Genomic DNA, 247,180 nt, shown 5'->3' with positions numbered 1-247,180 from the left:
TACGGACAAGACAGCGAGAGTCAATCAGACGTTGCTTGTGTTTTTAACCCTTTCATGCACGAATTATGAGAACTTTAGTCAAGATTTTTTTCTTCAGTGTTTAGCCATGAAAAAAACAATGTGATCGAGTTTTTTTTTTCTATGGAGTTACAAAAATATCCATGCATTTAATTTTTGAAGTAAAGAAACGTGTTTAAAACCCAATATCAGAAAATGATATGAAAACAATGAAATAAAAACTTTTTTAATGCTGCTAATCTGATGTCTTCTCACATTTTAACATATTCTAATGCTAGTAATTACTCACTTCATGGAGATAATATGCAAAAAAAAAAAAACCTTCTTGTCTAACAAATAACAATTGATTTACACTCAAACATGTCACTGCAGATCAGGTTTATCAAGAACAGTGAAGTTACAGGAATGATCTGAATTACAGTGTATGGGATGGTACATAAGTGTCCACTGTGTTGGCTGATATGGAACTAAAACAACAAAACCCATTAATATACAAGAGAACAGCTGGAGAATAACTGTCCACTGGAGTGGACAGTGCATGAAAGGGTTAAAGTGCTGTGACCGTAAGTAAATTTTGGCACTTTATTAACCACACTTTAAAAAAAAAAAAAAAACTGTCTCACTTTTCTATTATTACAATATTATTACTGTTTGTTTTATTTTATTGTTACTACCTGTCTCTAAAACCTGTTTTCTTTCTTGGCGTGTGCTGCTGACCTCTTGGCCAGGTCAGCCTTGTAAAAGAGATTTCGATCTCAATAAAATGGTTAAATAAAGGTCTAATAAATTAAAAAAATAAATAAATAAAAGAATGTAGGAAATTTTATGTATTTATTCCAACATGTTGATACTGTTTCAAGTCATTTCTCACCGGGGGCTGCAAAGTTAGCAATAATTGGTTCCTAATTTTTTTATTTATTTATTTATTTTACTTTATTTTTATTGTTTGATTTCTGTACATTATAAAACAAAACAAACATAAGGGACATTTGGGATACACTGACCATAATAAACCTTTGTGACAAACAATTGGTTTTAGTAATGTGACGCTGAAATGAAAATTGTTCATTTTTTTCCATTTATCATGACACTGCTCTTCTTGAGTCCTCAATCTATGGGTCAGAATCTCCAACTCAAATATTCCATTTACAACTTGTAATCAGTCATTAGTTGTAGGTGGTTCTAATCTGCACCATTTTTTGGTAATAGCCTTTTTGCGGGCCGCTAATAGTATTTTAAACAAATATCGATAACTTTTGTTGTGATCTGGCGTTATATAAATAAAATTTTGATTGACTGATTGATTTGATTGGTTTTCTCCTGTGAGTTGCTTTGGAAAAAAAGTGTCTGCCAAATGCATGAATGTAAAATGTAAATGTAAATCTATCATTTTTTGATTGTTTCTTAATTTTATTATAAATTGTCAGGTTAGAACGGGTGGAACTAAGTAGATTAACGTTACTTTCTCTGCAGCTTGGACATTTAACAGACACATTTAAACACAACACAGTGAACAAGTTTATGGCAACATAACTTAAGACCTGCTATATAAAATGTAATACTCTTTAAAGACTTTTTTATGGTATTAAATGCAGATTTGTAAATTCAAAACTTTTAAGACTTTTTAAGAGGAATCCTATAGATAGAATAGAGTATATACAGTCACAGAAAAAATTATTAGACCATCAAAAACAATGGTTACGCAATCCAGTACTAACTCCTGTGTGTATCATGTGACTAAAACAGACAGAAAAGAAAACATGGAATGCCTAAAAGCACTGTTTTTGTCAGTACAATGCCAGAGATATTGATGTAAGAACTGAAGTGATTTTGGTTATTTTCAAGAAAGCCATGGAAAATGGATAGATATCAGCTCTGAAATTAAACTACTATGAGCTATTTTTGTTCTTATCATTATATTCGTCCAAACAAATGTACCTTTAGTTGTACCAGGCATTAAAATGAACAAGAAACTGAAGAAAACAAGGGTGGTCTAATAATTTTTTACGCAACTGTATAAATACTCCATTCCATGCAGCTTTACATTTCTGCTCCATTACATTCATCTGTCAGGTTTACGTAGATGCTTTTTAGATACAGTTTTTCATTCCTGTTCATATGCAAAAGTACTTCACCACAATGCGCAACAAACAGGATCAGAAAATGTATTCCTGCTGCTGTCAAACATGTTGGAAAATGTGTGTTTCTTGGACTCAAAAACAGTGTTTTATTGGAGTTGCTTTCGGATTCTGACATGTTTCTGCAGGGTTGCAATGGATATATATGTACTTTTTTTTAATTAGATCTTTATTTAACCAGGTAAAAAGGCTCATTAAGATTAAATCTCTTTTGTAACAGTTTCCTGGCCAAGACAGCAGCAGCAGAAGTTACAGAAAGTAGAAACTGCTCCTTCCTCTTTCCATTCTTACTGAAAATAATAATAATAATAATAATAATAATAATAATAATAATAATAATAATAATAATGAATTCACTTTGCACATTAGCGTTTATTGTTGCAGCTTACTGTTTGATCCTGCTTGTCCCCATTTTCTACCAGTTCTTTATTATACTTTTAATTTATTATGTATAGTGTTTGGGATCAACCTGTCTCTCTCTCTCCCTCTCTGCAATAATAGTAATATTAAAACAATGTAAAACAGTGTGTCTTTTGTACATGCACTGCATTTTATTGGGTTATTGATTTTACTGGACTTTTTTTATTATATTTTTTTTTTACTAAAACTGCCAAGAATGATGCGGCTAAATTGCTTTTCATTGTAGTAACGCTAACACTAAAGTTCATTTGTATTGTATTGTATTGTATTGTATTGTATTTTATTCCATTCTATTCGATTTGATTCGATTCAATTATATAATAATAATAATACATTTTATTGGTATAGTGCTTTTCATGGAACTCAAAGACACTTTACAAACAGCAGATAAAAACAGAACCCAAACACATTAAAAACAGATAAAAAGCAGGTGCAAAAGGCAGGCATATGAATATAAAACAATTAAACATTAAAAACAATCTTAAATAAATGAGTATTGAATGAATGACCTCTTCTATTCTATTCTATTCTATTCTATAATAATAATAATAATAATAATACATTTTATTGGTATAGTGCTTTTCATGGAACTCAAAGACACTTTACAAACAGCAGATAAAAACAGAACCCAAACACATTAAAAACAGATAAAAAGCAGGTGCAAAAGGCAGGTATATGAATATAAAACAATTAAACATTAAAAACAATCTTAAATAAATGAGTATTGAATGAATGACCTCTTCTATTCTATTCTATTCTATTCTATTCTATAATAATAATAATAATAATAATACATTTTATTGGTATAGTGCTTTTCATGGAACTCAAAGACACTTTACAAACAGCAGATAAAAACAGAACCCAAACACATTAAAAACAGATAAAAAGCAGGTGCAAAAGGCAGGTATATGAATATAAAACAATTAAACATTAAAAACAATCTTAAATAAATGAGTATTGAATGAATGACCTCTTCTATTCTATTCTATTCTATTCTATTCTATTCTATAATAATAATAATAATAATAATACATTTTATTGGTATAGCGCTTTTCATGGAACTCAAAGACACTTTACAAACAGCAGATAAAAACAGAACCCAAACACATTAAAAACAGATAAAAAGCAGGTGCAAAAGGCAGGTATATGAATATAAAACAATTAAACATTAAAAACAATCTTAAATAAATGAGTATTGAATAAATGAGCTGTTCTATTCTATTCTATTCTATTCTATTCTATTCAGTAAATCATCCCCAACCCATCAGAGGTTCTCAGATTAAGTATGACTAAGTAGAAACAATAGATGCATCTTCTTCTTCTGTATTCTATTTGTAAAGCAAATTATTCATGTGTATTTTGACTCAGATTTTGACTCACAAGAAAAAAAAACCTGATGCCTTAACGAGTCATATTAATGGCAAATGTTAACATTTGATTATTTGGTCACAGTGATCTAAGACTTATGTGTAACTTGTCTACCCCCCCCCCCCACTCAGATGACCACAGCCCTGACGGTAAATATAACCTGGAGGTGGATTTACTTTTACACATAAACTAGATAGATAGATAGATAAAAAAATGACAGAAAAAGCATCTTATTAGCTGCTTTTTATGCATTTATTCTCCAGTCTGTGAGCTCTACTGGCGGGCCCAACACCATATTATTCGTTTGATATGATCTGATGACATTTCACACCATTTTCATTCTCGTCTGTCACCTCATACCGGCAGTGTCAAACATGTTTTGTTGGCCAAAACCGGCCTGCTAAAAGGTCAGATCTGGCCCACAGGGTGGATTTCCCAAAAATTACACTGAAGATATTAACAAATGTGATCTAATGTAAAATAATAGCATAATAAGTAATGACTATAAAACCTATTTCTTGTCGATTTAATGGGAAAAAAATAATATTACCTTATGCCTATGACTAATGACAACTCAAAATGTTCCTCGTTGTTTTAGTGCAAAAAACAAACAAACATTCAATTATGAAAGTATTCACATTAACTAACTGTCCTTTAACAATAAAATGTGAATAACCTGAACAAATATGGACAATGTGAAATGTCTAAAGAAAATTTGATGCAATTTTAACAATATTCTGCCTGTTACTAAATGTTTTATGTATTTTTAGATCCACTGTGATCTGTCAGTTGTAATGCACATGTGTAAATGAGAAGCTGAGGTATAATATTGTTAAAATTGCACTTATTTTTCTTAAGAAACATCAGGTTGTTCATGTTATTCACATTTAAAGGATAGTTTGCAGATGTAAAGATTTTCCTTAATGTCATTTTACTTGTTTCACTTGAACCTTTTTTTGCTTGTGACCCCATTTTAACATTATACATTTCTGGCGACCCCAGACATTTTTTTGCTAAAATTAATTTGCATTATGTAATTTTACTTTTTTGCTCTAAAAGACAAAAATTTGGAGTTGTCATTATTTATAGGTTATTCCAGTGGTTCCCAACCTTTTTTGGCTCAACATCACAAATTTCTTGCGACCCCAGATATTCAAAACGGAGACTTCTTTTTTTTGTTAAAATTGATTAGTTTTTTTTATCATGTAATAGTTTGCTATACTATGTTGCAAATAAACGTTAATTTTAGACGACTTTTAGTCTATATAATGTAATTATTATGGACGGAGGCAGAAAAGCCAGGTGTAGATTACTGCACAAAGTGAGAATTTGATTTTCCTTGGTCAGGATATGTACAGTCAGTCCAGCTTGGATTTACAAGGCTGACAATTAATACTGAACAAACAAGAACTCAAACTATGAATTATGAAAGAGCTGCAGCATCTGAAACTGACCACAAAGAACATTTGAAAGATAAACAGAACCACAGTGCTTCAGTTTCAGCTTCACAGTTTGTCATGTCTTGTATGTATTGAGACTGTCTCTCAACTCACCATATATTTTTTATTGGTAAGTTTTTATTTTAGTTTTATCAATTACTGGAAATTTCAGGTGACCCCACTTGAATTCCTGGCGACCCAACGTGGGGTCCAAACCCCAAGGTTGAAAAACACTGTTCTAAAACATAGAATAAAGTTTGGAGTTATCATATTTTTATAGGTTATTAGGTTTTTATGCTATTGAGTCGCGGAAAAAATTATTAGACCATCAAAAGCCATCAAAAATAATGGTTATGCAATCAAGTACTAACTCCTGTGTGTATCATGTGACTAAAACAGACAGAGAAGAAAACATGGAATGCCTAAAAGCACTGTTTTTGTCAGTACAATGCCATAGATATAGATGTAAGAACTGAAGTGATTCTGGTTATTATCAAGAAAACCATGGAAAATGGATAGATATCAGCTCTGAAATTAAACTACTATGAGCTATTTTTGTTGTTATCATTATATTTGTCCAAACAAATGTACCTTTAGTTGTACCAGGCATTAAAATGAACAAGAAATTGAAGAAAACAAGGGGTGGTCTAATGCTTTTTTCTGTGACTGTATATATAGTTATGCAGAAGTGGTAATAAAAATGAACAAAACTGGATTAAATGTTTTTATTCAAACTACGCACTGTAAACAATTACAACAAAAAGCAGCACTTAAAGATAGAACTGCACTCTCAAAAACAGAGGTACCAGCTTGTACTTAAAAGGGTACAAATGCTTGTTGCTGAGGGTGTACTTTTTTGAGAGACATTTCTGTACCCTTTTGAAATGGTCCATTTTTGCACCTTAAGTACTTTACACAGAAAGAAAACTCTCATATAGTTGATAATGCCATGATGTTTAAAATTTGAACCGGTGGCCTAATTGAGAAAAAAAAAAAAAAAAACGGCATAGGCGAGCTACAACATCAAGACATTGAGGTGTGAATGAAAACTTGATAAAACAGAGATTATGGCAATAATCAGATCTAATCTAATAAACTTAAATAAATTATTAGGCTATTATCATTGAGCTAATTGGGCTATTAAATTAAAACACAAATTATTATTAAATATAATATAGTGTAATTACAGTATGATATATAATAAATAATGTGCTAAGCCTAATGTTTGAACTAGAATTAGGCCGACTGTTCAGTTCTCCTAGCCTGTAGCCTATTCTCATGGTCTACACACATTTTTTAACCCTTTCATGCATGAATTGTGAGAACCTGAGTCAAGATTTATTTTTTGACTGTTTTTATTCCTCCTTAGCCATGAAAAAAATAATGTGATTGAGTATTTTTTTTCTATGGCCTTACAAAAATATCTGTGCATTTAATTTTTGAAGTAAACAAACGTGTTTAAAACCAAATATCAGAAAATGATATGAAAACAATAAAATAAAAACATTTTTAATGCTGCTAATCTGATGTCTTCTCACATTTCAACATATTCTAATGCTAGTAATTACTCACTTCATGGAGATAATATGCAAAAAAAAAAAAAAAAACTTTTTGTTTAACAAATAACAATTGATTTACACTCAAACATGTCACTGCAGATCAGGTTTATCAAGAACAGCAAAGTTACAGTAATGGTCTGAATGTCAGTGTATGAGATGATGCATAAGTGTCCACTGTGTTGGCTGATATGGAACTAAAACAACAAAACCCATGAATATACAAGAGAACAGCTGGAGAAGAACTGTCCACTGTAGTGACCTATGCATGAAAGGGTTAATGCTGCAGGATACTTTAAGTACAAATTTGTACTTTACATAACTTTGGACCCTTTTTCATGGTCTAAAGGTGCAATTCTGGCCTCCTAAAGACCAATAGTGTACTTCTGAGAGAACATTCTTAAAAAATGTACTTATAGGTACATAAATGTTCTGATCTCGTACCTCTATTTCTGAGAGTGTGGTGTTAAAATCAGGATATTTCTACACATTTTCATGCAGTTTTCTTTGTTTTTCCATCTTGAGTCACAGTAATACTTAAGATTTAGTTAATTGAATTGATTTCCTTTGATAAAATATAACATGTGGCCTAGATAGTTTGTCCAGGATGATCATTAATGCATAACTTTGCCTTTTCTCTTATCAAATGTCCACTACATCTCTTTGAAATGACTGGTTTATTGTAATATCTATAGTTATGCAGAAGTAGTAATAAGAATGAACAAAACTGGATTAATTGTTTTCACTCAAACTAAGCACTGTAAACAATTACAACAAAAAGTATCACTTAAAGATACAACTGGTGTTAAAATCATGATATTTCTACACATTCTCATGCAGTTTTCTTTGTTTTTCCATCTTGAGTCACAGTAATACTTTACATTTAGTTAATTTAATTGATTTCCTTTAATAAAATATAACACATGGCCTAGATAGTTTGTCCGGGATGATCATTTATGCATAACTTTGCCTTTTCTCTTATCAAATGTCCACTATATCTCTTTGAAATGACTGGTTTATTGTAATATATATAGTTATGCAGAAGTGGTAATAAGAATGAACAAAACTGGATTCCATTTTTTAAAATTCAAACAGTGAACAATTAGAACAAAAAGCATGACTTAAAGGTAGAACTGGTATGATTTTTCTACACATTTTCATGCAGTTTTCTTTGTTTTTCCATCTTGAGTCACAGTAATACTTAACATTTAGTTAATTGAATTGATTTCCTTTAATAAAATATAACATGTGGCCTAGATAGTTTGTCCGGGATGATCATTTATGCATAACTTTGCCTTTTCTCTAATCAAATGTCCACTATATTGCTTTGAAATTACTAGTTTACCATTATCTCTCTCTCTCTCTCTCTCTCTCTCTCTCTCTCTCTCTCTCTCTCTCTCTCTCTCTCTCTCTCTCTCTCTCTCTCTATATATATATATATATATATATATATATATATATATATATATATGTATATATATATATATATATATAGTTATGCAGAAGTGGTAATAAGAATGAACAAAACTAGATAAAAATTTTTTATTCAAACTAAGCACTGTAAACAATGATAAAAAAACAGCACTTAAAGATAGAACTGGCAGTAAAATCATGATATTTCTACACATTCTCATGCAGTTTTCTTTGTTTTTCCATCTTGAGTCACAGTAATACTTAAGATTTTGTTAAGTGAATTGATTTCCTTTGATAAAATATAACACATGGCCTAGATAGTTTGTCCAGGATGATTATTTATGCATAACTTTGCCTTTTCTCTTATCAAATGTCCACTATATCTCTTTGGAATGACTGGTTTATTGTAATATATATAGTTATGCAGAAGTGGTAATAAGAATGAACAAAACTGGATTCCATTTTTTTTTATTCAAACTGTAAACAATTAGAACAAAAAGCATGACTTAAAGATAGGGCTGGTAGTAAAATAAGGATATTTCTACACATTGTCATGTAGTTTTCTTTGTTTTTCCATCTTGAGTTACAGTAATACTTAACATTTAGTTAATTTAATTGATTATCTTTCATAAAATATAACATGTGGCCTAGATAGTTTGTCCAGGATGATTATTTATGCATAACTTTGCCTTTTCTCTTATCAAATGTCAACTATATCTCTTTGAAATGACTAGTTTATTGTAATATCTATAGTTATGCAGAAGTGGTAATAAGAATGAACAAAACTAGATTAACTGTTTTCACTCAAACTAAGCACTGTAAACAATTACAACAAAAAGTATCACTTAAAGACACAACTGGTGTTAAAATCATGATATTTCTACACATTCTCATGCAGTTTTCTTTGTTTTTCCATCTTGAGTCACAGTAATACTTTACATTTAGTTGATTTAACGGATTTCCTTTAATAAAATATAACATGTGGCCTAGATAGTTTGTCCAGGATGATCATTTATGCATAACTTTAGCTTTTCTTTTCAAATGTCCACTATATCTTCTGGGTATCTCTTTTCTCTTCACCTTCATATTCTATAATGATGCAGAAACTGTAGTAAAGGTAAAAGACCTGATCTGAAAGTTTGTATTTTCAGTCTGAATAACACAGAGTATTTAGTTACTTTAACGAATTCCCCTTGCTACAGTATAATGTATAGTACAGATAGTTCATCTAGAAGGTACTTTTTATCTTATTAAATGCATACTGTGGTTTATGGTGATAATAAATACATTCTCATATATTTGCCTCTTGTTTTGTGTTGTTGTTGAGTTTGAACAGTTCAAATAACATTGAATATTTAGTTGATTCAATTAATTCCCCTTAATAATATGTAACATATGGTGTAGATACTTTATCCACTGATCATGTACACAAAGTTTTGCCTTTTATCTTGTAAAAAAAAGCACTACATCATTTTGGTTTGCGTTAATATCACATAGTGATGCAGTAATTGTAGTAAAGGTAGAAGAACTCAAATGTAAGTGGTTTTCATTTTCAAGAATAATGCTGAATATTTAGTTTATTTAACAAATTCCCCTTATCATAGTGTAATGTATGATGTAGACAGCTCATCCAGAAGGTTAATTTATGCAAAACTTTACTTTTTATCTTATTAAATGTTCACTATATGTCATTATATGATGATAATAATTACGGTCTCATACATTCTTCCTTTGTTTTGTCTCATGAATTTGAGTAACAGTCAGAATAATACTGAATATATAGTTGATTTAATTAATTCTCCTTCATATAGTGTAATGAAGATAGATAGATAGATAGATAGATAGATAGATAGATAGATAGATAGATAGATAGATAGATAGATAGATAGATAGATAGATAGATAGATAGATAGATAGATAGATAGATAGATAGATAGATAGATAGATAGATAGATAGATAGATAGATAGAAATCTTTACTTTTTATCTTATTAAATGCACACTGTATGTCTTTTCAGCTTACTTTAATGTTATAAAATAGTATTAATAAATACATTCTTATGCATTCTTTCAATAACAGTCAAAATAACATTGAATATTTTGTTGTTTTAATGAATTTCCTTTAATAATATGGAACATGAGGTGTAGATAGTTGGTCCAGAAGGTTAATGTATGCACAACTTTGCTTTTCATGTCATTAAATGCACACTATATCTCTTTGGTTTAAAATGATATGGTAATAAAAGACACATTTTCATATATTTTGTTTTGCTTTTCCAAAATGTAAAGGTTAAATGCACACTGTATGTTTTTTCAGTTTAATTTAATGTTATACATTCTTCCTTTGATTTGTCTTGAAAACTGAATATTTAAAATTGAATATTTCGTTATTTTAATGATTTCCCTTTAATAATATGCAACATGAGGTGTAGATAGTTGGTCCAGAAGGTTAATATATATATACATATAAAACTTTACTTTTTGTCTTATTAAATGAACACTGTATGTCTTTTCAGTTTAATTTAATGTTATATAGTCGTATTAAATACATTCTTATGTATTCTTCCTTTGTTTTGTCTTGAAAATTTCCATAATAGTCAGAACAATATTGAATATTTAGTTGTTTTACTGAATTCCCTTTAATAATATGTAACATGAGGTGTAGATAGCATTTCCACTCATCATTTATGCAAAGTTTTGCCTTTTATCTTATCAAACATGCACTATATTGTTTTGGTTTGCATTAATATCATATAGTGATGCAGTAATAGTAGTAAATGTAGAAGAACTCAAGTGAAAGTGGTTTCCATTTTCAAAAATAATGCTGAATATTTAGCTTATTTAACAAATTCCCCTTATTATAGTGTAATGTATGATGTAGATAGCTCATCCAGAAAGTTAATTTATGCAAAACTTTACTTTTTATCTTATTAAATGTTCACTATATGTCATTATATGGTGGTAATAACTACATTCTTATGCATTCTTTCTTTGTTTTGTCTTGGTAATTTCAATAATAGTCAGAACAATATTGAATATTTAGTTGTTTTACTGAATTCCCTTTAATAATATGTACCATGTAGCCTGCATAGCTTATCCACAATGATTATTTACACAAAGATCTGCTTTAATTACACCTCATATGACACATATTGGGTGACATTTGTGCATAAAATGGGATTTCAGGCTACATTTACATCCCTGATAAACAACCACAGATTCATTTTCCACCCAAAATAAATACATAAATAAATAAATAAATAAATAATAATAATAATATTTTAAAAATCCTTAGGAGCTAAAGAGTTAACGCAGCTTTTCCTGTCCGCCGTGGACTATTTTTTTCAGCGCTGCATTTCCAGATCTGATTTTTTTTTTTTTTTTCCCCACCGGTTCGAGTCCGAAACATGCATCCGATCCAAAAGTGCTGGGGTTAAAACCAAAAATACGCTTTGTTTTGAACATGAATAAAATAGGTCAGGATGTAAAAAATCCAAAGCGTGTTTTTAGCCGAAGTGCGCGCCGCTCGGAGCCTGCAGCGGCACCCAGAAGTGAACAAAGCGACCCGGAAGCGGTGGTCCGACTGGAGGCAGGCAGAAAGAACATCAAGCTTTTATATTATAGCTCTACTCGCAAGACAATATCTGCAATCGGGACGTAAGGTATTTGTGCATGTCTTGTTTTTTTTCTTATCTTCGCTCCCATGCGTAACGATTGCGGGTGGCGCACTGCATAAAATAGGTGCATTATTGTGCATTCAGTTGTATTCCTGCCATTTGATTCGCCCAAAAGTTGCAGAATGTGGAGGAAAAAAAGCAGCCTTAAAAAGTGACATTTGCTGGAGATGGCACGGCGTCTTTGCGCAGACGAGTCTTTGTGCGTCTTTTTTTTTTTTTTCTTTTTTTTTTTCTTTTTTTTTGTTGACCTTGCGTTCTGGCTCCGGGTGGTTTGTTTGGAGACAAGACGCAGGCTTGTCCGTTTCCGTGCTGTTTTTTTTTTTTTTTTTTTTTTTTTTTTTGCAGGGCATGGTTGTTGTAGGAAGTGTCAGTTTTTTTAAGAGGTGGGGAGGCCGGGCTATTCAAACCTGCATTTCGCCGTAAACAATCATTCGTGGCTTTGACATGATAAACACACCTTTGTGTCCGCGACGGCTCCTTCGTCCTCCCCAGACCTCCTCCTCCTCCTCTCCACTAAATGTTCATGCTCCTAAATTTTTTGGGGTCTGCAGAATATGGCGTCCCGCCTTATAAAAATAAGGCTGCCATTTTTGTTTCTCTTTTGTCTGGAAATGTTTTAAGAAAACTGTCTGAGAATGTCTCAGACGCACCGGGAGGCTCGATGCGTAAAAACCGGCCGTCGGTCCCGGGTCCGTGGATGCACCCAGACCAGCCGACGTGTCCGAAAAGTCAAAGAAAGCAAAGTTTGGGTCATTTCGGAGCTTTTTTTTTTTTTTTTTTTTTTTTTTTAACCCACTGCGTTTATCTGAAAATTTAAAGCGACGTTGCACTTATTTTCAGGAATTCACAGTGAGACAAAAGGAGCCACAGGAGCCAAATGTGTGCGTTTAAAGGTTCCGAATGTGCAGGTTTTAACACTGAAAACTGGCTTTATTTCATATTTAGGGGGAACTTTAGGGATCACACTGCACAACTGGAAGTAAAGAGTAAAACCACTACATTGAGTTCACATGCAACTGTCTGCTTATTAGACTAAGAGAATAAATGCATTTAAAAGTAATTATAGCATGTTAGATTAAATAAGGCTAATATATAATCGTGAATAATACAATTATGTTTCATTTCTAATGATAATAAACACATTTATATGTCATTATAACATGTTATAGTACATACAAGTAAAATGTAATCATTAATAATACCATTATATTTTATTTCTAATGATAATAATCACATTTAGAAGTGATTATAATACGTTATAGCACATGAAACTAAAACATAATCATTAATAATACTGTTATAATAACAAAATTGTGGCTCCATATGCACATCAAGTTCACATGCAACTGTCTGGTTATTACATTAATGGCATTATATTTAATTTCTAAAGAGCATAAACACATTTAAAAGTAATTATAGCTTGTTATAGAAAATAAACCTCATATATAATCATTAATAATATCATTATATTGATAAAATATATACCATTGTATTTTATTTCTAATGATAATAAACACATTATAATACGTTATAGCACATGAAACAAAGGCATAATGATGAATAATACCATTATAATGATACAATTGTGGCTCCATATGCACATCAAGTTCCCATGCAACTGTCTGGTTATTACATTAATGGCATTATATTTCATTTCTAAGGAGAACAAACACATATAAAAGTAATTATAGCATGTTATAGAAAATAAACCTAATATATAATCATTAATAATACCATTAGGTTTTATTTGTAATGATAATAAACATATTTAGAAGTCATTATAACACGTTAGAGTACATACAACTAAAATGTAATCATTAATAACACCATTATAATACTAAAATTGTGGCAACATATGCACATCAAGTTCACATGCAACTGTCTGGTTATTACATTAATGGCATTATATTTAATTTTTTAAGGGGAATAAACACATTTGAAAGTAATTGTAACATGTTATGGAAAATAAACCTAATATATAATCATTAATCATACCATTATGTTTTATTTCTAACGATAATAGGCACATTTAGAGGTCATTATAACACGTTATAGCACATAAAACTAAAATGTAATCATTAATAATAGCATTATATTTTATTTCTAATGATAATAATCACATTTAGAGGTCATTATAATACATAATAGCACATGAAACTAAAACATAATAATGAATAACACTATTAATATTGATAAAATTGTGGCTACACATGCACATTAGGTGGAATCAGGATTGGATTAGGTGGAACTTTACGATTCACACTGCACAAGTAAATAGTAAAACCACTACATTAAGTTCACATGCAACTGTCTGGTTATTATACTAAGGGCATTATATTAAGAGAATAAATGCATTTAAAAGTAATTATAGCATGTTAGATCAAATAAACCTAATATATAATCATTAATAATACCATTGTTTTATTTCTAATGATAATAAACACATTTAGAAGTCATTATAAGACGTTATAGTACATACAACAGAAATGTAATCTTTAATAATACCATTGCATTTTATTTCTAAAGATAATAAACAGATTATAATACATTATAGCACATGAAACAAAAGCATAATAATGAATAATACTATTATAATGATAAAATTGTGGCTCCATATGCACATCAAGTTCCCATGCAACTGTCTGGTTATTACATTAATGGCATTATATTTCATTTCTAAGGAGAACAAACACATTTAAAAGTAATTATAGCATGTTGTAGGAAATAAACCTAATATATAATCATTAATAATACCATTATATTTTATTTCTAATGATAATAATCACATTTAGAGGTCATTATAATACATAATAGCACATGAAACTAAAACATAATAATGAATAACACCATTATAATGATAAAATCGTGGCTCCATATGCACATCAAGTTCACATGCAACTGTCTGGTTATTACATTAATGGCATTATATTTAATTTTTTAAGGAGAATAAACACATTTAAAAGTAATTGTAGCATGTTATAGCAAATAAAAGTAAAATATAATCATTAATTATAGCATAATAATATTAATATTCTAGCCACACCTTTCAATTTGCACAAAAGAAGTCTGTGGTTTAATAAAAGCTGGAAAAACAAGATTTCAGAAGTCAGATGTATTTATCTAGTGCATGTAAACAGAATAATATAAAACCAATAAATGATGGATTAAAAGTTAGACCATTATAATAAAATAAACTAAAGCATTGTAGGATAATCTGAATAATATTAGTGTTCTACATAAAGATAAGAATGAAACCTGTTGGAGTAAATGTTAAATACATGTATAGATGCTCTGATTGTGAACTTCTGATATTAAGAATGACCTTTTGGCCTTTGATGATATTATTTCTTATTAGTATTTTTCTTTGCGTCATCCATTTTTTTTATGGATGAGCACAAATTCATCATCCAACCTTTATTCTGACTCAACATCATGATGATGTGTTTAGTTTTCCCTTAAAACTAATTCATTTATTCAGCTTTACTGTAAGTTTGAGAACCCAACGCCTCCATGTTGACTCTTATTTCTTTGAATGAACACATATACATTTATCTGTGTTGTTAAGTGTTTTTTAATTAGTAATAGACTGGTTAATCACTTTGTCTGATTAATAAATCAACTGTTGATATCAGCAGAACATGGTGATGACAGTGACATTAGGTTTCTAAACTGGAAACGCTGACTTTGACAGAATTATTGGATGAAAAACATTTTCACCGACGATAACCTTGATTTTTGATGGTTGTTGTTGTTTAATTTGATGTTCAGGCGATTTTTTTGTGTTTTTATTCCTTTAACTCACAGTGTCTGAAGAGTCTTAAATGTGATCGACCTAAATCAAGGCCTTAATTATACCTATAATATATCATTAATCCTTAAATATGACAATAAATGATATTAGTACATGTGCTTTGTCAATCTTAATCGATCATTTTATGGTGATGGGAATGAGTGGAGCCGCCAACAGTCATTTTAGTGTATTTTTTGTATATTTTAGTGTATTTTCTTGTGTATTTTAGTGCTTTTTTGTGTTTTTAGAGTATTTTTGTGCATATTGGTGTATAATAACTCCACTCATTGGTGAGTTGGGGGGGGGGGGGGGGGGTTCAGGTATGAGCTTCAGCAGCTTGAACTTCAGTCACAGAAATATTAGTCATGTGAAATGAAATGAAAGGTTAGTGGATTGAAATACACTGTTAAAAAAAAAAAAATCATAAAAAAACTGTATTCGTCCGGCAGCAGGGGTTAGGGCTGAAGGATATGGACAAAATTTCACATCTTTATATTCATGCCAGATATCTCGATATCGATACGATATGATATGACTACGGGTTCGGTGAAAACCAAGCATTTTTCAGAAAAATACAAACATCATAATACAAAATAATGTGGAAAGTGCAGTTTTATTTAAAAGAACTCACTGCCAGTCATCAACATGAACATAAAGTACGAATAAATAAAATTTGTTTTGACTTCTAGAGCTGTACATGCAGGGTGAGCGCAGGGGAAATCTATATCGCTTATATCGTTGCTTTTTCAATATTAATATCTTGAATGTTCATATCTAGTTATCGATATAATAATGATATATCTTTCAGCCCCAGCAGGGGTGCTGAAAAAATACTGTTAAATAACCATCTCATAAAAATACAGTAATTTTCCATAATTAAAATAATTTTTTTTGCCCTAAATTTACATGAGATTTTGCATATTTTTTGGACTTTTTAATGTTTAATAAAGAATATTTACATGTATTAAAACAATCAAATTACCTATAAATATGGATGAATATTGTTATAAAACAAATAATAGGGCTTAAAATTGCAGAAAAGTTCTGTTATTACTTGGTGTTTATCACATAATTTTATGTTAAAAACTTGTATATCAATTAATATTTGATGTAATACAACGATATACCACACATAAAAACATTTGATTTATCTTTCAAAATCTATCAATTAACTGTAAATAAAGTAGTTGTCCAGATTTTAATTCCAATAATTTACTGTTAATTTAAGTTGATATAAAGTGAAGCCACAGTTACATGTCTATTTTTGTAGTTTCATTGATATTTTCTTGTATCTTAAAAATACAGGAAAAATATGTAAAATAAACTGTAAAAATTCTGTTAAATTACAGATTTTTTTTTACAGTGCATGGTTAAGTCTGGTTTGACCTAATAACTATGAGGCCTGCTGGACTGTTATTTATGTGAATATGACGTATTCACATGGGGTGTCAATGCGCTAGCAGCTAATCGCGCTACCTAATAAACCCTAAACCTAAACGGTAATCGCACTAGTCGCTAATCGCGCTAATGGCGTGCTATTTTACCCATACATATACACGCTGAAAGCTTATAATGTGTACAGATAACACGCTAATTAAAAGTGGCATGTTATCTGTACGCAATTCATGATATCACGTTTCATTTTAGTATCTCTTCACCCATTTTGAAACCTCAGCTGAGCAAGTACTAGAAAAGTAGTACCAGGTACCAGATTCCAGGTTCTGATACGTAATGGAAACGCAAAAAGTTAGAGCCAAGCCACCCCTCCCTCATAGTTTTGTCACATAAATGATATTATTATGTAAAAACACTGGAAAAGCATCTTGTAAACGCTTTTGCAGAAATCGATGCGAGTGTATTTGTAGTGCTTTTTCAAATAAGGAGAATTAAAACAAAAGAAAAAATCAAAGCAGCTATAGATCCATTTTGAGTCCAATTGCTAAGTTTTGAAAACACAGATTCATGCAATTTTAGTTCATTATTTTGCTTTTTTTGTTTTTTTCATTTCAACTCACCTTATCGATTCACTATCACTTTTAGGTTGTTTTAATTCATTTTGTTCAGTATATTGCTCATTCTTGGTCATTTCAATGACTACTTTAATCATTTTCAGGTAGTTTGACTTCATTTTGTTGATTTTTTTTCATTACGTTGCTCATTTTTGGTAATTTTGTTTACCATTTTAGTCATTCTTAGGTTGTTGTAACTCAATTTGTTCATTATTTTGTTAATCTTTTTTATGTTGTTAACCATTTTAATCATTTGAAAGTCCTTGTAGTTTCTTTTTGTTAATTTTGTTCATTATGTTGCTCGTTTTTGGTCATTTTGCCTATGTTACATGTTCTTTTGTGTTCTTATTGGCCCAAAATGATGACTTAGTTCACAGGTGTCAGACATGCGGCCCGGGGGCCAAAACCGGCCCGCCAAAGGTTTCGATCTGGCCCCTTGGATGAATTTGTGAAATGCAAAAATTATAATGAAGATATTAACAATCAAGGAAGTGAAAATCATTTGAGGTCAATTGAATCTGAAGTGGGTCAGACCAGTACAAAAACAAACATAACAGCCTATAAATAATGAAAAACGCAATTTTTTTTTTTTAGTGTAAAAAAAAAAAAAAGTAAAATTACACAAAAATGTTTATATTTACAGACTATCCTTTAACAAAAAAAATGTGAATAACCTGAACAAATATGAACAATATGAAATTTCTTAAGAGATGTATGTAGAATTGTACCAATATTCTGCCTGTTACTAAATATTTTGTGTATTTGTAGATCCACTGTGATTTGTACGCTGTGATCCACATGTATAAATGATAAACTAAGGCATAATATTGTTAAAATTGCACTTATTTTTCTTAAGAATTTTCAGGTTCATATTTGTTCATGTTATGTTCAAGTACAGTTCGTACATGTAAACATTTTCATTACGGAATTTTTCTTTTTTCACTCAAAAACATAGAGAAAACTTTGGTATTCACACTATTTATAAGTTCTTATCCTATTATTTATATTATTTTATTGGTCCGGCACACTTTAGATCAGATTAGCCTGAATGTGGCCCCTGAACTAAAATGAGTTTGACACCCCTGACTTAGTTCATATGTTTATTTTTGACAGATATCGTACTGGCTTTTACAGTATTTAATCAATAAATTCAATCTACCTGAGAAAAAATAACCATAACAGATGACAGCACAGTAAAATCCGATGTAGCGTGGTGTAAAATTAGAGCTAAGTTATAAACTAATAAAGTAATACATAGATCAGTTCCTCTGTTTATGTGTTGTTTATGCTGTTAAATATGGTGACTAATTGCAAAAGTGCATTCGACACCAGATAAAAGTGAGCGTTTATGAAACTGAATACATGCGCAAACTCTGGTCTAAGAGAAATCGTTCTGCATTTCCACTAAACGTGAAACTCAGCCTGTGAAATCTCGCATGCGGTTAAAGTGTTGTTGTTTTTTGACTGTACAGTGAAAGTCTGTCGGTTCGTCACAGCAGAAATCTACAACGGGTGACAAAATGACATTTAACAAGAAAAAGTAGAAGCTGAATGAGAGCCATCAGCTGCCTGTAAATGGATAATAGTCAGCTGCAGTCACCACAAAAAGATAAAATACTGACAAATACATGTGTTTTAAAGTGTTTTAAATGCAATACTTACCATCCTTCAGTGCAATAATCACAAGGCATGCACCTTGTTTTTAATTTTACCGTGTATATATCCTTTATTATCTGTATATATCCATTATCACCTTGTCTAAATATGTGTTTTTTCTATCGTTTTAGGATGGCAGAGCCTCGATTTAACAACCCATACTTCTGGCCTCCACCCCCATCCATGCCAGGCCAGGTAAGTCCACTCTGAACACGTGCAGCGCTGTGACATTTCCACGTTTTATTGCCTTGTTTTCCATGTGTGAATGTCCTTTCAGCCATTCAGCAGCGGTTTGTCACTCGTACACTAACGCTATGTTCACACTGCAGGTAAAAGTGGACCAAATCGGACTTTTTTTCCCTCATATTTGACCCTTATCAGATTTTTTTTATAACAATATACTAATCAGACCCAGGCCAAATCAGATACTTAACTGATATTTTACAGTGTGACTTTACCAAGGTTATAATCGTTAACGAAAACTGACGAAATGACGAAAACTAGAATTGTAAAAACATTCTCGTTAACTGAAATAAATAAAAACTATAATTGAAAGAAAAAAACGATAACTAACTGAAACTGTATTGTGTGCTTACAAAACGAACTAAAACATATAAGAATTATGGATAAAATTCCCTTCCTTTTCGTTTTTGTCAGTATCCGGTTTGATATGAAATCGATTTATTTTGCTTGAGCAACTTTAGCTAGCGGCACCGTATGATATTTAACGGTCCGTCACTTCTCGTCACTTGTGGTTTACGGTCGTCTTCTGTTCCCCACTCTACCTGGAAACATGGTGACTAAAGTTGGGAGAAAGTAGCAGAGTCCTGTATGAGATTTATGTGAATACGATGGAGAAGAAGAGAAAAGATATGAATAAACTAAAACTAAGCACTTAGAAAAAAAATAAAACTAATAAAAACTAGCAAACCTGCTCTAAAAATGAATTAAAACTAACTGAATTAGAGAAAAACAAGTCAAAACTAAATAAAACTAAACTATAATGAAAAATCCAAAACTATTATAACCTTGGACTTCACAGGGTTCGTACGGGTGCTTGAAATCTTTGAAAATGCTTGAATTTCAACGTTGTGTTTTCAAGGTCTGAAAAGTGCTTGAATTTTAGTTTAAGTGCTTTAAAGTGCTTGCATTTATAACTCTGGGATTTATTTATTTATTTATTTTTAATATTAACTCAAGCCAAAGCTACTTACAGAGAGGTGATGCATTTAGAAAAATAAAACTCTATGTCCAAAAAGGAAAATTAGCGGGTGTTCTCAGGTCGACTGCGGGTAAATTTTTATCTAAATCTTTGTCCCAGTGCGAGTGGCCAAGTGGCTTCCATGTTTTTGGATAAAACTTTGTGTTCTCTTTTAATTTGTAAACTTTTTGTTATTATGAAACATAATTTTAGATGTTTATAGCATAATACAATGTACATCATTGTGATAAAAAGTTAAAAAAAAAATCATAAGTATATGTATGTCTGTAGATATGGATTTTACCCTAGTGATTAGATGAAAATGAGCTTTAAAAGTGCTTGAAAAGTGCTTGAGTTTGACCTTGAAAAATGTGTACGAACCCTGCTTCAGTCTGAACGGTTGGATTTCAACTTTTACGTCATTGAAATGCAGCATACGTCATAATTCTGCACTGGAGGAAGCGGAGCCTGGAAAGATCCATATTTACTTCTGTAAACACAGTGTGACATCACCTCAGGACCGTAGAATGTTCACATAGGAGTCTCATGGCATCGCACTTGGATTATAAATGTGCAAAAAAAAAATAAAATTTCAGCAAAAAATTGGAATTGTGCATCGACCTGTTGAGCCCTGAGCCATTTGTTTCCAGTGGGACTCATTTCAGTGTAACACAAAACAACGAAGTAGGCAAAGTTTTATTCATACAAAATCTGGGTCTGATCAGAAAACAGCAAAAGTAAGACAAAATATGTATTCATCGCGTTATAATTGGACCTTTATGTTTGCTCTTCTTTGTCTCATTCAGTGACTTTTAACAGCTTAGCCCTGCTAAGTTTGTCTCGTTGGTCTGTTCTTTGATTAAATTATTCATGACATACGCTGGTCTGGAACTGTTAGCTTGTTTTAGATATTTGCAGATTTAAGTGCTTGTGTGGATTGTGTTCTGCTGTCCAACATTTGGTTTTAGCTGATATTTTTCTGGTTATATGGAAATATAGAATAAGATAAGATAAAGATAAGAATAAGATAAGACAAGATATGATAAGATAAGACAAGACAAGATACGATAAGATAAGATACGATAAGATAAGACAAGATACGATAAGACAAGATACGATACGATAAAATACGATAAGACAAGATAAGATACGATAAGATACAATACGATAAGATAAAATTAGATAAGATAAGACTTTCTTTATCCCACCATGGGGAGATTCCATAGTTAACAGCAGCAACATACAATAAGCAAGTGCAGAGAAAAACATGTATATTGCTCCAAGCATCACCATGGCAACGCAGGTGGAACTGTGACTGCCTTCAGTACCGGGGCAACTGGGCTTAAGAGGCTACAACCTGCAGTGTGAACGTAGTGGAAAATCTCTGCCCAAAATACATCTCATAGATGAGATAAACCAAACCGCGTTCCGGGCACCGTTTGCTGACGTTTGCGTCGTGTTTTTGGGGCGTGAATGACATTCACACACGGTGGCTGTTTTCTGTTGAGCATGACCCGTTAACCCTTTCAGCTGGATAACCTGGTGCTCATTAACAAGATCAAGGAGCAGCTGATGGCCGAGAAGATCCGACCTCTGCACCTGCCGCCTACCTCCACCCCCTCCCAGCAGCCCTTGCTGGTGCCCTCCTCGTCCCCGGACGGTGGCGCACAGCACGGCATGTCGGTGCCAAAGCCTCAGCAGGTTCCCGGTCACCACCCTCAGCCGCAGGGGTCCGGACAGCCCGACATCGCTCTACATGCCCGGCCTGCCTCCAGCTCTGGACCAGGTACAGCACCAACCAGAGGGATGCTGATTTTACAAGGTTTCTACAGACGTTAATTTCCCACTTTAACACCTTAAAACAGGGACATCAAACTTATTTTCATTCAGCTTCCACATTCAGCCGAAATTGATTTGATTGATTTTAAATGTTTTATCATTTTTTGTTTGATTAACCCATAAAGACCCAAACAGCCACTGATGACCAAAAGCATCTACTGATCTAAAATGTTTAATAACTGTTGATCCATTAATCCTACCAATACATGTAAATAATTGGTGTAAAATACAGTTTGGCGTCTTTTCATGGTCATCAGATATGACACATCTGGACGTTCAGAGGCTCCGTGGTTACCATAGAAATACGTCATCTTTTACAACACTGATTCACCAGTAAAATCCATGGAGTTGGATCAATGACAGTGGATGGACACACTTGTTCAGTTAATGATATATTTGCTGATAAAGTCACTTTTTTCAGTTTTCTCTATCTATTTTATAAAAGCCAAGTGGCCTCTGTGTGCATGTGTCTGGGAATTCACACAAAATTTGGAAAGAGCTGACTGCTGCAATTTGGCATACTTGTGTATTTTTGGTCTAGGAAGACTGTAGCGAAAACAGCAAGTTGATAGGACCAATATTTTGGGAGATATCGGTAATTTTGGAATACAATAGCCTTACAATCACATTGCTATGGCCAGAATGCTTTGGCAGTGACTGCTGGACAAATGCGGTACAGCATGGACGAATAAACAACGGCATAAAAACTACCACATCTAGAACCCATGGATCCCCATGGGTCAACACGCTAGTTTCTGATATCATAACCCTCAAATTTAATCTGAGCTTTTATGAACATCTATAAGATCAGTAGTTGAAATAAGGAAAATACCTGATTTTCACTGTAAAAATGCAAAATTCAGAAGATAATAATAGTATAAATTAGGGGTGGGCAATATGGCAAAAATATCATATCACGATTTTTTTAAAATAAAATCACGATCTCAATTTTATCACAATGCTTTACATTGATCTTTGAGACTAATTTGCAACTTTCTGAAGAGTGCAACCAAATAATTTCCCTGTGTAAAACACAGCCCCAAACGAAAAAAAACAAAACAAAACAGACAACTTAGCCCAAAGAACCTTCCAGAAGATTTTTAATTGAAATAGTTTGCGCAATTTTGCCAACACGTGCCAAGAACATAAACATACTAAAATGTAAGAGGGAGCAATGCCCTCTTAAACAAACATCCTGCCCCTTCAAATTAAAGTTTCCGAAGGTAGGGAAAAGGAAAAACTGCACAACAGTGGGAGACTAAGTCTTAAGTTTCACTGTCACTTTGTAAGGTCATATGGTGTGCGTGTACTCATTGTTGGGTATGTACAGCTCAGAACGCACCTGCCGTATAAACCCCCCGATTCTATGACTTCTCTACTTTGTTGGATCATCAATACGTTCTAATCCTTCACGATCTAATATTGTCATATTGCACACCCCTAGTATAAATGGCAATAAAACACTTAAGAAAGTTTAAATAGAGAGAAAAATTCCTTTTTATAATTGCGACAAAAGTAGCTTTGGGTCTTTATGGGTTAAACCATACTCTGTCTGTTTACCTCCAGTAGCTCTTACAATATCCAGTTTATGTGCGCTAGTGCTGAGGTTTTATTGTGACGTGGTTTACTGCTCACTGATTAAAATGTCGTCACCTCATAATGTCTCAGATGGGAACATGGATGACAAGACAGCAGTGAAGGCCAAAGGATTATGGGAAGACTGGCACATGCGGCAGCTCAGCGAGCAATCTGGCCGGATCAACCATCGCTCAGGTACGGCATCCGACGTCTGGACTACCTAAAGCGTCAACAGGAGGAGGAGGAGACATGTATTAGTACTGTGTTTTATTCAGTTTATCTAGTATGAAGGTAGTTTATATCACAACTGACCGTAAACACTTGTGCTGCGGTTTAGACGAATCTTATTTTTGGACAATTATTGGTATTAATGGACAGAATTAAGTTTTTTCATTGATTTTTGTAACCAAGGATTCAGATTCAGATATTTTATTCATACACTGAGAAAGAAGGAGCTTCAGTCAAGTACTGAACTAACTTCCTCTTTGTTGTACTTGAGTATTTTTCCATTTATTGCTGCTTTTTACTTGTATTCCACCCCACATCACAGGCAAATATTGCACTTTGTCTTTTGTCTGTCAGCTTCAGATGAAGATTTTACAATTAGAGGTCAACTGATTTTGGTTTTTCTAAGGCCGATGCCGATTTTTAAGAATTTGGTCAACCAATGGCCGATATCTACAGCTGTTATTTGAGGCCGATATTTAATGCTGATTTTTTTTTTTTTTTTTTTAAAGCACATTGACCGTAAAATATAATTGAAACACTCAGATAATAAAGATTTTTATGCAGCAATATAAATGAAGTTATTAATACATGTACACACAGTACTCTTAGAACATTTATTGAACTTCAAGTGCTGCCCACACAGGTGCCTGATCAAATATCTTAGAACATTTTTACTACTGATCAAATATCGATAAACTAAGGCCAATATTGAAAAAAATCGATATATCGGTCTACTTCTATTTACAATGTACAATAGTGCAAGCCTTTTGAATACAACAAATTATTAAAGACTAAACCGACAGTTTCTGCATATTTGGTGCATGTAGTCTTAAAAAAGCTGCGTGTAGATGACTCACATTTTCATTGAGTTGTCAACAGGGAAGTCAAGTTTAATTTTATGGCACATCACACACTGAGGTAATTCAGTGAGCTTTATATAAAGTGTAAAATATATAAAACTATCTCAAATGTAATAAATAAAAACAAAAGGAGCATCCAGTAAGAAATAAAACGAAAGTGCTTTGACAAAATGTGAAAAAAATGTAATTAGAAGGGAGTACAGAGTGGATAAAATCAAAATCGGAAAGGTTAGAATAATTAAAAATATGTACTAAAATGATTAAAAGAATATACAGGCCTCCAGACTTACATTGGAAATAGTAGTTACAGTTTTCAAACATATATCTTGCCTGAAAACATGTGATTCGTTAACATATGCGTCATGGGGTAGATTTTATACAGCGTGAAAACAGAGTCCAAAGAAGTGGTTAGAATTATTAGGGAGAAAATGGTAGTGGAAAAGGTAATGGAAAAGAGTTTTACTGAGTCAAAAACACAATGTAAATGTGTACAGCTGTGCGTTCGTTACCTCTTTTCCAATGTATATTTCATGTATTGTCTTTTATTATGACTACGGTACTATTATTATTTTTGTGTTTTTCTTTTACTCATGTTTTAATGTCTTTTGCCATTTTTTTCTTTCCAATTCATGTTTTACTGCCATACTCGAAGGCAACTGTTTGTTGTCCCATGATTAGCATCCCATGATGCACTGAAGTTTTAAAACTGAGCATGTCTTTTGTATTACGTCCTAGTGTAGACTGTGGTCAAAACACATTGGCAAAGATGATAAGGGACTTGTATTTTTGTGTGTGTGTGTGTGTGTGTGTGGGGGGGGGGGGGGGTTGTTATTTGTGCCTTGGACTTGTTTCTTGCCATTGTATTATTGCATTACTTACTTTTGAACATTGATTATTGATTCTTTGTTATGTTCTTTTTTAGTAAAATTCTAGTATTTTCTTCCACTTGAATTAAAAAGTGATGAAATGTAACTGGGTGCTTCTATGAAACTGGTCCCTAAAAACAGGACACCGGGTCTAAAAATTCACACAAGATGTAGACTGTTATGTAGGAAGTTTGGAAGCACTTTGGTCTATTTTAAAAATAAATATTTACTGAGATAAAAGAGAAACTATTTTTCAGATAAAACACATTTTTATATTATCTTTATGCAAAAATCCACATGTAACACGGTAAAAAGGACACGAAAATTATGCTGCACTATTTTTTTTAATATCTCTTTATTCTCTCACAGGTACATTTTGGGAATCAAACAGATTATGCAAGGCAGAGTGTTTCACAAAAATGACCGCTGTTGCAAAATCACTCACGATTCATTTGTGTTTAAATGGGCAGGTTCTGCATGTAACGGCAGCGGACATGATGGGTTACTCTCAAAACCTGGAATGAGTCTGAGATTCATGAAAAACCTGCATGTCTGGATTAGAAAAACCACTAGGACTGTCAAATTTAACACAGTCTTTATTTATAGTGGTATTTAAGACCATTTACAGACATGTTTTCCAGATAAAATGCACTGATACCGAGGTAGCTTTTCATGTCCCAATTTGGATCCTATTTTTGGCCCCAAAATTTTACTAAAATTTCATTAATTTTGAGATGGCTCAGAAGAAGAGTATTTTTTTATTTTTTTTGCATTTATCTGAGGTCATCATTAGGTACATCCTGGGGGGAAATAAGTCTAAATTTCTCTTGTATTATTGGGTCTCAAAAGCTGGCAAAGTGCCAGGTACCAAAATGATCCCAGTTTTCATAGAATCACCCAACTATAGAATTTTTGTCCAGTGATGCAGAAAATTAACATTTCATCTTAAAGTAAAGGAAAAGTAAAAAGAACTGGAACCATAAATGCAAAGAGCACACAATAAGAGGGAACCTGTGAAAACCACATTAAAGTCCTCTTTTATTTCGTCAGGTCTGGCTCCTTCATCCCGACCCGACAGCCACAGCACCTCAGAGGCCCTGACCCCCACGACCCCCACCTCCAGCAGCCAGAACCGCCTAGGTGGCGCCCCCTCTGTGAACATCATTTCTGGGCTGGCCAGCGGTCCGGGCATGGACCACATGAAGGCCGGAGGACTGGCGGGACTGCTGGGACCCCCACCCAAAGCCCCCAGAGGACGGAAGAAGATCAAGGCTGAAAACCCAACAGGTCCTCTGCTGGTAGTGCCCTACCCCATCCTCGCCGACCAAGGCTGTGTCACCGTTGCACCCAAAGAAGGAAAAACCTACAGGTCAGACTCTGGACACTGTCGTCATAGTTTAGCAGAGGTCGTTTCCTTTAGTCCTGACTTTGTAAAACCACTTCATAAATTGAATTGTGGTCTGAAAGAATCAAGAGGCATTTGCTTGATTAGGTCAACTAAAAATTAGAGAGCGATGTTAAGTTCTCCTTCAGATTCAGTAGATTTCACTCATTTCAGCATGAAATAGGGCTGCAACTAGCTGTTATTTTCATTGCTGATAAATCTATTGATTATTTTCTTGACAAATCAATAGTTTAGATGATAAAATGCCAGGAAATTATGAAAAATGCTTCTAAAACTCAAGATGAAGTCCTGAAATATCTTGTTTTGAAATATTCAGTTTATTGTCAGAGGGGGAAAAAAGAAATAATAATTGAATATAATGAAATAATTCAAGATTTATAAGTGTAAGTGTCATCTTTTTTTCTTAAAGACCAACTGAACAATTACACAGACTAATTACTGAATTATACTGAATGTAGTATGAAAAGGTAGTTGACAAATTTAAGGTATGTAGCATTCTAGTGTTAACTGTACTTATAATACTGAATGTAGTGTGATAAGCTAGTGTAGCATTTTTTCTAGTAACAGGGAAAAATGAGAGTTCTCCCTAAATTATTTTGATTAAAAACTATATGTTTGCTGTTTTGATGAGGTGAATAAAATTAGATGTTTGGCCTAAATGCATCAGTCTTGGTCCTTAAGTGCCCTCAATGACAGCTCACTGCTCCTAATGTGTTCTATGTGCTAATTGCTAATGCTAATGCTAGGTACTGTGTGTGTATTAGGATGGGTAAAATGCAGACTGAATTTCCCTACAGAGATGAGTTAACCTTTTTAAACGTTATAGTAACAAGGTACATTTTGGGGACTACAAATGATGTATTGGTAAATTTTACTAGTTGACAGATTTAAGTTATGTAGCATTCTAGTGTTAATTGTACATATAATACTGAATGTAGTGTGATAAGCTAGTGTAGCATTTTTTCTGTTAACAGGAAAAATGAGAGTTCTCCCTAAATTATTTTGGTTGTTAAAAATTTATATGTATGCTGTTTTGATGAGGTGAATAAAATTAGATGTTTCGCCTAAATGCATCAAGCTTGGTCTTCAAGTGCCTTCAATGACAGCTCACTGCTCCTAATGTGTTCTACGTGCTAATGCTAATTGCTAATGCTAACGCTACGTATTGTGTGTATTGGGATGGGCAAAATGCAGAGACTTGAATTTCCGTACAGAGATGAGTTAAACTTTTTAAACTTTACAGTTACAAGGTGCATTTTTGGGGACTGTAAATGATGTATGGGTAAATTTTACTAGTTGACAGATTTAAGATATGTAGCATTCTAGGGTTAATTGTACTGTGCTACATGCTAATTCTAATGCTAGGTACTGTGTGTGTATTAGGATGGGTAAAATGCAGAGACTGAATTTCCGTACAGAGATGAGTTAATCTTTTTAAAATTTACAGTTACAAGGTACATTTTTGGGGACTGTAAATGGTGTATGGGTAAATTTTACTAGTTGACAGATTTAAGGTATGTAACATTCTAGTGTTAATTGTACTGTGCTAGGTGCTAATGCTAATTGCTAGTGCTAATGCAAGGTACTGTGTGTATTAGGATGGGTAAAATGCAGAGACTTGAATTTCCCTACAGAGATGAGTTAATGTTTTTAAACTTTACAGTTACAAGGTACATTTTTGGGGACTGTAAATGATGTATGGGTAAATTTTACTAGTTGACAGATTTAAGGTATATAGCATTCTAAGGTGAATTGTACTGTGCCAGTGCTAAGGCTAATGCTAGGCACTGTGTGTATTAGGATGGGTAAAATGCAGAGACTGAATTTCCTTATGGGGCAATAAAGCGTGTTAAGCTTTAATCTTGGTATTGTAATATTCTTTATACTGCATTTCCAACACATTTGTTCATGTCTAAGCTCTTCCATCTTCTTTCACCCAGATGTAAAGTGTGCCCGCTCACCTTCTTAACCAAGTCAGAAATGCAGATTCACTCCAAGTCCCACACGGAGGCCAAACCCCACAAATGTCCTCACTGCTCCAAGACGTTCGCCAACGCCTCCTACCTGTCGCAGCACCTGCGCATCCACCTCGGGATCAAACCCTACCACTGCTCCTACTGCGAGAACTCGTTCCGCCAGCTGTCACACCTGCAGCAGCACACCAGGTCAGTCCAGCATGAGAGGAAAATTTACGCTGGTTTCTGGTGTGAAGAGTGGAATAAAATGTATTAATGTGACAATACATTTATAATTTCCAGCAATAATCTAAAATACTTTGGTGGTATGTTTTTAAAGTCTGTTAGCATCCATATCAAACCAGTAGTACATGAATTCAAATAGGGGTGTCAAACATACGGCCCATGGGCCCAAAACAGTCCGCCAAAGGTTCCAAACCAGCCCATGGGATTAATTTGCAAAGGGAAAAAATTACAATGAAGATATTATCAGTCAAAGATGTCAAAATGTTTTAGTTCCGGAGCCACATACAGACCAATATGATCTCAAGTAAAATAATAGCGTAATAACCTATAAATAAGTACTCCAAATTTTCTTCTTGGTTTAATGTGACAAAAAAAATTAATTAAGCCTATAAATAATGACAACTCCAAGTTTTTCTCTTTGTTAAGTGCAAAAAAACCCCATTAAATTATGATGAAAATATATACATTAACAAACTATTCTATGAATAACCTGAACAAATATGAATAACCTGAAATGTTTAAAGAAAATTAAGTGCAATTTTAACAATTTTCTACCTGTTACTTAATGTTTTGTGCCTTTGTAGATCTGATCTGTAATGCACATGTATAAATGATAAATTGAGGCATTATATTGTTAAAATTTGACGTATTTTTCTGAAGAAATGTCTTTTTTTTTTAGGTTATTCACATCTTTTTCGTTCGGATAGTTTGTAAATGTAAATTTTTTAATAATTTAATGATATTTTTTGCACTAGAAAAGAAAATTTCTGGGCTGTTGTGCTGTTATTTTACTGGTCTGATCTACTGAACCCTGGAAGAAAATGAACGTGTTAACCCTGACTTAGGGGGCGATATTACAGTTTGCAAGCACTGGATCCTGAAGGACACAGTTTTCAACAATCCTTTCCTGGTAAAATGAATAAATATAGATGATGCTTGAATATATTTTAGATCATTTACAATTCTAAACAATGTTTTGCATCACTATGTAAACTCAGAACATGACAAATTTAGGGAAGCTAATCCAGAAATAATTGTATGAGTATAAAGACGTAAAAGTCAGCATTTGAAATGTTGTGTGGTCTGATTTTATTCCCGTTGCCTCCTATAGAATCCATACTGGGGATAGGCCTTATAAATGTGCTCATCCCGGATGTGAAAAGGCTTTTACTCAGCTGTCAAATCTCCAGGTGAGTTTACCATCAACCACTACAGAAGATACTGTCGTAGATGTCGACACAATGACCGACAGGGATGGAAATAAACAGTTCCATGTTGTGAATCTGATGTCACTGAGCTTATGAAAGTCTCTTATCAATGCCATTATTTGCTCTTTCATCAGCCTTTAGCATCTGTCCTGCTGCGTTCAGGTTCAGGGTAATAAAACAGTAGTCTGGCTCACAGGATGCATTCTGCTGGAGTCATCCTATATCATTTATGGAACCCTTGTGTCCTACTGTTTTATATTTCAATAATTCTCCTTCCTCACTGGAAAAAATCAAAGTCTTACCAAGTGTATTTTTCTCATTTCTAGTCAAAATATCTCATCACACTTAAAATAAGACATAATCACCAAAAGATTAACTTTTCAGTGAGATATAAGAACTTATTTTTAGAAAATAGATCTTGAAAATCTTATTTCGAGAAATCTTATCAAGATAATTTTCACTCGTTCCATTGGCAGATTTTTTGCTTAATTCAAGATTTTTCTGCCTAATTCACGCAAAAAAATCTGCCAATGGAACGAATGAAATTTATCTTGGTAAGATTTCTCGAATTCTGATTAAACAGTTGTGTTGATGCTGAGACGAATCAATAAGAGCATCGGTATCAACTAAAGCTTATCAATCCCCTTCCCTTATGACTAGGGGTGTAAGAAAATATTGGTTCTGCAATATATTGTGATATTTCATTTTTCAATACTGTATTGATATTAAAAAGAACTGTATCGATAATTTTAGGCATTTATTCAAATGCAGATATGGCAGAGGTTCATATTTATTTTTTGGTTTTCTTTATTGTTGATATCTTACTTATTATTATTTAACACTTTTATTAAATAATGGTTATTTGAAGCATCCTAAAAGCACTTTTTACTGTCTGAGAGGCAGATGTTAGTTCCTTTGTTGGTATTGTACAAAAATAATGTTATGATGGTAGTTATGAACAAACAGAAAAAAAAAACATTTGAGCAGGATCTTAAACTGTCATGTCTGTAAAACATAATTAAAGTTTTAACGCAGGAAAATTTTGTGATATAGCATTAGATCCTGTAGTGATCAAATAAAAATGTGTTTAGTATTTGTGCATATTTCTGGTGTAATTAATTTCTTGGAGGACAAAAATATTTTAAAAAAGAAACCAAACCAATAAAAAAATTGCCTTTTTAACAGTATCATGATATATCATGATATATCGCATCATGATCCTAGTATTGTGATTTGTATCGTATCGCCAGATTCTTGCCAATACATACCCCTACTAATGACAGATTTCACCAGAGATTCATTATGTGAATTATTAGTAAACTGCTGTTTTTTGTTTTTTCTTGTGTGTGTTTCTCCCTCTACAGTCTCACCAGAGGCAGCACAATAAAGACAAGCCGTATAAATGTCCAAACTGCTACCGTGCCTACTCAGACTCAGCATCGTTGCAGATCCACTTGTCAGCGCATGCCATTAAAAACGCTAAGGCCTACTGCTGTAGCATGTGTGGCCGGGCATACACCTCAGTGAGTACAACGCAAACACACCTCCTGCACATCCTCAACCACAACACGAGAAAAAACAGCAGCTCATAAAGGACAGAAACCTCCACAGATGCAAATATGACAAAGACTGAACGCTGAACAGTTACTAAACTCAGTCAGCGGCGGTTGCTACTGGCAACAGGAAATTAAAAGCTCTGTCTGAAATCACTCCTCAACTATTCAGTCCTGTGTGAAAGTCCTCATCCAACGTTAGGTTTGTTGGTTTACTAAAGTTCTAATGTCCACACACATGCACTTGTCTCTGAATTTAGATCCAATCTGATATATGTAAAGTATGAACAGCAGGAAAAACTAAAGTTTCAGGAAAAAACAGCTTTTATAAACCACAGTAGTCGCATTTAGTGTGACCTCCCTTTGCATTTAACACGTTTTTAATTATTTGTTTCAGACAATATTAGATTTATGGCATTAATTTTCCCTTGTTGTATAACACAACACGTCAGATGTTTCTAATTGGTTGTGTTGCTTCATGTCGTGGGGTCAGAGGTCACATTAAATAGTGACTTTAACACATAAAGACCCAGCACTACTTTTATGTCAGCTCCCAAATGACATTTTCTCTATATCTAACCTTTCTGAAGTGATTTGTCACCATTTATTTATAAAATTATCCTCTGTATTTTTCATTTTATCAGTGTAAATCATGTATTTTCCAATATTTAATTCACTAATTATGTTGATGGTCATAAATCGCTCAGATTAAAGTTGAGGATCATTATATCAAAAACAGAGAAACCTGGAAAAAAAATGACTTTTTCAGTAAATTATATCATTAACTGAACATAAACCAAGTGTCTCCATCCACTGTCATTGATCCAACTCCATGGGTTTTACTGGTGAATCTATGTTGTAGAAGATGACGGTGTTTCCACGGTAACTATGGAGCCTCTGAACGTCCAAATGGGTCATATCTAATGACCATGAAAATATAACAAAATGTATTTTACACTAATTATTTAAAAGAATTGATAAGATTAATGGATCAACAGGTATTAAACATTTCAGATCAGTAGATGGTTTTGATTGGTGATGGATGTTTGGGTCTTTATGGGTTAATATACGACACATTTAGTTTAGTTTTTGTGTCTTTAGCTTTGTCTAAAGCTTTGCACAAATTTCCTGTATTTTCTCTTTGTATCTGAAGAAGAAAAATAAATATGTATGCTCATTTCAACCATGGAAAAACAACAAATCTAGTGGTGGACTAAGACTTTTGCACGGTACTGTAGATCGTTTGTATGCATTGGTACTGCACAAGTACTTTAATAAAACTAGGAAAAGAAGTGTAGAGATATGCCCCATTACCAAGTATCATCAACAAAATAAGTAAAAACACTCATGATATAGAATATTTTTCTGTATTTAATCACTAAAATAGATGCAAGAGCGGTTTAATATTTCAGTTCATCACTTTTAGATACCGCCTAAACTACTTTTTAGATGATTTATACTGTATTATGTCATATTTTCAGTAACTGTAAGTGTCCAGTGAAAGTAGTGGGGTGAATATTTACATCTGAAATGTAGTGAAGTACAATATGAAGTAGTATAAAATCAAAATAGATGTAAAATAGTTTACCTGCTCTTCTTTGTCAGTTTAGTTCTCGCTACATTGATCATTGTAGTTTTTATTCAGCTTTAAACCTTCTAAAAATGTCATTTACAGTTTATTTCCCTTAATAAAATGATTTTTTTCTGTGCTGGTGAATGTGAACTTGTTTTTGACAACTATAACAACACTTACATTGTTTAAAAATGAATCTGAACTTGTCTTTAAAGGTGTGAAAACACTTTTACTACTTGTCAGTTTGTGGAAATAAATGATCTAAAACAGACCTGTTCCTGTTACTGGGTCACAGGAGAGTTTTTAGGTTGCAGAATAAATTTGCATCTCAAGAAACCTTTCAACAAAAAGCAGGACAGTAAAGAACTGAGAGGCTGTTAACGCTGCCTTGACGCTTTATTTCAGTCTCATAAGGTGTTGAATGCGTTTTCACATTTGGCCCACAAAATGGTCCAATCCGGCCCTCAGGATTAATTTGGAATGTGCAAAAATTACACAGAATATATATTAAATAATGTACTTTTGAGTTCCAGTTACTAAATGTTTTGTGCATTTGTAGATCCACTGTGATCTGTAAGTTATAATGTACATGTATAAATGATAAGTTGAGGCAAAATATTGTTAAAATTCACTTATTTTTCTTAAGAAATTTCAGGTTGTTCATGGTTGTTTGGGTTATTCACATTTTGTGTGACAGGATAGTTTGTAAATGTAAACACTTCCATCATGTAATCTAACTTTTTTGCACTAAAAGACCAAAATTTGGAGTTGTCATTATTTATAGGATATTCCAGTGGTTCCCAACTTTTAACATCACAAATTCCTGGCAACCCCAGACATTCAAAATAGAGACTTTTTTTTTTGCTAAAATTAATATGTTTTTGATCATGTAATAGTTTGCTATACTATGTTGCAAATAAATATTAATTTTAGACGACATTTATTCTATATAATGTATATTATGATGGACGGAGGCAGAAAAGCCAGGTGTAGATTACTGCACAAAGGGAGAATTTGATTTTCCTTGGTCAGGATATGTACAGTCAGTCCAGCCTGGATTTACAAGGCTGACAATTAATACTGAACAAACGAGAACTCAAACTATGAATTATGAAAGAGCTGCAGCATCTGAAACTGACCACAATGAACATTTGACAGATAAACAGAACCACAGTGCTTCAGTTTCAGCTTCACAGTTTGTCATGTCTTTTATGTATTGAGATTGTCTCTGTCAACTCACCATATATTTTTTATTAGTAAGTTTTTTTATTTTTATGTTTATCAATTACTAGAAATTTCAGGCGACCCCATTTGAATCCCAGGAGACCCCACGGTTGAAAAACAATGGGTTATTATGGTGTTATTTTACTGGTCCAGCCTATTTGAGATCATTGGGCTGAATGTGGCCCCTGAACTAAAGTGAATTTGACTCCCATTTGTTAGGGGATGGAAGTAACAAGGAAGAGATAGTTTCATTATATTAACTTAAGTATTTGAACTATTTTTTTCAGTATAATCTATAAATTATCTGTGAAATAACACAGTCTGCTACATTAACACAGTCATCACAGAGCTGGACTATTTTTTTTGTTTGTTTTTCCTTAATGTGATGATTTGGAAACAAAGGAGCTCTTTATTCTAAACACTACAAATCATTTTAGGCCAGTTTTTAGTATTTGAAAGTAGAAATACATCATATAGTTTCTTGAAGTCCAAGACTGGTAGGTTCAGTATTATATGTAAGCTTTTTTAGCTGAAAAATATAGTGAAAGCTCTACAGCGCAGGCAAACTTTACATTTTTTGTCATTATTTAAGACCTAAAGCCAGCTGTGGATAGAATCTATAGATCAGGAGTGTCCAATCCTGGTCCTGGAGAGCTACTATCCTGCATGTTTTAGATGTTTCCCTCTTCCAGCACACCTGACGGTCGTTATCAGGCTTCTGCAGAGTTTGATGATAGGCTTCTCATTTGAATCAGGTGTGTTGGAAGAGGGATACATCTAAAACATGCAGGATAGTAGCTCTCAAGGACCAGGATTGAACACCCCTGCTGTGGATTATAGAGTGGTGGAAAAAACATTTTGGGACACCCCATGTATTTCTGATATATTGCATTAAGAATCACCCTCAAGTCATTGAACTCTGCCAAGTATCATTTCATTCTCCAAACCCACATGCTCCCTTCTGCACATGCTCAGTTCTATCGAGGTCAAAACTGGATGTTTCAGCAAAATAAAGAAACATATCCAGAATGTGACATGTTGAAACTGTCAATTGAATAGAATAGATTTTATTGTCATTGTGTATTCATTGAAATTAAATAAAATTAAAATTTCCTGGAATTTCCTCTTATGGGACTAATAAAGGCATATCTTATCTTAAATTAGGAGTGCTACTCCAGTCAGTGCAAACTATATAAATTTACAAAAAATCAGTATAAAACAAGAATAGAGCAAATATAAAATTTCAAAAAACTCAAAAATAAAATAAGAAAATAAAATATAAAATTCAACAAAAGCAAAATAAGGATTGAACTAAAAGGAAAACAATTTTTTTTTTTAAAAAGTCAGACTTTTGAGATTAAAGTCAGAATTTTGAGAAAAAAGCCTGAATTCTGAGAAAAAAGTCTGAATTCTGACTTTTTCCTCATAATTCTCACTTTAATCTCAAAATTCTGACTTCAATTTTTTTTTTTCTGACATTCAGGGAGAGTGTCGCTTCTTTTTATGGCATGCAGGAGTACAGCGGGCTGACATAGCGATGGATTTAGTATGGTGTTATATTGGATTCTATAATAGAATCTGACATGTCATTAAGCAAAATGTCAAAATTCTGAGAAAAATATCTGAATTCTGACTTTAATCTCAGAATTCTGGCTTTTTTCTCATAATAATAATAAATGAAAAAAACATGTTGTACCTTTTTTTCCCCCTGTGGTTCTAATCCTCTTCTCTTCTGTAAAGTCGTGCAGTGTAATTCATGGTGGCTCATTCGTTGTGTTTTCATCTGTTTTAGGAAACCTACCTTATGAAGCACATGTCCAAACACACGGTGGTGGAGCACCTAGTGAACCACCAGTCGCCGCAGAGGACCGAGTCCCCCAGCCTCCCCATACGCATCTCCCTCATCTGAGCGTCTCCTGCAGGATCCGGAGTCTGTGCGCCAGGCCCTGCACCCTCGGCCATCTACATAAGGCTTACATTAGCATTATGACAGCTGACATGAGCATTCAGTGTTAGATTCAGAAAAAAACAGGCTGCCTCCATCCGTCTTGACCCAGGTCGTCTGTGAAAAACGAGCACAGCATTATTTTGTGAATGTAACGATAGCGGCTAGATGTTGCCCGGAGGATCGAGCGGCGAAGAATGTCTTGCGTCAGATTTAATAAGCACTTTCGTAAGCGTCATGTAAACCGCCGAATGCATTGGCCATGACTAATGTTTTAGTTTAGTTTTTTTTTTTTCTCTCTCTCTCTTCCATTAAATGGGTTTCCAAAATGTGCCAGATGATATTTGCCCTTAAAAAAAACAATTAAGGAAGTAGAAAAAAAAAAAAAAAAAAAACAAAAAAAAAAAACAATGGTTTGTTGGGTGTATTCTGGAGACATCCAAAGATAATCTTAAAGCACTTTTAGGCCTCGTGGTTTTGGCTCAAATTGTTTCAATCTTGTCGGATGAAAATAAATGCCAAAGGGCATTACGTGGCAGCTAAGAGGACTCGCTGACTGTGTGTAAAAACGGCAGTCGTTTCTGTTACATTCGTCGCATTTTTGTGCACGCTCACATTTACAGGGTCGTCTAAATTCTAAAGAAAGGCAATCGGTAGATGACAATTTTAACCATTTGATGATTGTATTCGAGGAGATGGAAAAAATAGCAAGTCGAAAGAAAAGAAAGAAAGAAAGGAAGGAAGGAAAGATGAATGTTTGTTCCCCAAAATCTTTCACTCCATGTTTGTTTATTCACTTTTTATGGCACCTTTACGATCATAACATACAGTATGATCAAAAAAATAAAAGAAAAAACACTGCTTTTACATGAAATTTTCCTCACGTCTCATGAACTAGTGCCATATACGAACCTCGCCGAGGTTTCAAGAGAAAGAAAATCTTGCGAAAACGTGCGTCCGCTTTCTCTATTTAGTTAAGCTTTGACTATTATTTGAAGTATCAGAGGCTTAAGTTGCAGCGTTTCGTACACACTGCACACGTCGTCGCGCTCTTTTACTCTCTACGCTCTAGTTTTAATACACTTCAGCCGCAAAAAGCAATCTCACTCATATTAAACCTACAGTAACCATTGGACCAAAATGTGAAGTTATTGTACAGCTATTCTGATCCCGGTTAAGTATTTTTTTAAAAACTTTAATAAGCTTTACCCGTTTGGAATAAACTGCAGTATAAGTCATGTTCCATAGGCCTATATTATGAGTTAATAAAGGAGGTGATGCTTTCTCCTTTTTTTTTCTCCTTAGCATTCTTTTTATTGTACACAGTATTTGTTTGTTGTATTTTTACTGTAACTTTAACCTCTGGATGGTACTAATAGGGTACCCTGTATTCTTCAGGGCACTTGTGAAAAGGTGCTACGGCTAGACGTCAAGATGGAACTGAGAATAATGTAAAATACATATACAGTATATAGTATGTTTTCAAAAGAATAAAAACTTATTACTCAAGCCACTGGCCTGAAAAAAAAAACAGACATTTTACGCCAACAACAGACCCTGCCTCTTCAAACGTACTCTCTCTTTTTGAGATAATGGGAAAAATGTACATGTTGCTGTACTGTAAAACATGTCGCTCATTTATAGTACCTATTTCTAAGTTTTCATAAACATGTTTTTGTTTGGGTTTTGTAAAAGTTTATGTAACTTACTGTAATTATTTTAGTCTACCCGTATGTTATTAATATTCATGTTTTATATCAGTTATTTACATGTAAGCCTTAACTGTTTTATCATCCCATTTCCATTACTCTGTATTGTGTTCTGCAGTATTCAGTCGTGTAAACACTCTTTATTTTTATTTTTCCTTCCGCATGGAGTTCCTGAGCTGTAATCTGTATGATAACTGTTTAACCCATGTTCTCTATGAAAAAGGTATTGCGTAGATTTATTACACTTTTTCCCTGTCTTGCATTGTGGTTTCATATACAGTTTCTAGACGACTAAATATGCACAGCCAAGACTGAGAAACTAAACTAAGGATATCAATGTTTAAAAAAGGAAAAAAAGCTTTGTATCTTTACCTTGTTTAATAAACAGACTGTTATAAACTCAAGCGCTGGTTGTTTTGTTTTGTGACGAATATTCCTGTACGTGGAGACAAAAGGTGAAACGGAGCCGTGGGTTTGTGATTTATGGAGCTTTATTTATGAAAATAGTTTGTGCTTAAAAACATATTTACATGGATAAAACAAAACAAAAAAAAAGTCAAACATCGATAACATCTCGGTTCACTTGTCTGTCGCAAATAGGCTTTTGTTATTGGACGTATTCACGCAGCAGCAAGACAAAGTTAAATACTTTATCATTTCAGGCACATTGAAGACAAAATAGACGATTGTTTCCACAGTGTAAAACTCTATTAATATTATTATTTATTATTAATACAGATTTGTGTAGTGGTAGGAAATCAGTGTTGACGCTCCGTGTGGTTTAAGTACTTTCTGATCTACCGTATTGGCTTTTTTTTTTTTTTTAACTCCTGTGACATTTAATGACTTTTTTTAGATGTTTTCACTCAAACTTTAAGTAAAAATGCACGTTGTAAATACTGGAGTGGCTACAGCTGACAAAATACCCCAACGTTTACACTCTCAGTTTACCACAGAGTCTATATTTAGACATTTAGTGGGTTTGCACCTTCGTCTAACAGTATTAGTATCAATGTATAAACTGGTAAAAAAAAAAAAATCTGATTTGTTTTTAAGATTTGACACAATAAAACCAGTAACCTTACCCATATCGTAGGCATCTCATTTATAAAAAAAAAACACATCCAGGCTGCATTTAATCAAGAAAAATGACCAAACGACATCCCCATATGATTCCACTGCTACATTTTCCACATGTAAACAACCTCGAACGTAAAAATGAAGTATAAAGTGCTCACTCTGAACATCTCATTCATATCTTTAGCAAATCTGTCATTCGCATCATTAGTCAAAAACATACTCTCATGTAGTCCCAGTAAATACATTTTCTAGTCTTTTCGTAATCTACAAAAAGAGTCTGAGCAGAAACTGGCCATCTTTCAATTTGGGCTTCAGTCAAACTAAGACATGGGTGTCCAACATACGGCCCATGGGCCAAAACTGGCACCACCAAAGGGTCCAATCCGGCCCGTGGGATGAATTTCTTAAAAGCAAAAATTGCACTTAAGATATTAACAATCATTTTCACCCATAAAGACCCAAACAGCCACTGGCAACCTAAAGTATCTACTGATCTAAACTGTTTAATAACTGTTGATCCACTAATCCTATCAATGCATGTAAAAAATTGGTGTAAAATGCAGTTTTTCATCTTTTCGTGGTCATCACATATGACCCATTTGGACGTTCAGAGGCTCCGTAGTTACCATGGAAACACCGTCATCTTCTACAACACTGATTCACCAGTAAAACCCATGGAGTTGGATCAATGACAGTGGATGGACACACTGGGATTATGTTCAGTTAATGATAGATTTGCTGATAAAGTCACTTTTTCTTCACTTTTCTCTACTTTTGACATAATAACCCTCAACTTTAATCTGAGCTTTGATGAACATCTACATGATCAGTGGATTAAATATAAGAAAATACCTGATTTTCATGGAAAAACCACAAACTACAGAGGATAATATTACGATAAACAGCGATCAGTCACTTAAGAAAAGTTAAATATGGAGAAAAAATTGCCACAGAAATAGCACTGGGTCTTTATGGGTTAATTCCAGTTCCTGTAGGTTCCACATTCAGGCCAATTCAATCTCAAGTAGGTCTGACCAGTAAAATACCATCACAGCAACCTATAAGTAATGACAACTCCAAATTCTTATCTATGTTTTAGTGTAAAAAAAAAAAACAAAACATAAAATTACATGAAAATATTTACATTTACAAACTATCTTTTCACAAAAATGTGAATAACCTGAATAAATATGAACAACATGAAATGTCTTAAGAGACGTACGTGTAATTTGACCAATATTCTACCTGTTACTAAATGTTTCGTGTATTTTTAGATCCACTGTGATCTGTCAGTTGTAATGTACATGTGTAAATGAGAAGCTGAGGTATAATATTGTTAAAATTGCCCTTATTTTTCTTAAGAAATTTCAGGTTGTTCATGTTATTCACATTTAAAGGATAGTCTGTAGATGTAAAGATTTTCCTTAATGCCATTTTACTTGTTTCACTCTAAAAAAATAGAATAAAGTTTGGAGTTATGTTTTTTTTAATAGGTTGTTAGGTTATTATGCTATACAGTTGCAGAAAATATTATATTAGACCGTCAAAAGTCATCCAAAACAATGGTTATGCAATCAAATACTAACTCCTGTGTGTATCATGTGACTAAAACAGACAGAAAAGAAAACATGGAATGACTAAAGCCATAGATATTGATGTAAGAACTGAAGTGATTTTGGTTATTGTCAAGAAAACCATGGAAAATGGATAGATATCAGCTCTGAAATTAAACTACTATGAGCTATTTTTGTTGTTATCATTATATTTGTCCAAACAAATGTACCTTTAGTTGTACCAGGCATTAAAATGAACAAGAAATTGAAGAAAACAAGGGGTGGTCTAATAATTTTTTCCACAAATATAGGTCTGGCCCACTTCACATCATATTGGGCTGAATGTGGAACCTAAACTAAAATGACACCTCTGAACTAAGATGATTGTTACATCCTATAACAACGATTAGGTACAATTTGTTTGATTGAAACGCGCAGATATTGAGCAAATCCTGCTTCTATCCGTCACAGTTTGTACCAGAAGGAAAAATGAATCCCAAACTAAACCGGTCATGTAAAAGACATGATCACCCTGAGCAGAAAAGCAGTGGAAGCTTCTGTCATTATTCCTTATTATTTGCTTTCTACGCCTTTTCTTCGCTCCTATTTTTTTGCCTTCATTGAAAAATGGCTTAGGCTACAGTAGGAACCTGTTGATTGGTTTATTTTTAGTGCTTGTATGACTGTAAAACCTGCCTCTTCTCACGATTGGTCGCTGTTTTTGGACGGGTCCTCTGTGGCTTTGGCGTCTGGAGGGAACACAGGGGAGGTGAGGTTCAGGTAGCTCTGCTCTGAAACGTGGTGGGCGGAGACCGACGCCCGGGTGCCGTCCGTCACCGCGCGCTCGCCCACCTTCACGCGGCAGATGGCGTCCAGGATGTCCAGTTTGTCACACGATCCTGTCGTCAAACTGGAGAGACGAAAACATACTTTATAGAGTCAAATGCTCTGTTATCAATGGTAGAAAAAGGTCATCAAAGAAGAAAAGGGGGGGGGGGGGTGTCTGCGCTCTCCGAGTTATTTATGTATTCATTTATTATTTTTCCTATGTAAATTGTGACACCCTGATCCTGCTGGTTGTGTTATGTAGAGTATGTTTAACCATGTTTGTAGTAAAATAAGAAAAACTAAAAAAAAAATATAATGTTCACATTATAAATAGAATGTGAAAAATAATCCCAAGCCCAGCTGTTCTTGGCTTCCTGTGCTCTGTAAACACCTGCCCCAGCCTTACCTTAGAGCAGAGGTATGCAGCACGCCATCACTCAGACTTTCAGGGGGGAGTTTCTTGGCGTTCTGTGGAGCATTTAAAAGTACGATCTAAGGTTAGACATGATTACAACAAAAAAGCTGAACATCAGGGTCGACACAATCCACCAAACTGATCATTAGTGTGTTTCAGACCCTGTAAGCTTTGGGTGATCTGTGTGGTTTTTACCTCCAGGCTGTAGAAGGACTGGACGTTCCTCAGGGCACGTTCTAAGGTACAGACCTGATTGGAAAGCTTCAGGGTTCGGTCCTGTAACTGTCTGTTCTCCACCTCCAGGACATTAACCCTACAACAACAGATCATGTTTAGTAGCATGCCAAAAAACCTTACCTTATCTTAACCTTGCCTTATCTTGTCTTACCTTATCTTACCTTACCTTATCTTGTCTTGTCTTACCTTATCTTAACCTTACCTTGTCTTACCTTACCTTATTTTAACCTTACCTTATCTTGTCTTACCTTACCTTAGCTTAACCTTACCTTATCTTGTCTTACCTTACCTTATCTTAACCTTACCTTATCTTGTCTTACCTTATCTTAACCTTACCTTGTCTTACCTTACCTTATTTTAACCTTACCTTATCTTGTCTTACCTTACCTTATCTTAACCTTACCTTATCTTGTCTTACCTTACCTTATCTTAACTTTACCTTATCTTGTCTTACCTTACCTTATCTTAACCTTACCTTATCTTGTCTTACCTTATCTTAACCTTACCTTATCTTGTCTTATCTTATCTTACCTTACCTTATCTTACTTACCTTACCTTATCTTATCCTTACCTTATAGATACGTAGGTTAATTAATCAACCGAATAATCACAGAAAAGTGTGCATGAGTGCAGTTGCTGCTGTTACTTGTGTCCAACGGTGGAGGCCGTCCTCATGCCTTTGCTGCCCATTTCTTCTGCCTCGCTTATCTTCTGCAAAAGCTCCCTCCTCTCCTCCAGAAGCTTCTCGTTTTCCTGTATCACTGTGTCGGTCCTCTCCCTCTCCTGGAGGACGAAAAAAACCAAATACTCCAAGTCAGTGTGGATTACCTCAGAGTCAGACTTTAAATTCTGCTGATGACAGCTTCTTGTCTCAGCAGAAGCAGAAGTTCAAGCAGCAGGAGTGGCGCTATTAAGATAAACTGTATTACGATGAGGTTTTTACGGCGGTAGCTGGACTGTAACGGTGCAGACGTATGACCTTGTGCGAGAGGCTGGAGGCCAGTGTCAGGTCGTTCTCCAGCTTCTGGATGATTCGGTCCCTCTGTGCCGTGGCCTTCAGGAAAACCTGCTTGGCCTGACGGAGCTTGGTCTTGTGCTGACTCTGCTTTTCATTGTACTTCCTGTTTGATAGAGAAAAATGTGTCGCAGCTACGAAACCACCACATCCAGACGCATCTAATAAACAAATGTGTACAATGCTGTATCGTACCTGACATACGAGTCCAGTTGGAGGAGGACTTCCTGCAGCTCTCCTTGGATTCGGTCGCACTCCTGCTGACTGGCTGCCAACTCCTCCTGCAGTTTGTGGATAGACTTTTGGCTCTCTCTAACCTGAAACAGCAGGAATTTTGGGTTTTCATGACCGTTCTGAAACTGTAAAAACACACAATGGAAGACCTTGAAAAAACAAATATGACCAGCGGTGTTTAAGACTCAGAGCGGGGTAAAAGACAAACAGGACTTGGAGCCTGAGTCCACATTGTGTTCTTTTCTGGCAGGGTGCTGGGAAACGGTGGTTGTGTAGTGGCCAAAAAAAATGCTGTACAGAGGTTTTGTTGCTACGACAACATATCACAACACTGACCGCCATTGTATCACAAAACCAGAAACAAAAGTGCCGTGTTCATCGCAAATGGGATGTTTGGTGTTGTGACCTTGTAGACCAGTTTGATGAGTACTGCCCAGTCTAATAGGTAAAAAAAGAATTATCAATAAAAAACACAAACACCAGTGACTTTACTGGCATCGGTCTGAACAGTTCAGAGTTTGTACTTGTGGTTTTTCAACTGAGGGCACTTCTAAAAATGTCAAAAATGACAAGCGCTCTGTACAGTAGTTTCTCTATAAGACAATGTTTCCCAAAAATTTTCACCTCAAAATGTGCAAAAAAAACCCCAGAAAATCTATTTTATGTTACATATGCCACCCTCTGGAACCTGATTTACAAAAATACATCTTGATTTGCCATAATGTTTACATTTCCACTAACTTCACCACCGAAACAACATGGCTGAAAGTCTCTTTTTTTCCACGCTGCTCCATCTTTTGCTGTGTTTTTGTTGTCTCCTCTTTTCCCTACTTCATACCAAGGTTATTATCGTTAACGAAAACTAACGAAATGACGAAAACTAGAATTGAAAAACCATTTTCGTTAACTGAAATAAATAAAAACTATAATTAAAGGGAAAAAACGATAACTAACTGAAACTGTACAGGGTGGGGAAGCAAAATTTACAATATTTTGAGGCAGGGATTGAAAGACAGTGTATGACCAATTAGTTTATTGAAAGTCATGAGAATTTAAATCTTCAAATCATATTTTACTGCATTTCTAACGGTCTTTTTGTCTACCTCAAGTTCAATTGCCATTTTTCTCATGGATTTGGTTGGATCCTTTGGGATTTTGGATTTGAGAGCTTTAATAAAAGCTTTGGTACGTTTTTTGTTGCTTCCTCCACTTCCAGACTTTCTCGTAATAGATTTGCTCATAGTCATTCTCTTCTTTCCATTATAAACAGTCTTTATGGACACTCCAACTATTTTTGAAATCTCCTTTGGTGTGACGAGTGCATTCAGCAAATCACACACTCTTTGACGTTTGCTTTCCTGATTACTCATATGGGCAAAAGTTTCTGAAAAGGTATGGATAATAGTGTTAGGTATGATTATGACATCAATATATGTTTGGTTTCAAAACAATTGACGTAGTGCCTGCTGAGAAAAAACACCTAAATGTTTATTGTAAATTTTGCTTCCCCACCCTGTACTGTGTGCTTACAAAACGAACTAAAACGTATAAAAATGATGGTCCGTCACTTGTCGTTTAGAGTTGTCTTCTGGTCCTGTATGGGATTTATGTGAATACGACGGTGAGGAAGAGAAAAGATATAAAAAAAAAAACTAAAACTAATACTAGAACTAAACTAATACTAAGCATTTAAAAAAAAAAAAAAAAACGAAAACGAATAAAAGCTATTAAACCACTTCTAAAAACTAATTAAAACTAACTGAATTAGAGGGGAAAAAAAGGTAAAACTAACTAAAACTAAACTATAATGAAAAATCCAAAACTATTATAACCTTGCTTCATACTTCACTGAATATGGCTGAAATTGACAAAAGTCTTTCCATGGCCTCAAAGTACTAGAAAAACCCTTTCCATCGTGTTCAGGCATGCTTTTTAATGTCCTAACTGACCAAGGGCAGCTACAAACTGATTGCACTTTATGTATTTATCATATTTTAATCATATTTTATTGTATTTTTAATGGTATTTTATTTGTATTTCGCACTGTAAAGCACTTTGTGAATGTCTGTGAAAAGTGCTCTGTAAATAAAATGTACTTACTTACTTTCCATGTATTACACTTACATGCCAGGTAAATGTAGGCTGACTCATTATCATCTGAACAATTTTTTTACCCTACGTAACTGCTTGACCGTGCCCAAAAGCTTGATAAAACTCTACTGTGAAGCTGCTGATATTTGTTGCTGGTGTTTCTACCTCTTCTCTGGCTTTGCTGAGCTCTGCCTCCTGTATGGCCAGACGGGTGTCGAGCTGTTGAACGCGATGACTGAGTTCTGAGTTGGTCCTGGTCAGAGACGCCTCCTTCAGCCTCAGTGAACGCACCTGCTGCTGCAACTCCTCCTCTCTCTGCTCCAACAGCTTCCTGAGAGAACAATGGAGGGTAAAAAAAAAAAAAAAAAGTAGAATTTTAACCCCTTATTACCCAAATTTATTTACAATTGTACCAGGCATAAATCATGTGTGTTTTGCTGTCGACCAGATGCTAAATGAAGTGGAGTTAATTTGAACATCCTCCTGAGACTCCGGAAAGTAAAAGTTTTGGCTTTATTTACATTACATAATTGCCTTGATTGGAAAGAGAATGGTGCAACAGTTTTTTAAGATACATTTTTGGTCAGTATTTTAGCTTTTTTTTATTTTTTTTTTTTAAGTAAAGCTGTGAAAGCCTTGTCTTGTGGACAAAAATCCACTGCTGGGTTGATGAGGAGGATATAGCAGATATAGTAGTTATATCCAAATAAGTGACATTAGGCATAATTGGCATAGTAGTGATTAAACAATTCTTCCAGTTTACGGACGTAGTTTATTTTACTGCTGTTGCTACTGATCAGTTCCTCTAGTCAACAATCCAAACAAAACAAAAATGATCCAAAAATCAGTAGAATGTCATGAAATTAATAAAACTGTTACTGAAACAGAGCTTTGAAATTGATCCAAGAATATCTGGGATCCTAGGTAACCAGGTAACATATCATTAGCCTCATAGCATCCTACTATAATGGACGTTCTGTGTCCAGCGCGTATTTGTCCGGCGCGTTTGTCCAACGTGTGTCCCGCTGTTGCACCACGGGAGGGCGCTATCGTACAATGGCACCACAGGTACAATGCTGCTTGTAATTACTTAAGTCATATTTTTGGCCATCACTGCAAAAATCTCAAATCTTCCCAAGTGTATTTTTTTCCATTTCTAGTCAAAATATCTCATCACACTTAAAATAAGACATAATCACCTAAAGAGTAACTTTTCAGTGAGATATAAGAACTTATTTTTAGACAACAGATCTTGAAAATTTTATTTCAACAAATCTTACCGAGATAATTTTCACTTGTTCTATTGGGAGATTTTTTTGCTTGAATTAAGCAAAAAAAAATCTTGAATTTTGCAAAAAAAAAATCTGCCAATAGAACAAGTGAAAATCATTTTGGTAAGATTTCTTGAAATAAGATTTTCAAGATCTGTTGTCTAAAAATAAGTTTTTATATCTCACTGAAAAGTTACTCTTTAGGTGATTATGTCCTTTATTAAGTGTGATGAGATATTTTGACTAGAAATGAGAAAAATACTTTTGGTAAGATTTGGATTTTTGCAGTGAAATTGTGATATCTGGATAACTTTACTCTCCTAACACTGCTGCTTCATTTTGCATCATTGGCTATGACCTGAAAAAAATGTGACTTTGGCAATTACACAAAAAGGCTAACAATATGTAGTTTCACAAAGAGTGTTGAACAGCAGCTCATTACAATAACATAACAATAGTACAAAGGGTTAAACAGTGCGGACTGGTGTGATGTCCACGTCTGAGTGGTGGTCCAGTCCAGTCAGTGTGTGACCTGGTAATGTGCTCCTCCTGCTGCTGTGCTCGTAGCGCTGACAGAGTGTCAGACAGATCCCTGCTGTCCCTCTCCAGGCGGCTGCTCTCCCCGGCCCGGGCCTCCTCCACCCTCAGCTGGTGTTGGGCATTCTTCAGCTGCTGCTGCAGCTCCAACACCTGCCACGAAAACAGAGCCACAGGCTTCACACAGTCCAACACGAGACGCAACCCTGACAGTGGATGTCAGAAATAGTCTCATATAAGCTGGCAAATAATCCTGAACAAAAGAGAAGGCCAGGTGAGAAGAATTTAATTTTCAGCATTCCTACGGCGGTAAGCTCGACTCACTGCTTCACTGCAACGCAAACACAAAGGCTGACTTCATTAAAGCTTAAGGGGAAATGAAACAGCGCCAGAACAGGACGGAGAGCCAAGTAAAAAAAACATTCATGGTGGGTGTTTTCATTTAATTTTACTGTTTACTGTTCTCATTCAAGCCCCTAAACATACACAACCTTTTGTCACAAAAACTGAATGGATTTATCTCAGCGACTGCTTCTAGTGTCTGTATATATTTTAATGATCCTAATGATGTTTTGTCTGAAGATTATTGTCTAGTTCCAAATAATAAAGTGGTCTTAACCCTATAACGCCAAACGTATCATATTTGATACATGAGTTTTGAAGCCCTCCACATTATCAGTGATATTTTTTTTTCTTAAGAAACCTGATGTATACAATTAGATACATGCAATACACTGATAATCCACCAGGCGGGAGGAATTCATTCACCAGAGGCCTTTCCAGTGACACTACAAGACTGTCATTAATGAGGAAGTAGGCAGAACTTTGCCAGTTTTAAAAGGGAATTACCAATTTGTAAGACATGTTTGTGTTATATTATGTTTTTGTTTGTACAAAAATAATAATATTTCAGCATTGAGACCTGATGTATCAAATATGATACAAAATTGAAACTCATACATGGAAATCGATATTTGAAAAATTTTTTTGACTGTTCAGAAGGACCGATAAAGGCTCCAGTTTCAAAGAACTGGAATTTTCTGCCAATGATTTAACGGTTCAGGCTTTACTGGGTTAATGTGTGGCCTTGTAAAATAAGAGTAACAAAAATGTATAAAGATGATAGTTTGGAAAAAAAAAAAATACAGAACAAGAAAACCATTATCCAACACTACACCAGAGTAGTTTTTATACATAATTACATTGTCGAGTCTTTAACTACACTGTGCATTGTGCTAAACTGGTCCTATCGTGAAACAGTCGTGCAGCTCCTTCTTGCCCTGGGACTGACCTTCTTGTCGGCAGCGATGAGCCGCGCCCTCTCGGCCTGCAGATCCTCTTGTAGACTGGTGTTGGTGCTGCGGTTGGAGGAGTTTCGTGCCAGTTCGAGCTCCAGTTCTCTGATCCTCTGCTGCTGACGTTCACACTCTGAGGCCAGAGTCTGGACGCTCTGCTCCACGTTGACCAACTTGGTCTGGACCTGCTTCAGCTCGGCACAAAGCTGAAAGACGACAAATACAACGGAGCGGAAACACAAAAACAGATGTTAGCAGCTCCTGTCTTAAATTTCCTTCAAAAATGTAGCTTGAGTTAAAAAAAAAAAAAAATTAAAGACCTATGTTTGAAGAAGTGTCTCCTTGAGGTTCGTGTTGGTTTTAAATTAATCAGCGTTCACAGTGAATAATAGAATGAGTAAGATAAGATAAGATAAGATAAGATAAGATAAGATAAGATAAGATAAGATAAGATAAGATAAGATAAGATAAGATAAGATAAGATAAGGTAAAGTAAAGTAAAGTAAAGTAAAGTAAAGTAAAGTAAGGTAAGGTAAGGTAAGGTAAAGTAAGATAAGATAAGATAAGGTAAGCTAAAGTAAGATAAGATAACATAAGATAAGAGTAAGGTAAGGTAAGGTAAAGTAAGATAAGATAAAATAAGTTAACATAAGATAAGATAACATAAGTTAACATAAGATAAGATAACATAAGATAAGATTTTATTGATGCCATCATGGGGAAATTTCTCTGTTGACAGCAGCCAACACAAAAAACCCCCACAAAGCTAAAGTGTATTATTATATATTACATTATATACACATTTACAGTATAATGCACGCACATGTGGTGTGATATGGAGGGAGGGTGAAAATGATGATTAAGTGATAACTTCGAGAGACATGCAGAAACGTTCAGCCAAATGTGCTGTGAATAGAACCTTGAGTTTTTCTTGCTCCAGCAGGGTGTTGTGTCTCTTCAGGTCCATGTTCCTCTCCTTCTCGTAGCGTAGCTCTCTCTCTGCTGAGGTGAACAGGCTCTGGGCTCTCTGCAGATCCTGCTTCATCTGTTTAGCCTCTTCTGCCCTTTGGCTCAGAACCGAGTCCTGGGACTGAAGAAGAAAACAAAAAACAGAGGATCTTCACGCTGATGGTGAACACAGACGAACACAGGTGGTCAGGGCATTTTTGTTGTTATCGAGACTCAGGTCTGTTGTCATGTGACCGACTTCATTTCCATCAGTTTTCTTCTTCTCACTCCTTTTTGAGCAATACTTATTCAGGGTTTCTGCAGGTATCAGCAAATCTAATTTAATGCTTTTTAATGCCACTTTAAACTAATTTAATGCCCATGTCCAACTGCAGATACAGTTTTATATACAGTTTTATGACAGTTTACTGTCGAAAGGCTTTTACCAGGTTCTGAATAGTTCCTCCTCCAATCACTTCTGCTGAAACTTGCATTTTCCCATTTTTCCGACATTTGCTAATATTTTCTCCGATCTTTTGCCACGGCATGAGCACGCTCACAGCACGTTGCATTCCAAGCATCTGGTGTTGTGACTTCACATCACGGCCATAAACAATAGTCAATTAAAGGGTTCCGCCTGTCAATCATCACACTATACTTCCAATCAAAATTATTAAATGTTTATATTATCAAAATAAATCATAAATAACAATGTTTTTTTTCCATCAAATGTATTTAATTTTCTAATACCTCTGATATCAAATTTCATGCTTTTTAATGTCATTTAAGGCCTTAATTTTCACAAAATCTATTTAATGACTTTTAATGCTTTTTAATGACCCACAGAAACCCTGTTATTGAATTTATTTGGTTATTACTAGTGAACATAGTAATTGTCGTGATCGCCTATATTTATTTATGTATTTGCTCTGCTGTTAGTTATTTGCACACATAAAAGTTTTGTTTTATCCTTCTGCTCGAAACAAATAAATAAATGAATGAATCATAATACAGAAAAAAGGACTAAAATCACCCATGAATAGATTTGTGATGAGGGGATCTGAAAAGACGTTCCATCAGGTGTGGAGGCCTTTTTTGACTTTCTTTAACCATCCATCGACAAAGGTACAAGAATGAATCTTTACACAGTATTCTGGCTGTGACATTTTTGTTTTACAGATTGTTTTTTTTTTGTGTAAGTGACAGTGGGGATGGGGAGTTTGTATTTGTGTGAGGTGGAGTTTTTATGTATTTATTTTTTACTTTTAAGTTTGTTGATGCGTGTTTCTGCATATAATTGTTTAAACCTCATTCATTGAAACTCATTGAATCAAAGAGTGAGATGGTCCAGTCGCCTGATTGGTGAGTCCCAGTCTTGTCCCGCCTCCCTGTACACTAAACAGGTACAGAGGATGGCTTCATCAATTCTTAACAATGACTCCCATCCTTTACGAGGTGAATTTCAGCTCCTTTCCTCTGGACGGAGGTTCTTAGTCCCAAGGTGCTGGACACAGCGTTATAAAAACAGCTTTGTTCCTGTCGCCGTCACTGAGCTCAATAAGAAATAGTGACATTGCACTTTACTAACTTATTTTAGTTATTTATCCCATTTCTTTGCTCAATTTATTATCACTGTGACTTCAAATTTTTAAATTTTATGGTCTTATGCTGGGGTTTTTTATCCCGGATTGTTCTCATCTTTTCTGGTTTTTATTGTGTTTTATTGCATCTTGTTTTTATTTATTTGATCTTATTTATTTATTTTATTCTTTAACTTATCCATGGTGCTATACTGATGAATGGTGGAACACTGAGCACTTTTTGTCTTTTTGTCCTGTCTTTTTGTCCTGTCTGTAAGCGTGATCAAGTACCTGTCTTACATGTTCAATGTATGTACTGTTGTAATACCAAAGCAATCAACTAGACTGCAAAACAAATCTACCCACAGGTACAAATAAAGTAACCTTGACCTTGACCTTGATTGTGTATCATGTCTGTGTTTTGTATTGTTTGGACTTTGTATGGCTGCTACCTTGGCCAGGTCTCCCTTGCAAAAGAGATTTCTAATCTCAATGGGATTTCTTGGTTAAATAAAGGTAAAATAGAAATAAATAAACTTCAATAAACATATTAAACGCCTAAAAATCACCCATAAATAGGAGCTTACGTCTGGTGCAGTTCCTCATTTTTGTCAAATTCAGTTGCTGGCTTAAATCTTTGGTGATAATCATCAGCCTTTATTATCAATTAATGAAAGAGGAAATACATGCTCATTACAAAAAATGCTACAGGCTCAGCTACATAAAAGGGCTTTTTATTACTGCAGCTTCATTAATGCAAAAAAGCCTATTAAGCATAGAAGATAAGATGCGGCTGCTGCTGCTCCTGCTGCCGCTGACTGTCAGAAACACTATGGCTGTTCTGAGTGTGTAATGGATGTACTTCACCTTGATGTGAGCCTGGGCTTCGTTGACCTGGACTTGCAGAGCCAGCTGGTGCTGAGAGGCCACGTGACGCTGCTCCTCTAATATGGACTGCAGATGATCCACTTCCTGCTTCATGCTTAAAACCTGAGAATATTAACACACATAGGAATAAAAGGACATGCGCTTCAAAGAAATACAGCACATATACACACTGTTGATAGATAAAGTGCAACTGGGACTCAGTATGTAATCATCATAGCTGGTCAGAGGTGATTACTGATGTGTATCAGTAAGAATAAAAAGAAGAATGTGTCTGAAAACATTATTCCAACTTTATGTCAAATATGGGAAGTTTTGCTCTTTTTGCTTTGAATTTCTATTTTTCCATTTCTTAAATCATAATGGTTCTTGTATAAAATTGGGTTATTATTGACAAATCCCCGCTTTTAAATGAGAATAATAATAAATACACTATAGCCAAACCAAGTGCTTTATAAATATATTTGTTGTTTTTAACATATTTTCAGACAAAGAAATGAAAGGAACAGAAGTAGAAAAACTGTAAAATAAATAAATAAAAAGTCAGATCTCTTTTGAAAAATCACAAAATGAAAGTGATTTCTTATTTTCCTCATCAGCTGTTAGATAAAACGTTAACAGATTACTAAATTTTCCTAATAACATAACGAAACATTACATAACATAGCACAACTTCACATCATGTTGTTATAGTCCTCTCCTCTCTGCTCTTACCAACTTCATGGTATTAAAAGAAACGTCAGCCAGCTTTTTTTCCCTTATTAATAAGAACAAAGATGAATAAAAGCTATGCAAGTCTGTGTCCTGTGTAAACCCAGAAACATCTGCACTTTAACCCTGGACAATAATCTTGAAGGACATTCTCTCTCTGTGCTACCATAACTGTTGTAATATCTAAACATCTAACATGATCATCATGGAAGGTGATTATGACACAATCCAAACCAACAGACTCTAAAGTCCATCTACCTGATCCAAGCCTACATCGCTGGTCTCCTTCACTGGACTACGCCTCGCCTCCGTTTGACCCGTGTGCCGTTCGTGCTTCTGGCTGTTAGAAAGTGCTTCCTTTGCAGATTCGAGCTGCTCTTTCTGCAGTTTGAGTTGCTCCCTGATGTGCTGCACCTCCAGCTCCAGTCTCTCCCTCTCCCCTTCGGCGACCAGCTTCTCCTGGACGGTGGAGCTCAGCTTGGCCTGGAGCTCGGCCGTCTGACGCCGCTCAGAAACCATCTCATCCCTGGAAAGTATCACAGGAAGAGAAAATGAGCGTGTAGAAGTATCATCTCCACCAACGCCACACATTCTCTCTATTAAAACTGGCCTGTTTCAAAGCACATAACAAAATACTTTCCAATGCCAAAAACGTTTTCCTTTTGAAGCCCACTGACCTCAGAGTGTCATGCGCTGTCTGTAGGCTACCGAGCTCAGCGGTCAGTCGGTCAGTCTGCTCCTGAAGCTGGTCGACCTGACGGTGGTTTTCCCTCAGGCCTTCCTTTGTTCGGTCATTTTCTTTGTAGCGCTCCAGCTCCGCCTGTAGCCGGTTTTGGCCTCGCTCCATCTGAGCCACCTGAGGCAAACACAAACCCACTTCACTGATGCAAATATCAAAGACATAAAAAATTGGCAAGTCCTGTATGGAAACTGTCAGCTCCAGGTTTACAATGAGTCCAGGCTGTTGTCTGCGGTAATCAGAGTCAGAATATGAATAATTTTTGTTACATTTCTTCCATTCAAGGATAACACAAAGCAACAGAAGAGAAATTATCAATACAACAAAAAGAAAGAAAAAATACACATCTGTATAAATGCATGTGTATAAAACTCTAAATATACAAATACATAAATTAAAAATGGTATATAATATATCAAATATACAAATTAAAACACTCTAGTAAATACAATTAAAACAGCAATTTGTACTTCGGCATTCAAATGGAAAGTTCCAGAAGGCGTAGGGGCCTTTTTAAAATATTTTTTAGGCCTTGTGAACATTTGATATTTTACCAACTTATCAATCCATGCCTCATGCATTATTGGTATGGCATGCTAATACTGATATTTGAAAGCTCACTGGCAGAGACTGGGCATTATTTGTTTTTGTCTATCTATCTATCTATCTATCTATCTATCTATCTATCTATCTATCTATCTATCTATCTATCTATCTATCTATCTATCTATCATTTTATTTAGTACTGCTCTTCCTTTTTCTTAATGTGCTAAGATGTTGTCATGCGTCATTTCATACAACTTGTCTGTAACAACTGAACACCTGTGCAGCACTATGTCCTGAAAAAAAAAAAAAAAAAACAGCAATTTGTACAATATGTACTAGACAATATATCAGGGGTGGCCAACCCTGGTCCTGGAGAGCCACTATCCTGCATGTTTTAGATGTTTCCCTCTTCCAGCACACCTGACGGTCGTTATCAGGCTTCTGCAGAGCTTGATGATAGGCTTATCATTTGAATCAGGTGTGTTGGAAGAGGGATACATCTTAAACATGCAGGATAGTGGCTCTCCAGGACCAGGGCTGGCCACTCCTGCAATATATTATCAATATGATAATCATGGGGATGTGAGATCTACAAACCTTTTCCTCCAGAACTGCTTTTTCTCCCTTGACCTGGGTAAGGCTCTTGATAAGCGTTTTCCCCTGTTGGCACTCAGTCTGAAGGCTGTTGACCTCCATTCTCAGTTTCTTCAGCTCTCGCTCACCGATCTGTAGAGCCTTACAGACACAAATACAGATGAACTTTAGTTTATTAGGCTTATTCTAAATAGCTCAATAAAATAAAAAAATAAAGAATGAATGAATCACTCGTACATACAGAGATGGAATTATAAAAACATCCCATTTATACTGAAAATACACGACAATGTTTTCATATTTATATCCAGGTTGGAGTTACTCTCTCAGATATTTATCTATAAAATGACCTATTTTGTATTTTGATTCAGGGCTAAACTGTGACTCTCACTTCATATCATTTTTGTGGCTGCCTGCGAACCAGTACAAACCTTAAAATAACAGCTTCCACAGGAAATCTGGTTTGCATGGCGTTTGTGCAGTATTTCGGTCAGAATGTTTTCCATTTTTAATTGTAACTAATTTATGTTGCACATGGTGTTCTGTCATATTAATTACCAACTGATTAGACGATTAAGCTTCTTCCTCACAGCAGTTACTTTAATGAACAGTTAACAATCCCCCTTGATATCCACAATAAAAAAGAAAAGAATTGTACTATAACTCTGTAAAAGTTCATACTGTGTCGTTATGTACAGTATATATAGAGTTTACATGTATATACAGTTTGTTTTTTTTCCTTATTTTCCTTTTCTTACCTTTTTTATTATATATTGTATTTCTAATTTAATAGAGATAACATGTTAAGGTAAAGAATTTTGTGCAAGAGTCTAAGCACTTGGCAAATGAAGTTCTCATTAGAAAAGAGTTGAAGTAATGACAAAAGAGCACAAGATTGACAAATGTAACTACATTATCTAGCAGTTGTAGAGCTGTTGGTTCCAGATTCTACTGATAACACTTTCCTATTATAATAAACTTCATCCAGACACTTGTGGAGCTGCACCGTAACAGTAACAGGAACATACAGCTTATGCATACATGAACTACCACTTTGCACACCACTGCAGATTCTGTCTATCAGAGGTGTTATTTTCATCTCCACATCCAGATGAAACGGTGACGTCTCTACCTCCTTGTCCTTTTTGAGTGCGGCCTGAGCGGCGCTGAGGTCGACCTCCAGCTGCTTCCTCCAGTCTTTCTCCTCAGTCAGACGAGCCTCGAGTAGAGCCAGTCTCTCCTGGCTGCTGTCTCTCAGATGCTTTATAACCACGCGAAAAGGGACAAAAAAAAAAAGCATTCAGTTCAATTCACTTCAATTACATTTTATAATTGTTATCGTATAAAAAAAAACAACAAGACAGATGTTCGAGCATCTTTCAGGCAGACATAGTAATACAAAAGCAAAATTCAACTGCAACACCAAAGTGCAAAAAAAACTAGCATCAAACACAGGACAATGAATGCAATAGTGCAACAGTTCTCATTATTTATTTTGGTACATGATGATGACCTGTTTGATGTATTTTTCCACAAAAATTTCAAGTACCCCCTGGGCTTCTTCCAAGTACCCCTGGGGGTACCCCACTTCGGGAACCCCCGTTAGAGGTAAATAGACTTTTACTGTCATTGAAATATACACCTGAGTTTGACCTGACCTGAGTTTTTATATTTCTGTGAACTTAAGAAAATAGACACAGGGCTGATGTGACCCAGAGACTGTTCATATCAGGATGGGTTTGTGTGAGCGTGTGGGGATTATTGTTTAAGGGAGTTCAACAATCTGATAGTATTGAAGATGAAACTACACCAGAACCTGGCTTTTCTGCCCTTGAGGCTGAAGAACGTTCTGCCCACGTTAGTGTATTGGACAACCGCCATTATTACCTCTGCTAAGGAGGTTATGTTTTCATCAGGGTTTGTCTGTTTGTTTGTTTGTCTGTTAGCAAGATAACTCAAAAAGTTACGGACAGATTTTCAGGAAATTTTCAGGAAATGTTGGTACTGGCGCAAGGAACAAATGATTAAATTTTGGTGGTGATTGGGGGGGGGGGGCGCTGATCTGCCTTGGTGGAGGTCTGAGTGCTTTTCTAGTTGTAAATAGGTTTGATTTATATCTTTCTATATTCTACTATAGTTTATCTTCTATACCACGTTATGTATTCTTATTCTATTTTACCACCTTTTTTTTAAATTGCATGGCATTTCAAGAGCAAGGTGAGAGAAAAACAGTATCTCAGTTCTCTGTAAGTCCTGTATATCTAGTGAATTGAAAATAAAAAAGTCTTGAATCTTGAATCAAAACAGACAACGGGTGAAGGGGTTATGAATTTTAATGTATGCATTTATCGATACATTTGTACATTGACTCATGTAGGGACAGGCCCTGGAAATTAGCTTATGTAACGCTAATCTAAATGCTTTGGTGTGTGGCTTCAGTATATGTTTCACACTTCTCTACATAAATAATATGAAGCTTAATTCTCACCAGCTGTAAGTAGGACTCAGTGGCTTTGACCTCCTCTCCATTCTTCACAACTTTTTCCTGTCCGTCCTGCTTCCTCAGCTCAGCTTCAAGGCTTTTCATCTACGTGAACAGTTCACATCATTAATGAGCCCCTAATTTCCAAGTCTGACACTTACTTTAGGCAAGAACTGGCATCCATTCATGTCACAGCAGCACGTTACTGTCAGAAACGTTCCTAATCCTTCATTTTTTTTAAGGCCAAATGAAAGATTATTTTTGGGCTCTTCATTACCCTCCGGTGCAGTCCTTCCAGTTCTCCTTCATGGCGTTGTCTCTCCTCCTTGCTGGCGTTTTGAGCCTCCCCCACCAGCGCCTCCAGCTCCTCATTCCTCTCCTCCAGCTCCTCCTTTTCCTTGCGTTGTCTCTGGAGTTGCCGCTGCAGCTCCCTCACCTGTACGAGCCCATCCTCCAGTGCTGCCTGACACCTGAGGAAGACGGTCAGCATCAGCGTGTGGAATAATTAATGCTTATTTATGAAACTGGCGGTTCTGTATTCGTTTAGTTACCGTTTGTGAAGATGTTCCTGTTCTGGGGACGACAGGTTGGATGAATTATTTTGTGCTTCGTTGCTAATGCCCTTGTCCTGTCGATCCTCTTTGGCTGACACATCGTGGTCACTGTTTTTTGCCAGCTGGACAAACACAACACCAAACGCTGCCAGGCTGCAACAACCATTCTGATAGTATTTCCATGAATGCTGTAAAATAAAATACCAACCCGTTCCAGTAGATTTTTCTTGTCAAACTCTAAAGTACGCACTCTCTCCCTCAGGGCTCTGTTTTCACCATCCAGTCTGTCATTTTGCTCTTTGGCTTTATGCAGCTTCATCATGTCTGAGATGAGAGACAATTATAATTAGATATACCACCAGGAAAACAGGTGCATCAGCTACACTCTGCATTTTTCCCCTGCCTTATGCCTTTTGCTGCATTTTATGTATACACTGTATGCACTGAAGTAATAGTCAAGATAACGCCTATAGTTCACAGTAGGAACTAGTGCCAAGAGAGGTAGATTTTTTAGAAAACATGAATTTTAAAGGAGTGATATTTTGCTTTTTTAAATGGAATTATGCATTTTAAAACATTTCCCTGTGGTCTACATAAACTGCAAATGCTCTGCTTGCGTCTGAATTCTTCATTAATTCAACTCCACAGGTCCATCTTCAACCCTATTTCTGAGTAATGACACCAGAAAGGTCGTCCTGAGCGCTGGTGCTTTAAATGCAAAATGACCCCACCCCTTCCAGGTTGTTGACCGTGCGCTCTGTCTCATTCAGCCACCCGTTTGTTAATACAACCAACATTTTAGGTATTTGGCTCGAAGTTTGGACATATTTTCAGTATGGACTACAACCACTGCTGCTGATAAACAATTATGCCGTACCCAGAGAAATGTTCGTCGGAAGTCTTGACCTTATATGTACACGTGTCGTGACGTAACTAGTTATAAAATGCAACAAATTAAGCAGGAATTAAAACAGGTTGTAGAAATCCACTCGATTTTTGCGCAAATGAATATAAAGATAGCTTTGCAGCACCTGGAGGGTTCAAATTCAAACTGTATGAACTATTAGGGTCCAAATACACAAGCAAATGAACCGAAGACTAATAAAAGTGAGTTTAGCAAAATATGACCCCTTTAAATTTTATGAATACTATGACAAAATGCACAAAATAAAGGCCAAAATTAAATATCTAGATGAAGACTCAGTCAAACCAAATCAAGCCAGCAATCAGGAACACACACACAAAAACAAAATACACATATATATATATATATATATATATATATATATATAATACATAGACAATCACGCAAATCAATCAATGACTCAATATCCACTAAACATTAGTCAATTCTTCTGTCAAGTCAGAAAATTCATCTGCTAATGTGAATGAATTTTCCCAAGTTTAGAAGAAAAAAAACAACAAAAAACTCAGGGAGGCCGTTACCAGTTTTTACTCTCACACACTGGTCTTGTCTCACCACTAAGTTTGAGTTTGTCCACTTCTTTTTTCAGATTTTCTACTTCTTGGACTGTCCCCTCAAGCTCAAATCCTGAGATCATAAACACAATTTTAATTATTTTAGCTAAAAAAGAAAAATGTCCCGAGTCATTCAAACCTTTCATAATATTCTTCAGCAGTTGTCAGTGGGGAAAAGCAGCGGAGCTACAGCAGGTGTGTCAAACACACGGTCCATAGGCCAAAACTGGCCCACTAAAGGGTCCAATCTGGCCCATGGGACAAATCTGTGATATGCAAAAATTACATTGAAGATATTAACAGTGGTGTCAAAATTATTTTAGCTCAGGTTCCACATACGAAATTTAATCTCAAGTGGGTCAGACCAGTAAAATACCATCATAAAAACCTATAAACAATGACAAACTCTTTTTTTTTTCTTGTTTTAGTGTTTAAAAAAATCTAATTACATGGAAATATTTACATTCACAAACTATTCTTTCATAAGAAATGCAAATAACCTGAACAAATATGAACAACATGAAATGTCTTAAGAGAAGTGCAATTTTATGAATACTGTGGCTGTTACTAAATGTTTTGTGTATTTGTAGATCCACTGTGATCTGCAAGTTGTAATGCACATGTGTAAATGATCAGCTGAGGCATAATATTATTAAAACTGCACTTATTTTTCTTTAGAAATTACAGGTTGTTCTTGGTTGTTCATGTTATTTTGATTTTTTTTTAAAGGATAGTTTGTAGGTGTAAACATTTTCCTTAATGTAATTTTACTTTTTTCACTCCAAAACATGGAGAAAAGTTTGCAGTTGACATCATTTATAGATTATTATGTTATTGTTTTACTGGTCTGGCCCATTTCAGATCATATTGAGCTGTATGTGGCCCCTGAACTAAAATGAGTTTGACACCCCTGAGCTACAGGATATTCAGTGGCACCACAAATGTAAGTCCATAAAGCCTTTAGGAACATCACAGGTTGTTGTAGCATACCACAGGGGTCCAGGTTGTTGTTTTTGGCAGCATCCAGCTCATTGGTGAGTCTACGGATGTCCTGATGAGCCAAGGCCAGCCTCCTCGATGCCTCCTCCAGGTCCCGCGCCAGACGCTGACGCTCAATTCGTTCTTGGGAAATTTCCTCACTGTGGGCCTGAAGGAAGACGATAAATAAATAAAAATGTCTGACTGGGAGCTGTACAGCAGGAGACAAAACGGTTGATAAAGAGACTGGAGATGAAAGCAGCCGGACATGCTGCTGTTGTCAGAAACATGCATTTTGAGATTTACCATCGCTGCAGGCCCAGAAAGACGGGAGGGCAATCTGTTACCCTCATAAATAACATTAATATCAACCTGCGAAGGGAGACAAAAAGTAGACATGCTGCTGCTTGTGGCATGCTTCTTCTTCCACCCATCCACGCTTTGTGAGCTCATTATTTGTTAGATTGCACTCAAAATGCGTTAGTGAGACAAAGTAGTACACGTCATGCGAATACCGATGCACATGGTCAGTGCTGGGTCTAGTTTTTATAGTAGTTCTGCTTTGAAAGATGCCCTTATTCAGCTCTCCACAACACCGGTGTTAGTTAGTGGCGATGAACCATGAGACGGGAACCTACAGGAGTAATATTGTGTTTGCTCTGACCAGATCTGCGAAGCCCGAACAGTTTCTTCCATGAACTCTGAGTCGAACACTGCTGAAAAGAAACACCGCCGTGTGCAGAAAACTATTAAGCTGGAAACTTTAGCTTTTTTCTTTTCATCACATGAAAATTCTGTTAAGTTGTGCAGACTTTTACAGCAGTCGATGTGTGAATGACCTCACCTTGGTCATGTTATCCATCGTCTTCTGCATGTCCTCCTTCTGCTGCCATAGACTCTCCCCCACCGTCTGTCGTAAGTGCTCCATCTCCTCCAGTTTAAATGTCGAGAAAAAAAAACACCTAAACAACTTCATACAATCTCTACATTTGCCGTCTAATCCTTATCCATTGCATATGAATGCTTTCAGTAGCTTCAAGGAGTGATATTTTGCTTCTTTTTAAAAATGGAATTATGCATTTTAAAACATTTCCCTGAGGTCTACATAAACTGTAAATGCTCTGCTTGGGTCTGAATTCTTCATTAATTCAACTCCACAGGTCCATCTTCAACCCTATTTCTGAGTAATGACACCAGAAAGGTTGTTCTGAGCGCTGGCCCTTTAAATGCAAATGAGCCACCATGCGCTCTGTCCAATTCAGTCACTTGTGTTGTGTGAAATACAACTAACAACTGAACATTTTAGGTAATTGGCTCGAAGTTTGGACATATTTTCAGTTTTTACTACAACCACTGCTGCTGACAAACAGTTATGTCATATTCGGAGAAATGTCCGTCGGAAGTCTTGACCTTATATGTGCAAATGTTGTGACATAACTAGTTATAAAACATAACAAATTAAGCAGGAATTAAAACGGGTTGTAGAAATCCACTCGATTTTTGCCAAAATGAAAATAAAAATAGCTTTGCAGCACCTGGAGGGTTCAAATTCAAACCTTATGAACTACTAGGGTCCAAATACACAAATAAATGAACCAAAGACTAATAAAAGTGGGTTTAGCAAAATACGACCCCTTTAATATGGAATTTCAGCGGAGGCAGTAAATTTATTGAAGATGTGAGATGCGACAACCCTATAAATGTTCAAAATTAACTGCACAGATGGACACGCTATAGAAGACACTGTTAGAAAATGGGCATGTGTGTCTTTATTCCTGAGGCGCTTTAACAGGACTCTGATGTAGGTCATTGCGTTTTACCTGGAGGTGAACATCCCTTAAGTTCCCAGTGAGGCTCTCGGTTTCCAGCCTCCTCTCAGCCTCCTCCAGCCTTTCCAGCAGCGTCGCCCTTTCCACCAGCAAATACGCCACCAGTTCACTGGGGCTGCTCAGGCCGATCTCCCCGAGGTCCTTCTGGGCCAGCATCTCTGCCAGCTCCTTGCTCTCAGTCTCTGGAAGACAGGGTGGTATATGAACGGTGATTACTATAGACCAGAACAGAATAGAATAGAATAGAATAGAATAGAATAGAATAGAATAGAATAGAATAGAATAGAATAGCCTTTATTGTCACTGTATGTACAATGAAATTAGGAGTGCTACTCCAGTCAGCGCAACAATATTAATAAAAAAACAAGTGGGTCCAGACACAACAAACCCCGCGCCTCGCACGTGTTGTATCTTATTTTGGTCCCGATCCAGCTGATGTCATCATGTCTACACGTGTGCTGATGTCAACATATCAATTGCCTCTATGTATGTGCCAATTTTGAAGTATATTGAAACAAACTTGATGTTTTTTTTATAGATAAATGCACTTTATATTTTTATCTAAAAACCTCCAAGTGCTACAGGCAGGGTACAATAAATATGATTAAAAGGGAAGTCAGAGAATAAAAATAGAAAGTAAGTAAGGCAGAAAAAAAACAGTTTAAAAAAAGATAGTTAAAACAGGTGAACTATGCACAGATGTGGGGAAATCATGGATATGCTTTCCTGAATAAAAAGGTCTTCAGACATTTTTAAAATGTGTCCTCAGATGTGAAATTTCACCTACTATAAGTAAATGGGAGAAGAAAAAAGACTGAAACACAATCATGTATATACTGTATACAGATACTGTTAAAATGATCAGCTCATAATAATTAAGTAATCTGCTTACACTGCTCATTTTGTGTACTGTCCTATGTGCACTTTGAAGTCATTTTCTCTTAAGGAAAAATAACAGAATGAATTTGATAGAGGAGAGCACCATTGTTTGAAGCTTCAGTCATTAAGTGGTTCAATCATGCAGGGTCACTCAGCGGTATAATTGGGGAAAAGGCTAATGCTGTGTTCATCTCACATCCTTTGAACCTTCGCTACAAGCAGCTCAGTCAGAAAAACCATTCATTCATTCATTCATTATCTGAACCTGTTTTATCCTCACTAGGGTCACTGGAGCCTATCCCAGCTACTTATGGGCGAAGGCGGGGTACACCCTGGGCATGTCACCAGTTGATCGTAGGGCTGACTTATAGAGACAAACAACCAATCACTCTCACATTCACACCTATGGGCAATTTAGATTAACCGATTAACCTATCAGTGCATGTCTTTGGATGGTGGGAGGAAGCTGGAATACCCAGAAAAAAACCAAGCAAAGATTAATTCTGAAATGAGAATTTTCTGGGAATGCTCTAACAGACGCAATTGGACGGAGCTACAGCCAATCAGAAATGACATATGGGACATTGAGACAGGTGGTGAATTAAACTCATTAAATCTGGCTGTAAATATGAAAACCATATTTGCTCAGATTCCTATTGACAAAGAGGATTTTGAGTTTCAGTGACAATCTTGACTACAGATTTCACAATAAAATCATAAGAACATATTTTTGACCATTCGTAAGATCATAAGACAAGGATAAGCGGTGCATTTGTGGTCTGAAATATGCATAAGGACATAAGACTGAAGGCCATAAGTTACATATACAGGGGTTGGACAAAATAATGGAAACACCTAACATTGTGGCATCATAGAAGGTGTTTCCATTATTTTGTCCAACCCCTGTATGTTCAAGCACTTGTCAGGAGCTTATAGACAGAGCTATAATTCATCTCCAAAGGTACAACTGGTAGGATTTCCTGTTCATCTTGAAGAGTTACAGATAGCAACCTGTCAGTGTATCAAACCACATCGGACACGCCTCACAGTAGATAAATGCTTGTAACTGGATTGCATCAATCCAGTCTGAAACAAATCAGTATAATGGGAGCATTACCAGACTGATCTGCCAGACACCATATTCATTTGGTTCCGATGCCATGAAAAATCCACCCTACTTTTAATTCTGAGACAGAAATTGATGGAAATTTCTCATAGTGTCAATGTCATAGGTGTCAACGATTGACAATAAACACCTCTGCCAACAGTTCAAGGTGAATAAAACCTCATTATGCAGTCGTGGAAAAAATTATTAGACCATCAAAAGTCAACAAACACAACGGTTATGCAATCAAGCAGAAAAAGAATCAAGCAAGAAGCTGAGGTGTAATATTGTTAACATTGCACTTATTTTTCCTAAGAAATTTCAGGTTGTTCATGTTGTTCACACTTAAAGAATAGTTTGCAGATGTAAATATTTTCCTTAATGTCGTTTTACTTGTTTCACTCTAAAACAGAATAAAGTTTAGAGTTATCTTTCTTTTTTTATCGGTTATTAGGTTATTATGCTATATAGTCGCATAAAAAAATTATTAGACCATCAAAAGTCATCAAAAACAATGGTTATGCAATCAAGTACTAACTCCTGTGTGTATCATGTGACTAAAACAGACAGAAAAGAAAACATGGAATGCCTAAAAGCACTGTTTTTGTCAGTACAATGCCATAGATGTTGATGCAAGAACTGAAGTAGTTTTGGTTATTATCAAGAAAACACGGAAAATGGATAGATATCAGCTCTGAAATTAAACTCTTCTTAGCTATTTTTATTGTTATCGTTATATTTGTCCAAACAAATGTACCTTTAGTTTTACCAGGCATTAAAATGAACAAAAAATTAAAGGAAACAAGGGTGGTCTAATAATTTTTTCCATCACTGTATATACATATCCAAGACAAATGTGATTACCATATCAAGAAGGCGTCTACCAAAGAAAGACTAGCAACACATTCAGAATTAACCCCCAAAAAATCTACTTTAGTCTGATTTAAACAGTATGGACATGAGGAGAACTCTGATCTACCAATGTGTGACAGGCCCTGAAGAAGAGTTTAAGGAAACAGCTTACTTTATGCCAGGACAGTTGAGAAAGTGCTGCGCTACTTCTACAACTGACAGATTTGTTTGAAACATTCAAGGCCAAAAATAAGTGAAAGCGAAGGACGGCACTTTACAATGTTGAGGTTGAGAGCTTTTGCTAAATCAGTATCACAAAGCCAGAGGAGAGGTGGCCAACGTTGCGCTGCGCTGCGCTCAACTCACCCTGCTGCTGTCGGATGTGATGAAGCTCCAGTCGCAGCTGTTCATTGTCTCTCTCGTAGTCTGCAGTCAGACTCTCTCGCTCTTCGAGTAACCCGCGGATGTGTGCAACATAACTTTCAACCTGTCACACAAAAAAAGGCCAGAAACCCAGAGGTAATTCAGCTGTGAGTAACAAACAACACTATGCCACTGGTAGTTTTTTCTCTGTGTGTTGGGTAGATGTGTGTGTGTTGTGTAGCACATCGTCTTTTAACTGTAATGATTTTTTCTGGTGTGACTGGATTTATCATACAGTTACAAGAAACCAAACTCATTCATTCAGTTTCTGTAATCATTTCATCCTCTAGAACAGGGCTGTCCAATATACGGCCCAGGGACCAAAACCTGCCCACCAAAGGGTCCAATGCGGCCCGTGGGATAAATTTGCCGAGTGTGAGATGTTACCAGTCAAGGGTGTCGAACTTATTTCATTTCAGAGGCCACATACAGACCACGGTGATCTCAACTTAAATAACAGGGTTTCTGCAGGTATCAACAAATCTAATTTAATGTTTTTTAATGCTCTTTTTAATGCCACTTTAAACAAATTTAATGCCCATGTCCCACTGCAGGTACAGTTTATATATATATATATGGTTTTATGACAGTTTACCTTCGACAGGCTTTCATCAGGTTCTGAATTGTTCCTCCTCCAACCACTTCTTCTGAAACTTGCATTTTCCCATTTTTCTGACATTTGCTAATATTCCCTCCACTCTTTCCCCACAGCACGTTGCATTCCGAGCATCCGATGTTGTGACTTCGTGTATCGGCCATAAACAACAGCCAATTAAAGGGTTCTGCCTGTCAATCATCACACAATACTTCCAATCAAAATTATCAAATGTTTATAGAATCAAAATAAATGGTGAAAAACAATGCTTTTTTTCGATCAAGTGTATTTAATTTTTTTAATGGCTCTAGACATCTAATTTAATGCTTATTAATGCCATTTAAGGCCTTAATTTTCTCAAAATCTATTTAATGACTTTGAATGCTTTTTAATGACCCACAGAAACCCTGAATAATAGCATAAAAACCTAGAAATAATGACAACTCCAAATGTTCTCCTTGGTTTGATGTGAAAAAAGTTAAATTGCATTATGAAAGTATTTACATTCACAAACTATCCTTTCACAATAAAATGTGAATAATCTGAACAAATACGAGCCTGAAATATCTTAACAAAACTAAGTGCAATTTTAATAATATTCTGCCTGTAACTAAATGTTTTGTGCATTTGTAGATCCACTGTGATCAGTAAGTTGTGTTAATAATAAGCTAAGACATAATGTTGTTGAAATTGCATCTATTTTTCTTAAGAAATTTCAGGTCGTACATGGTTCTTCAGGTTATCCACATTTTCAAAATGTAATTTCATTTTTTTGCACTAAGACAAAGAGAAATAATATCTGGTTATATGTTAGTATGTCTATTATTTTACTGGTCCAGCCCGCTTGAGATCACTTTGGGCTGTATGTGACCCCTGAAGCAAACTACCCATCTATAATGTAATGAGTTCATAGGTGAAACTGTCCTGTTATGGACTTTTCATTTTACAAGTAAGGTCAAGAAGAGCTTAAATAATTCACCATCTCACCTCCTCCATCTCACTGGCCTGCTGCACGCGTATTGTCTGCAGCTCCTGGTTGGCTGACTGAAGCTTTGCCTCAGAGTCCAGCAGCTGTTGTAACAGATCATGGTGCTGTTCCCCTTTACTGGTCCCTGGAGGTAAGACCTCCCCCTGTGGCTGTGCAGAACTCTGGTCTGGACCCACCTGATGATCCAACAGAAGAGCAGAATGATTTGTGTGTGTGTATATGCTGTAACATAAAAGGAATTAAAGAATGAAACTGCAAAATGTAAGGTTTTGTGAAGGGAAATATCTGTTTTTGTTGCAATAAATCTCAAAAGATCTACAGTACATTAGAAACTTTGGACATTGCTCGTCAGAGAAAATGTATGTTCAGATCAAATTTACAAGGCTAAAAGATCAAATAACACATGGAGGGACATGACAATAGACATTTGCAAAATGGAGAAAATAACTGCATTGGTACATCATAGATGAGAGCTTTTTGCTTCATGTTGGAAAAAATGGGTTCAATACACGATAATCCAGAGGCCTGATTTTATTTTATATAAATTTTATGTTCTTTCTATTACTTTATTTCAATTGTTCCTTCCACTGACAGTTGAGAAAAGGATATATTAGAGATGTTATCTTGAGAAAATGAGCCTACAGTACACATGTAAATGTAAAAGAATGTAAAATGTGTATGTTAATATCTGAATGTGCCTCAGATGTACATGTCAATGGAAAATTATAAAAAGCAATAAATAAATAATTATAGAAAAAAAGATCGTATAATTACAGAATAAATGTACAGAGCAAACTATTAGATGGTCCATTAATGACCTGGAGGTTGTTTCCTTCTGTTATACCTGCACATTGATGTGATTACAGAGAGGAAGTGACCACAATGCAAGTTCATTTTGAATTGCTGCTTACTTATAAGTGTGTGTGTGGATTAAATATTGTTTATAGAGGACCCAATGGTAGAGATGAATAGTACAACCTGAGATTATATACTTCTACTACTATTTCTTCTTATTATTATTATTATAAGTAGTATCTATAGTTATAGCTACAGACTGCTGGTGTATGTTTTACACAATGGTTTCACACAACGAAAGCTGACATACAATTGGCAGAATGTTTTGTGTCTTCCAAATTAAGCATCAGTAAAACCGCTAAACCTCAAGTTTGTCAGAGTGGTTGAAAACCGACCCGTTTGCTTGGCACATGCGAGGCGGTTACAACAATGGAGCAGCATGCCAGCAGTAAACACCTGTTGCTGAATTCAATACTGTACGTTAATGCCTTGTAACATGAGCAGGCCCCCCATGAAGAAATTAGCCTACTCTGGGAGACAACATGCAACATATTGTTGCACGCTGGGTATCAGGTCTCAGGTGCATGTACTTACACATCACAGCAACTTGTCTAGGCTCTTGCTGTTGTTCTCTATGTCCAGAAATAGAGACTTTCAAGAAAACTTCTAATACTAATGACTGTTGGCTAGGACTGTAGGGGTTATTCAATTGAACAAATAGTTTGGAAAGAAAGCCCTTTGTTTTGCCACTTATTTAAACACTGAGGAAATGAAAGAGCAGACTTGCAGGTAAAGAGGTCAGTAAGGTCTGAGAGTATCTAAACAAGGTCACAAACGCTACAAACAAACATGAGGATAAATAATGCAGGAAAGGTCCATCAAAACTAGAAATTTGCTGTACCCCACCACCACCACCACCACCACCACCACCACACACACACACACACACACACACACACACACACACCCCATAGTCATATTAATTTAAATTGATTCATATAAACTTAAAACAGACAGTAACTGTTACAAATAAATTATTACAAATGTTAAGTTATTTAACTCATTGTTGTATTGTAACTGCCTCCGCCGCTACCACCACCACAATAATGCTAGCAAATTAGACTACTGGTATTATTATTTATATATTTTTGTATTATTACAACAATTATTATTTTCCCCCTCACTCCTCACTTTCATTCACACACCCTTCCTCCCCTTTTCCCTATTGCCCCTAACCAAGCTATATTGCTTAGTTGCTATTTAAATTTATGATCTTTTCATTGTAATATGATGATGTCGTTGTTTGTCAATACTCTGTCGTTGTTGTTGTTTTTGGTTTGTTTGATTGGTTTTCCCTTTGTTTATGTGTTGTTGTTGTTGTTTTTCTGTCCACGTTGTCCTGTTAACAATCCCTAATAAAAAAAGGGGGAAAAAAAAGAAGAAATTTGCTGTACCTCCTTAATAATACTGACTTTCGCTGTGTGCCATCTCTGTGTAAAACAAAGTAATACATAAAAATGTTACCTCTTCATGATCCATGGTCACACATTTGTTGGATGAAGCTGCATCTGTGAGTGACGAACTCCTTCCTCACTGCTGAAAGTTTTGATCCCATTAAAACACTTGAACCTGCATGGCACCTCACAGAGTGCACCTCTACAATAGTGCAAAGATCCTGAGAGTAGTTTCAGTAAATCCTCAATACTGGCATTGTTGTCGAAATCCATCCATGGCAACCTCTTCTGACCTGGAGCTCCCCTGTGAAAGGAGTAGAACAATGTGCTGTCAAGTTAGGACCTGCTTTCTGTCAGAATAGACTATCAGGCTTAACTGAGGCAGCCACACAATGCACAGGTGAGTTACTGCATGACATCACCTGAGGCTATGCAAAGCTCTAAGCTGATAAGCTATGATCTGCTACTTGGCTATCATGAAAAATTTAACACTAGCAGCTACAATAAAACGCTGATGACCTCTTCTTTTCCCTGCATTTAGGGAGACTACACGTAGGCATCAACGACATGTGGCGTGGACGGGCTGTGCTACTTTAGTCCAAACAGCTGACAACTTTTCTCTTACGCAGGACAACACATTTAATTTTCCAGCTGTCCAGTCCCACCAAAATGTCTGAAGAGGAGGAGCAAATGAGGGTTTTGGAGGACAACAGCCACTGGCATTCCTTTTCACGCAAGGGTTCAGACTACACAGCTGTGTCTAGCAAAGATAATTACACATTTGCAGACTACACAGTGCTACAATGAGCTAATAAACTACTCAAAGGGGCAGCTGTTGTACCCCGAAGTGCTAGATAGTAAAGTTAGTTGTAAAGTTATCCCTCACATCCAGCTAACGCTAGCTTGCTAACGGTATCATTAGCCATAGCTTTGTCCAGTCTCCGTTAGCATCATTTGGTGACCGCCGTAATGTTTTAGTTGATATAATTTAGAATGACTGCTTCAAAGCTTTAATGCTAAGTTAGCAGTGGCAAGAGTCGTGTCAAAGTTAAAGATTTACGCACCTTACTGGAGGTAGGAGCAACAGAAAAGCTAAGTGTAGAGAACAGGCGTGGCGGAGGGACTTGGCTTCTACGAGCACCTAGGCAACGGACCGGTCCATTCATGAGAGGCGGGAGGGGGGGACACGGCCAGAGAAGCAGCTGAAATAAACTGCTTTAATCCAGCATCTGTCAAGAAATAATAATGCTATTTCAACAGTTTTACGAAAGATTTTACCTCACAAATTTTCTGATAAAAACCTTGAGAGATAACCTAAAAACTCGACCTCTCAAAAACTAGTTCCCCCGTTGCATCAAACTCATAATGGGAATCCATAAACGTAACCTACATCCGTTTGTTTTCATGCTGTGTGGCCTACATGTTTTCTGTGGAATTTGTGCTTAATTTACTGGAGATGATGGTATTTTCTAAATATCAGGTCAGCTTTTCACACAAACATTAGATGGCGCCAGAGTCGTTCTTGTGGGATTCGTATCATGAGAGCAGTTCAACCTCATTACCAGCAGACTTTGAATTTAAGCAAATGAGTATTTTAACTGGAGTACAAGCAGCAGAATTACCTTTGTTCAAATGGAAACATTAGTTAAAGCCATAAAATATGACATCTACTGCAATTACCCAGTCAGCCTATCTATCTATCTATCTATCTATCTATCTATCTATCTATCTATCTATCTATCTATCTATCTATCTATCTATCTATCTATCTATCTATCTATCTATCTATCTATCTATCTAATACCCTTTTCTCTTTTTCACTTCTGAAGGCAAACACGTCTGTTTTTCTATATCCTTATCCTTATTTTTATTTTTGATATCTGCTTCTTTTAACTATTTGCACCAACAGAACCAAGACAAATTCCTTGTAATGTAAAAATTACTTGGCAATAAATCTGATTCTATCTATCTATCTATCTATCTATCTATCTATCTATCTATCTATCTATCTATCTATCTATCTATCTATCTATCTATCTATCTATCTATCTATCTATCTATTTCATTTCATTTGTTTGTTTGTTTCGAGCATTTACAGAATACATGCAAATTCAAAATTCAAAAAAAAAAAAAAATCATCTATACTCGAAAAACTTATTTAATCCCACCCCTATTCTCATTATCAAATAACTTAACATAATAACATTTTAAATCCTCACTCCTGTCCTTTGACTTCTATCTATCTATCTATCTATCTATCTATCTATCTATCTATCTATCTATCTATCTATCTATCTATCTATCTATCTATCTATCTATCTATCTAATTACATTACATTGCTCAAATGCTTAATTAAAATAAATTAATAAATATGAATTCTTTTTGTTAGATCATCTGTAAGGTAGCAGTCCCAAGTTTCTTTTTGAGGATGAAAAAAAAAAAAAAATACATATGTTATTTTAAGTTTTATGAATTTTAATTTTAAGGCCTTCAAGCCCTGCGGTTCAAGTGAGTACTTTTACTATCTATTTCATTTCATTTCATTTCATTTGTTTGTTTATTTCAAGCATTTACAGAATACATGCAAATTCAAAATTCCCAAAAAAATCATTAATCTATACTCGAAAAACTTACTTAATCCCACCCCCATTCTCATCATCAAATAACTTAACATAACATTTTAAATCCTCACTCCTGTCCTTTGACTTCTATCTATCTATCTATCTATCTATCTATCTATCTATCTATCTATCTATCTATCTATCTATCTATCTATCTATCTATCTATCTATCTATCTATCTATCTATCTATCTATCTATCTATCTATCTATCTAATTTACCTGGCTAATAAATGTAACTTGCTGTTACGTTAAATTGCTCAAATGCTTAATTTAAATAAATAAATAAATAAATAAGACTTCTTTTTGTTAGATCATGTATAAGGCTGCAGTTCCAAGTTTCTTTTTGAGGATAGAAAAAAAAACATGTTATTTTAAGTTATTTTGCCTTCAAGCCCTGTGGTTCAAGTGAGTACTTTTACTCCAATACTGTGCCTAACTACACAAATTAAATTTAGTTTAGTTTATTTTGAATATGCAACAAAACAAAGTAATCCTACTTAGTCCTTATAAATGAAACAGATCATAAGAAAACAAAACAAACAAAAACCTATACATATACATGAAAACAAAGTATGACTTGATTTGCACTTTCGAAAAGGAGTGGGAGGAAGTATGAATGAGGTACCTATGTACTCCACTACATCTCAGAGGGAAATATTATATTTGTAGTCCAATACATTTGTCTGCAGTTGTGCTATATTTGAATGTTTGCATTAACCTGTAGGTTCAAGTGTTCCTTTAGGATCAGCATTCCCTACTAGGGGGTCATGACCCCAAAGTGGGCCACAGACTCATTTCAAGTGGGTCATGAAGTATGTAGTTTCTTTAAAAACAACAACTTTAAAATAACTTTTTACAGCTTTCAATGCACTCTGATGTTAGACTTTTATCTTGAGAGACGTGTCAAAGTCTGCAGGACCTGGTGGTTATTACGGATGTTTATAGGTGAGATGTTGCGCAAAAATGAACTTACATGAGATAAACACAGATTTACAAACACTAACAATAAATACATCCAAGTCAGAAGTATAATATTAAAATGGAAATATCAATTACAACCAAAACAGACACTGTTTGCACTTAATTTTTTTTAAAGTCATAGTTAATTTGTACAAATTTGATCAAACAGTCATGTTCTTCATTCAGCGTTTGAGTCATGTGTTTACATTGTTTACAAAAAGCCTCACAATGACATGGAACATGTTTTCAGCCCAACTTGTGAAAAACATGTGTGCTCAAATGGAATTCTATAAAACTGGGTTACAACTTTGGAAAAAATGGGTCCCAAACTGAAAACCACTGCTTCAAGAGATGAGGAAATTCAGTGGTCTACCAAACTCAAGTACACATTAAAGGCACTTGATATTTATTATTTAACTGTTGTTTTTCAAGCAAGAGTAAGGTATATAAGATATAGTAAAGTAAAACAAACATACTATACTGTTGTTTGAAAAAAGGAACAGTTAAATAGTATTTAAAAAGAAAACACAACAAACATGATCATGCATTTGAGTATTTATTTTTTTACTCCACTACATCTCTGAGACAAGTATTGTACATTTTACACCACCACATTTGTCTCACAGCTTTAGTTATGTTTCATTATACAGCTTTTCATTCTCTTCTTTTCCTGTGAAAACCACATAACGTGTTGATCTTATAGAATATGATGCATTACTGTAGATTTAATAACTCAACAGAATGCAAGGAAGTCAAAAGAGCAAAACATTAAACATCCGCAGCAGTAAAATTAATCCAGAAACATCATATATATATATATATATATATATATATGTATATATATATATACACTTCAAATTTTCACACTTCAAGTACATTTCACAGGAAAAAAATCAAATTCTTACCAAGTCTAAAGAGTAACTTTTCAGTGAGATATAAGAACTTATTTTTAGACAATAGATCTGGAAAATGTTATTTCAAGAGTCTTATTTGATTTGTTCCATTTGCAGATGTTTTTTTTTTTTGCTTGAATTCAAGCAAAAAAAAAAAATCTGCTAGTGGAACAAGTGAAAATTATCTTGGAAGGATTTCTTGAAATAAGATTTTCAAAATCTATTGTCTGAAAATAAGTTCTTATATCTCACTGAAAAGTTACACTTTAGGTGAAAAACACTATATAAATCGAATCCCTTATTATTATTATTATTATTATTATTATTATTATTATTATTAGGTGATGATGTCTTATTTTAAGTGTGATGAGATATTTTGACTAGAAATGAAAAAAATACAGTAGGTGAGATACTGATTTTTTCTAGTGTTGACTGTGATTGTAAGTTTTACTGCATAACTTTCACTTGCAGAGGAGTATTTTTACAGTATTTTTACTTCAGTCGAGGATATGAATACCTCTTCCACCGGCTATTTCTATGTTCTGACCCGCCCTGATGTTTTCTCTCTGACCAGTGCACACGTATAACTCATTTTGTTCCACAGCAAACATGAGCTATGTCACATCTGTGTGTTTTATTCCTCATATCTGCTCGATCCAGAGTCAGATTGTGAATGGATGAGGTACAGCAATATGCTCATTAAGTGTATTCCGAGGGGACTGTTTACCGAGGAGGTCTTTTCATGTGGTTTTATGTGCTTCCAATGGCCATGGGTGGGTCTCGCTTGAGTCTTTTTTGGATGGTGATGTTGTACTGAGGGATTTCGAGCACAGAGCATAAGGGAGCTCTGTTCTGCGCAGAGGAAATGGGCGTTCTCCTTGGAAAGTTTGGATGGAGAGCTAAAAAAATAAGGGGGGTGTGGCAGTGCTAGAAAGCTGAGGACCACCAAGATTGGCTCAGTGTTGTAGAGTAGTACTACGACGGCGACGATTGGGTTCAGAGAAACGAGCAACACCCCAGGTAAGTGGAGATATACTTGACTTTTTTTGGAAAATCAATAAGTATCATAGGATCATTCTAAAGCGCATACATCAGGTTTTCATTTATCAGGTTCTGAAAATAACCAAAGAGCATTATTTTTTAAATTTTAAGCTCACATTTTCTGCTTAGTTGCATAAAGATAAGTCTTTTTAGAAAAAAAATAGTGTGTATATGTTTGATTGCTGCTTGTGTGACCCACTGAATTCCTAATCTACTTGTTTTTTTCATCATTTTAAGCCTTTTTTTTAAATTGATATTGAATTTATCTTTCATTCATTTTTTTTTTTTGTTTTTTTTTTTTGATGATGGATGTAATCTAGTGTAATGACATAATGATTGATGGTAATCGTGACTCCACCGCCCACCCATCTGGACCTCTCCTACAGAGATAAAGATCCACATGGACAATTTCATCCTGTCTCATTACCGTCCTTTGTTTTTTATTTCCCCCACTTCATGTCCTTTTACTGGAAACTCCAATTTCTGTTGCTAGGGTTAGTGTTAGGGTTAAACTAAAACTACCCCTAACCCTTACCATCTACAGCCACAAACAGCTCTGTGAAATCATAGGCTTTTCTTCAGACTTTAAATTAAACTTTTAAAGTAGAGCAACTTTAATGAAACCCAGATTTACGATGAATTACAGAGCAGCCATTCAGATGACGGAGACTTTAATTGGATAAATATTTTGGCATCATTTAGATTTCAGTCGACACACCCTGCAGGTTTTCTGCATGTTTGCAAAGTTCTACAATCATAACACTCCAGCCGAGTAATGAGAAGTTGTAGAAATAACTCAATGTGCTCTGTTTTTGAAGTGTGGTCTCAGGTTCTTATGTAACACAGACTTTACTCTGTTCACCGACTCAGAGTTTCCATTTCATGTTTCAAGGCAAAACAGGAAAATTCCCCTACAGTGAAATTCAGTGTGGACTTGATAAACATGTTTAATTGGTCACACGTTGCTGACAGGTCACACGGTGCTGACCTGTATGTTGGGTGTTGCTGTTGGGGAAGTCTAAAAAGTGATTTGTTTGTTGTTGCAGGAAGTTGAAAATGGCGTACCTGCTTATGTTTGTGACTCTGTTGCATCTCATTACCCTGGCCATGTTGTTCATAGCAACCATGGAGAAGGTAGGAGTCCCAGTCAGGACCCAGATGAGTAATTATGTTGATGATGATGATGATGATGAAATTCTTTATTCAATCACTACATAATACAACCACTGTCACCACTACAAACATTACCAACAGGTTAGTGACTGAAAAGGCCCAGACAGAGGTATAATGTTTATATATAGCCTGTCCTATGTAACAAATTAAACTACCCAGCCTTCAATATGGGTAAAAGAAAAAAACAAAAATGCAAACAAACAAGCAAAAACATAAAGAAGTGAAACTAAACCAAAAAAAAAAACAAAAACATAACAGAAAACATAACCCACCAAATTAATGGTAATTTAATGTAGAGTAGAAAATAAATTATTTACTTATTACCTCCGCCAAGGAGGTTATGTTTTCATCGGGGTTTGTCTGTCTGTTAGCAAGATAACTCAAAAAGTTATGGATGAATTTTCATTAAATTTTCAGGAAATGTTGATACTGGCACTAGGAACAAATGCTAAAATTTTGGTGGTGATCGGGGGGGCATTTTTTGTTTGTTCATCTGTCTGTTACCGGGATAACTCAAAAAATTATGGACGGATTTGGATGAAATTTTCAGGAAATGTTGATGATGGCACAAGGAACAAATGATTAAATTTTGGTGGTGATCGGGGTGGGGGGTGGGGCACTGATCTGCCTTGGTGGAGGTCTGGGCTCTCTGAGTGCTTTTCTAGTTTGGCTATTTGTTTGTTTGTCTGTTAGCAAGATAACTCAAAAAGTTATGGACGGATTTGTATGAAATTTCCAGGAAATGATACTGGCACAAAGAACAAATGATTACATTTTGGTGGGGGTGGGGGGGTGGCACTGATCTGCCTTGGCGGAGGTCTGCGCTCTTTTAGTGCTTTTCTAGTTAATTATTATATCTTAACAATTGTACCCTTCAAAAATTTCCCTACATACCATTTTTTAAAAAAACAAAAATGAGCTCAACATTCATTAAATCATTCCATACTTTAATTCCAACAACACATATACACCTTCTTTTAGTCTCTTTTCTAGCTTTTAGTACAACAAATTTACAGACATCTCACAAATCATATTTAGACATATTTAGACTGTGTTGAGAAGAACCTTCGTAAACAGACAGGGAGTAACTTTAATTTTGCCTTATACATTAATTTGTTTGTTTATTTTGAGCATTTACAGAATACATGCAAATTTGAAATTCCAAAATCATTCATTTACACTCGAAAAGGAGTGGGAAGAAGAAAACTTATTTAATCCCACCCCCATTGTTATCATCAAATAACTTAACCTAACATTATTTGGATTATTAACATGCATTATTTGATTATTTTATAGTACACCAAATCATTAAATTTCATAGTATGAGATGTTCAGTTTAACCATATTATTCAATAAGTGATTTATCTGTTGTTGTTGTTTTTTTATTTCTTTAAAGTCCTGGTGGGTGTGGGATGGGACGGTGAGCTCAGACTTATGGTACAACTGTAGGTTTGACAACTTCACAGGAACATGGCTGTGTGCATCTTCTAAGGAAACTGGTACCCACTAATTTCATTAACCTTAAAAGTCTTTAGTTTTTACAGGTCTGTCATAAATGTAACACTTTCCTCTGTTTCTTTCTCAGAGTGGCTTCAAGCCGTGCAGGTCCTCATGGTCCTCTCGGTGGTCTTCTCCTCGGTCTCCTTCCTGGTCTTCCTGGGTCAGCTCTTCACCATGTCTAAGGGTGGACTCTTCTACTTTACTGGGCTCTGTCAAATCTTTGCAGGTAAAAATGAAGTGAAAAAATGTTCCTTTGACATGATGGCATGTTTTGTGAATGTTTACAAGCACTGCATGCATCTTGTCCACAACTGTCCTTCTTATGAATGAAAATGATTCTGAAATATTTATCATTTTTGTGTTTTTTTTTCAGGTCTGACAGCCTTTTCTGCTGCTGTCATCTACACATTACACTATAAGGAAATCCTTCAAGACTCCAGAGAACTGACCTCGGGACGGTTCGGTTACTGTTTCATCCTGGCCTGGGTGTGTGTCCCACTATTACTGTGTAGTGGAATCATATACATCCACCTGCGAAAGAAAGAGTAACAACCATTGACATCTTTTTGATCCAACATCATATCTGAGTTTTCTGAGGTTAAGATCATTGCTCAACATTACATGATTTGTTTCTGTACTACAAATAAATGCATATTTGGAAAATCAGGGCATCAATCTGAATCCTTAATAAGATCAAATACTTGCACAAAACGCTCCGCCAATATTTTTTTTTTATCGTTATTTTTGCTGTAACAGGTTAAAAGTTAAATGCCAAAGCTGGTGAATTGCTTTTCTCTGTTCAAATTGTTTTAAAAATGGTATTTTTGTACTTTTGCTTAAGCTATTTATAGAATATATTTAGTAGGCTATTTGCTCCAAATAAATGCAACAAATAGCACCAGAAAATGTGTGAGACTTATGTTAAGTACTGTTAGTCTGCTGTTATCATAATAAAGTTCACATTTTATACCAAATGGCATCTCAGCTATTTTATTTTGTATGTTTCCTATATTTATTTTATATCATGTTAAGTTGTTTTTTAACAGAAACAGTGCTGTGCAAAAGTCTGAGGCCACCATTATCTTTGCTGTTTTTGAGGGGTGAAATGAGCATACATATTCAGATATAAGTGAATACACAGAATATGTACACAGCCTTAAAAGACACTCAAAAAACTGAACTAAATAGGTTGCAAAGGTTCAAGTGACCATTTAGTTCAGTGGTTCCCAACCTTTTTTGGCTCGCAACCCCAGTTTAACATCACAAATTTCTGGCAACCCCTGACATTCAAAACAGAGACTTTTTTTTTGCTAAAATTAATTTGTTTTGATCATGTAATAGTTTACTATACTACGTTGCAAATAAACATTAATTTTAGACAACATTTAGGCTATATAATGTATATTATTATGGACAGAGGTAGAAAAGCCAGGTGTAGATTACTGCACAAAGTGAGAATTTTATTTTCCTTGGTCAGGATATGTACAGTCAGTCCAGCTTGGATTTACAAGGCTGACAATTAATACTGAACAAACTAGAAGCACTCGGAGAGCGCAGACCTCCGCCAAGGCTGATCAGTGGCCCCCCCCGTGGGCCCCCCCCACGCCAAGGAGGTTATGTTTTTGCCAGGGTTTGTTTGTTTGTTTGTTTGTTTGTTTGTTTGTCTGTCTGTTTGTCTGTCCGTTAGTGTGCAACATAACTCAGAAAGTTATGGACAGATTTTGATGAAATTTTCAGGGTTTGTTGGAAATGGGCCCCCCTGTGGGCCCCCCCACCCCCAATCACCACCAAAATTTAATCATTTCTTCCTTATCCCATTTCCAACAAACCCTGAAAATTTCATCCAAATCTGTCCATAACTTTTTGAGTTATGTTGCACACTGACGGACAGACAAACAGACAGACAAACAAACAAACAAACCCTGGCAAAAACATAACCTCCTTGGCGGAGGTAACAAGAACTAAAACTATGAATTATTAAAGACCTGCAGCATTGAAAGCGACCACAATGAACATTTGAAAGACGCACGCAGTCACATGATCAGGTCAATCAACATATGCCCTCTCAGATATTATATACTGCATTTTACTTGAACTTGATTTTTATTAGGAAAAGTGTGTGGTGTTTTAATTCTAATGAAATATATACTGAATCCTTGAAAACATTTTATGTATGTATGTATGTATGTATGTATTATCAACTACTAGAAATTTTAGGCAACCCCGTTTGATTTCCAGGACATGATCACAAGGTTGAAAAACACTGATTTTAGTGTGAACTCTGACCCCATGAAGAAATGCAGCACAAACAGTAAGAAACATCTGACATTTGTTGAACAAACCCTAGTATAAAAGACCAGATAATTAATGTCATATATAGGGATGTAACGATTACTGGTATAATGATAAATTGCGGTAAAATTCCTGATGGTTAGTATTACCGTTTAAATTCTAATTATCATGATAACCGTGTTTGATTACCGCACTTTGAAAACTCAGGGTACTGTTCATTTCCTGGAGAAGCAGCAGCATTCCAGGCGCAAACACTTCTGTTTTTCTATATTCTTATTCTTAGTTTTATTTTTGATATCTGCTTCTTTTAACTGTTTGCACCAACAGAACCAAGACAAATTCCTTGTAATGTAAAAAATATTTGGCAATAAATCTGATTCTGATTCTATCTATCTATCTATGGTAAAATTGAGTAAAATTGTGGAACAAATTGTGTGTGGAGATAAAACAAATATCAAACATAATTCAGTTTAAAAAAAGATATGAAAAATGATTATTGAGAGGTACAGTATTTAATAATGACAATAAGGACTGTTTGTTTATGGATGATGTTGTAGTGATAAATATGCTGTAATTATTGAAGATAATGGTTGAATTGTTGAGTCTGTTTGTATGACTGGACTGCCATGATCATATTGTTGGGTGTAATTCAGTTACTGCATTATGTATTTGTTGTTTTTTGATGTTAAAATTAGGAAAATATTATTGTTTGACTCTTGTATCAAGTTAGTGATAAAGGTGTAAAAGCATTGAGGGGTAGGATTAAATAAGTTTATACTTCTTCCTACTCCATTTCGACCATGCAAAATTCAGACTTGTATGTGCTTAGAGATAGATTCTGTCCATTTGAATGTTTTATTTTGTTTTGTTTTTTTTGTTTTTTTTGCATGTTCGAAATAAATAAATAGATCAAATCAAATCTATCTATCTATCTATCTATCTATCTATCTATCTATCTATCTATCTATCTATGAAAAAGAAACTCAAACAACTCAAACTTGATATGGAAAATGGTCAAACAGTGGCCATAAGGTGACATCTTTAATGCACATTTGTATATTTGTTTACATGTTAATACTTTAATGTTTCTGCCAACAGAAAGTACATTGTGGCTATTATTTTATTTTATTTATTTATTTATTTATTTAAAATACAACTTGGTTAAATTATTTCAGTGTGTGTATAAGTACTTTTTGAACATTTTGAGCACAATTTCAACAATATCGCGATAATAATGATAACCGTGATAATTTGGGTCACAATAACCGTGATATGAAATTTTCATATCGTTACATCCCTAGTCATATATCTCATATTGTCTGAACAAAAGGGTTCAAGATTTGTTAAGTGCAAAGGGTGGGGGGGTGTCACTAAATTCTACCACTTTGTTTTAAAGAAGCTGTTTTTTCCCTAAAACTTTTTCACTTCTGTACATACTTCACATATATCCAGCTCAGATCTTAATACAAAAACTGGAAATACATATGTGTCATTAGAACTCTACTAAATCAACAAAGCTCATGTTGGAGTAGGACTTTTACTCAGTATTGTTTGTGTAGCCAGTGGTTCAGCTATTGTGAGGCCTTTACGTGCAGGAGCTGTCGTTTCCAAGGCGACAGTAAACTCAACAGCTAAACACAGACAGCTAACATAAAACTTTGTTTGCTAATTAGAAAAGTTACAACGGTCGTGTTTTTACTTATCTCATACCGTCTTTTTAGGTGGAATATAATGGAAACGCAACAAAAGCCAGTATCTAAGATAATTCCTCTGGCTTTACCTAAAGGAACTGAAAGGTTTTGTGAACTTTGTCAAAAAAGAGCTTACCTGGAGTGCACCGGCTGTCACGTCACATTTTATTGGTGAGTTAGCTGTGGCATGTTTAGATGCTAATCAGTGCATGTTAATTAGCTACACTTTGTTATTATAAACAAAGTGTTTTCACATTATAAACAGGGAAACTGTAGAAATATTACCTATACTAGTCAAAATGGTTCTTTGGTTATAGCTATACAGTGTGTGGTCAAAATGTGAAAATGTTTGAATTAAGGAGTGAAATGGTTTTACTCTCAAGAAAAAAAAAAAAAAAGTTTGTTGCTGAGCTAAGCTAACCTCTAAACCAGGGGTGTCAAACTCATGTTAGTTCAGGGGCCACATTCAGCTAAATTTGATCTTAAGTGAGCTGAACCAGTAAAATAATAACATAATAATATATAAATAAGGTCAACTCCAAACTTTTATCTGTTTTAGAGTAGAAAAAAGTAAATGTACCTTATGAAAAGGTTTACATCTACAAACTATCCTTTCAAAAGATGTGAATAACATGAACAAACTGAAGAAATAAGTATAATCTTAACAATATTATAATAATATATCATAATAATATATAATATAATAACTTACAGATCACAGTGGATCTACAAGTAGTAGTAGTAGTAGTTTATTTCGAGCACATAGAATCATCAGATAACAAAGAATCATACAACATGGTCAAAACAAATAAATAAATACAATTTTTTTGCACTCGAAAAGGAGTGGGAAGAAGTATAACTTATTGACTCCCACCCCCTTTTTACAAACTAATAATCAAACTAGATCCGCCTCCTTTGCTTTGTTAACACACATTTTCCTCTGTATATTTTTTTTACAATAACACAAAACATCCACAAAAAACATTCATATACACTTTGTTTTTAGTCACCTCACACACAATCAGATTTGCAATAATCAACCGTTTTCAATATAAACTATAATATACATATCCACCTCGAATATTTACTCCAAATACAATGATCAATAAATATGTTAGTATCTTCCTATCATGATAACCAATTAACTATAGTATCTTATTTTATGCGTACTTCTAATGTTCTATATTTTGTTATTATAGTGGATTTATACATCCTTTTAAATGCACAGATTGAAGAAGACATTTTTAAGTTTTAGAGTGGAAAAAAACGTAAATGTACCTCATGAAAAGGTTTACATCTACAAACTATCCAGTCAAAAGATGTAAATTACATGAACAAACTGAAAAAATAAGTGTAATTTTAACAATATTATAATAATATATAATAATGATATAATAACTTACAGATCACAGTGGATCTATAAATACACAAAGTATTTAGTAACAGGCAGAATACTGTTAAAATTGTACTTATTTCTTTGAAGACATTTCAGGTTGTTCATATTTGTTCAGCTTATTCACGTTTTATGCAAAATTGTACTTTGTTTTAGTGTAAATACATGAAAATATTGACATTTACAAGGAGAAAAATTTGGAGTTGTCATTATTTATATGTTATTATGATAGTATTTTAATGGTCCTGCCCACTTGAGATTGATTTGGTCTGAATGTGGAACCCGAAATGAAAGGATTGTTAATATCTTAGTGTAATTTTTGCATTTCACAAATTCATCCTAAGGGCTGGACTGGACCCTTTGGCAGGCCAGATTTGGTCCCGGGGCCACATGTTTGACACCTGTGCTCTAAACACTGTCAGTATATTTAAGTACATGCATGTGTTAAATTCCTTCTAGTGTAACATTTCTAAGATAAATCTATTATTAAAAAAATGTACGTAATCCTATGTACTTAGCTCATATTTCACCATATATCTTGAAAATATTAGATAACCAACAGTTTATCTTAGACAGTGTTAAAGTTAGCACATTTTATCTCTGAGGCTGATCATTTCCAAGATAGAGTTTTTCGGGCATAGGTCGGTAACCTTTGCAATCTAAAGAGCCAATTTAGGACAGAAATAGAAAAAACGAAACGGTCTGGAGCCAAAAGTTACCCTTATATTTTTCCTCAAAGTGGTGACTGTTTAAGAAGCTCTTTAGGATTAGTTTGGGGAGAATATGTGGAGAATAAATCAGAGTTTCAGTACATTTACAGAACTACAAAGAAATTACAGAACTAAAGAAAACAGTGATATTTGCCATTATTTTTGGTTTGCAGAAAAAAATCACCTGGTATGTGAAGGCTTTCTTTGCAATGAAGAACACAGACGAATACCTTCAATGTCATAAAGTTAAAAAGCAGTCTACTTTCACTACTATTAGGCTACTACTACTACTACTACTACTACTACTACTACTACTATTTTTATTCATTTGGAGTGCAGTTTACATTTTTACAACTGCCTAATGACAAAGTCACTTTATAGTTACGGAAATAATAGCAAAATTGTAAAAAAAAAAAAAAAACAAAAAAAAAAACCCGAAAACAAAGAGTATTGTTCATTTCTGTATGTTTTTTGACAAAGGCACATTGAACCACTGGAAAAGGGCCCAAGAGCAATATGTGGCCCCAGAGCCACAGGTTACCCACTCCTGTTATATGGTAAAACACCAGTGACACCAGGGGGACATTTATTTGTCATTTTGTTTTAATTTTAAAAAGTAATTTGTGTCATTCAGATACTATTGCAAAAAACTTATTTTCCATAGAGCTGGCTCATAAATGTATAATTGTAAGAAAAACATACTACTTTATTAATAAATTGTACCCCTGCCTTTTTGAAGTACAAAAGATCAGGAAAGAAAAATGGCCACTAGGTGGCAGCATTCACCATACTTTCCACTACAAAAATCCCATAGCACTTGGGCTTGAAGGCTGTTCATGTGACTGTGGCTGCAGGAGGGAGAGGAACAGCTGGATAAGAAATTAAAGCCATGGCTATTTTTCTTCATGTGACTGTGAAGGAATTACTGTCTTCTCCATAATACGAGGTGGTCAAAAACAGTCCATTTATCTACACTGACATTATGTTAGACTATGCCCAGCAAAGTAAAGGTGGACATGATTGCATTGACTTAATTACAGATCATAAGATAGTGCTCAGTGAAATCCTACTTGGCTCAGAGGAGTGAAGAGTAGCATGTGGTGACATCCTTCCCCATAGGGATTTAAGGGGATGAGCCACTAAAGCCAAGTCTATTTAAGGGAGCTTACAGCCACATATTCAGCTTGTTTTCCTCTGGAGAACAGTTCAGATTGAAAACGGCAGCATTGGGGGAAAAAAAAAAAAAAATTCTGTCAAATACAACTACTTTTTTGCATTTCTAAGCTGTACTTTAAATGTGCATGCATTTAACTTTCTACAATGTATCATACTAACATAACCTGGTGAATGGGTATGTGACATTCCAATCAGCCAAGTAAATGAATGTCATGTCTGTAATTAAATACAAAGTAGGCTACAGTGTGAGTTTACGTACTGCTCCTTTGCTCAAGAGACAAGTCAAGAGTAAGGATATATCTGTATTTTTGCAAAGAAAAAGGTTAGTCAGTGTTTTAAAATAGTTGTTAATCTACAGTGGGGATGGTTTATTGAAGAGTCTATGAGCTTTTCACAACATCTGACCTCTAACAAGACAAATCTTCACAATTTTTACACTTTGTACAGCTTACCTTTAGACAGGTTGATAAAGAAAGCTCACAGACAATAACATACACTGACTGTGAACTCAGACGCCCTCTTGAAATGTGTAGTCATACCATGGACTATTTTCTGGGCAAACACATGCAGACTATATGTCACTGCTACTGTTCGTGTGACGTGGCCAGATCACTGTCTTCTTTTGGCTTCTGTCTTGAGAAACACAAACACACCAGCAAAAAAAACCAAAACATGTGCTCATCACTCAATAAGATGGAAAAAAAGAGAAAAGAGAGGAAGAAAAATGCATGGAGACTCAAGCCAGAAGTGTTCAGAAGAGGAGAGCCAGATGAGGAAGATTACAGACCACTTATGTAACGGCATACAATTTAGTATAGCCTCTGTGCACTCCGATGGTATTTTAATTTTTTTTTTCTGATTCTATAGAGACTTTGGGTTAGAAATGTGAAATGAATCCAAACCAGCTGATCTGTTTTTGACTATACTTTGCTGTTACATCAGTGGATGATATCATACCTGCCCTGGCATGTGACATCAACACAGTTCTCCTCTGAAAACTTCTCTGAAGCAATATAGAAGGATTTCTTATTATTGACTCCTAAGCATAGGCAATCGTTTTACTATTTTTACTGAATTTCCAGAAACCAAGATTTGAGTATGATCTATAGTTGAATTCCTTGTCATATATTTTGATGTTTTTATTGTCCCTCAGCGATGAAGACCACCAGCAGGCTGACTGGGTGGGGATCCATGAGAGGATCTGTCAGCTGCTCATTCCCATTCGCACCCAAACACTCAGTCAAACTGGCCGTTCTGAAATCCTGTATAAAAAGGTGAGTATGTATGAAATGTGATCTAACAATGGGTCAATATATAACTGAGGAACTTTTGAAATCCATGGGATATATCTTGCATAGCCTATATCTTTATTAAAAGTAAAAAAAAATAATAATAATAATGTTTTTTATGTTCATTATGACCATGTCTTTATAAGTTCTATAATTATTTAATTACGGAAACAATCACTTATTATAAATGATTAATAAATAACTAATAAATGACTGGATATACTAAAATATCAACTAAATAACGGTCTGAATTTAAAAACAACTACCTTCTAATTAGTTAAACTGTAATAAAATGAGCTTATTCAAAATTTTTTGGATTGTGTTCTTTTTATTAAGTTGAGATAATCATGACAGATATTTCTTTTTTGGTAATATATCAAATTTTATATGGAAAATAACAAATTGTATCTGTGTCCGAGAAATCATTTTCATTTAAGTTACCCATGACAAAACCACTTCTCAAAGAAGTGTGTTAATTCCAGATCACATGACTTGCTTCACATGATGTCATTTCCTCCTGAAGAAAACACTGGCAAGACTCCAAGATATGTTCTTGTCCTCTTTCTTAGTTATGTCATATAACGTAGTATGTGAGTTAAATGTGTATGTATCGCACTCTTACATCAACAGCCCTACTAGATTATCTTTATAAATAACTTTCAGTTTCAATTTTACTCAATTGTATATATGATATTTAGAGGAATCTTTCTGTAAAAATGCTCTGTGGTGTTATGGTTATGCTGATTTTAGGCCTGAAAACAGTAAAAATGTCAACTATACCTGTCAACTATGTTACCCTGTAAAGGGAACTCAAAAAGTCCCTCAGTTATATATTGACCCCAATAATAATGCACCATTATCTAAATAGTAATATTTCAAAATGAGTAACAGATCATTTCACAAACAACTGGCAGATTTCATTCAAATTTAAACACGACACTGGGCCTTAATCACAAATTGGAGTGAATTATTTTTTACCGCTTTCCATGAAACGATCGTGACAATGTGATTTATTCTTAATAGATAAACTGGTACTCAGTATGTAATCATTACACTTGGTCAGAGATGATTATTGATGTGTACAAATAGGAATAAAAAGAGGAATGTGTCTGAAAACAAAATTATTACAACAGTGTATAAACAGATTTTCTCTTCATTGATTTGTTCTTATTTTGTGCTGATGCATTGATTTCTGCGATTCAAAAATGTTTTCTTATTTTTGCTCTTAAATGAATGGTCTAGGTTATAGTTATCTATATAGCTAAAAAAAATTCCAGTTGACAGCAACAAGTGTTACGTTTGCGGAATGTAAAGAAAATCCATATTATTATCATACCATCATTGTATATTTTAGATTAGCTATAATATTTGGATAATATTCTTGGGCTAAAGAAATACTATTACTCCAGTAATCCTACATAAATCTATACATTTAAAGATTTTAGATGATATTGTATGTGAAGTGTCTGACTGTGCGTTGGTCAGTTCCTCCAGTTATTCCTAAAAGAACAACTTAAGCAGTGAAGTGCACAAACTGTTAAATAAACATAAATAGAATAAACATGATTTTTCAATGCATCAGCACTGGTTTTACAGGAGGATCAAAAACCCAGTAATGGAAAACATCTGGGATGCTGTAAATGTCATATAAACAGAGGGACACTCAGTAACTGAAAATAACACAAAAATGGTTTGACATGAAAATTGATGCAAAAAAGCACCTTTCCCAAGCCAAGTGCTCCATGATGACAACTGGAGGAAGACAAATAGAAGTTTCCTTGTAGCTTATTTTTGGAGGCATCTCTCCAGTTCTTGGCCGTGTATCAGAGATTTTGCACACGACACAACACCTGCTGTGATATAGTGTTTATGGGTAAATTAATCAATCATCAATCAATCAACCTTTATTTATAGAGCGCTTTTCATGCACAGATGCAACACAAAGTGCTTTACAGAATTACAAACAATTACACAATAAAAACAGAAAAACAATTACAAAGAAAACTCCTCCCTCCCACCCTCCATACTAGACACGCACACACACACACACGCCCACACACTTACACACGCACGCACACGCACACAACAGGGAGACATGGCATGGCACTGAGGATCAAGGAAACGCCACCTTTGGGGCCGTCCACACTGGGAGGAGCCGCAGGCCGTGCCATCGGGGGGACCAGCACCCAGGCCCCCCGACTCAGACAGACAGGTGGACCCCCACATCGAAGGGAGGACCCCCAGCCAGCCGGGCCAAAGGGACCCAAGGACAGTACCCCCACTAGCAGACCAGACACAGCTCCCAGTGTGGAGGACCCCCCTGAGGAAACACTGGTGTTAAAAGCTAAAGACTAAGCATAACATAGGACTAAGAGAATAAATAAAATAAAATAAATACAGTACCAAGAGTAAAATACGTAAGATTATAAATAAAATAGAATAGATAAAATATCAGTGATAAATAAAATAAAATAAGAACTAGAAGAGTTTAAAAAATTAGTTAAAAGCCTGATTAAAAAGGTGTGTCTTTAATCTTCTTTTAAAAATAACAACAGTCTCTGCAGTCCTGAGGCTCTCCGGCAGGCTGTTACACAGGTGGGGGCCATAGTGGCTAAATGCTGCCTCACCGTGGGTTTTTGTTCTGGGTTTTGGTATGGTTAAAAGGCCAGTGCCGGAGGACCTCAGGGTCCGCGAGGGTTGATATGGTAAAAGCAGATCAGATAAATAGGAGGGCGCAAGTCCGTTAAGACATTTAAAAACCAGCAAGAGAACCTTAAAATCGATAAAAAAAATTAATGGTAAACAAATGGACACATTCCTCAAATGTATGTGTATGATCATCACATCCCTCTGCTGTGGCTCACTGTTGGTCCTTCTGATGATGCTACATTTAAATATACACAGATTTGTATCTTCTTCATCTTGTGATCTGTTTGCTGTTGCGTATTTTACAGAGGAAACTCCTTAAGTCAATAAATATGTAGTTTTTAATTCATTGTTGCGATCAAGCAAGTGTTTCAATTCACATACGATTCATTACACAAACTATTACCCAAATGAACACTTCATATAAACTTTGTGTTGAAATCTTAACCCATAAGGACCCAGTGTGACATTTGTGGCAGTTCCCAAATGAAATTTTCATCTATATTTAACTGTCCTTAAGTGGTTTATCACCATTTATTCTAATATTATCTTCTGTGTTTTGTGTTGTTTTTTTTTTCTTTTTGGGAAAATCAGGTATTTTCCAACATTTAATTCACTGATCATGTAGATGTTCATAAAAGCTTAGAGTAAAGTTGAGGGTTATTATGTCACAAATAGAGAAAACTGAAGAAAAAGTGAGTTTTTCAGCAAAATCTATCAATAAGTGAACATAAACCCAGTGTCTCCATCCACTGTCATTGATCCAACTCCATGGGTTTTACTGGTAAATCAATGTTAAAGAAGATGACGGTGTTTCCCAGAGCCTCTGAACATCCAAATGGGTCATATCTGATGACCATGAAAGGATTACAAACTGCATTTTACACCAATTATTTACATGGATTAGTGGATTAACAGGGATTAAACAGTTTAAATCAGTAGATGATTTTGGTAGATTGTGGATGTTTGGGTTTTTAAGGGTTAATGTGAATAATATGATCAGTAAATAAATGACTTGGAGGAAATTAGTCGAGTTAAAGTGCAGTGGTAGAAGTGTGTAATTTTTGACATTTGGTTCATGCTTCATCATGCAAATGTTTAACTGAACTATAGTCAGCACGCTGCTAAAGTAAAAGTATGACTTTCTCATTACAACAAACCCATAGAGCTGGGGCTGTTAGCATTAGCCATTAGCCAAAGATGCAAACAGTATATTAACTAGTCACATGTGTAGTAGAATATTTGCTGCATCCGGAGCTGACATCCCTTATATTTTCTCCTTATTGAACATTAAAAGAAAATTTTAAAAAAAAGTGTTGCATGAGGCTCAGTGTGTTCACCTCCCTGAGCTCCTCCTACAGGTCATTCTACATCTGTGGGGGGGTCAAGACAGAAAAAGGAGCAGTCACAGTTTTGGTCTGAGTGAGGAATGACCAAGAATGACCCAGCAGCAGGTCTCAGGTCAGGTTTCATGTAGGCTCTTAGGAGGTCAGGAGTTAACACTCTCTGGGCTGTAAGTGATTATTAAAAATGTAAAGTGTATTCTAAACAGGCTGGGATCCAGTGAAGTGCTTTTAAAGCCGGAGTGACGTGTTCCAAGTGTGGACAAAAGGGGCCGGAACAGTAGGTTGTTCTTGAAAATGGGGGAAACATGGAAAGAGAGAAGTTACATTAAAATCAAACAGCTGTGTTAAAGTTAAAATGAAAAAGCTGTTTAACTAATACTTCTATGAGGGCCAGTAATGACTCTGTAGTCACTTCACAGACTGTTTTCAGAGCCTGTTTCATTGATAAAGTGATTAAAGGTTTGATGTGACTACAGTAATCTACAGCCCTGCGATGTGAACTGGTGACACGTCCAGGGTGTACCCCGCCTTCACCCATAGGCAGCTGGGATAGGCTCCAGCAGGATAAAGCGGTTCAGAAGATGACTGACTGACTGACAGTGGTCGATACAATATAATGTTAACACAGAGCTGATCGTCATTAATAATAATAACTGCCAACCCTGTGGTGATTGGAGGACCCGCTCTATCCTCCTGAGCCGCAGCCGCCCTATTAAACCTATTAAAGCCTTCATGTTTTATGAAAATAAACAAAGCAAGGACTGCCTGGAAGATGCTGATGCAGACGCGCCAAAGGTGTCGGCGTGAATGTGGTGAAGTTGATGTAGGCCATTCACATATATTTTGGAAATGTCCATATATAACTGTGTTTTGGAACATGATTGGGGACGTACTGTACCATGTGTTAAGTTATTCAATTCCACTGATTCCTGATGTTCTATGTCTTTGTAACTTTCAGGACACTACAATTTTTAAAAAGGAAGAATATTTGGTTAAAATACTCTTCATAGCTGCAACCATTCCATCAAAGGACCAGTAGATATCCACAATTGAAGAAATATTTCTAATAGAAAAATTAACACACAGACTGAGACTGCACAAACCACAACTGGATAAAAAGTGGAATAAATGGACTAATTTTACACAAAATCTATAGACTCGCTGATTGTTGCTACCTGGGCACATTGTTTTCTTTTGTACTCATTTGTTCTCTTGTTTGTCTGTTCTTTTTTTTGTTTTGTTTTTTTGGTTATTATAATTGTCCATAAAACTCAATAAAGATTTAAGTTACAAAAAAAGAAAATAAACAACATTTTTAAAAGTTAGCTAAATTTAAACACGAGGGCAAGATTGTTAGCTTAAAAGTTTCGGCATGGTAGTTTTTTGAGAAAAGAAAACTATACAGAGTTTACGGGAAAACACCCTTTTTGCCGTAATTACACAATTATTAAAATGGTTTTCCAATTAACTAACATATACTATTAAGAAAGGGACCATATATCTTGATGAAAATGTACATTTTATAACTGCTACGCAATGAAAAATGATTTTTTTTTTTTTTTTTACATGTATTTGTCCATGACGGGTGGACATATTTTGTGGTCTGCTTGTACTTGCCTACAGTCTACTTAACATATTGAATATAAAGTTAAATAGAAAGTCTCAAGTTTTGTTTTTTTTTGTCTGAAAGGCACCTTACTGTGATATTGACCCAAGTACAACTGTTTAATTCCTGTATGCTGCTGTGTTGTAGATTCCTGGAAAGGGCATTAGTTTATGATTAATTAATCTACAGTTGGGATAGCATAACCTGATATATCGGGCCTGGGTTTATGCTTAGACGGAGCTGATCACCATTTGCAAATCAGAGGCCGAGAGGAAAATAGCAGAGGGGAAACATCAGGAGGCTCTACCTGCCGCCCAGTTTTTCCTTCGCTGCTCCACTGACGTCAACGGCCCCAGCGCAGTTCAACTGGTCCCTGCGTACCTACTGCTGGCTGAGGCCAACACTGGTGAGGAACAACGACAAAATGGTCTCAGCACATACAGATTCTTTAAAGGTGTCATTAGAGAGGTTAAACCAGTGGTTCCCAATCTTTTTTGGCCCGTGACCCCATTTTAACATCACAAATTTTTGACGACCCAAGACATTCAAAACAGAGAAATTTTTTTGCTAAAATTTATTTGTTTTTGATCATGTAATAGTTTGCTGTACTATGTTGCAAATAAACATTAATTTTAGACGACATTTAGTCTATATAATGTATATTATTATGGACGGAGGCAGAAAATCCAGGTGTAGATTACTGCACAAAGTGAGAATTTGATTTTCCTTGGTCAGGATATGTACAGTCTGTCCAGCAGTGATTTACAAGGCTGACAATTAATACTGAACAAACAACAACTCAAACTATGAATTATGAAAGAGCTGCAGCATCTGAAACCGACCACAATGAACATTTGAAAGATAAACAGTACCACAGTGCTTCAGTTTCAGCTTCACAGTTTGTCATGTCTTTAATGGATTGGGATTGTCTCTGTCAATTCACTATTTTTAGTAGTAAGTTTTAATTTTTTTATCAATTACCAGAAATTTCAGGTGATCCATTTGAATTTCAGGTGACCCCACGTGGTGTCCCAACCCCAAGGTTGAAAAACCCTGGGTTATGCGTTATATTCACCTAAAAAAAAATTAGATATATCGTTAGCGGTTCCACGTTCTATGCTACTTGGCAGCCATTTATCTGCTTTGTAGAAGGTATGGTAGCTATCAACATATAATATCTGTGTACCCCCCCCACCCCCCCCCTTTTTAATTATTTGCCTATTTATTTATTTATTTTCTTTCTTCCCCTTTATTTTTATTTATGTGTATGTGAACTTAGCAATATGCACTTGTGTATGAACATACAGTCGCGGAAAAAATTATTAGACCACTAAAAGTCATCAAAAACAATGGTGATGCAATCAAGTTCTAACTCCTGTGTGTATCATGTGACTAAAACAGACAGAAAGGAAAACATGGAATGCCTAAAAGCACTGTTTTTGTCACTACAATGCCATAGATATTGATATAAGAACTGAAGTGATTTTGGATATATATCAGCTCTGAAATTAAACTCTTATGAGATATTTTTGTTATCATTATATTTGTCCAAACAAATGTACCTTTAGTTGTACCAGGCATTAAAATGAACAAGATATTGAAGAAAACTAAGGGGGTCTAATAATTTTTCCCATGACTGTATATTCTGTCAGGCTGTATATAAACTTAATGAGGGTCCAGTACTTGGAGTGGGTGGGGGGAACCTGATATGACACTTTCATGTTAAAGTTGTATGTTTCTTGTTATATAGAAGAATAGTCCTTTAGTGTCATTGTAACATGTAACATGTACAGCGAAATTAAAAAAAAAAGTGTCAGTCAGTGCATAATAAAAAAAACAACACAGACACAAACACCACATAATAAATAAATACAGAAACAAACACACAGCCATTCATTCTGTCATTGCACGATCCCATCACTGTATATATGTGTTGTGTTAGAGATTGTTTTTTATATATATTTGAGAATATAAAGATCCTGATCCAAAAAATAAAAAAGCATAATTAAATGATTGATGTGGTTCTGTATGTGTATGTCCAGGTTTGGGAGATCTAGTTTCAGCGATGGAGTTTCTATCCCAGGCTGAGTGGGTGGTGTTGAAGAGCCCAGACTGCGGTCATGAGATCCTCCACCGGCTGCACAGGAGCCAGGGCCGCCTCCACACTGCGTTAGGATACCTGGAGTCAGCGCGGAAACACTTTGCAAATGATGTGCGTCATAGTTTTGACCAGATGTAGTATTAAGGATATGAAGGCTTTTTAATAATATGGTATAATGACCCAAAATGTACCCAACTGGAGGAGTTTCAGTGCTTCTAAGGTTTTTTATAGATCAGTCAGAGGTGGGAAGTAGTTTTGAGTGACTGTTCAGTTTTTCATCACCTTCCTGTGCAGTGAAAACCACTTACCCCCTTTTATTTATGGATCAACAAAACCTGTCCCTCTTCCTTCTTAACCCATAAAGACTCAGCGTTACTTTGGTGGCAATTCCAAGAATAGTTTTTTTCTCTATATTTAACTTAAGTGATTGGTTACCATTTATTATAATTATATCCTCTGCATTTCGGTGTAAATTAGGTGTTTTCCTATATTTAATTCACCGACCATGTAGATGTTCATAAAAGCTCACATTAAACTTTATGGTTATTACATCAGAAACAGAGGAAATGCAAGAAAAAGTGACTTTTCCAGTGAAATCTATCATTAACTGAGCATAAAGCAAGTGTTTCCATCCACTGTCATCGATCCAACTCCATGGGTTTTACTGGTGAATCAATGTTGTAGAAGGTGACAGTGTTTCCACGGTAACTACGGAGCCTCTGAACATCCAAATGGGTCATATCTGATGACCATGAAAAGATGACAAACTGCATTTTACACCAATTATGTACATTTATTGATAGGATTGATGATTAATGGATCAACAGGTATTAAACAGGTTCAGTAGATGGTTTTGGTAGATGGTGGCTGTTTGGGTCTTTATGGGTTAAGCTAAATAAATGTTAAAAACCCTCTGGAAAAAACATCATCACACAGAAAACGGGCCTGTTTTTCTGAGCTCATGAAAAATGAATGTGGTTTTCACAGGACAGTGATGCTACAAACATATGACAGTCCTCTAGACCAGGGATGTCAGATATACAGCCAAAACCGGCCCACCAAGGTGTTCAGTCTGGCCCTCTGGATGAATTTACATGGTGCAAAAATTACACAAAACAATATGTATTAAATAATACATTTTTCAGGTCCAGATGATGAAACTTTTACTATTTTGTGTATTTGTAGATCCACTCCAATCTGTAAATTGTAATGTACATGTGTAAATAATAAGGTGAGGCATAATATTGTTAAATTCCAGGTTGTTCGTGGTTGTTTGGGTTATTCACATTATGTGTGAGAGGATAGTTTGTAAATATAAATATTTTCACAATGTAATTTTAGTATTTTTGCACTAAAATTAGAGGGAGCACTCTGGAGTTGTTTTATTTCTAGGTCATTTTGCTGTTATTTTACTTTTATTTTATTGGCCTGCTTGAGATCAAATTGGGCTGTTTGCGACCCCTGAATTAAAATGCGTCCATCTTAAAAATGTCAGAAATGATGTCAATCCACTCCTCCACTGTAGGTTTTTGTAGTTTTAGCCACTGTCTTGTTATGACCTAATGCCTTTTATACCTCGATGTTTAATGTGACTGTTGATGAAGTCGATATTTCTAATATCTTTTCGAGAATGCTATTCTCCTCTTTTAATATGGAAAATAAATTCCCATCCTGTATGTTATCAGATATATGGCGACCCAGAAACATCAGCTTCAGGACCCATTTATTTATTTAGAACATGCCAAGAAACAAAACAAAGCAAAATAAGACAAAAACAAAACATTTAAATGAACAGAATCTATCTTCAAGTATGTGCAAGTCTGAATTTTGTGTGATCGAAAAGGAGTAGGAAGAAGTATAAACTTATTTAATCCTACCCCTCAAGTGCTTTTACACCTTTATCACTAACTTCATACAAGAATCAAACAATACATTTTTCGTAATTTTAGCGTTCAACCACAACAAATACATAATGCAGTAATTGAATTATACACAACAGTTAGATCATGGCAGTACAGTCATACAAACCCTTACGTTTTGGAAAAAGTCTGATCTATAGCAATACAATGCAACAGTGCTTTCTCAACAATGCTTTCTCTTCAGTAAGGGTTTGAATGCATGCCCTTTACTCGTAGTGGAGAATTGTTACAGTATGATATAAGTACTTTTACTTAAAGAAAGGCTGTGAGTACTTCTTCCACCACCAGCAACATCAGCACAATAGGTGGTGTTTAATTTTCACCTCGTAGACTATAGGATGGCAGCTTTACACCTTTCCTATAATGTGTGACTTCTCGTATAACATAAGAGTGTATCTTAACGTAGTAATTAAACGTCTTCCCTCATATTCTTTCAGATTTACCACGCCTCTGAGGAATACGGAGCAGACAGCATCATCAGCTGTGAGGGTTATTTTCTTTTGGCAAGTGTGTTTGTGAAAGAGGGGAAGATGCCCGTTGTTCGTTCATTGTACTCGCAGGTAAAATACAACACTTATATTATGCCACACATGTATTATTTTGGCCACAGTGTTCACACATCGTTCTGCTTGTTTTTTTGGGTTTTTTTTTTTTGTATATTTCTCTGTTTTCTTGCTTTTTTTTGCAGATTGCACAGACCTGGCATTCTCATCTGACAAAACTCTTGAAGTCCCACGTGGAAAATGTGCAGAATCCTGACGCCATGCTGTGGGAGGCCTCACTCAGTGCGTATAATTTGTCTATTGAGATATTATTTATTAATGTGAATAACCTATTGAGGTGATTGCTTTACTTTCAATACAGTTATAAGTAAACTAATCACATTAAAATACACAATGACGATAAAAATAATGAAAAGTTTTGTGGGTTTTTTTTTTACACTTTGTTTTTTTTAGTTATTTATCATTTTGTCATACAGAACATAACAAACAACAATCTGCAAAAGATAATAGTCACAATCTAAAAATAATGAAAGGTTTTTGGGATAATTGCAGTCACTCAAGTACAGAACAAATGATCTGAATAAAACAAGAACAGCTGGAAGTAATACGTGACAGAATTACATTGAAATTCTCTAAACATAAAAGTGAAGGTTAAATGTATTGAAAAAACATGCATAACAAAAACCTTTAATTATGTTCTGTCTTGTTTTGGTTATACACCTAAAAGCTGCAAAGTGAGTATAATACAAAATTGTGCGTTAATAATAATAATAGGAATGATGATAATTAGAATATGTAAGAGATATGTAGACGAGAGATGTAAGAATAAAGTAAGTGATGTGACTTTATGTGAGTTTGTACAAGCTAAAAGTAAAAAAAAACTCTACAATATATTTTCATTAATTCATATTTTGCAGACAGAACTCACTGTGACTCATGTTTATTTTTCTACATCATGAACGGAGGCTTTCAGCTCACAAACAGAACAAATATTCATACGTAGTTCATATGTTCATATTGTGTGAAAGTGTTGGAGAGATAAAAAAAATTAAAGTGGGATATGAAAGATGTGAATAAATATCAATCGACATATTTAAACATGAATAAATGCATACGTTCCATTGAAGTCAATCATGGCGCGGACTCAACACCAGTCCATCATTTGCTCCTCCCACCGAACGGATGAGAGGTCTGTCAGCGTATCACTAAAAAAATAAGGTCAGCACTGCTATATTTAGCTGAGCTGTCTTGCTGTGCAATCCGAACGCTAAACCCCAGATTTACAGCAGCATGCTTAGTGCAGACCGGAGACCACTGCTGACACATCTCTGTCTACGCAGCATCCACGCCACGGCCACTGCCCTACATATGATGCTAAGCCCGTTAGCTTCAATGTCATTGACCCTGGATGTTTACAGTAAAAATGTATTGTTTGGAGCAAATGGGAAGGAAGTCCACACATTCAGAGGATGCAGCAGTTATTTATTGGACCTGAAAGAAACTGAAATTAAAACTAGTGATAAAATCATAACTTTAACTGAAAAGTCTAATAAAAAGTAATAAAAAGGATCTAAAGTGATGTTGGCGTTTGAGAATAAATTGACTTCAGTACAAACATAGGTAATACATTCTTTTATTCTTTTTTTAAATTCTCTTTTTATTGAAAGAAATTAGGTTTTTACAAACGTAGAAAAAATTTACAGATACACATAAACTATATGCATCCAGAGAGTGGGTGTAAAAAACCAAAACATTTACAGCAATATTGTTAATGTTGTTTATATGTATACAAATTGTCACATCCTGTTAATATTGTGTCTTCATATTTTATGTCTCATTTTTAATCTTTATTTTACTTGGCTCTTTATCTTACTTTTGTGTAATTTTATATTCTTTTTTTTAATCTTATTTTTAGTTTTTGTAATTTTATATTAGCTCTATTCTTGCTTTCTGAAGTATTTGTGTTTTATCAATATGGTTGCAATAACTGGAGTAGCACACAATGACAATGAAGTCTATTCTATTCTATTCTGTTCTGTTCTATTCTACATTCTTTCATTAAGTTTCTATCAGTCAAGACTGTCCTCATTAATATCTGAAAACCAAAACTAATTCAAAAGCAAAACAAAACAAAAAAAATCTAGAACTAGTCAATTCCATAAAATAAATATAAAAAATACCTAGACGATGCTAACCTGTTAGCTTAAATGTAATTCTCCATGGATGTTTACAGCTGAAAAGTATTGTGGGTAAATGGGAAGGATGCTCACACCATCCAGAAGATACAAGACACTAAAATGAAAACTAGTGGTGAAAAAATAGTTACAATAACTGAAGTTATGTCCCGTGAAGTCCACTTTTTCTTAATGAAAAGGATCTAAAGTGATGATGATGGATAGTTGTTAAAGTAAGAGTTTATTTTACTTGGAGCTGTTCTTTTTTTAGCCAATTCAGTTGTTCTATATTTGAATTGTGCTTAGTTATCCTGTTGTTTTATTGATTTGCTTTCTTTCGTTTCACCCAGGCCACTGTAGATTTATTATTTATTTACTAAATTCATTATTCTTATTACCAGCTCTTTCCTGCATTTCTTGTTATTTTATTTTATATTTTCTACAGTTCTTGTGCAATAATCCTCTGTTCTTACAATAACAATGCAATATTTATTCAGTACTTATTCAAACACAAATGTACAATTTTTTATAGATTTTCGTACATGTACAAACTGTTAATATTGCTGATATTCATAGATATACATACTGTGAATTCTGTTAATATTGTAAATATTGTGTCTTCATATTTTATGTCTATTTGATTTTTAGTTATATTCTTATTTTACGTTTGTTAAATTTTATATTGTATTTTTCTTATTTTATACTTGCTCTATTCTTATTTTCTGATGTACTTTTTTTTTTTAAATTCATATTATTTGTACTGACTGGAGTAGCATTCCCAATTTCATCGTGCACACAATGGCAATAAAGGCTATTCTATTCGATTCTGCAAAAATTATGCTAAAATCAGGCCTTTACCTCAGTATAATATGATACAAAACTTCACATTAAATCTGTTGTGTTTAGTGTTCATTCATATCATTCAAGTGTAAAATGTTTACGTCTACTTTAATATACTTTATGTCCATTTGTTGTCCCATCAGGTAAAACCCAGCAGGTGGAGGTGGACAAGACGTTGACCGCTATCTTAGAGTTCGTACAGTGTGACGTCATAGCGGACCTGGCCCAGGTCGTGCTGGTGGCCCACAGTCTGTCTATGCTCTGGTTCTTGAGAGGAGACTCTGTGAAGGTGAGTAGCGTGACTGAGGTGGTGTTTGACACAGTGACACAGTTGCACAGCGTCTTCAGAGAGTCGTCTCAAGACAGGATTACGTCTAATTGGTTTAGCTGTAAAGATAAGATTTAGCGGACGATGATGTCTGTGTTGACACCGTGACTCTGGTTGACAGTTTTCTTTGTCAAGACACTGCTTATAAATGAACCCATAAAGACCTAGTGCTACTTCTGTGTCAGTTCCCACATGGATTTTTTCTCTGTATTTAACCTTTCTTCTTTTTTTTTTTAATCAATTTTTTTAAAATTTATTTTCATTGTGCGCCTCCAAAAGTAGAATACAAAAAAAAAAGAAAGAAATTCACTAGACACAATCACACACAATCAATAGATGCTTTTGGTCGCCAGTGGCTGTTTGGGTCTTTATGGGTGAAAGATTATATATGACCTTTCACCTGCTATACAATATATCTGCTCTGCATTCAAGCCCATATGTAGCCTGAGATCCTCAGAATAGAGGACTCTTATCTGTTCCTGAGGTGTGGCTGAAAACTAATGTTACAGAACATTCACAGGCTATAGAATGAACTGCCTGAGGAAATCAGGCCAGAGGAGCCAGAGAGTGACACTTAAAACATTTGTCTTAAAACATACTGCACTGATTTTACTTTTATTGGCCTACTTTTACGGCTTTATTTATTTGTAGTATTGACATTCCAAATTATCAATCACAGGAGAAGTCAACTGCAACCGAAACAACCAACGAATCAACGCTATGTATCCACACACTGTATCACTCACTGAATAAAGTATAAAGATTGTTTACACACATCTGTATGATGGTATCATCAAGTTTTCATCTTCAAAATAAAACTCAGGGCAGCTTATTTTGACGGTTGGTTAAAATACACTGTGTTATATAATCTTCATGTGCTACATCAGCTGATAGTTTACATTATAGCTCTGTTAGCTTAGCTCTGTTTTTAGACAGAAAACAGCCACAGTAAAACCATTAATCACCTCTGTTTTCTGTACGATTTGTGTTGTCAGTAGCTGAACTAAAGATCTGTTTGGAATCCAACAACAAGGTCAGAACTATCACAGTTTAATCTGAACCACGGATCAACAAACAGGAACTTAGCAAAGAAAACTGCATCCCATAATAACTTTCTACCTCCATAAGTCTCATAATAAAACTCATCTGTGTAGAAGAAACGCTGACATTTCACCATCAAACTCAATTCTTTTCATTTATATCTGTGTCCAGTGGAGAAAATGGAAACAGTGCTTCTAGCTTTTATCACTTTGTCGCTTTCTTTGACTCTAAGGCTACTTTCAGACTGCAGGTAAATGTGGCCCAAATCCGATTTTTTTGCCTATGTGACCTGTGTCCGATCTGTTAAATCCAGTTTGAACAGCACAAATCCAATTTTTTCAAATCCGACCCAGGCCACTTTCATATGTGGTCCTAAATCCAATACGTATCTGATATTTTACAATGCAACTTCAGTCTGAATGGCCAGGTCGTATTTATCCGACCTTTATGTCATTGAAATGCGACAAACTTCACAATTCTGCGTCCCAGCAGGAGGAGTGGCGGGAAAACCATGTTTGCTTCCGTAAACACAGTGCATGCCTGCATGGTCACGTATTACATCAGGACCTCTTTTGTGCATGTGGGTCACTTCAGGGTCACATTCAGTTCATACTCAAAACTGATAGAAGTGGGATTTAATATGTACTGTAATATGAACGAGCATACAAAAAAATCGGATTTCACCAAAAAGTCCGAATTGTGCATTAAGACCTGCTGTCTGAACAGAGCCTAAAAGTTGTTTCTTAGTGGTTCTCATCCCATCTGGTCACTTTCTGAGGCCCCGTGGTGTCAGTTTTCCTCGGAGTGACTCACTGCTCCCTCTAGTGGTCACATAATTCCCCTGGCCCGTCACTGAAAATAGATTCAGTTCATATCTTTTAATCCTAATCATTGGCATCTTTGGCAGAACTTCAGAGCTCTTTATTCTAAACACCATGATGATACTTTAACGGAGCGATATTTTGCTTTTTTTAACTGGAATTATGCATTTTAAATCATTTCCTGTGGTCTACATAAACTGTAAATGCTCTGCTTGGGTCTGAATTCTTCATTAATTCAACTCCACAGGTCCATCTTCAACCCTATTTCTGAGTAACGACACCAGAAAGGTGGTTTTGAGCGCTGGCCCTTTAAATGCACATGAGCCACTTCACACCCCACCCCCTCCAGGTTGTTGACCGTGCTGCTCTGTCCCGTTCAACCTCTTGTGTTCGTTAATACAACCAACAACGGAACATTTTAGGTAATCGGCTCAAAGTTTGGACATATTTTCAGTTTTTACTACAACCGCTGCTGCTGGTAAACAATTATGTGGTACTCGGAGAAATGTTCCTCAGAAGTCTTGACCTTATATGTGCAAATGTCGTAACTAGTTATAGACGTAACCAATTAAAAACATCAATATTTACTTAAAGTTTAATGGGGGATTTTTCTTCCTCAGTGAGATTTAGTTATAAAACTTTACAAATTAAGCAGGAATTAAAACAGGTTGTAGAAATCCACTCGATTTTTGCCAAAAATGAATAAAAAGATAACTTTGCAGCACCTGGAGGGTTCAAATTCAAACTTTATGAACTATTAGGGTCCAAATACACAAATAAATGAACCAAAGACTAATAAAAGTGGGTTTCGTAAAATATGACCCTTTAACCCTTTATAGGTCACTCATAGAAATACTCTGAAATGCAAAATTCCATCCTTAATGTGTTATTGGAGGATATAATAAGACTCTATTACTTTTGTGAAATTTTGCAAATTTAGCAAAATATGACCCCTTTAAGCTTATCTTTGAATATTTACACGTAGAGATGTTGCATATAGCTTGTTTAGATGCTCCTTTTTTCATGTTTATGTTATTACCAGGGCTCAAAATAGGATTTAGAAGGGGGGGGGGGGCTAAGGATCAGCTGACCAACTTGAAAGAACTCCCAAACTAATGTGTACTTTCCTGCAACCCTAAGTAAAATGAGTTGATTTATGTGTTTTATTTGCTTTTTATTTGATGTCATTCCATCATTTGATTTTTATGACCTACTTGTTTTGTTGCTCGTGTGACTCATTTGATGTCGGGGGCTCATAAAAGCGTAAGATCAGTGTTATATTATTACAGTAACCTCTTTAGAAGTGGTATTTATGAGCAGATTTCCAGCTGAGGCAGGGAGGCCACAGCGGCAATTGTGAACGCATCAGTACGGCCGACTGAATAATGAAGGATGTAAATTCTGTGGCTCTTACGCAGGATGTGGAAAATTATTGGACAAGCTGTCGGGTCTAAGCTCAAGTGTCCTAACAAACCTAAACAAACAGAGCAGACACAAATAGACACAAACGCATGAATCAGTTCCGTGCAATTTTCCCCTGGAATATTACAGCAGAAATGTATTGTGGGTAAATGGGAATGACATTCACACAGTCAGAAGATACAGCAGTTTTATATCAGACTTGAAACCAGTAGTGACAAAATGATTACGTTAACTGACACTAAATCCACTTTGCCACAGCAGTTTTATATCAGACTTGAAACCAGTAGTGACAAAATGATTATGTTAACTGACACTAAATCCACTTTGCCGTAATAAAAAGGATCTAAGGTGATGTTGGTGTTCAAGAAGAGAAGGACTTAAATACGTACATTCTTTCATCTAGCTTTTACTTGTAAAGACTGTCGCCATTAATACCTGAAAAAACAAAAGTAATTAAAAAAAACTGAATAAAAATATAAAAGAAAACTAGTCAATTAAATAAATTAAACATAAAAAATAACTAAGATAATTACTCAGATTTCTCAGGTTGCTGGTTGTAAGTCTTTCGCTAATTTTTCAGTTTTATTCTGTACTAAGTTCATTATTCTTACCACAGTCATTTCCTGCGTTTTCTCTGGGATTTTGCTCAAACGAAAACTAGCAGCGACAAAATAATAATGTTAACTGACACCAAATCTACATTGTTGTAATAAAAAGGATCTAAGGTGATGTTGGTGTTCAAGATGAAAAGGACTTGAATACGTACATTCTTTCATGTAGCTTCTACTGGTAAAGACTGTCCTCATTAATACTTGAAAAACCAAAAGTAATCCAAAGAAATTTAATGAAATATAAATGAAAACTAGTCAATTAGATAAATTAAACATAAAAGATAACTAACATAAAATAAACATAGTAAACTAAAAAATTAACTTTATTTTACTGTTCTATTTTACGGTTTATGCAGCTGTTCTTGTCTTCATCGATTCAGTTGTTGCTCTATATTTTTATGATTCTTAGTGATTCTATTGTTTTATTTAATTTTATTGTTTTATTTAAGTCTTTCTCAAATTTTTCGTTTTTATCTTTACTAAGTTCTCTGTTCTTATCACAGTCATTTCCTGCATTTTCTCTGGTATTTTAATGACCAAAAAATGTGTTAAATGAAAATATTTGTCCTGTGAAGTTATCACATAATAAGGAAGAATCAGTTTATAAACTATATGGACAGAAGTATTGGGACACAACATGTCTAAAGCTGTAAGATGTCCCGTCCATGCTGATTTGAGATCAAAACATCAATATTTCCTTAAAATTTAATGATAGATTTTTCTTCCTCAGTGAGATGTGAAGAAAGTAGGTGGTTAGTTGTGGTAGAAAATTATTATTTACAGTCAGAGCATGAAAAATATTATAGAAATTTAGAGAACATTTACAATGTTTCAAAACATTTAAAATCATAGTCAGGGATAAAAAAACAAAATCAATGTTGAGAGAAAAATAACAATTTAAACCAAACTAACCAACGCAATGATATTTATCTCAATATAAACTATATTATGACATTATTTTGTCATTATTGTTTTGTATCCCACACCCCTGTTAGAAAAGAAACACCTGAATTCAACATGTCCCAATACTTTTGTCCGTATAGTGTAGCTACGGTTAAACTCTGTCACTTCTGATAAATTTCTAATACACGTGGGTTTAGCAAAATATGACCCCTTTGAAGTTTAATGGGAGATTTTTCTTCCTCAGTGAGATGGTTAGTTGTGGTAGAAAATTATTATTTACAGTCAGAGCAGGAAAAATATCAAAGAAATTTGGAGGTAGAACATTTAAAATCATAGTCATCGATTGAAAAAAAAAAAATCAATGTTGAGATAAATTAAGGAAAAACCATCTCTGAGGCATTTTGAAAGCAAAGATAACAATTTAAACCTAACTTGTCAATGCAATGATGTTTATTCCAATATAAAACTCTATTATGACATTTGTCATTATTGTTTTGTTAGAAAAGAAACACCTGAATTCAACGTGTCCCATTACTTTTGTTCATATAGTGTCTATTCATCTCCTTCAGAGTCAACTGAGGTCTGTTTATTTTCACTTCAACTGCTTGACTCTACAAATTAACTAAGTGTTGCACAGTTTTGATCAGAAACCCGACCGTAGCAACAAACAAACCAACATTTTTGACAAGAACGAACATGAAAACCTAAACAGCGAGCATCTCCGTTGTGTGCTTGCGGTCCGCAGACAGGTTAGTGTCGACTCAGCTGGAGTGTCCCTGGATGTGGATGAACTCACGCACCCGTCTGCTGACTGGATGATTCTTGGCAGCAGCATTAGTCAGTGTACCTCGGCGAAGGAAAGATTTGCTTACACTGCTTCTCAGCCGCAAGTCTGAGTTCAGTCTAAATGTCTCCGTCTTATATGCAACAAACTACGAAAGGAAAAACTAGGGCGTGGAGTCGTAATAAAGGCTTTTCCTTCTTTTATGGCAGTGCATGAGGGCAATTTTGGTTTACGTTAAACCCCGGCCAGTTTTTTGCCATGTTATGTTTGTTTGTTGTGGTTTGTCTTTTTTTTTTTTTTTTTTTTTTTGCACTATAGCAGTCGTTTAAAAAGAGATCAGGTTGAGTTGGGAGTTTGAAATGCACTATATGGACAAAAGTATTGGGACACGTTGCATTCAGGGGTTTCTTTTCTAACAGTGGTCTGGGATACAAAGCAATGATGAGAAATGTCATAATATAGTTTTATATTGAGATAAATACCATTGCATTGGTCGGTTTAGTTTAAAGGAGTGATATTTTGCTTTTTTTAAATGGAATTACTAATTTTTAAACATTTCCCTGTGGTCTACATAAACTGTAAATGCTCTGCTCGGGTCTGAATTCTTCATTAATTCAACTCCACAGGTCCATCTTCAACCCTATTTCTGAGTAATGACACCAGAAAGGTGGTTTTGAGCGCTGGCCCTTTAAATGCACATGACTCCACCCCCTCGAGGTTATTGGCTGTGCTTTCTGTCCCATTCAGCCACTTGTGTTTGTAAATACAACCAACAACTGAACATTTTAGGTCACAGGTGTCAAACATGCGGCCCGGGTGCCAAATCTGGCACGCCAAAGGGTCCAGTACGGCCCTTGGGAGGAATTTGTGAAATGCAAAAATTACACTAAGATATGAACAATCTTTTTATTTCAGGTTCCACATTTAAAACTAATTCAATCTCCAGTGGGCAGGACCAGTAAAATACTCTCATAATAACATAGAAATACTCACAACTCCAAATTTTTCTCTTTGTAAATGTAACTATTTTCATGTATATACACTAAAGCAAAGTAGAATTTTGCAAAAAATTTGAAAAACCTGAACAAATATGAACAACCTGAAACTTCTTAAGTGAAGTAAGTTCAATTTTAACAATATTCTGGCCGACATCAAATGTTTTGCGTATTTGTGGATCCACTGTATCTACAAGTTATAATGTACATGTGTAAGTGATAAACTGAGGCAGAATATTGTTAAAATTACACTTATTTTTTCAGTTTGTTCATGTTATTCACATTGTTTGAAAGGATAGTTTGTAGATGTAAACCTTTTCCTAATGTAAATTTACTTTTTTCACTCTAAAACATAGAGAAAAGTTTGGAGTTGACATTATTTTTTATGCTACTATGTTATTATTTTACTGGTTCGGCCCACTGCAGATCAAATATAGTTGAATGTGGCCCCTGAACTAAAATGAGTTTGACACCCCTGTTTTAGGCTCGAAGTTTGGACATATTTTCAGTTTTTACTACAAATGCTGCTGCTGACAAACAATTATGTTCTACTCGGAGAAATGTTTGTCGGAAGTCTTGACCTTATATGTGCAAATGTCATGACGTAACTAGTTATAGACGTAACAAATTAAGAAGGAATTAAAACAGGTTGTAGAAATCCACTCGATTTTTGCCAAAAATGAATATAAAGATAGCTTTGCAGCACCTGGAGGGTTCAAATTCAAACTGTATGAACTATTAGGGTCCAATTACACAAATAAATGAACCAAAGACTAAGAAAAGTGGGTTTAGCAAAATATGACCCCTTTAAATCGTTATCTTTGCTTTCAAAATGCCTCAGAGGTGGTTTTTACTTAATTTCTCTCAGCATTGATTTTGACTATTATTTTAAATGTTCTACCTCTACCTTGTACCAGGAAATGATGATATTTATAAACTACATGGACAAAAAAATTGGGACACATTATGTCTACATATGAAATATAAACATTTTTGAGATATGAACATCGGTATTTCCTTAAAGTTTATTGGGAGATTTTTCTTCCTCAGTGAGATGTGAAGAAAGTAGACGGTTAGTTGTGGTAGAAAATTATTATTTATAGTCAGAGCATGAAAAACATTATAGAAATTTAGAGCGCGTTTAGAGCATTCAAAACATTTAAAATCATAGTCATGGTTAAAAAAACAAAATAAATGTTGAGAGAAAAATAACAATTTAAACCAAACTAAGCAATCTAATGATATTTATCCCAATATAAAACTATATTATGACATTATTTTGTCATTATTGTTTTGTATCCCACACCCCTGTTAGAAAAGAAACACTTGATTTCAACGTGTCCCAATACTTTTGTCCATATCGTGCAGCTGCGGTTAAACTCTGTCACTTCTTCTGATTCATAGTCACGCCTGTTATTGGATGAAATGAGTCGCCACTCACCAGAGCAGAACTGTATTTGTTAGTGAAAGAACTGTGAGTTGATACACGTCAACACTAAACTAACAGAGACAGGCAGTTGTTTACAAATGCTGTTGTTGCTGAACACATTCCGTGAAAACCACTACAAGCCTCAGTGAATTCCTCAGCTTAGCGTACATCTGTTCAAATATGCGCAGTCTGTCAGCAGTATCACATGTTTCTACACTATATGGACAAAAGTATTGGGACACGTTGAATTCAGGTGTTTCTTTTCTAACAGGGGTCTGGGATACGAAACAATAATGACTAATGTTATGATATTGGTTTATATTGTGATAAATGTTGTTGCATTGCATTGGTTAGTTTGGTTTAAATTGTTATCTTTGTTACCAAAATGCCTCAGATATGGTTTTTACTCAGTTTCTCTCAACATTGACTTTTTTATTCTTTCCATGACTGATTTTAAATGTTCTACCTCTGAATTTCTGCAATGTTTTTCATGATCTGACTGTAAATAATTGTCTACCACAACTAACCATCTACTTTCTTCACATCTCACTAAGGAAGAAAAATCCTCCATTAAAATTTAAAGGGGTCATATTTAACTAAACCCACTTTTAATAAATAATATAAATAGCTTTATTTGTATAGCACCTTTAAAAACAAAGTTTACAAAGTGCTTTGACAAAGGGCACAACAGCAGGATACAAGAAGCAAATAAAAGCACTAAAACAGAAGCAACACAATAAGAGAAATATGTACAACAAATGCAAAAAGCATGACATTTGGAATAAATTAAGTGAATCGGAGTAAAGAGGGCAGGGATAACGTAACATGATGTTGTGAAATCAATGCAAAAAATTGTATTAGTCTTTGGTTCATTTATTTGTGTATTTGGACCCTAATAGTTCATAAAGTTTGAATTTGAACCCTCCAGATGCTGCAAAGCTATCTATATATTCATTTTGGCAAAAATTGAGTGGATTTCTACAACCTGTTTTAATTCCTGCTTGATTTCTTACGTTTATAAGTAGTTACATCACATTTGCACATATAAGGTCAAGACTTCTGACGAACATTTCTCCGAGTAAGACATTTATTTATTTCGAACATGCAAAAAAAAGAAAAAAAGAAAAAAAACCAAAACAAAATAAAAACAAAATAAAACATTCAAATGGACAGAATCTATCTCCAAGCACATACAAGTCTGAATTTTGCATGGTCGAAAAGGAGAAGGAAGAAGTATGAACTTATTTAAGAGGAAGTATGAACTTATTTAATCCTAAATAAGTTCATACTTCTTCCTACTCCTTTTCGACCTTTAAGACATAATTGTTTATCAGCAGCAGTGGTTGTGGTAAAAGCTGAATGTATGTTCTAACTTGGAGAGGATTACCTAAAATGTTCAGTTGTTGGCTAATGTTTTAAAATGCATAATTCCATTTAAAAAAGCAGAATGTCACTCCTTTAAGGAAATATCAATGTTTTTATCTCAAATCAGCATGAACAGGACATCTTACAGCCGTAGCCATGATGTGTCCCAATACTTTTGTCCATATAGTTCATAAACATCACTATTTCCTTGTAGAAGGTAGAGGTAGAACATTTAAAATCATAATCATGGATGGAAAAAATAAAATCATTGTTGAGAGAAATTAAGTAAAAACCATCTCTGAGGCATTTTGGAAACAAAGATAATTTAAACCAAACAAACCAATGCAATGACATTTATGACAATATAAAACTATACTCTGACATTTGAAATTATTGTTTTGTATCCCAGACCCCTGTAGAAACAAACCCCTGAATTCAACATGTCCACATACTTTTGTCCACATAGTGTACCATTGCAGGTTCGTAGCATACAGACATTGCGTGTGACCAATCAGATCAGGTTGATGTGACCGGGGCAGCCCAGTTTTTCAGCCTGTATTATATAAGTCAGCTTTACTTCCCCCCTGAGAGTCTAACAGCTGCAACTGCTGCGCTTGTTTCCGTTTGTGTTTCTGTGCCAGACGCTGGAATTTGGCAACACAGCCCTGCAGGCCAGCCAGCTGATACCAAACCTGGACCTGACGGGGCCCATTCAGGGCCTGCTGCAGCTGGTCCAGGCAGACCCCGACCCTGGTCCGGACTAGTCCTCGTGCCAGTTACTGTAATTACCCCCGATTTGACTCTCTTCACCTCTGACAGAACATATTACAGTGCAACAAATACAGTAAAATGACTAAAACAGTTGGACTATTTGAAGTAATTGGCATCTGTATTTACAGTATTTTATGTATTTTCAAGTTGGTTTGCATGTTAAAAATTGTTACGAAACCGTCTCACAGATCTTGATAAAAATCAACATATCCTTTTAAGACCCGGCAATGCATTTATGTCCTCTGTAGGGGATGAGAGTGTCACAGTTTTACTTAAAAAAAAAAAAAAAAAAAAAAAAAAAGAAAGAAATTCAATGCTGTCTAATGCAAGGGACAGTCCATAAAAAAATTTAAAAAAGTATCTGAAAAAAACTGTTGCATTATGCTGTTTCCAATCAAGACATGTAAAGTAAAAAAGCCCAAACTTTCACTTTTGTTTTTATCATTTCATGGAACCAATGAAATGATTTAAATGTTAATCTTCTGTGTACAGTAAATTACAAATCTATATTAACCCATAAAGACCCAGTGCTACTTTTATGCCAGTTCCCAAATGAATTTTTCGCTTTATTTTAACTTTTCTCAAGTGATTTATCACCGTTTATTCTAATATTATGCTCTGTATTTGTGCTTTTTTTGTGATAATCATGTATTTTCCTGTATTTAACTGAATGATAATGTAAATGTTCACAAAAGCTCACAGTAAAGTTGAGGGTTGTTATATCAAAAACAGAGAAAACTGAAAACAAAATGACTTTATCAGCAAAATCTCTCATTAACTGAGCATGAACCAAGTGTCTCCATCCAACTCCATGGGTTTTCCTGGTGAATCAGTGTTGTGGAAGATGACGGTGTTTCCATGGTAACTGCGGAGCCTCTGAACGTCCAAATGGGTCATATCTGATGACCATGAAAAGATGGAAAAACTGCATTTTACACCAATTCTTTACATGTATTGATAGGATTAGTGGATCAACAGGTATGAAGCAGTTTAGATCAGTAGATGGTTTGTGTCACTGGTGGCTTTTTGGGTCTTTATGAGTTAAAGAGTCAGAGTAGTAGAAGAAAATACTTTAAAAAATACTGATAAACTTCATAAATTACACATTCTCTTGTAAATGTGTTTTAAAAAAAAAAAGTCAAGACACATTGTCCTTGATTTTGAATAATGACTCATTTTATTTTAATCTAAAAAAAAGAGGGATATATATTTACACCATTTTGCACATTTGTGAATTACAAATTTTTGGGATCCATTTCTTAACACTGTCAAAAGAATGAGTAGAGTAATGGTCAGGGCATTTGCCTTTTTTTTTTTTTTTTTGTCTTGTTTCGTACCTGTGTAGCAGTCCAGAACCTCTTACCACCTGCAAAGGTTCAACGTCTAAACTTGAAGCGCTAATATTGCATCTCTGTCCTGCAAATCACGGTGTAAAGTACTGTAAACCTTCAAGCAAACCCCAGGTTCATCACTGTAAATGTGTTTTATATATACAATTCTTAAACATCATTTATTCTTTATATCAAAACAAAGGATCAATATCTAACTACCAGTATTATTAGTACTGAATTATACAACAAAACGTTTCATTTTGGCATTTAGGTTCATTTCTCATGTGTCGACAGGCAGTGTGATATGGATTTCCGTATATTCCCTTTTTAATATTTAAGCCAAATATACATTAGCAGCAGTTTGGATTAAACAGTAACCTTGTGCTCTGTTTTACTGTTTAACAATGACCATGCCATAGGTGTCTCGGACCACTTCATGACTAACAGATGTAGTTTTCCTTCGTTTGTTGTGTCACTAACAGGCCTCTGCTGGCAGCTCCTATGAGTTATATCCATATTTCATAAGAGCACATCTGAACAAGGATGTCGAGCTTTAGTGTTTGTTTTGTTTTTTAAGCTCCCAAAGAAAATCAAACAGTATTTTGGAACATCCGACAAACCCTGTTGGATGTGCTCTGCACGCATGTGGATACGTTACTACTACAGAATTAAACAAAAGGGGATGAGAGAGAGAGAGAGAGAGAGAAATGTCTATGGCTGGTTTTTAATGTTTGAAAGGATATGTGATCTCTGGTTTACAGTTATGTACACAATGTGAAATGACACAGGCTTCATTACAAAAACGATGACTTCATAACATCGGGAACAACAACAGGCGGAGATTAGTGACCGGTAGAAACGTTTTTTTTGGGATGTGGTTTGTTGATCTTCAGGCCCACCTTGTGTATCAGGACAGCGGACGTCGGGTCGGGTCGGGGGTGGGGGGTGGGGTTTCACAGTTTGTTTGTCGGATACTTTCATCATATACTGTATATACACTGGACAACATCACAGTAGTGTAAATGGTGTTATTTTCTCAGTGGAGCCACTGTGATCACTTGACAGCAGACGTAAAAACAAAACAAAAAAAAACAAAACAAAAAAAAGAAATCAAAAAAAAAAAAGAAAAAGCTGCCTTTCCTGTTGTCTGGTGGGTTGAGATTTGGCACCCTCAAGCAGGCGAGATTCCAGATCGTTAATAAATTCGGCCCACAAAAAAGGAAATATCAAGCTTCACAGCCGTTTCACTTTATTGAGACAATATTAGTGCACACAAACCACTTTTTTTTTTCTTTTTAAAAATACCATAAATTAGGAAAAAAAAAAAAAAACAAGGAACAATATAAAACAAGCAAGGAAAAAAAGTGCATGTTAACCATGGTATACACCACATCTTCTTATACTGTAGTTTACAACCTTTTTTTCATTGTTGTTTATGCATCTTTTTGTCTGCCTGTTGGTATGTGTTCTGTTTTTCGACATGTTTCGAGTGTGGATGGATATGTCATGCGTTTGGGGTGAGATCCAGGCTGCTTCCCTGAGTTATGTTCAACTCAACTATTTGACAAATTTTTTTTTTTTGCGTCAACAGAAAGGGTTACAAGCCTACGCGCACAGACATTACTATGATAAGTGGGACAGTTGAGGGGTTATTTTTGTGCTTTTTTTTTATAAGACCTGTAAATGATAAGTGTTGAATGGCATTTACCAGCAAAGGGATACAGGAGGTACGGAAGAGGAACTAAACCGAGAAATGAGGCCACTGAAATCCCTGGATCTTTTTTTTTTCTCCTTTCTTTACTAAAGAAAGAAAAAGTAACATTCTATTCATAGAGACTGCAAAAATATATTTTCCATTTGTTGTATTTGTACAGCATGCCAACATAGTTTGTAGGTTAGGATACTTTTTTGTTATCAAAAAAACAAGGAGAAAACAATAAAAGTAAAAATCTACAAATCATGACTGAGAAATCACATCTAACCAAATCCAGAAATGTTAGCACCAAATTTCACTTTCAACCTTTTAATATCATTGTTCTGTAAAAACAATAGCGTATTAAAAAGTCAATGTTGGCAGTTACGTAGCCATTCCAGTTTCATCAGCTGGATATACTAATATTTACTGAAGCTAAATCGCTAAATATTTACAAAAGAGCTAGAAAATTAAAAAATAATAATACACAACTACCTTTTTTTTTTTAGTTCCAAGACATAAAGGGAAGGAACACCTGGTGAATGGGGGCCTGGAAACCACAGTGATATGTTTGCGTATCTATGTCTTCCTATGGCAGTGAAAGTCACTGTGAGGTATATTTTGCTCGCAGGTGTAGACCTTTCGAACGCGGTGTCGTGTTTCCTAAATATGTCATCTGAGCGAGAAAACAAAATGCATCTGTTCTTCATAAAGTGCAAGATATTGAATGAGTTTTTTAAAAAGCAGCAACCTGCCGCTGCCGCTGGTAAGGCTGATCAGTTCGGATATGAAGGAATGTAAAACCGAAAACTGAGTGACGATGCTCTTTTTTTTTCTGTTTTTCTTTTTTTTTTTTTTAAAGCCGGGGATGTGGTTTTTTTTGTTATTTTTATTCCACCTTGCACAAGTCGGACCGCTTAGTTGGGAGTAAACGGGAGAGTTCATTTATGGTGTCGTCTGCAAAGGTTTAAAAAAAAAAAAAAAAAAAAAAGAAAAAACTAAAGAAAAAAAAAACGCATTCTTACACAACATCAGCTGCTTTTTTTTTTTTTTTTTTTGCGATAAACGTAGCAGTTCCAGCTCCTATTCTCATTTTAACTTTAAGATGCTTTATTCATTAAACTGAGGGTGGTATGTTGAACCCATCCTCTCTATTTCAGTACATTTAAGTGTACTTAAATGTACACTTACCTATGGAGCTCCATCCCATAGGTATCTGGGATAGGCTCCAGCACCCCCGCGACCCTCTGGAGGACAAGGCGAGGTGAATGAATGAATGTTTAAGTCGCTTCAGGATGGGTCTGATCCTATAACACTTCTCTGCTACATTGGTACCGTCAGTTTAATGTGCCTTGTCGTCATATTCCTTTCCCAGGAGCTAAACAATTGAAAAAAAAAAAAATTAAAATAATAATAATAATGATTAGGAAAAAACACTTCATTTCGCCTCCACTCCACCAAACCCGACTACAGTCTCAGCAGGAAACCCTTTGATATGAAAACAGATTCTCTTTTAAATAATATTAGCTTATTGTGAGGGTGAAAACTTGGCAGGGAATCCCACAACCAATCCAAAAGATATATTGCATCGATTATTTGTAAACCTTCACCTTTGTAAATTCTGCAGAATCGAGGCATGGAGAGGCCAATCTGTAAATATGAGGTGAGATTAAACCCACTCCTGGCACCGTGCTGCGGTGGAGGCCAAGTGTGGACGTGGGGTTGGTTGGCAGTTTGAGAGCAGAGGTGCAAAGAGAGGAGAGTCAGGGGAGCAGCCTCAGATCTTTGTTTTTCAAGACTTACTTCATGTTCGATGTGTTTTTTGGTCGGTGTGTTCTGGTTTTTTTTCTGCTCGTTTTGCATTAAAGTTGTATCTCGATATGTGTTTTTATAGGAATGTCTGATCCTGTGTGTGTTTTTAATGTGTAACTGTAGTGTTTTGCATGCGCACGAAGCCGCTTCATTCTCACTCAGTCAATAACTTGATCTCGTTGGCGAGGAGGGTGTTGAAGTTGTACGCCGGATCGGGGAGGTCGGGGAGATCCGGCAGGGCGGGGGCCGAGGCCTGGCGGGGCGAGGGCTGGGGGGGCTCGGCCAGCTCGGGGTCGCTCTCGCTGGAGGTGGAGCCCACGCTCATGTTGCACACGGCTTCGGGCAGGGATCCCCCGCCTGGCGGCACGGGGCACACCTCGGGCTCGCTGCTGGTCTCGCTGGTGCTCGACACGACCGACAGCAGCGACATCTTGCGGGTGAGGCGGCTCGGCAGCATCGACAACGCGTAGTCGGCCACGATGCCCGCCACATCCATGCCGCAGGCCTGGTCGAAGGCGATGAAGCCCACGTTGGCGTTGGCTTCGCACACCACGAAGGAGCCGTCGTTGAGCTGCAGGAGGTCGATGCCGCACACGTCCATGCCCAGGATGTTGGACACCTCCGTGGCCAGCTGCTTACCCTGCTCGCTCAGTGGACACATCATCCCCACGCCGCCTAATGGTCCGACACGAAAACAGAAAAGGACGGTCAGGTCAAAACACAATCCAGTTCAGTGAGAATTATATGATATTCAATAGAGTAAATAATAGGCAAGAGTTAAAAACATTCAAAGTACATTTCTAAAAACATTTACAGTTTAGATATGAACGCTATTAATTTAAAAAAAAAAATTACTTGCTTTGTATGGGTTGTCCTTATATGCATATCTTTTTGCATTATTTAGTGTTCATAGATATACATACTGTCTCTATTCATGTTTTATGTCTTTATTTTATTCTACTTTAGCCCTAATATTACTTTGTCATTTCTTTTTATAAAATTTATATTCTATTTTCTTATTTTACTTTTTTTTTTTTTAATTTTCGATTTGCTCTATTCTTACTTTCTTATTGTTTTTTTTAAATTATACATATTGTTACACTGACTGGAGTAGCTCTCACAATCACACAATGACTATAAAGGCTATTCTATTCTATTCTATTCTATTCTGATTCATAATCATTTAAGTTCAGGGGCCTTATTCAGAACAATTTGACCTCAAACAGGTTGGACCAATAAAATAATAAGGTAATAGCTTATAAATAATGACTACTCCAAATTTTTCTTTGTTTTAGTGCAAAAAAACAACAAAAAAACATTAAATTATGAAAGTATTTACATTAATAAACTATCCTTAAAATGTGAATAACCTGAACAAATGAGCAAACTGAACTGTCTAATGAAAATTAAGTGTAATTTTAACAATATTATGCTTGTTACCAAATGTTGGTGTAATGCTCATGTATATATAATAAGTTGAGCCATAGTGTTGTTAAAATTGCACTTCTTTGTCTCGAGAAACTTCATTTTTTCCAGGTTATTCCCATCCTTTTTGTTTGGATAGTTGTAAATGTAAACATTTTCATAATTTAATGTTAGTTTTTTTGCACTAAACAAAGAAACATTTGGAGTTGTCATTATTTATAATGTATTATGCGATTATTAAACTAGTCTAGCCCACTTGTGATCTAACTGGGCTAAGCATGACCCCTGAAGGAAAAAGAGTTTGACATCCCTGGTCTATGGACAACATGTTAAATGTTTGATAATTACTGTTTTTCATTTCTGAAATATTTAGGTTTAAGAATAACATCTGATTTATGATCTCCTTCTTACTTGAAGAACTTAGTCTTCCACTCGGGTTTATTGTGTTCATTGTATCCCAACGTGTGCAAACAGCATCTTTTCCATTTGGCCACATCACGGAGGACTTTTATTTTTTTATGTTTCCATCTTATCTATTGCATTTTCTGTTTATTTGTGTTAACAACTCTTTTGAATATTAGACCGTTCATCACAAGGGCTTTGCTCATTGTCTGAACCCTTTTGTTTTATTGTAAAAAAAAAAAGAAGAAAAAATGCATGATAATCCCTTTTCTCCTTTCAACTGAGGCTGTAAATCCAGATTTTAAAGAATACCAGTGTTTCAGTCTAGTCCAATAAATCAAATACGATCTAAAGAACGATTTCCTGTTTTCAGAATCCAGTTAGTCGATACAAGTGTCAACCCGATGTGTTACATAAAAGCAGAATAATCTGATGGGTGATGTCCTAAATATGTCACAGCGTATTACAGCCTCAGCTGAAAACCTGCTTACACTCTGACATTGAAAATCAGAATCATCAGCTGCAACGCTGTGTCAGTTATGCCTCTTGATTTTGGCACCGTTTCAGAGTACACATACAGATAAACAAGATGCCGTGGCGGTTAAATATTTGTGGATGGAGTGGGGAGTTTTAATCCCCGGAACCTGCTGGCTGACTCAGTCTGATAACAATCAGAGTAACTTTACTTTTCAGACAATAATACGGTAATGGATGGTAGTTAAACATGTGTAAAGACAGAAGCCGTGCGATACCATTAGGATGCCTGTTACATGGATTTTTCTACTGTTTTATTAATATTGTGGATTATTTGTTATATTTTCCATCTTTTCTAGATTTTTTTTTTAAATCAGGGCAGATGAAAATTAGCCCTGTGTGCAAACTCTTCATTACACAGGGTTTCTGCAGGTATCAGCAAATCTAATTTAATGCTTTTTAATGCCACTTTAAACAAATTTAATGCCCATGTCCAACTGCAGATACAGTGTTATATATAGTTTTATGACAGTTTACTGTCGACAGGCTTTAACCAGGTTCTGAATAGTTCCTCCTCCAATCACTTCTGCTGAAACTTGCATTTATCCATTTTTCCAACACTTGCTAATACTCCCTCCACTCACAGCACGTTGCATTCCAAGCATCCGATGTTGTGACTTCATGTATCGGCCATAAACAACAGCCAATTGAAGGGTTCCGCCTGTCAATCATCACACTATACTTCTAATCAAAATTATTAAATGTTTATATAATCAAAATAAATCATGAATAACAATGTTTGTTTTTTTTCCCATCAAGTGTATTTAATTTTTTAATGCCTCTGGACATCCAATTTAATGCTTTTTCATGCCATTTAAGGCCTTACACTTCACAAAATCTATTTAATGACTTAAATGCTTTTTAATGACCCGCAGAAACCTGTGATTAACCGTCCCTGTCAAATAAAGCAATAAATAGAAATACATTTACAGCACTGTGCAAAAGTCTTTTGCAGGGTTTACATGATCATAAATATTAACTTCTCATTCTCTTTTCTTTGCACACAATAAGAGAATACAGGAAATATGTGCACGGACTTAAAATACACACAAAAACTGAACTAAATATGTTGTAAAGGTTCAAGTCAGTATTTAGTGTGACTTCTGACCCCATGACAAGAAGCAGCACAAACAATTAGAAACAGACATGTGTTGAATGAAACCTAGTGTTAAACATCAGAAAATTAATGCCATAAATCTCATATTATCTGAACAAAAGGGTTAAAGACATGTTAAATACAAAGGGAAGTCACACTAAATATGACCACTTTGGTTTATAGAAGCTGTTTTTAAACTGAAATGTGTGTTCTTCCTGCTGTACAACGTTAAAATACAGATTGGATATAAATACAGAGACAAATGCATATGTGTGGTCATTAGAACTTCACTAAACCAACAAACATAATGTTGGACTAGGACTTCTGCACAGTACTATATATAATCTACTTCCCGTATGTTAAAAGTAGCCATGTTAAAATAGACACTGGTGGCATTCAGGGTCTTCACCTAAGTAAAAGTACTACTATTACACTGTGACTGTACTCCATGTTAAGCTCCAAAGTAGTATTATCAACAAAAAAGTAGATAACATGATTTTACAGCTGTAGATATTTTGTAGATGTGTAATATTCAATAAAAATCCAGTCCTGTGAGGACAATATATATGTCTGAAAAGTTGGCTTTTCATGAGCTGAGAAACACCAGGCCTGTTTTTAGCTTTGTGACAGTGATTTCCCACAAATCCAAGACAATTTAGCTTACGAATGAGGATATTTAATCCTTTAGTTTGTCACAAGCATTCAAAATGTAGAGATATATAGACTTCGTTGTGCAAGAAGGGGATGAAAAATTGTAATCTGGAAACTAAAAGAGCTGTCAAACAAGTCAAAATCAAAGTAAAAAGGACAATATGCTGAGATTTAGTGAAGTAGAAGTATAAAGATGTATAAAATGTCTTTGTTTTGTGCTTAAATATAGTACTTGAGTGAATGTATTTAGATTCCACCAGTGAAGTGTTGTTGGAAACTGTAGCTCAGGGGTGTCAAACTCATCTTAGTTCAGGGGCCACATACAGAAGTGGGCATGACCAGTAAAATAATAACATAATAATCAATAAATAATGTCAACTCCAAGATATTCTTTACGTTTTAGAATGCAAAAGTAAAATTAACATAATGAAAATGTTTACATCAACAAATTATCCTTAAAAAATGTGAATAACATGACCAACTATGTACAAATTGAAACTCGGCAAGAAAAACAAGTCCAATTTTAACAATTTTATGCCTCTGTTTATCATTTACACATGTGCTTTACAGCTTACAGATCACAGTGGATCTACAAATACACAAAACAGTTAGTAACAGGCAGAATATTGTTCAAATTCCAGGAGTGATATTTTCCTTTTTAAAATGGAATTCTACATTTTCAAACATTTCCCTGTGGTCTACATAAACTGTAAATGCTCTGCTTGGGTCTGAATTCTTCATTAATTCAACTCCACAGGTCCATCTTCAACCCTATTTCTGAGTAATGACACCAGAAAGGTCATTTTGAGCGCTGGCCCTTTAAATGCAAATGAGCCACTTCACGCCCCGCCCCCTCCAGGTTGTTGACCCATTCAGCCACTTATGTTCATTAAAACAACCAACAACTGAACATTTTAGGTAATGAGCTCGAAGTTTGGACAATTATGTCGTACTCGGAGACATGTTCGTCGGAAGTCTTGACCTTATATGTGCAAATGTCGTGACGTAACTAGTTTTAAAACATAACAAATTAAGCAGGAATTGAAACAGGTTGTAGAAATTCACTCGATTTTTGTCAGAATGAATATAAAGATAGGTTTGCAGCACCAGGAGGGTTCAAATTCAAACTTTTTAACTATTAGGGTCCAAATACACAAATAAATGAACCAAAGACTAATAAAAGTTGGTTTAGATGAATATGACCCCTTTAAGACATTTCAGGTTGTTCATATTTGTTCAGATTATTCAAATTTTTTGCGAAAGGATAGTTTGTAAATGTGAACGTTTTCATGTAATGTTCCATTTTTTATGCTAAAACAGACAAGCCTTTGGAGTTGTCAGTATTTATTGGTTATTATGATTAGGGCTGTGTATTGGCAAGAATCTGGCAATACGATACAAATCACAATACTAGGATCACGATACGATATATCATGATACTGTTAAAAAGGCAATTTTTTCTTTGTTTCCTTTTTAAAATTATTATTTCCTGGAAGAATTGAATTACACCAGAAATCTGCACAAATACTAAACACATTTTTATTTGATCCCAACAGGATCTAATGCTATATCACAAAATGTTCCTGTGTTCAAACTTAAATTATGTTTTACAGACAAAACAGTTTAAGATCCTGTTATAATGTTCATATTCTATTAGTTCATAACTAACATCAGAACATTATTTTTGTGCAATCCCAACAAAGGAACTAACATTATTTAATAAAAGAGTGTTAAATAATAATAAATTAGATATAAACAATAAAGAAAACCAAACCTTGTCATATCTGCATCTGAATAAATACCTAAAAATATCGATACAGTACTTTTTAATATTGATACAGTATTTTGAGATGAAATATTGCGATATATTGCAGAACCAATATTTTCTAACACCCCTAATGATGATAGTATTTTACTGGTCCGACCCACTTGAGATTGAATTGGACTGAATGTGGAACCTGAACTTAGTATCTCAGTGTCATTTTTGCACTTCACAGACTTCTCCCACGGGCCGGATTGGACCCTTTGGCGGGCCGCATGTTTGACACCCCTGCTGTAGCGGCTTCTATAATGACGCATGTGTGTAACGGTGAAGCGCTGCCTGTCGTATGCGCCTACCCAGGGAGCAGTTGCTCTGCATGCGTCCGTCGGTGGAGCAGCGTAGCATGGAGCCGATGACGCGGCCGCCCACCAACACCACCCGCACGTCGCGGCCATGTGACTCCTTGACGTACTCCTGAAACAGGTAGGGGGTGTCGTGGCGAATCAGGTGGCACAGGTCCGTCAGGTGGTGTTTATCCCGGGCCAGGAACACGGCCTTGCCTGGGAGAAGGAAAAGGGAAAAGAATTATGAGACTCTGCAAGTTGACATTAGATAACTTCCCCAAAAGTTTGTGCTGACATAGTCTCATGCCAGTTCCTGTTCCTCATGTAACAGCTCAGACACTTCTCGAAGAACACTCACAATTACTTCTCACGTAGGCTCAAATATGCCTCTTTTAATTAGCACTTCCTGGCTCCGTCTCCTGGCTGTCAAGGCCTCTGAACTCTGCTCCGGGCCCGGGGACGATCATGTGATTGGTGTTTTGTTGCTGTACTTGTGCGAGCACATTGTGTATGACTGATGACACAAACAAGACGACAAGGCTTAATGAAGATGCATAGATGGACGACGGTGGACGTGATGAAACACTTCGCAGCTCGGAAACGAGACAAGTCAAGGCTTATGGTCCCGCAGTTCAGTCAGACACGTGATCAGGATGTTATCACCGTGGTGCGCACCAAATGTCGGGTTTTACACTAGTTCAAGAACAAAAACAGGACATCAGGAAGTCAAATTTAACACTTTAAGAAGTTAATAGAGTTAAAAGAGTGATATTCCAGTTTGCCGATGTCTTAATGTCTTTCAAACTCCCAAAAAAAAAGTTGCTAGTTTGAGTGTTTCCTTGCCCAAAATCCTGTAAATGTATTACTTTCAACATGTCATTCAATTTTAAGTCTTGTCAGAACCACATGTTAAGCATTTTAAGGCCTAAAAAATAACCCATAAAGACCCAAACATCCACTGGTGACCAAAAGCAGATACTGATCTAAACTGTTAAATACCTGTTGATCCACTAATTCTATCAATACATGTAAATAGTTGGTGTAAAATGCAGTTTGTCATGTTTTCATGGTCATCAGACATGACCCATTTAGATGTTCAGAGGTTCCGTAGTTACCTTGGAAACACCATCATCTTCTACAATATTGATTCACCCATAAAACCCATGGAGTTGGATCAATGACAGTGGATGGAGACACTGGAATTATGTTCAGTTAATGATATACTGTACTGAAAAAGTCACTTTTTCTTGAGTTTTCTCTCTTTTGATATAACCTTGGAATTTACTGTGAGTTTCCGTGAATATCTAAATTAACCTATAAAGACCCAGTGCTACTTTTGTGTTAGTTCCCAAGTTAATTTCCTCCAGATTTAACCGTAAGTGATTTATCTCCATTTATTTTAAAATTATCCTCTGTCTATTTGTGTTGTTTTAGGTGAAAATCAGGTATTTCCTTATATTTAACTCACTGATTATGTAGATGTTCATTAAATCTCAGATTAAAGTTGAGGGTTATTAAATCGGAAACTGAGAAAACTGACTGAAAACTGAAAAAGTGACTTTATCAGCTAAGATATCAATAACTGAACACAGAAGCAAGTGTCTCCATCCACTGTCATTGATCCGACTCCATGGGTTTTACTGGTGAATCAATGTTGTAGAAGATGACGGTGTTTCCACAGTAACTACGGAGCCTCTGAACATCCGAATGGGTCATATCTGATGACCATGAAAAGATGACAAACTGCATTTTACACCAATTATTTCCATATATTGATAGGATTAGTGGATCAACAGGTATTAAACAGTTTGGATCAGTAGATGGTTTTGGTCACCTGTGGCTGTTTGGGTCTTTATGAGTTAAAAATAGGAAATTACATATAGGAAAATACATGATTTACAGTGAAAAATTATAAATTCAGAGGATAATATTACAATAAATGTTGATAAATCACTTAATAAAGTTGAAATAGAGAGAAAAATTCAGTTGGAAACTGGCAGAAAAGTAGCCCTGGGTCTTTATGGGTTAAGATTTCTCACTTTCCACTTAACTGAAACCCTACAGAAAGTGCTAAGAGATGTTTGTTTAATTAATTAAAGCATTCACAGTTCTTCATTTCATATGACAATGACACTGTAATCCGAAATATAGTGCAGACCTATTAAAACCATTGCCTCCTCAGATTTAGGAACCAGGCTTTTATATTTGCTCACCGAGCCTTTAAATTTGCTCATGAGGAGGAAGGCATGCTGGACTTTAGCCATAGTCAACGGTCAGCCACAGAGGGGAGGAAAACAATCCTTGAGACGCTGACCTCCATAATCAGGGTCAAGTTAGTAGCTGACCAACGGCCGCTTCACTCAACAATACGCTATGTCGGCAGCCTGGGCAACCCCGAACCATTGTTACTCCTCCACACAATGGTAGAGCCGCTCAAGAGTTGATAACAAAGACTCGGAAAAAAGGCTAATGGGTCAGCAGACACCAGGGCTGACCATAACATCAACAACACTTCAGCAAAATGAAGAAACTAGGGTCAATTTGTAAACCAGAAGCTGAAATGATTAACCTAGTAGCCGTACTGCGAGCATCAAATGCAACAGTCCATTTGCAGAGGCAGCCCCGCTCTAAATCATTTAACACTCTGTCCTTGAAATCCATATAAGGGTGAACCGAGCAGCCATTAAGACCAGAAGCTCTTTCAGAGGTTTCACCATAAACTGTATAAAAGTCACGTTACGTCACCCGTTGGTTTGTGGGCTGCTGTTTAGAAGACATCAATTTGGTATTTTGGCTGTTGAGATGTTGTTTTTTTTCTTTTTGGAGCCAAAACAGAACATGTTTGGATTAAAAAAAAAGGTGCTGAGGAAGAGTGAGTAGTCAAACTGAGAAAAAAGGCTACACCATCAACTAGCAGACATTATGTTAAACCCCAACAACTATGTTTAGCTACTCAGTACATGATAACAGGGCTGGGGCATCTGCTGAGATGTTCATCAATATAATGAGATTTGAGTGAAAGTAGAAGAAAAGAGATGATGGTGGTGGATAATGCTATTATACAGTAGCCTCTTAAACCTAGCAGCTGTTTCATCTGTGTTGCCATGGTAATACTAAGTGACACTTGTAGCTATATACACATTCTATACCTGCACATAACAAGAGGCACATCAGCTAAAAGCTCAACAAAACCAATTTTCAGAAAAGAAAACACAACTAAAACAACAAGCTCTTAAACAGGTCAATATCTAAAACAAGCTGACAGTATGAGACTAGTGTATGTCATCAATAATTTAAGTATAATTTAGTGCTGTCACACAATTAAAATTTTTAATCAGATTAATCACAGGGTTGTTGTGAATTCAATTCGATGAATCACGATTAAATGTCATTAATTTTGAATGCATATTAATCGCGTTTCATTTTGCATGAGCAAATAGACTCAAGAAAGAAGGGAATACACAGGGTGTCCCAAAAAAACTGACATCATTTGAAATGTCCATATTGGAGTGACTACATGGTCAGGAGAAATGATACTTAATAGGATTTATTTCGGATATAAAATGTTTTATTCTACAAATTTCAAACAAAAAATTCTTGGGGATGGTAATTTTATAATGTTCCAAAGTTATTACAAATGTTTAATGTGTGCGCCGCATTCGCATTTAACTGAGTTTGGGCGTACTTCAATACACAGAAAGCCTTTTCTGTTGCAGTAAAGGGCACGTCTATTCCTGAAAGTAGAATAAAAATGATTACACTTTTTTGAGCAAAAAGAGCAAATACATTTTAAACTAATTATTAGGTGATGAAATGGTGTCAAATTTTTGGGGACACCCTGTATGTGCACTTTACGTGTTTATTAAACACCTTCAACAGTTTCAACAAAACTTGAAACAACTGTTCTGTCTTGTTTTTTTTGTCCTCATATTTCCATCCAGAGGGCCAGCATGCTGTTTAGCGTCTTCTATCTTTATGGGTTGGTTCTGCTGTCTGTCACCACCAGATCAAGTGCCCATTTGTTCATGCACGACAGTAACTCTATTGGGACAAACTGCCCCAAATGCTTTTCCAGAGACATTCAGAGTCATTCTGTGCAGCAGATGGGTTAATTGCGATAAAAATTTTAATCAAATTAATCATGATGATGGATTAATCTGCGTTAATTTTGACAGCCCTAGTATAAATATTATTTCTCTATAAAATAAAACTCAATGAATGAGCCAAAGAAAAAAGAAAAGACAAAGTAATTATTGTGAGTATTGTCTTATTTTTCCTATTTTCTGATCCTAACATGGTTTTATATGAATGAAGCTTATGCTATTGGCTAACCCACTGTTTTGTGTTACATTGAAATGATTTCAACTGGAAACAAATGGCCCAGGGTTTAACAGGTTAAGATTCTTCCACATTGGCTCCATATGGCTGTTGAGTTTCAGTAGGTGGGGGTGGGCTGTGGATCTCACCTCTGTGGCCTCGTGCGTTCTTCACCACCACGGGGTAACCCAGCGGTTCGGCCTCGTCGATCATCTTGCGGAAGTTATCGTGGCCCCCTGCGAAACGTCCACAAACACACAGAGATGCGCAGGATACATTAGAAGTCGTCCTTTGACAGCATTGCTTACAAGTAGCGGCTGACTGAGCAGCGCTGAGGGAGGGGGATGGGAGGAAGCCTGTTGCTATGGTAACAGAAGTGACAGCATGCCTGTAGGAGTGTTGTCCTGTGTTTGTGCGCCTTTTTGCTTATTTGGCCGCTTGATTCATGAAATGTGAACCGACTCATCACCGGGGGGATGCATTAATGTGAACCAGCTGACCGTATGTGACATCAGCGCACAACAGCAGCTTGTAACCACAGATGTGCCTCGGCCTCCTCTGCTTCGGCTCGGGAGACAATCGAAAAATGCGTTCAAATACCGGAGAACTGAGGTGTTAATAACAGACTTCCCCGTGCTCATTCCGTCTCCACTTCCCATCTCTCGCTCTTTGTCTGTTTCTTTGCCTCGCCTGTCCTGCTGTAGCTGGAATAGACTCATGGTAACAGATGTGAGCGAGCTGAGCCACGCAGCTTTTTTCCAGATGCTGCTTCACATGTGTCTTTACAGATGAGGATGGAGGGGGTAACAGAGGGAGGGAGGGAGGGAGGGGGTAACAGAGGGAGGGAGGGAAGGAGGGAGGGAGCGGATACCAAACGTTAGACCGAGTATAGGCCCACGTCATCAGCTGGTGAGGCGGAGAGCAAGCGAGAGGCAATGGCATCTTTTATTTTGTAAAAAATCATGTGGGGGGGCACGGGGTGGGGCAGTGGAAGGGTGTTACATAAGCTCTCCAGCCACTCTGCATGCATCGCCTGGCCTACTGCGCACAGAGACGAATGGAATGTAGGCCAAACACCCCCCTCCCCTTTCTTTTGCTCCCTCTGTCTGTATCCTTCTCTCCCTGCTCTCACAAATGCCACAGCGCTGGATTTTTTTTTTTTTTTTTTGGTAGAAAACAGGGGAAGATATGTGATGCTGTTTGTCAGGCTGTTCAGAAAAACAACTTTAAAACCCCCCACAAACTATGCCTAAAAAAAAAAAAAAGGAACAGACTTATAAGGTTACTATAGTTACCAGCAATTAAAAGCGGTGGAAAAACAGTCTGTAAATAAAACTACTGAAAATAATAAAACTCAATTTCAGGTAAAAACAGCCTAGTTTTTGTTTCTCCCTAATTTGATAGTTCATGGGTTTAATACTGTCATAAACAATAATTTAATAATACATTGGATTTCATGCGTTCTTCCATCCACATATTTCTGCTTGTGTACAGGGTATCTGCAGGTTTGACGAATCCAAAGTCACGACTTTTTAAGATGTTTTTCAAGGCGTCTTTGGGTCAAATTTCAGACCCTACACTCACATAAACAACAATCCAACAGGCCTCATAGTTATTTCTTGATTTCAATCCGGCTAATGTTATATTTCCACATCTCCATCAGTAAAGTTTCTGCTACTGACGTTCAAGCTTAAGACTTTTGAATGAAAATGTTCCTTTCAATATCTGTAAAATTCTAACCAACAGTAACACTTACTTAAAATGAAAGTAAAAGTTGCCATTTCATCCAGATAAAAATGTAACTGAAACTTCCCCTGCCTTCATAAAACTGACTAAACTGGGATGAAAGACTTGAATTAAAACCAGGGGTGTAACGGTTAGGGCTGTTAATTAGCAAGAATCTGGCGATACGATACAAATCACAATACTAGGATCACGATACAATATATCACGATATATCATGATACTGTTAAAAAGGTAATTTTTTGTTTGTTTTTTAAAATGATTATTTCCTTGAACAACTGAATTACACCAGAAATATGCACAAATACTAAACACATTTTTATTTGATCAGAACAGGATCTAATGCTATAATTGGGATTGGGTTAAAACTTAAATTATGTTTTACAGACATTACAGTTTAAGATCCTGTTCAAATGTTCATATTCTATTAGTTCATAACTAACATCAGAACATTATTTTTGTACAATCCCAACAAAGGAACTAAGATTATTCAATAAAAGAGTGTTAAATAATAATAAATAAAATATAAACAAAAAGAAAAAAAAAAAGAACCTCCACAATATCTGCATTTGAATAAATACCTAAAAATATCGATACATTATTATGAAATGAAATATTGCGATATATTGCAGATCCGATATTTTTTTACACCCCGAGTAACAGTGCAGAAAAATTTCAGTTTGGTACCTTTTCAGTACAGGGGCCTTCAGTTCGATACATTTTCAGCGCATTTTTTTGCAAATTTGACGTGTTACCAGAAATATAACCGATCTTCACTAAACAATTTTGGCACACCACTCTTGTTTCGTCAACTTGTCTCTCTTGTCCGTCTGCTTAGACGTCTATCTAGGATATCAAATATTACACATGGGTTCCGCGTACGTCCACCCTGCTCATACAGTGTGCATTTCACTTCAAGATTCATGTGGAAACTTAAAGCAAGTGTTTGTGGTCTTCACATAGGCTACATATATTTTTTCGGTCCACCTCCTTATTGTATTGAAGGCCCCAAACTGAAACGGTTCACAATAAACAAGTGCACAGTCACACCCCTACTTAAAGCCAATGAAAATTCACAAACTCTAATGCAGGGCTCAAAATTAACTTTTTGACCTAGGAGCACTGTGCTCCTAACCCTAAAAAGTTAGGAGCACAGGCTAAAATCTAGGCGCACCACTATTATATAAAAAATTTGGAGAACAAGCAAAACTCTTGGCCATACCAAGTAATATTCCTATATGTATTTAAGCAATGTTAACAACCTAGAATAAAGTATTTGAATAGAGTATGAAAGAAAAAGCTTACATTGACACAGGTGCAAAACAATTGTCAATGTGTGGTATATACTTTAGTTGGTTCTTGGAGAAGAAAGACGAATCACACCATTATTTGCAACAACCAACTTTTTTATTTCATGGCCTAAAGGCCCTTAGTCACTGTGGTCTACACCACGCCTGAAGTCAGGTCTCCTTGACCTGGTGCCCCTTAGTCACTGTGGTCTGCACCACGACGCCTGAAGTCAGGTCTCCTTGACCTGGTGCCAGAGTGTAGGTACTTCCTGACCGCTGGCAGTGCATCGAAGTCATGCAGTGTTGGACCATCCGCAGAGATGCGCACGCGAGGGGGCGGGGACTAGATTTTCCGCTTCAGTCAGCGGGGCGTGGAGCTTGTTTATTTTCAGCTGACGAGTTACTTCTGCAGCTATTATTCTAGGCGCACGTATTAATTTTCGCTCATTTTTTTATTGGCGCACCGTGCGATCGTAATCTCAAAAACAGTCGCACTACCGAAATTCTCAGGCGCATGCGACCGTAATTCAGTCGCAGTCACGAGCCCTGTAATGGCTCTTAACTGGTTGTCAGCCTTCATTTTGCCTTTTAAAAAACCACCTTGGTCCTGTTCCAGAGAGTAAATTTAACAAACTCTGGTCTAATCCTCTGTTACTAAAGCTTGATGTTTCAAAGTCACTGAGCAGAATTACTTCGGTACATTCACAAGCAGGTGGCCAGTGAATGAAAAAAGGTCAAGAACTCCTGCAGAACTCGTCCAACAGAGGACCTTTACATCAATCTAAATAAAGATATATCTGTATTTAGAGTGAAACAAAGTTCTTCTATACGACAAATCCTGCTGGAGTTCTTGACATGTAGCTAGTTTTTCTCCTTGAAGTTGTGCCAGAGCTTCTGTGGTGAATGAAAAAAGCACTTATGAATGGAGCTGAGAAAGGATAACTGACTATGACAATGTTATTATTGTGTTTTTTTTTTTAGACAAATGTGCATAAAAATAACCAATTAAAAAATAGCTAATAAAAAGCCTGGTACAGTTGCATAAAAAAAAAAAAGTCAGTATTAGTAAAGTTATTTAACGGTAGATTCCTTCATCCTTTGCCACAGTATTTCATAACGGTTTATAGTGTGACAAGAACCAACAGAATATGATAGATGATTCATTGACTACAGTACCTATAGACATAATGTTCTTTTATTGTGTTATTTAAAAAGGCTGACAGTGTATTCATTCAGTTTCCAGCAGGCAAACTGATCTGAATGTGCGCATCAGATTATTGTCAGCCTATTTGTAAAAAAAATCAATTTGCCAGAAAGAATGAAAACAGACAGCTTTTTTTCAGCACTGAGTGAAAATGTTTGAAGTATAATGTGAAAATGACTGTCAGGGATCTTATTATTTCTTCATTATTTGTCAGGGATATTTATTATTTACCTAATTTATATAAAGGAAAACACGGTCAGTAATTCGGTGATTCCTTACACGCTTTAATTGCAACATTTACTCTTTTCCATCGGCTTCACTCTGACTCCAGAGGCAAAATAACCAGAAGGAAATCAGCATCTGTATTGGGTTCTGTCAACAACCGAACGTTTTTTAAAGTTGATGTGCCTCAGCTAAACTTTAAAGGAGTGATATTTAGCTTTTTTAAAATGGAATTATGCATTTTCAAACATTTCCCTGTGGTCTACATAAACTGTAAATGCTATGCTTGGGTCTGAATTCTATATTTTAGGTAATCGGTTCGAAGTTTGGACATATTTTCAGTATGGACTACAACCACTGCTGCTCAACAATTATGTTGTACTCAGAAATGTTCGTCAGAAGTCTTGACCTTATATGTGCAAATGTCGTGACGTAACTAGTTATTGACGTAACAAATTAAGCAGGAATTAAAACAGGTTGTAGAAATCCACTCGATTTTTGCCCAGATGAATATAAAGATAGCTTTGCAGCACCTGGAGGGTTCAAATTCAAACGTTTGGAACTATTACAGTCCAAATACACAAATAAATGAACCAAAGACTAATAAAAGTGGGTTTAGCCAGATATGACTCCTTTAATGAATTTGTGACTCATGGATGTATTTGCGGTTTGGAGGCACGCTGTCGAATCATCTGTATGAATGAGGAAATAAAGTGACCAATCAGAGAGCTCCTTCACACAGCAGCAGGGAGGAGGACATTGCTTTGAAGATTTATTGAAGAAAAGCTGCCAACGAGCCCACTCTAGCCCCCCACCACATGTAGAAAGAGTTGTGTGCAACATACCATGGCTTCTTCATCAGCGGGGTCAAACCAGTAGCTCAGAAAAACTATTAAAATTATCAGTATCATTGGTTTATTGGATAACTATGAATGAATGATTGTGGAATTAAAGGGGATTTTCCTCGTTACTGTCCGACTGATGCCTTATTAATCTGTGTCACGGAGCCACATGTGGACTTGACGTTGTGATGCAACTAATGTGACTGAAAAGCCTAGAAAGAGCTGCAACGCTGGTGTTAAAGGGGTCATATTTTGCTAAACCTGCTTTTATTAGTCTTTGGTTCATTTATTTCTGTATTTGGACCCTAGTAGTTCATCAAGTTTGAATTTGAACCCTCCAGGTGCTGCAAAGCTATCTTTATATTCATTCCGGCAAAAACTGAGTGAATTTCTACAACCTGTTTCAATTCCTGCTTAATTTGTTATGTTTTAAAACTAGTAACATCACGACATTTGCACATATAAGGTCAAGACTTCCAACGAACATTTCTCCGAGTACGACATAACTGTTTGTCAGCAGCAGCGGTTGTAGTAAAACCTGAAAATATGTCCAAACTTCGAGCCGATTACCTAAAATGTTAAGTTGTTGGTTGTATTAACAAACACAAGTGGCTGAATGGGACAGAAAGCATGGTCGACAACCTGGAGGGGGCGGGGCGTGAAGTGGGTGATTTGCATTTAAAGGGCCAGCACTCAAAACATCCTTTCTGGTGTCACTACACAGAAATAGAGTTGAAGATAGACCTGTGGAGTTCAATTAATGAAGAATTCATACCCAAGCAGAGCATTTACAGTTTGTGTAGACCACAGGGAAATGTTTCAAAATAAAATGCATAATTCCATTTAAAAAAGCAAAATATCACTCCTTTAACATCAGTTGGAGGGCAGATGATACCGCCACAACTGTTGCATTCCCTTATAATTTGTTGACACATATGTTTGTTTTCCATAATCTGCTCTTGTGTATCCACTAAGTGATATCATTGACATGAGCGGCTACGTATAATCCATTATGCTTTAACTCTCCACAGAAACACAACTGTTGTGAGCTGGATGTATCTGTGGGATTTCTTGTATTTGTGTAGGGTGCGTGCATGTTTGTGCATTTGAGCGACACTTCTTTTATACACTATGCTAATGGATTTACAGAGTGTGCATTGTGTGCAGTCGGAGCTCTGTAGACAGTGCACAACATGGACATGAGCAGCTGTTGGACAACTGAGGGCTGTTTGTTGGTGGTGTTGTCCAGAGGCCGTGTTCATTAATGTTCCTCCTACAAAGGAGTCCTCCGAGTGACGAAATTTGAAGAAAATTCTTAGAATTATGGGTGTTTCCCTATAAAGTTGAGACTAGAGCCCAGAAAAGATACAAATTATTTACAAAGCTCTGGTGTAAACCCTTAGAAGAGTTCCTAAATAAATAAAAGAGTTGAAGAAGCAGAAAATGTCAGAAAGACAAAGAAGCTGAGTTGTTATAGTTAATGAATATTAAGACACCAACTTTATTTATTGTTTTTATTGTTAATAAGGGTAGTTAATGTTCAGTGCTTCTACTCAAAGGTCACATATAGCAGAGAAACACTTTTGAACACTGGACGGTTTATTTCCTTTTAGTTTAGTTTAACCCTATAACGCCAAACGTATCATATTTGATACATGAGTTTTGAAGCCCTCTACATGATCAGTGTGATATTTTTTCTTGAAAAACCTGATGTATACAATTAGATACATGCAATACACAGATAATCCACCAGGAGGGAGGACAGTTACAGTACAAGATTGTCATTAATGAGGAAGGAGGTAGAACTTTGCCAATTTTGAAAAGGAATTACCATTTTGTTTGACATAGACATACATTATGTTTTTGTTTGTTCAAAAATAATATTTGAGCATTTAGATACAGTGTATCAAATATGATACAAAATTGAAACTCATACATGCAAATTGAAATTGTAACTTTTTGGGGGGTTCAGAAGGACCAATAAAGGCTCAGTTTCAAGGAACTGGAATTTTCTGCCAATGATTTAATGGTTCCAGCTTTACAGGGTTCAATTGTTTTAATAGTACAGTTTATTTCCTTTATTTCATTACAGTTTAGTTTAAATGTTTATGTTAGTCGTGCGAAGGGAACTGGCAAAGCAAGAATTTCATTGCTCAGTACTGCTGTGTATATGATAATAAACTTGAATCTTGACTTAAGAGAAAAATAACAAAAATAATAACATTAAAAAACCTACAATCAACTATGTGACACAAACTGACAAAGAATAGAACAGCAGGTAAAAAGTTGCCTCACTCATGTCCTTCTTTGATGCTAATAGTTTGTCAAATACAAGACTAAAGTGGTTTCGCATTCTCTCATCCTTCCTTTTGCTGCATCTCTAAACCAAAGCCAGAAACATTTAAGCTGAACTCAACTAACTCTAGTAAACTCCTCATGAAAAAGTTACACATGTTGAAGTCTGAACTAAAAGACAGAATTGAAAATAAAAGTGAAGTAATATTTCTCAAAACTATAATAACTCTTAATGAATTCTCTGATTGGGTTTTTTAATTGATAGTCACCTTTATAAAATGTTGAATGTAGCAGCCCGTTCAACTCCATCTTTACACAGAGCTACCACTTATTTTTACGCTGCTTCACAAGGTGATTCTCATAATGTTTGTGGATTCGGATGTTGGTCGTTAAGGTGTAGACGTGTTAATAAATCTGACTGAACGGTACCATCAATCATTGATTTACTGATTGTAATAATGGTGGAGTGCACTGGAACAGTTGGCTTCAACCTTCACCTCATAAAAATTCAATCAAAGTGGAGTCAATGTTATTGAGTGGTTTTGCTTCTTTATTATCTACTGTAGCTTTTCCACAGACGTGACAATAATGGTGCAAGATTTTATGACAAACGGCACATTTTTTATTAAAATACCTCAAATGTTCTTGTTCTTAGAGGAAAACCACTATACCTCTTGTACAAACTTGTTTTAAACTAGGAATGAACATTTTAATTAGTTTTCCAAGTCGAATGAACAAGCTGATTTAAGGTGATTGGTCAGTTTCCTTCAACTTAAACCGAAATAATAATAAAACTAACCTAAAACTGGACTGAAGTGGGCAAACCACAAGTATACAGTCACAAAAAAAATTATAAGACCACCCTAGTTTTCTTCAATTTCTTGGTCATTTCAATGCCTGGTACAACTAAAGGTACATTTGTTTGGACAAACATAATGATAGCAACAAAAATTGCTCAGAAGAGTTTAATTTCAGAGCTGATATCTATCCATTTTCCATGGTTTTCTTGATAATAAACAAAATCCCTCCAGTTCTTACATCAATATCTATGGCATTGTACTGACAAAAACAGTGCTTTTAGGCATTCCATGTTTTCTTTTGTGTCTGTTTTAGTACATGATACACACAGGAGTTAGTACTTGACTGCATAACCATTGTTTTTGATGACTTTTGATGGTCTAATATTTTTTCCCATGACTGTACCATCTATTTTCATAACAGTATCTCAGACTTCATAACTGATTATTCATACACATCCCAATAGAAAACACTACAATAGCATAAAAATATATGTATATGTATTTTAGTCAAAAAATATAAAATTTTCTTGGCAAAGGACCCCCAAAACCTCCAAACCCAACAACAGCACCAAAGCCCCCCGCATCAGAAAAACCCAGATCCTCTAATGAATCACATTAAAACTACTAAAAACATGTGTGTTCCAAATAGTGACTGCGGATCGTTGTAATGCATGTAAGAGTAATCTCTAATTTAATTAATGCTGTTGGTGATCAGGGAAAATTCTACACTGACTCTCAGGGAGTAAAGGTTAGAGGAACTGAACGCACGAATGTCCCAGGATGAGTGGTACGACCCACATCTACCAGCACCAGAAAGTGAGGGGAAAAAAAAAACAGCTGGAAAAACTGAGTCTGATTCTTCATTATTACTCTTAAGAGGAAAAGCAGATTTTCATCAACACAACGTCCATGTTGGAGATGGTTTCGGGATAACAATGTGAATCCTGTTCGCAGGGACTGTCAGAGGAGATTAAGAAGCTTTAGAATAGAGTAGGACATCATTAGGACAAGTAATCATTTCAACAAAACCTGGTCCGTATTCACAAACAAATTCACTACTGCTTTACCCTGACTAGCATTCCATAAGTTGTTGTCCTTATTTCTGACCCCTTTGTTCTTTCTATTCCATCTCCAGTAACTCATTATAAGTACAACTCAATTATGCGGCTTGTTTTTTAGAGGTCGACCGATATGGGTTTTTCTAAGACCAGTGCCGTTTTAAAACTTAAGTTAAAATTTGGTCAGGCAATGGATGATATCTACAGCTGATTATTTAGGCTGATATTTAAGACAGATTTTTTTTTAAAGCACATTGACTGTAAAATAAAATTGAAACACTCAGATAATTAAGATTTTTAAGCAGCAATATAAATGAAATTATTAATACATGTACACATAATACTCTTAACATTTATTGAACTTGACGTGCTGCCCACACAGGTGCCTGATCAAATATTTTTACTAACTAAATATCAGCTTTCAAAAAAAAAAAAAATTAAAGTCCATGGCTGACATTGAAAAAACTCAATAAATCGGTCTACCTCTATTGTTTTTTTGTGGGTTTTTTTCCCCTCTTTTTTTTAATACATGATTAGCCATGTTTTATTTTCTTTGCTGTTGCCTTGAAAATAAAATAGAGTAGGACATGATGCTGATTTTTTTTATTTGGTTAGCCAATGGCCGACATCTACAGCCGATTTTTTATTTTTTTTTAAAAGCACATTGACCGTAAAATACAATTGAAACACTGAGATAATTAAGATTTTTTTAAGCAGCAATATAAATTAAATTATGCACACATAGTACTCTTTACATTTATTGAACTTCAAGTGCTGCCCACTCAGGTGCCTGGTCAAATATACTGTAACATTTTTACTACTGATCAAATACCAGCTTTTAAAAAAAAATTAAGCTGATGGCCAATATTGAAAAAAATCTATCTATTGGGCCGATATGTCAACTGGCTGATGTATCAGTCTACCTCTATTGTTTTTTTTTTTGTGTGTTATTTTGGTTTTTTTTTCCTCTTTTCTTTTAATTATTGATTAGCCATGTTTTGTTTTTTTGCTGTTGCTTTGAAAATAAAATGTATAAAAAAAAAAAAAAAGAGTAGGACATGAATTTAAAAAAAAAAAAAAAAACTATTTTAGGTACATATAAAATGTGAATGGTGCTATATTCAGGAAAATGTACTATAAGAGGTCCAATATCCATTATATTTGAGAATAAACTGAAAGCTTTAAAGAAAATGTTAAAAACATAAACATCTTTGGGCGATTTACCGTATGAGAAGGTGTCAGGAAGAGGCACCCCGTGGCCGGCCAGCTCCTGGAAGGTCCAGAACTTGTTGACACAGTTGAGAATAGCCTGAGGCCGGTTGATCAGCCGACAGCCCATCTTCTCCAGGTGACGGAGTACAGTGATGTCGCTGTCTGACTGCACCCAGGGCGTGGGCACCCGGACCACCACCACCTGTGGATAAGAGGTCACCACCTCCTGCTCCACCCGCAGACCTGTGATGACAAAGGGGGCACGGAGAAGAACAAAAAAATATTAGATTCTGGTTTTAATTTTGAGGCAGGACATGCATATAATAGCAGAGTTTTAGGCCGGGTTCAGACTACACCCAAAATCACGCTGGATACGACAATGCGTGTCAACTGATCATCTTATCTGGAATAGTGTTTCATAGTGGACAATAGGGCTGTGTGATATGACATATATCACATGACAATAGAAAATGTGTATTGGCTCACATTACACTGCATTGTTTATATTTTGGAGTCACAGATAATGGCTTTTTTGGACTATTTTTTTGGCATCTGGACACTGCACATTGACACAAGACAAGAAAATCCCACGAAAGCAGCACAAACACACACGGAGAGAAGTAAACATAAGACAAAAGGCAGTTATTGTTTCTATGGAACAATCAAATGTGATATAGAATGGTATTAACTATTTGACTATTCATATACAGTAACTGTATTGTGATAGACATGGGCTGGGTGATATTGAATTACGTACACCATGATAATCTTGGATACAACCTACACCTGGGATGCCTCATCTGCAATCTGACAGAAATACGAGCATCTTTGGGGGTTTTTTTGTTCTTGCGATTATGGTTTTTAACTCAAGCAAGGATGGATTGAAAAGCCATGGAATGTTCTTTTTGCTACAGGTCATTTTTTCCCTTTCATTTTATCAAACACACTGCTTAAAGATACCATGGTCAGGGTTTTCCCTACCATTATAAACCTAATAAATGTAAGGTCATTCTGAAGAGCATCTGTAACTAAACATACCTTTTCTGGATCTAATGATTGCAGTCTGTCCCCAGTTTTGTTTCAGATGTTCTGGAGGCTTTCCCAAAGTTTCTACAAATATATCAGGGTTTTTCCTATGTTTCGGAAGGGTTTGCGCTGTGGTTATGCCGGTAGTTGTGAGAATTAAAGATCTTTAAAACTGTGATGTTATTTGACTAAAAACAGTGCATTGATTTTGACTAATGCAGTGTTTATTCTAAGGTTATGGAAGATTTAGGAACACAAATGGAATTGTTTGGGGGTTCTCCTGCAACAAAACATGCATTTTTCAATAATAAAATCAGTGTGTTCGTATATTTATTATCATCTCTGTGTACACATTTGGAAAACCTACAGCAGGTTAGAAATAAACACACCAATCATATTCATGTTCAGTAGAGACTAAGTGCAACCATTACATCTAACAAAGCTAATGTACTTTGTTTTGATGCTCTGTACATTGATTTTACATTAATCTAGGCACATTATGTGGTACCAAAATGTTGCTGAATTCCATGAAAGATAATAAAAACTGTCCAAAAATGAAAAATGTATAATGTAAAAGTGTCTTGCAGATGGGGCTCCCGACTCAACAGCCAAGCACTTAAGTCTTCCACAAACTTACAGCCCAAACAGCACATAAACCCTCTGAAAACCAAGGGAATACCCACTCTTGGCCGTCCCAGTGACAACACTCATGTCGATAAAAACGGCAAGTGACGATCGCTCGGGGAGCAACAAAATCTGTCACGTCTCTCAGCGGTGACACAGAAAGAATTTATGATCGTACAATATTATGTAGTCCAAACCATACCCAGACGTACTCATGGGCCAACACCTAGCTCGTCTTTTCTACTTATCACACTACAGAGCAAACAGGCATTGTTTGCAGACCCCGCCACATCCTAAAAGTCCTCTTCAGAGGCTGGAAAGTGACTGGTTACTTTTGGAATCTGCTATGGATTGCGCTGGTGGAAAACTTTACTCCTCTCATGGGCGCTGTGTTTGTGGACACTGCTTTAGTCATCACCAGGCAGCTCTGGGAGTCCCAGTGCCAGGCAGAAACGCTGCTGCTGCTGTTGCTGTTGCTAAGCCTTACATTTGGAAGCCTCCCCATCTGCTGATATGATTTTTTTTTTTTTTTTTACAAGTCGGGCTTATCTGCAGTTTGCCAGCTCTTCTGCCTGAGAGCCAAAACGGTCCTTAGCTCATTATCTGTAATTAAGAAACAGATATTCTTGCAGATACTGATATTGTACACTGCTATGTCTTAATGTAGGGCAGGGTGACAAGGAGAGGCGTTGGAATCCCCAAGGGTGCATATCTTCAGTTCTATCACATGTGAACACAAATGGGAGATGTGTAATGCAAGCAACAGGTTCTATACCACATGTAACAAAAGATTTGCTCTTCATGCATCTGCAAAAAGTTGATTTTTTTTTTTTTTTACGTAAGTATTGATCTCAATGGAACAATCTATCAAGTGTTTTCATTCGCTGACATTTTCTGAAAGGCAAACTAAGATTGATTTCCGATGCGCTGACTGACATTGCTTCAACTCGGATTAGACAAGTGCGACCTAAAAAAAAGTGAAGACACCAACGGGAACAATAGAACACGCGCAAGAAATCATGGCTTGTTACAGGATTAAATTTGGCGTGTTTCTTATATGTTCTAGCGAAGAGAATAAGATTCTAAAATGACAGAATATCTGTGTGTTTTTTGCCAGTCGCAGATGGCAGGTTCTCCCGCCTCTGCCAAAGATTCAGCAGCGTTTTACTGGTGGCTGGTGTTAGTTTGTTAGCCGTTATGATAAGAGGAAACTGGGGACAGACTGTGAGATCGCTGAACAGGCTTTGGCGCCTCACAGCTCAGCAGGACGAACAGCCTGGGCGAGATGCACATGTATGATATATGAGGGAGAAGACGGGAGGGGATGCATTTGTCTTTACATCTATTAATATTTATGGGTGCTCGTGTTTAGCACATGGAGCTAAAAATAACAGCCGAACTCTAAATTCCAACTCAATGTATGTTATGCTAATACAACACTGCTTTGTAATTAAGAAGAAGTGGTACATACAGTATAAGGACGCACTATCTATGCAACAGCATGTCCAAATGTTTATAGTCTGTTTCAGTGGTTTCCAAACATCCTTAGCTCAAGAGGCAAAAAATAAATACGGGGACCCAAACTTTGAAGAATGTAGTATGTACTACCATGTAGATGTATAGGAATGGACAAAATAAGCACTGACTCAACAAAATAATAATAAAAAAAGAGTAAAAGGTGTAAAAATGAACTGATTAAAAAAAATTGTCAAGAAAATGAACAAAATAAACAAGAGTAAGGACAAAAATGAAGAAAATACGATGGAAAATAAACAAAATAAACATGAAAAAGGACAGAAATTGGCAAAATAAGAAAGAAAATGAACAAATAATCAAGAAAATAACCAAAATAAACATAAACAGGAGTAAGGACAACAGTGAAAATCAAGAAAACAAACAAAATAATATATATCTTTAATAATACAGGTCTCTGTGATACAGAATCCATTGATAACATAATACTAGCATGAAACATGGACCACTTTGTGTTTATTTTCCTCTCAATGTACCTTTTATTTATGTAAACAACACTGAACTGCCTTTATTTATGGAATGTTTTATATGAAACTTGTCACAGTAAACAATCAAAACTACACGTAGGAAGCTATTTCTTTTCTTATTTGCCTATTATTTCTTTCTATTTATTTCTCGTTTGCTTATTTTGTTGATTAAAAAACCTTCCAGACAAAGCATTTATTTGTTAATACTGTGGACAGCCTGTGATTTTACAGAAAGAGTAGACTGAGGGAGAGATTTTCACTCAAACAGATTACAAAAATGTTGAAATGGATTACAAAATATACTTTAGTGGCCACTAATGCACCGGCAGTATTAAAATAAATTAAGATGCATGTTCGTTACAAAGTCTCTCCAAACCAATGACAATCACCATTTACTTTAATTTTTAAGTTTTTTTTTTTTTTTTTTTTTAAATCGCACATCTCTGGGTCAGGTGTTCCTTGGATGCATTTATTAAATAGGGCTGTAGAAGTGATGGTTATGATACTGCCTACATTTGGTGTCTCTTACACAAGGACTCGCATATTTTTCTGCCAAACTCCTTTTAATTTCCTTTTCTATAAAAGACGCCACTGTTTTTCTATATTTTATTGTCTCATACTAGCATGAAAAAACTGTTTGTATCAAAACAAAGTGTTTGGCGAATGAAAAAACCCATCTGTTTTCTTCCTTTGAGGCTCACTCTAAGAATAACTAATAATGGTTTACTGTGATTCTGTGGAAAACACAAACTGTTGCGAACCTCACTGTATTTGACCTCTTTTCTTAACTATTTTGTGACTGAAAACAGGACATCAAATAGCCCTACTCATGTCTGCGTGGCGTAAAATCATGCACACAATATGGCCCGATCATGACTTGTTTTAAGGTCATTCAGGGAACAAACATGTAACGCATTTAACAATATGAAAGCAGAAAAGGTCAGCGATGTCATGTATCCTCAGTGTAAGGACAGCGAGGCACGGGAGGCACATGACAGCAGTACAAATCCTTGAAAAGAACGAAAACCCTTCCTCTTTTTCTCTCCTCCTCCTCTTCCTCCTCTTCACAATCTGAGTCCAGATGCAGGAGGATTCAGTGTCTCCGCAGCCCTATTCAACACTTGGACACACTGTTGGGATTGTATAGCCACTGAGCGCGCTCTGAGTGCAGTTACAGTGGGAAGTGTCAGGGGATGTGGTCTCATGGTTTTTGACAGACACTATTTACTGTTCACCGTGCTCGTCTCCATCTCCAGGGAAACCAAACAGAGACCAATGAGGCAGCCAGATGAATCAGGCCCATTCATTTGTGCAAATGTTCGTGTGCGCGGCGCTGTCCGTCATGTGACCGTTGCAAAAAAGGTTCAAAACCCCCTCATGACTACTGCAGCCTGTAACAAAGGCAGCAGAGGTTTGTGTCCGTCCAGATTTCATGTGGGCGCGAGCTGTTTATGGTTACAACTGATTGATTTTTCTCACCTCTGCGATCAACTACACCGGTTTTCATGGTTCAGTAGTCCGCCTGACAAAGCTAACAAGCATAACAAGCATTCTACGCATACCGCTGCGACGTCACAAAGCAGGCAACGCCAGCAGTGTCCGTGCCAATGTTTGGCTGGTGGGTCATGCCAGCTCTGAATGCAGTCTCAGTCTGAGTCTGGGTATCCTGCCTAAATTAGTCTGATGGGGCTGCAGGTTCCCCCACCGTTTGTTCTGGTTCGGTTTGGCCTGACAATGCCTTCAATGGTCTATTTGCATGTCTGTTATCGGCCCTATGTGTTACACCTCGCACAAAAACATTTACTGTAGGCCTACTGTGAGGCCAGTGGAAAAAAAAAAAAAAAAAAAATCCTTTGTTCGTCGAGAACAGTGGCCTGAAATCTGCTGAAAACCAGCGCACTGTACAGCTGATAACTGCCTTCTGTAAGAATATCCTCCAGGGCAAACATTACAAGAATGCCATCTTCTGACCATGAACTGTCCTGATTAAGATTTCACACTCGGTACCTTTAGGATAATTCAACCTTTATTCAAGGACTGCACTGTTATAAAACAAACTGTGTTTACTGTAGATTCATATCTACTGCTGTTAGACAGATCAGGGTTAATGTAGCTCATGAAAACCAGGACGAGATGTGAAAAAAAAAATCATGTGAAAAATGAAAATAACAATGAACGCAACCCTCTCGGTTGTTATAACATTTGTCCTAATGAAAAGGAAAGCTGACACAGTAAAAGGACTAGTTCCATTTTCATTAGACAGTGTTTTTTGTAAATCATATTTGATGTTATGTATTCTCTGTAGAGGTCGACCGATAATGGGTTTTTAGCGCCCCGTATAATAACAATAATTTACAGTAGGAAACAGCCAATACCATGCTGCCCCACCCCTAAAACAATTTGACAGTGAAAATGCATTATGTATGTCTGATATGAACTATTTTCAATATATTACAAAGGCTGACCTCAATGTCAAAGTGGCAAATACAATAACTGAAGTCTGAAGTAGGAAAAAGCTGATTATTTTGCCCCACTCACAAAAAAACATTGCTGCTGAAAACACAGTATGCATTGTCCAAAATTGACCACTTTAACGTCATTAAAAACAGGGTGACTTTCGAACTGAACACTGTTTAAACTCATAAATGCCTAAATAAATCTAAATCACAGAGCAAACTTAATAAATGTAAGAATGAATACAAAACTAACTGAAAAAAATATATACACGAGTCATTTTATCTTTTGACTTACATGTAATTTTGACTCAAAGTCTGCATTTACCAATCAGAAAGCTTAATATCAACTATTAACTACTATTGGCCCAACTTCAGCCAATACTGATAGCTGGGAAAATGTCCCATCACTGCTGATTAATTAGTCTATCTCTAATTCTTTTAACCTACCCTTCCATACATCAAGACTTTCCTTCCAGTAGCTGAACTAGAAACTAAATAAAAGCCAAACTAGAGCTAGACAGTGTCTCAAAATAAGCTACAATACTAACACGAAAAGGCTGAGTAGAAATAAAACCGAATGAAAACCTATAATAACTGGTACAAACTGGAGAAAAAGTTGTCACATACACAATTATACACAGTACAATGTGCAGTGAAATGTGTTTTGTACCTGCATCCAGTTTCAATAGAAAAAAATTTAAAAATAAAGGTTCAATTGAAAAAATAAAAATGAAGGTTCAATAGAAAAATAAGGTTCCGAAATATATGTACATATACATAAATAAGTCAAATAAGCAGAAGGAGCACTGTTATATATTGTGTGTAGTGTATAATTATTCTTACGTTACAGTTTTATTCTGAACTCCTGTTAGTATTGATCACCCGGTTTAACCTTTATTCAAAGCCAAACCGTTCAACTGTAACATCTGGAGAGTCTGCAGCTGTGGACGGGTGCAGAGGAAATGCCAGGTGGTCATGAGATCACATTTTGGCTTCACTCACAACCCAATACCAGGCAAAATAAAGTGTTATGAAAATGCTGTCAGAACACGAGGGGGTGGTGGAGGAACTGAGCTGCAGAGTGAGAGCAGACATCCACTCCAGGTGTCAGGTACCATCTACTAGCACTGCAGAGCGCCAGCGAATATGACCTTTTTCATAAAGAGCTACAGTTTGTTCACAACATACAGTAAATGCTTTGGTAGCCCAGCAGAGCTCGGAGTTTCATTTGCTATATAGAGCATAATGACAGATGATAACCATTAAATTAGCTGCAGCTTTCCCCTGCGGCAGTAAAAGAGTCTGCTCAGACTACAATCGTAAGGCCAGAATCTTCAGAATCTACAAGTATTTTGATAATCAATTAATCGGTTATAGTAACAAACATATTGTCTGATTTTAGCATCTTATATTTCCTGATTTCTTTACTTCTCTGACAGTAAAATTAATATCTTTGCATTGTGGACCAAAAAAAAAACAAAACACACATTTATGGATGTCATCATGAGCAACATTTTCCACCATTTTTAGAAATTAGACCAAAGAACTAACTGATTAAGAAGTTAAATATTCATCAACAGCACCTATAGGACTTTTCAAAGTCCATCTGATAGCGGACATTTTCCTCTGATGTCATGTTTGCAAATCTATATTATAAAAGGGAAGTGGAGTTTGTTTGTGTGTGTGTCTCTGGCATCACACAAAATCCATACAGAGCTGACAACTGAAGTTTGGCATACTTATGTAGTTTTGGTTAAGGAAGAGACTAGCAAAAACAGCAAGTTGATAGGACAAATATTTTGGGAGATACTAGTAATTTTGGAATACATTAGCCTTACAATCAAGTTGCTATGCCCAGAATCACGTGAGCGCTTTGGCGGTTACTGCTGGACAAATGCGGTAAAGCATGCGTGAATACACAACAAATATCTGTGCTGGGGGACCGGAATGTTGCCCCTAAGGGTCGGGATGTGAATTTTAAAAACACCCCCCCTTTACACATCCCACCCTCGGTATTGACAGTGTTGAAGTTGGAATTGATGAACTATTAATGAGTCAAAACAGAGTAATGTCCTGTCAGAGAGCAAACTTTAATTGACTGCCATTCCAATGTTTATTTCAGTATAAAGTAGCTCCTGGTTTTGGATAATCCCTTATGGTCCAACTAAAGCAAAAATGAATTTAAAAGTAAAAATGTGGGTCATTCAGCAACACTAATCTGTCAAATTGTCTCTAAAATGTCCCGTCAGAGAGATTTCGAATATTGTGTTTTGACCCTAATATTTCACCACTTCCCTATTGATCAGCAACTTCAAATACAACAGAGAGTGAATATATCAGACCATAATTCAATGTAAAATCCCATTTGATGTTATTAGACAGCAGATAATATTACACGCTGCTACTGTTTTGTGACGTAACACTAAAGGGGTGAATCAATGCAGAGTATTTTGATCTGACTCAGAAATGTTCTGGCTTTCTGGAACAGTGACTGTGTCTGAAATTCCATGCTAACATGTTAATTAATAGACTAAAATAGTATGTGAGATTTTTTTAGTATGTCCTAAACCGTAATACAAAACTAAAAGTGTGAAGTGCATGCTGTTTCCTTGGAAATATTGCAGTATATAGCAACTCTATTTATGTTCTTATGTGATACGTAGAAAACACATCTTGTCTTTTAAGTCTACTTCTTTTTAATCTAAGTTATTCACAGTTACAGGGTGGGGAAGCAAAATTTACAATAAACATTTAGTTGTTTTTTCTCAGCAGGCACTACGTCAATTGTTTTGAAACCAAACATATATTGATGTCATAATCATACCTAACACTATTATCCATACCTTTTCAGAAACTTTTGCCCATATGAGTAATCAGGAAAGCAAACGTCAAAGAGTGTGTGATTTGCTGAATGCACTCGTCACACCAAAGGAGATTTCAAAAATAGCTGGAGTGTCCATAAAGGCTGTTTATAATGTAAAGAAGAGAATGACTATGAGCAAAACTATTACGAGAAAGCCTGGAAGATACTATTAAAGAAGAATGGGAGAAGTTGTCACCCGAATATTTGAGGAACACTTGCGCAAGTTTCAGGAAGCGTGTGAAGGCAGTTATTGAGAAAGAAGGAGGACACATAGAATAAAAACATTTTCTATTATGTAAATTTTCTTGTGGCAAATAAATTCTCATGACTTTCAATAAACTAATTGGTCATACACTGTCTTTCAATCCCTGCCTCAAAATATTGTAAATTTTGCTTCCCCACCCTGTACTTATACTCTGCATTTATTTATTTATTGAGTGTTGATGTGGTATGGCTGTGTTTGTGGAGCCGGTGACCGCATTTTGTATTTCTGAATTTCCCCTAGGGGATTAATAAAGTAAAGCTGTCTATCTATCTATCCATCCCATAATGCAATGCAACCAATGTCAAGGCAACCACAGACAATGATAAAGATGAATAGAGCCCAGTAGCCAGTATTCAGTCATGTTACACAGATGTCGTTACAGTTTGAAGTCTTATGCATATCGGCACAATACGTAGTATCACACAGATGGCAGTACATGCCAGTACAGTCCATAGTATTATAATCAGGCCGGTTACCACGGTTACATGCCCCCAACCGCTAAAGAAGCTTACAAGAAGTGACATGTATTCTCACACTGAGCTGTGTGACTGGAAAGACGCTTTGTTTATGTATACAAAAGTATGTTCAGCATTAGTATACATACTGTATTTGCAGGACGTGGTTTGGGATTTCAGATGGATTTGTGTGTAAAGTTACAAACAAACAAAAAAAGTGTGTTTTAAGCACTTGCTCAAGTGAAACCACAGATATTTCAGAATTTGGTTACCTACTGTATCACATTACAGTATCACTAATGTTAGATAAAAAGTGGCTGAATGTTAATTTAAGCTGTTGTGTAAGTTTCAAATATGTTGTTTTAACCCATAAAGACCCAGTGCTACTACTTTTGTGGCACTTCCAAAATATTTTTTTTTCTATATTTAACTTTTCTTAAGTGATTGAACATTTATTATAATTTTGCCCTCTGCATTTTGCATTTTTTCAATGTAAATCAGGTATTGTCCTGTATGTGATCAGGTAGATGTTCATAGAAGCTCAAATTACAGTTGAGCTTTATTACATCAACAACAGAGAAAACTTAAGAAAAAGTGATTTTTTTTCTGCAAAATATCAATAACTGAACATATAAACAAGTGTCTCCATCCACTATCATTGATCAAACTCTATGGGTTTTACTGGTGAATCAATGCTCTAGAAGCTGATGGTGTTTCCATGTTCACTAAAGAGCCTCTGAACGTCCAAATGGACCGTATCTGATGACCATGAAAAGATGTCCAATGGCATTTAACACCAATTTTTTACATTTTGATAGCATTAGTGGATCAACAGGTATTAAACATTTCATATCAGTGAATTATTTTGGTTGTTAGTGGATGTTTGGGTCTTTATGGATTAAAATGAAACACATCTATATGGATTTTCACAATCCAGTGAAGTGATAGCGATTTGTCACATTTTCTACTTTTACACAAAATTAACTTAAACTTGAGACAACCTTTGAGCCTCCCATCATGAGAGTGATGTTTGAGGAAAGGCATGGCTGCCAGCGTGAACAAGATCTATGATGCTTCTCGACTGAAATACTGACTTTAAAACCATCATTTAGACATATGATATTTGTCATATAAAGAACACATACAAGTCATGAAAATTGCAGTTTGTTGTAAAACTGTTGAAGTACTAGACTGTGAAAATCATTAAACAAAAGACTACACACTCAAAAGAAGGTGAAATATTCTAAGGTAACACCTGTTTTATTATTGATGTGCACCATGTTTCATAAGATATTTTATTTTATCATCTTTACAACAAACTACAACTTTCTTGACTTCTGTACAGCACTTTGGTCCACTGTAGTTGTTTTAAAGTGCTTTAAAAATAAAGCTGGATTGGGTTGGACTTGTAAATTTTTATTATGAGTGTATATTTTTACTCTATTGCATGATTTAAACAGGACCAACAATTATTTGTCTCTGTGGTTAGGTCCAATGAGACACAGTACATGAGGTGGGACTTCCTATGGATAAAAATCATCCCCACTGAGATCTTTTAATATTAGTATGATGTTCATTTCTATATATTTAATGTTTATTGTTCTGTATATATAATGGATAATATGATAATTAATAATTCTGTAATGATAACTATCTGGCCTCTTTTGTTTCTGGTAGAGCTGCATTTTCGGTGTAGTATTCAATGAAAATGGCTGTTCAGTTAGAGGTTTGTTAAAGTGAAAGTGGAATATAAACTCAGGCAAGGTCACTATTTTTACATTTTTGACATAACTCTGGTTAAAAGCTACTTAACTGTCAGCTGATGGCAATAAATGACATGTTGCTATTTTACTAATGTTGGTACTGCGGTTTTCCTGACATCTCCAAATGACACTTGATTACCTGCCAGGACGACTGGTTTCTCACAGCCTAAGCTTTAGTCTATGGCTGTTGTTGTCTTCCTAACGTGATATAGTGTTGGGTGTCATGAGGACAGCGTTGTTATATGTGCGGTTACATGTAATCTACTGTCACCACAATATTTGCTGTGATGCAGTGCCATTCAGCATCAGAAAGTATGAAGTTAATGGGTTCAGTGGTGAGCAATCATAGAGCAGTCACTGTTCTCTGTCGCTACTGAAACTATGCAAATCGCAAACACAAGTGCTTATTTGCGGATGACGATAGATCAAAAGTTGAACAGAGTCATACATATGTATAGATGCACATGTCAGTCATTCCGTTGCTCCGGGGCAGCTCTATGAATACAGTTTGCCAGTTAAAACAGGGTGTATTAATCAGCCAAGCTAAACATTATTTCTCATGATCCAAAAAGCTATTAATTATAAACAGCAGCCATTGAGGTGTGAGAGCCTTTAGCAATTTAGATAAAATGCAAAAACACCTTTCTAGCCTACATGAGATGACTTGAAAGTGAGTTAGTGTCAACTCTTTGCAGCTGTATCTAACAAGCAATTTGTTTTCAAGTACTGACATGAATAAAAAGTCACAACCCTAAAAGAATGTATACACATCGCCATACTTCAACGTAACTCTGTTTAAGGATAAACTCTGACTGCGATCAAGATTCACAAACTCTCTTTAATTCATGAAACAGAGTAGGTTTCCCTTTAACACCTGTAAGCAGACACTAGCCTTTGGACATACATTTCTTTTGTCAGTGGCATAGATGATTCACCTTTTGATGTTTTTTCATGTCTTCAGGAACCAAAGATTAGACATTATTCAAAAGCAGGCTTCTTTATTAAATCTCAAAGCTGTTCACGATGCAGAGCTTGCAAAAGGTGTCAATGATAATTATTACCCCAACTACCAAAGGGGAGGCAAGGGGTAATGTTTTTGGTTCGGTTTGTTTGTTTGTTAACATGCAAGCAGCAAAACTATTGATTGAATTCATACCAAATTAGGTTTCTAGATTGCCAGTGACAGAACAGATGTGGTTACATTTTGGGAACAGTTGGTCAAAGTTCTAATTTTTTATGAATTTTTAAAGTGTTTTTTTTCCCTATTTACTTATAATGGGCAAAATTTCACATGCCTCTAGCAGCAAAACTATTGGTTGAATTCATACCAAATTTGGTTTCTATATTGCCAGTAACCCAGAATAGATGTGGTTGCATTTTGGGAAAAGTAGGTCAAAGTTCACATTTTTAATTAATTTTTTAAAATATTTTTTATTCTCCTATTTACTTATAATGGGCAAAATTTCAAATATCTATAAAAATATGAATTTTGTTTCAATTTACTTGTGATATGCTGACATTACCACATACATAGACATGATGACATCAGCTGGATCGATGTCAAAATAAGCTACAATACGAGGGGTGGGGTTTGATGTGCCTGGCAACACTTGTTAGAATTGAAAATCAAACAAACAGATAAATAAGAGAAAACAAAACTAGCAAGCGTGAAAATATTACAACAAGCAAACCAGGGATGACATGATTTTCAGATGTTTACTAAACTGATTAGTTTATGAGACCATGCTGCTGTCTTACATATTTTGCCCTGTTTTAGCGACGCCTGGTAACAGGGATCATCAGATACACTCTGACAAATCCCAGCAGCTCTATGTGTCTGTCATTCAGCTCCAGATGCTACATATATGATCCAGGACCAGACTCGCTGGCTGATCACAACTGCTTCTATTAATACGTGTTAACAATCTACTTTAATGCAAACATACCACAAAGAATTTGGCTGAGCTTGTGCTTTTTACTGTGAGCCATTTCCAGGACTGCAGAGTCAATGTTAAGCATCACAGGAAACAAAGCACAGGGTGTCCATGAAGTCTTGTGAGCAAATTTATTACAAAAGCAAATTAATAGACAAATCTATGGAAATTATTACAAAATGAAAAGTAGACATTGAAGTTTCTTTTGCCTCATTTAACACACCTCTATATGGACACCATTAGCTGCATGACGCACTGGATTTGTTGCCATGTTGACTATATCATAGCCTCATCAATGGCATCAGTGATCTTTTACCTCAGGTTGTTGATATCCCGTATTTTTTGTTCAATACACGATATCTTTAACCCATAAAGACCCAAACATCCACCAGCGACCAAAACCATCTAATAATGTAAAATGTTTAATACCTGTTGATCCACTAATCCTATCAATACATGTAAATAACTGGTGAGAAATGCAGTTTGTCATCTTTTCATAGTCATCAGATATGACCCATTTGGATGTTCAGAGGCTCTGTAGTTGCCATGGAAACCCCATCATCTTCTACAACATTGATTCACCAGTAAAACAAATGGAGTTTGATCAATGAGAGTGGATGAAGACACTTCGTTTATTTTCAGTTAATGAGAGATTTGACTGAAAAAGTCACTTTTTCTCCAATTTTCTTTGTTTCTGATATAATACCCTTGGAATTTACTCTAAGCTTTTATGAACATCTATAGGATCAGTAAATTAAATATAGAAAAAATACCTAATTTTCCCAGAAGAAACGCAAAATAAAGAGGATAATATTACAGCAAACTATGATAAATCACTTAAGAAAGGGGTTATATAGAGAAAAATTCATTTGCGAACTGCCACAAAAGTAGAACTGGGTCTTTATGGGTTAACATAACCCCATAGAAAGTAATGTAGTTTCAGTAAACCATGATACACATTGAGTAACCCTTTTAGGGGTGTATTTAACAAAACCTATTTCATCAACAGGGCACCTGAAATACACAAATGCAATGTGATTAAAAAATGCTGATAACCACTGAATACCGAGAACAAATCTGATAAACATATCTCATCAACTCCTTTTATAATACATTTTTAAAATTCTAATAAGACTTTGTGGACACCCTGTATAATCTAATGCAGCTTTTTTTACTGTCACATAGTGCTGTCAGTCACTGTTCGGTGTTTTCCAGCCGATTACACCTCCATGTGCTCACATCCACCTGGGTTCACTGATGCTCTTTTCACTTACTTTTCTCCTCAAGTTTGACGGCTGAATACGTATGAAGCAGTCACAACAACAAATGCATGTAAACTAGCAGCCATGAGAATATTTATTTTATAACTGTGATGTCATAGTGGGTGTAACGACACACGCTCCCACCGATTTCCTGAATAATCGCCAATGACTTGCCGGAAATTCTTCAGTAAGTTTGCGATTGCCATCCCTGAAGCTAACATGCTGCAGTATGTTTTAGCTATTTTTCACATTGATTAAAAAAATAAATAAATAACTGAATCAATTCTATATTTTGCCCATCATCACTGTGCTACACTCCTGTTCATCACATAGGCTAGTTTCCACATAAAGTGAAGAGTGTGCACTTCAGACAGCGAACCAATAATAACTTTGCCACGTGCACATGGATGCTGATATACACACGTGTGTCTGATGGTAAATTAAAGCTCCTCGCCTGCCTTAATGTTCCAGCTTCGCGTTCAATGGCATAGGGGTGTTGCATTTATCATCTCTGGAATAAATAAGTGCCCACTGGCATTACACAAGATTCGCAGACCAATGTGACATCAATTCATATCCGGAGCTCTGTCTAAACTTCTCCCGGCTCAAATCATGGGATGTGAAATGCCTCTAGCTGACTGAATGCTGGGTTTGGCTCTTGAGAGGCAACCATTGGTCATCTGAACATGATAGTGTGTGTGAATGTCTCCTCCTAGGTATGCACTGAACCCATTAACGTCTGCGTAAAACACAGGCCTCGGCATGAGAATGCAAAACCTTTGAAGGCTGTAAAAGGGTTATCAGTTTTAGGGTTTCACCGTTACTACTCTAGAGCAAATACCAGATGTCCATGAACTCATTTTAAGGTGTTTACTGCCATTTACTACTTGTGAAACAATGATCTTTAGCCATTTTATTTCTTTTACCTTTATTTTGCTGCAAAAGGCCACATATTTGTTTGCTACAATAAAATTGCCGTAACATCCTCTACATATTCTTATTCTATGAGTTAACAGTATGTAAATATATGGATACAAATGTACTATTGCAGAAAAAATTATTAGACTATCAAAAATCATCAAAAACAATGGTTGTGCAATCAAGCACTAACGCCTGTGTGTATCATGTGATTAAAAGACACAAAAGAAAACATGGAAAGCCTAAAAGCACTGTTTTTGTCAGTATAATGCCATAGATATTGATGTAAGAACTGAAGTGATTTTGATTTTTATCACAAAAACCATGGAAAATGGATAGATATCAGCTCTGAAATTAAACTCTTATGAGCAATTTTTGTTGTTATCATTATATTTCTCCAAACAAATGTCCTTTTGGTTGTACCAGGCATTAAAATGAACAAGAAATTGAAGAAAACAAGGGTGGTCTAATCATTTTTTCTGCGACTGTATGTCAAATGACAATGAATGAAAAAAATTAAATAAATAAGGCAAGCAATTTTATAATTCAGTCACATTCTAAGGCTATGTTCAGACTGCAGGCAAATGTGGCCCAAATCCGATTTGTTTGCCCATATGGGACCTGTATCCCATCTGTTAAAGACAGTTTGAACAGCATAAATCATATTTTTTCAAATCCGACCCAGACCACTTTCATATGTGGTCCGAAATCTGATATGTATCCAATATTTTGCAATGTGGCTTCAGTCTGAACGGCCAAGTCACATTTATCTGACCGTTACATCATTGAAATGCGATAAAAGTCTCAGTAGGAGGAGCGGCGGGAAAAACATATTTACTTCCGTAAACACTGTGTGTGCCTGTGTGGTCATGTATTACGTCAGGACCTCTTTTGCATATGTGGGTCACTTCAGGGTCGCATTCAGTTCATACTCAAACCTGATAGAAGCGTAATGTGTAATATGAAGAAGCACACAAAAAAAATAGGATTTCACCCAAAAATCCAAATTGCGCATTAAGACCTGCTGTCTGAACATAGCCTAAGTTAATGTTTCAACAGACCACACACAGAAAGATGGGCAATTTGCATCAGATTAGGAGCATTATTTTAATGTCCAGCATGCTGTGAAACTGGAATTAGCACTGCGAGTTCATACAATGGAACAGTGTTGTGTCTGATGCACTGAGGCCAACATGCACTTAAAGACCCACGCCACAAATTATGGCTTCTTATGTTGCAACCCTCCAACACGACCAATCTGTCCAGCAGCTGTTAATCTGTGATGTCAGGTTAAAGCTTCAGAGCCTGTTTGTTGGGGGCAACTTGGATTACAGGTCAATTACACTAACTGACCTGCTCTAGTTCGATATTCAGCTAAGATACATGTCTAGACAGGTTACCTACATACAGCACCGAGGCTCTCCTTTCCAGGTATTGGCTAAAATAGTATGTATTCTATACCATTTACAGGTTAGTTCATCCAAATTCAATCAATATTGTATTCAAGAGTTTATTAATTTCTGTGAGTTGATCAGTCTTTAAGGTCTGTTTATGTTCATATATTGTAGAGCAAATGTTTAAGACCAATGTTTATCAGGAAGTAAATATGTTATAAAGTGTGTATGACAAAATTAAAGGGGAAAAATTTACGTAAATTGCCTCAGTAAGGTCCAACAATTCAATTTCAGTGTGTTTTCACAGTGATTCTACAAGACAAAATATCATACTTATATAAGATATTCCCTCTTTTAGTGTATTTATGATGATCTTGGAAAATACTGTCCAACTTGTCAGTCCAAAATCTTTCAAAATATATTTAATTAGGTTGAGTTTGATTCACATCATTTCCAAATTCATCAAACCATTCACCTCGTTTCCTGCCATCCTGGAAGAAACCACTTTCATCAGGTTTTTCCTTTAATATGTCACCCATCTGCCTCATGTTTCTGGAAAGATGTGGTTACCAAACACATATGATGGATGCAGGATATTTTACAGTTTAATGCGCTATTGTGCGAAATATGTCTGACATGCATGCACAGAGGAGTATAAATATGAATGAATAAAACACTAACAAAATATATGTACTTTAAATCAAAAAATAAGCATAAAACTGCCACCTTAAGTAAAATTGTGAAGCTCACAGCTGCCCAGATGAACTGTGCCTGCTCCTCTGTTATAGATATAAAAGTTCTATATTAGAAAACACACACTGATACCAATAAATGTGTGATAGGGTTGTATAAATAAGTCAGGCTCTAACATATGTTGCTGTGCTGTGGTGATTTCTGAAGTGGCTCTAATACTGTGTGTCGTGGTTAAATCCCCTGCTGAGTAGCTTTGCCATGACTGAGCCAAGCCGTACACCTGACACAGTGTGTAGTCCGTGAGCAATGTCAGAGCCGTCATACCTCACTTCTGCTCAGCCCACATCTTTTCACAACTGTTCAGCTTTTGCCATTAGCAGGCTTCACTGATTATGTGTTAATAATTGGGAGTCACACACCTCTCATCTGGTGACAAAGTCTCACTTCACACCCCCCTGACAAATTCCATGTGTTTCTGTTTGCCGAGAGGTCCTACCGTTACCATCAACATATCAAGAGCTCTTAACTAATGGCATGAAATAATATCCCTTCGAAGTAACCGATGTGTTATGGATCACAGAGTACAAGAGCAACAAGCAAAGATGCCTTAATGGTCACGATCACATGTGAACAGTAAACAGAAACAAGGTAAATACAGACAACGGGACATTTTCACTCACAAAGACATGAATAAATGCTGATATGGAAGAACTCAGGGGGTAATACGTTCTAGTTTTGAATGGAAAAGCATTTCTGTTGCAGTTTATAAAGCAAAAACAAACTATGAATCCACAAATGCAGGATTAACTGTTTTTCTTCATGACCCTGTTTTGTTTTCTGGCTGCAGGTGTTAATGTCATTTTATGAGATGCTTTTAGGAATTGGTTGCATCTTATTTAATAATCACACATTAATTACTGTTTCTTGATGAAACATTACAGGATTTTTAAGGTTATAATGACACAATGTCAACTCATCACAAGAAATATTAGTGTATTTAATGTTAAATATAATTATTTACAACAAGGGAGTCAAACATACAGCTCGTGGGCAGAAACCAGTTGGATGAATATGAGAAATGCAAAAATTACACTTAAGATATTAACATCCAAGGTGTCTAAATCATTTTAGTTCAGGGGCCACATACAGTCTGATTCATTTTCAAGTAAGTCTGACCAGTAAAATACTATTACAATAACCTGTAAATAATGATAACTCCAATTTTTTCTCTTTGTTTTAGGCTGAAAAAGTCAAAGTAGATGAAAATGTTTACATTTAAAAACTATCCTTTCACAAAAAAAATATATGAATAACCTGAACAAATATGAACAACCTGAAATATTTTTTTTTTTTTCCCATTTTCATTTCATTTTATTTACTTATTTAGACAGGGGCAAAGCACAATAAGCATTAACCTTAAAAAGGAGAGATGAAGTGGGCCAGGTTGTAGTACTAGTGCTAATTTCCACCTGTAGTTCCTGGGCAGGCTAATATATAGAGAAGTAGGTGCAATTTTAACAATATTATGCCTGTTAATACATGTTTTGTGCCTGTAAGTTGTAATGCACATGTGTAAATGATGATCTGAGGCATAATGTTGTTAAAAATGCACTTCTTTTTCTAAAAAAATTTAAGGTTGTTCATGTTATTCACATTTTGTAGTATATTTTGTAGATGTAAACATTTTCAATATATTATTTTACTTTTTTCACTCTAAAACACAGGGAAAAAAAGGTTGGGGATGTCATTATGTAGAGGTTATTATGTTATTATTATACAGGTCACATGAGATCATATTGTGTTGTATGTGAACCCCGGAACTAAAATGAGTGACACCCGCATTACAAATATTTCTCTTCCTGTGATTCTTTTATTCGAGTGGAAATGCGCCAATGTGAGGTCAAACATGGGGGGATAAAAAAAAAAAAAAAAAAAAACCCTAGAAGAGACATAATTCAACGTGAAGTTACACCAGCTACAAACTGATCCGGCCAATAAAACTACTCTCATGACTCGGTTTCAGCGAAATCTGTAAAGTAGCGTGTTTTCCCGAGACCCTGCTTAGATAAATCTGATCATCCACGGCTCTGGGACCGCAATGTGTTCAGAGAAATTTAATCAAGCATCATCGCTCCCTTCAGTCTGGAGGCGGTCTCGCTGGAAAGTGGGTTAGGCGGTCACGGATGTGCTTACACTTCGCTTCCTTGCTAGCAGGCTGACCGGGGCTAGCCCACAACAACCCGCTATAGTAGCTTCCCAAACAATACCCTAGCTAGCTTTAGCATCGAAAGGCGCCCACAGTTGCTGAGTCAAAACACACCGTTAGGGTAGCTATTAAAAACAGTTACAGACAGTTTACATGACACGGGGAAGGGGGGAGGGGGGGTACTTACCTAGCTGTCCTTCGCTGATAGTGAGTACGATTTGATCCATGAGCAGATAGCGGAATTCCACATCCTCTTCGGCGCAGCGCTCCTTCAGTGCCCTCAGGATCTGAACTTGGGGGTACTCCTGGCTGATACGCCGGTCGGTTACGAACCAAACCCGGGAGCACATTTTTTTTTTGTTTGTTTGTTTTACGGGGGTGGGGGGGTTTTCGTGTGTTAAAAATGAATGCGATTAAAAAACAAAAGAGACGCGGCCACAGTGGCGGCAGGTGTGCGATGGCAGCGCGGGATCCGGGGGTCGGGGGGCGAACAGCACGGAGATGCTCACACACACAATGGAGACCTCAGCGGCTAGCAAGCGGTACGAGCAGGGGCTGTGCGGCTAATACAGGACCACGAATCCACCGCGACTTGGACCGAACCGGCTATAGGATGAATAATCTTCTGTATCACCTTTGTTTTCCTTCATTTGCAGCCATTTAGTCCTCCCCCGGGGGCGCCCTTACCGCACAATTCGGACACAACCGAGCCGAAAGTACAGGTTCTCCTAGCCGATGAAAACTTGAGAGAGCAGCTCTTTGGCACTATTTGCCCACCGGGGCAAACAAAGCTCGGGCTGCACCGTCTATTTCTTCCCGCTTAAGCCGTCTCGAAAGTACCGATAAAGTTTTTTTTTTTTTCCCCCGCTAATGCAGCAGCTGAGCGCGGATGCAAACCGCAAAGATGTCGGTTAAATACAACCGGAGGTGGACGGCTGGCTTCTCCGCTCGGCTCCGTTTGGCTGCTATCCACGAGGTATCGGTGCTGAAAAGTGCACGCTGTTTTTATGTGGCAACCCCTCGCACGCGCTCCGTTTACAACTCAACTTCTCCGCGTGCCCGTAGCGCAGTCAAACCGGGGACTGAAAATAAAAGGTGCGTCAGCCAATCACAGCCCGAGGAGCGACCAGTACGGTCACGCTCTCGTCCCGTTGTCCAAACAGCACGCGTTAGGTGTGGGCGGGTCGCGGACAAGATAGCCAATAGGAGCCAGAGAAAGGGGCGGGGCTTTGGAGGGGTTGAACTGGGCGCTGCTGCTGCTTCTGCCGCTGCGTGAATCAGTGCGTGGTGTCTGCAGTTCGCGCACGGAGCCGCGCACTTTCCGAACCGGTTCAGACCAGACGGTGCGAGGAGGTTTGGCGAACACCGACGGCGCTGTCTCCATGCCGAAGTGGCAGGAAATGAAACAAGGTCGTCACAAACCAAAGACTCAACCCATCGTCTCTTTATTTTCACTCGTGATGCGTTTACTTTGAAAGTCTCATACTGGGTTATTTCCATTCACACAGAACATTCAGGCTCAAATAGAAAGAGTGATCAGAAACAAAAATACTTGAAATTAAACCGGTGACCTACTTCTGTTGTTCTCTTCCCTTCTGTGTCTCATCCTTTAATTAGAGGGCAAAGAAAACAGACTTTAGCATTAAAGTCCTCAGATTCCTTAGGATGTAAAACATGATGTGTCAAAACTGATCTGATCTCCATTTAGGTCTGTGTCTGTTTTTATTTGGATCAAACAGCCATAAAACACATGGTATGTTTTTTTTGTTGTTTTTTTTAAGTGACTGTTCTCTCTATGATCATCACTGATTTACATTTTCTCTCCTGTGAATCACCTGCATTGGAAATAGACTAGTATAAATTATGTCTGCTTTATCATGCAAAAACAAAAACATGTATGAGTTTTTATTATATGGTAATTAACTTCCACCACCCGGACTATAAACTACTTAATAATTTAAATAAATAAATATACTGTATTCCTCCTTCATCTTCCACCATGTAGTTTATTGCCTTCCAAAAAAGACTACAATTCCCCTGAGGCCATTTTGAGGAAGTGACCTAAAGCTGCAAACTGAAGTTGGTTTCAGATTAGAGTAGATTAGACAGAACTTTTTACTTTGAAAGTTTCATACTGTATTACTTCCATTCACTCAGATGCTGCTTGATCAGAACATTCAGGCTCAAATATAAAGAGTGATCAGAAACAAAAATACTTGAAATTAAACCGGTGACCTACTTCTGTTGTTCTCTTCCCTTCTGTGTCTCATCCTTTAATTAGAGGGCAAAGAAAACAGAGTTTAGCATTAAAGTCCTCAGATTCCTAAGGATGTAAACCATGATGTGTCAGAACTGATCTGATCTCCAGTTAGGTCTGTGTCTGTTTTTATTTGGATCAAACAGCCATAAAACACATGGTATGTTTTTGTTTGTTTGTTTTTTAAATGGCTGTTCTCTCTATGATCATCACTGATTTACATTTTCTCTACTATGAATCACCTGCATTGCAAATAGACTAGTGTAAATTATGTCTCCTTTATCATGCAAGAACAAAAACATGTATGAGTTTTTATTAAGACCTCAATATATGGTAGTTAACTTCCACCACCCGGACTATAAACTATTTAATAATTTAAATAAATAAATGATTATGCAGTATTCCTCCTTCCTCTTCCACCATTTAGTTTATTGCCTTCAAAAAAGACTACAATTCCCTTGAGGCCATTTTAAGGAAGTGACATAAAGCTGCAAACTGAAGTTGGTTTCAGATTAGAGTAGATTAGACAGAACTTTTTACTTTGAAAGTTTCATACTGTATTACTTCCATTCACTCAGACGCTGCTTGATCAGAACATTCAGGCTCAAATATAAAGAGTGATCAGAAACAAAAATACTTGAAATTAAACCGGTGACCTACTTCTGTTGTTCTCTTCCCTTCTGTGTCTCATCCTTTAATTAGAGGGCAAAGAAAACAGACTTTAGCATTAAAGTCCTCAGAGTCCTTAGGATGTAAAACATGATGTGTCAAAACTGATCTGATCTCCATTTAGGTCTGTGTCTGTTTTTATTTGGATCAAACAGCCATAAAACACATGGTATGTTCTTTAAAGTGACTGTTCTCTCTATGATCATCACTGATTTACATTTTCTCTACTATGAATCACCTGTATTACAAATAGACTAGTATAAATTATGTCTGCTTTATCATGCAAAAACAAAAAAATACATGAATTTTTATTAAGACCTCAGTATATGGGAATCCACTTTTCACCACCTATGTAATAATTTAAATAAATAAATGAATAAGCAGTATTCCTCCTTCCTCTTCCACCATGTAGTGAATTGCCTTCCAAAAAAGACTACAATTCCCCTGAGGCCATTTTAAGGAAGTGACATAAAGCTGCAAACTGAAGTTGGTTTCAGATTAGAGTAGATTAGACAGAATTTTATTGATCCCACAGGGGAGAGCCCTCTGGGAAATTAAGGTTCCAGTAGCAGCACAGTACCCACATGTACAGATATAAGAAGAGTTAGAGGATAGAAAGGAAAAGAAAAAGATAACAGCAATAACTATACAATCAGTAGTAAAACAGAAATAAAAGAAATATCACAGTAATAGTACAGTAAATAGTAATAATAATAATGATGATGGTATTAGATCACAGGTGTCAAACATGTGGCCCGGGGGCCAAATCCAGCCCGCCAAAGGGTTCAATCTGGCCCCTGGGATGAATTTGTGAAATGCAAAAATTACACTGAAGATATTAACAATCCAGGATGTTAAAATCATTTTAGGTCATTTCAATCTAAAAATGATCAGACCAGTAAAGTACTATCATAATAACCTATCAATTCTGAAAATTGCAGATTTTTCTCTTTATTTTAGTGTAAAAAAAAAAAAAAAAAGTTACATTACGCAAGAATATTTACATATATAGACTAGCCTTTTATAAAAAAAAAAAAAAAAAAAAAGTGAATATCTGAAATGCCTTAAATGTGGAACTTTAATAATATTCTCCCTGTTATCAAATGTTTTGTGTATTTGTACATGCACTGTGATCTCTAAGTTGTGATTCACATGTATAAATGATAAACTAAGGCGTAATATTGTTAACATTGCACTTATTTTTGTTAGGAATTTTGGGGTTGTTCATGCACTACAAACAAAAAGTTGGGATTCTTGCACAACACTTCTTACTTTTTTGTGTGTGAATTGAAAAACATTTTTTTTAATGACCATAGTCTTATTTACAAATGGCAAAAATGATTAAAAAAAAAAAAAATTACCCAGAAAAACGAAATATCCTTAACTTTTTGTTTGTAGTGTATTTGTTCATGTTATGTTCGAGTACAATTCGTAGATGTAAACATTTTCATTACGGAATTTTACTTTTTTCACTCAAAAGTTCTTATCCTATTATTTATATTATTTTACTGGTCCGGCCCACTTTATATCATATCAGGCTGTATGTGGCCCCTGAACTAAAATGAGTTTTAGATGATAATAACAGCAATGATAATAATAGAAATAATAATGTAATAATAACACTGGGTTACAAAAAAATATTTTTTGCAAGGTTTTTTCAGCTGAATTAGGACCGCTAAATCCAAAAATGACATCTGTTTTTCTCAATCAGGTCAGGTTTTTTTGCTAATTTGATTTTGAAAAATTTGATCTTCTCACAAAATATAATAATTAATACCAAAATAAGATTGGTAAGCACACTTTATGAAACTTGTGACTTGATTCCTGTTAGGTACAATGGTGTGTTCACCACAGATGTAGCAGAATATGTCAGGCTTATTTTTGCAAGATCTTCTAGTCAAAGCCATTTCATTCATCTGTAATATTAAAAAAAACATTAATCATAAATTGGCAAAAGTAAAATCTTCAGAACTCGTTTATTGCAAGAAATATGAAAGAATTTTGTATCATATGATGTGAAAATGCCCATAAATGTAAGCAAAAATGTTAAAAAGCCAATATGTAGCATAGTTCAGAAAGTTGACCTGATTGAGCAAAATTAATGTGATTTTTGGATTCAGCACACCAAAATTATCCTAAATCAGCTCAAAAAACTTAAACAATAAATTTGTTGTTGACCAGTGTAATAATTAGCAATGAAAAACCTGTCAATCCTACATTTTTTTAAAAAGTTCTTTAAATGTTATTCTGTTTAACAGTCTTAAATTTAGGCTCTATCAGGATGTTTAATCCTTTTTTTTTTTCTCAATATTTTCAAACCATAGCTAATATCATAATAAAAGGTTGATTTATCCATAGTAGTTTCACTCTCTAAATGTCATAACCAAAAGTTCTAAAGCTACTTTAACACTAAATCTCTCTCATTCTTGTGAAGTTTAGTGAAGGTTTTCCCAGGCCAGATGGGACACATAATCCCTCCAGTGTGTCCTGGGTCTGCCTCGGGGGCCTCCCACCTGTTGGACCTGCCCCAAACACTTCACCAAAAGGCATCCACAGCCTGTTCTTTTTGATATGTAAGAGCAGCAGTTCCCCTCTGACCTCTTTGCTGTGTCTTTAAGGGGGAGCCCAACCACCCGGTGGCGGTAACCCCCAGCTCCTGATCACAGGTGAGGATAAGAATGCAGATCGACTGATAAAGTGAGAGCTTTGTGACTGAATTAGCTCCTGTTCACCACAACAATCTGTCCAGCTCCCACTCCATCATTCCTTCCCACGTAAAAGGAGAGCCTGTAATACCTAAACTCCTCCACTTGAGGCAGCAGCTCATCCTCATTCCTGGTATCAGTTGTAAAGTTACTCAGTGTGGAGTGGATGTGATTTTAGTGCAGCCTGCACTAAAATCACATCCATTATGGGAAGTGAAGTTCTTCTCCTGCAAAGTTACTATCAAATCCTCCACACTTTAATCATATACTTCTAGAATAAGGACAAAAGTAAGCCTACTCACCAAATGCCTTTTTTTGTTTTTCTTTTTTAGGCGCTTTGCTTAAATTTCTGTCAGCGCCAATTAATCGTGACAATTTGTGTCATTCCCATCAGCAATGCCTAATTGAAGACACTGTGTCCTTTACTACACTCTGGTGGATACTCTGTGTTGCGTAATACAAAGTAATTCATGACTCATTAAATGCACCAGAAAACAGGAAATCGCATCTGGATTTTATTTTTCTTCTTCGGTGATTCGACCACCGCATCTTCGCGTATTAAGGGCCTCACTTCACTTTCTTGCCTAGGGCCCCCAGATATCTTGAAACGGTCCTGAGTGTAGGGGTCTCAAACATGCGGCCGGGGGCCAAATGCAGCCTGCCAAAGGTTCCAGTCCGGCCCGTGGGATGAATTTACAAAGTGCAAAAATTCCACAGTCAAGGCTGCGGAACTCCTTTTAGTTCAGGTTCCACATACAGACCAACATGATGTACAGTCAAATGTTAGCAGAATAACCTACAAGAAATAACGACTCCATATTTTCTTCTTGGTTTGATATGAAAAAAAATAATATAACACTATGCTCATAAATAATGACAACTTCAAATATTTTTCTTCGTTTAAGTGCAAAAAAATAACAAATTATGACAATATTTACTTTTTCAAACTATCCCAGAACAATAAAATGTGAATAACCTGAACAAATATGAACAACCTGAAATGTCTAAAGAAAATTAAGCACAATTTTAACTATTTTCTGTCTGTTCCTAAGTGTTTAGTGTCTTTGTAGATCCGATCCATAATGCACGTGTATAAATGATAAGTTGAGGCATAATATTGTTTAAATTGCACTTATTTTTCTAAATAAATTTCAGATTTTCAATTTTTCAGATTATTAACATCGTTTATGTTTGGATAGTTTATAAAAGTAAGTATTTTCATAATTTAATGGGGGGATTTTTGCACTAAAACAAAGACAAACATTTGGAGTTGTCATTATTTATAGGTTATTATGCTATTATTTTACTGGTCCGGCCCATTTGAGATCAAATCGGGTTGAATGTGGCCCCTGAAATAAAATGAGTTTGAGACCCCTGTTTTAGTGTCAGTAGTGTCATTTCTATTGTCAGACTGGTTTCATATAGTCATATTGTATGTTTATGGTTATATTGTATGTTTATAATTATATTTTCTTTTCTTTTTTTTCTATTATCTACTATGTTCCTTGTTGCACTGTGGGCCTGAGAGTTTTTGTAATTTCAGATTTCCTTATGTGTTGTACATATCCCCCTGAGACCCAGGAAAGTAAAAGTTTTGGCTTTTTTACATTAAATACTTGCCTTGATTGGAAACTACATGATGCTACAGATTTTCACAAACTTTTTTTTTTTTTTTTTTTTAAATATTCTTTGTAGTGGACATTTTTTGTTTGTTTGTTTGTTTTGTTTTTTCATTTTGTTTTTTTTTAAGTAAAGCCGTGAAACTCTTGTCCCTTACAGAGGACAAAAATGCATTGCTGGGTCTCAGGGGGATATGACAAATAAAGCTGACTTTGTCTTGACTTTATGTAAAAAGAGAATGAACGAATGAAGTGAAAAAAAACAAATCTGGAGTTGTATGTTCAACACTGAGGTGAGCAACACTGAACATGGCTGATTAAAAAATGATCGGTCATCCTCTGGATAAGGAAGAAATGCATCATGGGAACATTTTTCAGAGTAACAGCTACCCTCACTTCTGAGAAAATCACAAAAATTTCAAAAAATGTGACCAAACAATGCAGAATCCAGGAACAGATGGATCTGTAAATCAGAGCCAGATTATCAAAATATCAATGATTTTCCAACCAGTTGCTTTTAACACCAACAAGCTATGCTAAGTAGCAAAATGTGTCAAATGGTTCAAATGCTAATAGACTTGTAACTAACTAGTACTTTGTGTTGATAATGTGGTAACTGTTTTCACAATTACAAAGTGCCAGAAGACAGACAAAAAAGCAATCAAGATGCCATCCTTGAATGCAGTGATGTCAAACTCTTTTTACCTCAGGGGCCACATTCAGCCCAGTTTGAGCACAAGTGGGCCGGACCAGTAAAATAATGGCACTTCCTTTATCGTTGCCATCTTTTGTTGCCTTCTGTTGTCACTTTTAATTTAAGCTTAGAACAGTGGTTCCCAACCTTTTTTGGCTCGTGACCCCATTTTAACATCACAAATTTCTTGTGACCCCCAGACATTCAAAACAGAGACTTTTTTTTTTCTAAAATTAATTTATTTTTTGGTCATGTAATAGTTTGCAATACTATGCGACATTTAGTCTATATAATGTAAAATATTATGGATGGAGGCAGAAAAGTCAGGTGTAGATTACCGCACAAAGTGAGAACTTTATTTTCCTTGGTCAGGATATGTACAGTCAGTCCAGCTTGGATTTACAAGGCTGACAATTAATACTGAACAAACAAGAACTCAAACTATGAATTATGAAAGAGCTGCAGCATCTGAAACCGACCACAATGAACATTTGACAGATAAACAGAACCACAGTGCTTCAGTTTCAGCTTCAGTTTGTCTTTTATATGTTGTGATTATCTCTCTCAACTCACCATATATTTTTTATTAGTAATTTTTTAATTTTTTAAAATTTTTGTTATTTTTATTTTGGTTTTTATTTTTGTGTGATACTGTCTAAATTCTATACTGTCTGTAATTATGAAATTACCTTAGGTTGTTTTAGAGCACAGGTGTCTAACATGCGGCCTGGGGGCCAAAACCGGCCCGCCAAAGGCTCCAGTCCGGCCTGTGGGATGCATTTGTGAAATGCCAAAATTGCACAGAAGCTATTAACAATCAAGGATGTTAAAATCGTTTTAGGTCCTGTGACAAACAGCCGTGTGTCACTTAAGTACTAAATACAGACACCTTTGTTCACTTAAGCACTTTAACTTGCACGTGTAGTTTACAGCACAGCACTTTGAACAAACATATTTGCACAGACAGAGTAATTGCACACAATTGGGTTTTTTAAAGTAGTTTATTGATTTTATTGTCTTTCCTTTTCAGTTTTTACATCCAGGGGTACTTGTATTTTAATTGATTGATGATTGCTTGGCCCTGGAGAAAAGGACACACAAATTAGACACAAAAAGATAAAGTGCAATGTAAACGTGCAGTATTTAAGTTTAGCTTTGTTTAGTGTCTGTGTGAGTGGATTTTAAAGTGTTTTTAGTGAATGGTGTTTTAGTGTTTGTACTTACCCTGTCCTTGTGTCCAGGTCCGTCAGCAAAAAGAATCACTGTGTGAACAACAGCCCTTAAGAAGGTTCCGGCCTGGACCAAGCCAGGGAAATGTGTGGGGGAGTCTGGAGATGTATTTTATTGGTTTGTGGGTTTTTTATTTAACTTTGGTGTTTAGATTTAGAGTTTTAGATATTTAGCTTGGGTTTTAGATAGGTTATGGTTGTGGGTTTTAGTTATGGAGGTTTTAGATTAGTTTTATCAATTTATGTTGATTTGTAACTTCCCTATGGAGTTGTAGTGGTTTTAGCCAGTTAAGTTGAACAGTATAAAAGGCGCCCATTTTCATCAGTTGTGGTCGACTGCTGGAGAAGACACTGCTGCGCCAACCTCCGCATGCACTTGCACTTTTTTTGGCATTTGCACTTTTTTAGCCTTTGCACATTCAGCACTTTCACTTTGTGTGAGATAGATATTATTGAAAATATTTTTAAAAAATTGTGGACCACACCATCTCCTGCCTCTGCCTCATCTCCTTCCTCATTTCAAGGACCTCCACCCGCTAAACGGCCAGCCAACGTCACAGGTCCGTTCAATCTAAAGTGGGTCAGACCAGTAAAATACTTTCATAATAACCTATAAATAATGAAAACCATTTTTTCTCCTTTGTTTTAGTGTAAAAACAGGAAAATTACGCAAATGTTTACATTTACAGACTAGCCTTGAACAAAAAATGTGAATAACCTGAACAAAAATCTCTTAAGTATGTGGAATTTTAACAATATTCTGCCTGTTACTCAATATTTTGTGTATTTGTAGATCCACTGTGATCTGTAAGTTGTGATGCACATGCATAAATGATAAACTAAGGTGTAATATTGTTAAAATTGCTATTATTTTTCTTAATTTTCAGGTTCATATTTGATATGTTCAAGTGCAGTTCATACATGTAAACCTTTTCATGATGGAATTTTGCTTTTTTCACTCAAAAACATAGAGAAAACATTGGAGTTGACATTATTTATCAGTTCTTATTCTATTATTTATATAATTTTACTGGTCCGGCCCACTTTATATCCTATTAGGCTGTATGTGGCCCCTGAATTAAAATGAGTTTGACACCCCTGTTTTACTGTAGAGCAAGGGTTAGGTTTCAGCTTAGGTAGAAATAGGGATTGTCTTCATAATCAATTGTACTGTTTGCTTAATGTCTTGGGCCCCCGTTTATAAGCTATGGATAGCTTCTGGGGGTTACCCTTTTTACAAAATCATATCTTGCTGTAAATTATGGATACAAGTTGCATACGTATTTTTAAATGGTTTGAAAATAAATGTGAACTGAACTGAACTGCCCTGTTACTGTTGGAGTCTGCAGATGTTTGTCCATTTGTTCATTGTTAAAATTTCATTATTGAGTCACTCCCCACAGAAAACACGCCGAGGCCTCCCCTCTGAACTTCAGATGACTCTGGTTTCATTTCGACATCATACACATGATCGAGTGTGAAATAACTCAACATTAACTCCAGCCAGACAGTGATCATGTTTTCAGGTCAACGTTTGAAAGATTAGAAAGAGATACGAAACACCTGAGCTGAAGGCAACAGAAAAGAAAAAAAAATGCTGTTTTTCCTTTTTCTTTTTTTTTCTTTCTTTTTTTACAACTTTATCATTTTGACAACATATTTTACAATGGAATGAAATGCATTAATTACACAAGTTGTTATCCCCCAATCACAACCCCCCTTCCAGGTGGTACCCACATAAATCCAAAGAACATCTGACAAATATAATAATAATAATAATAATAATAATAATAATAATAATAATAATAATATTGATCAAAAATAAAGAAAAAAAAGGGGATACACACATGAAACAATCTAAATGACAAGTTGCATCAAGGTAAATTAATTCCCAACGCTGCTTTACAAAGTCTTCATCACATGTGACAAGGAAAAGGAAAAAAAATGCTGTTTTTCTGTCTTTTTTTTTTTTTTTAACAACTTTATCATTTTATAAGCATATTTTACAATGGACCGAAATGTATTAATTACACAGGTTGTTTTCCCCCAATCCTACCCCGTCCCTCTTCCAGGTGGTACTGACATAAATACAAAGAACATCCAACAAATAAAGTATTATTATTAGTAGTAGTAGTGGTAGTAGTATTAATAATAATAATAGTAGCGATCAAAAATAAAGGAAAAAAAGGGATACACGCATATGAAACAATCTAAATTATAATTTGCATCAAAGTAAATTAATTCCCAACGCTGCTTTCCAAGGTCTTCATCACACGTCAAAAAAGTTCTGTTTTTTTCTTTTTTTTTTTTTTTTTTACAACTTTATCATTTTATAAGTGTTACGCCCCGGCCTAGGGGTTCACCAGGGCGAACATAATAGGCTCAACTTTTGTCCCCTCCCAGCTCCCAAGCACACACGTCAGTCAAAAACTAAGATTCACAATATTTATTATTACTACTTTTGTTTTAACAACTAAGGAAGGGTTAGGGGAGGGAGCGGCTAAAACAACAAACAAAATATCTGTAGAGTTTAAACTAACTTTCCTAATCCAAAATAAATGCAAGAAATAAAATACAGAAAACTTACCTAACTATCTAACCAAAAACAGGAGAAAATGGGAAAACAAAAGAGCCGACCTCCCCTACCAGAAAAAGGTTCTATTTAACAAAACTATTTACAACTACAAACAATCAGATTTTTCCAGGATCGAAGACTGACGGTCACACACGAACACAGGGTTGGGAGCTGACAGGAGGCAAGAGCGAGCGAGGACAGAAGTTCCAGGGCCATTTTTAAAGGGCTGGGCAATCATGCTCCACCAATCAGCAACCTGCAATAGACAGACACAAAAGGGCGCAGCACACCTACAGGACGGGGGAGAACACACACACTAAACAGAAAACACATACATATACATATAAATAGATAAATTATGACCCAGGGTCATAACATAAGCATATTTTACAATCGACTGAAATGCATTAATTACACAGGTTGTTATCCCCCAATCCCACCCCCTCCCTTTTCCAGGTGGTACCCACATAAATACAAAGAACATCTGGCAAATAAAGTAATAACAATAATAATAATAATAATAATAATAATAGTAGTAATAGTAGTGATCAAAAATAAATAAAAAAAGGGGATACATGCATATGAAACAATCTAAATGACAAGTTGCATCAAGGTAAATTAATTCCCTGCTTTCCAAGGTCTTCATCACATGTAGCGTAAAGATCTGAAGTGATTCAACAAACTGGGCACTGTGTTTTCTTAGGAACGGGGATGAGACATGACGTCTTCCCCAAATCATATAACACCAGATGAAGTGGTATACTGGTTTTACATTTCTATACCACATGAATTTTTCATATACCATCATTTCATGCCATTAAAACAAGCTATAAGGCTTCACTTGGCAGCACATTATTTCTTACCACAAAGTGCTGTGAGTGTATTGATACAGATACAGACACAGATCAGGTTTATTTATCTCCAGGGAGAAATTCCTTTTCTGTCAGCCCAAGAAAATAAAAGACACTTCCTACAGTCGTAAATGATTTTTTGCAACATTTTGGGCGGCACCTAAGTGAAGTTTATGTAAAAATCAATGTGGAGAACATCAAAACTAATTAAATGACTTTGCCCAGATCTATTGGCTGTAGTTGATTCTGTTTTGTTCATTATTTTCTGTTGATTTTCTTTTGCACACAGATGTGGTAATAGTAATGGTCCAAACATATGTGAAGTTACATATGTGATTGAAATTTACTGAATAACTAAGTCTTCTACAATTGTAAAGGGGTTCTATGTGGTATTAATATTCCAAACTCTCACCATCAAAGACCTTAGGACTAAAAACATCAATGAACCAACTAGGGATGTAACGATTACCAGTATAACGATAACGATAGTATTACCGTTTAAATTCTAATTATCGTGATAACCGTGTTTGATTACCACACTTTTAGGGGAAAAAAAACATATGTAAAGATCTGCTTTTATGTCAAATATTTGAGTATAGTTTTAATTTATTGCAATTTTGATTTCATATAGTACCTAATATTTGGAACCGATATTCATTTTTAAAGTCTTTGAAAAGGTTCATTAAGCATCTTTGTGTTATTTATGCAATAAATTATATAAACTTTTCAAATCGGAATTTATATTTTTTGTGTATTTTCTGGCTTTTTGTAGGTTAAAAAGTGAAAAAATAATAGGCAGATGATATAGATGAAGTTGTGCTGAAAAAAAAAGATACCAAACATGGGTATAGTAAACATTTGTTTAAATGATATATAAAGGCAAAATCAAAAGTACTGAAAAACAGACAAAATAGGCTCAGACCACTGAGGGTTAATATTTGAATGTTTCTGCCAAGGGAAAGTATATTGTACCAATTATTATTATTATTATTATTATTATTATTATTTTTAAATACAACTTGGTTAAATTATTTCAGTGTGTGTATCAGTACTTTTTGAACATTTTGAGCACAACTTCAATAATACCGCAATGATAATGATAACTGTGATAATTTTGGTCACAATAACCGTGATATGAAATTTTCCTATTGTTACATTCCTAGAACCAACACTATGTACCCACAGACTATGTCACTTACTGAATAAAGCTCATTGTTTAAACACATCTGTATCATGGTGTCTTGAAGTTTTTTTCTTCAAACTAACACTTTTAGACGCTTATTTTGACAGTCGCTCAAAATAATCTTTCTTGTAATCTTCACATGCTGCATCAGCTGATAGTTTACATGATAGCTCTGTTAGCTTAGCTCTGTTAGCTTAGCTCTGTTTTCAGACAGAAAACAGCCACAGTAAAACCACAAATCACCTCTGTTTTCTGTATGTTTACATTGTCAATAGCTGCACTAGAGATATTTTTGGAATTGTCTAACCAACAATCACAGTTTAGTCTGAACCTTGGATCAACAAACAGCAACTGAGCAAAGATACTAACATCACATAATAACATTAAAACCCTCATAAGTGTCAGAATTAAACTCACCTGTGTAGAAGAAACGCTGTCATTTCACCATCAAACTCCATTGTTTTCATTTAGAACTGTGACCAGTGGTAAAAACAACAACAGTGCTTCTAGCTTTTATCACTTTGTCACTTTCTTTGACTCTAATCGTTGTGTCTCAGCAATTCTCATCCCATCTGGTCATTTTCTGATGCTTTGGTGAGAAAAACCACAAGAGACTGGTAGAGTTAGAACTGAAAATCTATTCTGAGTCTATAAAACATATTAAATTTAATACAAAAGAAAAAAAAGGTTCATTAGCATTTCAGTTTTACTACAGTTACCTTGAGGAAATTGGTCTGCCACTTCATATAATAATATTATTTTTCTTTCCTGTTCTAACTGTACCTTTACTTATTGTTGGATCTTCATTTTTATTCTCTTTTATTTATTTATTTATTTATATTTTGTCTATATATGTTTAATTTTATTTATTCTTGTAGTTTTTGTGTTCTTTTATTATCAGTTGATGGTTATTATGGCTTGGAATGTGAGATATTTTGTATGTTCTTGTTATGTTCTATTTTTTGTTTATTCTATCGATGAATAATAATTAAATAAATTCTTTGGTGGGGGTGGGGGGTGTGTGTTGGAAGAGTGACTCACTGCCCCCTCTAGTGGTCACATAAATCCCCCAGCCCATCACTATAAACTAATTCAATTCATATCTCTATATTCCAATATAGGTGTCTTTGCAGAACTTCAGATCTCTTTATTCTAAACAGCCTAATGAGACTTTTAAGTAATTTTTTTAATATTTAAAAGTAGAAATATTTCATATAGACCCTTTAAGGAAAGTCTTCTGAAAACCTGCAAAAACATATGGTTCCAATCAAGGTTATTATCGTTAACGAAAACTAACGAAATGATGAAAACTAGAATTGTAAAAACATTTTCGTTAACTGAAATAAATAAAAACTATAATTAAAAGAAAAAAATGATAACTAACTGAAACTGTATTGTGTGTTTACAAAACTAACTAAATAAACTAGATAAAAATTCTGGATAAAATTCCCTTCGTTTTCGTCTTTGTCAATGTCGGAGTGATATAAAATCGATTTATTTCCCTCAAGCAATTTTAGCTGCTGGCACCATATGATATTTAACGGTCCGTCACTTCTTGTCACTTGTCGTTTAGTCGTCTTCTCGTACCCACTCTACCTGGAAACATGGAGACTGAAGTAGTTAGGAGAAAGCAGCAAGAGTCCTGCATGGGATTTATTTGAATTCGACGGTGCAGAAGAGAAAAGATACGAAAAAACTAAAACAAAACTAAAACTAAGCATTTAGAAAAGAACAAAAACTAATAAAAACTAGCAAACCTACTCTAAAAACTAATTGAAACTAACTGAATTAGAGAAAAAAAAAAGTCAAAACTAAATAAAACTAAACTAGAATGAAAAATTCAAAACTATTAGAACCTTGGTTCCAATACAGAGTCTTTACAACATTGCAGTTTGCACATTGATAACTATTCACATTCTGTAACCACATCATGCACTTCTTTCCTGTCGTTCAGTAGGATTGTCCATGATAACAGTCTGGGAAGGGTGCATACAGGGCTCTTGGTGGAAATGGGTTGGGTTTAGAACTGGACAGGGTTCAGCAGCTGATGGGGGAGGTGTATGGATGAAAGATGGGAATCCTGGGGAGGCTCAAGCAGCAGGACCAGAACCACCAAATCTGTTGAAGAAGTGGCTGAGGCTGATTTGCTCTCACTACATTCCCATCTGCTGCGTTTGTCTTCTTCTTGAAGGTCCTGATGGTTTTGTTGCCTTCCCAGACCTGCCTTATGGCATTTTCTGTAACCTCTGCTCCACATTTGGATGGCTGAATGGGAACGTCAGTGTATTATCCTACAATACACTGCTAATACTGGCTTACAAAAAAATGGTTTTTGCAAGTTGTCTAGGTTTTTTCAACTGAATTAGGACCATTTTGCACCGCTAAATCCAAAAATGACATCTGTTTTTTTCAATCAGGTCAGGTTTTTTTTGCTAATTTGATTTTGAAAAATTTGATCTTCTCACGAAATTGATTACATTTTTGTGACCTTATCAGTTGATTTTTTATATAGTTCTCACCCAAAATAGGTTTTAAGAGAAAAAAAAAAATCATTTTCTAACAGAATTCCTGTTAGGTAAAATGGTGTATTCACCGCATATGTAGCAGAATACGTCAGGCTTATTTTTGCAAGATCTTCTAGTCGAAGCCATTTCATTCACCTGTAATATTAAAAAAAAACATTAATCATAAATTGGCAAAAGTAAAATCTTCAGAACTCGTTTATTGCAAGAAATATCAAAGAATTTTGTATCATATGATGTGAAAATGCCCATAAATGTAAGCAAAAATGTTAAAAAGCCAATAAGTAGCATAGTTCAGGAAGTTGACCTGATTGAGCAAAATTAATGTGATTTTTGGATTCAGCACACCAAAATTATCCTAAATCAGCTCAAAAAACTTAATAAATTTGTTGTTGACCAGTGTAATACTTGCTTTTTTCAGAAAATATTGTCCAAAATGTCAATCTGCAACAGAATTTTTTTTGTTTGTTTGTTTCTTATTTTTATTGAAGTGTATGCAAGAAAATGAAAGGTACATGCCAACACCATGGCACAGTGATGTCAACATTAACCCGGTTTGTAAACACCATTACTTTCAGATTTACATATTTTTTTTAGGAACAAATAACAATGAAACCAGACAAACAATACAATGAAAAGAATACTAAGACATAGTCTGAATATAATAATTAAACTGGTGACATAAACATAAGAAGATAAATAAATAAGTAAGTAATAAAAAAAATAATAATAAGTTGGAGAAATGTATTGAACGCTGGGAAAAATGGATTGTGTACGCACCTTGATTAATACAACCATAATTGTACAATGATGTATGTGTGCATGATTTAAAAGAATATTTTAAATTTAATTGTAACACCCATGATGATCTCATGTTCATTGTTTGTTCTTTTGAAAACTAATAAATAAAACTAAAAAATAAAAAATAAAATAAAATAAAATAAAAATAAATGTAAAAAAAGGAGGGGGAAGGGAATTACATTGTCTCAGAAAAATCCATAAACGGTTGCCATTTATTGTAAAATTTGTTCAAGTTTCTTTGGTTTGAATATCTAATTTTCTCTACTTTTAAAAAAGACATTACCTCATTAATCCATTGCATACAGGAAGGGGCTATTGTAGATTTCCAATTAAGGAGGAGGTGGCATTTAGCAATCAGGGAGGTAAAAGCTATTACTTGTAACTCTTTTGCAGAGTATTGGGTATACTCATCCGGGAGACCAAAAATAGCAATGTGTGGTGAAATGTCAATAGTTTTTGAAAATACCTTGGACATGGTGCTGAAATAAATTAGCCAAAAATTTGTCAGTGCTGGACAAGAAAGAAACATGTGTGTGAGATTGCAGGGTGAGCCTCCACATCTGTCACAGATATCAACAGAAATAATTTTACTGTGAGTTTATGTATTTACATTTTGTGACTGTTAACCCCTTTAGCCCTATCAGCCCGCCCGCAGGCTGAAAACATTATATTAATATTCATCTACTATAAAAATATAATAAATCAGGACAATGAATGTTTTTTTCAACTTTTGCTCAAAGTTTAGACCCTAATGTTAATAAAAGTACATCAAAAGTGTGTTTTAGTGCAAACTTTAATGTTCAAACATGATTTTTAATCTTTGTGGGGTGAAATATACGCTATTAAAAATCTCCGACACAAACAGTTAATTTATGCATATCATCGTTACTCCAGACGAAAAAAAACAGGCGAGGATAAAAAATTCTAATTTCTCTTTTAGTTTGTTACAGTTTACTCAGGCATAGTAATAGATACAATATTTTTAGACAATGGGAATAGATTCCGTGAGGTCTCTAAATGTCCACAGACACCAAGAACATCCATATGAACCTTATTATTGTGAAGGAATTCTTCATTTACTTTGGGTATGTCTTTTTAGGTGTTTTTCCCCTGAAAATATGGTCAGGGTTAAACATTAATGGAGCTTTTTAGAGTTCTTCCATATGTTTTTTTTTTTTTTTTTCTTAAAGTTGTCCAGCTGACATATGTACTTGTGTCCAGTTGGATTCGTTCCTGCTCTTAAACGTTGGACTGTGAGTAGACATGGGGGTTAGTAGCTTAACAGCGAAAGTGCTGACAAGGAAGAATCTAAGTCTGTTATCATATAGTTGACGGTGCTGTTTCCCAGAGGTGAGGGGAACATGGAGCTTCCTTTAAAGTCTCCTGCTGTCTTATCATTTAACAATGTACAGGCCCAGGCTTTGGCAAGAGCTGCACATGAAATGTTTGTGGCCCTGTGAGCTATGAGAATTACTGTGTTTAGTGCTCAGAGGGTGTTTAATAGCTAGTGATGATTCATTTTTATAGTTTGTGGGACAATGAGCGATTTATGTAACCCATGTTTCTCGGAGGATTCTAATGGTTTCATTTGAGGAGCAGAGATTGTACACATTTTACAGCGTTTTAAGGCAGTTATCCCTGTATGTAACAAATGTGGCCTCTGGTTTTGTAATAATCACCGATCTATACTAGTCAACATTTGCTAGGGATCAGTTTTATATTTGCACAATAATTGATGTTGTATAATATTCTGGGTGACTTAGTAGTAGTAGTAGTAGTAGTAGTAGTTTATTCAGTCATGACAACACCAAATATTGTACACAGTATTGACATTTCATGCAAAGGAAAGAAAAAGAATCAAAATCACAAAATCAAGAATCTTGTGTTGAATAATGTGTTGAATAATGACTGAAAAGGTATAGGCAGAAGCAGACTGCTTATCAAGGCCTATCCTATATTACAACTTTTTAGGCTACCAACCTCCAAAGAAACAACAACAACAGATAATTAATCGCATTTATAAGCTTCAAAAATAGCTTTACAAACCATTTTCTTAAAAAACAAAAAAGAATTACATGTTTTTAAATTTATGTTGGCATCATTCCAAAATTTAACTCCAATAATGGACACACATCTCCTTTTCATACCTTTTTTAGCTTTTTGTACAGTAAATTTGCAAACACCTCTGAGATTATATGGAATGTCCTGAATTGAAAAGAACCTCTGTATTGGGTCAGGGAGCATTTTTGATTTTGCTCTGAACATAACTTGCATTATTTTATAATAAAAGAGATCATAAAATTTCATCACATAAGAATTTAGAAAAAGTGGCTCCGTGTGAGCATAATAATCAGCCTTATTGATAATACGTATAGCTCGTTTTTGCAGTTTTATTATTGAATTTATGGTGGTTTTGAAGGTGGATCCCCACAATTCCACACAGTAAGTTATATAGGGAACAATCAATGAGTAATAGATTAAATGCAAGGCCTTGGAGTTCAATACATTTCTAGATTTATACAGGATTGCAAGTGATTTTGAGATTTTCCCTTTAATGTATTCAATGTGTTGTTTCCATGTTAGCTTTTGATCAACGACAACTCCAAGGAATTTAGTCTCAGAAACTCTTTCAATATCAACATTACAGATTTTTAATTTAACATTACAATCACTTGCATTTAGATTCCCAAAAACCATAAATTTTGTTTTCTTAATGTTTAAAGATAATTTATTGACATCAAACCAAGTCTTAAGATTTTCCAGCTCCATTTCTACACTACACAGAAGTTCCTTTAAATTCTTTCCAGAGCAAAATAAATTGGTATCATCAGCAAATATTACATATCTAAAAAAAATCTGTTACATTGCAGATGTCATTGATGTAAAGAATAAACAGTTTTGGACCAATCACTGATCCTTGTGGTACACCGCATGTAACCCTTCTCAGTGCTGACATCGTATCATTAATTTGTACACACTGGTGTCTATTACCTAAATAACTCTCCAGCCAGGAAAGAACAACCCCTCGTATTCCATACATCTCTAATTTCTTCAATATATTATGTGTGTACTTTGGCTAGTCATGTAAAGAAAAATGGACCAAAAGGTAAAAAAAACATAAATTTTTATTGCACTTTCAGGCAAAAGGGTGATACAACCCTAGAAATTAGAGTTCACAACAATTACTCTTCCAATTTTGTTTTCACTGAAACCACTTAGAATGTTCTGAAACACATACGGTGTGATGTCAATAATGTGTGTGGCCACCATCCGCATCCGCAGGCTGTACTCCACTGGGAAAATAAACTGTCAAGTTTCCAGAATTACACCCCCGAATATAGCAAAATTATAGTCCTGATCCCTAGCAAATGTTGACTAGTTGTCATATCAGTCCCTGGACTTTTACTTGTTTTGTCTGTCTTGTGTGTTGTTTCCTGTTTTATTTTGTTAGTTTCCCTCATGTGTCTTGTCTGGTGTCTTTACTTCCTCTTTGTGTTCACCTTTGCCCTGATTACCTGCCTCCTCCCTGATTGTCTCCACCTGTGTCCAATTGTCTTCCCGTCCTCTTGTGTATTTAAACCCTGTGTTTTCCCCTGTTCGTTGCCAGTTTGTTTTCCTCCTTTTGGTGTGATTACTTACCAGCGTTTTTGGATCCTGCCTGTCTGTCTGCCTGTTGTGACCCGTTTTGCCCTCTGACCACCGACTCTGCCTGTCCCCTGTCTGCCTGCTCGTCTGTCTTCGACCTGGTTTGTCCATCACACCTGAGAATTCGCCTGACCCCTGTCTGTTTATCCGCCTCTGTGCTTTATCCTGGTTTCGACCCCTGCCTGGACTATCGGTACGTGAGCCTGCCTATCCCAATGTACGTTTGCCTGTCTGATTGTCTGCCTGTGTATGACCTGGTCTGTCCCCTGACTCTCCTTTGCTTTCTCCTAGTCGGGTTCCCCTCGTGTGCTCCCGACCTGGGCTGCAAAGCGGTTCACTTGGAATCTGAAGCCGAGACGATTCCCCAGCACAGTCCCGCTGAAGATTTATCCATTACTTTCCTGTGTGAACCAATTACTCTGATTGTATTTAATAAATCCCCTTTAACTGTATTCCTGTCTGAGGGTCTTGCATCTGGGTTCAGTTCACGTACCATCAGCCTTAACACTAGTGTATATCGGTCCTGAACAGTAAAGCTACTATCATCAATAATAAGTTAGGAGGTTTTGGCCTGTTGAAAGATGTTGAACTGTCTGCACCACTGCATCAAAAAAATCTGTTTTGTGCATTTTGACCCTAAACTGAATTCAGAAAAATACAATAATTAAAACTTGTGCATTTGTGCTACTAAAGTTTTATGTTGTAGGAAACACATTCTGCCCCAGGTTTTGGGGAAGATCCATAAAAAGAAGTGTTTTTTTTTTTCTTTCATTCTCTTAAGAATCACCAAGTTTATACTTCTTCCTACTCCTTTTTGACCATGCACATTCAGACACGTACTTGAAGATAGATTCTGTACATTTAAATGCTATTTTGTTTTTGTCTTATTTTGCTTTGCTTTGTTTTATTTTGTTTCTTTGCATGTTATAAATAGATAAAACATTGAGAACCACAAAACAGCCTCCCACTTTACTTTCTGATTCCAGTGTATTGCCAGAGACTGTATACAAACATGATCACAGTGACAGCTAAAATAAAGCCAAAATATCAGGATCTTCCCCCAGTCACTGGCTATAGTTTCGATCATAAATTCCACTCCTTCCATGTTATTTAATGGGCCTCAAAACTCAAACCTGTCCAATGAAATTTTCCCAAAGGTTGACTGAAACTGATCTGTGGTCAACAGTAAAATCAATCTCCTCTATATTGTCGGTGTTTTATACAACAGCCATGGCAGACATATAGGATATAAAGGTTATTCCCTATATTTATAGGATATTCTGTCATGTAGTCAGCCTGTATGTTATGTATCAGCTACTTCTGTCGACCCCTTAGTTCTATTTTTTTCATCATCAATTTTTTGGGTTGTCGCACATTGTGTGGTGTTGGACTGGACAATTAAAAAAATTTTTTTTTTTTTTTTTAACATATTAATCATTTTTATTTTTACCAACAAAATCATAAGAACAACAAGAAACTACAAGTCACCAGAAATAAATAAATAAATAAATAAATAAATAAATAAATAAATAAAAATAATAATAAATAAAAATAAATAAAAATTACAATGGGTTAACAATTACGAATTAGCCTTTTAGCTAACACTGCCATATTTGCATTATCATTAATGTGCACTATCCCTGAATAAACACACTTCAGACACCCCGAACAAAACTTTTAGGTTAAGTTTATAACTTGTCATTGCTGCTCAACTTGATGACAAAAGCCTCAGATCTTTTAAACTGTTAAATTGACCCCTGTTTGACAGGATTGGATAACTGCTGTTAGCTTAGCTGCTAACTGCAGTCACTGTTAGCTCGTGTGCTAATGTTAGCCAATTTGACTGAAAAAATAAAAATTAAGAGAATGCCAAGAATGTGCAAAGGAGTAATCAAAGCAAAGGGTGGTGATTTTGAAGAATCTAAAATATAAAATATGTTTTGAGTTATGTCACACTTTTTTAATTACATAATTGCATATTTGTTCATTCACAGTTTTGATGCCTTCAGTGTGAATCTATTATGTAAATAGTCATGAAAGTAAGGAAAAACCAGGTATGTCCAAACTTTATATGTACATACAGTATACATATAAAACAACTGAAACATAACTGATAAAAAGAAGGAAGTAGCTGATTATATTAATATATATTTTTTTATACTTTATTTAGAACAGCACAGTTTCCATTACAAATATAGACTTTAAATATCAAACATACAAAGTAATCAGCCACAATAGAAGTCATTATGTAAATGCTTAATTATAATCATGTATAGGAAGAAAGGAGAGAAGAAAAAGAAGATAGGAAATACAGGACAAAGAGAAAAAAGTATGCCAACTCATACTAGGGGTGTGAAAGTTCAGATAAATGTATTATGGGAAGTACAGATTTCAAGACTGATTATAATTTGTGTTTTAAGTTTATTAAGAGAGGAGTATACTGTTGGCAGAGGTCACAGTACACTTCAATTAAAAAAAAAAAAAATGTCCTCATATGTTTTCATAATCACTCTTCACATTCCAGTGTATGTAGTACATGTATCCTCACTCCAACACTGTAGTTTAGATCTCTATCTGGATGTATCTCAACGTTGCCCAAAGAAGTTTTTCCAGTTTTTGTAAATCTATCTTTGTAAATCTGTTTTTGTTAATTTGTAAATAAGAACTGTGCACACATGCTGTGGTGTTTGTCAACACATTCAGATGGACAGTATAATTACATGGACCTGTATAGATGTGAAGAAATTTGATGAATACCTGTTTATATACGTATGAGTGTAAAGCAGTTTGATCACTAAAAATTATTTGTACTTGTGGACATTTTAACATTTGACGATTTACGACTGATTATATGTTTGACAAGTTTTAAATAAGTTATTTTCTGCTCTTCTAAGATGACGTATATTGCAGGTCACGTGATATTGTGGTCAGATACTGCATATAAAACACCTGTGTAATTGTACTTGCGGACATTTGAAACATTTGACTATTGATCATTTATGATTGATTATATGTTTGATAAGTTTAAACAGAATTTTTTCTCTTTCTCTGCAATGACGTATATTGCAGGTCACGTGTTGTGATTAGAAACTGCATATAAAACACCTGTGCAAATCCATCTGTCCTCAGTCTGATGAAGGACCTCGGCCTAAAACATCATGTTGCTGAATAAATGCTGAACCTTCTTTTATTTTTTCGTCATTAATTTTGGGATCCTGCACACCTCTTATTTTTTGGATGTTCACCCCTTTTCAAGTACAGATTTCAAGACTGATTATAATTTGTGTTTTAAGTTTATTAAGAGAGGAATATACTGTTGGCAGAGATCTCAATACACTTCAATTAAAAAAAAAAAAAGATAAATACATGTAATTATTAATGCAGAAACATACAAGTGGACAGCTTTACGAAACAGAAATTTTAATTTGTGGAGAAACTCTTAAGATGAAATACTTTATCTTTTCAATTTATTGCATCTTATTGTTGTGGCTCTTCATAAAATTACTTTGGTATAAGGCTGATTAGACCTGCTCCAAATTGCTGAATTTAAATCTAATAGTTATCCAACATCAGGTAAAATTCATAGGTTTATAACAAACCATATTTAATTTAAAAAATCTGTTCAGAATTAACAGAATTACAGTCAGTTTTGTAGAGGTCTGTCAACCCTATGCGTTAGATTTTGACCTGTCCAATATGGCGGCCGAGCAGGCAACTACGGAAAGCCAACAGGTCCAAACTGGACAAAAACAAAAAAAAAAAATCAATTGCGTATCAAAGCAGGGGAAAGGCGCGGAAACAGACACATTCCTGGTGATAATCGTCCCACGCTTTGCAGACCACAGTCATTTTCTGTTCCCAACTCCCATGTTATGGTTCATCTTCTTCAATAAGTTTATATGTAGCTCCATAACATTAGAATTAAAACACATGACACCTCACAGAACATTAATAGTTGTGCTTCATATCCTTTTATTTCTTATATCTAAACATTTTCACACAAAATCACCATATGCACAATATTTAAACAAACACAGTCCTTAAATTTCCATCAAGAGGTGAAAAGCATGTCAGTGTTTGTGTCCATAAAGCAGATTTCAGCACCTTAACTTGTGTTTTACAAGAACAGGATTAAGAGAATTTGTGGACCGTATCCAGTGGTGTTAAGTTTCCAGAGTTTAAATACATTTGTGTAAGTTCATGCAAAAGATTCTCAAAGGTTAAGGACACATTCAAAACAAGGCTTCAGAATGCTGCAGTGCATTGTATGGGGTTAGAACGCCCTCTGCTGGTGAATATGCAGAAAGGCAATGTGAGAGAAATGATAACAATGCATTTTATTCTTTTTATTTGCAAGATCACCTGTTTAACCCTTTCATGCATAGTGGTCACTATAGTGGACAGATACTCTCCAGCTGTTCTCTTGTATATTCATGGGTTTAGTTGTTTTAATTCCATGTCCTCCTGAGACCCAGCAATGCACTTTTGTCCTCTGTAGGGGACTAAAGTTTGACAGTTTTAATTTAAAAAAAAAAAAAAAAAAAAAAAAAAAATGCTGTTCATTGCAAAGGACAATCCATTAAAAATGTCAAAAAATTAAAATAATTTAAAAAATGTATCTGAAAAAACTGTTGCTTTATGCCAGGGGTGTCAAACTCTTTTTCTTTCAGGGGCCATATTCAGCCCAATGTGATCTCCAGCGGGCCGGACCAGTAAAATAATAGCATCATAGCCGATAAATAATGACAATTCCCAATTTTTTAGTGCAAAAAATAACATTAAATGATGAAACTATTTCTATCCAAAAAAAAAAAAAAAAAAAAAAAATGTGAATAACTGGAAAAAAAAAAAAAAATTTCTGAAGAAAAATAAGTACAATTTTATCAATATTATTCCTCAGCTTATGATTTATACAAGTGCATTACAGATCAGATCTACCAAAGCACAAAACAGGCAGAATAATGTTAAAATTGCACTTATTTTTCTTTGGACATTCCAGGTTGTTTATATTTGTTCAGGTTATTGATGTTTTATTGTTAAAGGATATCAGATTATAATGTTCTTTGCAATAAATAAAAGAGAAAAAACTGGTGTTGCCATTGTTTATTGGCATAATATCATATTATTTTTCTCACATTAAACCAAGAAGAAAATTTGGAGTCATTATTTCTAGATTATTATGCTATTATTTTTTAGTTTGATGCCCTATCTTCAGGGTAATTTTTGCATTTTGCACTTTGTAAATTCATCTTGCAGGCCAGATCGGAACCTCAGGCGGGCCGGTTTTGGCCCCCGGGCCGCATGTTTGACACCTGTGCTTTATACAGTTTCCAATCAAGATGACTGTTTAATGTAAAAAAGCTAAAGATTTTCACTTTACTGGATCTGAAGAGGATATCAACCAACACAGTGGACGCTCATGCGTCATCTACACTGACATTCAGACCATTAATGTAACTTTGCTGTTCTTGATAAACCTGATATGCACTAACATTTTTGAATGTAAATCAACTGCTAATTTTCTCAAACAAAAAGGTTTTTTTTGTTTTTTGTTTTTTTTTTGTGTATTATCTCCATAACTAGTATTAGAATTATGACAAAATGTGAGAAAACATCAGATTAGCTGCATTAAAAATGTTTTTATTTCATAGTTTTCACACAGTATATCACTTTATGATGATAGGTTTTAAATATATGTTTCTTTGCTTCAAAAATTTAACACATGCCGTCCAGCTGAGTGGACATTTTTGTAACTCCATGAAAAGTAGTTTCATAAAAGAATTCAATCGCACTGTTTTTTTCATGCCTAAAGAGGAATAAAAACACTCAGGAAACAAATCTTGATTAAGGTTCTCATAATTCATGCATGAAAGGGTTAAAACAATGTCACATTTGCATATAAATATATTTTTTGCAACTGATATGCTATTTATAATTATTTATGAGAGTCGTTTCTGGAAGGTTTTTAACATTCCCCATATGCAAGCAGCTTAGCCATACCTTATCATAATTTGCTTTTTCTATATCTATTAAAAAAAAAAAAAAATCTATGCATTTTATACCATGTATTGCTCCCTGAAAATCCTTTGACAAATATTAAATTTTGAACTGTAAGCACCCTCTTCTTCCAGATGAGTGCAGCACTGAGTTGTTTGTACAGTAAGTGTAACAGTAAATGCAATCCAAGTGAAAACCTCCTGACATGAAGTTAGAGTAATAATATTAAAGCATAATTGATGAACCTATTAAAAAATAAGATAAAACAAAGAAAAATGACAGAAAACTGAAAATAAACTAGTGACATTTGTAATTTAGCACCTGAAATTAAAAAAAAAAAAAAAAATCACTGCAAGCCTATGGTAAACACTGCTTAGACAAGTACAATGCATGAACATCAAGACCAGGGTGTAAAATTAACTTTAACAACAAATGAAAGAGCACTCTAACTAGAGGATGGGGGTCAAACTCATTTGAGTTCAGGGGCCACATTCAGCCTAATATGAAATAAAGTGGGCCGGACCAGTAAAGTAATATAAATAATAGGATCAGAACTTATAAATAATATAAGGTCCAAAGTTTTTTCTATGTTTTTGACTGAAAAAAGTCAAATTCCGTAATGAAAATATTTACATCTATGAACTGTACTTGAACAAACATTAACAACCTGAAAATTCTTGAGAAAAATAAGTGTAATTTTAACAATATTACATCTCAGTTTATCATTTATACATGTACATCACAGCTTACAGATCACAGTGGATCTACAGATATGCAAAATATTTAGTAACAGGCAGAATATTGTTAAAATACGACATACTTCTCTTAAGACATTTCAGGTTGTTTATATTTTTTGTGAAAGGCTAGTCTGTAAATGTAAACGTTTTTGTGTAATTTTACTTTTTGGACACTAAAACAAAAAGAAAAATGAGCTTTTTTTCATTATTTATAGGTTATTATGATAGTATTTTACTGGTCTAACCCACTTGGGATTGAATTGACCTAAAATGATTCTAACGTCCTTGATTGTTAATATCGTCAGTGTAATTTCTGCATTTCACAAATTCATCTCAGGGGCCAAATTGGACCGTTTGGTGGGCCGGATTTGGCCCCCAGGCCGCATGTTTGACACCTATGAACTAGAGTGTCACAAAAAAAAAGAAAGAAAGAAATTAAATAAAATTAAATGTATAATGAAATAAACAAATTGCAACCCCCCACTCCGAACCCTGCCCCACCTCAGCTCGTTCTGGCCAGTACAAATGAATGATTACTTATGTATTATAAAGTTCTACTGCAACAGCCAATGGGGCAGAACCTCTAAGTTTGTAAAATAAAAAATAAAGGGTTACCTTTGTGAAAAAAATGAACTTTTTACCTCATCTGCCATTGGCTAGTGACCTCCAAAAATATTTTTCAACAGCCAAATACAAAAAATCATGCGTTATATGACTGAAAATAATTACCCTGCATTTTTATTATGAAAATCCAACTGAAGCATCACTTAAAGAACACAGTTATGTTCAGATAAATTTAGATTATTGCTATTTTATGAGGTTATATTTCATTTCAAGGTGACTGCTGCATCATCATGTAATACAAATATTCCAAAGTGCCACCTTTGACACTGACTGAGTGAGTCAAATGTGTGTCTGACAGCTTTAACAGGAACGCTCTGTTTAACCCACAGGAAAAGGAAAAAGAATCAAAAATAGCGAGTGGGACTGAGTCTAAATGAAATGAAGTCCACAGACCAGAGATGTTATTCAAGAATGCTGTAAGAATACAACTGCATTTGCATCTGCCTTTTTAAAGCCTTTTTTTCCTACAGAGCATCGAGTCCATCGACTCCTTTAAGAAGGAGCTCAAAACATATGCTTTTAGGGCAGGTGTTCAGCCCAGGCTGATGTTTTATGGGTCTGTGTTATTGTGTTATTGTCTTTTCCTCTGTACTACTGCCTTGTTTTTATCCTGCTGAATGTATGACATTTTACTTTATTTTATTTTATTTTATTTTGTTTTATTTTATTTTATTTTATTTTATTTTATTTTATTTTATTTTATTTTATTTTGTTTTGTTTTGTTTTGTTTTATTTTATTTTATTTTGTTTTGTTTTATTTTGTTTTCTTTTCTTTTGTTTCATTTTCTTTTCTTTTCTTTTCTTTTGTTTTATTTTATTTTATTTTGTTTTATTTTATTTTATTTTATTTTATTTTGTTTTGTTTTATTTTATTTTGTTTCTTTTTCTTTTCTTTTCTTTTCTTTTCTTTTCTTTTATGTTTAGACAAGGAAGGTTATTATTGTTATTAATTATTTAAGGAGAAGGGGTGGGAGTTTATAAGTTATGCTTCTTCTCACTCCTTTTTGAATATGTAGTCTATGTCCTATGTCTTATGTTTAAGTGTTTTGTTTATTTATTTTCTGCTGTTTTGACATTCATATTTGAAATAAATACATCAATCAATCAATCAATCAATTTTATTTTAAGCTTTTACTAACATTTTATTCTAAACTGTAAAGGGCTTTGTGATGTTATCTGTGAAAAGTGCTAAATAAATAAAATGTACTTACTTACTTAGTCACTAAAGGTAGGCCTCTTCAGCTCTACTGTCCTTGTGGATCAGGTTATCGCCACCTCATCAACCTCAGAGTCAGACATGTCTGAGTTTGTGTCAACAACCTGTGTAGAATGATCCAGCAGACATGGTGGAATGTATGAAAATAACAACTCACATGCAATTCAAAAATTTCCATCGGCCACTGGCGGGTATGTATTTTTGTTTTACACGCCAAACACATTTTTTTTTACCTGCCATTGGCGCTTGGCAGATGTTTTACGCCCTGATCAAGACATCAGATTTAATGTCTTACAGTGTTTGTCTTGAGTTGTTCTAATCATGTGATTAGTTTGTGAATACGGGCAAATTACACAGGGATTATGGAGTTTGCAGTTTCTTAACTCCATAAGAAACAGCTACGGAGTTAAAGTGTTCAGATGACTTGTACACTTGCCAAACAAAATGCCTGCAGAAGCCGACAAAGCCTGCGTAGATTTAAACATTCAGGAGTTTGTCCCACAGCCATTTCCATCCTCTCTGTTCCATGAGTACAGAAACCTAACAGAGGAAAGGATTTAAGACACATGTGAGGGTTTTCCACTTGAATATATACAGAAAAAAATATATAGCGAGACCACTGCAAAATGATCACTTTCTCTGATTTGACCGTTTATAAGTATGTGTTTGAGTAAAATGAACATTTTTGTTTTATTCTCTAAACTACCGACAACATCTCAAATTCCAAATAAAAATATTATTATTTAGAGCAGGGGTGTCAAACTCATTTTAGTTCAGGGGCCACATCCTCCCATTATGATCTGAAGTGGGCCGGACCAGTACATTAATAACATAATAATATATAAATAATGCCAACTCCAAACATTTCAATGTGTTTTACAGTGAAAAAGTAAAATTACATTATGGAAACATTTCCATCAATAAACTGTCCTCTTAAAAATGTGAATAACACAAACAACCATGAAAAAAATGAAATTTATTAAGGAAAATAAGTGCAATTTTAACTGTATTTTGCCTCTGCTTATCATTTCTAAATGTGCATTACAACTTACAGATCATAATGGATCTGCAAATACACCAAATATTTTAGTAACTGGCAGAATGTTAGTAAAATTGCACTTACTTCTCTTCGGACATTTCTAGTTGTTCATATTTTGTGAAAGGCTAGTTTGTAAATTTACACATTTTTAATGTAATTTCACTTTTTTTTTTTTTTTTTTTTTTTTTTTTTACACTAAAACAGAGGAAAATTTAGGAATTGTCATTATTTGTAGGTTTTTATGTTAGTATTTTACTGATCTGACCCACTTGAGACTAAAATAGGGCTTTATATGTCAAGGATTGACTGTTAATATCTTGAATGTAATTTTTGCATTTCACAAATTCATCCCAGGGGCCAGATTGGACCCTTTGGCGGGCCGGTTTTGGCCCCCGGGCCGCATGTTTGACACTTGTGATTTAGAGCATGTATTTGCAGAACACGACTGTTGAGCCGCATTATGTAATAAATTCCCATTATGTAATAAAAGTTCAAAATGTAATAAGAATGTCACGTCATCTTGTAATAAAGCCGCATTATGTAATAAACTGACGCATTTTGTAATAAACTACCTCAGTGCATTATGTAGTCAATTTTTTCACATTATGTAGCAAGTTATTACAATTTGAGAAATTGATTACAAAATGCACTTGACGCATTTTCATATTCAGGAAAATGTAATGTGCTAAATTAATCTTTAAACTGTGTGGTTAAAGTTCTGATTACATTACCTGTAGCTCCTGTGACTAATTTCTTCTAAATTGCTCTGAAATAATATTAATTTGGATTGTAATTACATCATGAACCATGTTATTACATTGTTTTAATAAAAATGTGTCAAGTGCATTTTGTAATAAATTTCTCAAATTGTAATAACTTACTACATAATGCAAAAAATTTACTATATAATGCGTTGACGTAGTGTCAGTTTATTACATAATGCGGCTTTATTACAAGATGACGTGACACTCTTATTACATTTTGAACTTTTATTACATAATGGGAATCTATTACATAATGCGGCTCAACACACGACACATGGTCAAAATAACAAAAAGATGCAGTGTTTTCAAACCTGAAATAATGCAAAGAAAACCAGTTCATATTCATTTCAAAACAACACAAACTAATGTTGTAACTTGGCAAAAGTTCAGAAGTCAATATTTGGTGGAATAACCCTGGTTTTCAATGACAGCTTTCACGTATCTTGTCTCTCTTCCATTACTGTTGGATGACTTTATGCAGCTTCTGCCAGAGAAATTCAAGAAACTCAACAATGTTCGAAGACTTGTGACTGTCCGTGTTCCTCCAGAAGTTTTCACAGTGGGTTCAGGTCTGGAGATTGGACTGGGTCTTCATCTGACGGTCCGTCAACCACACCTTTATGGACCTTGTTGAGCCGCATTATGTAATAAATTCCCATTATGTAATAAAAGTTCAAACTGTAATAAGAATGTCACGTCATCTTGTAATAACGCTGCATTATGCAATAAACTGACGCATTTTGTAATAAACTACATCAACGCATTATATAGTAAATTTTTTCGCATTATGTAGTAAGTTATTACAATTTGAGAAATTGATTACAAAATGCACTTGACACATTTTTATTAAAAAAAATGTAATAACATGGTTCATGATGTAATAACAATCCAAATGAATATAATTTCAGAGCAATTTAGAAGAAATTAGTCACAGGAGCTACAGGTAATGGAATCAGAACTTTAACCACACAGTTTAAAGATTAATTTAGCGCATTACATTTTCCTAAAAATAAAAATGTGTCAAGTGCGTTTTGTAATAAATTTCTCAAATTGTAATAACTTACTACATAATGCGAAAAAATTGACTACATAATGCACTGAGGTAGTTTATTACAAAATGCGTCAGTTTATTACATAATGCGGCTTTATTACAAGATGACGTGACATTCTTATTACATTTTTAACTTTTACTACATAATGGGAATTTATTACGTAATGCGGCTCAACAGACCTACTTGAGGCCAGGAGCATTGTCCTGATAGAAGAACCAGTCCTGAGAGTTTGGGAACATTGTCAGAGCAGAAGTCCAGTAGTTTTCCATAGTTATTTTTGGATTCCATTTACTTTTGCAGAACTAATAGCAGTAGTTTTGCCTATTGTAAGAAGATAGTGATGGACACAGTAGTGGTTTTTATACTTCTCCTTATTAAAATAGTGATATTTTGCTTTTTTAAATGGAATTAGGCATTTTCAAACATTTCCCTGTGGTCTACATAAACTGTAAATACTCTGCTTGGGTCTGAATTCTTCATTAATTCAACTCCACAGGTCCATCTTCAACCCTATTTCTGAGTAATGACACCAGAAAGATCATTTGGAGCGCTGGCCCTTTAAATGCACATGAGCCATTTTATGCCCCGCCCCCTCCAGGTTGTTGTCCATGCTTTCTGTCCTGTTCAACCACCTGTGTTCGTTCATTCAACCAACAACTGAGCATTTTAGGTAATCGGCTCAAAGTTCGGACATATTTTCAGTTTTTACTACAACCGCTGCTGCTGACAAACAATTATGTCGTACTCGGAGAAATGTTCGTCAGAAGTCTTGACCTTATATGTGCAAATGTCGTGACGTAACTACTTATAAAATGTAACAAATTAAACAGGAATTAAAATAGGTTGTAGAAGTCCACTCGATTTTTGCCCAAATGAATATAAAGATAACTTCGCAGCACCTGGAGGGTTCAAATTCAAACTTTATGAACTATTAGGGTCCAAATACACAAATAAATGAACCAAAGACTAATAAAAGTGGGTTTAGATAAATATGAGCCTTTTAAAGCCCAATGTGACATTCTTTATAACCCATAGATATACAGGTTACCCCTTCAAATAAGACATGGATCGGGTGTTTATTAAGTAGAATAAGGTGTTATGTGTTTATGTTTTTATGTTTAATGTGTTTGCTAGAATACACACGTTGTCTTTTAATTCCATTTTCTTTTTAATCTATCTATCTATCTATCTATCTATCTATCTATCTATCTATCTATCTATCTATCTATCTATCTATCTATCTATCTATCTATCTATCTATCTATCTATCTATCTATCTATCTATCTATCTATCTATCCATCCATCCATCCATCCATCCATCCATCCATCCATCCATCCATCCATCCATCCATCCATCTATCTATCTATCTATCTATCTATCTATCTATCTATCTATCTATCTATCTATCTATCTATCTATCTATCTATCTATCTATCTATCTATCTATCTATCTACCCCTCCCTCCCTCCCTCCGTCCCTCCATCCATCCATCTATCTATCTATCTATCTATCTATCTATCTATCTATCTATCTATCTATCTATCTATCTATCTATCTATCTATCTATCTATCTATCTATCTATCTATCTATCTATCTATCTAATACAAGAATATTAACTCTTCAAGCTGATACATGAAGTCCTTCAGGTACATTTTCTATCCCTCGTTCTGTGAAAAGATCATGAACAACATGTAACAAAAGTCCATAATCATTTGTATGATTGTATGTTTTAAGTACAGATGATGCGTATTCTTGACCTTGGACGTCATTTGACAAGTAATCTTTGCTCTGTACAAAGATAATCCTGCCTGAAGTTAAGATTACTTGATCAAATAGCTGCACATGCTTTCCAAGTAAATACCCTTGGCCTTTATTAATTCATGTGTTGGATAATCACCATCAGATGTGTTCATCAGAAATAAGCTAATTAAACTGCATAGAGCTGCAGCAGAGGCTATAACAAGTGATGATTAAATCGTCCAGGATGTTTTTTTTTTTTTTCATTTTTCCAAGAAGATTTTAGGAGTTGAGATCATTCATCCCACCTTGGCTGAAAATCCTGTGATTTGAGTCATGTTTAGCAGTGAAAACAAACAAATGACACATTATGGACAAGGTGGAAGGATTAGATTTAATGCCACTTTTGTGCACGATGTATAAACTTTTTATTTCAAATGTTTTTATTTGAGCACATTGTCATACAGTTACATGTTTACTGCATACACATTGCATGCAGGGTTTTACAACCATACAGACAAATGTGCAAAGAATGTACTCTTATTGTTTTCTTTGAATATAATATACATATATATATACAGTATATGAAAAACAGATATAAACATGAGGTACAAAGCACAAATGAGGAAAAAAATACATTAAAATCGAAGATAAACTAGAAAAGCTCTAGAAAAGCTAGAAAAGCACAGACCCTGCCAAGGAAGGTCACCCCCCCCCCCAAATCACCACCAAAATGTAATCATTTGTTCCTTATGCCAGTATCAGCATTTCCTGAAAATTTCATCCAAATCTGTCCATAACTTTTGAATTATCAAACAAACAAACAAACAAACAAACAAACAAACAAACAAACAAACAAACAAACCCAGATGAAACATAACCTCCACCGTTCCTTGGTGGTGGTAATAAAAACAAATATTTACATATTTACAGTGTATTTTTTACGTATGTCTGTAGTGTAGAAGTACTTTTATTTACTACACCATCTATTAGTGCTTGTACTGCAGTATTTTACAATCTTTCAGTACTTGTATTTGTTATGTAGAAGTACTTTTATTTGTTACACAGTCTGTTTGTGAATGTACTGTACTGCTGCTACTTGGTGTACTTGTGTTTGTAGTGTTGATGTACTACCATTAACACATCTGTACTGCTGCTATATACAGTGTACATGTGTAGAAGTACTTTTATTTTTTTTTTTACAGAGTCTATTATTGGTTATATTGCAGTATTTTTACAGCATGGCTGTACTTGTGTTTGTTATACATAGAAGTACTTTTTATTCATTACACAGTCTGTTAGTGCTTGTACTGCAGTATTTTACAATGTTTCAGTACTTTTATTTGTGACAGAGTCTAATTAATGGTTATACTGCAGTATTTTTACAGTATAGTTGTACTTGTGTTTGTCATGTTCAAGTACTTTTATTTGCTACACTGTACTGTAGTGTTTTTACAGTATATTTTTTACTTGCCTCTGTAATGTAGACGTACTTTTATTAATTACACCATCTATTAGTGCTTGTACTGCAGTATTTCACAATGTTTCAGTCCTTGTATTTGTTATATAGAAGTATTTTTATTTGTGACAGAGTCTATCAGTGATTGTACTGCAGTATTTTTACTGTATAGTTGTACTTGTGTTTGTCATGTTCAAGTATTTTTATTCAGTACACTGTACTGAAGTCTTTTTACGGTATGTTTTTAACTTGTGTCTGTAGTATAAAAGTACTTTTATTCATTACACCATCTATTAGTACTTGTACTGCAGTATTTTACAATGTTTCAGTACTTGTATTTGTTATGTAGAAGTATTTTTATTTGGGACAGAGTCTATTAGTGCTTGTACTGCAGTATTTTTTTAAATGCATTTTAGTACTTGTGTTTGTTATATAGAAGTACTTATATTTGTTACAGAATTTAATATTGGTTGTACTGCAGTATTTTTACTGTATAGTTGTACTTGTGTTTGTCATGTTCAAGTATTTTTATTCAGTACACTGTACTGAAGTCTTTTCACGGTATGTTTTTAACTTGTGTCTGTAGTATAGAAGTACTTTTATTCATTACACCACCTATTAGTACTTGTACTGCAGTATTTTACAATGTTTCAGTACTTGTATTTGTTATGTAGAAGTACTTTTATTTGTGACAGTCTATTATTGGTTGGAACTGCAGTATTTTTACTGTATGGTTGTACTTATATTTATTGTGTTCAAGTACTTTTATTTGCTACACTGTACTGTAGTGTTTATATATATAGATATATATAAAACTTCTGTTGTATAGAAATACTTTACTCATTACACCATCTATTAGTACTTGTACTGCAGTATTAGCACTATTGTGTATTAATATTAGAGACAAAATCCAATAAATATCTTTAGTGAAGCTACAACTATAATCACACAATAACTAAATCCAATACATTATTATTATTATTATTATTATTATTATTATTATTATTATTATTATTATTATTATTATTATTATTATTCTGATGGTCTGTCCTATAGGAGAGCCTCCTTCTCAGTGTATTTGGGAACTAGTTAAATGGATGTGATTTCATTTTTCCTATTGTGGTGGTGCATGGATTCGTCTTCAACGTGCTCCGGCTGGCGTTGGAAGTAGTTCCGGTGGTTCAGCAGCCTGCGGAGCACACAGAGCCGGGATCTCCGTCCGTCCGTGTCGTTGAGCGCAAACGCGGATAGCTGTGGGGTCGAGTCCGGCCGTCATGACAGTGGACTGACCACAGCGGCGGTCAGCGGACGGCCGCACAGCTCCAGCCCCAGCCTCCAGCAGCCCCCAGCCTCCAGCAGACACCGGAGCCGCTGTTTTTGTCTCCGAGGGGAATTTTTCAAGTGCAAGAAGAGGCGTCTGGAGCTTCTGAACCACTGCACAGAAAAAAAAAAAAAAAAAAATTACATGTATATTATTCCGAGCCGGCTCATATAGACGACGGTGAGTGTGCGGATCTTTATGCATGTGTGATGATTAATGACAGAATGAAATGACAAATCCTGCAAGAAGTGGAAGTATATTTAAAAAAAAACAAAAAAACAAACAAAAAAAAAAGCAAGAGGGGTTTGTTTGAGTTCTCTGACGGTCACGATATGCATGCACAAAGCAGACAGCCGCGTTTGTGTTTTATTCTAAATGTCAACATGAAGTAAAGTTAAGTAAGTTCTCTGCAACAACAACAACAACAAAAGGACAGAAATAGTGGATTAAACACCGTCCTCCTGCAAATGCATGAACAGGAGACGGTGCCTATCACAGCTGAGAACACTTTGGAGGTGATAACACTGGAGCCTCGTAATAGCCCCAGACCGAGCTGCAAACAAGCTCAAAGAAGGCAATTCGTCGGGTAGGGGGATTAAATTCACCTGCAAAGTTCACAGGTTTTGGGATTCAACTTCATTTTTGCACAGAAATAGTGCAGAGAGGCTGTTGGGATTCGGAGGAGTAATGCAATTTCACTTTGCAGCCTCAGATATTTTATATTTCAAGTATAGGAATGTGCATATGAGGCATGCACTGACAGGTGGCAGTGGCTTATTGGGCTGTTTTTGTGCACATACATGCATGTTTTTACAATCTATGCCTTTACTGTGATGAAACTGTGCACGGCTTTGTAAGTAATGTGCTATTTTTTGGCAGATTTTTGTCTGAAGTTAATACAAAAAGCTTTATATTTAGGGAATTTAACCCAATATTTAGCATTAAGAGTGAAGTTGTCATTTGCATGCAAGGGATATTAAAATGATGCCAAATGCTCATACACTTACTGTTTTAATATCCTTTTCAGACCAGACAGTGCATTTATGTCCTCTGCAGGGGACATGAGTTGCACAGCTTTACTTAGACACTGTCCACTGCAAAAAAAAATACTGTTGCATTATGCTTTTTCCAATCAAGACAGTTATTTTATATAAAAACACCCAAACTTTTACTCTCCTAGGTCTCGGGAGTATATATATATATATATACATTTACAGTAGTGAAACCGTGCATGTCTGTGTAAGTAATATAGTATTTTAGACAGATTTTTGTCTCATTAATATAAAAAGCTCTATATTTAGACAATTTAACTTAATATTTAGCATTAAGAGTGACATTAACAGTTGTCTTTGGCATGCAGGGGATATTGAAATGATGCAAAAATGCTCATACATGAGGATATGCACTTACTGTTTTAATATTCACTTGAGACCAAGCAGTGCATTTGAGTCCTCTGTAGAGGACAAGAGGTGCACAGCTTTACCTAAATGCTGTCCACTGCAAAGGACATTCCATAAAACACAAAAAGTATCTGAAAAAACTATCGCATTATGCTTTTTCCCAATTTAAATGCCCAAACCTTTACTTTCTTAGGTCTCTAGAGGATATATATATATATATACATTTACAGTAGTGAAACTATGCCTGTCTTTATAAGTAATATGGTATTTTTGGCGGATTTTTAACTTAAATTAATATAAAAAGCTCTATATTTAGACAGTTTAACCTATTATTTAGCATTAAGAGTGAAGTTAAGTGTTGTCTTTTGCATGCAGGGCATATTAAAATGATGCAAAATGCTCATACATGATATGCACTTATTATTTAAATATTCTCTTGAGACCAAGCAGTGCATTTATGTCCTCTGTAGGGGACGTAAGTTGCACAGCTTTACTTATGTTCACTGGAAGGGATATTCCATAAAATAAAAAAAGTATCTGAAAAACTGTTGCATTATGCTTTTTCCAATCAAAAAGTCCTAACTTTTACTTTCCTACGTCTCTAGAGGATATATATACATTTACTGCAATGAATCCGTGCATGTCTTTGTAAGTAATATGGTATTTTTGGCAGGTTTTTGTTTTAAGGTATTGAAAAAGCTCTATATTTAGACAATTTAACCTAATTTTTAGCTTTAAGAGTGAAGTTAACTATTGTCTTTTGCATGCAGGGCATATTAAAATGATGCAAAATGCTCATAAATGAAGATATGCACGTACTGTTTTAATATTCTCTTTAGACCAAGCAGTGCATTTATGTCCTCTGTTGGGGACATGAGTTGCACAGCTTTACTTAAATGCTGTCCACTGCAAAGGACATTCCATAAAATACAAAAAGTATCTGAAAACCTGTTGCATTATACTTTTTCCAATCAAAAAGCCCAAACTTTTACTTTCCTAGGTCTCTGGAGTATATATATACATTTACAGTAGCAAAACCATGCATGTCTTTGTAAGTAATATAGTGTTTCTTGCAGATTTTTGTCTTAAGTTAATATAAAACTTTATATTTACACAATTTAACCTAATATTTAGCATTAAGAGTGACATTAACAGCTGTCTTTTGCATGCAGGGGATATTAAAATGATGCATTTACAGTCGTGAAACTGCATGTCTTTGTAAGTAATATAGTAATTTTTTTGCAGATTTCTGTCCTAAGTTAATAAAAAAGTTGTATATTTAGACAATTCAGCTCAATATTTAACATTAAGAGTGACCTTAACAGTTGTGATTGGCATGTAGAGGATCAAACATGACCTATGCGCTAGCAGTTTTTTTTTTTAATATATCAGTTAATTCAGCCAAAAAACCACAACCTGAATGTGAACAGTGACCATCTCTTACAGTACAGGAGTCATTATCTGTCATCATGCTGCAGAGTGAAGTGTCAGCCAGTACTGTACAGTTGTGTTCCCATTAGAAACCAAAAAAACAACAAACCAAAACACACCTACTGGGCTATGTGTATGTTCTAGCGTGTGATAAAATGAAAAAGCATGTGAGAGAACCCTACTCCTGATTTGGATGCGCCTGTAATTCCTATCAAGATAAGAGCTGTCTGAACAGATTTCTCTCATCATTATTTGCTCTGAGATTTACTTGCGCTTGTAAATGGTGTTGATTGAGGGTAATTTGGCTTTTTAATTGCTGAACAGCTGCCACACTCACTGCTGATTGCCATTGTAGACTTTCTCAGTAGATCACTCATAGACCCCTAAATGCCTCATTAAAACGTTACGCAGAATGGCATGAAACGTGAAGAGAAGGAACCCTCCATAATGTTTTACTGATTTGTGTTTTATCGTCGGAAAGGTCGTCGTAATTATCGTCAATGTCAGCAAATGCACCGCCAAGGAACGAGCCGAGTAATGACTTTTTGAGAGTTGAATTAAGGGCTATTTGTGGGTGCGGTGTGTGTGTGTATGTGTGTGTTTTCTTTGATGAACATGAACTCCATATGTCAGTATATGAATCAGTCATGGCTGTCAGGATTTTTATGTTGTCGCTCTGCATATTCATCATGATTTGTAAGATATTCTATTTGTGGGACTTCACAAGTAATATTGCGCAGCCAGTCTTTCCTCTCAGTGTTTGCCAAGAATGATTTGCACCCCCAATTAAAACACGATGGAGCAATGATGGAAATGAAGACAGACACTGAACCTTCAATAATCTTTTAAAAAGCATTTCACTGTAAATAAAACACTCGCTTTTGTCCTATTTACGCTTTAATACAACCCCACGCACGACATCAGGTTCCCGGTGTTGCAGCGAGCTCATTTCATTGAGAAACGCTGCTTGATTTATATGAATATTTAATGGTTTTGAGCTTGTAAAAGTAAAAACGACTTCTCGGTGTTACACGCTGCGCAGGAGATGTTTAGCAGTGTTGACTTCTTTTTAAACTGACAAGTCATAGGTTCACCTTTTGAAAACATCTGCGATTATCAAGAATCTGTGTCCAACCTTGGAAATATGTTTTGAACGGAGGAAAAAAAAAAAAAAAAAAAAAACTAAGTATGAGTGTAGCTGGAGAAAACACTAACACCCACGCCATTCATTCAGCGGACTGGACCCATGCCTGGGAGCTGTCTTTTTCTATTATTGGTTGAAAACACTTCAAATAGATAGATGTCACAAATAGATGTCACGGCGGATTAAAATGTGACAAAATTTAGTCTGCACAGGTCTGTTTCACACTGAATCAGGAAAATGTATAGAGAAATATTGGGTTTATGTAGCACTAATGCTGAGTTAAGGCTGGGCGATGTGGAAAAAAGATTATATCGGCTTAATTTTTTCATGTCAGATGATATTGATATGTATCACGATATAAATCAAATCACTATTTCTGTCAAGCTTTAATTTTCTGGAGAGAGAGAGAGAGAAAACACTTCAAATAGACAGATGTCACAGCGGATTAAAATGGGACAAAATTTAGTCTGCACAGGTCTGTTTCACACTGAATCATGAAAATGTATGAGAAATATTGAGTTTCTGTAGCACTGATACTGAGATAATTTTTTTCATATCAGACGATATTGATGTGTATCATGATATAAATTAAATCACTATTACTGTCAAGCTTTAATTTTCTAGAGAGAGAGAGAGAGAGAAAACACTTGAAATAGATGTCACAAATAAATGTCAGTTTAAAGATTAGATGTAGTTTAAAGATTATATCGCCCTAATTTTTTCATGTCAGATGATATTGATGTGTATTACCATATAAATTAAATCACTATTTCTGTCAAGCTTTAATTTTCTGGAGAGAGAGAGAGAGAGAACACTTCAAATAGACAGATAGATGTCACAAATAAATGTCACTGCGGATTAAAATGGGACAAAATTTAGTCTGCACAGGTCTGTTTCACACCGAATCATGACAATGTATAGAGAAATATTGGGTTTATGTAGCACTGATACTGACCTAGGGCTGGGCGATGTGGCAAAAAAAGTCATATCGCGATAATTTTTGTCATATCAGACAATATTGATATCTGTCACGACATGTCAAGCTTAAATTTTCTGTGAGAGAGAGAGAGAGAGAAAACACTTCAAATAGACAAACAGATGTCACAAATAAATGTCACTGCGGATTAAAATGTGAAAAAATTTAGTCTGCACAGGTCTGTTACACTCTGAATCATGAAAATGTGTAGAGAAATATTGGGTTTATGTAGCACTGATACTGACTTAAGGCTGGGTGATATGGAAAAATATTCATATCACGATAATTTTTTTCATATCAGACGATATTGATATGTATCATGATATAAATCAAATCACTATTTTTGTCAAGCTTTAATTTTCTAGAGAGAGAGAGAGAGAGAGAGAGAGAGAGAACACTTCAAATAGACAAACAGATAGATGTCACAAATAAATGTCACTGCGGATTAAAATGTGAAAAAATTTAGTCTGCACAGGTCTGTTTCACACTGAATCATGAAAATGTATAGAGAAATATTGGGTTTATGTAGCACTGATACTGACTTAAAGCTGGGTGATATGGAAAAAAAGAAAAATTACGATTTTTTCACATCAGACGATATTGATATGTATCACGTTATAAATTAAATCACTATTTCTGTCAAGCTTTAATTTTCGAGCGAGAGAGAGAAAGAGAGAGAGAGAACACTTCAAACAGACAGATAGATGTCACAAATAGATGTCGCTGTGGATTAAAATGGGACAAAATTTAGTCTGCACAGGTCTGTTTCACACTGAATCATGAAAATGTATGAGAAATATTGGGTTTATGTAGCACTGATTCTGAGTTGGGGCTGGGCGATATGGAAAAAAGTCATATCACGATAATTTTTGTCATATCAGACGATATTGATAAAGTTTCATGATACAAGTCAAATCATTTCAGTCAAGCTTTAATTTTCTACACAGAGAGAGAGAGAGAGAGAGAGAGAGAGAGAGAGAGGAACACTTCAAATAGACAGATAGATGTCAAATAATTGTCACTGCGGATTAAAATGTGACAGTTTAGTCTGCACAGGTCTGTTTCACACTGAATCATGACAATGTGTGAGAAATATTGGGTTTATGTAGCACTGATACTGACTTAAAGCTGGGTGATATGGGAAAAAAAAATCATGTCATGATTTTTTCATATCGGACAATATTGATATGTGTCACGATATAAATCAAATCACTGTTTCTGTCAAGCTTTAATTTTCGAGAGAGAGAGAGAGAGAACATTTCAAATAGACAGATAGATGTCACAAATAGATGTCAGTGCGGATTAAAATGGGACAAAATTTAGTCTGCACAGGTCTGTTTCACGCTGAATCAGGAAAATGTATAGAGAAATATTGGGTTTATGTAGCACTGATACTGACCTAGGGCTGGGCGATATGGGAAAAAAAGTCATATCGCGATAATTTTTGTCATGTCAGACAGTATTGATATCCATCACGATATGTCAAGCTTAAATTTTCTGAGAAAGAGAGAGAGAACACTTCAAATAGACAGACAGATGTCACAAACAGATGTCACTGCGGATTAAAATGTGACAAAATTTAGTCTGCACAGGTCTGTTTCACACTGAATCAGGAAAATGTATCGAGAAATATTGGGTTTATGTAGCACTGATACTGACTTAAGCCTGGGCGATATGGAAAAAAAAAATCATATCACGATTTTTTAGTTTACCAGCCGACAGACCGTAAGCGATTGTTGCCATGCGTCGTCCGTCGTCGTCCGTCGTCGTCCGTCGTCGTCCGTTACAAAAATTTCAATCGTCTTCTTGTCTCTGAAACTTCAATTCTGATTGACTTCAAACTTGGTCTACAGCTTCTTTATGATGATGTCAACAAAAGTTAGTGAAATTATTTGGATCCGGATCTGATTCTGGATTTGGTGCGACTTTGAAAAATGTCCCCATTATAAGAGATAGGAAGTGGATCGATGCAATAACTCAGTAAATAAAAATGATATCCAGTGTAAATTTCTACAGTCCAGCCCTGATGGGGAGATGACCAAAACATAATGTCCACATGCTGATCAGGATCTTCTTCTGGATCCGGGAACTTACGGAAAGTTTAACATGGGCTCTTATGGGGAAAAAATTTCAATCGTCTTCTTCTCCGAAACTCCAGTTCTGACTGACTTCAGACTTGGTATACAACTTCTGTATGATGATGTCAACACAAGGTATTGAAATTATTTGGATCCGGATCTGATTCTGGATTTGGTGCGACTTTGAAAAATTTCCCCATTATATAAGAGATAGGAAGTGGATTGATCCAATAAATCAGTATCAGTGATATCAAGTTGGAATTAGAATTTTTTACAGATCTGATTGGAATATGACCAAAACATGGGCTATTTCTGTAATAGAATAAATACACAGAACTGGGTGATAATAAATGGCATCTGGATACATTTCCCAAAGCTTTTAATTTGGCCGGTAAGCTACAGGGCCATTGGTCCTATTTTTTTCATATCAGACGATAACGATACGTATCACGATATGTCAAGCTTAAATTCTCTGTGAGAGAGAGAGAGAGAGAGAGAGAATAAAATAATTGGCACAATGTACTTTCTGTTGGCAGAAACATTCAAGTATTAACCCTTAGTGGTCTGAGCCTATTTTGGCTGTTTTTCAGTACTTTTGATTTTGCCTTTATATACTATTTAAACAAATGTTTACTATACCCATGTTTGGTATCTTTTTTTGTCAGCACAACTTCATCTATATCATCTGCCTATTATTTTTTCACTTTAACCTACTATATCCAAATAAAAGGCCAGAAAACACAAAAAAAATTTAAAATCCGATTTGAAAAATGTATATACTTTATTGTATAAATAACACAAAGATGCTTAACGAACCTTTTCGAAGACTTTAAAAGTGAATATTGGTTCCAAACATTAGGTATATAAAATCAAAATTGTAATAAATTAAAACTATACTCAAATACTCGATATAAAAGCATGTCTTTACAGAGTTGTTTTTTCCCCTAAAAGTGCGGTAATCAAACACGGTTATCATGATAATTAGAATTTAAACGGTAATACTAACCACTGGCAAGTTTACCGCAGTTTATCGTTAATCGTTAATCGTTATACCCCTAATCACGATGTAAATCAAATCACTATTTTTGTCAAGCTTAAATAGATAGAGGGAAGGAGAGACCAATGAATGAAAAATAAAAATTTTTCATCTCGTTGAATAGGAAGTCACATAGGAAATGAAATGTATGGTTTTGCAGCATTTGCATTTTTAGCATTTTTTGCAGTATTTGTACAGAGTCTATTACTGCTTGTACTGAGGTATTTTTTTTTTTTTTTACAGTGTTTTAGTACTTGTATTTGTTGTGCAAAAGTACTTGTATTTGTTCCATAGTCTATTAGTGCTTGTACTAGGGCTGCTCGATTATAGGAAAAAAAATAATCACGATTATTTTAGCAATAATTGAAATCACGATTATTAAAAACAATTATTTGTTAACCTTAAAGTTGTTTATTTTTTTCTTGCAAAACAATGTAAAATATACTCCTTAAACATGAATAAAGCTTTTAACCACTAAAACAAAGTATGTTCACTTTTGTATGAAACAAAAAAAATCTTTGAATGCACATAAATGTACTGTAAATTCAAGTATGTTTCCTTTTGTAAATAAATAGTGCACTGTAATTAAACTGCTATAGACTTGCCATAGAACTGCAGCAATAAAAAAAAAAAAAAACTCACGTAAAGTGCAAATTATAAATTCAAGTATGTTCAATGTAGTATGAAACAGTAAATTCAGTGGCGTGCCGTGAGGTTTCAGTTCAGGCCTTCTGTATACATCAGCCATCTAGAATACGCACGCTAGGGTTATACGGGTTAGGTTAGGTTAATACGGGAGTTGCAGCGTAAAGAGATTCGGAGACTGAAGATTGCATTGCGGGCGAAGTTGTAAACGGAGTTGTTTTTATGTGTTTTAGTTTTTCATAAGATTATGATAACGGTGGCGGTGGTTAAACTTTAGATGGTTTAAAGGTTTGTTGTGTTAGCGGTCGGTGCGGACACAACTACGAAACACTTTTTGCACGTGATGTGTTTTTGCTCTTCGTCTTCTTCATCAAACCCAAAGTGATTCCATACAATTGAATTTGACTTGCCTTTTTTGTTTACCAAGCACTTCTGCTGTGATTCTCCTGCCGTTTTTCCAGACCGCTAGGTACAACTTTCCTCTTAGGGTGGACCTGCCGGCTAGCTGGCAGCAGTAGCTTAGAGGGGGGCGGGGCAGAGCAGCTCATGGTAGCTTGCGTGCGCGTGAATTAAAACAACTCAAAATTAATAATCATTTTTTCTCGATTACATAATTTTTGTAATCGTTGCGTGTAATAATCGAAACCGTAATCGAATTTCGATTAATTGCACAGCCCTAGCTTGTACTGTACTGCTGTTATTTACTCTGTACTTGTGGAGTAGTGCTTTTTAGTTTTGTGGAGTCTATCAGTGCTTGTACAGTAGTCTTTTTACAGTATTTTTGTACTTGTATTCGTAGTGTTATTCATTAGTCTAATAGTGATTGCACTGCAGTATTTTTTTTTACTGTTTTAGTACTTGTATTTGTCGTACATATATACTTTTATTTGTTCTCTAGTCTATTGGTGCTTGTACTGTAGTGCTGCTATTTATAATGTACTTGTTTGTAGAGTAGAAGTACTTTTATGTTTTACAGAGTCTATCAATACTTGTACTGTAGTATATGTACAGAGTGTATCAGTGCATGTACTGTCGTCTTTTTGCTGTATTTTTGTACTTGTATTCATAGTAAAATTCATTAGGCGTTCTGAACCTTCCAGGTTTTGCAAAGCTATCTTTATATTTATTCCGGCAAAGATCGAGTGGATTTCTACAACCGGTTTCAATTTCTTCTTAACCCTTTCATGCATAGTGGTCACTCCAGTGGACAGTTATTCTCCAGCTGTTCTCTTGTATATTCATGAGTTTTGTTGTTTTAGTTCCATATCAGCCAACACAGTGGACACTTACGCATATGTAACTTTGCTGTTCTTGCTAAACCTTATCTGCAGTAGCATGTTTGAGTGTAAATCAATTGTTATTAGATTGTAATTATCATTTTTTCTTTAACAAAATGGGTTTTTTTGTATATTATCTCCACGAAGTGAGTAATAACTAACATTAGAGTAGGTTTAAATATGAGAAAACATCAGATTAGCAGCATTAAAAGTGTTTATATTTCATAGTTTTCACTGTATATCAGTAAATATGTGTTTCTTTGCTTCAAAAATTAAATGCATCATATCCATTTGAGTGGACATTTTTGCAGCTCCATTAAAAATAGGTTCATAAAAAGATGTCTATAGCATTTTTTTTTTTGTCATGCCTAAAGAGGAATAAAAATGGGGGAAAAAAATCATGATTAAGGTTCTCATAATTCATGCATGAAAGGGTTAATTTTTTAGATTTTATAACTAGTTACGTCATGACATTTGCACATCTAAGGTCAAAACTTCTGACGAAACATTTCTCCGAGTATGACGTAATTGTTGATCAGCAGCAGTGGTTGTAGTAAAAACTGAAAATATGTCCAAATTTCGAGCCAGTTACCTAAAATGATCAGTCGTTGGTTGTATTAACAAACACAAGTGGTTGAACAGGACAGAGGAGCACGGTCAACAACCTGGAGGGGGCGGGGCCTGAAGTGGCTCATGTGCATTTAAAGGGCCAGCGCTCAAAACCACCTTTCTGGTGTCATTACTCAGAAATAGGGTTAAAGATGGACCTGTGGAGTTGAATTAATGAAGAATTCAGACCCAAGCAGAGCATTTACAGTTTATGTAGACCAGGGGTGTCAAACTCATTTTAGTTCAGGGGCCGCATTCAGCTAAATTTGATCTGCAGTGGGCCGAACCAGTAAAATAATAAAACACTGTAAGCCCGGAATTTGTATTTACTAAAATACTTTCATTACAATGCACTTAAATGATTTAAGTTTTATGATGTTACTATAAAATGTTCAGTATATTCTACTAATTTGTAGACATAGTTGAAAGTACGAAAAAGTTTAAGTTGAATGGAATTAAATCACTAAGTTTTAGTCATGACCATCATAAAACTTAAATCATTTAAGTGCATTGTGATTAAAGCATTTTAGTAAATACAAATTCCGGGCTTACAGTGCACCTTTCTATCTTCGCATTGCATTGTGGGTATTGGGCATGTTGTTGAAAATGTGTTATTTTTATGTGCAGGGGTTCAGCGGGGTTGTGGTGTTCGTGTTAATTTGGATAGTGTAGTGGGGTTGATTTTACAACAGATTTAAAGTACAAATAACTTGTCTTTTAGTGTTTTCTACTTAATAGTTTAAGTTCAATACTTTTAGCATTAAAGTTGCACCTACTTAAACCAATTGATTAGGCGATCATTACTCAGATCATTTAAGTGCAATCACTTGCCGCAAATTTTTTGAGTAAACTCTACTTATCCGCGCTTACAGTGTACAATAATGTAGAAATAATGTCAACTCCAAAATTTTCTCTATGTTTTAGAGCAAAAAAAGTAAATTTACATTATGAAAAGGTTTTCATCTACAAACTATCCTTTCAAGCAATGTGAATAACATGAACAAACTGAAAAAAATAAGTCTAATTTTAACAATAAAATGCCTCAGTTTATCATTTACACATGTACATTATAACTTACAAATACACAAAATATTTAGTAACAGGCAGAATATTGTTAAAGTTGGACTTACTTCTCTTAAGACATTTCAAGTTGTTCACATTTGTTCAGGTTATTCACGTTTTTTGCAAAATTATGCTTTGTTTTTGTGGAAATACATGAAAATATTTACATTTACAAATAGAAAAAGTTGGAGTTGTCATTATTTCTATGTTATTATGATAGTATTTTACTGGTCCTGCCCACTTGAGATTGAATATTTTTGCATTTTTTTGTATACTTTAGTATGTTTTTAGTGTATTTTTCCATATTTTTGTACATTTTAGTGTATTTTTGCATATTTTTAGTGTATTTTAGTTTATTTTTAGTGTATTTTTGCATATTTTTGTGTACTTTAATGTATTTTTGCTTATTTTTAGTACACTTTAGTATGTTTTTGGTGTATTTTTGCTTATTTTTTTATATACTTTAGTGTATTTTTGCATTTTTTTGTATACTTTATGTTTTTAGTGTATTTTTCCATATTTTGGTATATTTTAGTGTATTTTTGCATATTTTTGTATACTTTAGTGTATTTTTAGTGTAATGGTGTGAGAAACGTTTGTATTTGTCATCATTTCTAGTTTATTTTGTTCTTATTTAACTGATTCTGATCCACTTCAGCTCATACTGGTCTAAATGGGGAACCTGAACGAACATGAGTCTAAAACAGTGAATGCCAAACATACAAATGTGCATTAAAGATGGCACCTTATAGCCATTGTTGGATCATTTTCCATATCAAGTTTATGGTCAAAGTGTGGTAATCAAACATGGTTATCATGATAATTAGAATTTAAACGATAATACTAACCTTCGGGAATTTTACCGCAGTTTATCATTATGCCGGTAATCGTTACATCCCTATACCCATGTGAATATAGAAATAAACGAGCATGAAAAATAAAACAACAAAAATGAACCTCCGCCATATCTGCATTTGAATAAATACCTAAAAATATCGATACAGTACTTTTTTAATATCGATACAGTACTTTTTAATATCGATACAGTATTGTGAAGTGAAATATCGCGATATATTGCGATACCGATATTTTCGTACACCCCTGGGTGCAATAATAAACTGTAATGTGCGAGTGAAATGTAGCTTCATGGTAGGATGGAGGTGCATAAATAACCATGAAGTGCATAATGGAAATATGGTTTAAGACCGGATCCGATGTGATAATCAGACCTTAATAAAAATATAATATGTCGTCATGAAATAAACAGCGGTCAGGTCAGATAAAGGGTGGAACTGTCTGCGGTTTAGGTTCATCACTATTGAATGAATGAGAAGGCGCCTCGTCTCATGTCTGGGTCTGTAATGATCAGACCATTACAGCGTTCCCAGGTCATCAGGTCATTTTAATTACCTCAGGTCTTATCAATAATCAGCAGTTAAATTCTCCCTTAAACAAAGTGATTACCGAAAATGGGCCCGATATTAGAGGTAATTAACAAGGCCCCCGCGAAGTAACGGATGTGAGAACGGTTATTAGAACACAGATTGAAGCCTCCCCTCCTTTTTCCTCAGATGTTTATTCACCTCAAACACAGCGCTGTCGGGCTGCGAAAGGAGGAAAATTTGACAATGCATTAAAGCAAACTTGTTCTCTTTTTCAGTAAGTTCCCTGAGTGCTCCCAGTCACAGTGATTTTATTTTATTTTATATCTATATTTTTTTGGTGGTATTGTCCCCGGGAAAGTACACATAATTTATATTCAAACGCAGCAAATCCTTTTATCTTGTCAAAATCCTCTTTGATTCTGATCGGGAAGCATCGCTGTGATTTGAAAGAGGAAGATGTAAGAGATAAGATGGGGGGGATGATCACTTTTAACGGGCTGTCATTAGGTCTGAACTCGGCGGCGGTGACTCTGCCAGCGACAGGAGTTCAGCGCAAAGCCTCTTTTGTAAAAAAAAAACCAAAAAAAAAACCTCTGTCTTACACAAGCCAACGCATTGTTTCAGCGCTCTGCTTATGTTTTAATGAGTAACAATTGTTCGCCAATTTGCATGTAAAACAACGTAATTATAAACAACCATCAAAAAGCTGTAATACTTCTAAAAAATGTAAATTACTCTCCATTATAAAGCGCAACAAAAACCTAAGCCCATGCCTCGGAGCTAGAGCCTCTAGGTTTTTTTGGATGCTCGCTTCCATTATTAATGCTATTCACAAGCCAAACTTTTTAGGTTGGTGCAGTTGGGCGCTTTAATCTATTTTTGCTGTAAATTAATGAATTTTTAAAGAGGAGTATAGTCCTCGCTGAATAGGGCTGGATGTGGGAATGTAGTCGGGAGTCGTGGTGGTGACGCAGTGCTATAAGCCCTCTTTCCTGTTGCAAAAGCACGAGTTCACAAGCAGCATCCCATCTCTCTCCTGGGACCTTTCGTTGGGGGAGTTTGCCGAAATGCTGCACTCCTATGTTTTATTTATGACAAAATATGCCTTTTTAACTTCGCCGTTGTCAGAATCTGGAATTGTGATAGCTTTTTCCTAGTCGACGGTGGTAAGTCTTCTGGGTCGCTAACTCCCTCTACCTTGGCAGATGTTTTCAGGTGTTATGTTCTGTGTGGGCTTAGCCAGTTAAATATTTTATTCCAGGCCGTCAGGGATTCAGTGGAACCGACTGATTTTTTTTATTTTTTTATTTTTTTATTTCTAGTTTTTTTTTTTTTTTTTCAATCAGCTTTTCTTTCCGACTCGAGAAAACGTTGCGAATCATTATGCTCTGCCGCAAACCGAGAAGCTACCGGATTGACTTGGTTGACACTGGTCGACGGAATTGTTCTTCTGTCATAGATAAATGATCACCCCCCCTCCTCTTTCAGACGTTGCTTTGCTTGGCCACTCACTAAATGTATCTCAGCCTGGATCCTGTTCATTACATTGATGCATATCCAGGTCTTCTTTGTGAATAAGGTGACAGTATCAAGCGATAATTGCTTAACTCAGCTCCATTGAAAGATGAGCAAGCAGCCGCCATAAGGGGCAGCTGATTTGCCTTGATATCGCATAATTGAACCTTTTCACGGGTATTTTTTTTTTTTCTGGCACTGAAGCAGAAAGTAATTAAGACGTTCAATACTGCTTTTTGGACCTTTTCCTCCTCGCTTTTGAATAGCCCACGCTCCCAGACATGACAGCGCTCAGTATGCCTACAGACTTTTTTCTTTTGACACATTAGCCTTCCCCTTCGCCAAGGCAGTCCTTCCCAGAATCCCCCTCAGCTCGACACACTCCGGGTGGGTATTTTGTCATTACTTCATTTTCCTCTGAAAATATTTTGATGCCTCTTTCCTTTGGCTTCACCCCTCCCACCCCTCTCAACACCCCCCCACCCATCACCCCCCCCCCCCTCCCCCATCCCCAGTCTCTCCATTCAAAGTTCTTTATTAAAATGCAGAACTGTAAAGCCGCTCTCAGTCTAAAAGCCTGCTAGCAGCGGGGGACTGTTAGCTGTTAGTGATGCATACAGCTGAGTGAGTGCATCACAGCTACAAAGTCTAATGGGTGAATACATTCAATCACACAGAGACCCTCAACTCTTTTAAAGGGACAATGTTCCCCAGTCATGAAAGCTTCATCCACAGCGCTCAGACTGATGTACTTAGATTCGTTGGTTGAGAAAGATTTCTTGTTCATAAACATCCAAATCCTCGCTTCTTCTTTTTGATTAATGCTTGTAATCTTTTTTCTCTCTCGTAAAACTTTCAAGCCACCAAAAGTTTTTAAGTGCTTTTTTTTTCGTAAGGTGAAAGATGGAAATCTAAGATGCCACGTGTTCTTTTTTTTTGCCAGATTTTTTATTTTTTTTCCCCAACGCTTTAACAAATTAGCCAAACTTCATATCTCCTCATGCTGTCACACTACAAGTACTTAAATCAGACACTTGTTTGGCCTAAGATCGACTGCCAGAATATCCCCTCTACCGCTACCTTTATTTCCTCTTCAAGTGCGGCTCTTTGAAATGTCTGCTCAGTAATGGTTTTTGATGTTTCCTGTTCAGTGATACGGTGATAAAGCGTGAAGGTTTTAGACCAGTAGGCACAGTCAAAGTGTTGGTCAGGTTATTGAGTTAGCGCCAGACCACTGCTTCAAGTTTTTTTTTTGGTTTTTTTTTTTGACAAACAAAATGACTTTCAGACCATTGCACTGTACTTCTTGGACCATTATGTGCTTTAGAGTATGTAGTTCTACATTTGATTGATTGATTTGAAGAAATATATCAAATGTAGATATTTTTCTGCTTTATTAGCACATTCAAATTCTATTATTTATTGCTTTTATCTCTTCGCACTTAATTTCCTTCTTTTTTTTTTTTTTTTTTTTTTAGTGTTTTTTTTCAAGTGTGTTTTTGTATGTAGCTGAGCAATTGTGACCAAGAAATTTCCCTTGTGGATCAAAAAAGTTTGGCTAAGTCGAAGTAATAGTTGCTTTAAAGTCTGTATTTTATAAACACTGAAAACAGGAAAACAGTAACATCTCAACTAGGGCTGGGTAAAAAAAAAAATCGATTTAATCAATCTTAGATCGATCTCATTTTAATTTTGCGCAATCGATTAATAGTGGATGAGATCGATTTTTCAGAGCAGGACCGGGAGTAGGCGGAACCGCAGGTGGCTCCGTTTTGCAAACCTCTGGGGAAGACTTGGTCTCGCTCATGACGGCTTTGTCGTGGAAAAGACGCGGAGGAAGGGTGAGGAAAACTGGGAAGTCCTCCTGGCCTCAAACTCGAACTCGCAGCGTGAAGGAACTGGCCGCCTGGCGAGTCACTCTTGGAATAATAACTTGGATCCATACTATCACCTATGGCTGAGTATGGAGTTAGAGGAATAGTAAAGCGACAATGTCCGACCACTACGCTACCCCCCCCCCCCCCACAACCAACATTCACAGAGCCCCCCCCAGTGAGTAGAAGCCTCCAGCCATTAAATAGAATAAAGATGACAAAAAAGTCCGTTTTGAGCCACTGTAGAAACACGGCAATGATTCTGTCCTGTTCATTAATTAAGAGAAAATTCAGCAATTTACTGCTGAAATGTCATATTTATTTCCTTTCTAATATCAATATTGATACCAGTATTGATGTGTTGCATGGCTGCCGTAGTCAAATAATCAGGTTACAACTCAAAATTGTACTTTGGTATCACTAAATTACTCTGAATCAATCAATTAATACTGAATTGAATCGATATTGAATCGTGATTAATCGATTCAGAACCTTATGAATCGAAATTGAATCGATTATGGAAAATGGCCATGATACCCAGCCCTAATCTCAACATACTAGTATTAAAGGGCTCATATTTTGCTAAACCCACTTTTATTAGTCTTTGGTTCATTTATTTGTGTATTTGGACCCTAATGGTTAAAAAAAGTTTGAATTTGAACCCTCCAGGTGCTGCAAAGCTATCTTTATATTCAATCCAGCAAAATTCGAGTGGATTTCTACACCCCGTTTCAATTCCGTCTTAATTTGTTATGTTTTTATAACTAGTTACGTCACAACATTTGAGCATATAAGGTCAAGACTTCTGACGAACATTTCTCAGAGTACGACATAATTGTTTGTCAGCAGCAGCAGTTGTAGTAAAAACTGAAAAAATGTCCAAACTTCAAGCTGATTACCTAAAATGTTCAGTTGTTGGTTGAACGGGACAGAGCAGCACAGCCAACAACCTGGAGGGGGCGGGGTCATGTGCATTTAAAGGGCCAGCGATCAAAACCACCTTTCTGATGTCATTACTCAGAAATAGGGTTGAAAATGGACCTGTGGAGTTGAATTAATTAGAGCTGCCACCAATTAATTGACTCGAAGTGATCCAAAGAAATCATTCAACCACAATTCTCCTGAATCAAAGCTTTGTTTCCTTCATTTCTCTGCTGTTAAACATTGGTTCCACTGTTGTGTTTCACACGGACGCTTATTGTGACGCACAAAGAAGCTTCAGTTCAGGAAAACTGCAATAGAATATCTCCCTTCAATCAATTCGAGTCGATTAATTGAACGGGGAATTTTTGCATTGGCTTCAAGCACCTAATCGATTAATGGGTTGCAACTCTAGAATTAATGAATAATTCAGACCCAAGTATAGCATTTACAGTTTATGTAGACCACAGGGAAATGATTTAAAATGCATAATTCCATTTAAAAAAAGCAAAATATCACTCCTTTAACTTTAACAGCACAAACAAATAAAAAGACATGAATTCAAGGTCAATCCATCTTGGAGTTTTAATAAAATAATGATTGTTTCTAAGAGGAAAGAGCTGATACCACTGTGGAAAAAATTCAGGAAACTATTTTAAGACTTTAGTAGTAAGTGGATAAATGTTGCCACAGTAATAACACCCTAAAATTAAATCAGTAAATAAGTAAATTCAACTGAATATTGAGCATCAACGGAAATTAATCAATAAATCTTGGTCTAACCATAAAAAGCGAGGCAATTTTAGGACTGATTTTTAGTTTTAGAGCTAATGTTTAACCCGAAGTGAGTGATTCCACTTGTAAGCCTAATGTTAATGTCCACTTTCTATCAAAACCAATAGTTTGTGAAACATCCTGTTGGAAAAAGTCACTGACACTATCATCAGTCTTACAGGCAGCATTATGCAACAGTTTATAGCATTAATATATCTACATGTATGCACAAATCAGGGAGTTTTGTGTGTTTTTAGAGGGCTTAGGTCAGTGGTTTCCAAGCTTTTTGTCTCGTGACCACATTTTAACATCACAAATTTCTGGCGACCCCAGAAATTCAAAACTGAGACATTTTTTTTGTTGCTAAAATTAATTTGTTTTTGATCATGTAATAGTTTTCTATACTATGTTGCCAATATATGTTAATTTTAGAGGATATTTAGTCTATATAATGTATAGTATTGTGGATGGAGGCAGAAAAGCCAGGTATAGATTACTGCACAAAGGGAGAATTTTAGGTCAGGATATGTACAGTCAGTCCATCTTGGATTTACAAGGCTGACAATTAATACTGAACAAACAAGAACTCAAACTATGAATTATGAAAGAGCTGCAGCATCTGAAACTGACCACAATGAACATTTGAAAGTCACATGATTGGGTCAAACAAGATATGCCCTCTCAGATTTTACATCCTGCATTTTATTTGAAGTTGATTTTTGTAATGAAAAGTGTGTGGTGTTTTAATTATAATGAAATATATATTGAATCATTAAAATATGTATTATTATTATTATTGTTATTATTATTTTTTTATCAATTACTAGAAATTTCAGGCGACCCCATTTGAATTCCAGGTGACCGCACGTGGGGTCACGACCCAAAGGTTGAAAAACACTGGCTTAGGTGCTATTTGGGTTATAGCATTTAACCTAAGTTTATGAGAGACTAATGCCGCGTTTCCACTACGTGGAACCAGCATGGCTCGGCTTGGCTCGACTCGGTATTCCTGGAGACCATTTCCATTACAAGATACTGCTGACTTTATCGTACCTGGTTGTCATAGCGATGTGGCGCATTATTTCCATGTCGTCTGTTCAGAGAGTTGCTGATAAACTCGCTCGTTGCGTGTTGTCTCTTTTGAATTTTTACGTCGGCCACCAAAGACTGAATCTCCTCGACCGACCATGGTGTAGTTTTGGGCTGTTATCATGTGGATTAATGTACCGCTATATTTACTGCCCACTTCCACATCTGTTTTTTGTAAAATGGCAGGTCACAGAGAAAACTGTCTGACCAATCAGTGGTCTGCAGTGTTTTAGTATCTGTTCCCCAGTCCTGGAACCTCGGCGGAGGTGATACCAAAAAAGTAGTACCGGGTACCAGATTCCAGGTCCTTTCTCATAATGGAAACACAAAAAGGCCAAGCTGAGTTGAGTTGAGTCGGGCTGATACCACGCATAAGACTACGTTCAGACAGCAGGTCTTGATGCACAATTTGGATTTTTTTGGTGAAATCGGATTTTTTGTGTGCTCGTTCATATTACACATTAATTAAATGCGACTTCTATCAGTTTTGAGTATGAACTGAATGCAACCCTAAAGTGACCCACATATGCAAAAGAGGTCCTGACGTAATACGTGACCACACAGACACACACTGTGTTTACAGAAATAACACTCCTTGGATGCAGAATTGTGGCGTTTGTTGCATTTCAATGAAGTAAAGGTCGGGTAAATGCGACCTGGCTGTTCAGACTTGAGTCGCATTGGAAAATATCGAATACGTATTGGATTTAGGACCACATATGAAAGTGGCCTGGGTTGGATTTGTGCTGTTCAAACTGTCTTCAACAGATCGGATACAGGTCACATGTGGGCAAAAAGAAATCAGATTTAGGCCACATTTGCGTGCAGTCGGAATGTAGCCTTAGTTGTAAGTAGAGATGTAACGATATGAAAATGTCATATAACAGTTATTGTGACCAAAATTATCACGGTTATCATTATTATTGCGGTATTGTTGAAATTGTGCTTAAAATGTTCAAAAAGTACTTATACACACACTGAAATAATTTAACCAAGTTGTATTTTGAAGAAAAAAAACAACAAAAAAAACCAAATAAGTGGCACAATGTACTTTCTGTTGCATAAACATTCAAATATTAACCCTTAGTGGTCTGAGCCTATTTGGGCCGTTTCTCAGTACTTCTGATTTTGCCTTTATATACTATATACAGAAATGTTTACTATACCCATGTTTGGGATCTTTTTTTTCAGCACAACTTCATCTATATCATCTGCCTATTATTTTTTTTCACTTTAACCTACTATATCAACATAAAAGGCCAGAACACACACAAAAAAATAAAATCTGATTTGAAAAATGTGCAGAATTTATTGCATAAATAACACAAAGATGCTTAACGAACCTTTTCAAAGACTTTAAAAGTGAATATTGGTTCCAAATATTAGGTATAGAAAATGAAAATTGTAAAAAAAATTAAAACTATACTTAAATATTTGACATAAAAACATATCTTAACATAGGCGTTTTCTCTGGAAAAGTGTGGTAATCAAACACGGTTATCATGATAATTAGAATTTAAACGGTAATACTAACCGTTGGTAATTTTACCGCGGTTTATCGTTATACCGTTAATCATTACATCCCTAGTTTTAAGGAAGTGGTTGGAAAATTTAACATTTAGTTGAAAAAATAATTAAATTCACCCCATTTTAGATCATTATGAGTGGTATATCTGTGCTAAAATGTGCAGATAAAAATGAATTATATCCAAAATGGTTAAAAAGGAAACCTACTACAGAAGTTCAACTACTACCATTAGTTCTTTGGTTAGTTTTGTCGCTCTTTACGTGGGTTTAATTTGGTTTATGTGCTGCTCTAAGTGCTAAAACCTCATAATGGTTGGAAAAACCTGCAAATGTCAATGATGTAGGCCAGAGAGTAAAAGAATAATTGCATTCCATGTGTTTTTAGGCTTTAGAAAGCAAAACACTGAATGTCAATAAAACTGATGAGGAGACAACATCAGATTGCCTTCATGGAAGTTGTAGGACATGATTTTAGTTCGATAATCCTATTTATAAAGAGCATTTATTTTTTATTTATAGGTTCTTTCAGTAGGAGTTATGATGTCACAGGACTAATCTCAATGTGGTTGTTTCAGGTTTTTCACTTTTTCAGACCTTATCCCTTTCATGCACGAATTATGAGAACCTTAGTCAAGATTTTTTTCTTCAGTGTTTAGCCATAAAAAAAAAATATGAGATCGAGTTTCTTTTTTTCTATGGAGTTACAAAAATATCCATGCATTTAATTTTTGAAGTAAAGAAACGTGTTTAAAATCTAATATCAGAAAGTGATATGAAAACAATGAAATAAAAACATTTTTAATGCTGCTAATCTGATGTCTTCTCACATTTTAACATATTCTAATGCTAGTAATTACTCACTTCATGGAGATAATATGCAAAAAAAACCCTTCTTGTCTAACAAATAACAATTGATTTACACTCAAACATGTTAGTGCAGATCAGGTGTATCAAGAACAGTAAAGTTACAGTAATGATCTGAATTACAGTGTATGGGATGATGCATAAGCGTCCACTGTGTTGGCTGATATGGAACTAAAACAACAAAACCCATGAATATACAAGAGAACAGCTGGAGAAGAACTGTCCACTGGAGTGGACAGTGCATGAAAGGGTTACAGAACCAGATCAGTCGCTACCAGGTGACCACATGCATGTTTCGAACACGTTGCTTTCAGGATCTCCCCGACCTCGCTGTCTCCTTTAATACCGGTCATTTCCGACAGTTCAAACAGGACACTTGCGTCAGTTTTACCATTTCTACAGAATGACACGTTATCGGAGTTCGGTGGCGACTGGAGTGACGCTCTGAAACAATCTGAGCAAGCGTGACACGGACAGTCCCTGCGATCGCAAAAACCCACCAGCAGAGCCTGAGACTGACACCGTTTGAACGAGTGAACACACATGAACAGAGGAGGCAACTGAGCTAATGCAGGAGGAGGCTGATTTCAGATCTGTAGCAGCAGCGACGGGGTGAGAGAAGGTCGGATGAAGGGACGTCGGTTCGGTCGGAATGACTAAGGAGGAGAACGATTGGACGAAACTTTCTGAACAATACTACCAAATCGAATATTACAGGCCTCTGTTGACAAATAGGTGCAAAATTCCCCTTTGAAATGGGTTGAAATCCAGGTTCAAATCCCTGTCATGCACGGGTGTCAAACTCATTTTAGTTCAGGGGCAACAATTAGCACATTATGATCTGAAGTGTAAAATAATAACATAATACAGGGGTGTCAAACATGCGGCCCGGGGGCCAAAGGGTCCAATCCCACCCGCAGGATGAATTAGCAAAAATGACACTTAAGATATCCCCTTTAGCCCTATCGGCTCGCCCGCAGGCCTAAAAATTATATTAATATTCATCTACTAGGGCTGCTCGATTATAGAAAAAAAAATAGTCACGATTATTTTAGCAATAATTGAAATCACGATTATTAAAAACGATTATTTGTTAACCTTAAAGTTGTTTATTTTTTTCTTGCAAAACAATGTAAAATATACTCCTTAAACATGAATAAAGCTTTTAACCACTAAAACAAAGTATGTTCACTTTTGTACGAAACAAAAAAATCTTTGAATGCAAATAAGTGTACTGTAAATTCAACTATGTTTCCTTTTGTAAACAAATAGTGCACTGGAATTAAACTGCTATAGACTTGCCATAGAACTGGAGCAATAAAAAAAAACTCACGTAAAGTGCAAATTATAAATTCAAGTATGTTCAATGTAGTATGAAACATAGTAAAATCAGTGGCGTGCCGTGAGGTTTCAGTTCAGGCCTTCTGTATACATCAGCCATCTAGAATACGCACGTTAGGGTTATACGGGTTAGGGTTAGGTTAATACGGGAGTTGCAGCGTAAAGAGATTCGGAGACTGAAGATTGCATTGCGGACGAAGTTGTTTTTATGTTTTAGTTTTTCATAAGATTATGATAACGGTGGCGGTGGTTAAACTTTAGATGGTTACAAAGGTTTGTTGTGTTAGCGGTCGGTGCGGACACAACTACGAAACACTTTTTGCACGTGATGTGTTTTTGCTCTTCGTCTTCTTCATCAAACCCAAAGTGATTCCATACAATTGAATTTGACTTGCCATTTTTGTTTGCCAAGCACTTCTGCTGTGATTCTCCTGCCGTTTTTCCAGACCGCTAGGTACAACTTTCCTCTTGGGGTGGACCTGCCGGCTAGCAGGTAGCTGTAGCTTAGAGGGGGGCGGGGCAGAGCAGCTCATGGTAGCTTGCGTGCGCGTGAATTAAAACAACTCAAAATTAATAATCGTTTTTTCTCGATTACATAATTTTTGTAATCGTTGCGTGTAATAATCGAAATCGTAATTGAATTTCGATTAATTGCACAACCCTATCATCTACTATAAAAGTATAATAAATCAGGACAATGGATGTTTTTTTTCAACTTTTGCTCAAAGTTTGCCATACCATACCAACTTTATTTATAAAGCACTTTATGAACTTTACAGCAGGCCAAAGTGCCGTACACCAAACATAAAACAAGGGATTAAATAAGTAAATAAAACTAGTGATAACACAAGGTGTTAAGTGGGCTAAGAACAACAAAATACAACCAACACAAAAACAACACAAATTAAAATCTGTTAAGAACAGCATAAAAAAAAAAGTTTAGACCCTAATGTCAATAAAAGTACATCAAAAGTGTATTTTAGTGCAAACTTTAATGTTCAAACATGATTTTTAATCTTTGTGGGGTGAAATATACGCTATTAAAAATCTCCGACACGAACAATTAATTTATGCGTATCATCGTCAATCCAGCCGAAAAAAAAAAACAGGCGAGGATAAAAAATTTTAATTTCTCTTTTAGTTTGTTACAGTTTATTCAGGCATAGTAATAGATACAATATTTTAGACAATGGGAATAGATTCTGTGAGGTCTCTAAATGTCCATAGACACCAAGAACATCCATATGAACCTTATTATTGTGAAGGAATTCTTCATTTACTTTGGGTTTGTCTTTGTAGGCGTTTTTCCCCTGAAAATATGGTCAGGGTTAAACAGGTTAATAATCAAGGATGTCGTAGTCGTTTTTGTTCAGGTTCCACATACAGACTAATATGATCTCAACTAAAATAACAGCATAATAACCTATAAATAATGACTCCAAATTTTCTTAGTTTAATGTGAAAAACATAATATTACATTACATCCATAAATAAGTAAGGACAACTCCAAATTTTTCTCCTAGTTTTAGTGTAAAAACTTACATTAAATGATGAAAATATTAACATTTACAAAGTATCCGTTAACAAAAAAATGTGAAAAACCTGAAATTTTGAAAGTGAAATTTTAATTATTAATTATTCTTCCTGTTATTAAATATTTTGTGCCTTTGTAGATCCAATCCGTAATATGCATGTATAAATGGTAAATTGAGGTGTAATATTGTTAAAATTGCGCTTATTTTTCTCAAGAAATTTCAGGTTTTTTTTCAGATTATTCACATCATTTTTGTTTGGATAGTTTGCAAATGTACATATTTTTATAATTTAATTTTGATTGCACTAAAACAAAGGGAAAAATTGGGAGTCGTCATTATTTACAGGTTATTATGCTATTGTTTTACTGGTCCGGCCCACTTGAGATCAATTTGGGCTGAATGTGGCCCCTAAACTAAAATGAGTTTGACACCCCTGACATAATATATATAAAAAAATGTCAACTCCAAACTTTTTCGTATGTTTTAGAGTGAAAACATAAAATTATATCAAGAAAATGTTAACATCTACAAACTATTAACCCAGTGTTTTTCAACCTTGGGGTCGGAACCCCATGTGGGGTCACCTGGAATTCAAATGGCGTCACCTGAAATTTTCTAGTAATTGATGAAAAAAAAAAACAAAAAAAAACTTACTAATAAAAAATATATGGTGAGTTGACAGAGACAATCCCAATCCATAAAAGACATGACAAACTGTGAAGCTGAAACTGAAGCACTGTGGTTCTGTTTATCTGTCAAATGTTCATTGTGGTCAGTTTCAGATGCTGCAGCTCTTTCATAATTCATAGTTTGAGTTCTTGTTTGTTCAGTATTAATCGTTAGCTTTGTAAATCCAAGCTGGACTGACTGTACATATCCTGACCAAGGAAAATCCAATTCTCCCTTTGTGCAGTAATCTACACCTGGCTTTTCTGCCTCCGTCCATAATAATATACATTATATAGACTAAATCTCATCTAAAATTAATGTTTATTTGCAACATAGTATAGCAAACTATTATATGATCAAAAACAAATTCATTATAGCAAAAAAAAAAAAAAAATTCTGTTTTGAATATCTGGGATTGCCAGAAATTTGTGATTTTAAAATGGGGTCATGAGCCAAGAAAAGCTGGGAACCACTGATTTAGCACATTATGATCTGAAGTGGGCCGGACCAGTAAAATAATAACATAATGTAAAAAATGTCAACTCCAAACTTTTTACTATGTTTTAGAGTGAAAAACATAAAATTACATCAAGAAAATGTTAACATCTACAAACTATTAACCCTTTCATGCATGAATTATGAGAACCTTAGTCAAGATTTTTTTCTGGAGTGTTTTTATTCCTCGATTGAGTTTTTTTTTTTTTTTTTTTTCATGGAGTTACAAAAATGTCCATGCGTGTAATTTTTGAAGTAAAGAAATGTGTTTAAAACCCAATATCAGAAAGTGAGTGAACTACAAACATTTTTAATGCAGCTAATCTGACGTTTTCTCACATTTTAACATACCCTAATGCTAATTATTACTCACCTCACGGAGGTAATATGCAAAAAAAAACAAACTTTTTGTCTAACAAATAACAATTGATTCACACTTATGATCACCAACTGGTTATAGATGCATATTTGAATAACTTATGATTATCTCTGTTTCTAAATGTCGTCTAAAATTAACGTGTATTTGCAACATAGTATAGCAAACTATTATATGATCAAAAACAAATTCATTATAGCAAAAAAATAAAGTCTTTGTTCTGAATGTCTGGGGTCGCCAGAAAATTGTGATTTTAAAATGGGGTCACGAGCCAAAAAAAGTTGGCAAACACTGATTTAGTACATTATGATCTGAAGTGGGCCGGACCAGTAAAATAATAACACAATAATGTAAAAAATGTCAACTCCAAACTTTTTACTATGTTTTAGAGTGAAAAACATAAAATTACATCAAGAAAATGTTAACATCTACAAACTATTAACCCTGTCATGCATGAATTATGAGAACCTTAGTCAAGAGTTTTTTCTGGAGTGTTTTTCTGGAGTGTTTTTTCTGGAGTATTTCATTTCTTTATTATGTTTAAAACCAATATCAGAAAGGGAGTGAAATACAAACATTTTTAATGCAGCTGTGACGTTTTCTCACATTTTAACATACGCTAATGCTAATTATTACTCACCTCATGGAGATAATATGCAAAAAAAACCCCAACCTTTTTATCTAACAAATAACTATTGATTTACACTTATGATCACCAACTGGTTATAGATGCATATTTGAGTAACTTATGATTATCCCTGGTTCTATAAATATATGCCTGTGTGTTTGACTTGAGTAGATTGATTCATTTCTGGTTACTGTTTGTGCTTTGTTTAAGTTTAACATCATCTAAGACAGTCATCTAGCCAGTGATTCATGGATTTGTGATGTGAAGCCTGCTTTAGAAAATCAACCACATTCATTCCTTCTCCTTGACCTCATATCTGAATACCAACGCAGAAGCTTTAAGTCATCACAAACCAACAGTAATTTATCATTTTGTGCACGTTGAGTGATTGTTTTTTTTTTGTTTTTGGTGCCTGTATGATATATGGTGTCAGCAGAATTGGACTGTTATTAATAAAATGTATATTATTAGGCTTCTCTAGTAGAACTACTGAATTTGAAGGGGAAAAATAGGTTGAAAAATAGAAATATAGTTTTTTACTTCAATGTTCACGTCCAGAACTCGTGATTAAGTTAGGTTCGGATTCATTTCTTTAGTCGCATTGAAAGTTTTTTTCAGTGTGTAGTTGGTAATTTTGGTCATTTGTCAACTGATGGTGGATTTTTTTAAAGACTGGTATGATACAGATAGTTTTCAGCAGGAAAAGCAGAAGACAAATAAATCATCTGATACATCCCCATAAGCACTGATATTGAAAATACATCATGAAAGCCTGAAAATCACTATTTCACTTCATCAGAGGCCAGATAACTGTTGATTGAAACAGCTGAATACCACTTAAATAAAGCAACATGCATTAGTAAACCTGAAAGTTGATTTGTTTCATTAACAGACATGGAACTGAACATCAGACTAACCATAAAAATGTAGGTGGGAGTGATTTTTCAGTATATTTTTCATTTTATTCATTTATTTTGTTTATTTGTCTCAAACTTTGAAGTAAAAAAAAGAACTAAAAAAACAATAAAACCAAGAAGTCAATTACATATGCACCCATCACTGGTCACTGATTACAAAAAAAGTAACAAAATGCAGTAAATTTAACATAAATGTACGTATGAATCAACTCATAAACACAGTTTGAGAAGGAACAGAAGGCTTATCTAGTCCTGCCCCTTCCTTATGTTCAGTGTCAGATTCATAACCAAATATATTTTCTTGATCAGCATTTATCACATTAAATTGGAAAACAATGAATAACTAGTCATAGCATCTTTGTATTGGTTGTATCACCATTGTGCAACCATTCTGCCAGAAATAAACATAAACAAATAGAGACTAAACTATACAGGATATAATACGTAAACCCCAAACTACATATAAACCCATCAACAATATGTAGAGGTCTTGTTTTAGCCCCCAGGTGTCAAACATGCGGCCCGGGGGCCAAATCCGGCCCGCCAAAGGGTCCAATCTGGATGAATTTGTGAAATGCAAAAATTACACTTTAGATATTAACAATCAAAGGTGTCAAAATCATTTTAATTCAGGTTCCACATACAGACACATACAGTCCAATTAGATTTCAAGTGGGTCAGACCAGTAACATTTTATCATAATAACCTATAAATAATGACAACCCCAAATTTTCTCTTTGTTTTTTTTGGTGTAAAAAAGTAAAATTACATGAAAATGTTTACATAACCAAACTATACTTTTATAAACAAAAAATGTGTGTACATGAGATTGCTTTCTCAATATATCTCCAACTTTAATAAAAGTTATGAATGAATGAATGAATGAACTAGAAAAGCACTCGGAGAGCGCAGACCTCCGCCAAGCGCAAAAATTCCCCACATAATCGGTGATACAAATCCTACATTTATTTTTTAAAATAAAATCCGCCTTCTGGATCAGATCCGGATCAGCCTTTGAAATGTGATAGAGGACCCCATTGTCAATTCCTGAGTTAAATTTCATGAGTTTTGGTCAATAATTAAGCGAGATATTGGGAAACGAAAATTTTGGCCCCATTTACCACAATGTTAACGAAAATTTCAAAGTGATCCAGAATCCAGGATTTCTTCCGGATCACCCCCAAAATTTAATCATTTCTTCCTTATCCCATTTCCAACAAACCCTAAAAATTTCATCCAAATCTGTCCATAACTTTTTGAGTTATGTTGCACACTAACGGACAGACAGACAGACAAACCCTGGCAAAAACATAACCTCCTTGGCGGAGGTAACTAGGGCTGTGTGTTGGCAAGAATCTGGCGATACAATACAAATCACAATACTAGGATCACAATATGATATATCACGATATATCATGATACTGTTAAAAAGGCAATATTTTGTTTCTTTAAAAAAAAAAAAAAGAAAGATTATTTCCAGGAAGAAGTGAATTACACCAGAAATCTGCACAAATACTAAACATTTTTATTTGATCCCAACAGGATCTAATGCTGTATCACAAAATTTTCCTGTGTTAAAACTTAAATTCTGTTTTACAGACATTACAGTTTAAGATCCTGTTCAAATGTTCCTATTCTATTAGTTCAGAACTAACATCATAATTTTATTTTTGTCCCCAACAAAGGAACTAACATCTGCCTCTCAGACAGTAAAAAGTGCTTTTAAGATGCTTTAACCCTTTCATGCACAGTGCTCACTCCAGTGGACAGCTCTTCTACAGCTGTTCTCTTGTATATTCATGGATTTTGTTGTTCTTTTCGTTGTTTTTTTGTTTTTGTTTTTTTTTTTTTTACACATATCTTTATTAAAGTTTTAAGACACTACATATCTTTTCCGACATGAACTGGTAACATTATGTAGATCTCTCCTGAGCATAAACATCCAGAATCACAAGCCCTCTCCATAGTTTTCACACAATTTATCAGTAAATACATGTTTCTGTGCATCAACAATTAAACATGCAACTTCATGAAAAATAGGTTCATAAGAATTTTTTTTTTTTCATTATTATTTTTTGTATGTATTTTTTAAAATTTTTTAAAATAATTTTTATTTATTTTTTATTTATTTTTCAGAAGAAAATTTTCAATCCCATTGTTTTTTTCATGCCTAAAGAGGAATAAAAACACTCTGGAAAAAATTTTGATAAAGGTTCTCATAATTCGTGCATGAAAGAGTTAAATAACCATTTCTTAATAAAACAGTGTTAAATAATAATAAGCTATAAACAATAAAGAAAACCAAAAACCAAAAATGAATCTCCGCCATATCTGCATTTGAATAAATATCTAAAAATATCGATACAGTATCGTGAAATGAAATATCGCAGAACTGATATTTTCCAACACCCCTAATCGTAACACCTTGTAAAAAAATCGCTCGATATCCGTCAGTTTTCTATCGGCCTTATTAAACGCTGGACTTTCAGATGGTTCAATAATCTCCCATCTATGCATACAGTGTTTTCTATAGTAAACCGATAGCCTGAAGACAAGCAGGGATTGTGTACGAGCTGTCGTCTCCAACACCGATCCCTTTTTTTTTTTCTCCCCCGATACCACGCAGACCTCAGAGGCTGATGTGCAACACGGCAGATATAAGAAACAAAAGGCGCAGTGCTGAGGTTAGCCCAGTCACTGTGGGACCAGTTGACTGAGTCGACTAGGTAATTGGTTGCGTCTCTGCACCCAGCAGCCCCCCCCCCCCCCCCACCACCACCACCACCACCAACCATCCCTCTCTCCCCAGAAGCCAAGTCATGCCCCCTTTTCTTCTTCTTCTTCTTCTTTTTTTTTTCCTCCCTCCACTCTCCTCTTACTCATCACCCCGATGCCTCAACAAACTAGCGGTGCGAAGCTGCAGCGCGCCGCCGTGCAGCCAGCCCACGCTCCCAAAAAACTTCTCGACAACAACAGCCACGGCGGCGGGCGCAGCAGCAGGTCGGGCTTGTGGCAGGCTGATTTGCAGCTTGAGCCTCCTTTTTAATGAGGGGAAAATAAGTACTTGTTGTTTTGTGTCTTGCGTGTCACCACCCCCATCCCCACCTACCCACTACCACTGCTACGACTACCAGTGCTACTTTCCCTTCAGCGAAAAAAAAAAAAAAAAAAAGGTGCACTAATTAAGATGGCTTCCTGGGATTTGGAATATAAGGAGGGTGGGGAGGGGTGCGGTGGGGGGGGTTGGCTGGCTATGGCTTCTCCCTTAGTGGCAGGGCCTTGAGGAGGAGATGGGGGTGGGCAATAGTGTATCTCTTCTCTTCTATCTCTTCTCTCGGTTCCTCTTTCCTACTAGTGCTGCTGCTTTAGCTTGTTTGCTTGATGAGTCTGCTGCTAAACATTTGTTTTTTTTTGTTTTTTTTTTCCTCCCCCCCCCCGCTTGTAATTAAGTGAGATTTTTGCAGAAGCTAACTATTCCTCTTCTTTTTCCTCCTGGTGTGTTGGGCTCTCCAGGGGAATCGGTAGAAAAAGAGACAGAGGGGTTTGTGTTCCTCCTGGTAGGCAGACTCATTGAAGTTCTCCCACCTTGATTATATACACTGAGCATGAATGGGAAAAAAGCGTGGGCCAGTAGGCGCTTTGTTGTTGAAGGACACGCTAAGGTTACTGTATGTGGATGTAGATTTGTGTATCCTTAGGAGGCTGAATCCATCCACCATTGTTAACAGTTCCCTGGCAGCGTATAAAAGCTGAAATTGGCCCAATCTAAAAAGTTAGACTCTCGTTCTTGGAGACACAAATCTTTTTACTTACATTTCCCAAGAATGCAGGATTTTTATCTTCTGAGAGCGGCGAATACTAAACAAGGCTTCGTCGTCCTGTTCTTTGTTGAATCAGAGTCTCGTCTGAATGCAACATCTTCACTCCGATGATGAGTAACAGTTACATGACATTCTCAGTCTAGTAGTGACAAATCTACGAATGTTCTGTGACTGACTAAAAGTACAGAACAATTGGTGAGTAATTTCTCTTGCATGTTTTCTAAGCAGTGTTTCCCAAACTTTTGTCCTCTGGATTCTTATTTAAAAAAAAAAAAAAGATAAACTACTGCAGTTTCTTTGACAATAGGCCGAAAAGTGAATCTATGCATAAATGAATGTTTCTGATCATTTTACTGCCACATCTTTACTGATTTATTAGATTATATACAAGTTAAGTGTCTTTGAGTACTTAGAAAAGCACTATATAAGACTGATGTATTATTATTATCATTATTATCAAAAGCATTTCATTTGTGTGTTGTTAGATACGTCATGGTTTCAATCAAATAGGTGCATTCAGGTTGTATTCAGGGGTTTTTCTAGAAAAAATTACTAAGAGGGCGCCGCAGTCTGAAAAGACGCCAATTCGTGTCGTTTTGAACCGTCAGACGGTCTACCTACTATGTTTACGATAGTTTTGGAATAATTATATCGTTTTGGATGACCAGGCACATTGTCATTTGTTGTTACTGTGGTAGTTTCGCCAGGAAAAGATCGTTTTTGGAAAGATTGCATGTTGTGTAAGTACTGTGTTGCATGTAACTATAAGTGTACGGCGTAACTGTGAGCTCCGGGGTAAAAAAAAGAAAAACAAAAACGGAATTTCGGTAAGGGGGCGCTAGCTGAAAGTAAGAGGGCGCAGCGCCCCTGTTCCCTGGTTTAGAAAAACCCTTGGTATTAACAGGCTCACGTATTAACAGTAGAGCTTCACAATATCTCAAATTACAGAATCAGTGTGTGCAAATATATACTTGTACAATGAAAGTCACAACATTTTTGGGTGTTTAGTTTTTGTAAGTTATTGTAGAGCTGGGCCATATATTGACTTAATTCAATTAAATGAGGTTTTGCTTTTTGGACGTCATGAAAGAAGCCTAAATCACAAAGTATAGATTATTCCTCTGCAGACATTATGTGCTCAGCTAAAAATAGACATGTGTTGTAATGCATTAATGGTAAATGTGTTTATCTGGTTGTATGTGGCATGTACTTTTAGTAAAGACAGAGTATTTTTCATGTTTTCAGTTCATGGAGCCAATTAACAACCAATTAACACCATAAATTGTCCATAGCATGGAAAATGTGTATGTTCATTTATTTACATTTGACTTGACATAATCGGTGCATTTTCCTTGAAAACCGTATGAGTAGACCTAAATGGCAATTGCAATATTGATCAGAATAATTACAGAATGGATTATTTTATTTATTTATTTATTAAGTTTGCAAATTGTGCTGCTCTACCTATCAGTAAAATAAACAGTTAGATGGAGGTTTAGGGTTGCAAGGGGGGAAAAATGAGAGTAAGAAGATTTTAGTTTATATTGTGTATTTAGAGAATAATGTTGAAATACCATTTTAAGAAAAAAGTCGACTTTATTCTCACCAGGCTATATATATATATATATATATATATATATATATATATATATATATATATATATATATATACACACACATATACATATAAAATCTTACTCCATGTGGCCCTTTAAGGAGTGATATTTAGCTTTTTAAAATGGAATTATGCATTTTACAACATTTCCCTGTGGTCTATATAAACTGTAAATGTTATGTTTGGGTCTGAATTCTTCATTAATTCAACTCCACAGGTATATGTGCAAATGTTTTGACATAACTAGTTATAAAACATGCAAACATTTTTGCCAAAATGAATATAAAGATAGCTTTGCAGCACCTGGAGGGTTGAAATCCAAACTTTTATAAACTATTAGGGTCCAAATACACAAATCAGTGTACCAATGAGGAATAAATGTGGGTTTAGCAAAACATGACCCCTTTAAAAAAAAAACAAAACAAAACAAAAAAACAAGAAAAGTAAAATAAACAGTTAGATGGAGGTTTAGTATTGCAATGGGGAAAAAAATGAGAGTAAGAACATTGTAGTTTATATTTTGCATTTAGAGAATAATGTTGAAATACCATTTTAAGAAAAAAGCCGACTTTATTCTTACCAGGCTATATATTTAAAGTCTTACTCCATATGGCCCCTAAGGTCCTTTGCTCAATCAGATTGTATAGTCATGGAAAAAATTATTAGACCATCAAAAGTCATCAAAAGCAATGGTTATGCAATCCAGTACTAACGCCTGTGTGTATCATGTGACTAAAACAGACAGAAAAGAAAACATGGAATGCCTAAAAGCACTGTTTTTGTCAGTACAAGGCCATAGATATTGATGTAAGAACTGAAGTGATTTTGGTTATTATCAGGAAAAACATGGAAAATAGATATGAGCTCTGAAATTTGTTTCTTTTTTTTCATTTTGTTTATTTATTTATTTCTCTCATTTATTGATTTCTCTCTAAAACAGTTCCTGTCCACAACAACGCAGAGGTTCACATCACAGGCCTCACACTTCCACGGTGTTTCACTTTTCTGTCCATTTTTTGTATAAATCCTGTCACTGAAAAAATTCTTAGACCATCAGAAGTCATTACAAACAATGGTTATGCAATCCAGTACTAACTCCTGTGTGTGTCATGTGACTAAAACAGACAGAAAAGAAAACATGGAATGCCTAAAAGCACTGTTTTGTCAGTACAATACCATAGGTATTGATGTGAGAACTGAAGTGATTTTGGTTATTATCAAGAAAACCATGTTAAATGGATAGATGTCAGCTCTGAAATTAAACTACTATGAGCTATTTTTGTTGTTATCATTATATTTGTCCAAACAAATGTACCTTTAGTTGTACCAGGCATTAAAATGAAGAAGAAACTGAAGAAAACAAGGGGTGGTCTAATAATTTTTTCCATGACTGTATGTTACCAGTGTTAAAAGCAGAGACAGAGTAAATGGCCAGGTTGATTTATTGATGCAGATTATATCAGCTAAACTACACTTCTGTAGTTAATATTAAAGTGGAATCCTTGACTTTGAGGTAGGCCTTGTAATGATTATTACCCCGCCCCACGAAAGGGAGGCAAGTGGTATTGTTTTTGGTTCAGTTTGTTTGTTTGTTAACAATCTAGCAGCAACACTATTGGTTGAATTCATACTAAATTTGGTTTATAGATTACTAGTGATTACATTTTGGGAAAAGTAGGTCAGAATTAAAAATTTTTAATGGATTTTTTAAAATCTTTTTTTTGCCCCATTTACTTATAATGGGCGAAATTTGAAATGTCTGTAGCAGCAAAACTATAGGTTGAATTCATACTAAATTGGGTTTATAGATTGCCAGTGACCCAGAATAGAATAGAATAGTGATTATATTTTGGGAAAACTAGGTCAAAGTTCAAATTTGTTATGAATTTACTCATCATTTATACTTATACTTCCTTACAATTATATAGTTATAAATCCCATTTACTTATTTCACATGTGTATACAAATATCAATTTTGTTTCAATTTACTTCAAACTTGGCACATATATAGAGGCAATTGATATGGTGACATCAAGATAAGCTACAATACATGCGAGGGGCGGGGTTTGTTGTGCCTGGAACCATTTGTTATGTTGTTTCTGATCTATTTCTGATGTAGTGGCGTTAAAAAAATAACTGTCCAAGCATTTCTACTAAGCTAACATTAGCTTATTATCATTAATTTACAGAAAGCATTACATTACGGGTTTACAGCATCAGTGTTACAGGGATGGTGAGTTTATTTCTTTCTGTGTATTGCAGAAATGTGTCTGTCATACACTAAAGTATTCTGTTTTAGTCCGCTTTAACTTGCAGAGTTTGTGTAACATGTTGTTTTGCTGCAGCAGAACACATAATGACTACTGACGATGTAAGTGTGTATGCTGCCAGTCTACATTCACACTGTAGTGTCAGGAACATCTGGGCTTTTTACTTCATCTAGATGTTGTTAAAATGTCGTAACGTTGATCCAAAATAATGCAAAAATACAGAGTCTGAATATAAAAAGTCATCACACACACCTAAGCCTTTAGAAACCAGAGGAAACTAGAAGCACTCGGAGAGCGCAGACCTCCGCCAAGGCTGATCAGTGGCCCCCCCACCCCCGATCACCACCAAAATTTAATCACTTCTTCCTTATCACATTTCCAACAAACCCTGAAAATTTCATCCAAATCTGTCCATAACCTTTTGAGTTATGTTGCACACTAACGGACAGACAAACAAACAGACAAACAAACAAACAGACAAACAAACCCTGGCAAAAACATAACCTCCTTGGCGGAGGTAATTAGAGTAAAGGTTGTTATAGTTTGGGAGTATCTCGCCTACATTTTGTAAGAACTGAGAACTTGATGATTCAGATCATGGATCATAATTCTGCCCCTAAAAATCATCATCGTGCGAGTTTTGAGAGAACGCAATAACTCCTGGTAGAAATCATTCCCATTTTTATGACTAATATGAAGCTCAGTGATTCAGGTTTATGTAGGTGTTTATTACTTTATGACTTGGATGTTGGGTTTAACTGTTTCTAATAAAATGACAGATGGTTGATTTCTAACATTCATGAGATTTCAGTAGCTTTTGGCTTTTGTCAACTTGAAATCCAACACACTGAAGCATTGTAGGTGCAGTTACAGTTTTCTTTAAGATTGCCATGTCTCCTCCTATTTATTGTCATCCAAAAAACAGCCAAAGTTATTAATCTATAAATGTTGAACTTAAAATGACACTGGATCATGAATGTATTTTTCTCCATTTGGGCTCAATGTTAAATTGCATTGAGTAAATACAAAAATTCAGAGTAAAACATCTCAGTTTCCAGCTCTGCTCTTAAAAAACAAGATAAAAATAACTATAATCCAATCCTACATTACCTAAAAAAATTAATAGAATGAGCACTAAATATATTATTAAAGAAACGCTGCTTAATTCTAAATGAAAATAAAATGCATATGTTGTATTTCTGTGTGATGTTTCCATATAAGCCTTAAAGCTGTGGTTTAAATGATCCCATTTTGAGGTTTTTCATCGAACTTAGAATCTTATCCACACATAAAAAAACTGTTATGGAGACAAACAAATAAGAAACATGAATAAGAAACCTTGTAAGATTAAGAAAAGAAGCAAAACCATAAAAGAACTGAACAAAAAACATCTAGGACCGTGATGCAGTTTTTACAAGTTTCTGATTTTGCTGGTGATGTTTTTTTTTTTTTGTTGTGGTTGTTTTTAAGATTTTTTTTCGCCTTTATTTGATCCGTGAAATGGAGAAAAACACGAAATAAAAGGGAAAACTAGGAGAATGACAAGTAGTAAAGGGCCTCAGGTCTGAGTTGAACCCGATCCGCTGTGATAAGGCCTCAGACTACATGGGACCAGGTGAACCACCATGGCCCCCCAATGTTTGACAGTCTGAAATATGACAAATGTCAGCCCAGCCAGACTGGATAAATCAAACCGATTTGAGCTCCTACACTGGATCGGACTGGAAAAAACTGACTGAAGTTGAGGTTTCAGCGTCAACAGAGGTGGTGATGGTAATGGATAATTCGGCTGCGTTCACACTGCAGGTAGAAGTGGCCCAAATCGGACTTTTTTGTCCACATGTGGCAGTCTGAACAGCACAAATCAGACCCAGGCCTCTTTTATATGTGGTTCTGAATGGGATACATATGCGATTTCAGTCTGAAAAGTCATGTCGCAATTCGTCAGAACTATACGTCATTGAAATGCAACAGACGTTTCGGCAAGATCCATATTTACTTTGGTAAACACAGTGTGCTGCGTGTGACGTCAAGTCTTCTTTTGTACATGCAGGGTCACTTCAGGACTGTAGACTGTTCACACATGAGTCTGATGGCAGTCACATTTACATTAGAATGTAAACAATGCAAAAAAAATCCGATTTCAGCAAACAATCTGAATTAGCATTAAGACCTATAGTGTGAATGGAGCTGTGGTCTGTGTATTTTTTCTTGCTCCAAACCATCCTTATTACCCCACCCAATGAAGGGGAGGCCAGGGGTATTGTTTTTGGTTCGGTTTGTTTCTTTATTTGTTTGTTTGTCCAGACTCTAGCAGCAAAACTGTTGGTTGAATTCATACCAAATTGGGTTTATAGATTGCCAGTGACCCAGAATAGATCTGATTACGTTTTGGGAACACTAGGTCAAAGTTAAAATTTTTTAATGAATTTTTAAAATCTTTTTTCCCTGATTTACTTATAATGGGCAAAATTTCAAATGTCTGTAGCAGCAAAACTATCGGTGAATTCAAACCAAATTTTGTTTATAGATTGCCAGTGACCCACAATAGATGTGGTTACATTTTGGGAACAGAAGGTCAAACTTCCAATTTTTAATGAATTTTTAAAATCTGTTTTCTTCTCCCATTTGCTTATAATGGGCAAAATTTCAAATGTCTATAAAAACATCAATTTTGTTTCAATTTACTTCAATCTTGGCACATATATAGAGGCAATTGATATGCTGACATCAGCACATGCATAGACATGATGACATCAGCTGGATCGATACCAAAATAAGTTACAATATGTGCGAGGGGCGGGTTTGTTGTGCCTGGAACCACTTGTTTAAATTATTATCTTTGCTTCTAAAATGCCTCAGAAATGGTTTTTACATAATTTCTTTCAACACTGATTTTTTTTTTTTAAATCCATGACTATGATTTAAATGTTCTACCTGTAAATTTCCAAAATATTTTTTTGTGCTCTGACTGTAAAGAAATTTTTACCACAACTAGCCATCTACTTTCTTCACATCTCACTCAGGAAGACAAATCTCCCATTAAGCTTTAAGGAAATATTGAAGTTTATTGAAATATTGATGTAAAGATAACAACTTAAAATCTTAAAATGCAATGATATTTATCATAATTATTAGAAAATTATTAAAAAGTTATTATTGATTTGTATTGAAATGCCTGAATTTAACGTGTCTAAATACTTTTGTCCATATAGTGTATATTCTGAGAACACTAAAAGCCATCATATAACAGTTTTGGGAACAGTGGGCCAAGTTCCAATTTTTTAAATTTTTAAAATCTTTTCTTTTTTTCCCATCAATATTAGAAAAGCCAAATGGCCTCTGTGTGCGTGCATGTACGTGTGTCTTGCGATTCACACAAAATCCAGAAAGAGTTGACAGCTGCAGTTTGTCATACTTATGTATTTTTGGCCAAGGAACAGACTAGCAAAAACAGCAAGTTGATATGACCAGTATTTTGGGAGATATTAGTAATTTTGGAATACAAAATCATTCCAATCACGTTGCTATGGCCAGAACGCTTTGGCGGTGACTGCTGGACAAATGCTGTACAGCATGCATGTTTACACAAGAGCGTAAAAACTAGCACATCTAGAACCTGCTAGTTTACTTATAATAGGTGAAATCTCAAACGTCTGTTAGCAGCAAAACTATTGGTTGAATTCATACCAGATTGGGTTTATAGATTGCCAGTGACCCAGAATACATGTCATTACATTTGGGAAAAGTAGGTCAAAGTTTACATTTTTATGAATTTTGGAAACTTTTTTTTTTTTTCATTTACTTATAATGGGCAAAATTTTACATCTTATAAAATCATCAATTTTGCTTGAGTTTACTTCAAACTTGGCACATATCTAGAAGCAGTTGATATGCTGACATCAGCACATGCATAGACATGATGACATCAGCTGGATCGATGCCAAAATAAGCTACGATACATGTGAGGGGTTTGTTGTACCTGGCACCACTGCTTTAACAATCCATCATCTGTGGACCTCCAGTTAAAAGTGCACTCATCACAACAACAGAAACATTCAGTTCTATGAAAAACTTGGTTATTGTAGAAACTTGTTTTTAGTTTTTAATGCTTTAAATGCAAATTTGTTTTCGTGACCCAAATAAAATCAACAGCGATCCAGCTGTGGGTCGCCACCCAGGCTTTGGAAAATGGCTGTTTTAAAGGATTGCCTTTGTTTTGTCCTGAATCATGTGAAAACTATTTGCAAAAGCCCCCACTACCCAAAAAAAAAAAAAAAAAAAAAAAAAAAAAACAGTTCCTGCTCTCCTTACACGGGGCACATTTTTAAGTTCAGCACCGCTCTCTAAAAATAGCAACCAAATTAAAATGTGGAGGCTTCGTGAGTTTCTCATTGTTTGTGTGTGTCTGTGCAGGATCTGAGAGGCTGGGGGGGTGGAGAGGTGGGCATGGACTTGACAGGAGAGTGAGGCACGTCGAGAGTCAGAGAACAGGAACACGGGGTGGGGGGGTGGGGGGGGGGGTTACACAGGGAGGGAAAGGGGACGAGCCTTTCTGCTCCTCTAGAGGGTTGGAATTCCTCCCGTGCTGTTCCCCCCCATTTGGCAGGCACTTGTGAAAACAATTCCCCAGCTTTTAGTCACTCTGCAGATCCAATTGCCATTTCCACTTTGGAGGGAACGAGAGTGAGAGGCAATCCAGATAGACAGAACACTGAGAGGGAGAGAGAGAAGAGTTTTAATCGGGTTGGACAGATGCCGAGGCCAGTTGAGCGGTTGTGCGATATTAATATCTTATGAAGGCTGTCTGGCAGAGCGAGCTCACCGTCTTGTGTGGTTTTGTGTTTGTGCGTTTGCAGCAGCGGCCATCGCACTGGCTAAATGAAGAATTTGTGAACATGCACGAGGGAAGGGCTCATCCTTTCACTTCGGTGACTTCCCCAGATGCTTTGGCCCAAAGAAAGATGGAAAGGAATGGGAAGAGTAAGACCCTCCACTCACACATAGTAGCCCATGATGTTTGTTATTATTATAGTGTGATGATGTATTTTAAAAAAAGATGATGTGATTGTGTGATTGATGTGATGTGATTAAAGTTTTTTTTATCATGCACAGCTTATATTACAGTTAGGGATATAACGGTTACACTGGTCCACAACAAATTTATTGTTGAAGTTTTTTGAGCAGATTTAGGATAATTTTGGTGTGCTGAATCCAAAAATCACATTAATTTTGCTCAATCAGGTCAACTTTCTGAACTATGCTACATATTGGCTTTTTAACATTTTTGCTTACATTTATGGGCATTTTCACATCATAAGATACAAAATTCTTTCATATTTTTTGCAATAAACGACTTCTGAAGATTTTACTTTTGCCGATTTATGATGAATGGTTTTTTTAAATATTACAGGTGAATGAAATGGCTTGGACTAGAAGATCTTGCAAAAATAAGCCTGACATATTCTGCTACATCTGCGTTGAATACACCATTGTATCTAACAGGAATCAAGTGATCAAATTATTTTTTTTTCTCTTAAAACCTATTTTGGGTGAGAACTATATAAAAAATCAACTGATAAAGTCACAAAAATGTAATCAATTTTGTGAGAAGATCAAATTTTTCAAAATCAAATTAGCAAAAAAACCTGACATGACTGAGAAAAACAGATGTCATTTTTGGATTTAGCGGTGCAAAATGGTCCTAATTCAGTTGAAAAAACCTAGACAACTTGCAAAAAAAACATTTTTTTGTAACCCAGTGTAATATGATAATAAATGGTAATAAATCACTTAGAGATAAAAGTATTTGGGAACTGCCACAAAAGTAGCACTGGGTCTTTATGGGTTAAAGCACAGTCACCCAAAGCAAACACAAACAACAACAATCAAAGCTGGTCCCACATACAGGGTGGGGAAGCAAAATTTACAATAAACATTTAGTTGTTTTTTCTCAGCAGGCACTACGTCAATTGTTTTGAAACCAAACATATATTGATGTCATAATCATACCTAACACTATTATCCATACCTTTTCAGAAACATTTGCCCATATGAGTAATCAGGAAAGCAAACGTCAAAGAGTGTGTGATTTGCTGAATGCACTCGTCACACCAAAGGAGATTTCAAAAATAGTTGGAGTGTCCATAAAGACTGTTTATAATGTAAGAAGAGAATGACTATGAGCAAAACTATTACGAGAAAGTCTGGAAGATACTATTAAAGAAGAATGGGAGAAGTTGTCGCCCGAATATTTGAGGAACACTTGCACAAGTTTCAGGAAGCGTGTGAAGGCAGTTATTGAGAAAGAAGGAGGACACATAGAATAAAAACATTTTCTATTATGTCAATTTTCTTGTGGCAAATAAATTCTCATGATTTTCAATAAACTAATTGGTCATACACTGTCTTTCAATCCCTTCCTCAAAATGTTGTAAATTTTGCTTCCCCACCCTGTAAGCTTTTTATCAAAAAGACTAGATTCATGTCCTGTGGAAATCGCCAACATTTTGATAAATAACTGTAATTTAATCACATAGCGTCATTATTATATGTAACTCTTTGCTTCCCAACACTGATTACACTAGTGCATAATCAGTCATATTAGTCTTTTTTCACAAGAACATGTAAGAACCGTGCCAGTTGTTTAGTTTTCCATTATGCAGTCGGCACAGTTCACTGTATATGGAAAATAATGTGCATGTTAACATGTGTGCGTCTCTGCCAAGTGTGCTTTCTGCTCCAGCTGAAGGAGATGAATAGGCGTAGTAAACAGACCTCCTGCTCTTCCAGACTTGAGCCAAGACTACTGCACGACACCCATTCAGTGAGCCGGCTGGAGACCCCCCCTTCCCCGCCCCCCCGCTCGCCAAGCCACCGAACCTCACGTCGCTTCCCCTTTGACCTTTTTTTTTTTTTTTTTTGGCCTCCGAGCGCCATGACCTCGGAGCTGGAAAGCAGTCTGACCTCCATGGACTGGCTCCCGCAGCTGAGCATGAGGGCGGCCATCCAGAAAGCCGACGCGGGACACCATCACCACGGGCACCATCATCACCACGGACACCATCACCACGGACACCATCACGGACACGGGCCTGGCAAGAAAATCTCCCATCTGGACCCGGCGACGACGCTGGACCAGGAGGAAGCAGCACAACACAGGGATGGAAAACCGCCGTACAGCTACGCCAGCCTCATAACGTTCGCCATCAACGGCTCGCCGCGCAAACGGATGACCCTCAGCGAGATCTACCAGTGGATCTGTGACAACTTCCCTTATTACAGAGAGGCAGGCAGCGGCTGGAAGGTAAGAGATGACAAGAAACAGTTTATGAGGCTCATTATGGGCAGGGCTGTGCAATAATGACCAGAGTGATGAAGGCGATTTCATATCTGCATAACAGTGCATATCACACACGCACATCGAAATTCAGCGAATAAATAGTTAACTTAAAATGGCACCACGGAAAGATCTTTTATCTTATGACATTCTGAATATGCTTGACAAATAATTTTCTCATATTTAATTATTTTTTTCATTCGGCTCTTAAAGCTGCAGTGTTTGATTTTATTTTATTTTATTTTTTTTTATACAGTTCCCTTTTTGCATATTTTACTTTTAAATCAAATGTGTTCTGAGAGGACGTTCAACCTCTGCATGCTGCTCACTGCTGGTGTTTTCAGGCTCTGTGGTGAAGATTTTGCTGAATCACAGGTGTTTTCAGACAAGTAGGAGGGCTTAATATGTGATTGACAGCTGTAGTAACCAATCGTCGGTGTGTTTTTGATATGAAGCAACCTGGATGCACTTCTACTGCTTTTATTCCATGTGTTGACACAGAAGCTTGGGAAAGTGGCTTTACTTTTCCATAAACAGTCAGTATGTTTACATGCACAGCAGCTCAATTAATACAAGGATATATTGTTGAAATCATGTTGCCTCCATGCGATATGCACACTTAACCCATAAAGACCTGAAGACCCACCACTGACCAGAACCATCTACTGATATAAACTGTTTAGATCCATTAATCCTATCAATACATGTAAATAATAAATGGTGTTAAATGCAGTTTGTCATCATTTCATGGTCATCAGATATGACCCATCTGGATGTTCAGAGGCTCCGTAGTTACCATGGAAACACCATCATCTTCTACAACATTGATTCACCAGTAAAACCCATAGAGTTGGATTAATGACAGTGCATGGAGACACTTCTTTTTGTGTTTAGTTAATGATATTTTTGCTGAAAAAGTAATTTTTTCCTCATGTTTTTTTCTGTTTTGATGTAATAATAACCTTTGAATTTACTGAGTTTTTATGAACATCTACTTCAGGGGTGTCAAAGTCATTGTAGTTAAGGGGCCGCATTCAGCTAAATTTGATCTGAAGTGGGCCGAACCAGTAAAATAATAACATAATAATATATAAATAATGTCAACTCCAAACTTTTCTCTATGTTTTAGAGCAAAAAAAAAGTAAATTTGCAATATATAAAGGTTTGCATCTACAAACTGTCCTTTCAAAAGATGTGAATAACATGAACAAACTGAAAAAATAAGTGTAATTTTAACACAATTCTGCCTCAGTTTATCATTTACACATGTACATTATAACTTACAGATCACAGTGGATCTACAAATACACAAAACATTTAGAAACAGGCAGAATATTGTTAAAATTATACTTACTTCTCTTAAGACATTTCAGGTTGTTCATATTTGTTCAGGTTATTCACATTTTTTGCAAAATTATACTTTGTTATAGAGTAAATACATGAAAATATTTACATTTACAAAGAGAAAAAATTGGACTTGTCATTATTTCTCTTATGATAGTGTTTCACTGGTCCTGCCCACTTGAGATTGAATTGGTCTGAATGTGGAACCTGAACTAAAAGGATTGTTAATATCTTTGTGTAATTTTTACATTTCACAAGTTCATCTCAAGGGCCGGACTGGACCCTTTGATGGGCCGGATTTGGCCCCCGGGCTGCATGTTTGACACCTGTGATCTAGATGATCACCAAATTAAATGTAGCAAAATACATGATTTAGCCTGAAAAAACTTAAAATAAAGAGGACAATGTTACAATAAATGGTGATGCATCACTTACGAAGGGTTAAATATTGAGAAAAATTCATTTGGGAACCGACACAAAAGTAGCACTGGGTCTTTATGGGTTAACTTACACTGTCACAGACCACAACTATTGTTGATTGTGAGCCATCAACTAGCATGACAATGGACAACACTGCAAAATTTAAAATGTCTTTCAAAAGTCTTTTAAAGTCCAGTTTTAGTTAGACTAAAGCAATAATTCATTTTTTTTCATTGTCATGTAAACCCACTGACTGTCTTTATATTTAGTCATTTTGATTTGGACAGATAGGAGAGAGCTGTAGAAGGAAGGTGTGCATTTGTCTCTAGTGGGAATCATTTCAATGTAACACAAAACAATGGATTACCCGATAGCAGAAGCTTCATTCATACAGTCGTGGAAAAAATTATTAGACCATCAAAAGTCATCAAAAACAATGGTTATGCAATCAATACTAACTCCTGTGTGTATCATGTGACTAAAACAGACACAAAAGAAAACATGGAATGCCTAAAAGCACTGTTTTTGTCAGTACAATGCCATAGATATTGATGTAAGAACTGAAGTGATTTTGGTTATTATCAAGAAAACCATGGAAAATGGATAGATATCAGCTCTGAAATTAAACTACTATGAGCTATTATTGTTGTTATCATTATATTTGCGCAAACAAATGTACCTTTAGTTGTACCAGGCATTAAAATGAACAAGAAATTGAAGAAAACAAGGGGTGGTCTAATAATTTTTTCCACGACTGTGTAAAACCAAATTATGATGAGAAAACAGCAAAGGTAAGACTACATTTATGATCACTGCTTCATAATACGACCTTTAGTTTTGCTTTTCTTTGCCGTGTTCAGTGAGTTTTATCAGTAGAGAAATACTACTTGTACTGTCGGATCTGCTTAGTGTTAGCTTAGCGCTGTAAAGTCTGTCTCATTGGTCTGTTGTTTTATTGAATTATTCATGACATACACTGGTTTCAGACTCTTAGCCTGTGTGATACGTTTGCTCATTTAAGTGCTCGTTGTTTGGATTGTGTTTTGTTTTCGGAAAATTGGTTTTGTCGAGCTTTTAGCTGACGTTCTTCTGGTTACGTGGATGTATAGAATGTGTATATCGCTACAAGTGTCTGGTAGGGTTACCATGGCAACACAAAGAGAACTGTGATTACTGTGGGCATCTGGGTTTAACGGGCTACCTAAAAATAAAAGCAATATTATTATATATAATTCAGTTAAGCAAAGTTTCCATGTATAATATAATAGATTGATTTGTAAAGTACAATTTTCTGGTTCTTATCAGGCTTTTCAGACTCAGACTATAGTCATGTGACAGAGGTTGTCACTCATTAAGGTACAAGTTTCTGTTTTTTTTTTTTTTTCTTTAAACATATTTATCATTTTTTGGTGCAGATTTATGCTGCATTGAATGTTTGAATATTCAATTTCAGAGGCATTAACCCACAAAGACCCAGTGCTACTTTTATGGTATTTCCCAAATGATTTTTTTCTCTATATTTAGCCATTCTTAAGTGATTTGTCACCATTTATCATCAAATAATCCTCTGTATTTAGCATTTTTCCAGTAAAAATCTGATATTTTCCAATAATTGATGGTCTGATTGTGTAGATGTTCATAAAAGCTCAGATTAAAGGTGACAGTTATTACATCAAAAACTGAGAAAACTGATTTAAAAACTAACATTTTCATCAAAATGTATCATTAAATGAACATAAAACAAGTGTCTCCATCCACTGTCATTGATTCAACTCCATGGGTTTTACTGGTGAATCAATGTTGTAGAAGGTGACGGTGTTTCCACGGTAACAACGGAACCTGTGAACGTCCAAATGGGTCATATCTGATGACCATGAAAAGATGATAAACTGCATTTTACACCAATTATTTAAATGTATTCATAGGATTAATGGATCCACAGGTTTTAAACATTTTAGATCAGCAGATGAATTTGGTCGCTGGTGTATATTTGGGTCTTTATGGGATAAGCATGTCCCATTCTTCCCACTCCCTCACCCCTCCATCCCTGGCCCTACAAGACATAGTTGATGATAGTAATAAAAAATACCAAAGTACTCAGAACAAAAAACGTAAAATAGAAAAAAAGAATAAAAGAATAAAAAAAAAAAAAATGCATAAAATAAATAAATAAATAAATAAATAAAAAAGCAAAGAAAGAAAAAAAATAGCCTAATAGTAGATATGGACATGTAGTTTTATTAATATTATTGCAGAATGCACATGTATATATAGCATGACAAACCGGAAAAAGAAAAAAAAAGTGTGTATTGGAAAACTGCACTAAAAGCACTCTTAATTTTTTTTTTTTTTTAAGTATTTAATGGAGCCCCATACTACTTGAAATTTCGATGGCTGACCTCTCAAATTGTATTTAATGTTCTCTAAATTTAAAAAAGCACAAGCTCACTAAACCGTGAGGATAGTTTTTGTCCTCATCGTTTTCAGAGTGACCCCGGTCAACGTCATGTTTAGTCTCCTTCATATTTGTTTTAACTTCACACAAATTTCCTGTCTGCACCCACATATAAGACAAATCATCAACTAAATGACAACAATTATTACTGTAAAGTCTGTAAAAACAATAGTTTACAGTATTAACCCTCCGGTATCCCGTCCATCAAGGCCCTTACTAAGCACCAAGTGTGCCATTTTGACACACTTGTGGAATAATGTCAAAAAAATTTTCATACAGTTTGTTTTTAATTCTTTTACCCTTTTTTCTATTTCATCAACTTGAGCTATAAATAAAAATACCAAATACTCAATAATTGTCACATTTTTTTTTAACCCTTTAAATGCTGTGTTTGCAATGTAAACAAACCATTTTTTAAAATGCAAAAAACACACAAAATTTTTTTTTTTTCAATATGCTACATAAAAAGTGGATCACATATTATTTGATTTTTGCAGCCAGGCATATGTTGGTGATTAACTCCAACATTGGTTAATTTGCATGATTATTTTTGGCGCTAGGTCAAATGCTCAAAAATACTAGCATCTGTCACCAAGTGTGCCAAAATGGCACACCTATAAATCAAACTATTAAATATTATATATGGATTTATTTTTCTGCTCTAATTTGGTTTTATTTTTGTAAATCAAGGTCAGCCCTAATCATACATATCAAATAATCATTCATTTTACATTTTTTTAACCTTTTAAACCATCTCTTTTCATCATGATGTCACTACATTTTTTGATGCAAAAAACACAAAATATGTTTTTTTTTTTTTTTTTCCAAAATACTACATAAAAATTGGATTACATATTATTTGATTTTTGCAGCCTGGCATATGTCAATGATTAACAACAACATTAACAACGTTAATAAATTAATTTAGACCCTCACCTCTCAAATGAAGCCCAGATATCAGTAAAAGCAGGATTTATGCCTTAATGGCTTTGGGATCAAAAACAGTGGTTATAATGGAAGAAATAGTGTGTTTTAGGCACACTTGGGAGACAGATGCTAGTTTTGTAATTTTCTTTTGTTTACAATGTGCACATTTTAGTTGGGGGCCAGAATTTTAAAGATCATGCACAAATGAACAACTTTTGACTTCTAACCTTATTTAAATTGTGAAAAATAATGTGAAGTTTTTTAACATGAAGTGCGAAGTGTGCCTAAAAAGCGCACCCGGATACCGGAGGGTTAAACATGTGTGATGTGTTTATCGACTGACTTAATGTCTATGTGCTGTCATGGTTGCTGTTTAATGTTGTGTCCTATGAATGGGAATCATTGTTGATTTGCTTTTATACTAAAAAAAGAGCATTTTCTTTCATTCCTATCAGTGACGGCGCTGACAATAACCTCATATTTACTTGAAATGACTGAAAGAAGCACAACTTTGATGCACAGACTGTGTTTTTTGTGAAATGACTGAGCTGATTATGCCACATTTTAGTATCAATAGTCAGTCTACATTCAGGCTCAAGTCTGATTTATTTTAGTTTTTATGTCATAAAAGTGTGAGCTCCACAGATCACATGCACTCTGCTCTTTTCACTTCTGCCTTGAACCACTTCCATATGTGTCTTAAGTTTGACAGAGCGGTCACATGTGATTTGTACGTCGCTCTGGATCAGCGTTCGTCACCGTTCAGTGTTAGATGAACTCACCCAGGGGAAGCTCAGAGTGTTTTCATTCTGTTTCTCCTCATCCTCATTATCATCTATTCATTCGTTTGCTCATCAGCTCATAAGTACAATTTTAAACGGTGACGTCAGTTGCTGAGTGCTGTTTCTGTTATTTTTATAGTTTTTGCAAATTATGACTATGATAAGAGTTGGTTTGTCCACTTGAAATAAACAAACTTACACAAGTGTAAATACGTATATAGGTAAATGCTGTATTTAAATTACAACTTGGCTGATGCTTATAGTACATGTTCAAATTTCTGTTGATTTATTTTTTATTTTTACCTCCGCCAAGGAGGTTATGTTTTTGCTGGTGTTGGTTTGTCTGTCTGTCTGTCTGTCCGTGTGCAAGATAACTCAAAAAGTTATGGACGGATTTGGATGAAAATTTCAGGAAATGTTGATACTGGCACAAGGAACAAATGATTACATTTTGGTTGTGATCTGGGGGGAGCACTGATCGGCCTTGGTGGAGGTCTGCGCTGTCCGAGTGCTTTTCTAGTTTTTCTGATTTATCCCTCTTTTGTGAAATCCTCATGATATAAATATAACTTATCTCTGTCAGACTTTCATTGTATTATCATTAAATGAGCAGAAATTCTCACGTGCCTCATTTCAGTCTCATTTTTTTAAAAGGATAGTTGTAGATTTAAGCATTTTCATTACGTAGTTTTACTTTTTTCACTCTAAAACATGGTGAAAGTTTGGAGTTGACATTATTTGTAGGTTATTACTCCACCCCCCGAAGGGGAGGCAAGTGGTATTGTTTTTGGTTTGGTTTGTTTGTTTGTTTATTTGTTAAAGGTCTAGCAGCGAAACTATTGGTGGAATTCATACCAAATTAGGTTTATAGATTGCCAGTGACCCATAATAGATGTGATTACATTTTGGGAAAAGTAGGTCAAAGTTCAAATTTTTTATGAATTTTTAAAATATTTTTTTGTCTTCAATTTACTTATATTGGGAGAAATTTCGCATATCTGTAAAAACTAGGGATGTCTGATAATATCAGCCCACCGATATTATCAGCCTGATATTGGCATAAAAATGTAATATCGGTGAATATTGTTATCGTTTTTTTGTCATTAAAACTGATAAAATAATGCCTTGATTTCACCGGCATTTACCAACGTGTAAATGAAGCATTGTTTGTAGCTGACAGAAATGTGCAGTTTTCAAAACTGTACAGTAGAGTTGCCACACTGTAATAGACTCATGGAGGGAGGGAGAGAAAATAAATAAATATGGCATTTTTTCCACAACTTAAGTTGAAGTACGTATTCTTTGCACAGACAGTGTTTACATTTTAAAAGCCTTGTTGCATTTGAGAATGCATCCAATGGGGCATCACAATAAAATTAGGCCTGATGTGTTAATTCCATGACAGGAGATATGTGATGTTACCTAAAATTAGTTTAATATCCCACATACAGGGTGGGGAAGCAAAATTTACAATATTTTGAGGCAGGGATTGAAAGACAGTGTATGACCAATTAGTTTATTGAAAGTCATGAGAATTTATTTGCCACAAGAAAATTTCCATAATAGAAAATGTTTTTATTCTATGTGTCCTCCTTCTTTCTCAATAACTGCCTTCACACACTTCCTGAAACTTGCGCAAGTGTTCCTCAAATATTCAGGCGACAACTTCTCCCATTCTTCTTTAATAGTATCTTCCAGACTTTCTCGTAATAGTTTTGTTCATAGTCATTCTCTTCTTTCCATTATAAACAGTCTTTATGGACACTCCAACTATTTTTGAAATCTCCTTTGGTGTGACGAGTGCATTCAGCAAATCACACACTCTTTGACGTTTGCTTTCCTGATTACTCATATGGGCAAAAGTTTCTGAAAAGGTATGGATAATAGTGTTAGGTATGATTATGACATCAATATATGTTTGGTTTCAAAACAATTGACGTAGTGCCTGCTGAGAAAAAAACAACTAAATGTTCATTGTAAATTTTGCTTCCCCACCCTGTAGATCGGCAGCGGTATCGGTAGATATCAGAATCGGAAATTAAGCGTTGGACAATATCGGCATATCTGTTTTAGGCAAAAAAGCCAATATCGGACATCCCTAATAAAAACATTAATTTTGTTTCAATTTACTTCAAACTTGGCACATATATAGTGGCAACTGATATGCTGATATCAACACATGCGTACATATGATGACATCAGCTGGATCGATGCCAAAATAAGCTACAATACATGTGAGGGGTGGGGTTTGTTGTGCCTGGAACCACTTGTTACCTTGTTACATGATCTATTTCTCACGTAGTGGCGTTAAATAAATAACTGTCCAAGCATTTCTACTCAGCTAACATTAGTTTATTGGTATTAATTTACAGAAAGTATTACATTATGGGTTTACAGCATCAGTGTTCCTGGGATGGTATATATAGAGGCAACTGATATGCTGACATCATCACATGCATAGATATGATGACATCAGCTGGATCGATGCCAAAATTAGCTACAATACGTATGAGGGGTTTGTTGTGCCTGGCACCACTTGTTAAATCTGCTTTAAGTGTCTATCATCTGTGGACCTCTAGTTAAAAGTGCACTCATCACAACAACAGAAACATTCAGTTCGATGAAAAACTTGGTTGTTGTTGAAACTTGTTTTTAGTTTTTAATGCTTTAAATGCAAATTCGTTTTCGTGACCCAAATAAAATCATCAGCGATCCAGCTGTGGGTCGCCACCCAGGCTTTGGCAAATGGATGTTTGAAAGGATTGCCTTTGTTTTGTCCTGAATCATGTGAAAACTATTTGCAAAAGCCCCCACTACCCAAAAACAAACAAACCAACAAACAAACAAAAAAAACAGTTCCTGCTCTCCTTACACGGGGCACATTTTTAAGTTCAGCACAGTTCAGGTGTGATTACATTTTGGGAAAAGTAGGTCAAAGTTCAAATTTCGAATGAATTTTTAAAGTCTGTGGTCTGCAGTCTGTGGATTAGAATCCGCAGATTTGGCCAGTTTTTTCTGTTTTGAACAACGACAAAAAATTACGAAGATATGGTCAGAAATATAACACCCCCCCACTTCATTTTCATACTTTTACTCATGTTTGTTTGCTTCGAGTTCAAACCATCATGTCTCCGGTTGTATTTGCTCTATCAAAATGAAATAAAATGTGGGAGAGTGTTTCAAGTCCGCACTTTCGAATGCAGCTGTCCCCAGTGGTCTACGTGACCGACTTCTGACGCTACGACATGTTGAAAATGTCATGTGATTGATTCACGGGGCTGTGGCTGTGAGCCCCTAAGGCAGGGGTGTCAAACTCATTTTCTTCCAGGGGCCACATTCAGCTCAATTTGATCTCCAGTGGGCCGGACCAGTCAAATAATAACATAATAACCTATAAATAATGACAACTCCAAATTTTTTATTTGCAAAAAATAACATTAAATGATGAAAACATTTATATTTTACAAACTATCCAAACAAAAAAAGATGTGAATAACCCGAAAAAACTGAAACTTCTGAAGAAAAATATGAAGAAATAATAATAAGAAAAATCTGATCAATATTATGCCTCAACTTATGATTAATACATGTGCTTACAGATCAGATCTACCAAGACACAAAACAGGCAGAATATTGTTAAAATTGCACTGATTTTTCTTTAGATATTTCAGGTTGTTCATATTTGTTCAGGTTATTGACGATTTAATAATAATAATAATAATAATAATAATACATCGGTTTTATATAGCGCTTTTCTAAGTACTCAAAGACGCTTATTATTATTATTATTATTATTATTATTATTATTATTATTATTATCCTTATTATTAAAGGATATCAGAATTTAATGTTCTTTGCAGTAAATGAAAGAGAAAAAAATGATGTTGCCATTATTTATAGGCATGATGTCTTTTTTTTTTTTTCCACATGAAACCAAGAAGAACATTTGGAGTCATTACTTCTAGGTTATTATACTATTAGTTTCCAGTTTGATGCCCTTGACTGTTAATATCTTCTGCACTTTGCAAATTCATCCCGCGGGCCAGATTGGAACCTTTGGTGGGCCGGTTTTGGCCCCCCGGCCGCATGTTTGACACCTGTGCCCTAAGGGTTAAATCCAACCCCTAGTGGACATACACGGAACTGCATATTCTGACACATGGGAATTAGCTTCACTTCTCAGGCCCGGAGGTCGACATCCCCACAACAGACAAACCCACACCCTTTTTTTTTTAAACTTGTCTGTAATTATATAATAACACCAGCAGACGTGTGTAGCTGTAGTTCTTTAGTCCGTGCGGATCAGCTGAGAACCCCCAGATTCTGATGTGAAACGTATTTGTGACTGTGAGTACCGTCTGAGCTGTAAAACTGAACTGAAACCTCCTTTTTTTTCAGCTGGATGTCACAGCTTTCAGCATTAATTCACAAAGCGCAGATTTAATGAGGACCTGAAAAGGAAGCCGGGTTTAGCAAGCACCGGGTTCAGACTTTATGAAATGCACTCCTTGCTAGTGTTGGAAAATGCTAAAAAATCTGATCCAATGATTGCCTGGAAGAGCACAGAAACCCTTTAGTGAACCGGGAATGATTGACAGGTGCATTTCGCCTCCTTCAGACGACATTATTAAATCCTTATGTAAATGTAGCTATGCAAATCCTGGCTAATATGAGCAGAAAGGTGGCAGTGTTATTGGAGACAAATGAATAGATCCCTCCGGTTGTGTCTTGGGGATTCTCTACCTTATTAGTGAAGAAGGGGATGGATATAGTCATTCCACTGACACATTGAAAAGGCTGTCTGCAAACTATCAACCAATTCATCTTTCTGAGAGCGGGAACATTTTTCTTCTTCTCTCATTATTTCCCCTTTTTCGCTTTCTATCTTCATCGCCCTCCCTCCTCCCCCCCTCCTCTCTCTCTCTCTCTCTCTCTCTCTCTTAGTCACTCACTCCTCTTATCCTTTTCTTCGTTTCTTTTCACCAACCCGTGTTTGTTCCCCGTGTATAATCTTCAACACACCATTCCCTCAGCGAAGATGCATGCCAGAAATGGAGACAAAAAGGTTACGATACAAGCCAGGTTGTGTTGGCAGAGCTTCTTACCTGCATGTAGGATTCAATCAATTAGTTTTCTGTTCAGAGAGAGAGAGAGGATAGGGGTTACCGAGACCGTTCAGGCTTTTCTCTCACCGTGGCTCATGGCTGCTTCGTCTTTGCCGGGTAGTGTTTGGATGCCAGGATGTTTTAGTATCCCATAATTACACCTCTAGATTCATTGATTTGTGTGTGCAGCTGCATTCGGGTAGCGTCATTAAAGCGCTATACCGATGCTATTGTGCTTTTTATTTTCACACATTCTGGCTTTTGTCCACGATATTAGTGCAGAGAGTCGACTGGAAGATACAGCAGCCAAACTTGTGTTGCTCTCCACTCAGGGCAGGGCCAAAACCCACTGTGCATTTTCATTTTTCACTCGTAAAGTGTGTTTTTTTGCTTTTTTTTAATAAGTATGTCAGTGCCAGCGACAGCCGTGTCGGCATTGTGTTTTTGTGTTGTCCGTCTGTCCCCTTCTCTCAAACGCCTTCAGGGAATTTGTTCCTATTTGGCATAAACGCTCACCTGGACTCATGGATGAACTGGTTAGAATTTGGTCAAGGTCACTGCGACCCAGTCAGAGAACTTTTACACACATCAGTGAGGAATTCATACACTAACTAAAAGCACTAGAACTAGAAGAACTCGGAGAGCGCAGACCTCTGCCAAGGCAGATCATACTCCGATCATTATCTGATTTCTGGATTTATCAGATTATTCAAGTGATCATGTAAACAGGATAATCTCATATGTTTTATCAGA

At 35.5% G+C, this 247,180-nt stretch overlaps 6 protein-coding genes and 1 long non-coding RNA gene across 11 annotated transcripts in view; 4 read left to right on the top strand and 3 right to left on the bottom strand.

The window, feature by feature from the left end:
• The first annotated feature begins 11,701 nt into the window (after nucleotides 1-11,701).
• On the top strand, nucleotides 11,702-39,277 carry znf362b (zinc finger protein 362b). Of its 3 annotated transcripts, none has more exons than XM_030139362.1 (9): nucleotides 11,702-12,013; nucleotides 19,615-19,678; nucleotides 22,242-22,506; nucleotides 24,192-24,296; nucleotides 27,106-27,424; nucleotides 29,401-29,625; nucleotides 30,773-30,851; nucleotides 32,234-32,392; nucleotides 37,012-39,277. In XM_030139362.1, exons 2-9 carry the CDS (start codon nucleotides 19,616-19,618, stop codon nucleotides 37,126-37,128), a joined length of 1,332 nt encoding a protein of 443 aa, XP_029995222.1. In that variant the 5' UTR covers nucleotides 11,702-12,013; nucleotide 19,615; the 3' UTR covers nucleotides 37,129-39,277. The 3 variants fall into 3 exon arrangements, with proteins under 3 accessions (XP_029995222.1, XP_029995221.1, XP_029995223.1); XM_030139361.1 differs by having other exon boundaries at nucleotides 22,215-22,506; XM_030139363.1 differs by having other exon boundaries at nucleotides 11,704-12,013; nucleotides 22,215-22,470.
• Nucleotides 39,278-42,112: 2,835 nt separating this feature from the next.
• On the bottom strand, nucleotides 42,113-70,998 carry ccdc30 (coiled-coil domain containing 30). Of its 3 annotated transcripts, XM_030139565.1 has the most exons (29): nucleotides 70,910-70,970; nucleotides 70,365-70,518; nucleotides 69,916-70,149; nucleotides 67,596-67,772; nucleotides 65,957-66,077; nucleotides 62,746-62,936; nucleotides 61,770-61,856; nucleotides 61,564-61,638; nucleotides 60,938-61,094; nucleotides 59,949-60,020; nucleotides 58,677-58,792; nucleotides 58,466-58,590; nucleotides 58,192-58,384; nucleotides 57,921-58,019; nucleotides 56,565-56,693; nucleotides 55,436-55,573; nucleotides 54,231-54,409; nucleotides 53,812-54,079; nucleotides 52,825-52,947; nucleotides 50,349-50,519; nucleotides 49,426-49,635; nucleotides 48,130-48,287; nucleotides 46,492-46,657; nucleotides 44,197-44,318; nucleotides 43,966-44,107; nucleotides 43,633-43,769; nucleotides 42,945-43,062; nucleotides 42,741-42,802; nucleotides 42,113-42,416 (listed from the first exon to the last, which is right to left on the bottom strand). In XM_030139565.1, the coding sequence occupies exons 3-29, from the start codon at nucleotides 69,928-69,930 to the stop codon at nucleotides 42,209-42,211; spliced, it is 3,759 nt and encodes a 1,252-aa protein (XP_029995425.1). In that variant the 5' UTR covers nucleotides 69,931-70,149; nucleotides 70,365-70,518; nucleotides 70,910-70,970; the 3' UTR covers nucleotides 42,113-42,208. The 3 variants fall into 3 exon arrangements, with proteins under 3 accessions (XP_029995425.1, XP_029995426.1, XP_029995427.1); XM_030139566.1 differs by lacking the exons at nucleotides 61,564-61,638; nucleotides 70,365-70,518 and having other exon boundaries at nucleotides 70,910-70,998; XM_030139567.1 differs by lacking the exons at nucleotides 61,564-61,638; nucleotides 70,365-70,518 and having other exon boundaries at nucleotides 61,770-61,853; nucleotides 70,910-70,998.
• A 3,831-nt stretch (nucleotides 70,999-74,829) lies between these two features.
• emp3b (epithelial membrane protein 3b (MAM blood group)) lies at nucleotides 74,830-79,016 on the top strand. Its single transcript, XM_030137920.1, has 5 exons — nucleotides 74,830-75,341; nucleotides 76,409-76,496; nucleotides 77,932-78,034; nucleotides 78,121-78,261; nucleotides 78,409-79,016. Exons 2-5 carry the CDS (start codon nucleotides 76,419-76,421, stop codon nucleotides 78,582-78,584), a joined length of 498 nt encoding a protein of 165 aa, XP_029993780.1. The 5' UTR covers nucleotides 74,830-75,341; nucleotides 76,409-76,418; the 3' UTR covers nucleotides 78,585-79,016.
• A 3,042-nt stretch (nucleotides 79,017-82,058) lies between these two features.
• Nucleotides 82,059-110,191, top strand: zmynd12 (zinc finger, MYND-type containing 12). The gene is made up of 8 exons (XM_030138096.1): nucleotides 82,059-82,189; nucleotides 86,451-86,571; nucleotides 92,419-92,590; nucleotides 94,227-94,396; nucleotides 96,642-96,764; nucleotides 96,893-96,989; nucleotides 99,865-100,010; nucleotides 110,062-110,191. The coding sequence occupies exons 1-8, from the start codon at nucleotides 82,059-82,061 to the stop codon at nucleotides 110,182-110,184; spliced, it is 1,083 nt and encodes a 360-aa protein (XP_029993956.1). The 3' UTR covers nucleotides 110,185-110,191.
• Nucleotides 110,192-112,078: 1,887 nt separating this feature from the next.
• Nucleotides 112,079-157,161, bottom strand: rimkla (ribosomal modification protein rimK-like family member A). The gene is made up of 5 exons (XM_030138677.1): nucleotides 156,270-157,161; nucleotides 136,236-136,466; nucleotides 125,708-125,794; nucleotides 121,254-121,457; nucleotides 112,079-115,702 (listed from the first exon to the last, which is right to left on the bottom strand). The coding sequence occupies exons 1-5, from the start codon at nucleotides 156,430-156,432 to the stop codon at nucleotides 115,182-115,184; spliced, it is 1,206 nt and encodes a 401-aa protein (XP_029994537.1). The 5' UTR covers nucleotides 156,433-157,161; the 3' UTR covers nucleotides 112,079-115,181.
• On the bottom strand, nucleotides 148,236-152,518 carry LOC115422374 (uncharacterized). The gene is made up of 3 exons (XR_003935836.1): nucleotides 152,344-152,518; nucleotides 149,418-149,421; nucleotides 148,236-148,247 (listed from the first exon to the last, which is right to left on the bottom strand). It is a non-coding gene; the product is annotated as an uncharacterized LOC115422374 (long non-coding RNA).
• A 35,489-nt stretch (nucleotides 157,162-192,650) lies between the features above and the next one.
• LOC115422987 (forkhead box protein J3-like) overlaps nucleotides 192,651-247,180 on the top strand; it is a 331,117-nt gene continuing 276,587 nt past the window's right edge. Inside the window, exons 1-3 of the mRNA XM_030139653.1 lie at nucleotides 192,651-192,961; nucleotides 232,915-233,038; nucleotides 234,848-235,361. Coding sequence (XP_029995513.1) covers nucleotides 234,993-235,361 — 369 coding nt within the window. The 5' untranslated portion in view covers nucleotides 192,651-192,961; nucleotides 232,915-233,038; nucleotides 234,848-234,992. The remainder of the gene's footprint in view (nucleotides 192,962-232,914; nucleotides 233,039-234,847; nucleotides 235,362-247,180) is intronic.

This window comes from Sphaeramia orbicularis, chromosome 7 (assembly GCF_902148855.1).
Source record: "Sphaeramia orbicularis chromosome 7, fSphaOr1.1, whole genome shotgun sequence".
Lineage (NCBI taxonomy): Eukaryota > Metazoa > Chordata > Actinopteri > Kurtiformes > Apogonidae > Sphaeramia > Sphaeramia orbicularis.
The sequence above is the reverse complement of the archived record's forward strand: the minus strand, read 5'-3'. Positions and strand labels throughout refer to the sequence as shown.

Excerpts from the sequence above, each read along its gene's own strand:
- rimkla (XM_030138677.1), bottom strand. The coding sequence starts at position 156,432 with ATGTGCTCCCGGGTTTGGTTCGTAACCGACCGGCGTATCAGCCAGGAG. Across the intron at positions 136,467-156,269 it reads TATCAGCGAAGGACAGCTAG|GTCTGCGGGTGGAGCAGGAG; the intron begins GTAAGTACCCCC and ends TTGTCATCACAG. Across the intron at positions 115,703-121,253 it reads GCAGAGCAACTGCTCCCTGG|GCGGCGTGGGGATGATGTGT; the intron begins GTAGGCGCATAC and ends TCGGACCATTAG.
- ccdc30 (XM_030139565.1), bottom strand. Across the intron at positions 60,021-60,937 it reads CAACAACCTGGACCCCTGTG|GATTTGAGCTTGAGGGGACA; the intron begins GTATGCTACAAC and ends TTATGATCTCAG. Across the intron at positions 58,020-58,191 it reads TGGAAGGACTGCACCGGAGG|ATGAAAAGCCTTGAAGCTGA; the intron begins GTAATGAAGAGC and ends CTGTTCACGTAG.
- emp3b (XM_030137920.1), top strand. The coding sequence starts at position 76,419 with ATGGCGTACCTGCTTATGTTTGTGACTCTGTTGCATCTCATTACCCTG. Across the intron at positions 76,497-77,931 it reads TCATAGCAACCATGGAGAAG|TCCTGGTGGGTGTGGGATGG; the intron begins GTAGGAGTCCCA and ends ATTTCTTTAAAG. Across the intron at positions 78,262-78,408 it reads GCTCTGTCAAATCTTTGCAG|GTCTGACAGCCTTTTCTGCT; the intron begins GTAAAAATGAAG and ends TTTTTTTTTCAG.
- zmynd12 (XM_030138096.1), top strand. The coding sequence starts at position 82,059 with ATGGAAACGCAACAAAAGCCAGTATCTAAGATAATTCCTCTGGCTTTA. Across the intron at positions 96,765-96,892 it reads TTCGTTCATTGTACTCGCAG|ATTGCACAGACCTGGCATTC; the intron begins GTAAAATACAAC and ends TTTTTTTTGCAG. Across the intron at positions 100,011-110,061 it reads TGAGAGGAGACTCTGTGAAG|ACGCTGGAATTTGGCAACAC; the intron begins GTGAGTAGCGTG and ends TTTCTGTGCCAG.
- znf362b (XM_030139361.1), top strand. The coding sequence starts at position 19,616 with ATGGCAGAGCCTCGATTTAACAACCCATACTTCTGGCCTCCACCCCCA. Across the intron at positions 22,507-24,191 it reads AGGGATGCTGATTTTACAAG|ATGGGAACATGGATGACAAG; the intron begins GTTTCTACAGAC and ends ATAATGTCTCAG. Across the intron at positions 27,425-29,400 it reads AAAGAAGGAAAAACCTACAG|ATGTAAAGTGTGCCCGCTCA; the intron begins GTCAGACTCTGG and ends TCTTTCACCCAG.